This window comes from Vitis vinifera, chromosome 14 (genome assembly GCF_030704535.1).
Source record: "Vitis vinifera cultivar Pinot Noir 40024 chromosome 14, ASM3070453v1".
In the NCBI taxonomy this organism is placed as follows: Eukaryota; Viridiplantae; Streptophyta; class Magnoliopsida; order Vitales; family Vitaceae; genus Vitis; species Vitis vinifera.
The window spans coordinates 6,062,916-6,291,728 of record NC_081818.1 but is presented as its reverse complement, the minus strand read 5'-3'; the positions used below and the strand labels follow the sequence as shown (position 1 = coordinate 6,291,728).

The following is a 228,813-nucleotide window of genomic DNA, read 5'->3' as shown; positions in this document are numbered from 1 at the left end:
TATTTTGAATACTTTCTATCACTTGATAAACTTTTTTATTTAATTTTTTTTAATAATTATTCTAAAAATTTATTATTTTAGAAAACTAAATTTTTTTTTAAATATATTCTAAAAATATATCATTTAAAAAAAATTAACATATTTTTAGTTATTTTTTACATACATAATTTTTAAAATATATATTTTCCAAGATGTTTGATTTTTAAAATAATAATAATAATAATAATAATTTATTTTTATTTTTTGAAAATTTGTGTATTTTCTTCCAAATCACTAAATTAAATTAAAATTTATTGAGGTTTACAAAATGGATAAAATTTAAATCACTGTTTTTCTACTCTTTTTTTTCATAGTTAATAATTGTCATTTTTTGAAAGATATAAAGTTCATATCCTTCTTCTTAATTTCCACACTTCCTCTAAGTCTTGGGTTTAAATAGTGAACTTATATAAACTAAAGCTTAATTTTTTGGTCCAACTAGGTCCACAACACAATTCTCCCTTTAAATATTAGATGGTTATTTATTTTTTAATTGAATAGAAAAAGTTAAAATGTGATTTTTTTCTATTTAACTGAAAATATCAATCAATATAATTAAAGTAAATTTGTTATTAATATGTTAAGTTTAATTATATTAGTTAATATCAACATTTTATTTTTGATTTAACAGAACAAGTTAGATATTTTGGTTTTTCCTATTCAGTCCAAAAACAAACACGATTTTAATATTATCTTTCTCAAATTATGATTTTGATTTTGATTTTAACTGTTTTATTTATTATTAAAGGGGGTGAGTATAGGAAATTTTCATTTCCATCAATTTTCTTTTTTTTTTTTTAATTTTTGACACAAACATGAAAATGTGTTTTAATAATCAAAATAGGATCAAGATGAGGGTGTTATTGCTCAACCACCCCTATTCATCAAGGTTAAAGTTTATCACCTTCATGGACACACCAAAGGTGAAGTCAAGCTAAAATTGGTTTATGTTAGAATTGAGTAATCAAGTTTTTAAAGACCTAAAAATTAACAAGAATACTACTAGAAACTCCTATATACTTTATAAATCAATATCAAACTAATGCAATACGATTTATAAGAATTTGAAACCAAATTATTGTTCACTCTACACAACCTTATCTTCTTCATATTCTACCTAAAATATTCAGTGTCTTCATGAGTAATCATATGGACTAGAGTTGATATTCAATGAAAATTTAGTCAATCTTTTTTTTTTCAAAATTTGTTAACAATTGAATCTAATTAATAAAAAATTTAAGATGAGTTTGAAGAATGTTTTTTTCCATCAAAATTATATTTAATAAAAAATTTATTTTATATTTAATAATAAATTTAATATTATTTTTTTTGAGGATTATCGATTTGATTCTATCTTTCAACTTCTCATTAAAACTAAACTAAAGAAATTGTACCCGTTTAAGGATTTAACCTTGGGAGAATTATCTTTTGGGGGTAGATGGGCCCTCAAATTAATAAAAGGTCCATATAACTCTTGAGTTGAAGGATATGAAATAGTAACGGACAAATATACCCTTTAAGAACACATATAAAATATTTTATAAAATTAAGTTAAATAATTTTTTTTCAATAATTTTTTTTTCAAAAATACTAAATTAAATAAAAGTAGTTTTCAAAAATATTAAATTAAATAATTTTTTTTTCAAAAATATTAAATTAAATATTTTTTAAAATATTAAATTAAATAAATTTATTTTTAAAAAGTATTAAATTAAATAAATTTATTTTTAAAAAATATTAAATTAAATAAAAGTATTTTAAAAAATATTAAATTAAATAAAAGTATTTTAAAAAATATTAAATTATATAAAAGTATTTTTAAATATTAAATTATATAAAAGTATTTTTTTAAAAATATTAAATTAAATAAAAAAAATATTAAATTAAATAAAAATATTTTTCAAAAATATTAATTTTTTTCTCAAAATCAACAAAGGATATTTTTGGAAATACTGAAGGATGATATCCTTCAACTCAATTTTCATACTTTCATTGGGTCTTGGGCTCAATTTGAAGAGTTACATGGACCTTTTGTTAATTTGGGGGCCCATCTACCCCCAAAACATAATTCTCCCTTTAACCTTTCAAAAATTTGAGAATTATCTTAGACAATATATAAAGTAATAAAACTTGTAGGAGATGTGACTTATTATTATTATTAGTTAATACCAAAAATAGAAAATAAAGAAAAAACAAAAACAATAAATGCAATATCTTCAAAAGTAAATAAATAAATATTTTTTGATGTTGTAGATAAAATTCAAGATGAAGAAACACAAAGAAATTATTTAAAAAATTTGAAAAATTTAATTCTCAATGAAGACTCAAATAAAATTCAAATTAAACCTACACAATATTCAATGGATGAAATTTATAATAGATTTAAAAAGACTCAAAGGCCAATAACCATTAAAGACTTGGAAGAAGAAATAAAAGAAATAAAAACTCAAATAAATCAATTAAAAGTAGAAAATGAACAAATAAAAATAAAAAATGAAATAATAAAACAAGAAAATGAGCAAATAAAACAAGAAAATGAACAAATTAGAAATGTAATACAATATAAACAAGATTTTGCTGAAACATCTGATAATCAAGATCCAGGAATAATAATACCTAATAAACAAACTCCTATAGAATCATTTATAAATACAATAACAAAAATAGATTTTCAAATATGGTATACAAATATAAAACTTGTAGTAGAAAATTTTGAAATGGAAATAGTAGCATTAATAGACTCAGGAGCTGATATGAATTGTATTCAAGAAGGATTAATTCCTGTTAAATATTATGAACAAACCGGACAAGAATTTTTTGTTGGAAATAAAAGAAAATTAGAAATAGAATTTAAACTTCAAAATGTTCATATATGTCAAGATAATTATTGTTTTAGTTTCGAATAATGATGTTAAAAGGAGTTGTTGAATATTTTGAAATCACATTTATTGATTTATATGAGCATGCACAAATACCATCATAATATTTTTTATTATCCAATTCTTCTTTTAGACTTGACTCTTCACTTGATATTTTTTGTGTTATTAATATTTGATTGTCTTCTTCTGAGTCATAATTTTCACTTGATTCTTCATTTTCTTTATCAATCATTAATCCTATCATTAGATTTTTAAGTTTATCACTTATTTCTAATGAATTAATTTTGTTTTCTAATTGACAATCTCTTGAGTAATGTCCTACTTTTCCACATTTATAACATGTTAGTGTTTTCTTTTTTAAAGTTGTTTTATTTGAAGATTCTGATTTATTAGGAGTAGATTTTACAAACTTTTTTTGAAATTTTGACTCTATGTATGGTTTTTTACTTTTTATTTTATTTTGTTTATTTTTTCTTTTTGAAGGAGAAATTATTGTATCATAACCATAATATGAACAAAATTTTCCTAATTCTTTTTTACTATCTTGTTTTTATTTTTTCATTTGACTCTTTAATTTAAGATCTGTACAAATGGCTAATCCTTCATTATTGACAAAAGTAATTAATTCTCCATATGTTAATGACTCATAAGGAATTCTACCATTATGAATATTTCGTATTCTTTGTCTAACTTTTTCTGCGAATAAAATGGGTAAACCCGATATAAATTGTTCTTTCCAATAATGACTTCCACAATCATGTCTTGTCATAACTTTGACCAAGAACATATCTTTATACCACTTGAAATCTTAAAGTGTTGGGCATCTAAGATTATTAAGGATTTCAGAAGTTCTTTCTTAAAAATAAACTGGATCTCCTATAAAATGTTTTGTTATTGCAAATATTAATGTATTGACAACATCTTCTTCATAGGATTGGACTGATGTTCCTTCTTCTTTAACTATTGTCTTTTTTGCATTTAATATGTATTCTCTATCATTTTGACTCAAATAATGATCTCACCATCCTTTAAGTAAACCAGTGAATCCTATTACTAGGGCACCGGCAGCATGAAAGTCAGAATTACTAGTTTTGATTCTATAAGCATTAGCAGCCATCATCATTTCATGAAGTAAATTAATTATTTGATGTTCACTCATTCCATCTATATTCCATTCATAAAAACTACTACCATCATAACTAGCAGCTAATTGATAATTTCTATCTTCTAATTGAACGTCAGGAAAAGAGGGTTTTCGATAATAATTTTTTCTATTTACAAAATTATTAAAAATTGCATTGACCGTTGTAGGAAGTTTTTCTATTGAATCAGGAGACATTTTGGATTGTTCTTCTAATTTATTTATTTATGATTTTCCTTTTGTTATAGTTTGAATTTGGTTCTTAATACCGTTAATATTGAGTTTGTCTAATCTAATTTGTATTTCTTTTAACATTGTTTCTGTTGGTGTGGATAATTGAATATTAGATTTTGCAGCATTTATGGGAATAATAAAAGGTTGTTCTAAAGATTTAGATGATGATGATGATGATAAAGTTGAGGAAATTTTTGAGGATTTTTGTTAGCCCAAGGGTTCTCCTAATCGGGTTTTGATGATAACAAACCATGGTTAAGTAACTAATTGGTTTAATGTTTAAGAATCTCAGGTATAAACTCGAAAATTCATCAAAGGACCAAATGGATACAAGATCGAGACACTTGGAAGACTTGAGATCATAGGAAACTAATGTAAGATGAATGCATGAGTGCACTTAGGATTTTCATATGTTTTCATGCATCTTAGAAAACTCGGTTTATTCTTTAAAACGTCGACTTCATTAAAACCCGAGTTTTTAACTAATTTACCTTAAGGAAAATGTTTCAAAATTGGCTTAATAATTTACCTAAAGACCTTGCCTAAGTGTTAGAAAAGAAAGGAATCAAAAAATAGGTTTTTCGGGGCCAAAAAGGCTCAACTGGTCGAGGCTATGGCCAACCGGTCAACTGGTTGAGGAACCGGTCGACCGGTTGAGGTCGTCCGGTCGAGGACCGGTCGAGGAAGGTTAAAAACCTTCTCTCTCTCCCAGTAGCCTTCTCTTCCTAGTCGAGGTGATTCCTTTACCAGTCGAGGTCCAGTTGAGGCAACGGTAACCTGTCATGCATTAAATGCTCCAACGACTAGTGAACCGGTCGACCCCTAGCTCAACCGGACGAGGTTGCCTTTTGCTGATTTTGACTCCCGAGCTTAGAAACCTATAAATTGAGAGCTCCACTTCATTTATTGAAAAGAAAACAATTGCATTCAAAGCCTACCTACCTATTCTTGATCAAAAAGCTCTCATTTCTTTCATTGTGCATTAAATCACCACTTGCATATCCTTTAGTGCACTCTTGTTTATCATCCTAGCCTTGTCTTGTATTTGAGCCATCTTTAAGCTAGGTTGAGTGATTATATCTTATAACAATCCGAGTGTTAAAGCCTTCAAGAGGGTTGAATCTTGAAGAGGTTGTGTAAAAGCCCATTGGAGTCGGAATCCAAGTGTAAGAAGATTGAAAGGTTGGTTGAAGCTTCAAGTTAGTGGAACCTTCACTCGGTTAGGAGGTTGAGGAGAGTGGACGTAGGCAAGGAAGTGTCGAACCACTATAAACCCGAGTTTGAATTCTCTCAACTCTATCTCTTTACTTTGCTTATCTTTTGTTTAATTTTGTTGTGATTGAAAAGATTTTAAAAACTCAATTCACCCCCCCCCCCCCCCTTTCGGGTGTTTTTCTTAACTAAACATAGCCTTTGTTTTCTCAATTTTGATGTTAATGTTTCTATTTCTCCTATCTTCCCTCCCGGGGCAGAAGAAAAAAAAATTTTAGAAATTTTTGTTGTTTGTTGACTTAGATATTGAAGAGAATGATTTGTATAATTTAATTGTTGTTGAACTTGTCTAATATCCTTGTAAATTATGGGACTTTGTTCATATTTGGTTCTTGGAATTTTAAAGGGTGATGTAGAGATTGAATTATTATCAAAATTAAATTGATGATTATTTAAGGGTGGTTGTGAACCTAATTCTGAAGTTATTGTTAAAATTCTTTTTTGAACATGTTCTGAGTGTTTTATTGCTAATTGATGTCCTTCTTTATCTCTTAAAGTTATAATTTGTTTTATTTGTTTTTTAAGTTTGAAAAACCAATAGAAAAAAGGAATAGTAATTTTCTTTTGATTCATATATTTTTCATATTGTTTTCTTAATGCATTTCTAGTTTAAGGGGGAAATGATTGAAAATAAGCTCTTTTAGTATTATTATAAGGGGCAAAATAATATGATTTTATCCATTCTATATTAGGAGTAAAAGGAATCTTTTTATAATTTTTCTTATGAATAATATTGACTTGATTAGGATACATATCCGAATGAGTAGGTGACGCAGGAGGAGATTCTTGTTGCTGATATACAGGAATAGGAATTTTTGGAGTAAAATCAACACCATTTAGACTAGGATTTGAAGTAGAAGGTCTTGCAGATATAAAATCTTGACTAAATGAATATCTAGAGGCCGGACTAAATTCTACTTGAATAGTACAAATAGTGACTCAAAAGCAAAAAGGTGACTCAAAGGCAACGTGATGAAAATGAAAAGCAAGAAAGGAGACTTACCTTCTGCAATCCTCATACACGTGGAAGAAAATGAAAGACTCAAAGTTTTCTTGAAGCCTAGAGCCTCGCATTGTTGTCTTCAACAATGAGATTATAGTTAGAAGAACTATAAATCTCAACATCAAGATTTCTTGAAATCATTCTTGACCTCCAGTGTCTGATTTGTTTTTTGAGGACAAATTTAGTACAAGACCAAGGGCTCTCTGTACCGAACAATTGATATTTTCTTTGATTGGCTTTGAGAAGGATGAGATGTTGAGCAGGGTAAGCTCCTCCATCATTTGACCATTCAGGAGGTTTACTTTTTATGATGAGTTCAACTACTTTAAAATCTATGATGAAAGCATTTAAAACACAGACTGCTAATTTTCTTTCAAATCCATCGGTTTGATCAGGATGAGAAAAAATTAGTTGATAAAGAACTCCATAATCCATGAGAAGAGAAGGAGTTAGCTCTATTGACTCATTTTTGAATTTAATGATTATTGGTTTGTAATTGTTTAAGTCAATGTTGACTTTGCAAATACTGTAAGTAAGAGCACACTTACAGTCATGTCTTTCTAATGGAATTTCCTTACACAAGGGATCGATCTTTGGACAATTATTATAAGTGTTGTCATAATAAGAAATCCAAGTGAAGCTCATCCCTTGAATAGTAATTCCAAAAGTGCTACAATCAGCAAGAAATTGCATAATATGCTCTTGCTTTGCTTCCCCTGTAGCTTTAGCCTTTTCACAGATCATCTGTCTAATGCTTTCAAGAATATCCAAATTCTTTAGCTTGAAAAATGAAAATCTAGAAATTTGACATTCTTGGCTTTCCTCAGAAAGTTTTGAATCTTCATTTGGTTTTGAAAGTTCTTTTTTATGTTCATTTTGAAAAGCTTTTGAAAATGCATCTTTGGATTCTTTTGCTTTTTCCCTACAAGTGAAATTTTCAATATCTGTATCCATTGGGGTGCAATGTATATCAGAACTTGAAGGGTTAGAAAAACTTTCTAATTTATCATTTAACTGTTTAAAATGGAAAGATAAGGCATTTAAAGCTTCCAACTTTTGAATATCACTTTTTGCATTCCAGAGATTGTCTAAAATGCATTTTTGTGATCTGTCTAATCCTTCTATGTCTTTATGAATCCGGAATGACAGATTACATTTAGGAATTACTGGAAGAGTAAATTTCCCAAATGTAATTCTTTCTTGCTCCATCTGTAAACAAAATTCAAATTTTAGTATCTCTATTGAAGAATAGAACAAATATCTAATGGTTTTGTCTTTATCATACCAAATTTGAAAATATATTGAGTTTATGAGAGGAACATAATTTCGAATAATGATGTTAAAATGAGTTTTTGAATATTTTGAAATCACATTTATTGATTTATATGAGCATGCACAAATACCATCACAATCCTTTTGATTATCTGATTCTTCTTCTAGACTTGACTCTTCACTTGATATTTCTTGTGTCATTAGTATTTGATTGTCTTCTTCTGAGTCATAATTTTCACTTGATTTTTCATTTTCTTTATCAATCATTAATCCTATCATTAGATTTTTAAGTTTATCACTTATTTCTAATGAATTGATTTTATTTTCTAATTGACAATCTCTTGAATAATGAATTACTTTTCCACATTTATAACAAGTAGGTGTTTTCCTTTTAAAATTTGATTTGTTTGGAGGTTTTGATTTATTAGGAGTAGATTTTACAAACTTCTTTTGAAATTTTGATTCTGTTGAAGGTTTTTTACTTTTTATTTTATTTTGTTTATTTTTTCTTTTTGAAGGGGCAACTAATGTATCATAACCGTAATATGAACAAAATTTTCCTAATTCTTTTCTGTTATCTTGTTTTTCTTTTTCCATTTGACTTTTTAATTTGAGATTAGTACAAAGGGCTAAACCTTCATTATTAACAAAAGTAATTAATTCTCCATATGTTAATGACTCATAAGGAATCCTACCATTATGAATATTTCTTATTCTTTGTCTAACTTTTTCTGCAAATAAGGTGGGTAATCCTGATATAAATTTTTATTTCCAATAATGATTTCCACAATCAGGTCTTGACATAACTTTGACTAAAAACATGTTTTTATACCACTTAAAATCTTGAAGTGCTGGACATCTAAGATTGTTAAGGATTTCAGAAGTTCTTTCTTGAAAATAAACTGGATCTCCTATAAAATGTTTTGTTATTGCAAAGATTAGAGTATTGACAACATCTTCTTCATAAGTTTGGACTGATGTTCCTTCTTCTTTGATTATTGTCTTTTTTGCATTTAATATATATTCTCTATCATTTTGACTCAAATAATGATCCCACCATCCTTTAAGCAAACCAGTGAATCCTATGACCAAGGCACCGGCAGCATGAAAGTCAGAATTACTAGTCTTGATTCTATATGCATTAGCAGTCATCATCATTTCATGAAGTAAATTAATTATTTGATGTTCACTCATTCCACTATATTCCATTCATAAAAACTACTACCATCATAGCTAGCAGCTAATTGATAATTTCTATCTTCTAGTTGGACGTCAGGAAAAGAGGGTTTTGAATAATAATTTTTTCTACTTACAAAATTATTAGAAATTGCATTGATTGTTGCAGGAGGTTTTTCTATTGAATCAGGAGATATTTTGAATTGTTCTTCTAATTTATTTATTTCTGAATTTCCTTTTGTTATAGTTTGAATTTGATTCTTAGTTTGATTAATACCATTAATATTGAGTTTATCTAATTTGTATTTCTTTTAACATTATTTCTGTTGACGTTGCTAATTGAATATTTGATTTTGCAGCATTTATAGGAATAATAAAAGGTTGGTCTAAACACTTATAAGATGATGATGATGATGATGATGATAAAGTTGAAGAAACTTTTGAAGAAAATTTTAATTTTGATGTTGTTTCTCCTATCTTCTCTCCCGGGGTAGAAGATAAGTCTCCTTTCTTGCTTTTCATTTTCATCACGTTGCCTTTGAGTCACCTTTTTGCTTTTGAGTCACTATTTTGCTTTTGCTGAAAGAGTTGTTAAAGGTTTAATTGGTTTTAGAAGAGTTAAATCTTTTAATTCCCATTGACCTCCTTGAGTAATTTCATTCCATTTTAATTTTTTAGGAACAAAAGCTTGAGTATTATTAGGATTATATTGTAATAATAATGTTTCATCTTTGACAGATTGACACATATAGTATTAGAAACTAACTTTTTATATTTATATAGTATTAAAAATTAACTTTTTCTTTTATTTAATATAGGATATCACAAATATTCCATCATCTGTGATAGTTTATACCTAATTATATAAATATTAATCATTCAATATTATTTTCATTAACAAAGCTCAACTCAATATATATATATATATATATATAAAAGATTAAAAAGAATTTATAAAGGGTGATATAAAATCGGTCTATTTCCGGCATCATATCCATAGTTAGCGCATTCATCATAGTTAGCAGCTCCAGCTCCGTATCAAGGTCACGATCGATATCGTCACTAGCATCAATATCGTCACTAGCATCATTAGAAACTAACTTTTTATATTTATATAGTATTAAAAACTAACTTTTTCTTTTATTTATTATAGAATATCACAAATATTCCATTATCTGGCATAGTTCATACCTAATTATATAAATATTAATCATTCAATATTATTTTCATTAACAAAGCTCAACTCAATCTTCTTCCTGAATAGTTATGAACTGTTGATCACAATATAAGACCCGTCATCTTAAGATATTAATTATTAACGGGAGCCCTTTATTCGTAGGTCCTGAACTTATCCTCAAAACCAGGTGGACTCCAAACAGGCTGCTCTCTCCCAAATCCAATCCCGTGTGAAGAAACAAATTCTTAGCCGATAATTCATAAGCCCTTTTGAGGAAAATTCAAAGGCTGACGGCTAAGAGAAACAGCTCCATCCCAATTCTTTTATTTTTATTTTTATTTTTTAATTTCTTCCATTTTGTGCGGCTTGACCAAGAGACTCACGTGTGCTTACCGTGGGTCCTTTCTCTCATGTGTTCATAATTTGGGCCCCACCCTCAAATAATGGGACCAAAATTCCAAGTCAATATACATTGGGATTTTATTGTACACACAACTCAAGGTAGTGGATAAGTTGGTCAATTCAATCACTATAAGAAAGAGAAAATACGGGTCTTTTACAACAAATTTGATAGATACCATGCCTTGTTTAGATCGACTTTCAAAGGATAAAAAGTTTTCTTTTTATTTATTTTTAAAATTTAATAAAAAAATTTATACTTGTTCATCAATTTCATTTTAAAAAAATTAATATAAAAATTTTAAAAATATTTCATCTCATAAAAATTCTGTTTTCATAATTTTTTTTTATATTTAATAAAATTTTTATAATATTAATATCATTGTTTAAAAATTATAATTTAAACATAGTAAATTAAAAAAAAACATATAAATCAATTGTATAACTTTAGAAGGATCTATTTAAATATTCTTAATTTTATAAATAATTATAGGACTGTTTATGATAAAAGTGAAAGTAAAGGTCATTTATATATTTAAAAAAAAAAAATTCAAATACAAATAGGAATGACAAATCTAATATATTTTATTTAATTTGAATTATCTATTATGGATGAGTATTGATTTATTCCCATAGAAAAATAAACCTCATTTTTATTTTCATAAATTAGCACATTAATTTTTTTTTTTTTGAAAATAATTCTCTCATAAGAAACATATATTAATGATATTATTTATAATTTTCTATTTCCAAATACTTGGAACTAAATGGGGAATACGGTTCTGATACTTGTCTCTTTAGGGGTGAATCCCCACGGTGATCCACCTTGATCGGGGTTTTTGCCACCCCTAACTATGTCAAGTCATATAAATGTTTGGGTATACATTAGACTACCAACTACCAATACATAAATGTGTCTTACCTAGGTACTTCAAAACCTAAATGGTTGGACCTCAACGTTAAATGTTTCATGATACCATTTGGTATCAACATGTAGAACATAATACAATAATAAATCCTTTTGTGGACCCTGTATTTCGGCTCAATGCGTTTCCCACTCGATGGCGAACTTAATTTTTAATTTGAAAAATTGATTTTTATTGATTAAAAAAAATGACTTGGAGTCCGCCACTTATTTTTGCTTTATTTTTAAAGGGTAAACAAAATAAGAAAAAAAAAAAAAAAACCCTAAGTGTGACTCCTTGTTTTGGAAAGACGGTCTGCGAAAAACCAGATCGGGTTCGAGGGTCAGGTTACTTATCAGGAAGGTACAGTAAAAAAAAAACAAACCGTAGCACCCTTCTAAGTCCCTAAAGTCGGGTCTCTACTGATAAAATGAAACTGATGTGGCAATTAACGAGTAAATCAATGAATATCCTGAATGATCATGCACATATGAGAATCAGAACATATATAGTAAAGTATCAGAATGAGGGTGCATGTGTACCTGGGCCACGAGCCACAATGCATTATCAAGAAATGAGATTAGTACACAATTAACGAATACAAATTATAGCTCATGCATATCGGAGTGCAAAATGAAGATCAAGCAAAATATATTAAGCACGACAATTGACAGTCAAAAGGGATCAAACATAGGGCCCCCAACAAAGCCCAATTTATTGTTCATGAATTAGTCTTATAAATTTCATGTTTTGGATTTGTGAAGAATTCATTTTTGCTTATGTAGAATCAAGAAGATCATAAATTTATTTAAGAATCGAAATGAAACAAAAACTATTCGAGTGAAAACTGGATTCTTGGAGTTTATTTCAAAATTAGAGTGTTCAGAATTAAATTTAAGAATTGGAATTTTTGGATGTCAAATTTGGAAGGGATTGGAATTTTAGAAATTGGAAATTAAATTCAGAAGTTGAAAATTTTAAAGAATTGTTTAAAAATAGAATTTTAAAATAAATAAATTAATTAATATGACTATGGAAATTTTCAAGATTAAAAATTTAATTTGTAAATATGAAGTTTTAAAGAATTTGATTCAAAAGAAATAAATAGATAAATGAAATAGTAATAATTAAATAAATTATTGGGAATACGGGAATTTTCGGGATTAGGAATTTAATTCGGAAATCAGAAGTTTTAAAGAATTTGAGTTACAATGGAGTTTTGGAATAAACGAATAAAATAATAGTAATTAAATAGATTAATGTGAATATTGGAATTTTTGGACATAGAAATTAAAATTGGAAGTCGGAAATTTTAATGAATTGTTTAAAATGGAATTTTAGAATAAATAAAATAATAATAATTAAATAGATTAAAGTGAATATTAGAATTTTTGGAATTAGAAACTAAAATTGGAAGTCAAAATTTTAATGAATTGTTTAAAATGGAACGAAAATAATGATTAAATAAGTAAATGTGAATTTTGGAATTTTTGAAATTGGAAGTTTTAAAGAATTGATTTGAAATGGAGTTTTAAAATAAATGAATGAAATATTAGTGATTAAATACATTGAGATGAGTATGGGAATTTTCGGGATTAGGAGATTAAATGCGACAATCAGAAGTTTTTAAGAATTGATTCGAAATGGAATTTTAAAATTAATAAATAGAATACTAATGATTAAATAAATTAATGAGGATACATAAATTTTCGGAAATTGAAGTTAAATTTTTAAAGATCAGAATTTTGAAGTGTCATTTTAAAGATTGAATTTTTGTAGATAAACGAATAAATAAATGAATAAGACGATAATGACAGTGATAAAATTTAAAGTTCGAATTTTCAAAAATAAATAAGCAAATAATAATGGAGGATTAAACCTTGATGATAAGAATGGGAAATTGGAATGAATGAATAGATATACAAATGAATAACGTGGTACGAATATGCATGGGAACGAAATGATAAGGAGAAATAATGGGCTTTGAAGATGGGTTCAGGATAGAGGCTACGTGAATTGGGGCCTTTAGGGATGGGCTTAGGTTGAAGGAACCTCAAGGATTGCTCGTGGGCTTGGGGCGACTGGGTGGTGCATTGTGAGAAAGGCTATGGAAATGGGCTTGGGGCATTAGAGACAAATTGGGCTTTGGGATTAAAAGGGCTTAGGGTGATAATAATGATAATAATAACAATAAGATTTTGAAATAGTAATGATAATAATAATAATAATAATAATAATAATAATAATAATAATAATGATAATGATAACACGATTTTGAAAGTTGAATTAATAATAATAATGATAATGATATTTTAAAAAGTTGAATTAATAATAATAATAATTTAAAAGTTGAATTAAAGATAACAATTACAATAATAATAATAATAATAATAATAATAATAATAATAATAATAATAATAATAATAATAAGATTTTGAAAGTTGAATTAATAACAATAATAATAGCAAGATTTTGAAAGTTGGATTAATAATAATAATAATAATAACAACAATAAGATTTGGAAAATTGAATTAATAATAATAATGACGATAATAATAATAATAATAATAATAGTTAATAATAACAATAATAGTAGATAATATTAAGGGTTGGAAATGGACTTTGGGACGGGCCTTGGGCTTTAAAAAAAGGGTTGAGGGTTGGAAATGGGCCTGGGGCCTTTGAATGGGTATGGGCCAATCTTAAGGTGGATGGACAAGTCAAGGGACCTCTCATCATATCAAGCTTAGACTTGGGCTTCATCTCAAGCCCACGTCTACCAACAAGAAGACCCAAACTTATTCACCATCAAATCCACTATCATGAAGCCCAGGTCTTTATTCTCTAACAAAATTTGCCTCTACACCTGGGTGCCACCTTCCATCTAGGAACCTCCATCATGGACGCCGCGGCCACCGAAGTTGGGATCGTCCCGACGTCGTCGGCATGGAGACCTTCGGCGTGAGCGCTGAAAACTGTTCTTTGATTTTTATAGAACAAAAATCTATATTTTTAAAATAATTTTTATATATAATATTTTATTTTTAATCATTCTACATATTTATATAATTATTTCTTAAAACAACCATTTGACAACAAATGAAAACAACTAAAAAATGTCTTAAAAAACATAAAACAGATTTCAATGATCAAACATATTTATTGTGTTTTTCATTTTGGAGAATAGAAAATTGTTCAAAAAACAGTTTTCAAACATACCTTCGCTACCATAGTATAATTATAATGGTAATCTTGTTATAACAAATACTATTATCAATGATATTAAAAAGGATAACGTAATATTCTTTTTGATACATCCAAACATTACTTTTTATGTAGGTAAATGATAAAATATAGGGTAAAAGTGATTATATATATATATATAAGGTATTAAATTAGCTCATGACAGGTGCTAATTTTTAGTTATGAAGATGTAAAAATGGAGTTTTGGATAAAAATAATGTATTTGGAAAAAGAAATAATTCATTGACTAACCCTCCCATCAAAATAATTTCCAAATTAATGTATTTCAACTACTTGGATATCCATATGGTTTGAGAATTTTTATTTTATTTTTTTTGTCACAAAACTGTAGTTATTAACTATGGTTTTAAAAAAAAATTAAACATAAAACTCTAGTTGGTAAATTTTAAAAAAATTAAACATAAAACTCTAGTTGGTGATTAAAATTTAAATTCGTAATTACCAATTACGATTTTGACTATTTTTTAAAAAAAATTAAAACCATAATTATCAACTATAGTTTTATGACATGAATGCCTACATGAATAAGATCTATCGGTTGGAAAATTATTTTGAGAATGAAATTTTTGTTTTTAAAAAATCATTTTGGCCTAAAACACGTTGGGCTTTGAATTTGGGTCTAAATTTGTCTAATTCAATGTTGGGCCCACCATTTGGTAGAACTCATTTGTCACACCTTGTAATTGTGGTATGGTTGCTTTGATAGGGGAAATAATAAAGAGCTGTTTTTCTTCATCCCCTTTTAGGGGACATGTACAAAATCGAAGCCAATATTTGAAGATTGATGGTGAACATTTCCCATTAGGCTTTTGCATTTATTATTATTATTATTATTTATTAACATGAAAGTTGGTGAGCCTAATGGTGGACCCACCTTTACCTATTTATCAAATGAAAGGTTTATCCAAGAGAGAGATCGTACTACATTTATATATAAATGTTGATTTATAAAAAATATGCAAGAAAAGGACTTCAAATTGTTGATTTATGGCCACCATGATTTCACTCTTAGAAAAGAAGTGTAGAAAAAATAATAACTATGTTCCAATTCCACCAACAAAAAGACAATGGGAATAACACAATATCTAATACCTCATTTTCCAAAATAATTTCTAAAAATTATTCATTTTACTAGATAAATGAAAGCACTTTAATAGCAAATAAGCATTTCTACTGTGAACCCAAAATTTCAATTCTATTGGGTCAGCTTACGCGTACCTCGACTAATTCACGGGGTCTTAAGATAAAACCTTCAGTGACCCTGAAGGGACTCAAACTGGTGACCATTGGGGAGCAAACCCAAGGTCGGACCAACTGAGCTACCCATTAGGGTTTACCACTTTTGATCTTAAATATTTAGGATTGTTTTTTTTAATGAACATTGGTTACGTTATGTTATTTGTACTAGTAACCGGTTTATTGATGAGTGCTGTTGGAAAAATTATAATGTGATGTTAATTCAAATTTCCATCATAACCTAAAAAATCCATATATCCATCAAGTGGATTAATAAGATAAGCTTTTTCATATATCAATGGCAACCCATACAAGTAGAGAAATGCTCATACTGCGTTTTCTCTAAAGACAGCCAAAGGGGGACACACCCTTTGCAAACATCTTGATACAGTATTTCTAGCATATCTTGAGGACCCCATTGTCTCAAACTGGAAGACACATTTTTTGTACAAGTATTTAAGCATTTTGATGATAAAAAAGGTCTTGTGTGCAAATTACACAAAAATTTGTACTAACTAATCACACAAATAAATGTCTGTATTTTTACAATAATATATAGGACGGTATTATTCGATAAAGATCGAGCTGTGAGATTAATCATTCCATGTCATATGTATTATTATGTCCTATTATTTTGTATTCAAACTTGGTTTCTTCATCTCACTCTTTTAAGCTATGTTTGTTTCTTGGAAAAATTGAAGTAAAGTGGATAAGAAAAGAAAAAATAAAGGAAAATAAAAATTTAGTTTAAATTTTAATAAATTATTTTTATACATTTCTTCAAACTCATTTTATTTATTTCTCTCTATTATAACAAGATTAAATAATTTTAAAATATATAAAATTTAAATTAATTTTAATTATGTTTTATTTTCTTTTATATTTTCTATAGTGAAATCAAACATGATAAAACTATTTTCCTCAACGTTTTTTTTTTCTTTCCCTAGTATTTTATGAGAACCAAATATAGCATTAGGGTTTTTGGTACGAGTATAACAATTTATGAAAAACTGTTCTATCAACATAAATTGTGAAAGTATTGTACTTTATGATTTCATGTAGAATTCATATTTTGAAAATACGAACTCAATGCACAATTTTTCAATGTAAAGGTGAAATCGTTTTTTCAAAAGACATTCAATATAACAGTGTAAAATTAAAATAAGTGATAAAAAATATCATATTTTTGTATTTATTTTATAAACAACCGTCTTTTACTAACATTTAATAAAATCATATTCCTTTGTATTTTAATCCAATTATTTGTATTCAATCCGATTCTCTTGTACCAATTTTGTTATTTATACTCTTATCCAATGATCTAGATTCCATAATAAATATGAAAGAAACATGCTCACATTTATTATTATTAAAATTCGGACCATATATACGACATTCGACTAGATTCTTTTGTTATTGCTTGTTATTACGAGATTACCATTCTAATTACATCGATATAATTAAATAATAAATATGTTAAAAAAGATTCTCGTAAATATCATATAATTAAAAAAGTACATATCTTGGTCTTACTATTTGTATTGTTACCCAAATATTTTGATTCTATCAGATACTTTTAACAATTATGAAAAGATGACAAATTTAACGTAGGCTAATTCCATACCTTAACCATGTCCACATTTAGTATCAATCAAATTTGAGGTGGGGGTGAGGGGATGGGGTGTGGCGGGCCAGGGCGGACATGTATGACAGTTCCCCAAGCCGGCCCTAATATGAATTGATACGTGACAAAAGAGACTTATCGCCACACTGACCAAATCCCCTGACTTCCCAAAAGTACCAGACAAAGGTTCCTTCAATAAGTACACATAGATGAAGAAAAATACCACCACTTTCAAATGGAGATGGTGGTCCAAACTTGTGCCCCTCTTGTTGGGCAAAATTACAGAGGTGGGTCTTCCACATTTTCTAGGGTTGATGATTGTAGTAAACATTTGTGACCGCACCGAAATCATTACTTTATTAGTCTCACCTCACCTAAATTACTTATCTTCGATTAGGGTCTCGGGCCACCATTTTGAATCTGTCGTGTTTATTTAAAATAATTTATATTTATGTCCCCAAAAAAAATTTATTTTAATAAGAAAATAAAATTTAACTTAAATTAAAATATAAAATTGATTTTATATATAATGAAACAGACGAGACAATTCCTAAACTCGTCTCAAACTTGTCTTAAATTTTTAAAAAAAATCTGAAACCCACCTCAAACCCATTTATTTAAAGTTCAAATCTATCCCATTAAAGGCGAGACGGGCACCGAAAAAACTCACCCTAGTGCATTCCTATCTTTGATTCCATGTTCTTCTAGGGAGATTAAAGTTGTGACTTTAATTATGGTAAAATTTATTTTATGTTATTTTAATGTTGGAGGAAAGAGACCATTTCAACCCTATCTTCAACAAAGTCAGTAAGGAGCCCACATGACCCCACCACCATTGAGTCATTGACCAGAAATTTATTCATAATCACTTTATTTATTTATTTTTATCTGTAAAGGTTACATACAGTATTGAAGGGAACGTGACTCAATCAGACCGCCACCGAGGGATTGACCCCATTTATCATCATATTTCTAAAACAAATTATAATTACCAAACCCCTTTTTTCCCTCAGGATATATACAATACACCACGTATATTTCATCTACATAAATACTAATTACCTCTTTCTTAACTATCCTCAAAAACAATTTTTAATTTTTATAAATAATTTTTTGTTTTTTAAAATAAAAAAATTGAAAAACATGTTTGACAACAAAAAAAGGGTGATTTTAAAAAACATATTTTAGTTGTTTTCAATTATTTTTACTTGTTTTTTGAGAGTTTTTTTTTTAAATAATTATACAAACATATATGGTTATTAAAAATAAAGTTATAAATATAAAAAATATTAAAAATAAGTTAAAAATATTTTAGGTTTTCAAATAGACAATTGTTTTATAAAATATCATACAACAATTTTCAAAAATTAGTTTTCAAAATTGTTTTTAAAAAACGGTTACCAAACAAGGACTAAGGCTTTGTTTCACAATTATTTTATAAAAAACAAAATGCTTGAAAACTAGAAAACATAAAATAATTTTTTATTCTTAAAAACAAAAAATAATGTATTTTTTAAAATCATTTTTAATTGTTTTTTCTTATTAAGGGTTGTTTTAAAAAAAATTCAAATATGAAAAATGATTAAAAATATAGAAAAATATGTTAATAACGTTTCAAATACTCAAATGGATTTTTATTTAATGAAACATTTTTTAAAATTATTTTAAAAACCATTTTGAAAAATACTTCCCAAATAGTGTATACTTTTTCATTCTTAAAATAGAAAATATATATTTTTAGAATATATTTGAGTTATTTTGAATTATTTTCACTTATATATAAAAAATAATAAAATAAATATGAAAATTAATTAAAAATAAATATTCCATATAAATTTTATTTTTATAGATATTCATTTTGACAAAATATCAATAGTTTTCAAAAACTAATTTTGGGAACCATTTTGAAAAATACTCCTAAGATTTCATTTGAATTTTAAATTCTCTCTATGTCACCACAATCCATTAAAAATAGATATTTTTCAACTTCTATTGAATTTAGAAAGAAATTTAATTACTATATATTTATTTATTTATTAGGATAATTACAAATCAAAGCAATTGAGTGTTTGACTTATATATTTTTGACATAATTAATTTATAAAAAATACTCTTAACATTCCACCTCCCTATCACATACTTCACATTTCACATCAGATAAGTATCATATTTATAAAATACAATTCCTCCTATTTATTAAAAGGACTAATTAACTGTCTCTATAAGATTAAGAAAACAATCCTCAATTCTTTGTTAAAAAAAGGGTATTTAAAATAAATTAATTATGTTTAAGCTTGTATTAATTATTAAATTCTAAGTCGATAAATTTAGGGTTTATTTGAAAAGTGTTTTTTTAGAACAATTTTTTGTTCTCTAGAATAAGAAAACACATAAACACATTTGACAATTAAAAATTGTTTTCTATTTTATATTTTTAAGAGTAGAAAATAGAGTGTTTTCAAATAACATTTTTTTAATATTTTACGTTGTTTTTATTTGTTATCCAAGAGTTGTTTTAAAAAATAATTATATAATTATATAAAATAATAAAAAATAAAACACTAGATATAAAAATATTTTTAAAATATATTTAAAAATATTAAAAACATATTAAAAAAGTTAGATTTTTAAATAAATTTTTGTTCTACAAAATATCAAAAAAATTCACAAAAACTATTGTCAAAAAATATTTTTTTTGAAAACATTTACCAGGTCCAACTTTTTGGTTGCTAAACGATATTTTTCTAATTTTTTATTATAGAAAATAGAAAATTGTTTTCTTTTTGTTCGTTAAACTATAATTTTCTAATTTTTTATTATAAAAAATAGAAAACTCTTAGAAAACAGTTATGAAACATACTTATGATCCAAAAAAAATCAGAATTAATATTAATATATAATATCAAATTAGGAAATTTGATTCTAAATCTTATATTATTTGTCAGATTCATTGTATGTGGTCACATTTTTTTATTTTAATCCTATTTCTTTTTATAGAAAAAATAATTTTTTATGTAATTAGCTGTTGAGAAGAGGTTTTTTCAAATTTTTCTTCCTTATAAAAAAAAAAAATCATTGTAAATGTCTCCATCAAATACAGTTTTTCCTTTAATAACAAGTAATTGACTGACTGGCTGTCATCCCATAAAACAGCAGGAAAAACAATTTGCCATCCTCCCATCGTTGTTTATTAAGGTGGTGAGTGTGGAGACTGTTGGTGACGTCCAAAAGCCACAGAATAGAAAGAAAAAACAAAGGATTAGAAAAGGAGGTTTGTCAAAATTTCTCTGCCTTTCTGTGACTCCTTCAATTGGGAACCCCAGATAAGGTTTCTCTTGAAAAATATTGTCCATTCATTTTTCTCCCCTCTTTGATTTGGTATTAGTGTTGTACAAGGATTTGCTTGGAAAATTTGCATTGTTGGAGCTTGGTTGTTTCTTTTTTTTTGAGGGTTTTTGTTTTGTTTGAAGATTTGGTGGTTGGGATTTCTGGGTGAGTGATTCATTCTCTGTGGGATGTTTCAAAAATTTTGAGAAACAATTCAGTTTGTTCCGTAATTGTTTCTCTGTTAATTTTGTTTGTATTGTTTTGCTTTGATTTGATGCAAGATTTAGCTTTCATTTTGATGGGTTGTTTCAAGATTTTTGAGACCATTCAGTTTATTCTGTGATTGTTTTTCATTTTCTGTGTTTTACAGTTTGTATTGTTTTGCTTTGCTTTGGTAGGTGTGGCTTCCAGGGCCGCGTTTGGTTGTGCAGATTTGTTATTTTTTTCTGGGGTATTGTTCTTTTGTGGATTTGGGTTATGGGATTTGAGTCTGTTTGTTTTGCAGTAAAATGATTTCCCCCCCTTGTTTTTTTCGTGCTTGGCTAAAGAATCGTGGGTAATTCTCCTTAAGCTGCAATATGTAGAGCAATGAAAGGAGAAAAATTTTCTTGCTGGAAAAATTTTCATGGAACAAATTCATAGGTGTCCATTGTTATTTAAGTAATCAAACTGTGGATTTTAAGTTGGGGGATCCAAGTTCATTTCCAAATTCTCAATTCTGTGCAACCAAATGCAGTAGATTCGGGTTTTGTCGACATATGGATGTGTGATTGTATATTGTTGATTTGCTTCTTTTTGCTGATACATTCACCTCTGTTTTGGTTGTGCAGTGATCTTTGTGAAATGGCCGAGGAGAAGTGTTTCATTGCCAAAGATGTTACAGAAGTGAGTTGTGTTCATAGATTTTCATTTACTGCATTTTTTGGTCATTTGATTGTTGCTTACCCATATGCATCCTTTCTATATTGGACTGTGCAGTTAATTGGGAAAACACCATTAGTATATCTGAACAATGTGGTAGATGGCTGTGTAGCTCGTATTGCTGCAAAGCTTGAAATGATGGAGCCTTGCTCTAGTGTCAAGGACAGGTATATAATCAACTTAGATTAAACGACAATGAAAAGTGAATTGTTCCAATTTTCTTTGTATGGTTTTTGAATTTAGAAATGTACTCTCATGTGTGGGGCCATTTTGGGAAACGGCTGTTTTATTGGCCTAATGATTGTTGTCTCATTTTGCAAAACCGACAATTGATCCCATACCATATGGTGTTGGGTGTCAATACAATTTTTTTTTAAAAATTGTATTTTTGCGTGAAAGGAAAAATTAACTAAGTGATATTGGAATCTGTATCACTTTTTACCGTCCATTGATGTTCATTTTTGTAGATGGTTCATATTTCCAATCGGATTTTTATCAATATATTTGGGATGTCCAAGCTGGCTCTTTGGATTTTGATTCACATGAATTTTGATCATGATCAGTTTGAATTTTTTAGTGATCTTGTTAACAAATTTTGATGTGGAAATTCATTTTCTCTATGCAGGATCGGGTACAGTATGATCACAGATGCAGAAGAGAAGGGCCTCATTACGCCAGGGGAGGTTAGCAACTGAATTTGTTGGAATTTAGTCTTTTACATCCATATCTGGGCACTACACATTTGAGAATTTTATGAACTTTAGTTTGTATTACTTTCTATGCATTTACAGTAAGAGCAATGATATACTATCCCCATTGAATCCATCTGATGATGTGGCTCTTTCTCTTTGCCATTTCATGCATCTGAGAGCAAAATGACTATCATTCGTCCCATTGTTTTTAGAACTGCCCCTGCCACAATCTTTGAGCTGTTTATTTAAGAACTGCAATTTCTTCTATGATCCATGATCTAATGCCCCATGCAACATCTGTTATCAATTTGTTTCAGTACCATAATTACCAGATTTTACTATTTTTGCAATGTTATTTGCCATATACATACATACCTAGCTATCCATGTTCATGTTTACCTCATTTATCTCTTACTACAATGCAACAATCTATCGGCGCTATAAAATAGATTATCAGAGAAGAATGTGTTCCATTTGTTGCAAGCTTGCCTATAACTGGTGTGTGCAAGTACCAGAATGGCATGCAGTGTGTGATCTTTTCTGTTTCCATGTTCTTCTAGGGTTTAATATACTTCTTTGATATGATATGCGTTTTATTGAGAAACAGAAGAGTTTCTTTCACTTTAAACAGAAGCCAATCGTGATATGGTGAAAGAAAAATTGTCAGGATATGTTATCTGTTGAATTTCTGTACTGAGAAAAATCTGGTGTCTGAATGACGTTTGTAGAGTGTCCTCATTGAGCCTACCAGTGGTAATACTGGCATAGGGTTGGCATTTATGGCGGCAGCTAAGGGTTATAAGCTCATCATTACAATGCCTGCTTCGATGAGTCTTGAGAGAAGAATAATTCTCCGAGCTTTTGGGGCTGAATTGGTTCTCACAGATCCAGCCAAGGGCATGAAGGGGGCTGTTCAGAAAGCTGAAGAGATACTGGCAAAGACACCTAATTCCTATATTCTTCAGCAATTTGAAAACCCTGCCAATCCGAAGGTAACAATTTTGGAATCTTGTGCACATTTGTCTAGCTGATTGAGAAACTTGCAATCATGTGGTTGTTGCTTACTTAGATTCATTATGAAACCACTGGACCCGAGATCTGGAGAGGCACTGGTGGGAAAGTTGATGCTTTTGTCTCTGGGATAGGGACTGGAGGTACCATAACAGGTGCAGGGAAGTTCCTCAAAGAGCAAAATTCTGACATTAAGGTAATTTTTATGCAACTGTGTGGTCTAGAAGAAAATTCATTACTCAATTCTGTTGATGCTGGTTCCTATTATATGTCCTTACTCCTTGTTTCTTATCTAGCTTGTCTGCTTTTTCTTTTTTATTTTTATTTATTTATTTATTTATTTGTGTGTGATAGCTGTATGGTGTAGAACCTGTGGAAAGTGCAGTACTGTCTGGAGGAAAACCTGGTGAGTGTTAACGTCTCACATTTTCCATTTAGATCGCTTTTCTCTGTTCAACATTTTACTTCTAGTTTTTGTGCACCCTTTGCTTATTTATTATATTCCTTAGTTTTGTTTGTTTGTTTTTTTTTGAAATAATTCATTACCTGACACTTTTCTCTTAGTTTTTGAAGTGTTTTCTTCATCTTTGTGAGTGCTAATCTTGATTGGACTTGCATAAAAACCAATGCTACCTTTCCTCTTCTTACTATTTTTATTTTCTTGAGTATTCAATACCCACATCAATTTTGAACAACCTGTGCCTAGAAATGTTTCTATAGATTGGGCTTCATGTGTTAGTTGTTAAAACATATGTGGGTGTCAGAAATGAAGTTGGGGGGATAAGCAGCCCAGCAACTGGTTGACTTTGCAATATGCCCAGTGAGGTGTACTATTGATCCAAAACAAATCCAATTATATTCAGCAGACAATGAGCTTACATTTGATCTTTTAAATATTATTTTTACTTGTATGATACCGGTGTCATTGGATCTACTCTCTTGGGCTTTAACTTTCTATGGATCATGATTTTCAGCCATTAACTGATTGATTGCATTTTTGTTCCCGCACCTCGATGGCCTAGTTGTGAGATTTTTTTTTTTTTGGTTCTGATCCTCAGAAATAAGTAAAAAAACTATCATTTCTTTTTTCCTGTAAACATAATTTATTAAGCTATTAGAGAAATATTGAGTGGGCATGAAACCAATTTTCAATGTTGCCTTGTTTACAAGCATGTGCTATGTTGCATATGACAGTAACTAATTTCATAAAAATTTCATGCTTGAATTTTCAATTGTGTTTTAATAATGTGGTAACCTTGTATTAATTTATCTTTGAGTTTTGTTGAAGTTCCACCACACACATAGATACACAAGCAAAACATCATCCTATTTCCTCAGCATTGGAATTCACATGTCAGTTGGCATTTGACACTCATCATATTTAGACATTTGAAGCATTGACAGTTGCCATTTGTTTTTTGCTTAAGCATTTTTGTTCATGTACCAAAATTCCTTTTTATTTTTTATGTCCTTGGAAACATAAAATATCTTGTTATTTTATCTTCTGACTAACTCGATAAATTGCACACATGTAAATGTATTAGGCCCGCATAAGATCCAAGGAATTGGCGCTGGTTTCATCCCTGGAGTTTTAGATGTCAATTTGCTTGATGAAGTTGTTCAAGTAAGCCACAATTTTATTTATTTATTTATTTTTATTTAGCATTCTCTTTTGATAAAGATGTGAACCTATCTTCTTGTGTGAAAATTCTGCTTTTTGTCATTGTTCTCTAAAGCACAATGCATGAAAGTAGCATGCCATAAGAAAACATCATAACTGGACATGAGTCAAAAGAACTTTCATTATTCAATATTTTGATGCATTGTATTACTTTACATTTTTTTTTCAAAACTTTCATGGAAGAAATTCATAAAATCGATCATATTTGAAAAGGCAAAATTATTTGTGGGTGTTTGTTGGTTATCCTCTCTCTCTTTCTCACACTTGGATGCCCAACCTGAATGTGCTAATCCTGGAAGTGTGTATGCACTCTATCACAGAAATGAGTCCTCATTTCAAAGAGGTGAAGTGATATTCGATGCCATTCCCCAATGGGCTAGAGACCATGTTACTCCCATGATTCAACTGGAATGGAGGGCAAAGTAGTCCAATTCTCACATTTAGAAATATTTAAATTAATAGGGAAATATGCCAAGGGAGTACAAGGTTATTGAATTTAGGATGGGCATTGGTTCAACACAGTACTGGTATGCTTGGGGAATTTTAACCATGAGGAAGTTTGAGCGAAAGACAAGTCCAAGGTTTTAAAAAATATTTGATGATTATGTGAGTATGCTTACATGATATGACAGATATTTGATAAGTTGTAACATTTTGTTTCAAATTGGTGGAAAAACATAGAGGCATGCATTGCTACTTCTTTCCATTCATTCATTTTCATTCTCTGTTTGCTCTGGGACCTAATCTCTAATGGCTTGTATTGCATTATAACATTTTTATGACTGTAGGTTTCAAGTGAAGAAGCTATTGAAACTGCCAAGCTTCTTGCATTGAAAGAAGGTTTGCTGGTATGTTAGCATCATTGAAGATCTGTTCCAACAGGGTGTCATTTAGGATTTTGTAGCACATCAATCTATTATCTTAGATGTTCTGGTTTCCTGTTTGGATTGTGATTTATACTGTTGGGCCTTAAATAGGTTTTTTTTTTACTTCGTTTTTTCTCTGTTTATGATGATCTTGGAAAAATGTGTTGCAGGTTGGGATATCATCTGGTGGTGCTGCAGCTGCTGCAATAAAGTTAGCAAAGAGGCCAGAAAATGCTGGGAAACTCATTGTTGTAAGTTTGATAGTGTCTGACTAGTGAGCTTTGAAACCAATCATATTATTTTATATGGCTACAACGCATCTTGTGTCAGCCCAGTTTTTCAATTTCGGTAGGTCATCTTAGGCAGGTCTTCCTGAATACATTTTTGGTCAGTTGGAAAATTTGGTGGTGATACCACCCTTCTTTTCTAGCATTACCTCTGATAATAAGAGAAATTAGACAGACTGACAATAATTATGATAGTTGTTGATGATACCCTGTCTCGTTGTCAACTTCCCTGCCTTGAGATGCTGCAATCGTTCCCTTGGCTGCAGTACCATATAAGTTGTGTTGTTTGTCTTTCTCAATGCTATGTGTTTGTGCTATGACTGAAACACCTGTCTCTGCTAAACAGGTGGTTTTCCCCAGCTTTGGAGAGCGTTATCTGTCCTCGGTGTTGTTCGACTCTGTGAAGCGGGAGGCAGAGAATATGCTGTTTGAACCCTGAGGGAGCTCCCTGGCCTCTACCAAGTGCTGTACCCCTTTCTTGCTGAGTAGTTTGAAATTTACATTGTGGAGTGGATAGCATGGTGTTTTCAAGTTGCAAATTGGTTGTTGTCTGGGTGTTTTTTTGCTTCTCTCTATAGGAATCTAAATAATAAATAAGCTTTGCTGGTAGTTGTATTAAGAAGACTATGCAATCTGAATCCGTAACTGGGATTGGAATGATGAGATAAAAGCTTGATATATCAATGAATGAAAGAACAGCAGTCTGCTTTTTTCTCCTAACACTTCCTTTTCACAGATGGTGATGTTACATGGTTGTAACTTGAATCAGTCACTATGCTATTGTAAGAGTTAGAGAAATGTATTGCAATTTGGTTTTGCCCACTAATGAGTCTATTAGATCGCGAACCAAGTTGCATCACTAGTCTAATCATGCAGTTAGCTCATCTCTGCTTGGCTCCCAGGTAAGCTGTTAGTCTACGGTACATTCAATTTCAAAAGTAGTTTCGAAAGGGATATGACAAACAACATTTGGGAATATCATTTTCTTTCCCAGAACCACATCATTTTGGTAGATCAAAGAGTGTTGTACACGCCTCAACCTTGATGTATGGCAATTGTTTTTGAATGAATTAGGAGGGCTGGGCGAACGCAGGCCCCACTAACACAAATTATGCCGTACACTCTCCTGCTTGGGGAGATGTTGGCAGGTGCACCTCATCCTAGGCAATGGTCCCTGATCAACCTTAGACTCGTCTAGGAAAGTCGTGTAATCTGAAGGAATATCATATTTTAAAATTTTTGGTATCAATATCACGGAGAAAAGAATGAAATGATATTATGTTCAATTTTATTTATTTTATTTATGACTTTTTAAATTTTTGTTAATACTTTTCTTTCATTTTTTAAATTTAGCAAAAACAATTTCTACCTGTTCTCTATTTTAGGAACCAATGGCAAGTGTTTTTTCTTTGGAACTTTTTTTTCTTCAGTAATTATATTGGAAAAATCTTAATTGTGTAACCAGCTTATCCCTTTCTTCAATGAAACTTTTGTTCTAAAAAATATATATAACTATTTTTAAAAATTATTCTTAAAATCTTATTTTTTGAAACATTTTTTCGAAAATGTTTCATAATAGGCCCTAATTTCTTATTTGCCATACATTTTTTATCCATAAAAATTTAATTGTCTATTTCTTTTTAACTCTATGTTACTCTCCACGTTATGGTTAGAATTCAAATGTGCCTTTGTAGTCTTAAATTTATTTGTTTTGATGGTAAAAATTTCAAACTCTTTGAAACAAATTTTTTTAAATAATATTTTTACTAATATTTTTTTTGAAAATTTTATAGGGTGTAAAAATAGAATTTTAAATAGTTTTTTAACAAATACATTTTATTCATTTTATAACTTAAATTAAGTTATTAAGTTATCTTACTCTAAGTGTCACTATAAATTTATCATTTTTTTATTAAATAAAAAATTTCATAATGCTTAAACATTTCAAAATTGATGAGAAAGCATCATTAAATAATTATTCAACAAAACTTCGTATACAAAATTTTAAAAATTCAATTTATTTACAAAATAAAAAGTTTTAAATTAACCAATCAAAACATAAAAAAATTAAATTAAATTTATTAAAGGAATGAAAAATAGATTTTATAACATGGTTTATTTATTTTTTAATTGTATTTTAAATTTATGAAATAATTTTTTAAAATCCTAATATGTATTATACAAAGTTGGGTACAAATATTTTCATTATAATGATTTTTTCTAGATAAATTTAATTTAATTTTTCTAATTTTTTTTAAGGGGCCAGTTCTAATTTTTTTTATCAATACGGAGAGGGTAACATTAAAAGAGGAGAGAGATGGTTTTGAAAATGGAATGTACGGTGGAGATTGATTTCACAGATCCAAGGGCGAGAAAAACTGTTGAGTATGTCCGGTATGCGCACCATAGAATTTTTCTGCCTTTGGTTGAGGGTACGGGTGCAACTTTGATCGGCTAACTCATTCCAACTTGAACCCAATCCAAAGGGTTTGGGTGGGTTTAATACTTAGGTTGAGTTTGGATTAGGTTTTTTCAATTTGAATTCGGGTTAAGGTGTAGACGTATAACCCAAATCTAATTTAATGTTTTTATAATATTTATATTGCATTTTGTCTTATATAATAATATTCATTTTTTTTCTATTTTTAAGAAAAAAATATCAAATGATATTATTTCATATGCTTTTCAGTATTTTTAAAAAATATATAAATTTATATTTATTCTTTTGTTGTTATTTTGAAAATTTACCCTATTTATTATTTGAATTTTCATATAAATACATTAAAATAATATCGTAGATAGATTTTGAATTATATAACCCCAGTCTAACCTGAACAATCCGAACTCAACTTGAGTTTAGAAAAATGAGATTGGGTTGGACTTGGGTAGAGTGTCTTGGGTCAGGTTGAGTTTGAGTTGATTATTTCTTAATTCAGATTAGGTTTGGATTAGTCAACAATTCGACTAACTTGCCTAAGTTGCAGCCCTAAGTACCATAGAATTTTCCTATCTTTAGTTGAGGGTAGCCTATTGTTACGGACTTAATCGTTTCCTAAGCTCGTGCAGCACTTAGACAAGTCAAGACGCTTGATCTTGTTAAGTCAGCTTTACTCCCAACGCTTAGCTTGCTATGTTAGGATGCTCACGATTCGAAAGCTTAAGAAGGCTTAGTAGATAACTCTTAAGGAATGAAAGTTTTTATTAGCCAAGGAAGCTTTTATAAGTGCTTTAGGAACTCACTTGTTTGGTGCCTTGGCCAAATGACGCACTCACCTATTTATAGGCACCAATGGAACTCTCCGGAACCTTAGAGGGTTCCTTACAATTCAAGAATATTTTAGAACATCCTATAGTACAAACCTATGTACAAGAATATACAAGAGACCTCTAAAATTCTCTAGAAAGCTTTGAACTCCTCTCATACCTTCCACCATAGTGTAGAGTTGTATAGACTTTTCTAGGCATTTCTAGAACCTTCCACACTCTTCCCACTAATGGCTAAGTGCAGAAGTCTCCAGAAGCTTCCTGAGCTCTATATAAACCCATGGGGAGACTCATTTGAAACATTCTGTGACACTATGATTGATGAAAAAATCCGGGTCATTGAGCATGTATGGTAAAAACTAGTTCATCGGATAAGAGTATATTGGTGGTATTTTTACGTTACCTATAGAAAAAATGTACATTTTTGTGGTATAAGTAGACCCTAACAAATTTTTTTTCCTGTCAGTAATATTTTTCTTTGAAAAACATTTAATATAAATCTATATTTTGTGTTGGGAACTGAATTTGTCTGACATTATAGAATATTAGAGTTCATTTTCAGCAGCTATGTTGTCACACAGTCCAAGCAAACCAGAAGACCCATCTCTAAAAGAAAATAAAAATAATATTTTGAGTTACCCACTAGAATTTAAATGAAGGAATGCATCATCCTCCACGTGATAATTCAGACTAGTGTTTGAAGCCGAGCAGTAGTCTGAATTCATATATGATTCAATTCATGGTTTCGAGAAATATTCAACATTTCTTATCTTCAGGGATTTGTTCTATTGGCTACTTTAAATCCCTTGTCTGGTTCTCTATCTTCTTCTCTGTTTCTGTTAGATTGATCCCTGATATGAGAAGGGTTTAGCTTAGCCATGAATGTGTTGCCTGGTTTGGCATAAGAATTCTGACCCTCCTTTTATCTTTATACAGTAACCTGAGGAAGAAAAAACATGGAGGACAAATGCTTGATTGCAAAAGATGTTACAGGAGTAATGCTTCTTCATCACTGCTATACTTGTTCTCCAATGGTTCCTTGGCATGAAACTGAAGTAATTTTGTGTCTGATACTCTTATCTTCTTGTCCCTGGTCTGTACAGTCAATTGGGAATACCCCATTGGTGTATCTGAACAAAGTTGTGGATGGTTGTTTTGCCCGTATTGCAGTGAAACTAAAGGCAATGGAGAACTGCTGTAGTGTTAAAGATACGTACATAATTTAATCTCCTTTCGTTCACCTGATTATGAAAATACTTTTAATTTGAGATAGGGGATTAGGCGACTCAACTTTGTGAGATCCAGGGCCAGCTTACTTACATCATTTCATGGATCCACTCTCAGGGAGCCTCGAGCTCTACTCCACCTCGTCCACCCCCTACTTCAAATGCTTAGTTGTCTCTATTTACTTTGCTAGCTTTTTGTTTATCTGGATTATATTTATTATCTTTTTATCGTTTTTGCATCCAGAATTATGATTTTATATGATGCATCATCTTTTGTCTTTCTTTTTTTATGTTTCCATTTGTGCATACTTGGCCATTTTTGTGACAAAAATAGGGAGATTACTAAATAAAATGTGGGGGAGATATAAAAGGAAATTAATAAATAAAAGGGGGAGATTAATAAATAAAATTTGGAGGCGAGTTCTTAGGAGTTTTTTTTTTTTTTTTTTAAAAGAAAAAGAAAAAAATAAAAAATCCTTGAATGTATATTTTGTGATTTTGGGGCTGGGGAAGTTATTTGAAATATTGGAGGAAGCTAAACTTGAAATATTGGGGGAAACCAAATTATTTGTTAAGTACATGCTTTCAAAGTTTGAAAGGGATACTTGACACGAATGTTTCCTACAAAATATTACTTAACTTGTCGATTTCATGTGGCAAGAGGAACATTTGTCAAGGATGTTTCTTGCAAAATATTTCTTTTTGATTTGTTTAACTCTCTTGCAAAATGTTTCCTTGTGTAGAAACTGTTAGTAAAAGTTATCGGTCCTTCGCTTGAGATCAACAGCTCTTTGCATAGCTTTTCATGTGTGTCTATTTGGACTTTGTACATGAGTTTCCTTACAATGTTGTGTTTCTTTTTCATTACATCAATCAAAATATCCAATTAACATGTTTTACTTTCTCAATTATGTTATATCCCGCACATTACTTTACCTTTGGTATAGTGTTTTTTTTTTCTTTTAATTTTTTTTTATGTGTAGGTTATAGGAGTAGGAGACACATACTACAAGATGATGCAATGCTTTCCCTCAAGTCTTTTTAAATAAGCGTTCTTGAGTGTTATGTAAACTCCATTATGAGAGTTTTAAGGGGGTTTATATAATGATGTTTTGTCATAAAATTGCGGAAGGGGGAGATTGCTAGGACATTGAGTCCTTTTTTGTGTGTTGGCAATTTTGTTCCAATTTATTTTTAGCTTAAGAATCTTTTTAGATAACGACTTACTCTCCATTGAAGATTCAAAGTTGTTGTTCGTCAAATAAAAAAATCACATATATATCTAAAAAAATTTGACTTATGACAAGTTAACTAATAAAAAAGGTATAAAGAGGATTAATGTATTTTTAATTAATTACAAAGCTTTATTTAATATATTGAAAATGTAGGCTGCTTGAGTAGGGTAATAGTGCTTCAAACATTGTGACTACTTAAGTGCTTGACCAACACTTAAGCACCCAAGGCGCTCAAGTGGTGGATAAGTGTGCTCAAGCACACATATAGAATTTGCCATAACATGACAAAATATTTTCGGATATTTAACGTAAATTGAGTTTAGAAACTTTGAGATATTGATCCCCTATGAATTTTATGCTTACTTATATCCTCTTAAAGCCCCTCTTAGGTAGAGATACTAAGAACGATTCATCAAGGGATTAAGCCTACCTTGCCACACCATTCCCAATCTCTCATCAAATATTCAAGCATTGAATCTCGGGTTGTTTAAAAACCTGCATCCCTTTAGCAGGGCTAAAACATGTTCACTAGAACAATTAGAGGTTGTTGCATTGTGGACGTATAACAAGTTATAGGTTTTAGAAAGTAAGTCTTTAGGGTAAAGTAACTAGGTAAATTTATGTAACTTGTTCTCATATAGTGGATTTAAATTGAAAGTCTCGGAATCCGTGGTTTTTTATCCCCATAGTTAGTGTGAGAGTTTTCCCCATAAAATTTTTTGCATCTCATTACTTATTTATGTGATTATCTTGATTCCTTTGATCATAGTGATTATCATTAATATCTTGCAAGTTAAATTAGGTTATAAATTCTTAATCCTTATATTGTAATTTTTTAAAATACACCTATTCACCCTATGTTACCCTACTGGACCATGATTTTTCAATCAGTTTTTCACCACTTGTGCATATTCATTATGAAACTACAGGGCCAGAGATTTGGAGAGGATGTGGAGGAAAAGTTGGTGTCTTTGTTTCTGGGATGGGGACTGGGGAAACAGTCATTGGAGCAAGAAGGTTCCTTAGGAAGAAAAACCTAGATATTAAGGTTTTCTTTTGTGTGTATTGGGAACTTTTCATTCGAGGTCATTCCCCTCAAGAAGCTTCTTAATTTTTATGTGACTTCTTGTATGCTTACTTTGTTTGTGTATAGGCATACAATGTAGAACCGACAGAAAGCGCAATTTTGAATCGACGAGAGCCTGGTGAGTTATACAATGCTTTACATGCCTATTCTCTTTATTCATAAGGATTCCATTCTTCCATATTACTGGAATTTCTCGGTGATTTTTTAGGCATTTGGGGTTTGTAAATGAGCAGGCTACCTATCAGCTTAAGCTTGCTTCTAAAACTAGCAATATCTTCATTTATTTACTACATATTCCCTAACTGGATATATTGCATTCCTTTGCATGTTAACGGCCTTCATATGATCCAAGGAATTAGCCCTGGTTTCATCACTCCTATTTTGGATGTCAGCATACTTGATGAAGTTGTTCCAGTAAGCCTCAAAATTAATTCAATATCTCTATGAATCATCACTACATTCTAAAATGAAAAATCAATTCAAATGAAAAGCTCTTCATTTGGCCATATGTTTCACTCACACATTGATTTTATTTTATTTGTTAGAAGTTATTAATAGATTTAGTTACTATATTTTTATTTAGTTATTATATATTTAATTACTATATCTCTTATTTATTTAGTTAGTTTATTAGAATTATTTTCTTTCTTCTTAGAAGTAAGGATAAATTCGTTTTTATTTTCTTTTATTAAGTCTATTTAAATTCTAATGATGTTGTACCTATTTTCAAAAAAAATTCATGATAAGAAATCATAGATTTTCTTTTTTCTCTTTGATTTGTTTTTTGGATTTCAACATGGTATCGAAACAAAATTGATCTTTGATGAGACTTTTGATTTGTGATCTCATGAAAGAGAGTTTAATGTCATACATTGGTTTGAACATGGAAATTTTTTTTTTTTTTTTGTCATGTTTGATCGTGGGATATTGTAATGGATGATCACATCATTCTTTTCTTATTTGATCTTGGTATTTGATTTCGCATTTTTTTTTCTTTAGTTTGTATTTTTATTTTGTTTGGTAGTTATTTGTTGTTTATTCGATATGATTGGTGAACAAGATGTTTCCCTTCAATCTATTAGTGTGATATTTAGATGGAAAATATTATTCATATTGGAGTTATGTGATGAAATTTTTTCTAAAAGGTAAAAAATTATGGCGTATTGCAAAAAGAATTTTGAGTACTATTTTTCTTTGAGAAACATTTAATATACATCTATATTTTGTGTTGGGAACTGAATTTGTTTGACATTGGAGAATCTTAAAATTATTTTTCATCATATATGCATCAACAACCAACAAGTGTTTTGGATCTTTATTTTCCCATCATAAAACTTGCACTAAAATTAGTATTAAATTGCCAAAAAGTATGTGTTATTGTTACCTATTGAAATCTAAATAAAAAATTCAAAGAAAAAAACAAAGAAGAAAATCTATGATTTCTTATTATGAATTCTCTTGAAAATAGGTACAATACTATTAGAATTTAAATAGACTTAATTAAAAAAAGACTAATTTACCCTTACTTTTAAGAAGAAAGAAAATAATTTTACTATAGTAACTAAATAAATAAGAGATGTAGTAACTAAATAAATAAATGTATGGTAACTAATTATATAATTTTAATATAATAACTAAATATATTAATAACTTCTAACATCCTTTCACAAACTCACAATGCAGTTGCAAGAAGCATCGAAGGTTTGCCAATCAAAAATCGAAAACACAGAAGTGAGTGTGATTTGGTAAACTAATTTGTAATAAGTTTGGAAGAAGGAACAAAAGACAAAGTGATAGTCTTATATTGAAGGTGATGATGACCGAGATGACAATCAATTTCAATATGTTTGGTCATTTCATGAAAGATAGAGTCATAAGCAATCTAAATGACACTCTTGTTGTCATAATATATCATATTATTGAGAAAATCCCTTAGCTACCAATTGAGCTTTGTATCGCTTAATCGAAGCACCAAATACCAAGTATCAGTCTTATACAAAGTAGAAAATTCCTTAGTCATAGCCTGGAAAACCCTAAGAAAAACATGGGGGAGGAGAATCCACAATCTCTGAAAGTGTTTGAGTAGTTGTAGGAGGAGAGGAAGGAGCATGGCAATAAATAAATAAATAAAAAAAATCAAAATATCAATATTTGCATGAAAACTATTTGTATCATCCAAGAAGGATCAGTGCAAACAAGTTCAAATTTAAAGACATTATGAGACTTAATAGAAATAGAAAATGTATATGCTCGAAGAAGAAAATATGACTAGAAAAGAAATATATATGCTCAAAGAAGAAAAAATAATAAAAGACTTAAAATTGAAACTATTAAGGAAAAAGAGAAGAAGAAGAAGAAGAAGAAGAAGAAGAAGAAAACACAAGATTAAACCATCAAGCAAAGAGAGAGATAAAAGTCTACTTAAAATTATCAAGGAATGAGAGGCCAAAAAATAAAGATAGAAGAGGACACAACCATAAAAGAAGAAGAAATAGAAGAATAAGAGACAAACGAAATTTGAATTCATATTCAATAGACAAAGCCAAATAGAATTTGGATTCATATCCACTAAATAAAGACAGACATAATTTGGATTCATATCCAATAAATAGAAACAAACAGAATTTGGATTCGCATCCAATAAATAAATAAGGGAAATGTAAAATGAAATTATGTATACAATCTTTCTAAATGTTCCCAAATCTCCTTAACAGTTTCATACTTCGTCGATTCTATGTCTATCGAATTATCAATAGAGTTGTTAATCCAAGTGATAATTCTAGAATTGCTTACTTTCCAAGCATCTAACTATTTTGCATATTTTTTCTCATTTTCATTCATAGGTTTTCATAAAGTATCAATAATATAACCCTACATCTTTTTGCCCTTTGGAACATTTTTCATCACATAACTCTAATACTAATAATTTTTTCCATTCAATCTCACACTAATGGATTGAAGAGAATCATCTCATTCACCATCCATGACGAATAAACAACAAATAACCATCAAACAAACAAAAAAAAAAAGCATACACAAATAGAAGAAAACAAATGAAAAATCAACTATTAGGATCAAATAAGAAAAAACGATGCGATCACCCATTACGATATCCCATGATCAAACATGACAAAAAAGAAAGAAAGAAAAAATGAATTCCACGATCAAACAAATATGAAATTAGTATATGAGATTAAACTCTCTTCTATGAGATTATAAATGAAAAGTTTCATGAAAGATCAATTTTGTTTTGATTACATTTTGAAATCCAAAAAAGATTCAAAGAGAAAAATATAGAAAAGAAAACCTAAAATTTTTTATCATGAATTCTTTTGAAAATAGGTACAATGTTATTAGAATTTAAATAGATCTAATAAAAGAAACTAAAGACTAATTTACTCTTACTTCTAAAAAAAATAAAATAATTCTAATATAATAATTAAAGATATATGATGCTAATATTGTAGATAAATATATTAATAACTTCTAACATCAGCTGTCCAAGAAATAGAAGACTGATCTCTAAAAGAAAATAAAAATAATGAGAAAAAAACAATCTTTTGAGTTACTCACTAGAATTGGAATGCATCATCCTTCATGTGATAATTCAAACTAGTGTTTGAAGCCTAGTAGTCTGAATCCGTATATGATTCAAGTCATGATTTATAGAAATATTCAACATTTCTTATCTTTAGGGATTTGTTATATTAGCTACTTTAAATCCCTTGTCTGATTGTAACATCCCAAAAAAACTTTAGGGGCAAAATAGTAAATTAAAAATTAATTAATTAATTAAACTCATTAAAGGTAGATGAGAATTTGTTTTGAATTGGATATAAGAAAGTTTTGTTGAAAAGTTTTGAATATATTAACATGTTTAACTTAAAATTTTTTATGAAAATAAATATATGTTATATCTCATGTTTGTAATTATAATTAAAAATGTTCGATTCATGAAATTGTATTGATGTTCCTTATTGAGCTTTTCGTTGATAATTTTTTAGGTACTCTCAGTTCAGGCGAGAAGTGATGGCTAAGTTGGGGAATTTTTCTTTGTTATGATTTTGGTTCAAACTTTATTTTGGACATTATTTAGATGTTTATTTAGATGTTAAAATTTAATTCCCGTTTAAATTATTTGAATTTGGAGTTATTTGGACATCAACACTCTGGTTGATGTGTTATTCTTTTTTTTAAAGTTGATACTTAGAGATTTTAGAATTTTGTCATACTACTCTGAACAGGAATTTGGAAATTGGTAAATTTTCAGTTACAATATGAATGTTTGTGTCGTTTCCACTTTGAGTCTTTGGGTTTGAGGTGTGAAATGACCGTCATGCCCTTGGAGTGGGTTTTGGGGCGTGACAGTGGTTCTTTATTTTCTTCTCTGTTTCTATAGATTGATCCCTGATATGAGAAGGGTTTAGCTTAGCCATGAATGTGTTGCCTGGTTAGGCATAAGAATTATGATCCTCCTTTATCTTTATTCAATAACCTGAGGAAGAAAAAACATGGAGGACATTGCAAAAGATGTTACCGAAGTAATGTTTCTTCATCACTACTATACTTGTTCTTCTAATGGTTCCTTGGCATGAAACTGAAGTAATTTTATGTCTGATACCCTATCTTCTTGTCCCTAGTCTGTACAGTTAATTAGGAATACCCCATTGGTATATTTGAACAAAGTTGTGGATGGTTGTTTAGCCAGTATTGCAGTGAAGCTAGAGGCAATGGAGCCCTGCTCTAGTGTCAAAGATAGGTATATACTTCAATCTCCTGTTCTTTTTCTGGATTAGTATCTGATTTGTTCTTTTGCCTCAATAATTGGCATGGAGAATTGCTTTGAGCATGATCAAAGATGTAGAAGATAAGGGACTGATTCAACTTGGGAAGGTCTGCTACCTATAAACTTCCATTGAAGATAAGAGGGTTTTCTTCTTTTTGAGAAAATGGTTTGAAAATGTGAATCTCAATAATGGACTACACCTAGAGGGGGGTGAATAAGTGTTGTAGAACAATTTAAAAATTCTCCTAACAAAGATTACTTAACCTTAGACTTTCTCAATGTCAAGAAACTTCTCTTCCAACAACTTTTCAACAAAGCATAACGTCCACAAGCAAGAGTGTATGCACCAAAACTCTCCCAACAATTTATAAATGCAATACACATGCAAATGCTTCAAAAATCCTCAAAAATAAATCAAAAGAACAATTATCTCCTCAACCCATATCAATTTACTACATGATATCATTAACCAAAAAGAGCTGAAAAATTATTAAGGATATTCCATGGATCATCAAACTTATATCACCTCATATTTCTTCCATTCAACATATATGCCCAAGTAATCAATGATATCAAAAACAGAAATAAATTAAACTGTAGAGTGAGAGAAATATACAATTAACATAAGATTTTAACATGGAAAACCTCTGAAGAGATAAAAAACCATAGGCTTACCAACGATTAGAAATATCCACTATGAAGAATAAAAGCTGAATATAAGGTTTTACCTAGCTAAAGCCAACCAATCCTTCCTGGACCACTTGACCAATACCTTTCAGTTTCAGCTTCTCACCTTCTTTTGGAACACACTTGAAGTCCACATCAAGCTCGATCTCAGCCTCTTCTTGAATCTACATAAGAAGAAAATGGGTTTTTGCACAAACCCAAATAGAATGAGAGATTGAGATATGAATGAAGAAATGAATCAACCCATTTATTGCTCAAGAAAATCCATTAAAAACTCGTTTGGAAAACATTAAGAGAATTGGATTTTCTTTGCAATAAAAAACCCCTAAATTAGGAAAAGAGAGGAGAAAATGAAGAACACATGGAGTGGCTACAACTATCTCCAGGCTATCGTCTCAACCTAGAAAATGAGAGAAGTTTGTATTTAAAGTGTAAAAAGAAGCTCTTAATCTAATGTCTGAAATTTGATCTTAAAAACAAGTTAGTTGGACCGATCTACCCCTGCACCTGGATCGATCTAGAAACAGGGGAATCAAAGCCTTGCACCAAAAATTATTTCTTCCAGCTTTAACTCATTTAAAGATGAAAAACAAGGTTGATTCATATTCAATCACCACACACTCGACTACATACCTCGGCCTCTTAGCAAAGTCTTAATCTTCAAAGTCAAGTAGTCCGAAGAGGGATTGGTAAACCGAGTTAGGGGATACTTAGGAATTTGTTCGGAATTGCCAACCTAGCTAAACACTCACATGGTTGTTAGAATTTAACTGACAAATTTCCATATGTTTAATTGTGGTGGCTGAAGACTGTCCTAATTGAGCCTACCAGTGGTAATTCTGGCATAGAGTTGGCATACATTGCAGCAGTTAAAGGCTACAAACTTATCCTTGCCATGCCTGCTTCAATGAGTAGAGAAAGAAGAATTGTTCTCAGAGCTTTTGGAGATGAACTGCACCTCACAGATCCAGTGAAGGGTATTAAGGGAATTCATGAGAAGGCTGAGTTACTGGAAAAGACCCCTTATGGCTATATGCTTAAGCAATTTGCAAATCCTGCCAACCCAAAGGTATCTGTCATGTATTGTCTTGTAATGTGAAGGGGTGGCCGGAAAGATTTACTTAGTAATCAGTTTTTCATCACTTGTGCAGATTCATTATGAAACTACAGGGACAGAGATTTGGAGAGGCTGCGGAGGAAAAGTTGATGTCTTTGTTTCTGGGGTGGGGACTGGGGGAACAGTCACTGGAGTAGGAAGGTTCCTCAAGGAGAAAAACCCAGATATCAAGGTTTGCTTCTGTGTGGGTATTGGGAACTTCTCATTCCAGGCCTTTCCCCTCAAGAAGCTTCTTAATTTTTATGTTACTTCTTGTGTACTTACTCTGTTTGTGTATAGGTATACGGTGTTGAACCAGCGGAAAGCGCAGTTCTGAATGGAGGAGAGCCTGGTGAGTTATACAATGCCCAACATGCCTATTCTCTTTGTTCATAATGATTCCATTCCTCCACATTACTAGAATTTCTCTGCTACCTATCTGCTTAAGCTTGCTTCTAAAATAACTGGATATATTGCCTTCCTTTGCTTGTCAAAAGGCCTTCATAAGATCCAAGGAATTGACCCTGGTTTCATCACTCCTATTTTGGATGTCAGCATACTTGATGAAGTTGTTCCAGTAAGCCTCAAAATTCAATATCTCCATGAATCATCACTGCATGCTAAAATGAAAAATCAATTCAAATGTAGAGCTCTTCATTTGGCTATATGTTTCATCCCTAGTATGGCACACATTGATTTCATTTGACTGACTTGTAGTGTTTCCATCATTTTGCAGATATCAAGTGAAGAAGCAATTGAAACTGCTAAGCTCCTTGCATTGAAGGAAGGCTTGCTGGTAAAACTGATACAGAGGATACTTTAATGGTTTCCTTTAGGCCTCCATATCTTTGGGTTATCACAGAATTCTGAATTTAATTTTTTAATTGAATTTCTGTTCTTTCTAAACTTTAATGTTACCCATTTTTTAGGATGGTTTTGGGAACATTTTTGCAGGTGGGGAAACCTTCTGGAGTAGCTGCAGCTGCTGCAATAAAGATAGCAAAGAGACCTGAAAATGCTGGGAAACTCATAGTGGTGAGTCCAATTGCATTCTTCCAATTGAAATGGATATATCTGTAGCACTATACTTTTTAGTTTCATGTTTGTTTTTAGGTTTATTTTATTAAAAGGTTCATTGAAAACCCAAAATTTGAATTTAACCCTTCGTCCTATTTTGGCCTCATTTGGACAAAAATGTCATTATTTTCTTGTAAAAATAACTTTCTCTTTTAAACCCTATATGTAAATACTTGAAATGGTAAAAGACATTTATATTCAAAATGGATTATTTTTCAAATAAAATATGGGAAGGGTTAGATTCATAAATTAAGGGATCATTCCATCCCTTTTAACTTATTAATTCTTTTTATTATTCTTTCAATGTCCATTATATTGGCTAAGTTTGGTAATTAGGTATCAAAACCATATGTACTGTCCTACTGTACATCTAATAATCTAAAAAGTTCCAAATTCTTTGTGAAAGATAGATTAACCCCCAAAGGGGGTGAATGGGTGTTTTAGTCTTTTTTTAGCCTAAAAAAATTGATTTGTTTTAATCCAGATAAGTCTTTTGATATTATAGGAAAAATAAAAACCAACACACACAAGAACACAAGGATTTGATCAACAATCTACTGTATGAAAATACAACACACATGATGCAAGTTAATCCTAAGACTTACTCCCCGACACCTACATGGTATTTCACATCCATGGCGCAACACCTTGTGTGCTCCCAATGGACCTTAGCGCTCGAGGAGATGAAGATTTCCTTCTCAACCCAATAGAAGCGAACATGAACACTTCTTGAGAGTTTTTGGGAATGGGAAAACAACCTAAGTTTTTCAACTCATAAGCATCAAATCAAAAACCTTTTTGGGCAAAGTATATATAAGCCTAGGGACTTAGTGGACCGATTCTTGATAATTTCTCAAATTAAATCCTTTAAAAAATAGAATGACGGATCTCCAGAATTTTAGAAAATTTCATCGCAGGGCACTTGAGCACTATTACCAGTGCTTGAGGTAATTCTTTTAAAACAGTTAAAAAATATTTTGCATAGTTTTAAACACCTTGATCCATACCAAGCCATACTAAACACTAACTTGCCCTTCCCAAACCTTTATGTACCATGTCATTCGATTGATCAATCAGCAATATCGGGTCTTCAATGAGGAGTAAGAGACAATCTAGAAAGATCCTAAGGCAAAGTAAATGAAACAAAATTGTCAATCTTAGACTATATATATAGACTAATATATCAACACTTCATTTCAGCATTGTTGGTAAATATATACTAAAAGGCCCTGAGAAAGGAGGGTTGAATAATGAAGACAGCAGGCCTAAAACCACAGTGAAATGCACATGAAGATTTGTTTTTCTTGCTGAATCTAGCTTAACTAAGCATGCCATTTCTGTAAACTCCAATGCAGGTAGTTTTCCCCAGCTTCGGAGAGCGGTACTTGTCCACAGTCCTGTTTGATTCCATCAGGTAGGAGGCAGAAAACATGACTTTTGAATGAGCTGCTACCCATTTGCAGATAGTCGTCTCTATGTTGCTTCTCAATCAACTTCCCAATTCCCAAATCATAAAATGATGTACCCACCATTGTTTTATTGCAGTTTGTGCTGTACCTTGAATGACAACCAATTTATTGAATAAAGACCCCATTTTAGGTTCCTCTTATATAAATGACATTTTTTTTTTATGGTATTTGTATCAATGATCATTTTGAGAACAATATTCTAATTGTTTTTTCAAGTGTTTGTATTATTTTTCATTAATTTAATATTCAATTATTCTTTTTTTTACTTTTTTATTTTTGAAATTTAATTAATAATAATTATATAGAGTATCTACAAATCTTTATATCATGAATTTATGTATATTCTTTCTTTATTTTTGTTGCTTGTTTTTCATACAACCGGAAACATTATTATGCACATGAACAGATGTCAAATATAATTTTTTTTTTTATATTTTTACATAAAAATAATTATACTAAGAGTCTGTTTGGTCACATGATTTAAAAATAGTTTTTTATTTTTAAAAATAATTAACTGTTTTTAAAAAATTTATAATATTGTTTAACTGTTATTCTCTGTAAACAATTTTTAAAAATAAAATGAAATAGAAAATAATTTTTAGAAAACAAATAGAAGTTGTTTTCATTAGTTTTTAAAAATAAATGAAAAACATGGGCTCGTTTGACCATGCTTTTTGAAACTTGTTTTAAAAATTATTTTCAAGTTAAAGTATAAAAAACAGTTTTTAAAAACAAATTTCAAAAAACATGGCAAAATGCTCCCTAAATGTGTAAGACATTTTCACGTTCTTATTAACACCCATACAAATATGCAAATATATTCAAAATAGATAGACTTATATAAACTTTGTAAAATTAACACAAATATCTTATATATTTAATACAAATATCTTATACATGTATGCAAATATAAAATAATTGTATTTGATATTTGTGCATATTTGTAAACAATGTTTTTGATGGTATAAAAAACAAACAAAAAAAATGAAAGAAAAACACGTAAATATATTTACAATAGACATATTTGTATAGGTTTTGTCACTTAATACAAATGTCTTGTACATTTAATATAAATCACTAATAGTGAAAAAGAAAATTATATTTAAAATTTATATATATGCAAATAATATTTTCAATGATTTAATATCGAAAACTAACTTTGAGAATCATGGAAAACATGTAAATAGAAATGTGTGAAGAGTAAAAGTGGTTTTCATCCATGAATTTTCATGGATTTATCAACAATTATATAAAGTATGTAACCTTTAATATCATTATCACATTCATCCACCACTTTTAACATGACCATTCCTTTAAAAATTCTTAAGGGTACAGCAAAATTAAAGATGGGTGATAATATAACCTAACCTTTAAGAAAACAAAAGGTAATGCTACATATTCAACTCCTTTGACTAGAATCTCCAATGGGTACGATGAATACAGTCCCAATCCTCCACAGAATAACATAACTAATCGTTTTAGTGTAAGAGAGATGAAGATTGTTAAGCGAAAAAAGGAATTAAGAAACATGTGGATGTTGACGATTTTGAAGTTGATTGGTGAGGAAAACCCATAAAAGACAAGGAATAAAAGTAGAAAAATGCTGAGAACTGTTTAGCAATCATTTTTTATTGTTTTTTTAAATAAACAATGCCATTGTTTGGCTATACATTCCTTTACTGTTTTCTCCATGGGAAATATGCAGAGCTGAATGGTTTTTTGTTTCAGGATTTGGGTACCTGAAATTTCTCACTTTTTGGTTTCAGTTCTACAATGTGCATGCTGTTTGGTTCTTGATTTTTGAGATGACTTTTAGCTGTTTTATTGTAGTAAATTGAAGTGCTAATCGTTAGTTATGGTGCTTGAAGTTTATCATTCTTTGCTGTTAGTTTCTGCTTTGTCCATGGGTTGACTTTTGATTCGAAGAAAAGTTTTTGCTTGTTTGCAATTTTTTTGGTCATCCCATAATTTGTTGTCAGTGATTTGGTGATTTTGTTGAAGGATATGCGGTTGTGGAATATTTGCAAAGATGGGTACATGAAATTTCTCACTTTTTCTTTGGTGGTGTGCTTGATAGGGAAAGCTTTCATTCTCAGTGTTTGTAGAGTTGGGTACTTGGACTTTCTTAGTGTTTGCTTTTGATTCTGCTGTTGCGTTTGTTTGATTCTTGAATATGTGGATGCTTTGGCTTTGAATATTTTTCAAAATTCATTGACCTGGTAGTAGTTTTCAATCATTCCAGTCATAATACTGTGATTATTTCAAATATTTTTCATTTTTGGACTGTTTGCAAAGTTGGGTATTTGAAATTCTAATTGGGTTTTCCTCGAGTTCTTCAGCTTTTCTTTTCTGGATTGATCACGATCCTAAGAAAATTTTAGTTCTTTTAGGAAGAATTTTTCTCCTTAATCTGTTTATACAATCCAAGCTGCATTTATACATCTATATTTATCTGCACCTATGGAGTTCTTTTATTGAATTGTCTGCTAAGTGTTCATCTTCCTTCATATATTACATTTGTTTATTCATCAAATTGTGATGAATATATTCTCTAGCATATGTAAGATTATGTATAAATTTTCAAGAAGCCATCTCAATTGATGTTTCTTCCTCATCAACTTTCATGCTGTTTCTAAGACTGGTGGATTAAGTTCCTCTAGATGTTGAAAAAGACAGAGAAATGGTCTCATTTCCATAAGGCTGTCCAAATTGCTTGAGGAAATCAATTTTTGCTTTTGTTTTTTTATCATCTTGCAGTAATCTGAAAAGGTAGTATGGAGGACAAGTGTGCAATTGCAAACGATGTTACTGAAGTAAGTTGATGTTACTCAAATGTTCTTATGGCTTTCATGTTTCCTTTGTTCTCAAATGATTGTATTTTCCCTTGTTTTGCAATGAACAGCTAATAGGCAATACCCCATTGGTATATCTAAACAACATAGCTGATGGTTGTGTAGCCCGTATCGCTGCTAAGCTAGAGATAATGGAACCCTGCTCCAGTGTTAAAGACAGGTATTTTTTTTTTTTTTACCTTTTTTTAGCTGAGAGTCTGTTTTCTTAGAATTCATATCATGTTTAAATCTTTGGATTTTGCAGGATTGGGTATAGCATGATTAACGACGCTGAAGAGAAGGGTCTAATTACCCCTGGGCAGGTTAGTCATTGATCATAGTCCTTATATCCGGACATGTTTTGGTATGTTTTGTATATGGACGAAATCAAGGTATTCTCCTCCAAGAGAAAAGACTTTTGTTGTCTAGAGGCCTGTTTTCATGTGACTAGTCCAAATTATGGAGCAAATTTGAATTGGAATATTTCTCTTTGTTCTGAATCTGTTTGAATGGTGGTGGGTGTAGACTGTCCTCATTGAGGCTACCAGTGGCAATACTGGCATTGGGTTGGCATTCATTGCAGCAGCTAAGGGATACAAACTTATACTAGTCATGCCAAGTATAGTGAATCTTGAGAGAAAAATTGTTGTGCGGGCTTTTGGAGCAGAGTTGTACCTCACAGATATAGCCAAAGGCATTAAGGGGGTTTTTGATAAAGCTGATGAGATACTGAAAAACACACCCAATGGTTATCTTCTTAACCAATTTGAAAATCCTGCCAACCCCAAGGTATATTCTGGAATGATACTACGTAATGCAGATGGATGGTCAGAAAGATTTTCTTATCAGTTTATAATCGTTTGTGTAGATTCATTATGAAACAACAGGACCAGAGATTTGGAAAGGCACAGGAGGAAAAGTTGATGCCCTGGTTTCAGGCATAGGAACTGGTGGTACAGCTACTGGTGCAGGGCACTTCCTCAAGGAGAAAAACCCCAAGATTAAGGTTAGAATGCATGTGTTTAAGGGAAAGAGAGAGAGGGTGGAGATCTGGAATGACAAATATTTTATGGTTCTAATATTTTTGGTTGGTTTTCTTTTGTTCACATTTAGGTTTATGGTGTAGAACCATGTGAAAGTGCAGTTCTTAATGGAGGAACTCCTGGTTAGTTAGTGTCATTTACATCCTATTCACTCTGCTCTGTCCTTCCACCATGTCTTTTTTTCTATTTCTTTCCTTTTTTTTAGCAGCACAGCAGTGAAAATCATGATTTCGAGTTTGATTTCGTGCTAGCCCTTCTGAGAAGAACAATATTTTCAATTACTGACAATTTCCACTATGAATTTGTTGCATGTTTTTATGTTTCAAAGGCCCACATAAGATCCTTGGAATTGGTACTGGTATCATCCCTAAGGTTTTGGATGTCAAACTACTTGATGAAGTTGTTCAAGTAAGCCATGCAATCTTTTTCTCGCGCATTTTCCTTTAACCGAGGTGTGGCATTATCTGCTTGTGCTGTGGAAAGCTCTTGCATGCTAGTTCCCAACTTCCCATCTATTTCATTATCATTCAATACTATAATCAATAGACTTTTGGGCAAATGCTGCTGTTTTACTTCCATTTCCATCTCATTGTAGCTTCAAAGATTGGTTTGCATCTCTGCTTTAATGGTACTTATGATGGAACTGCCACAGCAGATGAACATGGATGTCTGCTATTGACTGATAATGTTTGTGAAACTTTTCAGATATCGAGTGATGAAGCATTTGAAACCGCTAAACTTCTTGCATTGAAAGAAGGTTTGCTGGTATGTAGGCAATGGCATATGGTTTCTTTCAATGAAGTGTAGGCAATGGCCTTTTTTCTTATGATGATTTTGGGATCTTTTTTTACAGGTTGGGATGTCATCTGGTGCTGCTGCTGCAGCAGCAATAAAGGTAGCAAAGAGACCAGAAAATGCAGGAAAACTCATCACAGTATGTAATGGGCTGCACTATTTAGCCTAACATCAATGCTAAGATGCATCTTTTGGCCTATTTGGTCTAGTATCTGGATCAGAATCCATTCCATGTATACTATGGTTTCTAGTATCTGCCATTGCTCCATCCTAGACCCAATCAGCCAAATGTTCACTAGTTTTCTTTCCAAACCCAGCTCGTTAACCATGTGATTTACTTGTGTTACCTTGCAGGTGATTTTCCCCAGCTTTGGAGAGCGTTATCTGTCTTCAATGCTGTTTGAATCCATTAAGAAAGAGGCTGAAAATATGAAGTTTGATTGAGTTATTACCTGCTCCGGAAAAGAGCCTTGTTTCATTAGCCCTGTCCTTCATTTCTCCATTGGCTTAGCTTGAACAAATACCAGAAAGTCAATAATCTTTGTACTGCACTGTGGACGTGATTAGTTAATAATCTAGTAATGAGGAAAAAATGGGCAACAAATTTATTATTATTTTTTCCCATTCATTTTGTTCTTAATTTTCCTTTTTTATTGTTCTTCCACTCTAATCTTTCATTATTCAAGCCAAGGTTTATAATGGCTTCACACACATGGTGAAAAACCATAGCCTCTCACCATAATATTTTCACCCTTTTTAAAATGTGTTTTAAATTTTATTTGGAAAAAAAAATCATATGAGGTAAGATTGAATTTTAGGTTTAGGAATGTACAAATATGGATTTCTACCTTTCTAAGAGTTGGTTTCACAATAATTTTAGAAAGTATTTTTAACGTAAAAAGTGTTTTTGAAACAAAAAATAGTGGTGGAGAATTGTTTAAGAGTGTGTTTGATAGTGATTCTAGAAAGTGTTTCTAATATCTTTAACACTTAAAAAATAAAATTTTTTAACTATTAAAAAGAATAGAAATACTTTCTTAAATCACTATCAAATGCACTTTTGTGTTTGATAGTGTTTCTACTTGAAACAGTTTTAATGAAAGTATTTTATTTGAAATGTTTTTAGAAGAATTACTTATTAAGTGTTTCTTCAAAAAATATTATAAGAGTCCATCTAGCATTGTTTCTAATAGAAGTGTTTTATTGGAAATGTTATATTTTACAACGTTTTTGTGAAAAAAAGACTTTTATAAGAATTTGAAAGAGTGATTTTAATAGTATTTTTGACAATATGTCACATAAGTACAAAAATGCTTTTAATATTAATAAATTACGAAAAAAGGACATTCACTACAAAAAGAAAATTTTATAATAAATAAACAACTTTTATTACAAAAAAAATATATAAACATTTATATGGTAAAAAAGAAAACTCAAAAAATTATTTTTATGATTATGAAAATAGAAATAATATAGAGTACACAAATAATTAGAAATTGATGTCATTGAGCTTACTATATGATAAGCTTGCAGTAATTTCTATTGAGATTGTACAAACTTTCAAAATTATTTTCTCGAAATTAATTCACCAATTGTTGATGAGAAATTTTCATAAAAAAAATTGAAGAGAGTGGAAGAGAAAGAAGGGTAGTGGGAAATGAAAGAAGGTAATATTTAAAAAAAATTAAGTGTTTTTTTTATAAAATAAAAAATAAAAAATAAGCATCTCCCATATGCTTCCCTAAAAACCACCTCAAGTGTTTTTCTAAATTTTTAAGTGTTTTTTAAAATATTGTCAAACACTTTTTAACCTTAGAAACACTTTTAAAAAGCATTATCAAACTGACACTAAATTCAGTTTGGTAATGATTTCATGAAGCATTTTTAACCTTTATAACACTTGAGAGTTTTAAATTTTCAAGTATTAGAAAATTTGAAAATACTTACTAGAATCGTTGTTAAACACACTTTAAGTGTTCTTTTTTAACATTACAAGTGATTTTACAAAATTTAAAAAGTGTTTCCTAAATTTTGTCAAACACCTATATTTTTTTTTTCATTAGGCTAAAAGTACTTCCTAAAATTACTGTCAAATGGATTTATGATTTTCTTAAAAACACTTTGAGTAGAAACATTGTCAAGTGTCTTTTTAATGAAAGTAATTTTCTTGAAAGTGTTTTTAGAAGAATCATTTATAAAGTGTTTTTCGAGTTCTTTTTCAAAACTATAAGTAATTTTTTAGATTTTAAAAAGTGTTTCCTAAATTTTATAGAATATTTTTTTTAATTTCAAAAATACTTCTTAAATTCACTATAAAACGAATTCTTAGGGTCTGTTTGGTTTCTGTTTTTGAAAAATTGTTTTGGAAAACGGTTTTTTAGAATAGTTTTTAAGAACAATTTTTTGTGTTTTCAAAAAAAAAAAATTGTGTTTAGGAATTGAATTTTGGAAAACAATTTTTGTTCTCAAAAAAAAAAAAAACATATTTGGTTGAGTTAATAAAAAAGTTTTTTAGAATAAGTAAAACAAAAAACATGTTTGAAAGTTATTTTTTTAATTAATAAAGTTTTTTCTCCCATTAACTTGATTTTATAAATATATAAATAATTTTCATATGAACAATTCATTTAAATTTAAAAAAAATATTATATTTTGAAATTTTTGCACCAGTTATAATTTTCTTAAATAAATGATGACTATGTCACCATGTGTAAGTATATTAATTTCAGTAATTTAAGAAAGAAGAAAGGGTTTTCGGGTGGGGGTGTAGTGGTTGGGTGGAACTCACCTTTGTGGAAACACAAAAAAACAACTAAGAAAACATAAAAAGAAGGAAGAGAAAATACGAAAAAACAATATATTATTTAAACAGTGAAAAATCAATGAAAACATCCTTTTATTGTTATAAAAAAAAGTTGTTTTTGAGAACACAAAAAACAAAAACACACCCCTTCCCAAAACAAGGTTTTTTTGTTTTTTGTTTTCAAGAACAGAAAATAGTTCTTGAAAACATGAACCAAACATAACCTTAATAATTTTAAAAATAACACCAAAATAAAGTTCTTAAAGTTCTTATCTTTATACAAAATTAAATAAATAAATAAATAAAATAAATAAAAATAAAAATAAAGATAAAAGAGGAAGAAGATGAAGAAGATAATTTACTGTACTGAACAAATTCTAAATTAATCTTTCTAACATAAAGGAAAAGCTTTTGAGTTGTATAAACTTTTTGATTCTTGAACCAACATAATAAATGTAGTATCATTTTGTGGAAAAACAAGAATTCAAATAAGCAAATTGAGATTCCTTTCTGAACTACAAAACAAATAAATAAATGGGACCCGTCAAGAGGGGGTTGCAAATCTTTTTCTGAAAAATGTTTTGGCATTATAAGCTGTAAGAGCTGGTTTGAACTGAAACTGGTAATTCAGAGGAGCACTTCTATTGATTTGAAACCTAGGCACGTCTTCCAAGATAGGCAGGTTGAAACTCCCATTTTGACTATTGCGATGTTTGTGCTGTTTGCTTCTTGATTTTCAGCTAGTTCTAGCTGATCTCTTTGAAGAATCTTCATTATTGAGGTGCTAGCAAAGTTGGGTAGTCTGCTCTTTGATCTTGGGGAAATGATTGCTATATTAATGATTAACCCTTTTAGTGATTCCGGTGTTTGATCTTTTGGTGATTTCTTGAAAGTTTTTCATCAGTGGAGTGTTTGCAAAGTTGGGTACTTCAAATTTCAGTGGTTGCGCTTAATTCTTGATTGGGGTTTGTGTATGATTGTTGATTTCAGGAAGATGTCTGCTTGTAATTTTTTTGGCTAGTTTTCTTTCTAAGGCCTGTTCTTTGGACTGTTGGTAATTTGGTTGAAAAATCTTCTGCTGGTAGAATGTTTCCACAGGTTGGGTAATAATTTTTTTTGGCATTTCTTGCTGATAAAATGGTATTTTTTTTAGTAATTCTGCTATGTTCAAGTCAGTTCAAATCATGATCATTTGAGAAAATTTTCGCATTGTTAGGGTAATTACAGTCAAATTTATTATTGGCCATTATAATTTATTTGAATAATCAACATAATTGGACTTCCCAGGGTTGGGTATCTGTAAAACCTCCTTTAATTCTCCCAATTGATGGAAGGAATGGAAAATTAACTCTCTCCACTGTTTGGTTTTATTTTCTGCCCATGGGTATTGATAGTTCATTTGACGAAAGAATTATTTGCAGTATGGAGTCTTCCAGGGAAATGAAATTGTTGTATTTCCCACTTCCTATTTTGGTCCCTTTTCCTTGTCTTTTTTAGCATCCAAAACAAGTTTACTCCCTAGTGTGTTCAGGGTCATCTTTAGGCTTTCAACAAATGAGCTCTTTTATATTCATATCCGATTTTCTAATTGTGAACTGGGTTTTGAGTAATGGAATGTTAATCCATTTCATTTCCAATTAATTCTGAGCAATGAATAAGGGAATAATCTTTGTCAGATTGCAGTTCTTCTAAAAGGACATTATGGAGGACAAGTCTGCAATTGCAAAAGACATTACTGAAGTAATACCTCATCAGTCATCCTCGGTTCTTAATTTTTGCTTTTTACATCTCCCCTGGTGTCAAATTATAATAATCTTTATTGTCTTGCTTTTGGCATACAGTTAATCGGCAAGACCCCTATGGTATACCTCAATAAGATTGTGGATGGATGTGTAGCCCGTATTGCTGCTAAGCTGGAGATGATGGAACCCTGCTCCAGTGTTAAAGACAGGTATGCATTTTTCCTTTCATATTGGTTGTGATTACGAACCAAAGCACGTGTTAGTATTCCTGATTTGCAAATTTATGTTTTCCATTTTTAATGTCCATGATGCAGGATTGGGTATAGCATGATCAAGGATGCTGAAGATAAGGGCCTGATTACACCAGGAAAGGTCAGTAACTGAAGTTCTTGTTTCGAGATATGTTTGGGTAATTTTGTTAATCATTCATCTTTAATGAACACAGACAATCATAGTAACCATCAAATTTATAATTTTTTGCATGGTAAAAAGTGAAGTTTAATACAATTTTCAAGATCTGTTTCACAGTTGTAATGATGAACAAGATGTGGTTTTGTTCTTTATGAACATGTTTGAACTGACAAGCTCTCCTGGGTTATCATTATGTTTGATTTGAATAATGGTGGCTGAAGACTGTCCTCATAGAGCCTACTAGTGGTAATACTGGCATAGGGCTGGCATTCATTGCTGCAGTTAAGGGTTACAAGCTTGTTATTGTCATGCCAGCTTCATTTAGTCTTGAGAGAAGAATCATTCTTCGAGCTTTTGGAGCTGAGTTGATCATCACAGATCCTGCCAAAGGATTTAAGGAGCAACTTCGGAGAATTGAGGAACTATTGAAAAAGATACCAAATGGTTATGTTCTTCAGCAATTTGAAAATCCTGCTAATCCTCGGGTAATCTTTGCATCCATATCTTGCAAGTCGGATTGCTGATTGGACAGATTGATTTAGTAGCTTGTCCTTTTTTATGCAGATTCATTATGAAACCACTGGACCAGAGATATGGGAAGGATCTGGAGGGAAAGTAGATGCCCTTGTCTCTGGAATAGGGACTGGGGGTACAGCATCTGGTGCGGGGAAGTTCCTCAAGGAGAAAAATCCTGAGATTAAGGTTGGCTCGTGAGTGAGTGAGTGAGTGAGTGAGAGAGAGATCATATCTTTTGCTGATGTCTTTTTTCCTCTTACATTTAGGTATATGGTGTAGAGCCAGTGGAAAGTGCAGTTTTGAGTGGTGGAGAGCATGGTGAGCTGACTACATGTCTTGTACTCTTTGTATCTCTTTGATGCTAGAACATTCACAGAAATTCATTGAATTATCCTTTCATGATCATATTAAAATGTTGAAATAAAAAAAGAATTTAAGCATGCGATAAAATTATGAAAAACATTTTTAATTTCTTGAAACAGAAGCCTTATTACAAGTTTGACTTTCTATCATGATGCCTTGGCTTGGGAAACAGTAACACATTTTTCTGACACTAGCTTACTGAGTAGCCACTGCAGGAGGATTGGAGGAGAATCTATAATGGTCACAGGGTAAGGGTGCATTTTTGGGCTCTTTGAAGGATAGGGAACTTAAAATATTAACTTTTGGGGAAAATTATGAGAAGGGGAATGGTTGAAAGGAAGGGGAAGTTTTGGTGATTCCATAATGAAGATTAAAAACTGTTTCTTCAAATATGCAAGGTCTATACAGTATGAGAGCAGTAGTGAAATCTTTTCTAAAGGAGGGGAGGGGGGGCAAATGTATTATTAAGTTGGTGACTGGTAGGAGGTATCTGGGTTGGACAAAGGGTTGATAGCGTCTATTGTGGAGAGTCTCGGTTACAGGTTGATTGTTCTCTTAAGGAAATTTTCTGTTCACTTAGGGATCTTATCTGGAGGAGATAGGCCTTGTAGAAGTGGGGTGGAGACCAAGAGCAATGGAACTAGGCAGCTGGGCATTAGTATGTGAGTGCCTACTTGGAGGAATCTGACTTGTCTAGCAGAGTTCTGTCCTTTCAAGTAAGTCCTCTTGAGCCCTGATACATGGGGTGTGACATTTGTGCACCATTGTGGTGCTGGATTGAGCTAATGAGATGTCCATGGTGCCTGGTGTTTTCAAGGTCCTCAAACCTACCATCAAATGCCTAGCCTGCAGCTGCATGTCTACTGCTTCTGCCTGAGGCATACTGACCTTGAAATGTATCCTTTGGATAGTGGTTATCCATCCTTTTGGACTGGTGGAAGGCCAGAGGCATTGAGCACCACTTTAGAACAAGTGATGGCCTTGTTCAACCTCAGCCAGATCCAAACTTGAACCACCAAACTAGGATCACTGTCTCAGTACCAGGTGCCATATTCAGTACACCTTCTTGCAGTGCGGCGCCCCCGCCCCCCCCCCCCCCCCCCCCCCCCCGGTCCCACTTTCAACTCAGGCAGGCATGAACATATCCTGCTGCACCTTCTAAGGACCTTAAGGAGGCAATGCATTGGCAACCACACTTGTGGTAGGTTTCCATCTAGTATGGGCTGTCTCAGGGACAGGCTACTTTACGAGGCCAAGATAACCTTCCTTGGCTTGGGATTTCCCTGAGCTGTCCATGGGTGCCATGAGTGGCTATTGCATTCATGTGGACTAACAAGGTTGCACCACCTGAGTTGCCCTGACAGCACACATCATGCCAACTAGTCCAAACTTGACATTACACAAATATGGCGGCAACATCTTTGTGTGGCCTCCCTTCATATAGTTACACAACAAAAGTAGTGCATTGACTTTCTAAAAAAGAAAAATGAGAACAAGAGAATAGACATCATATGCTTCCATTCAAGATAAAACGTATAGAGGATGGATTTTTTTATCTAAATTTTTTTCATGCTATGATGATCCATATAGTTCCACAGCAATAGGATTACAACTGCAGTTCTTCAAATTGATAAATCAATTTTTTTAATCATTTTGTTTACTTTGTTATATTGAAAAAGCAAGATAAGCGTATTATTTTGCAGCTCTTTTACTTGTTGTTTTTTCTTTCCTTGGGTTCTGTTTGATATTTACTTCAGCACTAAAATTTGTGGTTCTAGAATTTATTTTCATGTAAGCCCTTTTAAGAAGAGTGATATCTTCACATATTGACTGTTTGGTTGATGGATACATTGCATGCATTCAAATGTCAAAGCCCCGCATAAGATCCAAGGAATTGGTGCTGGTTTCATCCCCGCTGTTTTGAATGTCAGCATACTCGATGAAGTTATTCAAGTAAGCCTCTGGTATTGGCCCTTCTCTATGAAGTGTGGGGTTTTGTTGCTTTATGCCATAATTCTGCATTGCATCACTTCATTCTGGACTTAAAAGTACATATCCAATGAAAATACATGAAAAATGAGAAATATAATCTGCAATAACACTTTATAATTCTTAGCGAGGCATATAGAAAAGCGATTGTTATATTTTTTGCATGTTTTCTTGCCAGAATTTTTTTCATTCCCACCAATATCTATAATCTATTTTCTGATTACAGTCAGTGTAATCATACATAGATTTCGATATCGACTTCTGATGTTTCTGTAACTTCTCAGATATCAAGTGATGAAGCCATTGACACTGCCAGGGCTCTTGCTTTGAAGGAAGGTTTGCTGGTATATTCACATTAATTAAGATCTCTTCCATCTGTTTTTCAAAAATTTTGAGCACTCTCGTTTCTCTTCGTTTAAATTGCTGTTGTGTATGCCCTTGATTCTGGAACCTTTTTTCTTTTTTATCAGGTAGGCATATCATCTGGTGCTGCTGCTGCTGCTGCAATAAAGATAGCAAAGAGAGCAGAAAATGCTGGAAAACTCATTGTTGTAAGTTAAATTGCCTTCTTCCAAATATCTCTGTTCTACACTCTACTATTTTGATACAATCCGTGTTAAGATATTGTCTTTGGTTGATTTCTTCAATTATCTGCATAACAATCCCTTCAAATTGTAGGGTAAATCTTCTTCATGTATTTCTTCTATTACCTCATATTAACCCTGGAAGTGATATCTAATCTGTACTTATAGTTGAGGGAACCTTCCTAGGAAAATTCAATCATATTCATCAGTACGTTATTGTGTATATTTGCTTTTGTTATTTTCAAATTCTTCAAGGTTCTGTGTTGGATGGTTAGTAACATTCCATCACCATAAATTAACAAGTTACTTTTCCTCCACACAAGGTTTTAGAAGACAAATTTTCCTAATTGGATTAGGAGGCCACAATGGTTCTGTCAAACGTGACGAACATTGGTTCAAGATGCATACCTGAAAGGTGCCCACTAATATGACAATCATAATGAATTGTTAAGCTGGCCATCTTTTACATTTGTAATTGGTTCATTATTCATTTGAGGGATGAAATTAACCTTTGATTCCTAGCAGACTCTTCAACACAATTGGCATAAATTTTGAGAGTTGGATTCCCAGCTTGGTTTGTCTTTTTTTTAAATAAATAAATAAATAAATATCCTTTTCATTTTTCCTCCTTTTGGTTGGAGTGGGGGTGGATTGTTGTGCAACTGGATTCTGTATTATTTCCTTTTTCATTTTTATTTTGTTTTGAGAATTTGAGCAAAGTTTGGTGACAGAAAGCCAAATATGTTGCATCTTCAACATTACCTCCCATCTATTCCAGTTTAGGGGGTGCATTCCTTGTAAAATCCATGCTATGAAACCCGGAAAGAGGGGTTTATAAAGGATACTGGTGCCTGAAATCCTTGCAGGGGCTTCCTAAACAGGCCTAACTCATTCATATTCTCTGACCTCTTGAATTTCTACATTGAAGTATTATTCTACTTGCCTGAGCTGATCAACCAGTTCGAGAGAGTTTGGAATCTGGGTAAGGGCAAGGCACTCCAAGAAATTGATTGAATAAACAATTCATAAAGAGAAACCTTTCTACGACACTCCATGTATTAGATGAGTTTGTGACAGTGTCAAATATCTATTCTTTTTCATTACAGTTCATCGGAATTCAGATTAATATGTATCATGTCTTATAATTTTAGATTCTGAACCTGATCTTTCACTACTCTATACTTTTCCATTACCCAAATAGAGGAGGCTGCTATAACAGGCTTAACATCATGTGTCCAGCCCATATGAAAAAAAAATTCCAAGACTAATCCTGCCATTTTTTTTTACCTTGCTATGCAGGTGGTTTTCCCCAGCTTTGGAGAGCGTTATCTGTCTACCGCACTGTTTGATTCTCTGAGGCATGAAGCAGAAAACATGGTCTTTGAGTGAGGTGTTAATCGGTTTCAGAAAGTGTAATCTGTCCTTTAGCTGGTGTGAGATCCAGATTAATACCGGAAAATTTCTGATGTGTGTTTCGCAGGAGAGCTGAAACAGTGGTGATGCCAAACCCAATAGCAACTATGCATCCAACCCAAAGATGAAGCACAATCATAAGAAGATCTACATATTTGGTGATTTATTTCATTTCTGTTTGTTCATATTTTGCTAATTGTGATGATAATTCCATTTGTGAGCACTGGAATGAATGTGGAAGTTTGTGTTACAAGAATTCATCTCACCAAAATGGAAAAAGGAAAAGATTAGCACACAAAACTTTGATCCATTTATTTCCATGTTGCTTCAAACAACAAAAACATGACATCAATTATGCCTGTACATCACACCTAAACAAAATGAGCAATGAAACATGAGTTTCAGGCTTCACTAATCACGTCTCCTCTCTGGTTAACCCTTTCTACCATTTGAATGACAGGTTTTTATTAGCGTATGATTTAGCCTACTTTGATACTGATAAGCCATGCTCAACATTGTGATTTAGCCTGTCTTCAGGCTATATGCTCAATTTTCCTGCATACAAAAAACAAACAACAAAACCTAGATAGTAAGGAAAAATAAAAATGAAAATGAAAATGGTTGTTTTAGAGATGTTTTCATAGTTTTCATCTTTCCATTTCTGAAAGCAGGTGTAATTTCAGCTACCAAAGAGGGGACTCAAAACAATATTTGGATGCATACCTTCTTAGTATATATTGTGGACCCAGGTGAACATTTCAGAGAACTGCAATAGACATCACATACAATGTCATAATGATTCTTCTTGCATTCTGTCATACAATTTTCAAGACAATTGGGGTCTAAAGGTGGGTCAGCGTCAGCCATCTCAAATATTAATAAACACATAACCAGTACTTTGATAAACCCTTTTGCCTTTGCCATATCTCCCAATCTCTGATGATACTACCACCTCTGAAATATGCATATATATAAGAGAGGTGTCAAAGTTAATTTATTTTTGGTAAAACCCAGAAAAAATCATGGGAAGATGTGTGGTCTGTGTGGATCCAACCCATCAAATCTCCTCAGTTTTCTTGGTTTCTCTGGATTTACCATTGGCCCTCCTCACCTCTCTCCCTCTCAAAATCCATGCTAAATATTGAGGGGATTATTGATTCCCATTCTTTCCAACCTTTAATTAGTTCCATCTTTTGTTATTATCTATTTTTGGATAAAACTGATAGGGTGCCTCTGGCAGAAAATTTAAAAGAGAGAGAGAGAGAGAGATGATATGGGCATGTTTAGTTTCAATATTCTGATTATAAAAATTGAAAAAAAAAAGGAACACTTAAAAAGAGATAAATTTCAATTAATTTCAACATTTAATTTCATTGTTACTTGGTTTTATGTTTAAAATTATTGTTTCAATATTTTAATCATTTTTTAATTAAGTTAATATGTGTTGATTTAAAAGGTGTTGGTAAAATTTAATATTTATTGTTTAATGATTTAAGTTGACTTTACGTTAAATTATATTTAAATAGTTAACTTGAAATTTATTATTTAATTCTTATTTTAAGTATTAAGGTGGTTTGATAAAATTAATTTAAAATTTATCCTAAATCATCAAATCAACATATTTATTCTCATAAATTATAATTAGGGCAAAGAAATTGAGTAACAATAGAGGTCATGGAATAGTAAAGGAGATTATGGAAGTAATTAGGATAAATAAGAATAGAAAGACACGATGAAGATGTGAACTTAAGAATGAGTTAATTGTTTTTACTTATTATTTAAAGTTATTTTTTACTTTAAATCATATCATTAAATTATTTTATCAAATATACTTAATTTATTTAATGACTTAAATTAAGTTATTAAGTCACTTTAAGTTATTAAATTGATTTACCAAACACCTACTTAGTCTATAAATTTATGATAGTTATCTAGTTAAGTTAGAGTTATAAATTATTTACAAAATATTACATTATTCGCCAATTTAAGACATAAGTCTTGATTTTGTATCCATTTAACTAGTAAGAAAATTTTAAAAAAATTATAACTATGTGCGAAAAAAGATATATTAAAGTTTTGTTCGATTAGTTTTGATCCATGAATTTCTTATATTCATTATATTGGTTTTTGAATTCCAAATTATTTTAAAATTACTCAACTTGTTAATAAAATGTTTGTATTAAGTTTTACTTGAAATTTTGAAAAAGCATAGTCCTGTTCAAAAGAATAAACATGTGGATCATGTTAGACTAGTTTTGATATATGAATTTCTAATTTCTATTGAATTGGTTTTTGAGTTTGAAACATAGTTTTAAAAGGCTCAAGGCGCACCTAAGGCGCAGACTTTAGTGAAATGAGGTGCATCTTAATTTACATATATATATATATATATTTATATAATATAATATAATTAAATTTAACAATTATTTATTTTCCTAAACACATAAATCATCAAATATCATCCCAAAACTTCAATTTAATCAACAAAAAACATAAAAATAAAGAACTCCAAGCATAAAAACAAATCCAAATCCATATTGCTAATAGCCTAATACATATCCAAATCCAAAGTTTCCAAACCAAAACATGAAATTTGTCCACAATTCAAAAACATTATTAAAAAACACTTAAATAACAAATTTGTTCACAACAAGCAATCATCACTCCTCCTCTGAATCAACAAAATCATTATCATCATCATTTCTATCATCATATTTGTAGCCTTCCCCATCTTCTTCATCTACTGAATCAACCATATCTCCATCTTCATCTTCATCTATTAGTAAATGAGAAGGCAAGGTTCTAGAACTTAAAGTTATCCCCCTCGTTAGTGATATTATGCTTGAGCTTGCTTTAGCTCTAGCTTTAGTATCAAACTTGACCCCCTTAGCTCCAGTACCTCTAGCAACATCACCCTATATCAAATTATCATCATCAAATACAAAATCATCTTGTGCATCTCCATGAGAATCCTCATATTCCATTCTTCCTATCAACCATTCATTGCTATCGTTTATATCTTTCAAGGAAATTGGGTCAATGGTGTTACGTTCATTGTATCTTCTCTTCAAGGCTCAATTATACTTAATGTATACCAAATCATTCAAGCGTTGATGATCTAACATATTTCTCCTCTTGCTATGAATCTGCAAAAATTCATAAGCTCATAAATATATTTTAAAGTTTTAACTTGTAAGTTGCATTCAACACTCTATTAGACTATTACTTGTAATTATTTTGGTCACTTACATTTTCAAAGATGCTCCAATTCCGTTCACAACCCGATGCACTGCATGTTAAGTTAAAGACTTTCATTGCAAACCTTTGCAAATTTGAAACTGAAGCTCCATATGCAGGCCACCACTCGGTTGTAGTATAGATATTAACAACTTAGTGAAACAATTAACCTATTTTAGCAAAAATACAATCTAATAATTTAAATAAACAAAACTAAATAACTAACCTGATGCTCTAGTCTTCCTTGTCTTAACAACTAACTCATTCTCGAATAGTCCTTGGGCATTTGTATACAAACTCACTTCGGCCATAACTTTTTCTTGCTTAACAGGGTCTCTTGTTAGCCTTAAGATGCATTTATACAAATCACTCATAATCTTTGCATCATGCTCTATTTCTGGTTTATCATAGAAGAATTTTGGGTTCAAAAAGTACCTTATTGCATGCAAAGGTTGATGAAGCTGAATCTCCTACCTCTTATCAATGATTTTGAAGATTTCTTTGTACTTCTCTTCATTTCTATTTTTTATTTATTTATCAGTAAGTAATATGTGTATTCAAAAGAGGCGCTAAAGAAGCAACTCAAATAGTTACAGTATAGAACAACTCACCCCCTTACAAAAAAACCCAAGCCACTATGAAAGCACAAAAATCCTCTTCTTTACACCCATTCTATAATATCTATTGTACTTCTCTTCATTTTCATTAAAACTTCTCACAATTGTATCCTTAGCTCTATTCATGGCCTCTTAGATGTATCACATAAGAGCTTTCTTTTCACCATCAACCAAACGAAACACACGAACTAGGGCACCCAAAACCTTTAAGCAAAACACAATTATGTTCCAAAATGAAGGCATTAGAACTATGCTGGTTATAGTTTTCCCCTTCTGCTCTTTTGCCCATATACTATCTGACCAATCTGAACTTGTAAACATTTTCCTCAAGTTGTTTTTTTGTTCATGCAATAGCGATAATGTGATGAAAGCAGTTGTAAATCGAGTTTTAGTAGGTCTAAGCAATTCCTTTTGTCCAATAAACCGCCTCATCATGTTGAGTAGCCTTGAGCGATTATAAATATACCTATTTAGTGATATAGTCCTCTCCAATGTCCTCTTGATGTTTGGTAGCTTTCCAATATCTTCCAACATCAAGTCAAGGCAATGTGCAGCACATGGTGTCTAATACAAATGCAAACGCTTTATTTATAACAACCTCCATATGTGACACTGTAGATAATAAATTTACATAAGTTCTCAAGATAAATAATTCAAAATTTAAAAGTAAATAAAAATTCAAGAAATAGTATTTATTACTTGTCATCATATAACTTGAGTGATTATCTGTTATAACTTGAATAACATTCTCCTCGCCAACTTGCTTTACCCATTTGTCAAGTAACTCAAACATTTTTTCTCATGTCTTAATCATTGAAGAAGCATTAATAGATTGCATGAACATGGTTCCCTTTGAACAATTAACCAAAAAGTTCATCAAAATTCTCTCTTTCCTATTGGCTTATCCATCCGATATAATTGAGCATCCATTTTTTTTTCCATTCCACCATATGATCTTTCATCAAATCTTTTGTGAGAGCCAATTATTTCTTAAGGTTAGTAATTATTACCTCATGAAAAGTTGGTCCATTCATACCCACACCATATTAGCCAATAGCCTCAATCATTGATTGAAAACTCGGATATGTGACTGCATTAAATGGAATAGCAACCTCATACATCCACTTTGTGATAAGCATGCAAGCTTTTTCTCTTGCTTCCTTTTTATAGGCATTATTGATGGTAGTTTGATTCATCTTCCCACTCCTTCGATTTTGAACAACTATCTCTGCATTAGGAGTGAAAAATGATCCATAGGACCTTTTTGTCTTGGTTTTTTTGAAGAAAACATCCGACCACCACTTTCTCATCGGTTACTACCTCCACTAGAAATGTTGGTGATATTCATTAAACTATCAATCTCCTCACCAAAATCTTCATATTCCAAACCAAACAAATCTTCATTAACATCTTCGCTCCCCATATTCATTTGCATTTTTTTACTTTTCTTGGAACTCATATACTCTTCCATTTGTTCTTTAACATGTTTCAGATATTTTCTACACTTTTTAGCTTTTCTATATCCACCAACAAGATGTTGTTTGTGCCTATATATGCCTCATTTGGCTAGTTTATCACAAAAAATGCATATGATGATGTTCAAATCTTTTTCATTAACCAAATGAGCATACTTTCATTCCAGATCTTTTCTTCCATTTGCACCATAGTCCACTTGAGTTTCACTCTCATTATCCATCTTGTAAACAAATTATCTATACTATAATAAAATAAGTATAATTAAATTAAGAAAAAAAAATAGAAAAAAAAAATATGCATATCACATTAACAAAAAAATATGTCTATGAGTGTTTTTTGTTTGTTTATTTTTATTTAGTAAAATTTTCATGTCAAAATACAATATTTATATATATATTTTTTAAAAGCCAATGAGAGTTATGAGACAAGAATGGGAAAAAAAAAAATGCAAAAAAGAGAAAAATACCGAGATCTTGGAAATGTACGTGACTATTTTTCCTCTATTTTTCTCCTATTTTTCCTTTTCTTCTTCATCTTCTTCACTTCTCCACTGCACAGCTGAGGTTAGGGTAAGATTTGGGAGGGGTGTCGGGTTGAAAACAACTAGAAAAGGGGGTTGGAAGGGAAAACAGGGCCAAAACGGTGTCGTTTTGACCTGTTCTTTTTAAAATAAAAAGGGCCGATATGATGTCATTTTAGTCCCAAAAAACCAAAAAAATAAATAAATTAGGGCTTCTCTGCCCTTTGCACCCTGATGCCGAAGAAGAAGATAATGAGAAGAAGAAGAAGAAAAAAAAAAAAAAAAAAAGAGAAGGAGAAGAAGGAGGTAGGTGATTGAGGCATATCTGGGGACCGCATTGCGCCTTGCACACCTAAGCAATGCCTTCATGAAAGGGCGTTGCGTCACCTAGTGCGTCACTTAGAGCCTAGGCGCGCCTTTCACAATTATGGTTTCAAATTACTTTTCAAATTACTAGATTCATTAATGAATCAACCTATTAAGTCTCACTTAATTTGAAATCCATCTGCATGAGAAATTTTAAAAATAATATTATATGCAAAAAAAAAAAGACTAGTTTGGATTTGAGAATTTTTATGATCATTCTCTAGGTTTCAAAAAGTAGCTCCTATGCAACAAAGCCAACCATTTCTTTGTTTATTATTGTGACCTACATTCTATATATTTTATATTTACACCTAAATTTTATATATAAAATGTATTTTATATTTACATGTTTATTTTATGTTTATACTTAAATTATATATATATTTTAAAAAATAAACAGTTAAAATAAAGTTTTAATAATTATATTGATTTTAATTATTTATTTTCAAATTCCATTTATTTCTTTTTGAAAGTATAAAAATCATGAATAAAATACAAATATAATAATTATACATATATATTATAAAGTAGATAAATTATCATTTTAACATTAAATTTATTTTCAAATTCGATAAATTATCAGTTTAGTATTAAATGAATTTTCAAATACCACATATTATAAAATGTTACAAATTATTCATTCATACATTAATTTCTTCATATATCAATTATAATATATCATATATAATATATGTATTATTATTATTTATATCATTTTTAAGAAGTTTTCTAATATTTTCATAAATTTTGATCAATTTTCATTCTATCGATATTTTGTGTTAAAACATGTTTGACTCAAACCTAACCCAAATGACAAGATCGATGTGTCCAAATCATACCCATACTTTATTAGAATATTATGAAGAATAATTAGAAATGTTTTGAATTATATGTAAGAATACAATACCGTCTACGGAGGATAATTCAAAAAAATTATTTTTCATATTTAAATTCTAAAATAAAATTTTTGAGCCACGCTTATCGGGGTTTGTACAAAGGGAGCTAGCCTACGCTTCAATTCCAAGTTCCAACAAAGGATTCGCGAGTCCATGTACAATCTCTAAAAGCAGCACAAAAAAAAAAAAAAAAAAAAAAAAACTCCCAGAGGGAGTGCGGGAGCCGTCTCTCACGCCCTGCTCACGTGCCAACACTCTCCCAACACCTCTGTCTCTCTCCAGATCTACGCATCTGTGTTCGTCGTCTTCGCTCTCTCCATGCCTCTCTATTCACTCGCAATTCATCCAAAACCCTAACCCTAGATTTCCATTCTTCACCCACAGAATCCCCAGAGCTTCAGAGATGGCCTTCATGGCGGTTCTGGAATCTGATCTGCGCGCTCTCTCTGCTGAAGCTCGCCGTAGGTACCCCGCTGTCAAGGACGGTGCGGAGCACGGCATATTGAAGGTTAAGGGATCGTTTTCACTATTTTTATTTGAATTTAGAGTAATGAATGCATTTTTTGTTTGTTCATTTAGTGTCAGTGTTGTTTTGGTTTTGATTGAATTGAGCGTCAACTGTTGTCTGTATTTGAATGTTTGATACATGTAAAATGATGTTTAGATTATGCGATTGTTCAACATTGTCGAAAGATAAAATGAATGACTTAGTTGAGCTGATTCTTTTTCATGATATTCAAAGTCTTGAAGATCACGAGCTTAAATTAGTTGAATTTGGCATTTTTTGTTTGAAAAGATTTAAATGCTCCATAATTGAGGAGATAGAATGGAGGAAAAGACAAATAGTAAGATTTTGAGTCTTCACTTCTATCAACGGAAATGGTTGTGTTAGGCTAAATTGAACTGAAGGTATTCAATTAAGCAAAATGGTTGTATTAGGCATGTTTAGTGGGATTCTCTTATTATTATGTCATTGGATCATAAATAGTGAAACCTCTTTTCATCATTAATAAAATGTTTAAGACTCAGAAATGTGGACTTCATTTTATTCCCCACACTTCCATTGTAATCTGAGCATAAGAGGAATTTAGGTTCTGTGAAATTCAACTGTGTCAGAGCTATGAATTCTATGTTTAATTTGGATTTTGAGAATTTCAAATTCTATTTTAAATTTGCACATAGTAATATACTCATAGTGCACAACTGATGAAATGTGATGCTGTGGAAGATTGGGATAACAGAACAAATGTAACTGTTGATTCATTTTTTTTTTTTTTTGGGAGAGCTGGGTTTGAAATTATTTGTGCTTTGATGTGAATTTGCAGCTTCGTTCACTGTCAAGCCCTAGTGAAATTGCACATAATGAGGACATACTACGGATCTTTCTGATGGCTTGTGAGGTCAGAAATGTCAAGCTGAGTGTTATTGGGCTTTCCTGCTTGCAAAAACTTATATCTCATGATGCTGTTGCTCCATCAGCTTTGAAAGAGATACTCTCCACACTGAAAGATGTAAGTTCGGATTGCCATTGGTATGAACAAAATGCTAGTTGCTCAATCTTGAATGGATTGTGGTGGATTGGGATGCTTTTACTTTGGAGTCACAATGCTTTCTTTTTGGTTACTCTTATTGTAAATTAAAGTGTTTTTAGAGAAATAGGGTAAAGCCCAAATAGATGTAAAGCAAGAAGCAAAAGACCTTGACATCCACAGAAGCTAAAATAAAGCTAAAAATCGAGAAAAGAAGATCCTTGTATTAAGTTGATGTCATATAACAAAGATATATGAAGGATTTCTTTTGGCTTATACATCAATAACTCTAGTTCTTAGAAGATCCTTCTATTCCTCTCTTTTCAGACACATTTATGAAGTCATGAAGTGCAACTTTGCAAGTAATAGGGCTTCATATGGCTTTTGAAGTTCTTGCTTTGTAAATGAAGTTTTTATGGCACAAGGAGAAGAAAATTGGGCAAGTAGATGAAAGTGACAATATTTTAGTTGATTGGGGGTTGCCATAAATGAGAAGTGTTAGCAAATGCTGCCAATTGGAATATATTTTCTAATGGCACCCACCACATCAAAATATAAGTTAAGATTATTGTGATTGACAAAAATGCTTGAGTTGTTGAGTATTGCCATGAGGATGGTTGGGGCTTGATGTAGGAACATTCATGAAGTATGGTAAGGTTAAACCACCTTAATGCATTAAAGGTAGAAACTGTTTCAGTATTAGATTTGATTTCCAATTTTGATTAGGCTTTTATTACATTAGTTTCCTACTTTATTTGTACTTCCTTTATATATATATATCTTTTGATTAGGAATAATGATTTTTCTATTATGTATAGAAATAGGATTAACTCTATATATCCCAAAGAATGTAGATAATTCTTCCTTGATTGTTAATTCCATAAAAACAGTTGTTTAGAATATATCTCTCTTGAATTTTATTCCAAGATGTATGTTTTTATTGTCTTCTTTGTTACTTCTTTCCCATTCTTTTTTGTTGCATCAAATTGGTATTAGAGCAAAGGAAAAACCCAGATCTATACCATGGTTGGATGTGATAGAAGTCGTGGTAGAAGAGGAACCTAAAACTAGCAAACAAAGATGATTGAGGTAAGGCAAGTTATTAAGGATTTCTCATGGGCTGTGCAAATATTTCAATAATGTGAATAGACCGAAGCTTATATGTGGAGTCTGAAGGCAACCATAACCCCTTGTACTTACTGGAAGGTAGTCATGAGGATGACACCTTTGAAGTAGTAGAAATCCCCTTTCATGATTCTTGACAACGAGATAACATAGAGTAGAGCGGGTTGGAAGATAAATCAGTCCATGTACTTGATTTGAATGGGGGAGGAACCAAAATTGAAGTTGCTGAATTTTTTGGGACCATGCATCATGCATGCTGAAGATTATTTGGATTGTGAAGCTAGTTTCAAGAAGTACTTTTAGTGGTATTCCATGGCTGAAGAAAGAAAGATGCTTTTTTCTAAAGCTTGAGTTGAAGGGTACTATACTTAAATACAGGAAAAGAAGTCCCTCTCATGAAAAAAATTGCTATATTAATTGCAGAATGCACCTCTAGGTTTGATAATCTCTTTATTCTAGTTGGTTTAAATGAGAGTAATAAACAAATGACATGTTGTTACCTTGCCCGCTTGAACATCAATTAAAGATGAGATGAGAGTAGTTCTATTTTTCAACCTAAAGAATGCTTGACAATATGCTTTGATGGCTGAAAAGGTGTGACACTATGATGCTAGACAACCTATATCTGTGCACTTGGATGGTCTGTCGCATTGAAATATAGTTGCTGTCCAGGATGTTTTGAGTGATCAAATAGCTAAAAAGAATGAGCAAGGACCTGTTAGTGGCTGTCCTTCATACCCCTGAGATGGAAATTATGGTGGCTGACTCATTGATGGTTTGGAAAATTCACCCATGATCAACCCCAACGCAATTGCCTCAACTGATTCATTATTAGTTTAGGAAACACAAGCAAGCCCTTAGGGGAATGTTAGGGATGCACCTATGAGCAGAATGAAAGAGCCAAAGTGTCCATTGATCTTTAGGAAGATCTTATAAAGGCTCAAGATGATGTCATGGATGAGAATGTAGATGGGTATTGATATATTTTTGAGTTTGAGAACGGAATTGCACAGGCATTAGGACTTGCAACATTTGAATACATTGATAAGAACATTCTGATAAAGAAGAAACTGGATAGATAAGAACATCAGTCAAAATGAGGCTGATGTTTTATGGGGTTACGAGACAAAAAGAAGACCTCACTAAGAAGGAGAATGAGAAGCAAATTCTGAAACAGAGCTTATTAAGAGTTCTAGCCTGAATCTCAAGGAAATGATAGAGGATCAAGTGTAGATCTCAAATTCAGAGTTGCCACCTGAGGAAATGGTTCCCAGAGGTTCTCAGTCAGGATGATGCTGATCTGGGAAGCATGTCACATAGTTTGATATCCACCAAGAAGTCTTACTTCAATGAGAACATATATCAACTCAATATACTTTTAGTAAGTAATGAGCTAGGGAAAGACAATAATCTTAAGGAAGCATTCTGTAATATGAAAAATAATGCAAAACTGCTCACAGCAAGGTTGTTTTAGGAGTTGCATATCATCATAGAAGGCTCTCTAGCTAGCAAGCTCCAAGGAGAATGTAAGATTGGAAAAGGACTAGCATGAAGAAGGAAATTTCGTACGTAGTGTCATTACTGAAAAGATAAAATATGGTTGAGGCAAACCCGGTTAGTGGTCATTGATGAGGATGATTCTGGGCATGGCTGAGAGCTGCTATAGGGATGTTGCTATTAAGCTTTAGTGACATATGTCATGCCATGTCCCAATTGGAAGTGGGGAATGTTGTAAGCTATGGGGGGGGGGGGGGGGGGGGGGACATAAAGTTAGTCCATGATTTTGATCAATCTTTTATTGGATAGATCGGGATCAAGATAATCTCTGATTACACAATTAAGCAAGAGAATTCTATTAAGGATGAACCAATGGTTGATCTATTGAAGTATTTGAACAACATGCTCGATGTTGCTGTTGCAGACACTCAACTCCCATCTAGACAAAGCCCACTTCAGCAGCTTCTTTTGATCATGGTGTATGGTTAGTCCTTTAGAAAGGTGAATTGGAAGTGTTGCATTAAGGAGCTCTTGAGTTGAAAGCGTATTGTCTCATTTATGTTTCTAGATAGCCCACAAGAGTCTCATGGACCTCTAGGAAGTATCATTTCAAGGTCAAAATATCAAACTTTCTAAGCACCTAGATCATTCACTTTCCCTTACTACATCACATTGAAGAACATCAAAGCACTTTCAAGGGCCCTTGTTGATTTATTAAGACAATGGTTGGGTAAACCAACTAGTAAAGTATGTGGATTGCTAAGGAAGAATTAAGAGAGACTGATTCTACAATACATGCTGAAATGGAATTTTTTTTTTCATTATTGTTGAGTTTTTCGTTATTTGAAGGAATTGATGTTGGAGGATTCAAGAAGTATGCTAAAGTCAAACCACGTCAGTGCATTAAAGATAAATGTTTTTTGGTATTAGGCGTTCATTTTGATTAGTTTTTCACATTGTTATATTTTCTATTTTGATTAGGTTTTTATTACATTAATTTTCTCTTTTGTGTTTTCCTATTGGGAATAATTCAATTATGATTAGATTGTTTTTCTATAATATTTAAGGAAAAAGGAGTTGACTTAACCATATTTTCATTCATTGTGTCTATGTAATAGATTGTGGACATTATTTATTTATTTATTTTTTGATGAGTAAAGCAAGAGAATATTATAAACAAAAGATGCCTACAAAGCACCCTATAGTGCAGGCCTATAAAAAAAAAAAAGCACCCTATAGTGCATAGGACATATACAACAAACACCTCAAGGTGCCTTCAAAAAAGAGGGGTAACAAAAAACAACAACCTCCTCAATACAAACCCAACCAGTCCACAAAATCTACTACAAACAAGGGACTAGAATCAATTGATCATCTATTTTACATTGCTTGGTGACTTTAGGTTGTGGCATAGACTATTTATACCATCAGAGCTAGATTAGGTTTCTCCAAGAAATGTAAGTGACATGATATGATTGTTTCTTTTATGGGATTCAAGAGTACTCTTTGAGGTATAACACTTTAGTGTATTGCTTCTCTCACATTGATTTGGATATTTTAGGGAGAAAGAAATGAAGGGTTTTTTTAGTACTATTGGAGTGCTGTGGATTATTTAGGACCAAATTTATTTTTATTCTTCTTTTTAGGCCTCAGTTAGCAAGGCATTTGATCCCCTTATGGACTTCATCTCTTGTGGGTTCATTTAATTTAAATTAAATGAATGTGGCTTGGGTAACCCAAGTTAGTTAGGCATTGGAGGGGTGATAGGAGACAAGTTTTTCAGTGGTGAGGGCATTTTCAAAATTTGAAGGAGAGGATTTTACCATTGAGGCAGAGATTTTAACTCTTTAGAGGGTTTGCTTTAGGTGAGGGCTCTTTTTCCTTCTAGCTTATGGGTAGAAAGGGATTCAACAATTTTGATTTCTTGGTTCTCTAGATCAGAGAGAGGCTTTGAAGGTATAATGAGTGGCTTCATCAAATTCTAGACGTCAATTCTGATTTAAATTGTTCTTTCTCTTGGTATCCTTGTTCAACTAATGATGTCATTGATATTTTAGCAAAAAGAGAAGCCAAGATCATGTTTTATCCTTGTGATGTATAGCTTTCCTCTTGTTCCTATTTCCAAACTTCACTCTATTTTCCTTTTTGTATTAACCTTGTATATTCTAGAAAGATTTCTTTTCCTTTCTTTGTACTTAAAAAATTTGTAAATGATTTTTTTTTCTTTGGGAAAGAAGGTGGATTTGTAAAAAAAAAGAGGGATGGAATCGGTTGTGATATGTACCATGAGTTGATTCTTCACGAGCTTGAAATTTGTGTCATCACTTGAACAACTCAAATATTGTACTGTTATAGCTTTGGAACAACAAAAGAAAATTCAATAGACCACTTAGGATATTATCTGTCTTTTTCTACATAGTTCATTAACTTTAGGCCTTTGGCATAAGCTCTTTGGTATATATAGCCAATTTGGTTTAGGTGCCGTTGAGGAGTGTTGGAGATATGATGCTTATCTCTTTTATAGGATTGGGGTTTTCATTGGGAGGTAGGACCCTTTGGCAAATTGCTTGCCTCACTATTATTTGGATTATATGGCATGAGAGAAATGTTAGGATTTTTTGAGGATCGATGGAGAACGGAAGAGATGTTGTGGGACCTAATTCATTTCTACTCCTCCCTTTGGGCCTATTGTTTCATCACTTTTAGGGGAGTTCTACTTAATGTTATTTAGCTAAGTTGGCTTTCGGTTTGTAATTCATAGTGGAGTATATTCTTACTTTGATTAGGTTTTGTATCTTGAGAGAAGGACCCCTCATCCTTCTCTCTTTCTTCTAATCCATAAAAAATTATCTTTGTTTCTGATAAAAAAAACCAACATTCAGTGTGTATCTATTTGTGTATGTTGATATAGTTTTAGCTAATGAATTGGAGTCATAGCAACATCTCATCATCTTTACTAGGGTTTATAATGTTTTTTTTTTTTTCTTCTTCTTTTTATGAGAAACCTAATAGATCTTTTCTATTAATTGAAAAGAACAAGAAGGACAAGATATCCTTCCACAATGTACAAGTTTGGATCAAGACTAGGGAATGAAATCCTTTACATGGATCCATATAGCTGAACAAATAGGAGAAAAACCAAAAGTGAAACAACATTTGAAACATACATTTGATATACTCAAGGAGGCATATAATCACCAACAAAAGATACCAGTCGTTTTGCTACTCTTTTAGCTAGCCCATCTGCTTGCTGATTAGCCAAGTGGGAATCCATTGAATAAGACATCCCAACTCTATAAAGATATCGAATGTTTGGCACAACTACCTATCAAGTCTTCATGAACCTCTTTCCTTTTTAACTACCCATGAGATAACAACAACAACATCCCCCTCCTCCACAAAATTGGACAAACCCAAAGCTTTTGCTTCTACAAGGCCCTCCAACAGAAGGTTTGTAGGTAGTGTCTGGTCGGTTAGGAATAAGGAGTGGGCTATTCTTCCGGCATGCGGGGCTTCAGGAGGGATTTTGATCATTTGGGACTCAAAAAAAATGAGAGGTGAGGAGGTGGTAATAGGATCCTTTTCCGTCTCAGTCAAGTTCTTGTTGGATGGAAGCGGACCATTGTGGTTGTCTGCAGCCTATGGTCCAAACAATCCCTCAATTAGGAAGGAGTTTTGGGTGGAGATGTTAGACCTTTTTGGCCTTACTTATCCCTCATGGTGTGTTGGAGGTGACTTCAATGTTATAAGGAGAAGATCAGAAAAACTGGGGGGATCTGGAGTCACTTCCAGCATGAGGGATTTTGATGGTTTTATAAGAGAATGCGAATTACATGATCCCCCATTAAGGAATGCCTCTTTTACTTGGTCAAACATGCAGGAGTCACCAGTGTGTAAGAGATTGGATCGGTTTCTCTATTCAAATGAGTGGGAGCTTTCCTTCCCTCAAAGCCTTCAAGAAGTACTTCCTAGATGGACATCAGATCACTGGCCGATTGTCTTGGATACTAATCCGTTCAAGTGGGGACCAACACCTTTTAGGTTTGAGAATATGTGGTTGCAACATCATAATTTCAAAGAGAGCTTTAGCAGTTGGTGGAGAGAATTTGAAGGAAATGGTTGGGAAGGTCACAAGTTCATGAGGAAGTTACAATTCGTTAAGGCAAAATTGAAAGATTGGAATAAGGATACTTTTGGAATGCTTAAGGAAAGGAAAAAAACCATATTGGATGAAATAGCTAACATTGATGCCATTGAACAAGAAGGGGCTCTCTCTTCTGATCTTGCAGCTCAAAGAGTTATAAGAAAAGGGGAGTTAGAGGAGCTAATTTTAAGGGAAGAAATTCATTGGAAACAAAAAGCTAAGGTAAAATGGGTTAAGGAGGGGGATTGTAACTCAAAGCTATTTCATAAAGTGGCTAATGGGAGACGTAACAAGAACTTCATCAAATTCTTGGAGAATGAAAGAGGTTTGGTGTTGGACAGTTCCGAGAGCATCATAGAGGAGATATTACTATATTTCAAAAAGCTCTACTCGAGTCCTCCTGGCGAGTCATGGAGAGTAGAAGGTATTGATTGGTCCCCTATTTCAGAAGAGAGTGCTTCTAGGTTGGATTCCTCTTTCGCCGAAGCAGAGATCTTTAATGCCATCTTTCAGTTAGATAGGGATAAGGCGCCGGGGCCTGATGGTTTCACCATAGCAGTATTTCAGGACTGTTGGGATGTGATCAAGGAAGACTTAGTGAGGGTGTTTGCAGAGTTTCACAATAGTGGGATTATTAATCAAAACACTAATGCTTCCTTCATAGTCCTTTTGCCTAAAAAGAGTCAGTCAAAGAAGATTTCGGATTTTAGACCTATCAGTCTGATCACTTGTCTATATAAGATAATAGCAAAAATATTGTCAGGGCGTCTAAGAGGAGTTCTAAGAGGAGTTCTACAAGAGACCATCCACTCCACTCAAGGTGCTTTTGTTCAAGGGAGACAAATTCTGGATGCAGTTCTTATAGCCAATGAGATTGTGGACGAGAAAAAACGATAAAGGGAGGAGGGAGTTGTGTTCAAGATAGACTTTGAAAAGGCTTATGACCATGTGAAATGGGATTTCTTAGATCACGTGTTGGAGAAGAAGGGTTTTAGTTCTAAATGGAGGAGTTGGATGAGAGGTTGTCTGTCGTCGGTCTCTTATGCTATTCTAGTGAACGGTAATGCTAAAGGATGGGTCAAGGCATCTAGAGGTTTAAGACAAGGTGACCCTTTATCCCCTTTCCTATTCACTATTGTTGCAGATTTGTTGAGTAGAATGTTGTTGAAAGCTGAGGAAAGAAATTTGCTGGAGGGCTTCAGGATAGGTTGAAATAGATGTAGGGTGACCCATCTGCAATTCGCAGATGATACTATCCTATTTGCTAACCCTAGAGAGGAAGAATTGCAAACTCTTAAGAGTTTATTGTTAGTGTTTGGTCAAATCTCTGGGCTTAAGGTCAATCTTGACAAGAGTAATCTTTTTGGCATCAACCTTGATCAGAATCATCTTTCTAGGTTAGCGTTGTTGCTTGACTGCAAGGCTTCAGATTGGCCCATTCTTTACCTGGGTCTTCCTTTGGGAGGGAACCCAACTGCTTGTGGATTCTGGGATCCATTGATTGAGAGAATCTCTAGGAGATTAGACGGATGGCAAAAGGCTTACTTATCTTTTGGTGGTAGGATAACTCTCCTACACTCTTGCCTTTCCCATATCCCTAGCTACTTCCTTTCTTTGTTTAAGATTCTAGCTTCAGTGGCTGCAAAAATCGAGAGGATGCAAAGGAACTTTCTATGGTCAAGGGTTGGGGAAGGTAAAAGAGATCATCTTGTTAGGTGGGAAGCAGTGTGCAAGCCGAGGGTTATAGGGGGTTTGGGGATTGGGAAGATTCCTTTAAGGAATCGTGCTCTTCTAGGGAAATGGTTGTGGAGGTTCCCTAGGGAGAGTACATCTCTTTGGCATCAGGTCATTCTTAGCATATACGGGACACACTCAAATGGTTGGGATGCCAATACTACAGTTAGATGGTCACACCGCTGTCCTTGGAAGGCCATAGCACAAGGCTTTCAGGATTTTTCCAAGTATACTCGGTTTATCGTAGGAGATGGGGAAAGAATTCGCTTTTGGGAAGATTTATGGTGGGGGGACCAAATTTTAAAAGACCAATATCCAAGACTATTTCGAGTAGTAATGGATAAAAATATTCCAATATTTTCAATCTTTGGTTCGTCTCGCCCTTTCTCATGGAACTTTAATTTCCGTCGTAATCTAACCGATTCTGAGATAGAAGATCTAGAACGCCTCATGCACTCTCTAGATTGTATGAACTTATCCACTTCCGCTTCAGACACGGGATCATGGTCCTTATGTTCTTCAGGTTTGTTCACAGTCAAATCTTTCTTTGCAGCCCTGTCCCAAATGCCTGATTCATCTCCATTTTTCCCCACTAAGTTTGTTTGGAAATCTCAAGTTCCTTTCAAAGTTAAGGCCTTTGTCTGGCTTGTGGCTCATAAGAAGGTGAATACCAATGACTTGCTATAATTGAGGAGACCCCACAAAGCTATTAGCCCTGACATATGTAAGTTGTGTATGGAACAAGGAGAATCAGCAGATCATTTATTCCTCCATTGTTCAGTGACATTGGGGTTGTGGCACAAACTTTTTCAGCTAGCCAAGATGGATTGGGTTCCCCCGAAAAGAATTTCAGACATGATGTTCATCAATTACAAAGGATTTGGCAAGTCCAAGAGAGGGGTAATTCTATGGCAAAATGCGAGTATAGCGTTAATCTGGGTTGTGTGGCGGGAAAGAAATGCTAGGATATTTGAGGACAAGGCTAGGAATTCAGGGAATCTTTGGGATTCCATTCATTTCCTTGCGTCCTTTTGGGCGTTTTGTTCAGCGGGTTTTAAGGGCACCCCCCTTAATGTATTACAACTTGATTGGCTATCAGTGTGTAGTTCCAATAGTTCCAATGGGACGGCCTAGTGTATTGTTATTTTTTCATGTTGTTTAGTTTTTCTTTTGGAAGGAGGATTCCTCATCCTCCTTTTGTACTTCTTTTTCTATCAATATATTCTTGCGTGGTTTCCTATCAAAAAAAAAAAAAAGCACTACAACCTCGGCCTTAATAGCAAATCTATCACCTATGGGTTTAGAGTATGCTTTCATTACTGAACCTCAATGATCTCTAATCACACCACCAATCCCAAGTTGCCTTAGGGTGCCAAAGCACATTCAATCAAAGTTCAATTTAACTACTTTTTCAATTGGTGCTAGCCCTACTTCCAAAGTGTTTTTGGCCAACCTCCTTAACTTCCAAGGGTGAATGTAAAAGAGTTGTGAATAAAGAGCTAATTGAGAACAAGCCTGAAGAGGTCAAAGACAAAACCCTTACAAGGGTTTATAATCTTATTAGTCGAGAGCTTTTATATGGTGCAATTTGCACCCTACACTAAAGCTAGGGTAATCTATAACTCTCTGTTTATGTATACGTGTGTGCTTGTGTTTATTTGAAGTTATATATGTATATACTTATATGTGTACCTATGTATGTATGTATGTGTGTGTGTGTGTATGTATGTATATACTTATGTATTTATGTATGTTTGTACTTATGTGCAGTGTGTACTTATATATGTATATGTATATATTTGTGTTTGTGGATATAATTTTAACTAATGAATTGGGCTTGTATCGACATCTCTTCTTGTGTACTTCATATTATAATTTGATTAGTTGAAAGCTTCAGTTTATGATCTGTGACTCTCCATTTACAATTTATTGATTAGTTAAGAGGCTCTTTTGAGGACAAATTAGATTAATACATTTTTGAAAATATTTATGGATATTATTTAATTCTGTTTTGGATAATTCTGGGATATTACATCTGTGTTGAAATTTCTTAAAGAAGTGTCATCCAACTAATGTTTGATTAAAGTATTTGTGAAATGGTTAATGTATGATTGGTGCTTACAAGTAAGACTTTCCCATTGAAGAGCAGCTTATAAGGGATTATTCATAATGTATCAATTTTCTTTTTCTTTTTGGCTATTTTTGATGAGATATGTGTTCTCCCTCATAAGCATTTACATAATTCCAATTCTGATCTTCATGACCAATTTAATTTTCTACTTGAAATCTTATATTGTGTCTTTTTGTCCCCTCTCCAGCATGCTGAAATGGCAGACGAGAGTGTTCAGCTCAAGACCCTACAAACGATACTAATAATATATCAGTCGCGTTTACATCCTGAAAATGAGGTGATCAAAGTTATACAATTTCATTTTCTGCTAAAAATCGAAGTATTTGTTAAATAGTGGTAAGAGTTCATACTATATATGCCTGGAATGTGTAAACTGACTGTTAATGGTGTAGGCAAGCTGAGCCAAGATAAGTGTTAGACTGTTCAAGATTGCTTGTTTGCATTTAGATCAGGCTTGTTTGTTTGCATTTATATCAGGCTTGTTTGTTTGCATTTATATCAGGCTTGTTTGTTTGCATTTATATCAGGCTTGTTTGTTTGCATTTATATCAGGCTTGTTTGTTTGCATTTATATCAGGCTTGTTTGTTTGCATATATATCAAGCTTGAGCTTGATATCAGGCTCTAGTGGAGCTTGGCTCAAGTAAGCTTAAGCTTGGCCAAACATTAGTAAAACAAGCTCCAAAAGGTTACTTAAGCTTGTATTATATGGGCATTCCTTTTTATTTTTATTTTATTTCTAGATGGAGTATATCTTCCCTTATAGTAATTTAATTTTTTTACTATGACATGTTTTAAAAGCCTATACGATTTGTTCTTTTGCCTATCAAAGGAAAAAAAACAGAGAAATAGAAAGATTCTTCAATTCTTTATCATACCATTTTTCTGATTTATTATCTGGTGATTTCTCAAAGTGATCATTAGAGTGAATTTTTTACTAGGTTATATAAGATAATTGCACATCATTGCCTCTAGTGTTCACAAGGCTAATTGAAGTTGCTTGATCTTGACTTGTTAAGAAAATCAAGCTTCAAACTTGAGCATGAACTTGGCTAATTTGATTAGCAAATAAATTTATATGAAAATTTTCATGAGTTGAGCCTGTGCACACGTGGTTCATATTTCTACTCCACTTACTGAACTCAAATCTGACACATGTTTTGTTTTTGTCATCTCTTTGATGTGCAATATTCTTCTCCATCCAAATCAGATATCCAATGTATATGTCGTTCAGTTTCTTAAATCTATCTTAGAGCCACAGTTCAATCTCATCTGTTCCAGTGGGAAGAATGAGGGGCGTGAGTTGAGTTGGACTTTTCATGCCTTAGCCCCCAGGATTGAGGAGTGTTCTGTTGTCGATGACAGCTATTGTCCATTTTATGAGTGTAAAATCTTTTCGGCCTACTTGAAATATATCTGATAGTGATTCTAGTTATTGATATTCATTCTATTGAACTGAACTGAAAATGCTGACTTTTTCTTTATGAGGTCCTTTGTAGACCAGATTTGTTAGACAGTAATCTGCCACCATAATCTGATCAATATTTTCCTTCTAATTGAAAACATTCTGAGACAACAAGCTTCTTGCAATTTGCCTTAAACATGTGATAGATAACTTGGTACGAGTTGCTCAATTTTGTTGCTTGCATATTATTCCTTTAAAAATTCTTTCCTTGTTAATAAAAATTTATGACATAGACAAAAGTGATGGTTTGTGAAGAATGTTCTCAGACCAGGATAACTAAAGCATGGATTTGGGTTCATTCAGTGCACCTCCAGTTTTTTTTTCCTTTGCAGCTTGGGGTATGGAATCTTTTGGGCTTAACTCTTGTTGTAAATCTCAGGATAACATGGCTCAAGGTCTTGGTATCTGTCTACGGCTTCTTGAAAACAATCGGTCCTCTGACAGTGTGCGGAAGTAAGTTAAACTGTTACCAAATGATATTCAATTGAGAGTTACATTTCGTCTTTTCATTATTGACTGCTCTAACATGATAGAGATGTTACCCTTATTTTTTCTCAAGACTATTTGATAATATCTTTCATGTGAGTCATTTGCAGTACTGCTGCAGCGACCTTCAGGCAAGCTGTAGCCTTGGTATTTGATCACATGGTTTGTGCTGAATCACTTCCACTAGGGAAGTTTGGTTCTGGGGGTTACATCTCTCGTACTAGTTCAGTTACTGGTGATATTAATCGCAATATCAACCGCTCAGAGTACGTAAGCTGTTGCAATCATTTTGCCATTATCCACATTCTTTGTATCTCTGATTGTCTATCTAGCCAACATTTTGCTATATCTCACATGTGGTGTGGGTGTGTCATTTTTTGTGTTCCTGTGTCTGTTTAATCAGTATTTTGGTATATTCAGATGCCAGTGATGGTGGGTGTGCATACTTTATGTAGACCTGCTTATTTGTCTGTTCTCCAAATGAAATTTCAACATTTAACAGGTCATTGGAGTATGAATTTATCTCTGGACGGCCATCATTAATGAGGGAGACTCTAACCAAAGCTGGAAAGCTGGGGCTTCGTTTGCTTGAAGACCTGACAGCTCTTGCTGCAGGTGGATCTGTATGTGCTAATTTGAAACTATTAGACTATTCTCTTAACCAGTCCCCACATCTGGTGTCCATTGCTTTGGTTGATGTTTGGAGCTGTATCAAATTTGTTAATTGTTATCATTTTTGTTAATATTTCCTTGTAGAACTAGTGAACTGTCTTCTCTAGCCGGATATATTAGCTGGTGTTGATACTCTTGGTTCCCTTAGGAACTTCTTCATATTTATTATTAGTTCCATTTGTCAATCCTGTTTACCAATCATGATACTGTTTATAACATATAAATGACATTTCAGTCTACATATTTTTTAACTGATGGACAATGTATTTACCTTTATTCTTCAGGCAATTTGGTTACGTGTCAATTCTATTCAAAGGACGTTTGCGCTTGATATACTTGAGTGAGGAATCTGTCTCTGTTTATAAGAAAAGAAACCTATCTTTGCTAATATTTATTTTTTTGTATCCTTTTAATTTTGATTTTGGAGTGTCATGATCATATACCACTCTCAGGAAACTGATTTTCTTGCAATCTTACAAATATTGTTTCCTCTTGTACTGCTTTTTGAAGTTTGACAGCTTGAGTGTTGTTTGAAATATTTTCCTTAATATTCATTTTTTTTCCTTTTCTTTTTCTTTTTTTTTTCTTTTTGAATTAGAGAAGTCTGTTTGAAGAGAAGCTGACTTATACTTAAAACACTCTAAAATTGTGTTGACTCGATGATATAAACTTGTAATTATATGCAAACATGAGTTCTTGGTTAATGGTATTGGGGAGGTCTATTTGATGGAATTCCTTCTCAGTTTTAACACAAGCTTGATGAGTTGTGTTTGCATTGCGCTAATTTGACTGAGGATGAAAAATGCTGTATGCACTCTACTATGTTGTGGCTAATGTTTCCTAGCTAAATTCAAGGTCAGGGATTTAGTCTATTTACTCAAAAAAATTTATTGATGGGCAAATTATCAAAATCCAAGTTGAATTTTATGTTGAATTTGAAGTTGAGAGAGAGTAGATTAGACTTAAATTGGTGTTGAAAAATGTCGAATGCATAACTTTTGTGGTAGCTCTTCTCCTCTATATTTTTTTCCTTTCCTTTTCCCTTTTATGTGGCTGCTTTGTGAAGCTGTATTTTTGGCTTGTGTGGCTGTATTCTTCTACTTCATTATTCTCTGCCTCGTACATGATTTTGTTAAATTCTTGAACTGTTTATATAATAGATGTATTCTTCTTGCTCGCAAAAAGGTTTTTCTTTTTCCTTTTTAATCAGCTGTTGTATGCAAATCCATATGTATGAATTAGTTTGTTTCTGATGAAGAAAATGATGTGCTACAGTGATTGTCCTGTATATATAAAAGACTTTGGGTTGGACATAAATATATCATTCTCAGCTGAATCTCTGAAGCCATTAATGTTATTTAGTACATTCCACTGCTTCTGTTCAGAAGGAGGTTTTATCTGACAACTTGATCTTGTCTGTGTACTGAATAGGGTTAACACTGAGGAGACTGGCAATTTCCAGTAGCGATTAAATGAATAAGTTCGTTTTTGATAAAGAAAATTATGTGCTACAGTGATTGTCCTGTATATAAAAGACCTCTGGGTCCTGTGTACTTTGGAGCACTTGTTTTGGCACTCATTTTATATAATACTCTCTTTATTTACCTATGAAAAAAAAAGAAATTTCCAGCTGTGATTAAGAGATTTTAACAGAATAAATGCTAGAATGATTTTTGTCATGTGTTTCCATGGCTACTTTTCTTTGTTGTTTTTCTTTCTTATTGTTATTGGAAAACTGGAAGGGCTAGTGTTTAGTTGGACTTACCTTCTATTTAGATTTAGATCTGTGGATTCCGTTCTTGGGTTCAACTGCAGTGGCAGTTTGGTAGTAAGTGGCCTAGCCCAAAGAATTAATTTCCCTTTATTTGAGGTTGAAGAAGGTTTAATATGATTAAGATTATGAAATTATGAAACTTCTGAGAATGAATAAGTTTATGAATTTGAGTATCTATGAGACACATTCTAATGGATGGGGCGCCAATAATATAATCAGATGGTCACATTGTTGCCATTGGAAGGCCATTGCACATATTCTCCAAGTTTTTTCTATACACTCGCTTCGTGGTGGTTGATGGGATCAAAATTCGTCTTTGGCAAGATTTGTGGTGGGGGGACCAACCTTTATGCTTACAATTTCCAAGACTTTTCAGGGTCACCACAACTAAAAACCTTTCCATTTCAGCCATCTTGGGTAACAACACTTCTTTGTCTTGAGATCTTATCTTTCATTGCAATCTAACAAATGTGGAGATTGAGGATCTTGAAAGACTAATGCCCTTACTTTCTCATGTTCATTTGATTCCTTCTATTCTAGATGCAAAAGATTGGGTATCGTCTTCTTCAAGAGTTTTCTTAGTAAAATATTTTCTTTTAGCCATATCCAATTTTTCATATTTTGTTCCGTTTTACCCAACTAATTTTTTTGTGGAAATCAAGAGTCCCCTCGACCTTTGCCTGGTTAATGACACATAAGAAGGTAAATACCAATAACATGCTACAGTTGAGAAGGCCTTTCAAAGCTCTTAGCTTTGATTGGTGCATCCTATATAGGAGGAGTAGTGAGACGGTTGATCATCTCTTTTTACATTATCCGATTGCTTTGGGATTGTGACATAGGGTTTTCTCATTGGCAAGGATGGCGTGGGTTCAACCAAGTGGTATTTGTGATATGATGGTCATTTCCTTCAAGTGTTTTAGGAACTCTATTAGAGGCAAGACCTTTTGGAGGATCGCGTGTCTTTCTTTGTAGTGGACTGTGTGGAGAGACAGAAATGCTAGGATTTTTTAGGATACTTGGAAGACACCGGAGACGATGTGGGATTTGCCTCATTTTCCTGTTTCTTTTTGGGCTTATTGTAAAGACGTTTTTAAACCCTACCCTTTGAGTGTAATTCAACTTAGTTGGCTTTCGATTTGTATACCTTAGGGCTAGGTCTACAGGGTGAATAGTTGTTACACTTGTATATACATCCTTTTATCTATCAAAAAAAAAAAAAATAGCCCCATTGTATGGTGGAGGTTTACTTAATTCTTTTTTATCAGGTTTGTATTTCTTGAGGAGGATTTCTAATCCTTCCCATGTTCTATTTATTCTCAATTAATACATATGTTTATTTCTGATAAAAGAAAAAAAAAGATTATTCTGATCAAAAAAAAAAAAAAAAAGATTATGAATTTGGAATTGACATTGGGAATGAAATTAGAAGTGTTTACTTGCTGGAAGTGGCAAGAATTTCATAGTGAAAACAAAGTGCAATGACACCTTATGCAATGTGGGCAGCCACCAATGTAAGCTAGGGAACTAAAGCAATGGAAAAAATAGAATAAGTTTTGAGGATATGGAGCTAGCATTTCCAAAGTTAAAGCATGTGGTTTGGAGGATGTGGAACTCTTGGTCAGTAGCTGTTTCTTGAGGAAAAAAAAAAAAAAAAGAGAACCTGTGGCGTCAACAAGACTAAACAAAGAATGCAGTACCAATTGTCCAAGTGTCAGCATGTATCCTTTTGTTCAAATGTCTGAAATTATATTCATGGAGTTGTCAAAGTTGCATCCAAGACTAATCTGACCATAAAACCACTTCATTCTAAATAGAAATCTTTTAGTTACTAAAGTCATACAGCTGAATTCAAAAGACATTTCATTTTATGAAACTTCCATATCTGTTACTTCTATGAATTATAGGTTGCTATTTCTTCTCATGTGAACATGTTTATTATATTTACCATAGTAAGCATTGCAAGGTTTTGGATCAAATCCAAGGACATTTTCAATTGGATATGCAGAAAGCTATATCTTGCATGCCTGTTGAATGCCTGTTTTACTGTCATTTCAAGAGAAATAAATTCTCACAAAGGACTTTTCTAATATGTAAAGACAAAGTTTTGTGCTACTACTCAACCAAACATTAGGATTTTTAATACCTTGATTTAAATTTTCCTTGATGTTTTGTCCATCTTCAGGTTTGTTCTGTCCAATTATGTAGTTGTCTTCAGAACCTTGGTTTCATATGAGCAGGTGATCATAAAAATTACTTGGATCAAGTCTTTTCTGTTATTTTGTTTGGGTATGCTAGTAAAACTTTACAATTGAAAAGATTGCTTGGATGCTCAACAGGTCCTACGTCACCAGATATGTTCGCTTCTTATGACTTCTCTTCGTACCAATGCTGAGGTATTTTCTCTTGTGAAAAATTAAGTGTTACTGTCTTATGAAATCTGTTGATCCATTGAGGACTTTTATGTGGTATCTTTAGAATCCCCCTTCATTATATTTTACATTGAATCAGGTTGAAGGAGAAGCAGGAGAGCCTTCTTTCCGTCGCTTGGTCTTGCGGTCTGTTGCCCATATTATCAGGCTTTACAGTTCCTCCCTTATCACTGAATGTGAGGTATTATATATTGTTGTTCCTTCATTGATAAAATAACACATCTAAGATAAAATAACACATCTATGCTGGAAAGGTTGTCATAATGCAGGTGTGTTTGTCATTTCATTTTTGAGTATCTAGTTGCATCTTTATATTCTCCAGGATCAGGATCAGAATCGGTTTTTTTTTTATGAGTAAATTAGGAGAATATATTAAGAGCGCATGCAAAATGGTGCACTAAAGTACACACATAGTATACAAAAAAGGCCACAAGGTAAACACGAAGGCAACCGCCAACCCCCCTTACATCAACCACCCCCCCAGAAATTTGTACTGACCCTATCAGGGATTCAAGAGAACCCAAAAACAGAGAAACACCCCCAGAAGCACAACACAGTTCCCCCTGAACCCAGCTGCAACCCATTTCCTTCACCAAAAACTTAAAGCGAGATGGCATTCTCACAAAGTGAGTGGTGACTCCCCAGTGCTCCTTTCCCTTCCCCTACTAGTGAGAGGAGAACTTTTGTAATTAACTGAGCATTCTAGCTTTCGGATTTCCCTCTCAAAATGGGATGATGAAGGAAGAATCCTCTTTCCCCCTGAGACCTTAACCCCATGCCCTTTTTTGGACTCCAATTTCCTTAGAAGGGAGCTAATTTCTTTTTCACATCCAGCAACTGGCATCTCCAAGTAGTTGCTGAAATTGAGCAACTTACAGGGAAGGCTAACAAGATCCTCCCCCACTGAATTGCAACCAGGCTCCAACTCCTCAGTCATGACTACCAACTCCTTTCCTGAAGTACCATTTGCAGCACTCCCTGAAAACTCCAACAAATTACCATCTTGAAGCAACATCTTTAGCAGCCGACATTCTGAGTCCAAAGACCCCAAAGGTGATAGGGAAGAAGAGCCAGAAAACCTGTTAGCTTCCGCCACGAGGGATTCGTCAGTGAAAGCGACACGGGAACACACTGACACCGACGCTGGCAGCAACTCCTTCCCCTTGCCCACAGCACTATTGCACCTCCACTGCTTAGTCACTTGGGCCTCTACAGAAAACCCACTCCCTTTGAGAAGCCCTGATGAGCCCACCTCTCCCCTAGACAAGTCCATTGAAACACGGGCCTCCCTTAAGGCCCCCACTTCGGTCAAACTTGTCTTTTACTTGGCCTGGCCCACACTTAACCCTTCTCCCACTTCACAGCCAGTATCCAAAAGGACCTCTGAAACAACAGACCCACAAGGGTCTCGGGCCTCAAAAACATGGCCTCTAGGTTCCTGGGCCCCATCCAGCCCCTGTCGGCCCAAACTTTGGGTCCCAGACTCAGCCCCACCATAGCCTCCTTTAAAGCAGTGATCATCCAAACAGTCCCTCCTCTCATCAGCTGTACGCCTCTCCAGGATCAGAATCAGTTGCTTTACACATGATCAAGTTAGTTTTTTTTTGACAGGCAAACAAGAATATATAAAAAGTGCCAATTGCAGATGATCTACTTATAGCTCATTTGCCACTAAAATGTAGTAGGCTTTTGGTTGCTACTTCGAAGAATCAAGTTATTCACATAAATTACAGGGGAACTTCTAATTTTGTACACCTAAGATTAATTGTGCTTATGTCTTATTTCATCTTTTCTTCTTCTATCATCACCATCTAAAACCAGTCCTTTTTTTTTTTTTTTTTTGATTGGAAACGACACAGAGATATATGGATAAATAAAAGAAGTACAAATAGAAGGATGAGAAATCCTCCCGCCAAAGAAAACTAAACTATAGGAAATTACACTGTAAAACAAGCGAACACTCTATAAAGGACCATTCCTTATGGAGTACACACCGCTAACCAATCAAGTTGTAGCGCATTAAGGGGAGTCCCCTTAAAAACCTTGGAACAGAAAGCCCAAAGAGAAGCAAGGAAAACAATAGAGTCCCAAAGATACTCCGAATTCCTTGCTTTATCCTAAAAAATTCTCGTGTTTCTTTCCCACCACACAACCCGAATTAGAGTGATGCTTGCAGCTTGCCACACAACTATCCCCCTCTTAGAAGAACCAAAACCATTAAATTTGATGGACATCATGTCAAAGATGCTCATCGGGGGGACCCAATCCATCTTAGCTAACTGAAATAACCTATGCCACAGCCCAATCGTCAAGGAACAATGAAGAAAAAGATGATCTGCTGATTCCCCATGCTTCATGCACAGAATACAAATATCAGGACTAAGGGCTTTGTAGGGTCTTCTCACTTGTAGCATGTCATTAGTATTCACCTTCTTGTGTGCCACTAACCAGACAAAGGATTTCACTTTGAAAGGAACTTGAGAATTCCAAACGAACTTAGAAGGGAAAACCTGAGGAGATCCATAAAATTGAGATAATGCTAGAAAGAAGGATTTGACTGAAAAAAACCCTGAAGAAAATAATGGCCAAAATCTGGCATCTGGAACCAAAGAAGATAGATGCAATCCATCAAGAGACCGCATGAGGCCTTCTAAGTCCTCTATCTTAGAATCTGACAGGTTACGACGGAAATTTAAATTCCAAGAGAAAGGACGAGTAGGACCGAGAACGGAAGAAATAAGAATGTTTTTATCCTAGACTACTCTAAATAGTCTTGGATATTGGGTTCCTAAAGGTTAATCCCTCCACCACAAATCTTCCCAGAACCGAATTCTTTCCCCATTTCCTACCACAAACCAAGTAAACAAGGAAAACTCTTGAAAGACTTGTGCAATAGCTTTCCAAGGACAACGATGTGACCATCTGACTAAAGTGTTAGCATCCCAACCATTAGAGTGTGAACCATAAATGCTTAATATGACTTGATGCCACAGAGCTGAACTCTCTCTAGGGTACCTCCATAGCCATTTCCCTAAAAGAGCGAGATTCCTCAGAGAAATATTCCCAAAACCCAAACCCCCTATTGCCTTCGGTTTACACACAACATCCCACCTCACTAAATGATCTCTTTTGCCTTCCCCAATCCCTGACCATAAAAAATCCCTTTGCAACCTCTCGATTTTTGCAGCCATTGAAGCGGGTAACTTAAATAAGGAAAGGAAGTAACAGGGCATATGGGTAAGGCAAGATTGGATAAGAGTTATCATTCCCCCGAATGATAAGTATGCCTTTTGCCACCCATCTAATCTTCTTGAGATTCTCTCAATCACTAGATCCCAAAAGCCACACGCCTTGGGGTTCCCACCCAAAGGAAGACCCAGATAGAGTATAGGTCAGCTAGAAGCCTTGCAATCAAGCATCTCAGCCAATCTTGAAAGATGAACCTGATCAAGATTGATGCCATAGATATTACTCTTGTCAAGGTTGACCTTGAGGCCAGATATGTGCCCAAACACTAGCAAAAGACTCTTGAGAGTCTGCAGATCTTCCTCCCTAGTGTTAGAAAAGAAAATGGTATCATCAGCAAATTGCAAATGAGATACCCTAGTTCTGTTTCTACCCACCCTGAAACCCTCCAACATATTTCTTTCCTCTGCTCTCAAAAGCATCCTACTCAGTACATGTGCGACTAAAGTAAACAAAAAAGGGGATAAAGGGTCACCTTGTCTTAATCCTCTCGATGCCTTAACCCACCCTTTAGCGCTACCATTCACCAAGACTGCATAAGTTACCAAGGACAAACATCCACTCATCCATTTCCTCCATCTAGGACTGAACCCCTTCTTCTCCAACACTTGATCCAAAAAATCACACTTCACGTGATCGTAGGCCTTTTCAAAGTCAATTTTGAAGACGACACCTTCCTCCCCTAATCGTCTTCTCTCATCCACTATCTCATTCGCTATGAGAACCGCATCCAAAATTTGTCTCCCTTGAACAAAAGCGCCTTGAGTAGAGTGGATGGTTTCATGTAGAACCCCTCTTAGACGCCCTGAGAGCACTTTGGCTATTATCTTGTAGAGACTAGTGATCAAACTAATGGGTCTAAAATCTGAGATTTTCTTTGTCAAACTCTTTTTGGGTAATAGAACAATGAAAGAGGCATTAGTGCTTTGATTGATAATTCCGCTCCTCTGAAATTCTGTGAACACTCTCATTAAATCCTCCTTAATCACATCCCAACAGTCTTGGAATACTGCAATAGTAAAGCCATCAGGCCCCGGAGCCTTGTCCCTATCCAACTGAAAAATGGCCTTAGAAATCTCTTCTTCAGTGAAAGGGGAATCCAACCTTAACGCGCTCTCTTTCGAAATAGGGGACCAATCTAATCCTTCAACACTCCAAGACTCTCCTGTAGGACTCGCGTAAAGCTTTTCAAAGTAAAGTAAGATCTCCTCTGTGATACTCAAGCCCCTTTCATTTTCCAACTCCTTGATATATTTCCTATTTCGCCTGCAATTAGCCATTTTATGAAAAAACTTAGAGTTACAATCCCCTTCCTTAACCCATTTGACCCTAGCTTATTGTCTCCAATGGATTTCCTCCCTCAAAATTAATTCCTCTAGCTCCCCTTTTCTTAAGGCTTTGACTTAACAATTCAGAAGTGAGACCCCCTACCTGCTCAATGGCATCAAAGTTAGCTAAATCATTGAGGATTCTTTTTTTCTTTTCATTAATTCCTCTATCTAAAACCAGTCCTTGCTGTCCCTGTTTTCTTTATTTTTCTGTATTTCTGTATTCATCAAACAGCAACCAATTCTATTGTCACTAGGGCTGTAACATGAGCACAGTGAGTCCAACCCAATCTGAATCTGACCTGAAAAAGACAATATTGGGTTGAGAAATCCCAATCCAACTTAAGTTTGCGTTGGGCTTGGCTTAAGGCTTCACTAACCTAGCTCAACCAAAAGCCTGACCCTAACATATTTATATTATTAACCCAATACATATTTTATATTGATGTGATCATATTTTTATATATGTTATATGTTAATGGTCTTGTTTGACACAGTAAAAGAATTTGAAGTTGTTAAAAATAATCAAGTATTTAATATTTTTACTAATTCATGGAATTAAATTATTTTCTGATAAAAGATATTTCTTAAATGTTTCATTAATGGATCAAGAACTTCAATGTTATCAATAGTCTCAATATTCTTTAGTACTTTTGTTTTCCTAATTCAGAGGTCATTAAAACCAAAAGATACCAATCCTTGAGCTTGAATTTTAGAACTTAAAGCTTCTGCTGGGCCTATGTCCCTCCTAATCCACATACTTAGAATTTTCCACTGTTTTTTGGAATCTTATTCATGGAGTCTGAGTTTCATATCCTTTGGTCTCAAATTGAGATGTGACAGGCTCCTATTGGAAGGGAATAGTATCCACCCTAACTGGTTCTGGTCCAAAATAGGTCTAGGCAAGACTTCATTAACAATGTTAGGAATGACACATATCCTTCTGATGTAAACAATAATATCTCTAAGATCTCTAATAATATATAAAAAAAAAAAATATCTCTAATCTTTTTAATAGAGGGGACTTGCATGTTAGACCAAGTAAAAGCCCTGTTCTTTAGCACTGGTCAGTTGGTCTAGAATCTCTGACTTAACTATCCAAGTTGGTTATTGCTATAGTTAACCCTAGATTCACCAGGTTTCTCACTCAAGGAGTGCTGGCATCAGAATCCCTTCTGAGTACTATTTAGGAACTTAGAAGGAGGACATTCAGCAACTCTCCAACACCCCCCCCCCCCCAACAAATTGCAACAAAGGTGAAGCCTATTAGGACCATAAACCCAATTGATCCCTGTGCCCTCTAGTTGCCCTTCTTTTTGTATCTAGTAGAGATGGAAAAGGACTTCAAAACCACCTCATATGCTCACCATAGGAATATATCAAATCTTAATAATCCCACCTGAAGAGATACAAGATGGTAGGATCCTCTAATCAATCTTCTGTAAGTGGTTTCCTTCTTGGTTTCATCTAGCCCCAGTAAGATCTATGATGCATCAGAAAGGACCTTCCAGATTAGTCCCTTCAACACATTTTTTGTCTATAAGTTGCATCTAGGTGATTCTAGGATTGCTAACTGAATAATTTTCCTTTCATTCTTGAATGCAGGTGTTTCTTAGTATGTTAGTGAAGGTTACATCATTGGATTTGCCATTATGGCATCGGATTCTTGTTCTTGAAATCCTAAGGGTAACTTCAACAATTTAGTGTTGTAACATATTCTTTTATGTTCTATTATCTTTTTCATAATTCATATATAAGTTTGTTGGTAGTGTTGTACTGTTTAAGGCCTTAAATAATGAGAAGCTATGTAATTTGATAGGGTTTTTGTGTAGAGGCGCGGACATTGCGAATTCTTTTCCAAAACTTTGACATGTAAGTTCATTAGCTTTATGTCTATAGTTTTGGTTGGCACCGTATGTTAAATACATTATTAGTTCTTTCTGTTCTTAAGAAAAAACTTGCTTTCCATATTCATCTAGTTTTTAATTAATGTCAATTGATCAATTATGGATTTGTTTGAATTGGCTTTTAAGAAGCTAAAACTCCTTTATAAACTTAATAAGAGCTTTTCTACCTATTTGGATAGTTTTTTTGAAAGAGCTTATGACTTAAAAAACAATTTAATATGGAAGTTAGGAAAATGTTGCTTCTCATAAAAGTTATTTTGGCTTGTGCTGGAAGATATTTCATGTTTACTGAAACTTCTATAATACCCGTATTGCTTTTCAAAAATTATGGTTTTGGCTATAGTTTCAGCTTCTAGCTAAAGTCAAAAGCAGAAAGCTATCCTGAATAGGGCCTATTATTGGAGCTTATGGTTTGTCACCACAATAACAACATAATATCTTCTAGACCTGCAACTTGGATGGCTTGGGTTAATTAGCACTAAAGCTATTTGCCCTTTTGCCCTTTTGCCCTTTTTTTTTTCCTTTTCTTTTCTAGGTTAATAAGATATATTAAAGGTGCCTAGCAAAATGGGGGTGCAATCCCATGTGAAAGGATGACTATAGCCATATTGAAAGCAGAGTTTCATATTAATAGAATTTGAATCGAAAAGTTTCAATAAGTTTCTTACTCAGGATGAAGTTAAATTAGATTCCAATTCTGACTTAACCCACTTGCTAAAAGCTCTAACATGAACGGATGAAAAGTCTCAAATATACAGATTCACTTAATAACCTTGAGGACTCCTTAACAAAAAGCCTTGCAAGCTGAACAACTAAAACAGGTTACAAAAATTTGAGAGCAAAATATAAACAAACACTAATTGCAACTCAAAGAGGCAAACACTTGTCCAATCGCCATAAATTTCTTTCCTTCTTAACCACCTATGAAATGACAATGGCAAAATCTCCCTCCACTACAGCATTGGACAAGCCTAAAGCTTTAGTCCTACAAAACCAGAAATTCAACCTCAATAGTAGAACCTTTACTTGTAGGTTTAGAGTAAGCTTTTTATCTCTGTACCTCGATGTCTCTAATCAGTTCACCTGTCCTAAGTCACCTAAGGTACTAAAGAGCTCCACTAGAGTTTCAACTTGACAAACCCTTTGGTCGGCGATGACCATACTTGATAGGTATTCTCAGCCAATCTCTTGGAGCTGCATACATGGCTCTCAAGTCTTTAAGGGAGTGCATTTTAAGGCTTCACTAATAATGGCCCAAAGGGAGGATGAAGAGTAAAACAAGTCCTAAACTTCATTTGCTATCCTCCCGACATTCTAAAAATTCCTTGCATTTCTTTTCTTTTTTTTCCATATTGTCTAAATCAAATTGAGGCTAGCAATATTTCATAGAACCTTGCCTCTAGAATGACCCCTAAAGCCTTTGAAGGATATAGTCATCATCTCCAACACTATACAAGGTGGGACTTAGTCAATCCTAGTAAGGTTAAAACAATATATGCCATAAATCCAAACTTGTTGGGCAATGAAGGAAAAGATTATCAATCAACAGATTCAACACTCTCCTTGTACATGATACACCACTCCAGAATAGGAGCTTTGGAAGACCTCTACTTCTAAATTGGATCATTGGTATTAACCTTCTTACTAACCATAAGCCACATATAAGCCTTTACTTCAAGAGGGACTTTAGATTTCCAATAAAGTTAGTTAGAGCAAAAGGGATAGAGATGGATAAATGAGTAAGGCTTTGAAGAGAGAACTAATTTAGAACAAGGTTGAAGAGGTTAATGACCAAACCCTCACATCGTAATAGAAAGGTGATAAATACATATGGGCTACAAAAGACATTAAGAAAGCTAGTTCTTCATTTTCTTAATCTAGGAGATTCCAATGAAATTTTAGTTCAAAGAGCTTTAAGAAAAGGGGAGTTAGAGGAACTAATTTTGAGGAAAGAAATTCATTGGAGACAAAAAGATAGGGTGAAATGGGTTAAAGAAGGGGACTGCATGTCACGCCCCAAGACCCACTCTAAGGGCGTGACGGTCAATTCACACTTTAAACGCGAAGGCTTACAGTATAACCTGACCCAAACAATCATATTGTAATTGGAAGTTACCAATTACGAAATACCCGTTCAGAGTAGCAGAACAAAATCTAAAATCCTCAAAATTCAATTTCAAAACTAAAACATCCACTATCCAAAATCCATTGTCCAAATATTTGCAAACTTAAACAATTCAAGTACTAGAACAAATTTCAAAATCTCCAAAACTCAACTTTGATCTAACATAAAATTTGAAGGATCAATATCCAAATAACTTCCAAATACTAAAGGATCCAAATGAACATAACTAACAGTTAAACAAAATCCAACATAAAATCCTAAGTCAAATCCTAATGATGACCATTCCTCAGCCTAGCCATCACTCCTTACCAGAACTACGAGTACCTGAAAAATTTTCAACAATTGGGAATGAGCTCACAACCCAATAAGGAATATTAATGCAGTTCATGGATCAAATATTTTCATTTCAAATAGGAGATATCGTTTTTTTTTTTTTTTCTCATCAAATATCAGAGTTTCAAAAATACCAATATATTTAAATTTCAACCAACCATTTCCATGTCAAATTCAAACACTTTCACATAAGATTCAATCAAATCCATTCAATTTTTCATTACTCTGGTTATCAAATATCAAATGCCCAGTTAGGTGGGACTTTTCAAATGGGTGGCTAGCCTCAAATTGTTCTTGGTGGAAGGAACCAAACACTACTAGTACTAGTAACCTCTAACCAAACCCCTAGAGGCTGGGGTCCAAATCAATTACATTCCCACCATGAAATGTAAAGGTCAACTATTATATCCCGTCGACAGGGCCGAATAGTCAACTATTATATCCCGTTGACAAGGGCCAAATAAACCAGAGTGATGTTTTTGTTCAAGTATTCAAATTTACACAACATAATATCTCCATATTTTGTGTCATAAATAAAACAAAATATTCCAACATAATATTTAGTGCAAAACAGTTTGATCCATGCATGGTAACAAAATATCATTTTCTTTTCCACAATTCAAAATAACATATAAAATAATTTAATTTTATAAATATTGCATTAACTTCCCTTACCTCAAAAGAAGTCCTTGAAAGCTTGGGAGAAAAATAATTCTGAAAAAAAAAAATCTACTCTTCACCTAATATAACATAAGAGAAACAATTATTACTATTTATTTATAATTTAACTAATCTATTCCTTATTTAAATAAAACTAATAAATTCCCAATTTGTTTCTAATAACACATTACTAATTGAATTAAATTACAATTTTATTTCATTATAAAATTCTCTCTCTCTCTCTATATATATATATATATATATATATATATATATTTTGCTAAATCTCTCATTCTATTTATTACAAAAAAAAAGACTATTATTACTATTATCTGAATTATTAATCTAAAACTAAATATTATTATTTTAATTAACCAATTCAAAAGCCACTCAACCATTACCTAGTTGTCTCGGGTACACCAAACCAAAAAGCAAGTTTTTTTTTTTTTTTTTTTCCATTGCCATCATCATGATTCATTTTATATATATATAAAAGGCTTCCTTCCATTTGGCACACGCCCTTTTTTTTTTTTTTTTTTTTTTCTCCTTCCTTCCTTCCTTCCAGTGCTGTGCACACGCGTTCTTTTTTTTTTTTTTTTACATTTTCTAATCCCTTCAACCACAAATAATAATATATTTATTTACTCTTTTTTTTTTTTTTTTAATAAAATTAACCCTAACCTAAAATCGAAACTTTCTAAGGAATTTTTTTTTTTTCATCTAATAAAACTCAAGATCTCCCAAATTCCAATAATAAAATCAAAATCTTAAATTTTTTTATTATTTTGATATTAAAACGAATTAAAAATAAAATAAACTAACCCTAATATAGATTTGGGTTTTCCAAAAGATATCTAATGTGTTTGAAATTAATCAATGAATCTAAAGTATTAAACTAGGGGTTAGAATCTTACCTATAGAGATCTGTTCTTCAACCCTGAAATCTGACTCCAACCTACGTTCTCTGAAATTCTGCGAACAGGAACTCTATTCAGAAAAGAATAGGAAGAAATAGAATTTCTAATTTATACCTAGAGTATTTATTCGTAAAATTACACTTTTACCCCTCTTCCACTTTATTTAATTAATTAATTAACTAATTTAATTATTATTAGTAATTTCCTAAATTACCCTTAAAAAATGCTTGGGCGTTACACTGCAATTCAAAGTTTTTTCACAAAGTGGCTAATGGCAAACGAAATAGGAAATTCATTAAATTTTTGGAGAACAAAAGAGGTTGAGTGTTGAATAATTCTGAGAGCATCACAGAGGAGATTTTACTTTATTTTGAAAAGCTCTACTAGAGTCCTCCTGGAGAGTCTTGGAGAGTAGAAGGCTTAGATTGGTCCCCTATCTTAGAAGAGAGTGCTTCTAGGTTGGATTCCCTTTTTACTGAAGAAGAGATTTCTAGAGCCATTTTTCAGTTAGATAGGGATAAGGCGCTGGGGCCTTATGGATTTACCATTGCAGTGTTTCAAGATTGTTGTGATGTGATCAAGGAGGATTTAGTGAGGGTGTTTGCAGAGTTTCACAGAAGCAGGATTATCAATTGAAGCACTAATACCTCCTTCATTGTTCTTTTGCCCAAAAAAAACCCAACAAAGAAAATCTTAGACTTTAGACCTATTAGCTTGATCACTTGTCTCTATAAGATAATAACCAAAGTTTTATCAGGGCGATTAAGAGGGGTACTACATGAAACTATCCATTCTACTCAAGGTGCTTTTGTTCAAGGGAGACAAATTTTGGACGTTGCTCTTATAGTCAATGAGATAGTGGATAAGAAAAGACGATCAAGGGAGGAAGGTGTTGTTTTCAAAATTGACTTTGAAAAGGCTTACGACCATGTGAGATGGGATTTTTTGGATCATGTGTTGGAGAAGAAGGGGTTTGGTCCTAGATGGAGGACCTGGATGAAAGGTTGTTTGTCTACAGTCTCTTATGCAGTTCTAGTGAATGGTAATGCTAAAGGGTGGGTCAAGGCAACTAGAGGATTAAGACAAGGTGACCCTCTATCCTCTTTTTTGTTTACTATCGTCGCAGATGTGCTGAGTAGAATGTTGTTGAGAGCAGATGAAAGAAGTTTGTTGGAGGGTTTTAGGGAAGGTAGGAATAGAACAAGGGTGTCCCATCTGCAATTCGCAGATGATACCATTTTCTTTTCCAACTCTTATGTGGAAGATCTGCAAACTCTCAAGAGTTTATTGTTAGTGTTTGGGCATATTTCTGGGCTTAAGGTTAATCTTGACAAGAGTAATCTTTTTGGCATCAACCTTGATCAGAATCATCTCTCTAAGTTGGCCGTGTTACTTGATTGCAAGGCTTCTGACTGACCTATACTCTACCTGGGTCTTCCTTTGGGAGGGAACCTAAAAGATTGTGGTTTTTGGGATCCAGTGATTGAGAGAATCTCACAGAGATTAGATGGGTGGCAAAAGGCTTACTTATCTCTTGGAGGTAGGATAACTCTTATCCATTCATGCCTTTCCCACATTCCTAGCTACTTTATCTCCTTGTTTAAGATTCTCGCTTTAGTGGCTGCAAAAATTGAGAGATTGCAAAAGGATTTCCTTTGGTCAAGGGTTGGGGAAGGTAAAAGAGATCATCTTGTTAGTTGGGATGTAGTGTGTAGTCTAAAGGTAAAAGGGGGTTTGGGATTTAGGAAGATTTCTCTAAGGAATCTCGCTCTCTTAGGGAAATGGTTGTGGAGGTACTTTAGGGAGAGTTCAACTTTGTGGCATCAGGTCATTTTAAGCATTTATGGGACACATTCCAATGATTGGGATGCTAATAATATAGTCAGATGGTCACATCGTTGTCCTTGGAAGGCTATTGTACAAGTCTTTTAGGATTTTTCCTAGTATACTCGGTTTGTGGTAGGAGATGGGGATAGAATTCGGTTTTGGGAAAACTTGTGGTGGGGGGATCAACCTTTGGGTTTCCAATATCCAAGACTTTTTAGAGTAGTCACCGATAAAAATATTCCTATATCTTTAATTCTCGGTTTTGATTGCCCCTTCTCTTGGAACTTTAATTTCCGTCGCAACCTTTCCGATTCTGAGATAGAAGATTTAGAAAGTCTCATGCGGTCACTTGATTGTTTGCATTTATCCCCATCAGTTTTAGATGCGAGATCCTGGTCTTTATATTTTTCAAGGCTTTTTACAGTCAAATATTTTTTTTTAGCCTTGTCCCACCGTTCCAATTCTTCTCCAGTTTTCCCTACTAAGTTTGTTTGCAATTCTCAAGTCCCTTTTAAAGTCAAGTCCTTTGTCTGGTTAGTGACACATAAGAAGGTAAATACTAATGATTTGCTACAATTGAAAACACCCTACAAAGCTCTTAGTCCTGACATTTGTAACTTGTATATGAAGCATGGAGAATCAACAAATCATCTTTTTTTACATTGCTCTTTGACGATGGGGTTGTAACACAGATTATTTTAGTTAGCCAATATGGATTGGGTTCCCTCGAGAAGTATAAAGGTTTTGGTTTGTCCAAGAGAGGGATAGTTTTGTGGCAAACTGCGTGCATTGCTTTAATTTGGGTAGTGTGGTGGGGAAGAAATGCAAGGATATTTGAGGATAAAGCAAGGAATTCAGAGAATCTTTGGGATTCCATTCACATCCTTGCTTCTCTTTGGGCTTTTTGTTCCATGGCTTTTAAGGGCATTCTCCTTAATGTGTTACAACTAGATTGGCTAGCAGTGTGTAGTTCCAACGGGATGGTCTAATCTAGAGAGTTTGGCTATTTTTACTTTGTAGCTTCTTGTTTTTGTATTCTTGTTGTTTAGTTTTTCTTTGGTGGGAGGATTCCTCATCCTTCTCTTGTACTTCTTTTTTCTATCAATATATCTCCTTGTCGTTTCCTATCAAAAAAAAAAAAAAAAAAAGGGTGTCAAAGACCTAGAATAACTTTGTGGGAGGTATATCCTTGATGCAACCCTAATTTAAAATGAGGTGGTTGATTCGAGAAAAAGAAGTTCTAGTGTTGGTTTGGTTTGTAAATTAGATATGGAAAAGGCATATGACCATGTGGATTGGAAATTTCTCCTTTATTTGATGAGAAAAATTTCTCCTTTCAAACATAGAAAATATGGGTTTTGGTCCTAAATGAAGAAGGTGGATTCTTTTCTACATTTCCATTGAAAGGATGTCAATCTTAGTTAATGGTATCACTATTGATTTCTTCCAAACTTCAAGAGGCTTGAGGTGAGGTGATCCTCTTTCTCACTATCTTTTTTTGATGGTCACTGAAGCCTTTAGTTGTCAAATATCAAAGGCTGAGCAAGGAGGGTTTATTATTGGCTTCAAAGTCGAGGGTCGAGAGGGAGGAGGAATGCACATCTCTCACTTCCTGTTTGCAAATGATACTCTTCTATTTTGTGAGGCAAATTTAGATCAATTAAGATAGTGGAGGTGGATTGTAATTGGCTTTGAGGTGGTGTTAAGTCTAAAAATAAACTTGTAAAAAATTGAGCTTATTCCAATGGGAATAGGAGAGGGAGTGAGTAGATTGGCATCTATGTTTGAGTTAAGGTAGGGAGGCTTCCGCTTCTTTTCTTGGTTTACCTTTGGCAATGTCTCATAAGTCTTATGGTGCATAAGATGTTGTTGAGGAGAGATTAAGAAGGAGATTTGCCCCGTGGAAGAAGCAGTACTTTTCAAAGGGAGGAAGATTACTAGTCTTGTGCTATCAATCTATTTTATGTCCTTTTTTGCAATTCCCAAGAAAGTGTGGATTAGAATAGAAAAAATTTAGAGAGATTTTTTGTGGGGAAATCTATTGGAAGTTAACATGATACATTTATTAAGTTGTTTTAAGATTTGCAATGATAAAAGGTTTGGAGGTTTGGGCATCAGAAGATTAGAGGTTTATCCTTGAGTAGGAGAGCCTGTGGAGGAAGATCCTTCTAGGAAAGTTCGAGGAATTAGATGGGGGGTGGAATACATGAGAGGAGAGGGAGACCGTTGGAATGAGTCTATGGAATGATATTAGAAAAGGATGGGAAGATTTCAACCTAAGGATAGATGGGAAGATTTCAGCCAAAGGATACCTATTTGGGTAAAAAATGGTAGGCAAAGAAAATTTTGAAGGGACAAGTGGGCAGGGGAGTATTGGTTGAAAGAAGCATCTTCTCCATTGTATAAACTTTCTTCTTCAAAGTATGCTATAATTGTTGATTTGTGGAAAAGAGGAAAAAGTGGAGGTCAGTGGTTAGTGCAATTCATAAGATCTTTCCAAGATTGGAAATGGATGGCGTAACCTAATTTTTGGAGCTTATTTATTTAGTAAGGGGCAAGATGGAGGAGAAGACATCTTAGCATGTAAAGTCTTATTACAATTCCTTGCGTGTTGATACTTGAATGGATTTCCCAACTAAACAAATTTGGGGCTCTACAACTCCCTTGAGAATGTGTTTTCTCACTTGGGAAGTAGTATGAGGGAAGATCTTAACTATAAACATGTTAATGTAGAGGGGGTGGACAATGGTAGATAGATGTAGCTTATGCAAAGAGATTGAAGATTCAACCCATCGCATTTTGATTCATTGTGATAGAATAAGGGAGTTATGGATGCTTTTGTTAGCAATCTTTAGCCTAAAATAGGTATTTCCAGTTACAGTGACATACCTTCTCTTTAATTGGAAGTTTGTGGGTTTGGATAAGAGGAGACAATAAAAAGGGCAAGACCAACATCGATAAAAAGCACCCTATCTAGCCTTCCTATCTATTTTATGTCACTTTTTGCAATTCGGAGAAAAGGTTAGCTTAAGACTGAAAAAGATCTAGAGAGATTTCTTATAGGGGTGGTGCTTTGGTGAAAAAGCCTCATCCAGTAAAGTGGTCGTCAATTTGTTGTAGGCGAAAGCTTTAAGCCTTTTTAACCTAACTATAGAGGGAAATTCTGCTATTGTAATATATTGGGTGATTAGTAAGGAAAGAGTTTCATGGAAGTTTGACGATTGGATCTGAAAAATCATAGAGGTTTTTGGTGAGTTGGGTTGCTCCTTCTCTTGGGTTCCCCATTCAGCCAACCAAGTTGTAGGCTAATTAGCCAATCAATGAGTTAAGTTTTTGGCTTTCTTTGAGATTTTCTTCCCCCTTAAGTGTGCAATATTTCTCTTTGGTGTACCTTGGTTTTTTCTTTGTGAGGATGAGCTAGTTTTTGTGGGGTTTGACACTTGGTTGCTTTCTAACCATTTTTTTTTGTACGTCTTTGAAAGATTGTTTGTTCTTCTTGTATTTATCTTTAAAGATGAAGGAAAATTGTTGTTTTTGTTTTAGGGGGAAAAAAATAAGCTTCATGTGTGACAAGTCATTTTTGTGATATTTCTTAAATGCTCATTAGTTGTGCTTCATGTTTTCATGCTATTAGCTAATTTATTTGTTTATTTATTTATTTTTTGTTTGTTTGTTTGGATCCTACCATGATAGAGTGCTAGATATATATATAGCACTCTATCATGGTAGGATTATATATATATATATTTTATCAAAAACGAAAAATATTAATATTAGTAAAGGTACAAGAGAAAGATGAGAGGTTTGCCCCTCAAAACATAGATTCTGATCAAAGTAAGAAGACACCTCTCTATACAAAACTATGTACAAAGATAACCTCCGACTATCTCAAACCTTTGAATCACAAACTGCAAGTCAGTTGGGTTGTATAATACTAAGAGTAACTCCTCTAAAAGCAACAATACAAGAGGCCCATAGAGAGGAATAGAAGTGAAGTAAATCCCATAACATCCCTTTCAATCTCCCCTTATCTTCAAAAATCCTAACATTTCTCTCTTGTCACACAATCATACTATGTGAATGAATACAATATATAATCATACTGTGATCTTTGGGAAGAGTAATTGTTTTATGTTAGAATGCATTATATACATTGTAAACCAAAATTCTACAAGCTTAAACTTTTAGGAAAATTGGTTATTCAACTTGTTATCGAAGTCTTGTTTGACAAAAAGTCATGTGTTTGAACCTCATTGCATATTTATTTCCTCAACTTGTTAAGCCCAAAAGAGGCTGCTTTGTTTCCCAATTTATTAAGCCCATGTGTAAGGTTAAAAGAGGCTACACATGAGGGAAAGTGTTAGAGTGCATGGTATGCATTATGGACCCAAATCCTACAAGTTTGAGCTTTTACGAAAATTGGTTGTTCAACATTCTAGAATAACATTTAGACTTTAGTCAAACTATCTTGTTCATTATAATCTATGAAGATATTTTTTTTTTGTGGAGAAATTCCTATAATTCTAGCCTCCTTTGTTTTCTGTCCGTAAAAAAGGAATCTCAGTCAATTATTATGTATGCAAACTATTGATTCTGATTCTCATTGTAGGCATCCAAAGAACACTAATGTTGTTGAGGGTATGGTTAAAGCTCTTGCTCGAGTTGTTTCAAGCTTACAGGTGAAAGATGTGCTCTCTCTCTCTCTCTCTCTCTCTCTCTCTGTTGAATGATTTATATTAAAAGAAGAAAACAGGTACAAGGAAGAAAGATATTTCCTTCAGAGGAAGAGAAAAGGAACTATAAAAGGAAAGAGAACGAAAAGGGATTTAAAAAGAAAAAAAGGTCAACCCTTGGTTGAATCCACCTTAAGGAGGGTGGAAGTGTCTCTTAAAGTTCATATTTGATACCCCTTGCCCAAGAATTCAGGATCTTTTTTGGCAGAACACAGTATCCAATTATAATCCACCACCATTCCCAGGATGAAGTTTCCCTTCTGCTTAATGAGATAGATGATTGTTGAAGACTTTGAATCATGAACAGAAGCCCAACTGATGACTTGTTATGAATTTCATTTAGTTTTCAAGCATCGAGTCTCATTGACTTAGATTCTTTGAGGCCTTGAAGAGCAAGAAGATCTGCTTGATGACATTAACAACACTATTTAATTTAGGGAACCCTTTGAGGTTATGAATCTAATGATTAATAACACCTCCATTTTCACACTAATGGCCTCCTAATCCTTAATGGTGCATGTAATAGGTACCCCTGTAAACTCCTTTCCATTTGGAATATTTTGTGATTATCTTCTCCGCCCCTTCATGCCATGATTGGATTGTTCATTATGATGTGGGTGTCCTAATTGCTGTCCGTTATGGAGCATCACACATATATCTCTATTTCTGATAGCCCTGGTGTTTTAATGCCCTTTGCTCATGGTTCTCCTCCAACAGAAATTCCAATTTCTGAAAAAAGCAGTTTTATTTAAATAGTGCAGTTAAACAATGAAGATCATGTCCTTGATTGATGAAAATGGTTAATTTTCTAGGTTCAGGAAACCAGTGAGGAGAGCCTGACAGCTGTTGCAGGGATGTTTAGCAGCAAAGCTAAAGGTGATCAGTTTGTTCGTTGTTACATCAAATGTTTAAAAGGGCACCAAGTATTCTTTTTTTTCAATTTATATAGTTTGGTTAGTTATGGTTTTCTTGACATCAATAACAGAGATAAAAATCTTATGGTCTTCTTATTTTAAAGACTTTTTTCATTCATGGTTCTTTGTGTTGCTGTTGGAATCATTGAACTGCTATTTGGTGCATCATCTCGAACAGTTGTTCAAGTAGCGAAGATTAAACTAATGTATTTAACAGCCAAATTTAGTTGGTTTATATATCTGGAATCAACTGGCAAAAAAAGGCTAATGGAGATTGAAAATTATTCACTTTCCTGTGAAAGCTGGGAGAAAATAAATATAATAATGGTGGAATAATTTGGATTCAGAGGTCAAGATAAGGTTTCTTCCATTTATTTATGTATTTATTTTTCAAAGTGTTAACTTCTAATTATAATCTTAATTTGATCTTTGGCATTCATGATTTTTTTACTGGTAGACAGAAGACAGAGTGGCTGGAGGTGAAGTTTAGACTTCGAAGAATAGGTGTTACTATTTGTGAAGCTTTTAAAATATAGTAGCAGGGGTACAGTTTTTTACAAGGAGTTCTGGGGATTGGTCTGGAGATTTTTGTTCAAGAATTTCATTAGTTTTCTAGAGAGAGGAAAAAAAAAGCAACTTTTCTTAGTGCATGTTTCAGTATGACCATTGGAGCTTTCTTCTTGACACAAGGAGTGTGATGGTCTTTTGCTCCAGCTATCCTCTTTGTTAGTTCTAGATATTCCTTTTAGTATCTCTTTGTAATGGTGCAACTCTATTACTCATCTGAAATATCTATAACATGGTAATTGGGAGAATTGTTAGGGAAAAAGGCTCATGGAAGTGAAACTGTTATTTTATATTATTTTTTGAAAAGTACTTTCACACTGAAGCTTGAAAGCGGGAAAGATGAACTAATCAATACAATAGTTCCGTCCTTCCAAAGATAATAATAGAGTATAGTGCCAAGCGGATTCTGCCCCTAAGTAGAATATGTAGTAAAGAATGCCAAAGGAGGTGTAGCCTAGCTCAGGAGAAGTATATGGGAACACCTAAAGCATAGAAAAAATAAAAAATTAGAAGAACAACAATGGCCATAACAAGAGCCTCAAGCCAACCTATTAATGAAACCTAAAAGGATTGGCCCCCTTTCCTTATAACACTCATCAAGGAAACAAACAAGGACTTGAAGAATAAATCTTCCAGCTTCTTAACAGCCATAGCAAGAACCTTAAGCCAACCTATCAATGAAGACTCCTCTTTGTTTCATTCCATACCAGGATTGTCCTCCACACTCTCCTTCCATACCTGGTACTGAATGAAAAAATGTTGAACTATCTTCTCTGGATTAAGATACATGCAGCATCTGTCGATCAAATGAGCCAGTGTCTAGTTGATTGATTCGCCGTCAGAATCCTTTTTTCAACCTTTCCTTTTTTGTTTTTATTCTTATAAAAGTTTAGTGTGAGCAAAGCTCAATCACAATAACCAGTGGAAATTATCTTGTGGAAAATTTACACCTAATGGATTGAATCTCATACTCCCATATCTTAGGCATGGTGTTGGGTGATAATCATTATATTCTATCAGCTATTTCAGATGGTTCTCCATCTCTGTTAGGTTAAGGAATGAATTCACCATCTTTTTGTTCATTGCAGTTCAGCTCCTTTTGAGTTGTTCAGCCCACGGGTGAATTTTTTATTATAAAGAAAGAGTTGTTCCAAAGGAAGATTCGAATTTCTTTATTGTTCCCATCATATAGGAGAACTAGAACCTACTTCATAGCTTATGTCATTTTCCTCTCAATATTTCCTATGTGTATGTTCCTAACATGGCCATCGGTAGCAATTTAGTGCTGAAAGTGAATTATTGAATTGTGGATCTCCCAGAAGGAATGTTTGTTTTGCATCCCACTGTGGACGGTAATAGCAAAGAATCATGGGGAAGCTAAAATTTTTTTTGTCATGTTCCTTATCCTCGTCTGCTTGATGAAGTATCCACAACCTGCATTGGTGGAAAGGCTTCTTAGTGATATTGTTAGAGAGAGTTTACTGGATCCTGGATGAAATATTATTTATTACCTCATGTATTTATTCCATATTTAACTAAAACAAAACCTAGATTTCTCATCCAGGTATTTAAGTGTTTAGTTATTTCTCAAGATTAACATGATTTGTTGGGTAGAAGAAGTGAGGATTGGGGTTCTTATGACTCCAAGATAGTTTTAGCCAGTGTCTGATGAAAAAAAAAGATAGCTCTAGCCAGGCCTTTAGAGTTGACTGTTTTGAAGATTTCTCTCTCATACTAGCGGATGTAAACAAGCTTGTTGCAAACCTTTTCAAGTTCAGGAGCATTTGAATATTGTATTCTTGGAATCCTTGCTTCATCAATTGTCATTTGTTGCTATTCCTATTGCCCATGCAGAATGACAACTTGCACTTCCTGCAGGGATTGAGTGGAGCTTAGATAATGACGCATCCAACGCTGCAGTCTTGGTAGCAAGTGAAGCACATGCAATTACGTTGGCAGTTGAAGGTCTCTTGGGTGTTGTCTTTACTGTGGCTACTTTGACCGATGAAGCCGTGGATGTTGGGGAGGTGTGTGTACATGTGCATGATAAGTTTGTTTGTTTATGCCTTAATTTCCCTTTGGTTTTTTATTGATGTCTTGTTTATGTCTGGGGTTACTATTTTCTCCTTCAGTTTTTAAGTTTGTTTGTCTTCTTTTCTACTGGCGCAAACAGCTTGAATCTCCCAGATGTGATAGTGATCCACCGGCAAAATGTACTGGGAAAACTGCAGTTCTCTGCATCTCAATGGTTGATTCATTGTGGTTGACTATACTTGATGCATTGTCTCTGATTTTATCAAGGTATGATGAAGTTGCCATATAAAAGATTTAGTAATCTTGAAAAAGATCAGTTTATCTGTATCTGACCTGATGTTAATTTGGAAGGTCACAAGGAGAGGCTATTGTGTTGGAGATATTAAAAGGCTATCAGGCATTTACTCAGGTAATATTAAGTTCAATAACTTAATTATTTTCTTATCACCTTTCAACAGGGTGAAGAATATAATATCTGATAAAAAAAAAAAAAAAAACAAGATGAGGAATATGATAAATATGGCTTCAGCTTTGAACATTGTTTATTGATTTTTTAGTACAACGAGAAAAAGAAAAAAGCTGTTTTTTGGCTCTTAACCCCTGAAAAAGTTACTTTGTGGCTTATAGGCTTCTTGGAGTGGTTAGCCTCCAGATAAGGGTTGGTGGGGTTTTTTGCTTTTCTTTTTGGTTGTGAGGCTTAGCTAGCTTGTATACTCCCTGTATACTTTGTGGCTTTTTTGCCTCTTTTTAATATATTCTGTGCTTATTTATCAAAAAAACCCCTGGAAAAGTTGATAATTTTCATGATTACTGTGCAGGCATGTGGGGTTCTTCGTGCTATAGAACCTTTAAACTCTTTCCTAGCATCACTATGCAAATTTACAATCAATATCCCCAGTGAAGTTGAAAGGAGGAGGTATGCATGGTGAAGAATTCAGTGAATTTTGTTATGTGAGCCATATTTCTCTGTGGCTATTCTTATTTTGATGAGACGAATATGAGGTCTGCAGATTGCTGCAAATGCTAGCACTTTAGTTTCTTCTGTAAAAGTAGATAAGCTGCATTCCTTCGGCCTTCTCGTTCTTGTTCTTACCAGTTAAAACTCATGTGGTTTGCACATGGAACACACGCGCACACACACTCAAGCATATCCATGTTTAATCAAAGTATTCTACTTCTCATGTTTCATATCTTAATTATTTTTTACTGTTATTTCTTAGTTTTCTTTTCTTCAACATTTATATGGTTTTCATATCAAATTTTAACATTTTATAAATATAAGGAGGCTGAAATATTGTATTATAATTGATAATTCAGCAATGCTTTACAGTCTCCTGGCTCAAGACGTTCTGAACCACTGGTAGACCAGAGGGATAGTATTGTCCTTACGCCCAAGAATGTGCAGGTATGGATTTGATCGTCTTTCCAGCATTTTTATTTGTACCATTTCCTAGAGCTAAATAGTTTCTGTTTGTATTCCTCCCTGAAACTCAGCACTAAATTTTTTTCTGCAGCTAGTTTGTTTATGAAATGAGTGTTTTTTTTTTCTTTCTTTATTTTTGTTTCTTTTTTCCTGCATGTTTGTCCATCCTTTACATGATTGATTTCTAATTTCTCTTGCAACTCAGGCTTTAAGGACTCTTTTCAACATAGCTCATCGTTTACATAATGTATTGGGCCCTTCTTGGGTTTTGGTATGTTGAATAACTTTTAAGTTTATATTTGTAGATAGCCTAAGTTTATTTCTAATAGTTGTCTCTGTCAAATATTTGTAGGTGTTGGAGACTCTAGCAGCTTTAGATCGAGCAATCCACTCTCCACATGCTGCCACACAGGTAATTATGGAAACACCTTACTTTGATGAAACATCTAGCTGTTAGCAGTTGATTTAATATTTGCTCTATGTATATTTAATGATAGGTGAGAATGAGAACCTCAAATACTTAAAACATCTAATGAGAACATGAATAACTAATATGCCACATATCTTACACCACTTGTTATCCCTCTTCACTGCCTTAGGATGCGCCCATGCCATCAGGAACTCACTAATGATAATTCTTACATCAGCAAGTGCATTATGCTCAGTTAGGAAAAACTTGCCCTTGGGACAATACTCTTTTAACTTGAAATATCTTCTTCACGTCTTGTGAGATAATCCACATTAAAGCATTTAAGTAAAAACTTGCTCAAGAAGCTCAGTTGGAGGCCTGTTTTAGGCTTCTAGTATCCTTCTTTATTTTGTTGGATGGATATCTCATCCTTCCTTGTAGAGTCTTCTATATTCTAAAGATATTTTTGTTTCATATTAAAAAAACAGGTCCTTTATGGTAAAATAGGAATATAGTTTTGAAATTTTCTTTTCCCTTTTTCTTTTCTTATTCTGAGAAACCCTAGCAAAAACTAAATCATATTATCATCAAATGTTACAAATTTTTTGCCTTGATATATGGATTGACCTAAAGGGAAGTGAATCGATCAAGTTTTCTGCTTAAACTTTACCAAGTTGATCAAAATTTATCCAATTAATTTTAATGTAGTTCCATTTTCAGTTCACAATGAAAAATCAATTATACAAAAAGTCAAACATTTTATATACATGGAAAACCCTAGCAGGGAAGAACCATAGGTTATGCAATAGCAAACACTTCACTAAAGAATAAATGTAGATTAGTTTAGCAAATGGTATTACTCCGCATCCAAACTATGGATACCTTCACTGTCTTAAAGATTTGTTGACTCTACACGCCTCGATCCCCTTGATGATGTTGCAAACCTACCATTGGCCCTTTAGTGATCAAACTCTAAACTCCTTTTTAAATACATGCTAAAGACCTCCTTGAGTGCCTTCAAGAACCATGATCCTGCACTGAAGGTCATATGCATTGTTAATGGTATCCTGACTAGATTTTACCAAGGCTCTAGGGGTTTGAGGCAAGGGGAACCTTCTCTCTACTTATTTATTTATTGTTGCAATAGAGGCCCTTAGTTGTCTTCTCATAAGGGTTAGGGAGGGTTTCGAGAGTTAGGTTGGTGGTGTTTGATTTGTTGTTTGCAAATTACACTCTCGTTTTCTATGCGGCTTCCCTAAGATCAAATGATCCATTTAAGCTAGTTGCTCATGTGGTTCAAAGCTTTATTAGGGCTAAAACTAACTTACTTTAGATTAAGCTGATTCATATTGGTAGGGTGAAGCATGTTAAGGAGTTGATCTCTAAGTTAGGGTACAATGTAGGAGGACTTCTATCTACTTACCTGTGCTCTTTTTAGATCAATGGTGATCCAGGATAGGGTAGAAGAGAGGCTTCACAAAAGACTTATCAATGTGGATTCATATCTCTAACAGGGGTAGACTTATGTTGAACAAGAGCACATTATCTAGTCTTCCTGCATACTTTTTATCTTTGTTTAGTATTCCAAGGAAAGTAAGACTAAGGTTGGAGAAAATTCAAAGGGATTTCCTCTGAAGAGGTGGGACGTTTGAGAAACTAATGCATCTTGTGAAGTGGCTGATAGTGTGCATAGAGACAACTAAGGGGGGTTAGGCATTAAATTCCTTTCTTTGCTTAAGAAGGCACTTTTATGTAAGTGGAGTTGGTGATATGCAATTGAAAAAGGAGCGATTTGGAAATAGGTCAATAGTGACATTTTTAAAAAAAAATGGAATCAACTATCGTCATTTATCTTAAAAGGAGAAGTATAAGAAAGAAGGGCAATCCTTCAAGGATATACAAAAAGCTTAAAAAGTAACCAAGTGCCAAGCCCCACTAGGAGGAATAAATACAAAGGAGAGAAATACAGATTTAATACATTTGTTGTTTTCAATCATATATGTATGTATGTATGTATTGATAGGCCATATGTAACCTTGGCATATATAAACTTCATAATGATTCCAGTATATTTTGATGGGTATTTGTTTGTTTTCATTTAAGGTTGTATTAATCCAACAAGTTTTATGGTTAAGATTGGTCATAAAAGTTTATGAGTTCATCTCATTGCTATGTTTAGGAGGTATCCGCCACTGTCCCAAAGCTTACAAGGGAATCATCTGGCCAATACAGTGACTTAAGTGTTCTCTCTTCTTTGAATTCTCAGGTAAGAAAAGCGCATTCGTGATTTTTTTCTTTTAAGGGCAAACTTTTGGGCAAAATGTTTTAAACTTTTATCTCTCTCCTTTGTGAAGCTTTTCGAGAGCTCAGCGCTGATGCATATATCTGCAGTTAAGTCACTTCTTTGTGCATTATGTGAGTTGTCACATCAATGCATTCCTGGAACCTCAAGTGTTTTTGGGCAAGCATCAAACCAAAAGGTTGGCAGCATAAGTTTTTCGGTGGAAAGAATGATATCCATCCTTGTCAATAATCTCCACAGTATGTAATCTTTTATACCATGACTTTCTACATTTTTAAGCTTAATTTATGAATTATGAATCTCATCTGTGGTGCATTGTTTATTCTTTAAGATATGTGATATTTATGATCTATCAACGAGACATGTGTTTCTTGCTATGGGAAATGCATTTTGGAATTTGTTATTCTTAGATTTTCTTTCTAATACTTGCATGCACCTTAGAGTAACCTATACATCTTTTCACATGGATTTGCCATGTTATCCCTTCAAACTTATGTCAACTCAACATGGATACTGCTGTCACACCCTAAGTCTATACTAGTAGAAAAGGTTATTGGGAAGGTGGTTTCAGGGTCCGAGAGTGCCTTTGTGGACAGTCTTAATTGCTAATAAGGCTACAAATTTGATAAAAAGGAGTTCAAGAGTGGGGATGGTGTGTAAATTGGACATAGAAAAAGCTTATGATTATGTCAATTGGAAATGGAGTTCAGATTGAGATAGATTTGGTGGGTTTATTATTACATATCTACGGCACAATTCTGGTGAATGCTATTCCTGCAACCTTCTCTAAAGTTATAGAGGCTTGAGGCAAGGTGACCCTCTTTCTCCTTATCTTTTTGTTTTGCTTATGAAGGTCCTCAATTGTTGCATTTCAAAAGTAAGGCAGGGAGGGTCAAAAGTAAGGTGACCCTCTCATTTGTGGTTGGGTCTTTACTGAAGAAGGGAGTATTTTTTGTTTCCCCCTCTTTTTTGTTTAGCCTTTTGGTGCTTATTGTTTCATCTCAATTGTTTTGGTTTCATGAATGTTTTAAAAGCGCAACTAGTGCACAAGAGTATATAGGTCATATACAATAAGCCAGAAGGCTAAACAAAAAAGAGGGGAAACAAAAAATACTCCCTCCTTCAGTAAAGACCCAACCAATCAATAAAATCAACCAAATATATAGAGCCTCCACCTATATACACCGTAATCCATAGAGATAGATTGTTAAAGAAATTGCATTTGAGTCTTTGGTCTGACATTTTCTCACTTTCAAAACATCTTCGATTTCTTTCCTTCCCAATAGTCCAAAATAAACATAAAGGAGTGGCTCTCCAAGCCCTAATGCACCTTCTACCTATGAAAGGGCCATGCCACCTTAGTAAAGCGTCTGTAACCATTGTAGAGATAAGCCACCAAAAATCAAAAATAGAAAACACCAACTGCCATAATATCCTTGCCTTATTGCAATGAAGAAGAATGTGATCAATGGATTTTGCTTCCTCTTTGCACAAGGCACACCTGTTGACCATGTCCACCCTCTTCTTTGCAGCTGATCTAAAGTCAACACCTCACCTCCACATGCCTCCCAAGTGAAAAAGCTCACCTTAGAAGGGATCTAAGAGTTCCAGATAACCTCTAATGGGAAGGGGATGACACAATCTGATTCTAGAAGAGGGTAGGGAAGGTGCAAGGGGTAGATGGATTAGGCTCTTTGTTTGGTTCTAGGGTGGGTAGTTTCCCTTCTACATACCTAGGTTTGCCTTTTAGAGAGTCTTGTAGTGTGGGATTTGGTTTAGGAAAGATTCAAAATGAGACTATCCTCTTGGAAGAAGGAGGGACTTTTGGTGAATTGGAAGATCGTTTGCTGAGATGAAAAGTATGAGGGGTTAGGAATTAGAAAATTGGAAACTCTAGTGGTGCTTTGCTTGGTAAATGGCTTTAGAGATTTGAAAATGAGAGGAATAGTCAACGAAAGAGGGTAATTTGAGGCAAGTTTGGAGTAGTGGATGGGGGTGGTGCATGTGCGAGGTTAGGGAGGCTTTTGGAGTGGGTTTGCGGAAAGACATTAGAAAAGGGTGGGCTGATTTCAATCTTTGAACATCAATCCAAGTCAAAAATGGTTTGAGGGCCATGTTTGGACAAGTAGGAAGGGAGGGTGCTCTTTGAAAGAGGCTCTTCCTATGCATTTTAGAATTGCCCTTGTCAAAGATGCGAGAGGACCTGATTTGTGGGAGGCTAGAGCTGGAGTCAGTTATTGGTCTCCTCATTTTTGAGGTAGTTCTAGTATTGGAAGCTAGAGGTAGTGATTTACTACTTGAATTCATAAGGTAAGATTGTATGGCAAAGGGAGAGGACAACTTTTGGTGGTAGGTAAGGAAGGAGGTGTGGGAAGGTCCAAGTGAAGTCTTGCTTTAACTCCTTGTGCATGGTAAACTTGTATCATTTTCTTGTGGAAGGGGTTTGGGGCATATTTGGTTCTTTGAAAGTGATTTTCATTGCTTGGGAAATGGTATGGGTTAAGATTTTAACCCTTGACAACTTGAGGAGGGGTTTGTTTTAAGTGAATAGATGTATTCCTTACAAGCCTAGTGATGAATTAGTAAATCACATTCTCATTCTTTGTGATAAACCTGAACACTTTGGGACTTTTTACTGGCAATTTTCATAATGCAATGGATATTTTGAGAGTCAGTTAAGGAGCTGCTTATCAGTTGGAAAACGATAGGCATGGATAAGCAGCAAATAAGGAATGACATATAGCTCCTCTTTGTTTGTTCTGGTATATTTGAAGAGAGCATAATGGTAAAATGTTCAAGGAGGAGGAGCATGCAAGTCAAAAATTGAAGGAGGTCTTTTCGAAGTCTCTCATTGAGCGGTCAAGGGAGTCTTCGAGGATTTTGAACAACACATTACTGGACTTCATTAATAGTTTAAATCAGGGCTTGATGGCTTTATGTGTTACTTTTTGCATTCTTTTCCTTTTGTTCTTTTGTGGGTGCATCTTTGATTACATAGGGTCTACCCCTGTCTACCCCTTTTGTTTGGTGTTCTTAATTACATCATTGCTTACCTATCGAAAAATATTTTACACCAATACAACTTAGGCTCATGAATCTTATAAATCATGTCAAGCTATGTTGGTTTGTAAACTAATTCTTAAAGAGTGGGACAGTTAATAGGAGCATTGATGCCACTTTCATTGGTGACTAGCCTAAAGGTAATAAACTTGGTGACTAGCCTCTAAATGATACAACAAAACTGATGTCTAAGTGCTTAAGAGGAGTTTGACATGAGACTATTCATCTTTCTTATGGAACATTTGTCGAGGGTAATAAATTTCTAATGTAGTTTTAGTCACCAATGAAGTAGCAGATGAGAAAAGATGCTCAAGAGAAGAAGGGATTGTCTTTAAGATTGATTTTGAAAAAACATTTTACTATGTAGGTGAGATCTTTTGAATCAGGCCTTAGAAAGAAAATGTTCAGGAGCAAGATGGAGATCTTGGGTTTGTGGATGCTTATTATTGACAATTAATTTTTCCACGCTAATCAATAGGTGTGCTAGAGGACAAGTAAAGACATCTAGGGACTTAAGAGAAGTTAACCCACTATCTCCCTTTCTTCTCACCATAGTGGTTGATGTTTTGAGTAGATTGATGTTGAAAACAAAGTAGTGTGGCTTAGAGGGCTTTTTGGTTGGTAGTCTAGTACGAGTGTAACTTATTTATAGTTTACAAATGACACTATCTTTTTTTTTTTTTCATGAGTTAGGTCACTTGACTTGCAAATCCTTATGCTACTTTTGATGGTATTTGTGCCTATCTTTGATCTCAAGATAGATTTAGATGAAAGGACCTTGTTGGTTAAATGTAAATAAGGCCCAAGTTCGGGCTTTAGCTTCCTTCTTAGTTTATGGGGTTTTTTATTGGCCCTTATCCTATTTGGGTCTCCCCCTTAAGGGGGTAATCCAAATGGTGTTTCCTTTTAGGATCCAATCTTAGAAAGGTTTCTGAATGATTAGATGGTTTAAAGAGAGCTTGTTTATCTTTTGGTGACCAAATAATTCTTGTGTAACTCATGTTTTTCACTTATTGTCACTTATTTCTTATCAGTTTCCCTAGTTCCAATTAAGTGACTTAGATGATTGGATGTATACAAAGAAATCTTCTTTGGTTTGGAGTGGGGTAAGGGAAGAGAGATGAACTTGTTGGATGGACCAGGTGTGTAAGCCTACGAGAGAAAGGAGTATAGTAGATAAGATTTTCGGGAAGGTTTCCTCATCGTTCACATGTACTTTCAAATCATTATCAATGAATTATTGTTTCAGGTAATAACAATAAGTAAAGAAAAAAAAAAACTATATCACCATTCAGGGGGTTCTGTGTCCTTCATTTCCATTGTCCACAGTGGCTTTCTATAGAATGTTGATGGATGTGCTTTATTCAGAGTTCCTTTGGTCATGTCTTTGTCAAGATTCTCTCTACTGTATGTTTTCATTTTATTCTTTGGTATGATCTTTCTGATAGTGCTTCATCTTTTTAATGCAAATAATTTGTGATGGTGACTTATGAATTTCATTCCTTTTTTCTTTTTTTTTTTTCTTTTTTCTTTTTTAATTCATGCTTTTGCATAGGGCATCCTTTAAATGAGGAGTTATATGAAGTTAGGATTCTTGAGTTCAGATACTTTGTACTAGTTTCTTTATTCTGAAATTTTCTACTGTATCACAGGAGTAGAACCATTATGGGATCAAGTTGTTACCTATTTTCTTGAGGTGAATATAACTGTTATTCTTTTTATAGTTCTTTATGCTTTCACTTTTTACATCATTCTTGACATCACAAGAATATTTTGCAGCTTACCAATAGTTCTAACCAGCATTTACGAAATATGGCGCTTGACGCATTGGATCAATCAATTTGTGCTGTTTTAGGTTCAGATCGATTTCAGGAATATATACCATCTAAGGCCCATAGTGCATCTCATGATGTGAGAATTGTCATCCTTTTTGTTTAGCAGCTACATATTATTCTTAAACTAGGGATTGACGCTGCTCCTGACTGAATTTCTCTCCAGATGGAAACCATCAATTCAGAGTTGAGGTCACTTGAGTGTGCTGTCATATCCCCATTACGGGTCCTTTATTTTTCTAGTCAAATCACTGATGGTCGTGTTGGAGCTTTGAAAATTCTTCTCCATGTGTTAGAGGTAATTTATTTCATCTTAAGGATGATTAAATGTCACACATCTTTCTATATTATGCTTCTCATTCTATTATCATAGAATTCTTGTTTTCCAAGCAAAGATGCTTTTGCAACACTTGACTCGCACAAATTGCCTATTTAGCTAGCAGGCTGATGGAATTTATTAGCTAGAGAAGGTTAGGCGAGCACACACAAAAAGTGCATACTAAAGAGTAAGTGGACTTGTATTTTTATGAGAGTTTTACAAGGATTCCGTTGTTGTATGGTGTGTTGCATCACCCATGGTTATGTTGGTTGGTTAGGAACAGTACAAATGGCATACATCCCATAATAGCAACCAATTAAGCCATCTTCTGCTTATTTTAACTCCTCATGTAAGCATTCTAGATATCCTAGAAAAATTTAGCGTCACCTTGTAGGTCTAGGATTTCCTAGAGTTCTCTAGAACAATCTAGCATGTCCTGGATTGGCTATTCTACTACCTTGCGTATGAGCATACCTCCCTCTTACAGACCACTCTATGCCATCAAGGGAATGGCAGGTGGAAACATCACCTGTTATTGAGCTATCATAACACATTTGCTTTCTGGCACATGTTCACATGCTTTTTCTGCAAATTTTCCTTTCAGAGGCACGGAGAGAAGTTGCACTACAGCTGGCCAGATATTCTTGAAATGTTGAGGTTTTACTTTTACTTGCTGACTTGCGTTTTATTCTCTTGTTTTAATGGTTCTGCTTCCTTGGTTGAATTTTCCCTTTTTTCTGTTCCTTAAGGTGTGTGGCTGATGCATCAGAGAAGGATCTTGTCACTTTAGGATTCCAGGTGAGGGAAAAACATCTAGTTGGGTGGAATGTAAAAATTTTCTGCTTACATGCACACACAAACACACACATAATGTCCTTTTTTTTGGTGAATCATAATGTTTCTTATTTAATTTTTCCTTTTTTTTTTTTAATGAATCACAGTATTCCACACACATTCACTATGTCCATTTTTTTAGTTAATCATAAGGTTTCTCATTTAATTTTTCCTTATATCTATACCCCCACCACCCACCTACACATTGTCCTTTTTTTGTGAATGATATTGTCACCAACACACACAATGCCATCATGACTCATAATATATGTCATTTCATTTTTTCTGATAGGTATACACCTGCCCTCCCTACCGCTGACCAATACCTACCCACACACAAAATGTCCCTCGTTAATCATAATGTTTCCCATTTCATTTTGCCTTATAGTTTTGCACGCTCACACACAAAATATCACTCTCAAGGTTCTTACATGCAAACATATTAATGGAGATCTATGTCCAAAATTGATATCAATTAAAAAGAGTGCTAGAAAAATTAATAAAATATGGAAATTTTGGATAACTAGTTGGGAAATGTCGATCCCCGTGCCATCCATTCCATGTTCATGGTTGTGCCTTCCTTTCAAACTTGTTTTTTTCACTTGTAAAAAGAATACATATCATTAAGTAGGAGAACTATGGAGCCCAAGTGATGACTTCATCTTAATGAAAAACTAAAAAGTCCCTCCATGATTTCTATATCCATGTTCTTCCACATAACAAAAGAGTAGTGTTAAATGACAATGTATTCTTTTAGCCACAAATGTTTTCCCCATAAGAAAGAGATTGCAAGCATGTTTTGTTAGTTTTTTGGCTAATTTCAAGTCTTAAAAATAAATGTAGATAAGAGCATCCTATTAGGAATTAATGCCCTGCTCACTAAATTACTAATTTGACTATGTTAGTTGTGTTGGATTAGCCCCTCTTATATTTAGGTCTTCCTATTAGGGCATTAGATAAATAGCCTGCTTGTGCCAAAGTGGTATATGCATATGCTTTGTATTATTTTATTAGTAACACATCTTTCTCTCAATTAACAAATGGCTTTTAGGTGTGAAGAAGTATAACTAAGTTGTTACAATTGTAGTTTGTGGATGACACTATTTTTTCAAGGATAGAACAAAGGATTTGCAAAGTCTTAAGTTCATTTTGTCGGTTTTTGGGCATATATTAGGTTTGAAGATAAATCTAAATAAGAGCAAATTGTTAGGAATCAATATCAATCATGAACAAATCATAGGCTAGCTATCTTGTTAGAATGTGTAAGCTTTGATATTATACTCAAGTTTCCTTTTGGAGGGGAACATTATTGGATAAAACCAATTTAGCATTTTAATGGAAAAATAGTATACATAATTCCTCCATATATAATAGTTGACTAATTCTACCAAATATCACTAACAAAAAAAAAATTAAAAAATAAATAAATAAATAAATAAAATCAACCAAATATAATACAACTAATCAAATACAACCAAATCCCTAAATTTATGGAATTATACCAATTTCCAACACTCTCTCTCAAAATAATTTGAAAATATTTTCCATTTTCGATTTGCTCACCATTGAATTGGAACTTGGACTAGGAATCCCTTTAGTAAAAATGTCAGTTAGCTACAACTTAGATGAGATGAATATTTTCTTTTTGATGAGAACGAATTAGTCCACTATCAATCTTTTCTTTTTGATTAATTGTCTGTCTAATCCAATATGTTTGGTCATATCATGTTTAACAAGATTATGAGCAATGTTTATTGTTGCTTTGTTGTCACGATACATGCTCATAGGTCTTTCAATCTCTACTTGCAATTCCTTTGGTAAAGTTTTAATCCACACGAGTTCACAAATGTGTAAGGTCATAGCTCAAAATCCCATACTCACTTTGTGGTGGGAGATGGGACTAGAAATCTTTTATGGGAAGACTTGTGGTGGGGGGATTAACCGTTGTGTTCACAGTTTCCAAGACTTTATAGAGTTGTCATAGTTAGAGACCTCTCCATTTCAGCTATTTGTGGCAATGCCTCTTCTCTCTCTTGGAATCTAATTTTTCGCTGCAATCTAATTGATGTGCAGATTGAGGATCTCGAAGAATTAATGACTTCTCACATTCGTGTACACTTGTTCACATCTATACTAGATGCGCGAGCATGGGCATTGACCTCTTTAGGCTTATTCTCAATAAATATTTCTTCCTTGCTTTGTCCAAATTATCAAATTTAGTTCCTTTCCATCCTACCAATTTTATTTGGAAATCAAAAGTCCCATCGGTCAAGGCCTTTGGTTGGTTAGTGGCACACAAGAAGGTGAATACCGATGACTTGCTTCAGTTGAGAAGACCTTCCAAAGCTCTCAGGCCGGAGTGGTGTATTCTATGTAAGGGGAGTGGAGAGATGAGTGACCACCTATTTCTACATTGTCCGTTCACTTTGGGGTTGTGGCATGGGCTTTTTTTATAGGTAGGGATGTTGTGGGTAACTCCACCAAAGGCAAGACACTTTGGAAGATTGTTTGTCTCACTTTGGCTGGTGTGGTGAGAGAGAAATGTTAGGATCTTTAAGGACAAATGGAGGACGTCACAGACTTTATGGGATTTATGTCATTTTTTTACTTCTTTGTGGGTCTCTTATATTGATGAATTTAAAGGTTGCCCTTTAAATGTCATTCAACTTAGTTGAGTTATGGTATGTACACCACTAGGGTTGGGCTACCATTGAGAGGTGCCTAGTTGTTTTTTCAAGAAAGGTTCCTCTAGTACATTCTTTTGTGGTCTATCTTTTTGTACAATTTTCCTTGTATAGTAGAGTGTCAACCTTAGCTGTAAAATGGAACCTGTTATTTCTGTTGTTTTTGTTGTTTAGCATATAGAATGATTTAAAAGAAAAAAAAATGATTCAGGCTAGAACTACATCAATATGATTTAGATTATAAAATTATAGATGGACACCTTGTATCTTCATGTTGCAAACATTTTGGCTCTAACAGCTAGGTTGAAGACTCACATGATTGACTGCAAGCTCTTTCAAATTCTATATCTGGTTTGTAGATGATCATATGAACTTCAGTTTGCTCTTCTTCTTCTTCATGCCCTGCAAACAGTTGCTGATGATCTTTTGTTATCCATTGAAATCTGGATTTGTATCAGTTACATTTAACTGTCAAATGTTGCTAATATGCATATCGGTGACTCTCTCTTGTTGACAATTATTGTCAATCATGTATTCTTTTTTAAAGCTTGGTCTCTGTTTGTATGGTGAAGTGTATCCTTCTATATCTAGCTTATATAACATACTGCGATCAGATGCTGAGGTTTCAGTGCTGTCATTCGAAATTTTTCCTTTTGTGCTATATACTAATATTTTGTCTATATTTTATATCCTACTGATGTGTTCCTTTTTCTTTTAGAGTCTACGTGTCATTATGAATGATGGGCTTTCAACTATACCTGCAGATTGCCTCCATGTGTAAGATTACATTTTAGAATTTTTCAATAATTTTATTTTCATTTTGCTCATTTTTTTCTTCTAAAAAAAATCCACATTTTTTTAGCTAAACATTGTAACTTTTTTTTTATGAATATTATCACTGAAAAATAAAAATATTTGAGTAAATTATGAAGTTCTTTTAAGCAGCTTCAAATGGTAAGGTTAATAGAAGAGTTATATTGCTAGAATTTTAGTTTATAATATGATGTTGTCTAATTTCATACTAGTTATTCCATTTTCTTCTCATTCCTCTCTCTCATTCCCCACAGAATAGAGTTGTTTGAATATATGATTTGGATACAAGATCCTGTATTGAGAGCAATGGATATTTCTATCATTTGATTAGAAAACAAGATCCTGCATCCAAAGTTATGTACTTTATTCATGCACTTCAAAGAATTTGTAGCCTTGCAAGCATGACTTCTGCCATAAAATGGCCTTCAAAATGGAGTTAGCTGATGATTCTGGTTTCCTTCATTTGAAGCATGTTTGTAATACCACAAGAAAATTTATGCAGCCTCTGAAGAGTGTCTGCTGTAACAAAATTAGAGATAAATTTTTAACCATTTATCTCTCAAAAAAAAAGAAGAAAAATGGGGGGAAACCTATTAAGCTAACATAACATGAAATTTAGTGTTAGCTTTGGATATGACTAAAAGAGGATCAGAACTTTGAATCTCTAAATATTATTCTTTCTTGCTTCTTCTTTTTTTTCTTGTTTTTTTTTAAAGATATTCCTTGTCAGTTCCTCTAGGAGTAATTTATGTGACGAGTTGCCGCATTCATATCAATATTGTTGATTGATGTTTCTTTGCCAGAGGAGGCTTATTGTCCATGAGATTTCTGTGCTACGTGGGTTGAGGTTTGGGGTGACAGGGTTGGTGATTTTGACCAATAAACAGGCTGGCAGTAGAGCTGGGGGATGACTCAAGTGGATACACCTAACATATCCTTACAAAATTCCAAGCATGGGATTAGGACTTGAGTTTCTTTTATAATTCCCTGGGAAGTAGCCCTAGCCTGTTAGGCCTTGCAAAGATATGGCCATGATAGGGGAAGGTCAATAGCCAAAACTGGCCCCTGCAACATCACCAAGATACCACAGGGTAGGGCTTTTTGGCCCTAGAATCAGAGATTGACACTCCTGGGTGCTAGGATTTGTTGGTAGATAGTGTCAATAAGGGAGGTGTGGGGCCCACTGTGATGACAATTGGCTGGCCTCCTTGGTTCTTGGTGATGAGGAAGCCTATCTTCAGAAATACATAAAGAGAAAACCATAGACAACAACTCCAAATAAACTGAGTAGTAAACTACTAAATCATTCGACCAAAAGTGGCCCCTGCAGCATCACCAAGATACCACAGGGTAGGGCCTTTTGGGGCTAGAATCAGTGATGGACTCTCCTGGGTGCTGGGATTTCTTGGTAGATAGTGTCAATGAAGGAGGTGTGGGGCCTACTGTGATGGCAATTGGCCAGCTCCCTTGGCTGACACTTGGTAATGAAGAATCCTATCTTAAGAACTAAATAAAGAGAAAACCATAGATAATGACTCCAAAGCTAGAGGAAATAATTTTGAGGGAAGAAATTCATTGGAGACAAAAAGCTAAGGTAAAATGGGTTAAGGACGGGGATTGCAACTCAAAGTTGTTTCACAAAGTGGCTAACGGGAGACGAAACAGGAATTTCATCAAATTCTTGGAAAATGAAAGAGGTTTGGTGTTGGACAATTCCGAGAGCATCACAGAGGAGATATTACTTTATTTCAAAAAGCTCTACTCGAGTCCTCCTGGTGAGTCTTGGAGAGTAGAAGGTATTGATTGGTCCCCTATATCAGAAGAAAGTGCTTCTAGGCTGGATTCCCCTTTCTACGAAGAAGAGATCTTTAATGCCATCTTTCAGTTAGATAGGGATATGGCGTTGAGGCCTGATGGTTTCACCATTGCACTGTTTCAGGATTGTTGGGATGTGATCAAGGAAGACTTAGTGAGGGTGTTTGCAGAGTTTCACAATAGCGGGATTATTAATAAAAACACCAATGCCTCCTTCATAGTTCTTTTGCCCAAAAAGAGTCGGTCAAAGAGGATTTCGGATTTTAGACCTATCAACTTGATCACTTGTCTCTTTAAGGTAATAGCAGAAGTCTTGTTAGGGCGACTAAGAGGAGTACTACACGAGACCATCCACTCCACTCAAGGTGCTTTTGTTCAAGGGAGACAAATTCTGGATGCAGTTCTTATAGCCAATGAGATTGTGGACGAGAAAAGGCGATCAGGGGAGGAGGGAGTTGTATTCAAGATAGACTTTGAAAAGGCTTATGACCATGTGAAAGGGGATTTTTTGGATCTTGTGTTGGAAAAGAAGGGATTTAGTTCTAAATGGAGGAGTTGGATGAGAGGTTGTCTGTCGTCAGTCTCTTATGCTATTCTAGTGAATGGTAATGCTAAAGGGTGGGTCAAGGCATCTAGAGGTTTAAGGCAAGGTGACCCTTTATCCCCTTTCCTGTTCACTATTGTTGCAGATGTGTTGAGTAGAATGTTGTTGAAAGCTGAGGAAAGAAGTTTGCTGGAGGGCTTCAGGGTAGGTAGAAATAGATGTAGGGTGTCCCATCTGCAATTCGCAGATGATACCATCCTCTTTGCTAACTTTAGTGAGGAAGAACTACAAACTCTTAAGAGTTTATTGTTAGTGTTTGGTCAAGTTTCTGGGCTTAAGGTCAATCTTGACAAGAGTAATTTTTTTGGCATCAACCTTGATCAGAATCATCTCTCTAGGTTAGCCTTGATGCTTGACTGCAAGGCTTTAGATTGACCTATACTTTATCTGGGTCTTCCTTTGGGAGGGAATCCAATTGCTTGTGGATTCTGGGATCCAGTGATTGAGAGAATCTCTAGGAGATTAGACGGGTGGCAAAAGGCTTACTTACCTTTAGGTGGTAGGATAACTCTCCTACACCCATGCCTTTCCCACATCCCTAGCTACTTTCTTTCTCTGTTTAAGATTCCAGCATCAGTGGCTGCAAAAGTTGAGAGGATGCAAAGGGACTTTCTTTGGTCAGGGGTTAGGGAAGGCAAAAGAGATCATCTTGTTAGTTGGGATGCAGTGTGTAAGCCAAGGGTAAAAGGGAGTTTGGGGATTGGGAAGATTCCTTTAAGGAATCGCGCTCTTTTAGGGAAATGGTTGTGGAGGTTTCCTAGGGAGAGTACAACTCTGTGGCATCAGGTCATTCTTAGCATCTACGGGACACACTCAAATGGTTGGGATGCCAACACTCTAGTCAGATGATCACATCGTTGTCCTTGGAAGGTCATTGCACAAGTCTTTCAGGATTTTTCCAAGTATACTCAGTTTGTCGTAGGAGATGGGGAAAGAATTCGCTTCTGGGAAGATTTGTGGTGGGAGGACCAAATCTTCAAAGACCAATATCCAAGACTATTTAGAGTAGTAATGGATAAAAATATTCTCATATCTTCAATTCTCAGTTCGGCTCGCCCTTTCTCATGGAACTTTAATTTCCATCGTAATCTAACCGATTCTGAGATAGAAGATCTAGAACGCCTCATGCGCTCTCTTGATTGTATGAATTTATCCGCTTCCGCTTCAGACGCAAGATCTTGGTCCTTATTGTCTTCAGGATTGTTTACAATCAAGTCTTTCCTTATAACCATGTTCCAAATGCCTGATTCATCTCCATTTTTCCCCACTAAGTTTGTATGGAAATCTCAAGTCCCTTTCAAAGTTAAGGCCTTTGTCTGGCTTGTGGCACACAAGAAGGTAAATACCAATGACTTGCTACAATTGAGGAGACCCCACAAAGCTCTTAGCCCTGACATTTGTAAGTTGTGTATGGAGCAAGGAGAATCAACAGATCATCTCATCCTTCATTGTTCTATGACGTTGGGGTTGTGGTACAGACTATTTTAGCTAGCCAAGATGGATTGGGTTCCTTCGAAAAGCATTTCAGACATGATGTTCATCAATTATAAAGGTTTTGGCAAGTCCAAGAGAGGGTTAGTTATGTGGCAAAACGCGTGCATAGCTTTAATTTGGGTTGTGTGGCGGGAAAGAAATGCTAGGATATTTGAGGACAAAGCTAGGAATTCAGAGAATCTTTGGGACTCCATTCATTTCCTTGCTTCTTTTTGGGCTTTTTGTTCCGCGGGTTTTAAGGGCATCCCCCTTAACGTATTACAACTAGATTGGCTAGCAGTGTGTAGTTCCAATGGACGGTGTAGTGTCTTGTTATTTTTTTGTGTTGTTTAGTTTTTCTTTTGGCGGGAGGATTCCTTGTCCTCCTTTTGTACTTCTTTTTCTATCAATATATTCATGCATGGTTTCCTATCAAAAAAAAAAAAAATGACTTCAAAGAAACTGAGTAATAAACTACTAAATCATTCACTGATTTCCTTTCCTCTTAGACAAGTAGGACCAGCAAACTGTGCTCCACTATCTGACCTTGAGATGGTCCATAGCCAACAGTCTCTCTCATACTGCAATCCAGAAAATGAAAGCTATTTTTGGCAGCATGTTCGTTTTCACCAAAAAAATTGCCTCTGTTTGAATCCTTCCATCTTATCTTCAAACATCTTTCCCTTCCCAACTGGGTCACACCATTAATTGCTACTAAGAACTCCTCGACTGTCTGTGATTTCCAATCCCAAAAATCTTCCACAAACCTTGGATTTTAGAAAGCTCCAACTCCTTAGTTTTGGCATCACTGACTACTGAAGCCCTCTTTGTCTCTAGATATAGAAAACAACTCAGGAAAACTCAAGCAACACAGGAGCGTGCCACACTACACTGGGCTTTTTATGCCATGCTTCATTGCCTTGCTTTGAGAAATTCTCAATTCAACTAGGTTAATGGGTTTCAATACAATGTGTATTTTATGTTTTCCTCATATGGGAGAATGAGGGAAGAAATATTGAAATCTGATGTTCTAGAAAAAGATGTTTAGGATGCGACCCAATCTGTGGATGTCTAGAGTAATAGTGTTTTATGGCACCATCTGCCCGAGCAGTAAGATTTTTCATTTCAACTTGGTAGGTTTGGTTGAGCTGAATGCCACCTAATCTCAACCCATAGACCAATCTGATCATGCCATTCAAGTTGCTTCAGCTAGGTTGTGCCGGATATTGTAAGCTAATGATTGTTTTGCATTTCCTCGATGTACATTGCCATGTTAGGCTTTTTTAATAGTGTCTGAGTGATACCTAGGAGGATATTTTATGAAATTAAGATGCCAATAGGAGGAAAATTGAAACAACTTTTAGATTTAAACAAGTTTAACAGAATAAGCCAATTAAAGTTGGGGAGTTGCATTAAAGATAATCAGTAAAGAATTTGTAGCATCAGAGTAATTTTGTCTGATATTTCTGTAGGGGTTATGGTTGACAATTATTATATTTTATGTAAAAAAAAAAAATTAAACATAATTGTGCTTTATTTAATATATCTTCATTAATATAAGAGCTAGTTATCAATGAATTAGGTGAATCCTTATCCACGTATGTATACATGTGTATATGCTCATATATGCACAGAGGCAGGCCAAGGTGATAAGCTTGCATCGTACATGGGGCATATAAAGTTGCATGTCTCCTGAACTTTTATCAAGTCAGCACATCACACTTTAATAGGTTCATGTAAACCTAACTTGGCTTGAGAATTTCATGCTACCACCTCAGATGTTTGAATCTCCAAGGAAATGAAGAAATTCTGTTTAGAAGTTTTAAATTTCTTATGGCAGTTTAAGATAATAAATCCTTCTTCTGTGCAGGTAATGATGATAGTTATTGTGCCCAAATATTTGGTGTTTTTTAATTACTCTTGATATCTGCCAATAGTTTTGATGTTATATCTTTGCTATAGGTTTTCTATTAAATGCTATATCTTTGGTGTACCTTACTTGCAAAAAGCACTTGTGGTTCTGTTGGGTTTTTTCCTAAATTTAACTCTCCTTTCATGCCAGGTTGTGATTTTCTAAAGTTTCTTTTGAGTAGAATTTATGTTTTAACCCCTGATTTAAAACTAAACATGAATCTAAATAGAAGAAGCCGAAAAAAAAAAAAATGTAGCCAACCCCAAATAGTTAGGGTAAGGTTTTGGTATATGCTTGATTGATCCTTCATATTGCATTGGAGTTCTACCCGATGTATAGGGTATTGGCCAGTAGCTTTACCCAGTGGGTCAGGATTGCATCCACAGGGAATGCTTGTGAAAAACTTGGAACCAAAATAAATAAATAAATAAAAAACAATGGAAGAATAGATTATAGAGAGAGTTGTTTCTAAAATGATCAATGATATATAGTTGAATTTTGTAGGAGAATAGTAGAAAATTAATGAATAAAAACTAATTTTTATCAACAATGAAAAGTCCTTAGGGCTCAGGATCCCATTGATATCCTCACACTAGCCCTTATTTGTACACACTTAGGCCTAATGATTACCTCAACCCAAGTGAAATATATATTCATTAATCGCTTTTAGGTTTCAATTTTGCAAAAGGTGTCTTCTCCGTTTGATACCCAATTTTTCAACATTCTAGATCAATGTGTTTCTCACTCTAACAACAATAGTCACTAATCTCAATACTAGTGCCAAGAATTGGGGATATAAACATGTATTTTGCAAACTGGCTCTTTAGGCACAAGAAGAGAGTTACTTTCTAAATTTTGTGGGCACCAGATGGATCAGATCTGGGCATAATCAATTCTTTATGTTTAGCACTCTTTTAGCCTCGTATTCAGAGTCCCAATGTTACCCTCACCCTGGCCAAAACCTTAACCAAGCATAGAAAGTATTGAAAACATCATAAAAATAATAAAAATAATCCTTAGACTCAAGAATTGAATCTTTAAAATTGTGACAATTCATGATTGAGTTTTTGCAGATTGAAGAAAGCAAGAGAGAGCCTAGGAATCAAATCTAAGATTCCTAGATCAAAGATAATCAAGTTCTAACACTACTAAGGTAAAGAAAGAAAGAAAACTCTAGGAAATCTTCATAGACGTGCTAAAGGAGAACACCTTGCTACCACTCTTTTTCTCTTCCTTGTGTACCTTGTTCCTCTGTTCAAACTGGTCACAATCCCCTTTCTCAGCCACCAAAAGATGTTTAATATGTCCTTTCCAAACCCTTGGCAGTGGTAAGAAGTTTTGAGCCTTTTTAAGGGTGTTTGGACCTTCTCATCAGTTTAAGCCTGAAACCCCTTTTCAGCAGATTTTTTTTTTTTTTTTTTCTGATTTGTGTGATTTTTCCAGTAGAGAAAATGACCTCAGAATTTGATGAAAATTGTCAGATCCATTCTTCTATGAGTCTAGAATTTCCAAATTTTATTTCACTCAATCTGGACATCTTTATCCCCCTGAAATAGTTGCAAACTCCAAATTGGTCAAAATCAGGTCTGTAGAGGAGTTATGTAAGCTTCCTCTTATCTTGCTACTTTGTTCTCAGTTCCGAATGTTTTTGCAACCTTCTTGAACTCTCTGAAATTATCCCACCGCTCAAAATTTTCTTTCTAAGTCATCCAGGTTTGAGATCTTGAAGGGAAAACCTACAAAGAATTACATCAAGCTTAAAAACCATGAGAACCACCTGCATAGAAGGACAATGCAAACTTGGCTAATTAAGGACTATGATGTCCACTAAATTGCTTCAAAATGTGAGAAAATATTAATGATAACACGCAATTTATGGTATTCATCAATGTTTAATTGTTAGTATATATTTGTTTATTTCTTCATGATACCTTTTGATAACCTTTTCCGTTTACATTAGTGTTACTATGATTTATGCAGATGTATAGATGTTACTGGAGCATATAGTGCTCAAAAGACTGAGTTGAATATAAGTTTGACAGCAATAGGCCTTTTATGGACTACAACAGATTTTATTGCAAAGGGGCTTCTCCATGGACCTCCCAAGGAAACAGGTTCAGTTGTTATTTTAAAACTATTATTTTTAGTCAATTGTATCTTCTGTAGAGTCTACAAATAAATTCATCTTTCCACCCTGCTACAAATTACAGAAATTATGGATATGAGTTCTACTCCTAAACAAATGGATGGTGAAAGAAAGGAAGAGAAGACTCTCAACTTTGCTGATAAATTTGATGACCAATCTCCCTTGATGAATAGCGTTAATCGTGACAGGTTGCTATTCTCTGTCTTCTCATTACTTCAGAAACTTGGGGCTGATGAGAGACCAGAGGTATGATGACTTGTTTATAATGACTGGACTTACTCTGCTTTTTTGTTGCTAGAATTTCAATGAAATGGTCCCATGCTATCTAATACTGAATAATTGCATGATTGACATTGTAAAAGAGTGCAAGAACATCGACTCTCTATATTTCTTGAAGTTTTTGCATATTTTAGGAATATTTGTCAAGTTTTTAGTTGATTTGGGAGCTTTTGAAAGTTTTCCTAGTAATAAGTTGTTATGAGAATAAAGATCTATTGGAAATTTGGTACCTTGAATATTTTAATTTAGTAACTTGAAATTTTGTGAGGCTTTGCAAGGTGTATAAATAAATATATATTGCTAAGAATCCAGAATCAAATCAGGTCATACAACCTGGACGCGTTTATTATTAAAGATAATAAGTCAAACTTGGTTGAATAGCCTAAAATTCCGGGATTAATTAGGCTGATTTGTTCGTATATTTGGAATGTTCTATAGCTGTAAATTATTTGTAGGAATTTTACAGATTTTTTCCCATTTTTTCTTTGTAGTTTTTTGCCTTGATCCTAGGCTTACTTGTGTATATATTTAGTAGCAGCCATGTACACAATTCATTGAGTGAGATTAATAGAATTCTTTTTCATCTTTCCCTCATGGTATCAGAGCCCCTTTTTTAGGTTCTGAAAATTTTTAAGTGGCCCACATTGCTGCTAGAGGACAATGTCCAAAGCTATGTCTAAGGGGAAGGAAGTCACTATGGGATAAGTTTCTGGTTCCACAGAAGTCCTACTATTCGGATTACCACTCATAGGCTCAATGGGTAAAATTTTATGTGTCAAGCACAATCAGTAAGGTTCTTCATCAAAGGTCGAGGCAAGATGGGATATTTGAATGGCTCAAAGAAGGCTCCAAGTGCAATTGATCCCAATTATGCTGTATGGGATGTTAAGAATTTCATGGTGATGTCATGGATAGTCAATTCCATGGAGATTTGTATGGGATATTTGAATGGCTCAAAGAAGGCTCCAAGTGCAATTGATCCCAATTATGCTGTATGGGATGTTAAAAATTTCATGGTGATGTCATGGATAGTCAATTCCATGGAGACCGAAATCAGTCAAGGGGTATGTTCTTCTCAACTGCAAAAGAAATATGGGATGTTAAAATTGCATTTTTCAAATATGGACAACAACTCAATGTTGTATGATATGAAACATAAGGCTCGTGAAACAAAGCAAGAAGACCAGACAATGATGACTTATTTTTTTTTGATAGGAAATGACAAAGGAATATATTGATAAAAAGAAGGTACAATTAGAAGGATGAGGAATCCTCCCATCAAAGAAAAACAAGACTACAAGTAAACAAAAATAAGAAAGTACAAAAAGAGAAAAGTAGACACTCTAGTTACACACCGCTAACCAATCAAGTTGTAATATGTTAAGAGGAATCCCCTTAAAAACCTTAGAACAAAAGGCCCAAAAAGAGGTAAGAAAACAAATAGAATCCCAAAGATACTCATAATTCCTTGCTTTGTCCTCAAAAATCCTTGCATTTCTTTCCCGCCACACCACCCACATTAACGCGATGCACGCGTTTTGCCATAAAACAATTCCTCTCTTGGAAGATCCAAAACCATTAAAATTACTAGATAACATGTCAGAGATGCTCCTTGGGGAAACCCAATCCATCTTCGCTGATTGAAATAGTCGGTGCCACAACCCTATCGTCAAAGAGCAATGAAGGAAAAGGTGATCTACTGTTTCTCCATGCTTCATGCACAACTTACATATGTCAGGGCTAAGTGCTTTGTAGGGTCTTCTCAATTGTAGCAAGTCATTAGTATTAACCTTCTTGTGAGCCACCAACCAGACAAAGGACTTGACTTTGAAAGGGACCTGAGCATTCCAGACAAACTTGGTAGGGAAAACTGGAGGCGACTCAGAATATTGGGATAAGGCCAGAAAGAAAGATTTGACTGTGAAAAGACCTGAAGGAGATAAGGACCAAGATCTCTTATCTGGAACCAAAGGTGATATGTGTAGACGATCAAAAGATCGCATAAGGCCCTCTAAATCTTCTATCTCAGAATTAGAAAGATTTCGACGAAAATTGAAATTCCAAGAGAAGGGGCGGGTATAACCAAGAATTGATGAAATAGGAGCATTTTTATCCGTGACTACGCTAAGTAATCATGGATATTGGACACCCAAAGGTTGTTCCCCCCACCACAAGTCATCCCAGAACCGAATTCTATCCCCATTACCTACCACAAACCGAGTAAACTTGGAAAACTCTTGGTAGACTAGTGCAATGGCCTTCCAAGGACAACGATGAGACCATCTAACTATGTTGTTGACATCCCAGCCATTGGAGTGTGATCCATAAATGCTTAAAATCACCTGATGCCATAGAGCTGAACCCTCCCTAGGATATCTCCACAACCACTTCCCTAAAAGAGCGACATTCCTTATAGATATCTTTCCAAAACCCAATCCCCCTCTCGATTTCGACTTACACACTACGTCCCAATTAACCAAATGGTCTCTTTTGCCTTCCCCTACGCCTGACCATAAAAAATCTCTTTGCATTCTCTCAATTTTTGCTGCCACAGAGGCGGGAATCTTAAACAAGGAAAGAAAGTAACATGGCATATGGGTGAGACAAGATTGAATGAGGGTAATTCTGCCTCCAAAAGATAAATATGCCTTCTGCCACCCATCTAATCTCCTTGATATCCTCTCAATCACAGGATCCCAAAAGCCACTCGCCTTAGGATTCCCTTCCAGAGGAAGACCCAGGTAAAGTATAGGCCACCCAGAAGCCTTGCAGTCAAGCATCTCGGCCAACCTAGAAAGGTGATTCTGCTCAAGATTAATACCATAGATATTGCTTTTGTCAAGATTAACTTTCAAACCCGAAATATGCCCAAACACTAGCAGGACATTCTTAAGGGTCATCATATCCTCCTCCCGAGAGCTGGAAAAGAAAATGGTATCATCTGCAAATTGTAAGTGGGAAACCCTTGTTCTATTCCTACCCACCCTGAAACCCTCCAAGACGTTTCTCTCCTCAGCTTTCAATAACATCCTACTCAATACATCTGCCACTATAGTGAACAAGAACAGTGATGAAGGGTTTCCTTGTCTTAAACCTCTAGATGCCTTAACCCACCCTTTCGCATTACCGTTCACCAGGATTGCAAAAGAAACCGAGGACAAGCAACCTCTCATCCATTTCCTCCATCTAAGACCAAACCCTTTCATCTCCAACACATGATCCAAAAAATCCCAACTCACATGATCATAGGCCTTTTCAAAGTCAATTTTGAATACAACTCCTTCCTCCCTTGATCTTCTTTTCTCATCCACTATCTCATTGGCTATGAGAACTGCATCCAAAATTTGTCTCCCTTGTACGAAGGCTCCTTGAGTAGAATGGATGGTCTCATGAAGTACCCCTCTTATGCGCCCTGCTAACACTTTGGCTATTATCTTGTAAAGACTAGTGATCAAGCTAATAGGTCTAAAGTCTGAGATTCTCCTTGACATGCTTTTTTTGGGTAACAGAACTATAAAGGAAGCATTGGTGCTTTGATTAATAATTCCGCTCCTATGAAATTCTGCAAACACTTTCACTAGATCCTCCTTTATCACTTCCCAACAATCTTGAAACACTGCAATGGTAAAGCCATCCGGCCCCGGAGCCTTATCCATGTCCATCTGAAAAATAGCCTTAAAAATCTCTTCTTCAGTAAAGGGGGATTCCAACCTAAACGCACTCTCACCAGATATAGGGGACCAATCTAAGCCTTCCACTCTCCAAGATTCTCCAGACAGACTCGTGTAGAGCTTTTCGAAATACCTTAAAATCTCCTCTTTTATGCTCTCTGAATTATTCATCATTAGGCCATTTTCATTCTCCAACTCCTTAATAAATTTCCTATTTCGCCTACCATTGGCCACCTTATGAAAAAATTTTGAGTTACAATCCCCTTCTTTTACCCATTTCACCCTATCTTTTTGTCTCCAATGTATTTCTTCCCTCAAAATCAACTCCTCTAACTCCCCTTTTTTTAAAGCTCTTTGGGCTAAAAGTTCATGGGATAGGCCCCCTTCTTGCTCCAATGAATCAAAGTTAACTAAATCAGATAAGATATCTTTTTTCCTTTTACTTAGCTTTCCAAAAGAAGCCTTATTCCACTCTTTCAATTTGGCTTTAACGAACTGTAATTTCCTCATGAACTTGTGCCCTTCCCACCCATTTCCTTGAAACTCCCTCCACCATCTTCCAAAACTCTCCTTAAAACTAGGATGTTGCAACCACATATTTTCAAACCTGAATGGCGTTGGACCCCACTTGAACGGATTAGTTTCCAAGACAATTGGCCAATGATCCGATGTCCATCTTGGCAGTACTCCTTGAATACTTTGAGGAAATGCTTGTTCCTACTCATTTGAGTACAGGAAACGATCTAATCTCTTGCAAATTGGATTCTCTTGCATGTTTGACCAAGTAAATGATGCACTCCTTAAAGGTAAATCTATCAATTCGCAATCTCTTATGAAATCATCAAAATCCTTCATGCTTAGGGTTAATCTAGAACCGCCCAATTTTTCTGAACTTCTCCTTATGACATTAAAGTCACCGCCCACACACCAACGCGGAGAAGCCAGCCCAACAATGTCTGAAAGCTCCACCCAAAAATCCTTCCTGAGAACTGAGTTGTTTGGGCCATAAACTGCAGATAGCCACAGAGATTCGCAACCATCCAATGCAAACTTGATTGAGACCGAAAAAGAACCTAACACTACCTCCTCCCTGCTCAATTTTTTAGCGTCCCATATGATCAAAATCCCACCCAAAGCCCCACATGCCGGAAGGGCTGCCCAATCCTTATTTCTAGTTGTCCAAACACTACCCACGAATCTTCTATCACACTCCTCCTTTTTTGTTTCCTGAATCATCACTACATCCGGCTTTTCTGATCTCAGAAAATCCTTAACCACCCTTCTCTTTTTCTTTGAACCCAAACCTCTGGTATTCCAACTGATTATCTTCATGTGAAACTTTGTGACCCTAATCACCGAACCAAAACCAGTTAGTCTCACAATCCTGTGGAGCATCTGCTCTTCCTCCTGGAATATACCTTGATATCCAAAGTCTTTAAAACCTCACGTACTTTTGCCATTTTCCTAGGGGACAGTCCTTCTATTTGGAACTCGCCCGAAGGAGAGCCCGCAATACCTCCCAAGTGAACTGTAGCCTTACTAAACTCCTTGAAAGGTGATCTTAAATTAGCTGAGAGAGAATTGACACTCTCAAACATCTGGTAAGGACAAGCAGGCTGGATCACCTCCGTTTCCATTTCTAAATTAGGAATATCAACAGGAATTTGACCTTCATCGTTGACTTTTTTGGAAAAAAATTCAGAGTTTACTCGGTTTTCCATGGGTGCCAGAGATTGAGAAGATGAGTCGGGAGACATGGGGGTAGAGGGACTCAGAATGTGGACGGGAGGATTCAAGAGGGAATTAGTGAAGCCACTAGAAGGGGGTATATATGGATGGATGGAATTAAAAAGTGAAGGCGTTACCTCCAGAATTTCCGCAACCCTCGAAACACAGTTCCCCATCAAGCTAGGCCCTTTACCTCTGGTTTCTGGCAAAGAAGGCTTAACCATGGCTGCTGAGCCACGAGAATCAGACCCCACTCGGCCCAAAAAACCTTCCATATCTTCGTTGGATGAAAAAATGCTCAGATCTGCTTCCTTTCTCGGCGACGAGTCCCTTTCCCCTAAATTCTTCTTGCGAAGCCTTGGAAAACACGGAGAAAAGAGAGGGCTTGCATTTAATCCTCTGTTTGCCTGAGATTCGGCGCCTAAATCTTCTGTCTTTGGGTCCTCTTCGTTGTCCACCTTGATTTTTCCGCGCGAAATGGGCTCGCTACTGCTCTGGATGCCTTGTCGGTGCTCTGAGCTTGGGGAAAAGAAGGTTGACCACAGCTTCCTTGAACCGTACAACACCTTCTTCTCCGCTAACCTGCTCGACTGAAGCTCGAGGAGTCCAGGAGCTGATTTCCCCTTTTCGATTGCAGAAGATGAGTCTCCTTCTTCCTTGCGTGACGACGCCACAGTCACAACTGGGGTAACCTCTTCTAGGCTTAGGCCCAAGCCCAGCAGGCCTTTAATCTTGCAGCCCATTACAGCTGCACTTGGATCAATCTTTGCCAGCGCCTGGGCCTTCCTCTCGCAGGCCCGACAGCCCACATCAGCAATAGCCTCATCTTCTCCGGCCCAATCTCCTCCTGCTTCTCCAATCCCGTCCATCCCATCTGTTGATTTCAAACGAGACTGTGACGGGAGCTGGCAGCCCTTACCCCTTTCTCCCTCCTTCTTATGTCTGTTATCCTCCTCGACACGATACCTTCCCTCCGTCGTTGATCTGCCGCACTCTCCTCGTCTTTCTCCACTTGTCCCCGTGTGAGAAGCGACAGCCACCCGAGTCAACTCACCCTTTTCGCTACCTCTCCGTCTTTCTTCATCTCCGACCACTACGACGACGACTGTGAACACCCAATCCCCATCAGTCACCTCTAACATAGCTGGAAGGATTGCCCTATCCTTCATTACGATCTTTAATCTCGCCTTGCTGAGATCGAATAACTTCAGCTTACGCTAATCGATTTCATTTACAGACCCCCATTGCTCCACAATCTTCTTCAGGTGAACCTTCGACCATAGGTGAAATGGCAACCCCCTTAATTCGATCCATCCTTCTCTAAATTTCCCGTCTATTTCCTCATTTTCCTTCGGCGACCATCTTCGCAACTGAATAATGTTCCTTTCCCCAACCCTTAACTTCCTCAAATCATGGAGAAATATGGCTTCCTTGGTTGTTTCAACGAAAAATACACCCTTTCCAGCTGAAAAGGGTACGATCGTTACAACGCCATTCTTCCCTAAGCTTCTCGCCACCAGTCTTCCAACCTCAGCCCAATTCTCCCTGTCAAACTTGCTTTCACATACCACAGCTCGCGCCCACCTCCCCACTGGAACTAGACCACCTCCTCTTGGTCCTTCGTCACTAACTGTCTTCGCGTAGGATCTGTGCATCGAGCCCACTTTGTTGTGAGGCCAGCTTTCCCCTCTTAAATTCCTTCCTTTTTCTACTGCATTCGGATAGGGGACCACCAGCATTGTATCTAACGCTTTTTTGATACTCTCCCAACCTCTGCCCTTGTCGCCCTCAGGAATGATTAGAACGGAAGGTTTTCTGTTGGTAGCAAACTCCGAGATCCTTATGAACCTTCCATGGTTGTTGAAGCCAACTTCCAACAGATGAGCCCTGCATTTTCCCCTGAATTTTTTGTTGAACCCCATATGACTCTTTAATGCTAAGGCTTTCGTCAAGTATTCAACCATCCACCCAACTGCTTCCTTTTCAAAACCTAATGCAAAAACAGAGCCTCTACTTATCTCTGTCATCGAACACCATTCACCTCCTTGATCTCCTTCCAACCTAATCAAGAAGGTCTTTCTCTCAATCAAGACCTTCACCGTCTTCCTCTCAACCATTTTTCCCCGGTAAGTAGGCGACAAACGACAATGATGACTTATCAATGCTATGAATTGCGTCTGGTAGGATGAGGGAGAGGAAACAAACCAACAAGCTCAAACAGTAGAAGATTTTAGGTGGCTAAACAGTAGAAGATTAGACAGCCTACTACATTTGGATCTCCAGTTTTGCAGTAAGAAACAATTGGAGTTTCTCCAAAAATTCATAACCCCTTCTCCATCTACAGGAAATGTAGCTCAAGTGGGTAATTTTCTCTCTACCCTACACACAAAAATATCCGGTCCTCAGATCATAGATTTAGGTGCTTCTGATCATATTACAGGTTTGTCAAATCTTTTCTCTACTTATACTCCATATACAGGACATCAAAGATCAAAATAGACTTCTACTTAAGGTTACTAAGGCCTTAAGGTTTCAGTCAGGGGTTCCTAAACAATATTGGGGTGAAGCCATTTTGCTAGCTTCATATTGTATTAACAAAATGCCCTCTTGCATTTGAGACACCCATGAACATGCTTAAGAAATTCTTCCTTATGGTTAGCCACGTTTTTTTTCCCTTACACTGAAGATTTTTGGTTGTGTTGCTTTTGTTCACAACCATAATCATACCAAAAGTAAATTGGATCCCAAAGCCCTTAAATGTATCTTTGAAGGTGCTCACCAAGTCAAAAGGGTTACAAGTGCTTTCATCCAGAGCCCCAGAAATTCTGTATAACAACAGATATCGAATTCTTTGAAAAACAACCTTACTAGCCCAAACCTTCTCTTCAAAGGTGGAGTTTTAGACAGGAAGATCGGTTTTGGGAAGTCCTACTGGTTTCTATTTTCCAAATCTTCCCCCTCTTATTTGATCTTCCTTGTTTGGTATTTCAGAATCTGAAAATGAACCAAGAAAACAAGCTGAAATAAAAGTGTATTCGAGAAGGAATAAAGGAGCTAGCAATTCTCCTCACTGCCAAACCCCTTAACAGAACATGGAAAACTTGGACAACACAAATGAGTCCCTAAATTTCCTAAGTTATAAATCTGTTCATGAGTTTTCATCTGATTTGAATATTCCTATTGTTCAAAGAAAAAGTGTTCAGACTTGCATTTAACACCCTATCTCTAATTTTGTTTCCTATAGTCGGCTTAATCCATCCTTTGAAGTCTTTACCGCTAAGTTCCTATAGTCGGCTTAATCCATCCTTTGAAGTCTTTATCGCTAAGCTCTTTAGTGTGAGTATCCCAAATTCTATTTAGGAAGCCTTGAAGGATCAAAAATGGAGAGAAGCAACTCAAAAAGAAATGAGAGCCCCACATAAAAATGGGACATGAGACTTGGTGGAACCTCCTCCTAGAAAGAAGGTTATAAGATGCAAGTGGATATTCATAGTGAAATTCAAAGCAAATGGAACAATTAATTGATACAAGGCTAGACTAGTTGCAAAAGGATTCACACAAACTTACAAGATCAATTATCAAGAAACCTTTGCACTAGTTGCAAAGATGAACATAGTTCAAGTTCTCTTGTCACTTGTTGCCATTCAAGAATGGTCTCCTCTACACTAACTAGATGAAAAGAATGTTTTTCTTCATGAAGATTTAGAGAAAGAAGTATACATGAAATTACCTGTAATGACCTAGTCCTAACTGTGTCGATGTTGTCTGCTCTTGACCCAAGGACCTTCACAGCTTTAAATCGCATTATATGGTTAAGAGTAGCTCATACATATATAGCGTCAAGATATCACAATCACTCCTCGCCTCATGTAGACACAATGTCCTCATTGTGTTCCACAGGATTACAAGGCCAAACAAAGTCCCGCACTAGGGTGTGGGATTGGCTTTGATACCATTTATAACAATTCACTTCCTATCGTATAGATATTATTCACTCTGGGCCCAAACATTGTGTTATCTTAATGCTATATATGTATGAGCTCCTTTTAACCTTGTAAACATGTTTTAAAACTGTGAGAGCCCTTTAGGCCCAAAGCAAACAATATTTTCCCAATTGGGAACGAGTCATTATATTGCCACTTGGCTTTAAGGAAGAGTCGAGGAAAAGTTTAGGAAAAGGAAGGTTTGTAGATTGAAAAAAATCTCTTTATGGATTAAAGCAATCAACATGCACTTGGTTTGAAAAATTTACCAAGTCATTCCATGAAAAAAGATATTTCCAAAGTCAAGTTGATCTCACAATGTTTTACAAACATGGAGGAGGTAAGGTGACCATGCTAATTGCATATGTAAATGATATAATTGTGACTAGAAATAATCTAACTGAAATCAGAAATTTGAAGGATTCCCTTGCTAAAGAATTCAAAATTAAAAATTTGGGAGATTTGAGATACTTCCCAAGCATTGAGGCGGCTAGATCAAAGAAAGGGATCTTCTTGTCACAAAGAAAGTATACTCTAGACCTATTAAAAGAAACTGGAATGCTTTGATGCAAACCAGTGGACACCGTAATTGATGTTAATCACAATGTGGGAACATTGACAAAAAACCCTACCATTTTTTAAACAGAGTGGGCAAGTTAATTTATTTGTCTTGTATTAGACCAGATATTGCCTTTTTATTGGAATTGTTAGTCAATTTATGCATGCACCGAATGAAGAACATATGAATCCAATGGTAAGAATTTTGAGACATCTCAAGAGAGCACCTGGGGAAGGACTTCTATTTTGAAACACCAGCAACTGAGAGGTGAGGGCATACATGAATACTGACTAAGCGGGTGTATCAATGACAGATGGTCTACTTTTGGGTACTGCACATTTTTTACAGGCAATTTGGTGACATGGAGAAGCAAAAAACAATTAGTTGAGCAAGATCTAATGTAGTAGCTGAGTTTAGATCAATGGCCTGAGGAATTTTTGTACTCCTACGGTTAAAATCTCTCTAAGGAACTAAGATAAAGAATGATAGACCTATGAAGTTGTGCAGCGACAACATGGCTACCATAAGTATAGGTTACAATCTGATGCTACATGATAGAACAAATCGCATCGAAGTAGATCGACATTTCATTAAAGGAAAGATAGATAACAAGCTTATTTGTACATCATTCATGTCAACTGGAAAACAGTAAGTGGATGTGCTGACTAAGGGTCTACTGAAGCCACAATTCTAGGGAATTCCTGGCAAGCTAGGAATGGTCAATGTCTACAAACCAGCTTGAGGGGGAGTCCTAAGAATCTGGAATCAAAGCAGGCCATACAGCCTAAAGGAGTTTACTATTAAATATACGAAGTCAAACTTGGTTGAATAGCCTAAAATTCTAGGATTAATTAAGGCTGATTTGTTCCTATATTTAGATTATTCTATGGCTGTAAATTATTTATAAGAATTTGACAGATATTTTCCCATTTTTTCTTCCTAGTTTTTTTTACCTTGATCCTAGCCTTACTCATGGATATATTTAGTAGCGGTCATGTACACAATTCATTGAGTCAGATTAATAGAAATCCTTTGTCATCTTTTCCCTTATATATATATATATATATATTAGGGAAATGAGTATGTGTTGAGGAATCTTCAGATATTTGTTTTTGAATTAAAAAAGTAAAAGGGTAGCCTCTTCTTCTTCTTTCTGACTTTACCAAAGAATGAAGTAGATGCTGGATTATGTCACCATCTTAACTGTTTTTCCCTGTTGAAATTGCACCTGGAATTCACACATCCCCATCCCAATCCCTTGCCACTTGAGTGAGGCCTCAAGTATTTATCAGTATCTGGTCAATGAAAGGAGGCTCAGATATATAATAAGTGATGTTGTTTCGATGCGGATCTATTGTTGTTGGTAGTGCTACTGAAATGCCTTAATCATGACCAATTTCATCTCATAACATTCACATACTTGATGCTCTTGGTAGTGGTATTTAAAAGTCACCCATTACAAAGTCTCATTCCAGAACATTCAAGATTTGGAAGAAAGGCCCTTTGGAACCAAGTGATTAGAGGGAAATATGGGGAGGAAAGAGGTGGGTGGAGCTCTTGTGAGGCTAGGGAGGCTTATGGAGTTGGGTTGTGGAAAGCAATTAGAAAGTTGGGCACCTAGTGACCCCTAGATTTGACTTTGTGGTGGGAGATGGAAGGAAGGTGAGCTTTTGGAAGGATAAGGGGTGTGGAACTACTCCTTTGTGTGAGTCATTCCCCTCTTTATTTGCCCTAGCAACTTCTAAAGAGGCTTGGGTGAATGAAGTTTGGACAGCTTTTAGGGAAAGAGGGGGAAGTTGGAACCCTTGCTTCTCTAGGCCTTTCAATGATTGGAAGATGGAAGAGGTGGAAAGGTTGTTTTGTTGTTTGGGAGGGAAGAAGGTAAATGTGGATGAGGAGGATAGGGTGAGGTGGATGGACTCGAAGAATGCCTTGTTCTCAGTTAAGTCCTTGTATAGAGCCTTGCAGCTGGACTCTCTAGTTTCTTTTCCTTCGAAGATTATATGGAACTCTAGTGTGCGACCTAAATTAAGTTTCTTTGCATGGGAGGCTTCGTGGGGAAAGTTCCTAACCTTGGACCGAATTCAGAAGAGGGTTGGGCTTTAGCTAATAGATGCTTTTTTTGCCAAACGTTTAAGGAATCTATCGATCACCTCCTTCTCCATTGTGAAAAGACAAGGGAAGTGTGGATGTTGTTCTTTTCATTGTTTGGAGTGTCTTGGGTGTTTCCCTCTTTGGTAAAGTAAACTCTCTTAGGGTGGAGGGGGTCCTTTGTGGGTAAAAAACGTAAGGCTATGTGGCAAGTGTGTCCGTTACGTTTGTTTTGGTCCGTTTGGAAGGCAAGGAATAGAATTGCCTTTGAAGATAGTGTGTTGTCCATCCAAAGGCTGAAAACTTCTTTTGTGTATTTATTGTGGTCGGAGACCAAATTGTTGATAAAAGGTAGTCCTTCGACCTTAATAGATTTTATAGATTGGATGGGTTCTCGGTGAGGGAGAAGGTTTTTTGTTTTCTTGTTGTTTTGGGTTCAGTTGTAAGGGGGTGAGTGTCTCTATACTGTACATCTTTGGGTCGCTATTTTAGCGCCTCTTCGTAATACAATTCTTTTGCTTATTTATCAAAAAAAAACATTCAAGATTTTGGAAGTTTGTGGAGTTGACTGGTTGCTTGATTACTAGTTGGTCAATCTAAGTCTCATGTAGAACTTTATCAAGAGAAGTGATTTACAAAACTTTGGGCTTTTAATTTTATTTTGCTCTTAGCTGGGGTATCTTTGTTTTAATGCGCAGTGCTGTATCAGTGGTGAAGGACATCCTTTTTTTAATTCAGTTTTTAAATTTCTCTTCCTAATACTATGAAAGCAGAAACATCCAACTCAGGGTTGCTGCAATGTCCAGAAGGTTACCCCCTCAACTTCTGTGGTTGTTTTTCTTACCTCTCTTCCAACTAATAAAGGTTCAGGATTGGCTGCTTCATTTGGTCTTGCCATGTGCTCCTCAACTCCATCTCTTCTTTTGTGGCAAAGATGGATGCAATATATTTCAATCAGTAATGAATCATAATTAACTTGTGGGATTTGGCTTAACTTAGAAACCTGAACTATAGATTAATATGGTGTGCGAGATCCTAAAAGTAAACTTCTATTTGATGTCAATGATCTTGAAGAAGTCACTGGCACAAGTTTTTGTCAATTTGAATCTGAAACCATGGACCCTGTAATTTCCAGTATGAGGAGCCTGCTCATGGGTTCTTTGAATGTCTTAATGGAATTTAGAATGTTGCACCCAATGGTGGTTTAGACTTAGATATTGGAAACATATGAGGTGAGCTAAGTCATATATTGATTAATATGTCAGATAACATTAATTGATATCCATCTTATTCCATGTTCATATTACCCAAAAAAAAAAAAAAATAGAAATGATCATGTGGAGCTAACAAGGAAGTTAGGGCTCCTGAGACAATGAGAGAATCTGGCACTTTTGCTTTGATAATTGAGGATAAACTACAGGTGAATTAATAAAATCCCAAGAGAATAGACAAGATACTTGGCAATTACAATGTGATTGGTGCATTAAGCTGTCCATATTATATCCAAAACCTATTCAAACTGATAGAGTGGCAACTAGAGAATGGAAGAACTGAAGCAACAAGACTTCATAAAGAAGTTAACGAAGTTATCAAGCTGAAGTGTTCATGGGACATGAAGCAACATTAGAGCCCTAACAAAATAATGATGACGAATGGTGTTTGTGAATGATTTGAATCAATCCTTACTTCATCACACAAAAACAAATTAGAAACTCCATTTATTTGTTATCTTTGTTATGATTAATTCTTTCTTGACTTGAGTTCTTCCATGTTGGGACAGCTGGTTGTTGTATACTTCATACACACATACAGGTATGCACACATGTGCATCTGCACACATACACACACAAATAAATAAGAATCATGTTAACTGTGTTAGGATTAAGTTTTTATTGAGCTGAGGTGAGTTCTTCCATATTGGGTCAGACGGATGGTTGTTGCATACTTGACTCAAAACAATAAGGATCTCTATTTATTTGTTAGCTGTGTAAGGATTAAGTTTTTCTTCAGTTAAGTTGGGTTTTCCTATTGGATTAGGCAGCTGGATGTTGCATACTTGAGGATTGGAAAACAGTTAGACCAGGTTTTATCTCATATTTTTTCTTGAGTTGAGTGAAGTTAAGTTTTCCTTTTGGGTTAGACAGATGGTTGTTGCATGCTTGAAGATTGGAAAACGGTTGGACCAGGATTTATCCCATTTTCTTCTCAATTTTTGGAAGAAAAATCTTCTGGAGTCAAATTCCTCCCTCATTAACTTTTGGAATGATACATTTCTTAATTTAGTAACTGAAATTTAAATTGAAAGGTTTGAAGTATATATAGGTACAAGCTTAACATGGATAAATCTACTTGTGTATTTTCTTGTATGTAGATGTTTAATACAAAGACATAATATTCATAGCCTCCCTATTCTATTTAATTCTGCGCTCATCATGTTTTCCAGAACTTTAGGTGCAACTCAAGCCTTTGTTATAATTTCAGGTTCTTGTAGGAATGTTGTTCTTCTTACTTATGCTATGTGAGGGGAGTTGGTATTTAGCAAGCTAGTCTTTTGTTGCTTTGAGCACATGCCTTTAACAATGTATAGCTTTTTAGATTTTGGGACAGATTGTTGTCCAATAAGGGTAGTAAATGGAAAGTGTCTATAATTTCCATAAATAATGAATGAACATTGTGGAGAAGATACTTTGGATGGTTGAAAGAAATTTGCCTTAGATGGTATCATCCCATATTTCTCTAGTTTGGATTTGTGATCATTTTATTGCAAAGAAGATGTTTTTTCCGTTGTAATGTCTTCAAACTGTCAATTACCATTCTTAATTCCTTCTTTTCACTTTTGATCATAAGGAGGAGATTATATAGTATTTCTCTTCTGTTATATGGCTCAACCTATGTTATATTTCAGGTCAGGAACTCAGCTATCAGAACTCTTTTTCAAACTCTTGGAGGTCATGGACAAAAACTTTCAAAGAGTATGTGGGAGGATTGTCTTTGGAACTATGTTTTCCCTATCCTGGATCGTGCTTCTCACATGGTAAGCTGAAATCATTCTACTTTTTTTTTTTTTTCTTATCAGAGAATTTATCTCAAATATACATAAACAGATTTTTAGTTTCCTGTTGTGATAGTTTTTGAATCATTTGCTTGTAGGCTGAAACTTCATCAAAAGATGAATGGCAAGGGAAAGAACTTGGAACACGTGGTGGAAAAGCAGTTCACATGCTCATACACCATAGGTATATGAAGTCTAGATTCCTTCATCTTGAACCCAAATGCCTTATTTCCCCTTGTTATACAAATGTTCTCATCTGTTCAATGAATTTGCAGTCGTAATACAGCTCAGAAACAGTGGGATGAAACACTTGTACTAGTCTTAGGCGGAATAGCACGTCTTTTACGTTCTTTCTTTCCTTTTCTTAGGAGTTTAAGCAATTTTTCAACTGGTAGGTGCCTGATTTGATATTAATCCACCTGTTTTTATTGTTGTCCTTTTCTTATGATGAATACCCATAGGATGATTCTTTATTTTTCCAGGATGGGAATCTTTGCTTCTTTTTGTCAAGAATAGCATTTTAAATGGTAGTAAAGAGGTTGCTCTCGCAGCAATAAATTGTTTACAGACAACTGTGAATTCTCACTCTTCTAAGGTAATCTTTAAATCGTCCAAACAACTGTTGCTCTTTTATTCTTGGTTAGTAAAACATGGTATACCATCTACAAACTCTCAAAATATCTTTAAGATGAACAAGAAAAGATGATTCTTGATCAACCGGGAGAATAAAGTAACATCACTTACATATGTGCTCATCTTACACCATAAATAATTGTTTGTATCAGGGAAACTTACCAATGCCCTATCTTCAGTCAGTACTTGATGTTTATGAAACTGTTCTTCAAAAGTCACCGAACTACAGTGATAATGCAGCCAGCAAGGTGAAGCAGGAGATTTTGCATGGTCTTGGTAATGTCTTGATGCCACATGGATTTTTATGATTATACATACATACATAGATGTGTGCATGTGTATATATATTACATAATTAATACATGAAGGCAATCAAATGATGATGTATATCAATATCCACTTTGAGCACTCGGTGAATTGAGGCTAGCATGATATCGTGCCCCTTGGTCAATGCATAATTTGATCAGGCAGACATGGACAGTATCATCTTGATCATAATACTTCTTCCCAATCATGCAAGAACATTTTCTATGCATGCTTACATTTTTCTGCATCTTTTCAAACTTTTGACAGGAGAACTATATGTGCAAGCACAAATGATGTTTGACGATGGCACATATACACAATTACTAGCAATCATACGTTTGGTGGTCAAACAATCCAAGATGAATAATGATAACTTTGAAGTTGAATATGTAAGTCAAATTTTCATTCTATATCTGTTGATTCTTTTTGCCTTTCTCTTTTAAATGCTTTTATGCTCACTATTTGTTTTTTGTGGAACATCTATTTTTAAATAAAGAAATTATTCAAAAAGAAGTTGAAATACCAGCAGGCTTTCTTTATTAATGTAAAGAAAGCATTTGATGGTTTCCTAATAATATGGTGAACTTAAGGAAAAGTTGATTAGTATTTACATCAATGGGTCTGTTTATAAGAAATCGACATCTCAATTATCAAAAAAAAAAAAAGAGATCAACATCTCATTTTGATTGGATTGTTTGGTGGGATAGGAGTGCTAGAATTTTTTATGGAAGATTATGAAGACTTGTAACATAGTACTTTTCTATTCTTCTTTTTGGCCTCTTGCTCCCCAAGTTTTGTAGGTACTCCTCTAGCTGTACAACAGCTTGATCTGAATCTCCATTTGCAAGTTAAAGGTGTTGGGTGGGAGTTGCTTCCAAGGTGGAAGTTGCCTTCAGTGGGTTTTGTCAAGTTAAATTTTGATGGTTGAGTTTTGTAACCCAGGTCAGTTAAGGAATCGAGGAGTATCAAATATCATTAGAGTTCAATATTGAGATCATTTTCTAAACTGGTGATAGAGGGTTTACCAATTGAGGTAGAGATCTTGTTGAAAAATCTGCCAACTTGGGTGACAGATTATTGAAGATTTTTTCCAGCCCATATGAGCTGTAGCAATTGTATAATAAGGCTAGTCTAGAGATTGTCAGTGTACTATTAGAAAACTGAGAGATTAAAGTGTAATTGTCACTTACCTGAGGGGGTGTCCATTTAATTTTCTCTTAATCTTAACATTCTATAACAGAGGCTATCATAATATGGTGATCACAATGATCCTAGGTGAGTTAAGAATGTTGATTATAACGCCAAAAAAGTAGCCAAAGGAACTATGACTAAGCCTAAGATTGAATAGGGCTTTTGTTCACTATCCAAACATCACCAATGATTTGGAGTGGACTGTAGACAAGGCCCATGATGTTTATTATATTGATCATTGTAATGTTTTGCCTTTTGTCGATAATAATCCAGCACTTCAATGAAAACTTGGAAAATTTTGAGAGGATTGGATTCTTTTATGTAAGTGTCAACCAAAATTAAGTAGCAACAACAAGAAGAATAAGAGTTTGTTTGGGAGAGATTTGAAAAGGGCTAAAAGTGCTTCATAATGTTTGGAAGCGTTTTCTTACAAAAATTAGGTGTTTGGCGAATGTTTGAAAATCACTTTTCAAAATCAGGAAAATCACTTGAAATGATTCTTGGACAATCACGTCGTAAGTGTTTCTTTTAAAAGTCACTTTTTTATTATAATACATTACCAAAAACACCATGAAAGTACTTTTTTTAGCTTATATCCAAACACTAGGCAATTCTCTTTAAAAACGTTTTTGATGAAGCTATTACTAACAAAAGTATGACAAATAAAAGCATTTTAACTAAAATCACTCTCAACTAGACTCTAATAGTAATAGTAGTAGTCTAGTAGTAGTAGTAGTATAACATTCAAAATCACATCCTATGACAGTAATAATATAACATTCAAAATCTTATTTTGTAAGGTTTTGTTTGGATACATATCCTATTTCTTGTTTTTAAACATAGAAACTTCTATATAAAAAATTAGAAACTCTTATACAAAATGTATATACTATCTTTGTTTTTTATCAGATGCAAAATGTATATACTCACCTTATGTCCTTAAAAACTATTTTCAATTTTAAAATTTGAAAATAATTTTAATTTCTCAAATTTTTTATCAGAAGCAAAATGTAGGAAAAATATTTTATTTTCTCAAATTTTTTTAATAAGTTTTTTCAATCCACAATATAAGCCTTTAAGAGTTCTTACATTTTATATAGAAGGTTACTACTACTTTTTATTTTTAAAAACGGAAAATAGGAAGTGCATCCAAAAGGACACTTAAGTGTTTGTTTTTTGTTTTTTATAATAATTATTTTTTATTTTTTATTTTTAAAAAAAGGAAGTTCAAAGCTTTGATTTGCTCCAGTGGCATGTTCCACCTGTGCAATGTACAATGCTGGAAAGCTTACCACTATTACGTCCAGCTGTGCACCTTCAATATTCGAAACACTCAACCTTATTCAATGATTTGAAGTGTTTTGTTTCTGATTTTTTTATTTATATTATTAAAAAAGGGTAGTTCAAAACCTTGATTTGCTCCAGGGGCATGTTCCACCTGTGCAACGTATGATGCTGGAAATCTTACCACTGCTACGTCCAGCTGTGCACCTTCCTGCAATGTGGTTGCTGCTCCTCCGGGAACTTTTGCAGTATCTTCCAAGGCCTGATTCTCCTAAAGAGGACAATGAAGATGGGGCAGAGATGATGATAAAGTCTGAAACCCCTAATGGTACTGCTTCCAATTCCCCAAGCAAAACAGAAGCTTCATCTCTGAGTGCTGGATCCACCACAAGTATAATGGCAGGCATCCCAAGTTATCTGTTTGCAGAAAAGCTCATTCCTGTGCTGGTAGATCTTTTCCTACAGGCTCCAGCAGTTGAAAAGTATAGCATATTTCCTGAAATTGTTCAAGGTCTTAGCAGGTAAAGATGACTTTAACTTCTGATACAATTTATAGAGGCTTTGTTGAATTGAGTTCCAGCTATCTGTTGAAGAAGAAATGGCCCTATCCAAAAAAAAAAATTGTATATCTAAGAAGACAAATACTCCATTTGGATCAGAGAAAATTCTAGGGAAATCCAAATTATCTTGTTTGGTTTACCATGGAAAAGATGAAGGAAAATCAAACAAAACAAAAAATATTTGAAAATTTGTACATTTTCAACTTCTTTCTATATATAAAAGACTAAAAGAAGACAAAAAAATCTAGAGAACCACGTAAGAAAATTTTATTCAATGTAAACCTTTTTTTTCTTCATTTTTTTCTTTTTCCATCCATTTCTCCTCTATTTTCTTTTGCTCCTACTTTCCCTCAAAAATTTCTGGATCCAAACAGAGCCTAAGGTGAAAAAAGGGGAAAAAAATTCTTATAATGTGCATGTATAGACTAAGCTCTGGGACATCTTTCTGGTAGGCAATTTGGTCAGTGTATTTTCATTTTTTAAAGTTATCCAAACTGCCTAAGAGATAATAGTAAAATGGAAGCAGCATGTCAATGGACCACTTTTTATTTTCCTTTCTTGTTACTGGATACATATTTATTTGGAGTTGAACATGGATGCCCCAATGCCACCCCAATACCCTGTTACCTGAGCCAAACCCAAGGGTCACACATATTGAAGGGATTTTGTCACTGAGAAATCATAGTAACTAAATAATAGAAGAAAGAATCATAATAAAGAGAATGGCTAATCCAGAGAAAGGTTGTGCATCGATACGTTTAAGCCTTATTTGGTTTTCTGAATGCAACAAATAGGAATCAGCCGCTAATTTCAAGAATTTATATCCAGGAAATCATCTTATTCTCATTCCAATGTTTGGAAATTTAAGAATCAAAAGAAGAAATTGTTTCTATTTCCACCTATATATTTGATCATGTAGGAATAGGTATATAGCTTTGGTAAGTTTGTCAATAATGCACTTTACATCTAAGTAAATAAAATTAGGGATTTAAGAAGGTATGGAAGAATCTAAAACTATAATTTCCATGTGATGTTTGTTCCCATCACCACGTAACATGGCATATAGCCCTGATTTCTATTACATCTCATCATTAACTTTTACTGTGTACTTTGAAATCACCATATAACTGGCACATTTCATATAACCATGATTCTGTTATGCTACATGATTAATTCTCCTACTTTATACTTGTAAACACCTGAAATGAAAGAACTAAATTTTTTTAACTACATTACATATTCAATTTTTCAGTCACAAAAGATAGGTTTAAAAAATTTATGTTTAGATCCATTCATTTGAAGCAGTTGTTCTAAACCAAATTTACTATAAAATGATAATTCCTCAGATGATTACTCAACCATGATACACAAATGGATATGAAAGGAAAAAGAGACGAATCATAAAAGAAGGGAGAGAATCTTGGGGTTGACTTGATACTTGGTTGAGATTTTTCATTTCTAAGACAAAATTTTAGGGATATGCTGATAATTATAAAAATTACTATAACTCTAATTCTGAAGAAAGGGCATAGAAATACCACCTCCTTGCCTTTCCTTAAACCCATGTTTGTGGATTATGTGAAGATGTTTAATCAAACTTAAAGCATTAATTTTTCTCAACCTAACACTAGAATACTGAGAATGAAGATGAAATTCCCATCCTATCCTACATTCTATGAAACCAAGATCCACTGTTATGCTCGTCATATTTTTATTAAATTTATGTTGCTCTTGGATTTGAAGTTATTTGTTCTTATGCATAATCCAACTTTTTTTCTTTCAGATGTATGACGACCAGAAGAGATAGTCCAGATGGTACACTTTGGAGATCAGCTGTTGAAGGCTTCAACAACATTGTTCTTGATGATGTCAACAAATTAGCTGTGAACTTTGGGCCAGATCCTAGTATTAGTAAACCTGCAAGAATGCGTGTTTGGAAAGAAGTTGCAGATGTCTATGAAATATTCCTTGTGGGTTATTGCGGGCGGGCCCTTCCTTCCAAGTCTCTCTCTGACATGGCACTTAAGGCTGATGAGTCTCTTGAGATGACCATTCTAAACATTCTTGGTGATAAGATCCTTCAAGCGCAGATTGATGCACCTGTTGATGTAATTTTCTTGCTGACTATAGCATAGATAGTAATTGCACAAATATATATAGTCATGTCTGAACACATGCATTGTCACTAACTGCCATTTGATTAGTCCTACAAAGAAATTCTGTCAAGATTGAAAACAACAGAACAATAATATAATAACTCTTATTAGAACAATAATTATCATAATAGCTCAACAGGATCTCAAACGTATCCAGCCACCTTATCATAGACCCTTGTACAGTTCCTCAGATGCATAGGAATCCCACAGATTGAACTGTTATCTACCATTTTGCTACATTCTCTTTTAGTCATAGGGCCTTAGGCTCATGCATTTTCTTAACTTTCATTCCACAATTCAATGCAGAACATGCCCTCATATGCCATTTGTGCCATTAACATCTAAATATTCCCATTGTAGGTTTACCTTTTGCACTTCATATTACATTCTTTGTTGTTCTTCAAGACTTGTCTATTTAATCAGGCAAAATGTTGATTCTTAGTTCTCTGACAGTCAAAACTTTGATAAACACCCTTTATCTCATGAGGATGGATTGGATATAAAAATTCAAAACAAAGAGTAGATGGTCCAAACTTATATATCTAGATCTTGAAAAATTAGAATGATAATGTAATTATGTACCCTATGGTGTTACCATATTGTGCTCAGTGCCCCTAAAACTCTTTGAAAGCAACTCAACAAACGATAAGAATTATCCGATCAGGGTGATTTTGGCATCAATATCTAAGTGGGACATCTTACAGTAGTTCCAATGATGAATTCAGCATTGATAGTCTTCTAAGTAGGTCCCCTTTATGGTAGTGCTGCAGTGCTTAACCAGTATCACCTGTCCAATAAATATATCCAATACATGTGCTTGAGGATTATTCTTTAGAGTCTGAAGCTCTTTCTTCTCCTAAAGCTATTGTTGAATTTCACAGATTCTGCAACGACTAGTTTTGACCTTGGACCATTGTGCATCACGCACATGTTCTTTGCGCATTGAGACTGTGGAACTAATGCCTTCTCACTGTAGCAGATTCTCATTAACTTGCTTGCAGAAGCTATTTTCCTTAAGCAGGTAATATATCTCATTGCATGACATGAATCCCATCATTCTAAAGTTGCATTTAAATATTTAAATAATGGGTTTGTTATATTGCTTCAGTAGATGGCTGTCAATGTTAAAAGCACTTGATCAATTTGTTCCCTATGAGATAGGGTAAATGTAATGTCTCTCAGATGGTACTGTAGAACATGGCTAATATATGATATTCCAGTCTGCTTTCTTTGAATATCTGTCTGCTGCTTTATGGACCTGCAAGCCAATACCGCTTCCTTTTGTCAAAATGGGTTAATGAAGTGTTTCTAATGTGGCAATTAAATTATCTTGAAAATTATTTACATGTCTTGAGCTATTGTGTAGTCCCATCAACTATTATTTTATGTTTATACTACATGCCAGACCATTTGAACATCTCCTGTAATGCACACTCTTTAATTGAATCACAGCCCTATTTGGTTTTGAAGGGAACACCATCCAATGTCTCTAGACCTTTATTCTGGAGGTTCTATATTTCAAATCCATTGTCTGTTGACACATTTATAATTAATTTTCAGTTACAATGGTGAAGCCAACGATTGGAACTCAACAAGATCTGAAGTTAGCAAAATCTCAATCATGGTGCTCATGACCAGATGTGAACAAATTTTGAACAGATTTCTGATTGATGAGAATGAATTAGGTGCATTGCTTGTATAGCTTTTTGTATTCTAGTTATCATACACCTTTACTGCTCCTTGAGTTCTTTTCGTCTCCCAGGTTTTTTCATTCTGAAACATCACTGCTCCTGCAGGTGAACGTCCACTGCCAACAGCCAGGCTAGAAGAAATTATTTTTGTACTTAAAGAGCTGGCCCGTCTGGTAATTCATCCAGAAACAGCATCTGTTCTTCCTCTACATCCATACTTAAAGGGAGGCCTAGCAGAGGAGAATCATGACAGGCGTCCCCATCTACTTGTTCTTTTTGCATCCTTTTGTGAGCTAGTTATCTCAAGGTAAGAGATTATTTTTAAGTAAAATTTAATCATTATTAGACAACTTAAGGTTACATTGTTTACATAATATTATAAATTTACAATGGCTCATAATGGAGGGTTGCTGTGACTACAGAAAACCCTTACAACAGTCACCACATGTTCTGATTTACAATCTGCCACTGTCAAACCTTCCAAGCAACCAACCCCAAGCCAGGAAAAAAGGTTGTAGGGGTAGATGGCAAACATAAATTATGAAGTCATATGGCTTACACCTTATGTTCATGAATCTTGAAAACATGCAATGTTGTTTCATCAGATTGAAGACATGCAATATGGTGCAGCAACACACTGTATCTTCAATTGGTCATCCACAAGGAGGTGGAGATTGAAGTTGTGTTGCTCCTTGAATTAGAATGGCAGGGAATCAGGGATGGAATCGAGTCATCCCCCCAGATTCTTTGTACTTGATGAGTACCTGTCAAATTATAAGGAAATTGAATTAGGAAATGCCTTGGCATTTAGAGAAAGTGTCAAAATAAGAATACTGAGATAGATGAGCGACATGAGAAGAAAAGAATCAAATTAAAAACAAATGAACGAGTAAAAAGTTTGTGGTGGCACTGAGGGAGGGAAAGTTGGTGAGATAGGGCAACAAAGGCCAATAAGAGATCCAATAAGAGGCAACATAATACTTCTAGCAAACATGGAGCGAATCGAGTCATATGGGCAACACTGATGTCTGTGATAAGGCTCTGTTAAGTGATAAATAATAATAATGGATGACGGATATGTTTTCGTGTTTGCAAATGGTGAACAAGAAAAAATGAAGACATATCATGCTGCCTGAACTAGTTTATTCATATAGATGTTTATTTTCCATGAGCAGGGAAGCTAGAGTAAGAGAACTAGTGCAAGTACTGCTTAGACTCATTGCCGCAGAATTGTCACTCCAAAAAATTGGCGTGACCAGCTGATGCATGGAAGGATGCTGTTCCAAAAGACCAAGGCCAAGGCCATGCTCACGTTTGCCAACATTTATTTGTTCATATGAGCTTTTTTCTTGTTGTCTTTTTTGGGTCTGAATTCACAGGAAGTTTTTAGGTAAGGAATTTTTTCACTTCCTTCATAGATGAACATTTTATTGTAAACTAGTGTGTACATTATAGAAATATATATACACATATATGTACGTGTGTGTGTGTGTGCGCGTGTTTCGCAATGAGGAGACAAGCATTCACTACTCCCTCGTTGCCACTTTTTGAGTGGTTTAAGAGTTAATGTAATACAAATTGATTTTCTGGAATACAACATGTCAATTAGAAACTTGTTTATTGTATCCTCAGATTTTCAGGTGGGAAGAGGGACATTGAAGGGCCTTGTTGAGAATTTGAATTCACATTCTTCCCAGTTTGCCTCACCATGATGGTCATGACCACGGCTCTTCACCTGATACCATCTGCCTCTAAACCCACCTTTCTTCATTCATTAGCTTTGTATTGCCCAAATTATACCTTTTTTTTTTATATAAGAAAGAACTTGTTGATCGGATGTATTTAGTCCCCTGGTGTATTGAAGCATCTGGAAAGATAAGGGCTATCAAATTCAAACTTCATCGCTATGAGTAAATTAATTCATCATTCGTTCGACTAGTCCACAGTGGAATGCAGAGATCAATAGGTTTCTAGTGTAATTCCAGCCAAATGATAAGTGAAGGAAAAGGCTAATGACGCTAGCAAGGCTCTTCCCAGATCAAGTAATAACTCAATCAAACTTCATGTTTTCAGCCTCATCCCTTATGGAATCAAACAGTACTGAAGACAGATAGCGCTCTCCGAAGCTGGGGAAAATCACCTGCACGGTAACAAAAGTAGATGACAAAGGGTTAATGGAATCGGATTGGAAAGACAATCATGAATATTTGGATGATTTGAGTTATGACGGAGCAATGACAAAAACAGAAGAAACACCAATATGCATGGGCCTACTTCAGGCTGGTTTTGAATCAACAGTGAACGATTCTGATCTGGAGATTGGGGTAAAATAAATCAAATCCTATATTGATATCAGTCTAAATGGTAAAGCCCACTACACACCGTGATGAGTTTGCCTGCATTTTCTGGACTCTTAGCTAGCTTAATTGCTGCAGCTGCAGCAGCACCAGATGATATCCCTACCTGCCAAAAAGAATCCCAAAATTATGTAAAAGAAGGGAAGTTCTCAAGAGTTAAAGCAACACACTGTACCATCAAAGGGACCGTATGCTATTGTCAACATACCAGCAAACCTTCTTTTAATGCAAGAAGCCTAGCAGTTTCAATGGCCTCATCACTTGAAATCTGAAAAGTTTCACAAAAATCAGCAGTTAATAGCAGGCATCCATGCACACCTGTTTGACCACTTCAATCATGTAAACTACCTAAGCGGGGATGCAAATCAGCATACTGAAATAACCGTCTCATCTGCATGTCCTTAAACAAGCACAAAAAAATTCATTGTATACTTTTGGTATGGTATCGTAACTCAAATTTGAACTTCTGTTTATAAGATGCCCTGCAAGTGGAAGAATCCTGCTTAACATTGTTTAGTATTATAATATCTCCTGTGTATCCATATAGCCAAGCCTGATATTTTGGACCTAGTTTACAGGAAGCCATAACTAGAGGATGCACTTCTGTTTATGTGTTTACCACACAGGAAGACATAAGGAAAGGGTGAAGTTCCTTTACTCCATTTCAGGTTACTCTCCATGATGATCACAAGCTCATCCACCATGTAGCATATAAGTAAAAGTTACCTTTACAATGGATAAAACCCTTCTATATTTCACGTTCTCCATATGCCCTCTTAATGTTTCATAGCTACCTTTACACACACTCTCTCGTAGTCCCATTAGGTTTCTCTTTAAGCCTACTATTCAACATACAACTTTTTCCCATGTTCAGTTTTGTTTCACATTTTAGGTTCCATTTCCCAGCCCCCCCCCCCCCCCCCCCCCCCCACTCTTTCCCAGATGCTATTTATGACATAACCACAAGCTTCCTAGCACAACAGAGGTTCAACCTTTCTTTAAACCGTTCAAAAGCCCATTGTTCACTGGAATGAGCATGTGGGTACTTTGTTCCTTTATAGAAGCGGTACGCATATGCATTTCAAACCGCAAATGTCAAGCAACCATGAAAAGAAAATGCAAGTAGAAAAAAAAAACCAGCATATGCCCTAACATATATTGATAGTAGGATTCGATGATAATGAACAACTAGCATCCAAGAGCTTTTTTCCTTGGTTTACATTTGCAATTAGAATGTTGTTTTCATAACCTACTTTAAGTATAGAACACCACATGTCAGTTAAAAGAAAATGTGTGAGAAAAAAAGATAATATGGCTTACTTGAATAACTTCATCAAGTAGTTCAGTATCCAAAACTTTGGGGATGATACCGGCACCAATTCCTTGGATCTTATGTGAGCCTTTGACATGAATCACATGCAACACATACATCCATATCAAAATTGTCAGTAATTGAAAATAGCGATCTTCTAGAAGGCTAACATGAAACTAAATTCAGAATCATGATTTTCACTGCTGAGCTGCAGTAAAAAAGTAACGGTAGCATTCAAAGAAGGAAATTTAAAATTTTCTTTTTTTCTCTCAGTCTCTCTAATAAAAATGTTATATTATACAAAGAGAAAGAAAGATCAAGCAAATTAAGAAATCAATCCAAAGGAAGTTTTATGAGGGTAATTTTGCTAATCAGGTAGGACAAAAGGGTAGAAAAAAAATCATCAAAATAGAGAACCTCAAAGAAGGATCACTCAAAAGCATGTCTCAGCAGATGCATCATCTATTAAGGTGGTGGTTCTTTTCTTTTCTTTTCTTTTCTTTCTTTCTTCTTTTTCTTTTTCCTTCTTTTAGTGGAGAGGTTGGGATGGGGATTTATAATGAGCCAAATCCAAGAAAGGATTGCTCATTGTTCAATGTCCGGATTGAGCTTGAGTTGGACCCAACCTCAAGGCTATTTGTGAGCCAAGTGAGCATCCTTAGTACCACTAATGCATTCGAATTGAAGATCCTAGACTCAGGTTCTTCCCAACCCCCAACACCACCCTTCCCTTACTGCCCCCCACCCTCATAAAAAGGAAAAAAGAAAAGAAAAAAACTAAATTCATGTCTTTTCGAAGGTAAATAAATAGAAAATGAACTGTTCAATAGCTATCAAAATATACCATAAAATTACTCAATTCTAGTCATTTTGAACCACATTTATATTAATATAGTCTTGAACGCTTTTTTTTTTCTTTTGGTGGGATGGGGGTAGCTAATTAAACCAAGCACCATGTTACTTCACCTAATTGCAAGCTTGGCTCATTTAACTTAGTAAACAAACTAATTAAAGAGATAAAGCTCAAGCGGACTTCATTGTTCATTTTCCAGCCCCAACTATTCATACACAAGAACGTGTAAAAATCAAGTTCGTGTTTGTTGTTGATATCATCAATGGGCCTCAACAATAAGCATTCTAGCCATGACAACATTTAAACATGAAGCAAAACTTGGAACTTTTTCAAACTCTCCTTGTAATTTACTAGTGACATCAGCTTTGTGAAATCATTTGACACCTTCAAGTAAAACATCATCATAACAACATATTCACTCAAGTAAATTCAGTTTAGGTTTTCTTTTTTCTTTGGAACAAGTGTCTTAAAAAGTTATTTTTCATGCTAACTTATTCTTAATTGGTTATTAATAAATAATTAGATTGTACTTGGTGCCACTAAGGGATGACCTTATCCAGAAGCTGGAGACTTGGAAACTTTATATTGAATTCAACATCCATCCAAAAATTTTAGATAAAATTAAATTAAAATTAAAAAAAGATATCCAGAAACATGCAAGAATGCAAGGGTGCCAAGTCAGGACAAAGTGAATAAGATGTATCAGAATTCAGACGTTGTAACTGACCAGGGTTTCCTCCATTTAGAACTGCACTTTCAGCTGGTTCTATACCATAAACCTAAATGTGAACAAAAGAAAACCATCCAAAAATGTTAAAACCAAAAAACATTTGCTCCTCCCAGTCTCCACTCTCACACACGCAGACATGCTAACCTTAATCTCAGGGTTTTTCTCCTTGAGGAAGTGCCCTGCACCGGTAACTGTACCCCCAGTCCCTATCCCTGCAACCAGGATATCAACTTTTCCCCCTGTGCCTTTCCAAATCTCTGGTCCTGTGGTCTCATAATGAATCTACACAAACAACGATAAACTGATCAGAAAGTCTTTCTGACCATTCATCTGCATTAACTGATATTGGTCCAGAATATACCTTTGGATTGGCAGGATTTTCAAATTGGTTAAGAATATAACCATTGGGTGTGTTTTGCAGTATCTCCTCAGCTTTATCAAAAACCCCCTGAATGCCTTTGGCTATATCTGTCAGATACAGCTCTGCTCCAAAAGCTAGGACAACCATTTTTCTCTCAAGAGTCACTACACTTGGCATGACAAGGATAAGTTTGTAACCCTTAGCTGCTGCAATGAATGCCAATCCAATGCCAGTATTGCCACTGGTAGGCTCGATAAGGACAGTCTGCATGAACCAACATCTAGACATTTCATAACCAAGAGAAATACTGATAAAAAATGCTCTGTAATTTGGACTATAGGAATGAAAACCGTCCAAGAGACAAAAAGGAAAAGTGGTTTCTCTCGGGGGACAATACCCTGATTTGAACATTTAATCTGTACACTAAATCCATGAATGCTATAGCCCTGTTTGAACCTAGAAGTAATAATCATCACCTATGAATTTATTGCCAACTGATGATGGGAAAGTCATATAACCTAAGTCATATGCAAAGAAGACCGAGGAATGCACCAAAACAAGGAGTCATTCCTTTTTTGGCACAGGTGTTATGAGGATCTCCAAAAATGATGGCATGTGATTTGATGGTTCAAATGGTCCTAGTTGTTGAGAAAATGTAAATTTTGAAGCTGATGGAGTCATATAAGGCATATAACAGTACCTAAAAAGAATATCAAAACATGTCCAGATACAAGGATTAATTCAATTACTAACCTTCCCAGGCGTAATCAGGCCCTTCTCTTCTGCATCATTGATCATGCTATACCCAATCCTGCATGCCAAAGATTTGAAACGTGATGTGAAATTGAAGATTAAAGAAAAAAAAAAAAAAAAACTCAAAACAAACACAGTATTTTCATGATTGCAACACATCAAGTAAGAAATACTAATCCAAGAAAATGAAGTCCAGGGAACGAAAATGAAGACCTGTCTTTAACACTTGAGCAGGGTTCCATCATCTCTAGCTTAGCAGCAATATGGGCTACACAACCGTCCACTACATTGTTTAGATATACCATTGGGGTATTCCCTATTAGCTGTGCATTGCAAAAGCAAGGAAGTTACACTTGAGAATAAAGGAAACATGAAAATGATGGCAACTTTTGAATAACGACAACTTACTTCAGTAACATCTTTTGCAATTGCACACTTCTCTTCCATCTTGCCTTTTCAAATTACTACAAAATGATCAAGAAGTGGACACACATCAGGGAAAAAAAGGCAAAAGAAAAAATTGACTTTCTCATGAAATCTGGACATCCCCAATCCCCTGGAAATGAGATCATTTCATTTTGTTTTCTGTAATCCACCATTCTCAATAACACCATAAGAAAAAAGATGATGAATTAAAATTGAATGAGGCCGGCTTATTTTATACATGGTCCTTGATATATTAGGGAATATATTCATTACAAATGCAGTCAGACGAAACCAGGTTCATACTTTGAAAACAATTTCATACTTCCTCCAAGAGCTGAAATTTTCTTGGTATGATGATTAATCTGTATGGAAAGTCTGATTTTGAAGAAAGCACAGCTAAAACTTCAAACACCCAACTTCACAAACAATTCAAGAAATCAAATCTTCAAAACAATCAAAAGATTGATACGAACGAATTGAATTACCAACAATAGCTATCAGACAAATGGATTTCAAAAAATATTACAAACAAAACCAAATTTCCATATGACAGAATAAAAAAAATAAAAAAACCCCTTGCAGAATCAGCAGCAAAGCTAAGAATCAAACACCATAATTATTTGGAAACAAATAAATTTCTTGTGCTTGAGTTATGAAACACTCCACTGCATTTCTCGAAGGCAATCACCACAAAACTAAGAAAATACAGAGGGTATTTGGTCATATTGTCAAGCATATAAATGTTTCTCAAAATCAGGAATAAAAATCATAAACAGAAAATAAATAAATAAACAAGTGAGAAATTTCGTCTACCCATCTTTGCAAATACTACTAAAATGCATATTTTTTCAAAGAAATCACCACAACAACACCAACAAAGATAATGGGATGACCAATAAAATTGCAGTCAAGCAGAAATTTTCTCAGAACCAGAACTGTAGACATAGACAAAGCAGAAACTACCAGCAAAAAATGGAAAATTTCAAGCACCCACCATAGCAAATCGTTATTATTTGAAATAATACTACAAATCAAGAACCAAACAGCAAGCAAGATTGTAAAACTAACACCAAATAGTGAGAGATTTCCAGTACCCAATCTTGCAAAGAAAACTTCAACTATGCAGACTTCTCAAGCAGAAAGCAATATAAGAAAGTATATATTCAAACACTGAGAATTGTTCCTCAGAAAACGATTAAAAAAAACATATGATTAAGGAACAGTCCCCAATGTTCTTCTTTCTGTGCAGTGGTTCCTTGTCGTTAATGGGTTTTTCTAGCCAGTCAGTTTCATAATTGTCAACATCTTCGCATTTCAAAATCCATTTTTGTTGAATTAGGTTAACAATTTTCATTCTCTCCCACTAGAATGATTTTTTATGTGTTTTTTTTTGGAGAATTTTGGAGGGAGTCAAACAATCAAATCGCTAACAGTTGACTCAGTAGCATTACCAATTTTGGTTTTCTTATACGGGTGGTATAGAAAATGATGGGTTGCTTCAAGTCATCTACAGACGCAGAATCTAAAAAGAAAAAGATTGATATTGTGAAATTTACGAAAATTGGGAAATAAATAAATAAAGACAGCTTAAGCGCAAATTAATAACTTAAATTATTTAATAACTTGATTTAAGTGATTAAGTAAATTAAATATATTTGATAAATTATTTTAATAATATAAATTAAAATAAAAAATAATTTAAATAATAAGTAAAAACAATTTACTTATTTTTAAGTTCACGTCTTATTTTACTTTTTTATTATTTAATAATTTTATTTTTTTACAAAAAATAATCTTTTTTTGTTATTCGTACTTTTTTTATCAAGTTATAATTTATAATAATGTTTATGTTAATTTAATAATTTAAAATAAATTTTAAATTAATTTTATTGATCAATCTTAATACTTAAAAGAATAATTAAATAATAATTTTTAAATTAATAATTAAATTATAATTTAATGCAAAGTGAATTTAAGTTATTAAGTGAGTGATAAGCATTAAGTTTCAATCCTTAGTTGTAATAAACGGAAGACACGTGCTGAGCACACGAAATACCCTTACTTAGCCTTACACCCTCGCTCTCTGGCAGATGGACTAGAAGCGATGCCCTGCCCTCAATCTTAAACCTTAATATTAATACTAGCGCTCTCCGTATTACTAGCCCGACATAGAAGGGACGAAAGGAAAAGAATGATATTTGAAAGGAGAGGAAAGACTAGTTATTGCTAGCTCTGAATAAGACCAGCCAGATAAGTCAAAAGAATAATTATATATATTCTTTTATATAATTATAAGGCGGGAAAATATGTTATTGTTATGCTGAGCACTGGCAGGCAAAATGAAGTAAAGCAGGGTTTCTCTAATCCGGAAGGAACTTGATACGGGCTTGATCAAAACACTTGCCTTATCCCGCCAAGGGGTTTTTTCCTAGTAGTATATACAGAGGAGGCACCCAAGGGGTTTTAGACGCCAAACACAGGTCATCTCCCAAACGATCTTGAAGCCGAAGCCAAAGGCAAAGCCCTAGAAAGGTCGTGAGTAGAAACAGGCAAAGAATGGAAGGAGAAGAATTTCTATACTTGTATACTTACCACCGCATCCTAGTGATTAACATGAAGAAGTTGCTGAGCGGTGGATTTCAAACAGCTCCTCCCGATATGACTCGATTACCGGTGGATGAAGTGATTGATTTTGACGAGGAAAATTTGCCATGTGGGATGGGTTTCTTTGTAGATGGATCAAAACTGTATATGGTGGGAGGAGAATGGGCTCAGGAACATCCGATTTGGAAAGCCTATAGGAGGCTGGACAAGTCAAAGGGCGACAAGGGGATTTCATCGAGCTTGTATGTGGCCGATCTCTCTGGTCCTACCGTGAACTTCACCCACGTTCACGAGTTTGAAGCGGCGAAGCTTATGCCCAGGTTGATAAAGATTGAGGGGCGGATATATGTCATCTCCAGCAATTATTCTTATTACGCGAAGGTAAGACCATGTGCGTCCCCAAGTTTCGAGAGCTATTGCCCTGGCCGTTATTATGAACCAAATACGATGCTTCAGACTTCTCCCTTCCACGAATTTCCTGAATGCAGTGTAACGGGCTGTGCACGTGTAGGGAATTATCTGTGTTTCGAGGCTGGTCGTGAATGCCACTATTACAATGTCACTAATGGGACATGGCGGTTTATGCCCCACCACAGGTCCAGGTTGTTGTCAATTATACATAGACATGGTCTGGGACGGAATCTTTGTCACGGACAGTTTGTGTCGGGATGCGAGGATGTTCTAGTCTCTGCTTATTGCCGCAATATGGAGGCATTCGATTTGCATCCTCCCCACCATATGGAGGCATTCCTTTTTCCTCCTCCTGAGTCTGGTGAGGATGCACCTGTCTTGTATCAGAAATTCAAGGAGGTGGATGACGATCTTTCCAAAATTGCTAAATCTCAATGGACGATTAGAGATGGATTAGTTCTCAACCTGGGCAAAGAGAAGATGTGCGCCATCTTCCCCGGTCAATGCCACCCTAACCACCAGTTCCTTGTTTACATATTCATTTTTCAAGTTTCCAAACTGCCGTCCAATGAACAACATCCTACCAAGCGAGCCAAGCGAGCCAAGCGAACCAAGGGCCCCAAAATATGCCTTGAGCCAACACCAAAGGATTTCATATCCATCACTTGTCTGCACAAGGGTTGTTACAACTTGGATGAGTTTGGCTATGATTTCCCACGCCTAACTGGTGCCTTCTGTATGTAAGTGCCTCTTCCGTTTGCTTTGCTATGCTTACATTTTGAAATGTAAAGCCACATGGACTGCTTGAAAATTGTAATTGTTTTGTTTGCTTTCCTATGCTCGCATGTTGAAAGGTAATATTCATTTTGCCCCATTGACCGCCTAAAAACTATAATCGTTTTGTTTGCTTTCCTATGCTCACATTTTGAAATGAATATACATTGACTGCTCGAAAATCGGAATCACTCCCTGATATGATTTAGTTTGAATCGTTAACCATAATCTTGGTAAGTCTAATTCTGCAACTGAATTTATGCAAGCACATGAATCTGCTTGTTTTATTTTCTAAATAAGCTCATTCCTACTTTTGAACAAATCCGGCTTTAGTTTGCTATCAGTACGGAAGTCCTATGGCATTAGGATGGATGCCAGTAGTAAGATTGGTGTCTCGAATAATGTTTCACAAAGGGCTCTTGAAGAATTGTGTAAAGAATATGGAGTTACAAGAGAGAGCTAGAGATTGAAAAATGTAAGAAATGAAGAAAGGAAAGAAGAGATGGTTTGCAGTGGACTTCAAGTCTTTTGAAGTTGTCGTTGAGGTGATAAAGGGATGTTTTCATGGTAGAATTGTGGGGGAAGAGGTATTTCTAACTGGATTAGATCTGGTGAGGTGAGCTTGGCCTGTGTGTTGGATGGTGTGTAATCTTGTTATAGGGAAGTGGATGGGAAGAAGACTTGCAAGGTTTAGATTGAAGGTGGGAGGTCCTTAGGGCTGGAAAGCCGCTCTAACTAACGGGGAAGGAGGATTGATTCAATGTTAAGCTAAATCTGTAGAGGCTAAGAGGTCTACATTGATTTTTCCTATAGGAAGGGAGGGCTTGTCCACTTTAGCCAGGAAGCTTCAGGATCTTGGAGTGACTCTCTCCTTTCAAAGTGCAAAGCAAGTGCCGGTGTATGAGAGTATGTTGAAAGGGTGCAGTAAGCTAGTTTTATCTGAGAGTGGTCATCTGCAAAGATGGCTATGAAGTTTTACAGTGTGATGGATGAGGCGGTTTGGTTTCAGCTAGGAGTCAAGGATGTGCAGCTTAGGGAGGAGCTTTTGAAGCGTTGTTTAGTGGAGAGAAGAGGGGATTTTTCTGATTCAGCTCCAGAATTGCCCTCTTTGAAGAGGTGGGCTGCAAGGACCTGGAGCTTGAATGGTGGTATGAAGCTATCTTTGTTTGGGGATGCTCTCATTCTCTTTGATTTTAAAGAGGCCTTTGATAAGGAGTTGGGGCAGATTAGAGGATCAAGGAGGTATTAGAACAAAATGTGGCTGAAGGAGGAGGGTTTTAAAGACCCCTTTAAGGGATGAGGGATGGTATACAATTTTAGAGGATCTTATTATAGCTTCATCTTGGCTGCGAAACTGAAGGTGATGAAATCTGATTTGAAAATTTGGAATAAAAGAGGTGTTCAACAATGTTTCAGTTAGGATTCTTAGGAAGATGACCTTCATTGAGATGGATCTTTGGGATTTAAAGGAGAGAGAAGGGGTCCTTTCTTATGAGAAGAATTAGGTGGGGACAGCTAGGGAGGAATAATTTGAGTGGATTCTTTTTTAAGCAACCTCATGGAGGGGGGAATAGAAACCCTAAGTTCTTCCATAAAATGATTAATGCTCATAGAAGAAGGAATTGTATGTCTAGAATTAAAATTAATGAGCTTAGCTTTCTAGAATTGTATGTCCAGAATAGTAAAATTTTCATTTGGGAGGTTAGTTAGGGGGGAGTTGTTGACCTTAGAGCAGCTTAAGAGAAGAGGGCGGCCTTTGGTCAATGGATATTTTTTTAGTAAAGTCGAGGGAGAATCCATTGATCACATCCCTCTCCATTGTGCTAAGACAAGTGTCCTTTGTCAATTGCTTTGCTTTTTACTCAGTTTGGTGTTCATTGGGTGTAAGCTATGATGGTTAAAGGGACTTAGGGTGGCATGGATCCTTTGTGGGTAAAAGACGCAAGAAGGTTTGGAGAGCAGCTTCAGTGTGCATCTTTTAGACCATATGGAAAGAAAGGAATAAAAGGTCTTTTGAACATGAGGAGCAATCTGATCCAGCCTTGAAAAGTTCTTTTCTTAGATATTTATTTTTATGGGTGAAGATGTATATAGATATACGTTCTGTCTTCAAATGATTTTGTTGATTGGTTGGGTTGTTGCTAAGGGATAGGTTGTTTTTGTGTTATCTCTTGCTTGTGCCTCTTGACGCTCATTCTATACATCCTGTGTACTATGGTGCGCCATCACTTTGGCATTTGTTTATAAAATCATATTATTTGCCTATCAGAAAATACCTACATTTGAAGAGCAATGACAACTCATAATACTTGTTGTCTTCTCAATTGCAAGCAAAAGAATTTGTTGATTAATGATCAAAAGAGAACATGAAATGATAAGTTCTCCTCCGAGAAAGAAAATGTATGAGTATCTAATTCAATTGAATCAACAAAATACAGCTGAACTACAAAACTCAAGGGTGAAACAAAAACACTAAAAATAACTAAAGTTGAACACCAAAATCAAAGTACGAAGTTTAGGGAAACTCCCCAACAAAGGCATCTCACAAGGAAGCACCTTGATTAGTTAGCCTGTTTACAGTTTAGTTGTCTAGGCAAGGGATCCATCTAAATGGATAGCACAACTTTGTAGATAAATTGAAAATTTGTGCTACTAGGTGTAGCATTCCTAAGGATCTTGCTTTTTCTGAGAAACCCAAGAGATAACCATGGTTGAATCACCTTGCACTAAATTGTAGAACCCAAAGAAGCAAATGTCAGACTTCTAAGCAATTTAGTGGCTCTGCCTCATTAGCCAACCACGCCCCAATACATTTGAGAAAGCCCTATCCACTTCTCCTCTCAGAAAACTCCACCAATACCCACTTATCCTGGGTTTCCTAAGAGCAACCATCAAAATTAAACTTAAGAATTACGGAAGAAAGTTTTGTGCTCAGCTATGATCATCCTCAATCTCCCTACTGCTGTAGCAGATGGAACTTTAAACTAACTTGACCATGCCAACCAGGGTACCTGAAAAGTCGGAAGTGAAAGAGATAGTGGACAGAGAAAGTACACCTGAGTGCCATAATGATTTTGTTTGGATCTGTTTATCAAAATATTTAAAAAATAATAATAATTATAAAAAAATGGCATTTCTCTCTAGCCAAATCACCCAAAGAAGAATAATTGTAATTACACTCTGAACATTCCTGCTTCTGCCAGACTTTCCAAAGCCCTGGATGTGAAAAATGTGCTCTAAAATGTATTATAAAACCAATGTTTAGTAATGAATCTTGGATGCAGATATCAACAAATAGCAGTGGAATAATATGTAAAGTATTTCACTGATAATCTGGTATAATCATGAAAAAATCCTATTCCAGCCTTCCATGATTGACCCTTCTGAAAGGAATTATAATGATTTCAAGTAAAAGTTGTCTTGATGATTTTGATAAAAAATGAAATGGAAATCATACCTAAAAGAATTGTCTCTGTTGATATGGCCAGCCATGGGTTCATGGTTAGTTGTCAATTAATGGCAATCTGTCATCTTTGTGTTTTAATAATTAGTCTCCTTCTTGTTTGCATGATCTTGTTGGATTGGATTTATAATATGGGTCACTTGCGAGTTGTCGAGAAGGGTGTGGAAACTATTTTATTCCTAAACTCACATTTCTTAAATTCAAATATTGTTTGCAGGCGCGAAAATTCTGAGGTTGGTGGTAAAGTTGTCTCCTTTCAGGGCTTTGTTTAGAGTTTCTTCTCAAAAGGTTTAACCAATGGCATGTTGGAGATGAAGATGTTTCTAGGACTGTATAAGCAGACTGTTTGTTCTTTTTTGTGTGCGCATGACACATTAATTTTTTTATCTGTTTATTGTACATGGTGTACATGGGAAGTCATGTGTCACATAGAGTACTATTTTCTAGTTTGTTTACTGAACGTGAGAAAGTTCCTTTGGTTTTTCAATGGTTCCATGGGATTTGATCCTTCCTATTTCAATGTAGGTAATTTTTATTATGTCCTGTGCTTGGTTGTAAGTTATAGATTGCCCATTTGTGTTAAAAAGGCTTGCAAAGGATGCATTTGCTCTGAAGAACCAGGAAAATGCTAAAGGCCCAGGAACTAATGGACCCTGCTTGTGGTTTGAACTGGCATGAGCTTGAAGTACCAGTACTTTCTGTATAGTGTAAACAATGTCATGGTATGATGACAATCGGGTGTCTAAGGTTATTTTGGGCCTTTTCTCAAAGGGGTATACCATCCAAACTGTCCATTTGAGAACTCAAAACTCATCAGAATGTGATGAATTCTTAGACGCCATTTGGTGGGCTAGGCTTTGGACGTGCTTGACAATGGAGGCTTATGTGCATTAAGTTGAATTGACTAAGTGTGTCCACGAAGCTCAGAAGCACGGCTTGGACGAGGGATAAAGCATCCTTTTTCCTTTCTCACATATATTTCAATCCTTGAATCTAGTCACTTAATAACAACATTCAAAAGTTAGCTTAAGAATATTTAGATAAAATTATTTAAAATAGACTTAAACTTATCCTGAATTATTTTGTTTAAAAAAAAATAAATTAATCCTTAATTTTAATCCATAGATGTTAGTTTTTTCTTCTATTGTTAATAGCGAGTTAGAAATTATTATGAATAAGCAACAGGGGTGTATACTGAGCACGAATGGTTAATTAATATTCAACATTTGATGGCTTTTTCTTTAATGTCATTATACCGTTAGGATATAATAATGTTGATATTAAGCCTAGGATGGGTCACTTGGATGATAGTGGTTAAATGTCATAAAAAGCTTAATCTACCCTCATTAAATGTCAATTGGTTTTCAAATGAGACTATCAAAACTTAATCCAAAGAGTCAAGATCATTCCATTTTTCATATCGATTTTTAGTTTTAAATTTTTTTTGAAATTATAAATTTATTTTTGAAAATACTATCATCAGTTACTCAAAAGAGTATTAGTAATTTATTTTATTGTAATTTTAATTTAAAAACATTAAATTCAAAACATGTAAAATTTGGAGAGTAAAAAAAAATTAGGATGGTCTAATTACTTAAGCTTTACACATGATTATCAAAATATTGAATTATAATGCAAATACTCATTTCATATTAAAATATTATCATATTTGTTTTTATGTCAAATTTAAATGTTTAATAATTTGTTAAAAATAAAATAATATAGTTATGATATATGATGAATTTTTTTTGTTAATAAATATGCTTTCAAATTTTATATCAATTTTTTTTTCCAATTTTCTTTTTATCTCATCTTTATTTTATTTAAACCCAAAATTATTGAGAACGGAGGAAGAAGAAATTAAAGGAGAAGAGAGTGGAAGGCCACAACCGGTTCTTCTCTTAACCGGTTAAGTGGAAATTTTTTTTCAAATGGATGGCCAAGATGTAATCTTGTACATCCAATGGCTTCAAAACATTTCGGTACAGTACCGAAGGAAGTACTCTGGAATTTTCCTAGTAGTGTATATAGAGGAGGCACCCAAGGGGTTTTAGGAGCCAAACAAGGGTGTTTTCTAAAGTGAAATTTTCACTTGGGAGGTTAGTTAGGGGGGAGTTGTTAACCTTAGAGCAGCTTAAGAGAAGAGGATGGCCTTTGGTCAATGGATATTTTTTTAGTAAAGTCGAGGAAGAATCCATTGATCACATCCCTCTCCATTGTTCTAGGACAAGTGTCCTTTGTCAATTGCTTTGTTTTTTACTCTTTTTGGTGTTCATTGGGTGTAAGTTGTGATGGTTAAAGGGACTTAGTTAGGGTGGCATGGATCCTTTGTGGGTAAAAGACGCAAGAAGGTTTGGAGAGTAGCTCCAGTGTGCATCTTTTAGACCATATGTAAAGAAAGGAATAAAAGGTCTTTTGACCATGAGGAGCAATCTGATCAAGCCATGAAAAGTTCTTTTCTTAGATATTAATTTTTGTGGGTGAACAGGTATATAGATATAGGTTTTGTCTTTAAATGATTTTGTTGATTGGTTGGGTTGTTGCTAAGAGATATGTTGTTTTTGTGTTATCTCTTGCTTGTGCCTCTTGACGCTCATTTTATACATCCTATGTACTATGGTGTGCCATCACTTTGGCAATTGTTTATAAAATCATATTATTTGCCTATCAGAAAATAACTACATTTGAAGGGCAATGACAACTCATAACACTTGTTGTCTTCTCAATTGCAAGCAAAAGAATTTGTTGATTAATGATCAAAAGAGAACATGAAAGGATGAGTTCTCCTCCAAGAAAGAAAATGTATGAGTATCTAATTTAATTGAATCAACAAAATACAGTTGAACTGCAAACCTGAGTTCTCCTCCAAGAAATAAAATGTATGAGTATCTAATTTAATTGAATCAACAAAATACAGCTGAACTGCAAACCTCAAGAGTGAAACCAAAATATTAAAAATAACTAAAGTTCAACACCAAATCAAAGTACAAAGTTTAGGGAAACTCCCCAACAAAGGCATCTCACAAGGAAGCACCTTGATTAGTTAACCTGTTTACAGTTTAGTTGTCTAGGCAAGGGATTCATTTAAATGGATAGCACTATTTTGTAGATAAATTGAAAATTTGTGCTACTAGGTGTAGCATTCCTAAGGATCTTGCTTTTTCTGAGAAACCCAAGGGATAGCTATGGTTGAATCACCTTGCACTAAATTGTAGAACCTAGAGAAGCAAATTTCAGACTTCTAAGAAATTTAGCAACTCTGCTTCATTAGCCAACCACACCCCAATACATTTGAGAAAGCCCTATCCACCTCTCCTCTATGATCTCAGGAAACTTCACCCATGCCCACTTGTCCTGGGTTTCTTAAGAGCAACCATCAAAATTAAACTTAAGACTTACAGAAGAAGGTTTTGTGTTCAGCTATGGTCCTCCTCAATCTCCCTACTGTTATAGCAGATGGAACTCTAAACTAACATGACCATACCAACCAGGGTACCTGAAAACTCAAAAGTGAAACACATAGGGGACGACAGAGAAAGTAAACCTGAGTGCCATAATGATTTTGTTGGGATCTTTATGTTAAATCAGTCTCCTCCTTCTTTGCATGTTCTTGTTGGATTGGATTTATAATATGGGTCACTTGCAACTTGTCTAGAAGCTTGTGGGAACTATTTTATTCCTAAACTCACGTTTATTAAATTCAAATATTGTTTGCAGGCGTGAAAATTCTGAGGCTGGTGGTAAAGCTGTTTGCTTTCAAGGCTTTGCTTAGGGTTTCTTCTTCTCAAAGGGTTAACCAATGGCATGTTGGAGATGAGGATGCATTTTTCGGTAACATTCAAAAATTAGCTTAAGAATATTTAGATGAAATTCTTTAACATAGACTTAAACTTTTCCAGAATTATTTTGTTTTTTAAAAAAATTAAATTAATCCTTAATTTTTAATACATAGATGTTAGTTTTTTTTTCCATTGTTAATAGCAAATTAGAAATTATTCTGGATAAGCCCTTTAATTTATTTGAACATAGGTTAATTTATTCTGGATAAATTATTCTTCAAAATACTAATACCTATATTATGTTGGATTAAATGGCTAATTTGACTCAAAATTCTTCCCCAAATTCCAATAAAACATTATCCCTGCAATGTGGGTGGCCATGGGTGACCTAACTTATTGGTCTAACAAACTTGTTGGCTAACATAGAGGAGTGGCTGTAGGTTTTGCTGCACCTTCAAATGATGTTACTACTGAGAAGGTATCCTTACTAATGTCTGGAAATGGTATGCGAAGTGAAATTGATCTGCTTCTCCTATTAAAAAGATGATTCGAAATCAGTCGGTTGTAGTGGAGAGAAAGGTTTTCCAGGTGAAGTCTGAAGATTACAATGGAGGAACGTGGATTTCAATAACAGAGAGAAGTCGAGGTTTTGTGGTTTCTTTAGGTTTTGGAGAGGAGGAGACGGGTTGGCTAGTGGAGCAGTTAGAGAAAGCTATGGAGTTGGAGGCTTCCAGGGGTTTCATTCGAAAAATGAGGGGCAAGACTAGGACTCATCTGATGGAGATATGTTTTAATAGCAGAGGGAGATATATGAAAATCACAGAATACGTTGCAAAGAGAAAACCTTTGGTCTTAGTTGTTCCAAGAGGTGTTAATGGCTATGGGTGGGAAAACCTTAGGAAGGTGATTGTTTCAGTCCAAGAGATCTCTGTTCAAGCTGAAAGAGATTCGAATGAGAAGCAAAAAAAGCCTCAAGAGAGCAAAGGAATGTACAGAGGTGAGAGGACCTATGCTGATGTGGTTGCAAAGAAAGGAACTAGGAATGGTGCAGAGATGCCAGTTGAAAAATGGGCAAGAGCTGTGGTTTGTGAAGGCAAAGGAAAAATACGAGACTGGTGTGAGGTTGGAAAAGCTATAGCGAGAAGGGTGGGGATGAAAGGAATGGTGTCTGTAACACCCATTTCTGCTTACAAAGGGTGTTTTTTTGTGGAAACTGCAAGGAAAGCTCAGTGGATTCAAGATCGAGGTAGTTTCACAATGAGAGGAGAGGTTTTTGGTCTGAGGAGATGGTCGCCAAAAGAGAACTCAATCGTTAATGGAAAATTTAGACGGGGGTGGCTGGAACTAAGAGGTCTCCCTTTCCACCTGTGGGATGAGGTGCAGTTGAGACACATTTTGCAGCAGTGGGGGAGGGTAACGAAGGTGGCGAGAAAATCCTTGAAGTTTGTTGATTTGACGAAAGTAACATTGCGGGTGGAGATGCTTCCAAATGCCGTGCTTCCAGCGCTATTAAAGGTAGAAGATGGAGATTGGACATACATGGTTGCAGTTACAGTCACCGGAGAAGATGGCGGAGAAGATGACGGAGGAGACTCTATCAGGCCTGAGTCGAATCGCAGCAAGGACGAGCTGAGGTCAGCCGGGAGTTGCGTCTTGCAGAAGCCACAGATCGTTGAGGGGCTACGAGCTATTGACAGGACCATTGACTACCATAGCTGGATGCCTCGTCATCGTTTCCATTTTAGTTCTTCAGATTCAAAATCGGCTAAGGGGGAGAAAGGAAAGGGAAGGTGGGTGTTGGGCCCAACGGCGGGAAGCAATTTCGGGCCAACACCAGACGTCTTTGAAGCCCGTTATGATTGGGCCCAATTTGGGGCGAAGGATTTTGGGCCAATAGCGGGTCCAGCCCATAAAGGATCCTCTAATGGCGGCCCAGCTGTATCTTCGTCTTCAAAGCTCCAAAGACCAGGGCTCACTGCAAAGAATAAAATGTCGGAAGGTCTTCTTCAAGTGTCGTCAAAGCCGAAGGGATCTCCAGTCTCCGTAAGGCGCAGAGCAAGAAGTGGGCCGCCGAGATTTGAGAAGGCGTCTTCTTCCCCGAAGCGAAGCTTTGAAGGAGGTGGCTCACTGGAGACAAATCGAGACACTTCTCGGGGTAAATCTCACTCCAGAAAGAGCGATCTCTCCACTGGTTTGGAAACATCCAAAGTTTCTACCGGCGAGACAGAGGGAAAAGAGGGGATTCTGCAATGCAAATTGATCAATGAGGTGCGTACTCCTTTCTCAGCTGTATCTGAGCGAGATCTTCCTCTGTCTGGGGCTTTTGAGCCAAATCTTATTCCCGAAACCTCTGTTTCTTTGGTTCACCCTTTTCGCTGTCACTCTTCTTCTTCGATTCCGTTGGAGTCAAGCTACGCTTTTCAGCGTGGGTCTGTTTTTATCTCTCCTGTGGTGAATGACAACCATCGTGGTGGTGCATCCTGTTCGGAAAGTGTGGTGGTTCCCCTAGAAACCTCTAACCAAAAATTTAAAGACCGACCTCTCCTTAGGGAAACTCTCAGCAACCTTGAGGTGCGTGGTGTCTCAGGTGAGGCTTCGTTCCCAATGCAAGAACCTTCCACTCTCTCGTTGGAAGGTTTTCAGGTTGAGGGGCTTACGCCTCGGAAGATGGTCAAGGTTCAGTTGGTTCTGGAGAGTTTGAGGGTTAGAATTGTCAGGGATAATGGGAAAGGTGTGGAAGGAGAGAACAGGAGTGCTCTCTCTGCGGACAAGGTTTATTCCAGAAGAAAGAAGAAAAATGACTCTGGAACTCGAGGAGAGGATTAGTTCTGGGTGTGGGTTGCGTCGGGTTGTTTTTGTTCTCATGAAGATTTTAAGTTGGAATACAAGAGGTTTAGGATCTAGGAAGAAAAGGAGGACTGTGAGAAGGTTTTTAAGCACTCAAAACCCAGATGTGGTGATGCTTCAGGAAACAAAGCGTGAAATTTGGGATAGGAGGCCAGTGAGTAGTGTTTGGAAAGGTAAAAGTCTAGATTGGGTTGCTCTTCCTGCTTGTGGGGCGTCGGGGGGGATTGTGATCCTGTGGGATTCAGTTAAGTTCAATTGTTCAGAGAAGGTGTTAGGATCCTTCTCTGTTACTGTAAGATTGAACTCTGATGAGGAAGGGTTTTTTTGGTTAACCTCAGTGTATGGCCCGAATAAGGCAGTGTGGAGGAAGGACTTTTGGATGGAGCTTCAAGACCTACATGGTCTGACTTTCCCAAGGTGGTGTATAGGAGGGGATTTTAATGTGATCAGGAGGATATCTGAGAAGATGGGTGACTCTAGGTTAACAGTCAACATGAGGTGTTTTGACGAGTTTATAAGGGAAAGTGGTTTGTTGGATCCCCCTCTTAGGAATGCGGCTTTTACATGGTCAAACATGCAAGTCGATCCTATTTGCAAGAGGTTAGATAGGTTTTTGTTCTCTTCTGAGTAGGATTCTTTTCTCTCAAAATATTCAAGAGGCCCTTCCTAGATGGACCTTTGACCATAGCCCAATTTGTTTGGAAACTAATCCTTTTATATGGGGGCCGACTCCTTTTAGGTTTGAGAATATGTGATTGCTCCATCCTGAGTTTAAAGAGAAGTTTAGAGATTGGTGGCAAGAGTGTACGGTTGAAGGTTGGGAAGGTCACAAGTTTATGAGGAAACTAAAGTTTATTAAATCAAAGTTGAAAGAGTGGAATACAATGGTCTTTGGAGATTTAAGAGAGAGGAAAAAGCATATTCTTACGGACTTAGGCAGAATTGATCGAATTGAACAAGAAGGGAATTTAAATCTAGATCTGGTTTCGGAAAGGACCTTAAGAAGGAAGGAGTTAGAGGATTTGTTATTGAAGGAAGAGGTACAATGGAGACAAAAATCTAGGGTTAAGTGGATTAAAAAAAGGGATTGCAACTCTAAGTTTTTTCACAGAGTGGCCACTGGAAGAAGAAGCAGGAAGTTCAAAAAGTCTCTGATTTCTGAGAGAGGGGAGACTTTAAATAACATTGAGGTTATTTCTGAGGAGATTGTAAATTTCTTTGGGAATCTCTATTCCAAACCCGAAGGTGATTCTTGGAAGATTGAAGGGATTGATTGGGCCCCTATTTCTGAAGAGAGTGCAATTTGGTTGGATAGACCGTTTTCGGAAGAGGAGGTTCGAATGGCAGTTTTCCAATTGAATAAGGAAAAGGCCCCTGGCCCTGATGGCTTTACTATAGCAGTTTATCAAGAGTGTTGGGATGTGATAAAAGAGGATCTTATGAGGGTGTTTTTTGAGTTCCACACTAAAGGGGTAATAAATCAAAGTACAAATGCGACATTCATTGCTATGGTGCCTAAGAAAAGCCAAACTTTTAAAATCTCAGATTATAGACCTATTAGTTTGGTTACAAGTTTATATAAGATAATTGCTAAGGTCTTATCAGGGCGTTTACGCAAAGTTCTACATGAAACAATCTTTGGCTCTCAAGGAGCCTTTATGGAAGGGAGACAAATATTGGATGCTGTATTGATAGCCAATGAAGTGGTGGATGAGAAAAGAAGGTCAGGAGAGGAAGGGGTAGTCTTCAAAATTGATTTTGAGAAGGCCTATGATCATGTGGATTGGGGCTTTTTAGATCATGTGCTTCAAAGGAAGGGGTTCAGCCAGAAATGGAGATCTTGGATGAGGGGCTGTTTATCTTCTTCTAGTTTTGCTATCCTAGTTAATGGGAATGCAAAGGGTTGGGTTAAGGCCTCTAGAGGTTTGAGACAGGGAGATCCTCTTTCTCCTTTCCTTTTTACTCTAGTAGCAGATGTTCTAAGTAGGTTGATGATTAGAGCTGAGGAAACTGGGATAACTGAGGGTTTCCTTGTGGGGAGGGATAGGACTAGAGTGTCCTTGTTACAGTTTGCTGATGATACCATATTTTTCTCTAAAGCCTCTTTGGACCTTCTTCAAAACCTTAAGATTATCCTTTTGGTTTTTGGGCAAGTATCTGGTTTAAAAATCAACTTAGAAAAAAGCACCATTTCAAATATTAACACTAGGCAGGAGGTGTTGTCTAGTTTGGCTTTGGTTTTGGAGTGCAGAGTGTCAGAGTGGCCTTTGTCCTATTTAGGCCTTCCTTTGAGAGGGAACCCAAAGACAATAGGATTTTGGGATCCAGTGGTTGAGAGAATTTCGAGGAGGCTGGATGGATGGAAAAAGGCCTATTTGTCTTTAGGAGGGAGGATTACTTTAATTCAGTTTTGTCTGTCTCACATCCCTAGCTACTTCCTCTCCCTCTTCAAAATCCCTGTATCTATAGCTTCAAAGATTGAGAAGATGCAAAGGGATTTTCTTTGGTCTAGGGTCGGGGAAGGGAAGAGAGATCACCTAATCAGATGGGAGGTTGTTAGTAGACCAAGGGATATGGGAGGTTTGGGCTTTGGGAAGACTTCTATGAGAAATAGTGCCCTCTTAGGGAAATGGCTTTGGAGGTTCCCTAGAGAAAGGAGCGGTCTTTGGCATAAGGTTATTGCGAGTATATATGGGACACATCCTAATGGATGGGACGCCAACATGGTGGTTAGATGGTCTCACAGATGTCCTTGGAAGGCTATTGCTCAAGTTTTCCAAGAGTTCTCCCCTTTTGTCCGCCTAGTGGTGGGCAATGGGGAGAGAATTCGGTTTTGGGAAGATCTTTGGTGGGGAAACCAAACTTTGTGTTCTCAATTTTCTGATCTCTACAGAGTTATTTTTGTGAAAAACCTTACTGTCTCAAATGTCCTTGGCAATTCCTTACCATTGTCTTGGAATTTTAACTTTCGTCGCAATCTAACGAATTCAGAAATTGATCTCCTTCAGAGATTAATGTCCTCCCTTCATTCTGTGCTTCTTTCCCCTTCTTCATCAGACTCAAGAGCGTGGTCTTTGTCTTCGTCAGGCTCGTTTTCAGTGAAATCTTTTTTCTATGCCTTGTCAAAAGTTTCAAATCCTTTAATGTTCCTTCCGGCCAAGTTTTTATGGAGCTCAAAAGTCCCTTCAAAGGTTAAGGCCCTCGCTTGGTTAGTAGCACATGGTAAGGTAAACACTAATGACAAGTTGCAATTGAGAAGACCCTACAAAGCCCTCTGTCCTCAATGGTGCATTCTTTGCAAAGGAAATGGAGAGTCGATTGACCACCTTTTTCTTCATTGTCCCGTTACCATTGGACTTTGGCACAGGTTGTTCAATCTAGTAGGTGTGATTTGGGTCCCTCCAAGGAGCATTGAGGACATGTTGGTTATTTCTTTTAAAGGCTTGGGGAACTCATTAAGAGGCAAGACACTTTGGCAAATTGCTTGCCTTACTTTGATTTGGATGGTGTGGCAAGAAAGGAATAATAGAATCTTTGAGGATAAAAGGAGAACGGAAGAGATGGTTTGGGATTTGATCCGGTTTTATTCTTCTCTATGGGCTTCTTGTACTGAAGCTTTTAGAGGAGTTCCTCTAAGCATTCTACAACTCAATTGGATTGGGGTTTGCGTTTCAAGTGTTTGAAGATTGTTGGGGTTTCTTTTGTTTTTAGAGTTCTTTTGTTAGGTGTTTTTCCTTGGTTCTTGTGTAGGAAGGACCTCTCATCCTTCCCTTGGTTTTTTTCTCTTTCTTTTGTCTCTTTTTTCTCTCCTGTATTTGTTCTTTTATTAATATAATCTTCTTCGTTTCTGATCAAAAAAAAAAAAAAAAACATAGAGGAGTGGCTGGCCTAATGTTTTGGTCTAAGAATGCTTATATTATTTTATCACATTTAATATGTTTAATGACTTAAATTAAATTAGTGGATTTACCCAATACCCTCTAAATCTTCTATTTCTATGATCCTAGCTTGAACCAATTAAAGGAAACGAAATATTACAATGTCTGCATATTTCTAAGCACAAACCATGACGTATTTCAGAAAAGGTTTTACAAGATGCAACATTTAAAAACTCGATCATTTGGGACTTTGACTCCTATGTTTCATGCTAAACTATAATGTTGGAAACAAGTGACTGAAAACCAGACAGTCATCATATTTAACGTGGATAGTTCTCAAATTCAATTACCAGCATCAACCAAACTTCAATTGCTTCAAACTGCACTCAATATTCAATCAATCCTGTCAAAATTCTTATGTTTTGTTACGATTACAATAAAGAAAAGAAACATACCCAACCTCCCTACGTTCTATTGATCAAACTCTTATATGGAAGATGAGTTCAAACTCGAGGAAAAAAAAATGCTGATCTAGACGTGCATGTGCTATTGCCCATTGTCCTAGGCCTTCATGCACTTACCTAATCAACTGCATTGGCAGCATTATATACTTGGCAACTTCTCACATGATTTTACTCCACTTCACTTCACATTTCCTTTCTGGAAAAATATATGGTAACTTACCCAACTCCGGCACTAACAAGCTACACCTAAAAGTGTGGCTACAACAATCTCACCATGTGGTGCTCATCCAACTTTAAACGATTAATTTTGTGTGGCCCAATTGCCTAAAATTGTATTTTGCATGTTTTCCATTGTTCTCATATTCAAATACTATAATAAGGATACATTAATGTAAATCTTAAATATTTTGCTACATGAACATATATGGAATTTGACAAGTTCTAGGTGAATTAGTAACCCTCATGAGAAGCACACCAAGGTCTATATGCCTAGATTTTTTATCTTACTTTTGTTTTTTTCTTTGGTCACTTGTGTATAAAGTAAGAAAATATATGATACTGTATCAGTTTAATATACATAGAAATTAGAAGAATCCATAACGATATTTATTTTTCTCAATCTCACGAACAAGATACGAGAATAAGATTAGTTGATGGAACGAGGAGGGTAAGTCTGGAGATCAACTGGTAGCAAGAGAAGGGATCACTTGTTCCTTCCACCTTATTAAAATGCTGTAAATCACATGAGAGGAATATATAATTACCTATTAAATAGGCCTTGGACCAAATCAGCTAAAAGAGAAATAAGTTGGAAGTCCTTGAAGAAGTTTATGCCATACACAATTACTTAAATAGGACAAAATATCTGAAATTCTCCAGGTAGACTACAATTATGTTGAGAACCTTACTCAATGGCTGATATGTTGCAGGAGTCTGCTCAAATTTAAGAATATTGTTCTCCTTACGGACAGACTCTTTACAGAGTGCTGCTAAAGCAGCTCTTCTTCTTTGCCTCTGCTTTTGCCACTGCCTTAGTTGTTCCTCAAGTGCTGCTTTAGTTTTCTCAGCCATCTCAGCCATGCTTACTGCCTGCTCTGCCTGAGTCCTAAACTCAGCGATTCTGACCATTGCAAATTCTAACTCCTTCAGAACTTCTGCCTTCTCACTGTAGCAGATTCTCATTAACTTGCTTGCAGAAGCTATTTTCCTTAAGCAGGTAATATCTCATTGCATGACATGAATCCCATCATTCTAAAGTTGCATTTAAATATTTAAATAATGGGTTTGTTATATTGCTTCAGTAGATGGCTGTCAATGTTAAAAGCACTTGATCAATTTGTTCCCTATGAGATAGGGTAAATGTAACGTCTCTCAGATGGTACTGTAGAACATGGCTAATATATGATATTCCTGTCAGCTTTCTTTGAATATCTGTCTGCTGCTTTATGGACCTGCAAGCCAATACCACTTCCTTTTGTCAAAATGGGTTAATGAAGTGTTTCTAATGTGGCAATTAAATTATCTTGAAAATTATTTACATGTCTTGAGCTATTGTGTAGTCCCATCAACTATTATTTTATGTTTATACTACATGCCAGACCATTTGAACATCTCCTGTAATGCACACTCTGTAATTGAATCACAGCCCTATTTGGTTTTGAAGGGAACACCATCCAATTTCTCTAGACCTTTATTCTGGAGGTTCTATATTTCAAACCCATTGTCTGTTGACACATTTATAATTAATTTTCAGTTACAATGGTGAAGCCAACGATTGGAACTCAACAAGATCTGAAGTTAGCAAAATCTCAATCATGGTGCTCATGACCAGATGTGAACAAATTTTGAATTCTGATTGATGAGAATGAATTAGGTGCATTGCTTGTATAGCTTTTTGTATTCTAGTTATCATACACCTTTACTGCTCCTTGAGTTCTTTTTGCCTCCCAGGTTTTTTCATTCTGAAACATCACTGCTCCTGCAGGTGAACGTCCACTGCCAACAGCAAGGCTAGAAGAAATTATTTTTGTACTTAAAGAGCTGGCCCGTCTGGTAATTCATCCAGAAACAGCATCTGTTCTTCCTCTACATCCATACTTAAAGGGAGGCCTAGCAGAGGAGAATCATGACAGGCGTCCCCATCTACTTGTTCTTTTTGCATCCTTTTGTGAGCTAGTTATCTCAAGGTCAGAGAGTATTTTTAAGGAAAATTTAATCATTATTAGACAACTTAAGGTTACATTGTTTACATAATATTATAAATTTACAATGGCTCATAATGGAGGGTTGCTGTGACTACAGAAAACCCTTACAACAGTCACCACATGTTCTGATTTTCAATCTGCCACTGTCATGTCCAGTGTCAAACCTTCCAAGCAACCAACCCCAAGCCAGGAAAAAAGGTTGTAGGGGTAGATGGCAAACATAAATTATGAAGTCATATGGCTTACACCTTATGTTCATGAATCTTGAAAACATGCAATGTTGTTTCATCAGATTGAAGACATGCAATATGGTGCAGCAACACACTGTATCTTCAATTGGTCATCCACAAGGAGGTGGAGATTGAAGTTGTGTTGCTCCTTGAATTAGAATGGCAGGGAATCAGGGATGGAATCGAGTCATCCCCCCAGATTCTTTGTACTTGATGAGTACCTGTCAAATTATAAGGAAATTGAATTAGGAAATGCCTTGGCATTTAGAGAAAGTGTCAAAATAAGAATACTGAGATAGATGAGCGACATGAGAAGAAAAGAATCAAATTAAAAACAAATGAACGAGTAAAAAGTTTGTGGTGGCACTGAGGGAGGGAAAGTTGGTGAGATAGGGCAACAAAGGCCAATAAGAGATCCAATAAGAGGCAACATAATACTTCTAGCAAACATGGAGCGAATCGAGTCATATGGCAACACTGATGTCTGTGATAAGGCTCTGTTAAGTGATAAATAATAATAATGGATGACGGATATGTTTTCGTGTTTGCAAATGGTGAACAAGAAAAAATGAAGACATATCATGCTGCCTGAACTAGTTTATTCATATAGATGTTTATTTTCCATGAGCAGGGAAGCTAGAGTAAGAGAACTAGTGCAAGTACTGCTTAGACTCATTGCCACAGAATTGTCACTCCAAAAAATTGGCGTGACCAGCTGATGCATGGAAGGATGCTGTTCCAAAAGACCAAGGCCAAGGCCATGCTCACGTTTGCCAACATTTATTTGTTCATATGAGCTTTTTTCTTGTTGTCTTTTTTGGGTCTGAATTCACAGGAAGGTTTTAGGTAAGGAATTTTTTCACTTCCTTCATAGATGAACATTTTATTGTAAACTAGTGTGTACATTATAGAAATATATATACACATATATGTACGTGTGTGTGTGCGCGCGTGTTTTGCAATGAGGAGACAAGCATTCACTACTCCCTCATTGCCACTTTTTGAGTGGTTTAAGAGTTAATGTAATACAAATTGATTTTCTGGAATACAACATGTCAATTAGAAACTTGTTTATTTTATCCTCAGATTTTCAGGTGGGAAGAGGGACATTGAAGGGCCTTGTTGAGAACTTGAATTCACATTCTTCCCAGTTTGCCTCACCATGATGGTCATGACCACGGCTCTTCACCTGATACCATCTGCCTCTAAACCCACCTTTCTTCATTCATTAGCTTTGTATTGCCCAAATTATACCTTTTTTTTTATATAAGAAAGAACTTGTTGATCTGATGTATTTAGTCCCCTGGTGTATTGAAGCATCTGGAAAGATAAGGGCTATCAAATTCAAACTTCATCGCTATGAGTAAATTAATTCATCATTCGTTCGACTAGTCCACAGTGGAATGCAGAGATCAATAGGTTTCTAGTGTAATTCCAGCCAAATGATAAGTGAAGGAAAAGGCTAATGAAACTAGCAAGGCTCTTCCCAGATCAAGTAATAACTCAATCAAACTTCATGTTTTCAGCCTCATCCCTTATGGAATCAAACAGTACTGAAGACAGATAGCGCTCTCCGAAGCTGGGGAAAATCACCTGCACGGTAACAAAAGTAGATGACAAAGGGTTAATGGAATCGGATTGGAAAGACAATCATGAATATTTGGATGATTTGAGTTATGACGGAGCAATGACAAAAACAGAAGAAACACCAATATGCATGGGCCTACTTCAGGCTGGTTTTGAATCAACAGTGAACGATTCTGATCTGGAGATTGGGGTAAAATAAATCAAATCCTATATTGATATCGGTCTAAATGGTAAAGCCCACTACACACCGTGATGAGTTTGCCTGCATTTTCTGGACTCTCAGCTAGCTTAATTGCTGCAGCTGCAGCAGCACCAGATGATATCCCTACCTGCCAAAAAGAATCCCAAAATTATGTAAAAGAAGGGAAGTTCTCAGGAGTTAAAGCAACACACTGTACCATCAAAGAGACCGTATGCTATTGTCAACATACCAGCAAACCTTCTTTTAATGCAAGAAGCCCAGCAGTTTCAATGGCCTCATCACTTGAAATCTGAAAAGTTTCACAAAAATCAGCAGTTAATAGCAGGCATCCATGCACACCTGTTTGACCACTTCAATCATGTAAACTACCTAAGCGGGGATGCAAATCAGCATACTGAAATAACCGTCTCATCTGCATGTCCTTAAACAAGCACAAAAAAATTCATTGTATACTTTTGGTATGGTATCGTAACTCAAATTTGAACTTCTGTTTATAAGATGCCCTGCAAGTGGAAGAATCCTGCTTAACATTGTTTAGTATTATACTATCTCCTGTGTATCCATATAGCCAAGCCCGATATTTTGGACCTAGTTTACAGGAAGCCATAACTAGAGGATGCACTTCTGTCTATGTGTTTACCACACAGGAAGACATAAGGAAAGGATGAAGTTCCTTCACTCCATTTCAGGTTACTCTCCATGATGATCACAAGCTCATCCACCATGTAGCATATAAGTAAAAGTTACCACATTCCGCCTCGGCACTTTTTTTTTTTTACTGGTGTCTTGATCTCTGTTTACACCAGTGCACTGTATCGTTCCTTCTCCAAACGCTGCGTCTAGGTCGATCACTGAGTTCCAAGGACCTAGCTTCAAGGAAAAAGATTGGCACTGCTAAGAAGAGAGAGGGATCAATCTTTGATCCAAACCAACCCAACCCAGCTACTCTACTTCCCCCCCTAGGCCTGGTTTCAATACTCTTGGGTTTTTGCACAAGTATGGGAAGGACCTTGAAGGTCTCAGTGGAGAGGAAGACATTCTGGGTAAGTTTCAAGGGAGAAATCGGAGGAAGATGGTGTTCAATAACAGAGCACGGTAAAGGCTCTGTCTTCGTCTTAGGTTTTGAGAAGGAAGAGATTAGCTGGTTGATAGAACAATTGACAAAGGCCATTGAGATGAAGATTTTTATGGGTTTCAACAGAAAATTTAGAGGAAAGAACAGAGTTCATCTATTGGAGGTTGGCTTCAACGAACATGGCAAGTATATAAAATTATCAGAATTCGCATCCAGAAGGAAGTCAACCTTTCTGGTAATACCTGAGGGGGACAATGGCAGGGGATGGGAACTTTTGAAGGAAGCGTTGTATTCAATGCTGGTGGTCCCCTCCTCGGGTTTTGACGAAAAAGGTAGGCAGAGCAGGAAAGGAAGGAATTTGCACAAACTCGCGGGTCCCTTGCAACGGTCCTTCGCGAATGTAGTCAAAGAAGAAAGACCGAGGAGAGGCGGCCTTGTTTCTGTAGGGAGATGGGCGAGGGTCGTGGTGTGCGAATGTCACGATGATTTTGTTAACTGGGATGAGGTTGGTCGGGCTATGGCGAGAAGGTTAGGGCACAAAGGCGTGGTGACAGTGGTTCCATTCGCCGGAGGAAAAAGATTGTTTTTTGTAGAAACCTTAGAGGAGGTTGTATCACTACACGAGTCAAGGTTCATCAGGATTAAAGGAGGAAATACAGTCTTGTTGAGAAGATGGTCGCCAAAGGAAAACTCAGAAATAGAGGGGAAATTCAAGGAAGGTTGGATTGAGTTAAGGGGCTTACCATTCCATTTATGGTCTGAGGTTCACTTGAAGAAAATCATGGAGCAATGGGGGACGGTGACAGAGATAGATTGGCGTACACTGAAAATTTTTTATCTAAGCAAATCTAGGGTGAGAGTTGTTATGAAAGAAAGATCGGTGCTTCCCGCTTTGATTGAGGTGGTAGATGGGGGTTGGGACTTCACAGTCTCAGTTACAGTGGTAGGGAAAGAAGATGGCATGCAGGCTAGAAAAATGGGCGAGTTAACTCGGCATTTGGCTGAGGCTCACTCGGGGATAGCTGGCAGAAAGAGGGAAGTTGAAGATCGATCAACGGCTGGAAAGGTGTCCTCGGCTGGGGCAGCTGACAGATTGATGGAGTGGAGAGGTGGTCAAAAGGCTGGAAATGATCCCGGGAGGACACGTGGAACGAAGTGGACAGAAGAGGGAAACAACTGGCCTCCAACGTTTTTCAATTCAAAATTTAAAAGACTGAAGGCAGGTGGTGATGGGCCAAAGCAGGCTGGTAAGGTCAAAGCCCAGTCAAATCTCGTGGATGAGATCTGGGCCTCCAAACATTCGTCAGGGGCCCAATCTTTTAGTAAGCCCAGGCCTATGTCAGAAAATGATGTGGGCTGGAAGAGGGAAGCCCCTGGGAGAGGCTCGATCCAGCAGATGGGCCAAGAGTCGGGCGGTAAGCAAAACAGTTCGTGGATGGGCCCGTCACACAGTGCTTCTCACGTTGCAAAGGGGAAGGAGAAGGTAGGTTACGAGGACTCTGAACTTCAACGGAGGGACCCCACGGTGATGCGTGGTTCAAAGAAGCTGTGGAATGTCCTACTTCCGTCAAGCTCTGAAAGCCGACAAGGAAATCGAAGCCGAGAAGCGCCAGTTACGGCTGAAGGATCGCCGACAAGTAGCGATTCTCTTTCAGTGGAAGAAGTCGCCGAAGTGGGATCTCTTGTGTTTCAAGGGGGATCCGAGGAAGGAACGACGCCGACGGAGGAAATCGAGGAACAAAGGAATACTCCTAGGGTTCCTTTTATGTCAAAAGAGAAGGAGAAAATGCGTAATAATGCTATAAGAGAAGACGGAGAAGGTGTTAAGGGCTTTGTGGGTTATTCTCATAGTGGATCTTCAGTCGCGGATCATCCTTCTTATCACGAGAACAGTGAAAAAGGGCTTATCTTTGGGGGGGACTGTGGATTGACGAAAGTGGGAATTTTCCAGGTATCTGCTCATCATTCTTCTCAGCCTTCTCTGCCTTTACGGTATCCCTTCTCTGGTGTGGCTCCTCCATACCAGAGTCCTTTTGATCCCGATCTCTCCATTTCAGCCTTTCATTCCCAGTTTCCTATGAAAAACCGAGTGTTAACTGAAAATTGCTTAAAAAAAAAAGACGTTGGGGATCATCGTCTTGGGTATGTTGGCAATCCTAATCATGTTGAAGTGGAGTCCCAGATGGCTGGAATGAATCTGATGTCTAAGAGCTTTAACTATGATATGACCAATTCCAACTCGCCTCACGGGGTCCCTATTCTGGGCGCAGTAAGCAAGGGAGACTCAGATTTCTCCCAGATGAGTGGATTCCATATAGAAGGTCTTTCCCCTAGTAAGATGGCTAAAGTTTGTGAAGTCTTGAGTTCCTTGGATATTAAGGTGTACTCAAGACGAAAGAACAGAATTGCCATAGGCAATTGAGATTTGGTGGCGATGGTCTGGAGTTATAGGGGCAGTGAGGTGTTTTTATGAAGATCATAAGTTGGAATATAAGGGGGTTGGGATCTAGGACAAAGAGGAGGGTGGTTAAGGATTTTCTGCGGCTTCAGAATCCGAATGTAGTGATGTTTCAGGAAACAAAAAGAGAGGTGTGTGATAGAAGGTTTGTAGGTAGTGTCTGGTCGGTTAGAAATAAGGAGTGGGCTATTCTTCCGGCGTGCGGGGCTTCAGGAGGGATTTTGATCATTTGGGACTCAAAAAAGATGAGAGGTGAGGAGGTGGTAATAGGATCCTTTTCCGTCTCAGTCAAGTTCTTGTTGGATGGAAGTGGACCATTGTGGTTGTCTGCAGTCTATGGTCCAAACAATTCCTCAATTAGGAAGGAGTTTTGGGTGGAGTTGTTAGACCTTTTTGGTCTTACTTATCCCTCATGGTGTGTTGGAGGTGACTTCAATGTGATAAGGAGAAGTTCAGAAAAACAGGGGGGATCTGGTGTCACTTCCAGCATGAGGGATTTTGATGGTTTTATAAGAGAAAGCGAATTACATGATCCCCCATTAAGGAATGCCTCTTTTACTTGGTCAAACATGCAGGAGTCACCGGTGTGTAAGAGATTGGATCGGTTTCTCTATTCAAATGAGTGGGAGCTTTCCTTCCCTCAAAGCCTTCAAGAAGTTCTTCCTAGATGGACATCAGATCACTGGCCGATTGTCTTGGATACTAATCCATTCAAGTGGGGACCAACACCTTTTAGGTTTGAGAATATGTGGTTGCAACATCATAATTTCAAAGAGAGCTTTAGCAGTTGGTGGAGAGAATTTGAAGGAAATGGTTGGGAAGGTCACAAGTTCATGAGGAAGTTACAATTCGTTAAGGCAAAATTGAAAGAATGGAATAAGAATACTTTTGGAATGCTTAAGGAAAGGAAAAAAACCATATTGGATGAAATAGCTAACATTGATGCCATTGAACAAGAAAGGGCTCTCTCTTCTGATCTTGCAGCTCAAAGAGTTATAAGAAAAGGGGAGTTAGAGGAGCTAATTTTAAGGGAAGAAATTCATTGGAAACAAAAAGCTAAGATAAAATGGGTTAAGGAGGGGGATTGTAACTCAAAGTTGTTTCATAAAGTGGCTAATGGGAGACGTAACAAGAACTTCATCAAACTCTTGGAGAATGAAAGAGGTTTGGTGTTGGACAGTTCCGAGAGCATCACAGAGGAGATATTACTATATGTTAAGAAGCTTTACTCGAGTCCTCCTGGTGAGTCATGGAGAGTAGAAGGTATTGATTGGTCCCCTATTTCAGAAGAGAGTGCTTCTAGGTTGGATTCCCCTTTCGCCGAAGTAGAGATCTTTAATGTCATCTTTCAGTTAGATAGGGATAAGGCGCCGGGGCCTGATGGTTTCACCATAGCAGTATTTCAGGACTGTTGGGATGTGATCAAGGAAGACTTAGTGAGGGTGTTTGCAGAGTTTCACAATAGTGGGATTATTAATCAAAACACTAATGCTTCCTTCATAGTCCTTTTGCCTAAAAAGAGTCAGTCAAAGAAGATTTCGGATTTTAGACCTATCAGTCTGATCACTTGTCTATATAAGATAATAGCAAAAGTATTGTCAGGGCGTCTAAGAGGAGTCCTACAAGAGACCATCCACTCCACTCAAGGTGCTTTTGTACAAGGGAGACAAATTCTGGACGCAATTCTTATAGCCAATGAGATTGTGGACGAGAAAAAGCGATCAGGGGAGGAGGGAGTTGTGTTCAAGATAGACTTTGAAAAGGCTTATGACCATGTGAAATGGGATTTCTTAGATCACGTGTTGGAGAAGAAGGGTTTTAGTTCTAAATGGAGGAGTTGGATGAGAGGTTGTCTGTCGTCGGTATCTTATGCTATTCTAGTGAACGATAATGCTAAAGGATGGGTCAAGGCAGCTAGAGGTTTAAGACAAGGTGACCCTTTATCCCCTTTCCTATTCAATATCGTTGCAGATGTGTTGAGTAGAATGTTGTTGAAAGCTGAGGAAAGAAATTTGCTAGAGGGCTTCAGGGTAGGTAGAAATAGATGTAGGGTGACCCATCTGCAATTCGCAGATGATACTATCCTATTTGCTAACCCTAGAGAGGAAGAATTGCAAACTCTTAAGAGTTTATTGTTAGTGTTTGGTCAAATCTCTGGGCTTAAGGTCAATCTTGACAAGAGTAATCTTTTTGGCATCAACCTTGATCAGAATCATCTTTCTAGGTTAGCGTTGCTGCTTGACTGCAAGGCTTCAGATTGGCCCATTCTTTATCTGGGTCTTCCTTTGGGAGGGAACCCAACTGCTTGTGGATTCTGGGATCCAGTGATTGAGAGAATCTCTAGGAGATTAGACGGATGGCAAAAGGCTTACTTATCTTTCGGTGGTAGGATAACTCTCCTACACTCTTGCCTTTTCCATATCCCTAGCTACTTCCTTTCTTTGTTTAAGATTCCAGCTTCAGTGGCTGCAAAAATCGAGAGGATACAAAGGGACTTTCTATGGTCAGGGGTTGGGGAAGGTAAAAGAGATCATCTTGTTAGGTGGGAAGCAGTGTGCAAGCCGAGGGTTATAGGGGGTTTGGGGATTGGGAAGATTCCTTGAAGGAATCGTGCTCTTCTAGGGAAATGGTTGTGGAGGTTCCCTAGGGAGAGTACATCTCTTTGGCATCAAGTCATTCTTAGCATATACGGGATACACTCAAATGGTTGGGATGCCAATACTATAGTCAGATGGTCACACCGCTGTCCTTGGAAGGCCATAGCACAAGGCTTTCAGGATTTTTCCAAGTATACTCGGTTTATCGTAGGAGATGGGGAAAGAATTCGCTTTTGGGAAGATTTGTGGTGGGGGGACCAAACTTTAAAAGACCAATATCCAAGACTATTTTGAGTAGTAATGGATAAAAATATTCCAATTTCTTCAATCCTTGGTTCGTCTCGCCCTTTCTCATGGAACTTTAATTTCCGTCGTAATCTATCCGATTTTGAGATAGAAGATCTAGAACGCCTCATGCACTCTCTAGATTGTATGAACTTATCCACTTCCGTTTCAGACGCGAGATCATGGTCCTTATGTTCTTCAGGTTTGTTCACAGTCAAATCTTTCTTTACAGCCCTGTCCCAAATGCCTGATTCATCTCCATTTTTCCCCACTAAGTTTGTTTGGAAATCTCAAGTCCCTTTCAAAGTTAAGGCCTTTATCTGGCTTGTGGCACATAAGAAGGTGAATACCAATGACTTGCTACAATTGAGGAGACCCCACAAAGCTATTAGCCCTGACATATGTAAGTTGTGTATGGAACAAGGAGAATCAGCAGATCATCTCTTCCTCCATTGTTCAGTGACGTTGGGGTTGTGGCACAGACTTTTTCAGCTAGCCAAGATGGATTGGGTTCCTCCGAAAAGCATTTCGGACATGATGTTCATCAATTACAAAGGATTTGGCAAGTCCAAGAGAGGGGTAATTCTATGGCAAAACGCGAGTATAGCGTTAATCTGGGTTGTGTGGCGGGAAAGAAACGCTAGGATATTTGAGGACAAGGCTAGGAATTCAGGGAATCTTTGGGATTCCATTCATTTCCTTGAGTCCTTTTGGGCGTTTTGTTCAGCGGGTTTTAAGGGCACCCCCCTTAACGTATTACAACTTGATTGGCTATCAGTGTGTAGTTCAAATAGTTCCAATGGGACGGCCTAGTGTATTGTTATTTTTTCATGTTGTTTAGTTTTTCTTTTGGAGGGAGGATTCCTCATCCTCCTTTTGTACTTCTTTTCTATCAATATATTCTTGTGTGGTTTCCTATCGAAAAATATAAGTAAAAGTTACCTTTACAATGGATAAAACCCTTCTATATTTCACGTTCTCCATATGCCCTCTTAATGTTTCATAGCTACCTTTACACACACTCTCTCGTAGTCCCATTAGGTTTCTCTTTAAGCCTACTATTCAACATACAACTTTTTCCCATGTTCAGTATTGTTTCACATTTTAGGTTCCATTTCCCAGCCCCCCCACTCTTTCCCAGATGCTATTTATGACATAACCACAAGCTTCCTAGCACAACAGAGGTTCAACCTTTCTTTAAACCGTTCAAAAGCCCATTGTTCACTAGAATGAGCATGTGGGTACTTTGTTCCTTTATAGAAGTGGTACGCATATGCATTTCAAACCGCAAATGTCAAGCAACCATGAAAAGAAAATGCAAGTAGAAAAAAAAAACCAGCATATGCCCTAACATATATTGATAGTAGGATTCGATGATAATGAACAACTAGCATCCACGAGCTTTTTTCCTAGGTTTACATTTGCAATTAGAATGTTGTTTTCATAACCTACTTTAAGTATAGAACAAGCAGACGATGCCACATGTCAGTTAAAAGAAAATGTGTGAGAAAAAAAGATAATATGGCTTACTTGAATAACTTCATCAAGTAGTTCAGTATCCAAAACTTGGGGGATGATACCGGCACCAATTCCTTGGATCTTATGTGAGCCTTTGACATGAATCACATGCAACACATACATCCATATCAAAATTGTCAGTAATTGAAAATAGCGATCTTCTAGAAGGCTAACATGAAACTAAATTCAGAATCATGATTTTCACTGCTGAGCTGCAGTAAAAAAGTAACGGTAGCATTCAAAGAAGGAAATTTAAAATTTTCTTTTTTTCTCTCAATCTCTCTAATAAAAATGTTATATTATACAAAGAGAAAGAAAGATCAAGCAAATTAAGAAATCAATCCAAAGGAAGTTTTATGAGGGTAATTTTGCTAATCAGGTAGGACAAAATGGTAGAAAAAAAATCATCAAAATAGAGAACCTCAAAGAAGGATCACTCAAAAGCATGTCTCAGCAGATGCATCATCTATTAGGGTGGTGGTTCTTTTTTTTTCTTTTCTTTTCTTTTCTTTCTTTCTTCTTTTTCTTTTTCCTTCTTTTAGTGGAGAGGTTGGGATGGGGATTTATAATGAGCCAAATCCAAGAAAGGATTGCTCATTGTTCAGTGTGCGGATTGAGCTTGAGTTGGACCCAACCTCAAGGCTATTTGTGAGCCAAGTGAGCATCCATAGTACCACTAATGCATTCGAATTGAAGATCCTAGACTCAGGTTCTTCCCAACCCCCAACACCACCCTTCCCTTACTGCCCCCCACCCTCATAAAAAGGAAAAAAAAAAAAGAAAAAAACTAAATTCATGTCTTTTCGAAGGTAAATAAATAGAAAATGAACTGTTCAATACCTATCAAAATATACCATAAAATTACTCAATTCTAGTCATTTTGAACCACATTTATATTAATATAGTCTTGAACGCTTTTTTTTTTCTTTTGGTGGGATGGGGGTAGCTAATTAAACCAAGCACCATGTTACTTCACCTAATTGCAAGCTTGGCTCATTTAACTTAGTAAACAAACTAATTAAAGAGATAAGCTCAAGCGGACTTCATTGTTCATTTTCCAGCCCCAACTATTCATACACAAGAACGTATAAAAATCAAGTTCGTGTTTGTTGTTGATATCATCAATGGGCCTCAACAATAAGCATTCAGCCATGACAACATTTAAACATGAAGCAAAACTTGGAACTTTTTCAAACTCTCCTTGTAATTTACTAGTGACATCAGCTTTGTGAAATCATTTGACACCTTCAAGTAAAACATCATGATAACAACATATTCACTCAAGTAAATTCAGTTTAGGTTTTCTTTTTTCTTTGGAACAAGTGTCTTAAAAAGTTATTTTTCATGCTAACTTATTCTTAATTGGTTATTAATAAATAATTAGATTGTACTTGGTGCCACTAAGGGATGACCTTATCCAGAAGCTGGAGACTTGGAAACTTTATATTGAATTCAACATCCATCCAAAAATTTTAGATAAAATTAAATTAAAATTAAAAAAAGATATCCAGAAACATGCAAGAATGCAAGGGTGCCAAGACAGGACAAAGTGAATAAGATGTATCAGAATTCAGACGTTGTAACTGACCAGGGTTTCCTCCATTTAGAACTGCACTTTCAGCTGGTTCTATACCATAAACCTAAATGTGAACAAAAGAAAACCATCCAAAAATGTTAAAACCAAAAAACATTTGCTCCTCCCAGCCTCCACTCTCACACACGCAGACATGCTAACCTTAATCTCAGGGTTTTTCTCCTTGAGGAAGTGCCCTGCACCGGTAACTGTACCCCCAGTCCCTATCCCTGCAACCAGGATATCAACTTTTCCCCCCGTGCCTTTCCAAATCTCTGGTCCTGTGGTCTCATAATGAATCTACACAAACAACGATAAACTGATCAGAAAGTCTTTCTGACCATTCATCTGCATTAACTGATATTGGTCCAGAATATACCTTTGGATTGGCAGGATTTTCAAATTGGTTAAGAATATAACCATTGGGTGTGTTTTGCAGTATCTCGTCAGCTTTATCAAAAACCCCCTGAATGCCTTTGGCTATATCTGTCAGATACAGCTCTGCTCCAAAAGCTAGGACAACCATTTTTCTCTCAAGAGTCACTACACTTGGCATGACAAGGATAAGTTTGTAACCCTTAGCTGCTGCAATGAATGCCAATCCAATGCCAGTATTGCCACTGGTAGGCTCGATAAGGACAGTCTGCATGGACCAACATCTAGACATTTCATAACCAAGAGAAATACTGATAAAAAATGCTCTGTAATTTGGACTATAGGAATGAAAACCGTCCAAGAGACAAAAAGGAAAAGTGGTTTCTCTCGGGGGACAATACCCTGATTTGAACATTTAATCTGTACACTAAATCCATGAATGCTATAGCCCTGTTTCAACCTAGAAGTAATAATCATCACCTATAAATTTATTGCCAACTGATGATGGGAAAGTCATATAACCTAAGTCATATGCAAAGAAGACCGAGGAATGCACCAAAACAAGGAGTCATTCCTTTTCAGGCACAGGTGTTATGAGGATCCCCAAAAATGATGGCATGTGATTTGATGGTACAAATGGTCCTAGTTGTTGAGAAAATGTAAATTTTGAAGCTGATGGAGTCATATAAGGCATATAACAGTACCTAAAAAGAATATCAAAACATGTCCAGATACAAGGATTAATTCAATTACTAACCTTCCCAGGCGTAATCAGGCCCTTCTCTTCTGCATCATTGATCATGCTATACCCAATCCTGCATGCCAAAGATTTGAAACGTGATGTCAAATTGAAGATTAAAAAAAAAAAAAAAAAAACTCAAAACAAACGCAGTATTTTCATGATTGCAACACATCAAGTAAGAAATACTAATCCAAGAAAATGAAGTCCAGGGAACGAAAATGAAGACCTGTCTTTAACACTTGAGCAGGGTTCCATCATCTCTAGCTTAGCAGCAATATGGGCTACACAACCGTCCACTACATTGTTTAGATATACCATTGGGGTATTCCCTATTAGCTGTGCATTGCAAAAGCAAGGAAGTTACACTTGAGAATAAAGGAAACATGAAAATGATAGCAACTTTTGAATAACGACAACTTACTTCAGTAACATCTTTTGCAATTGCACATTTCTCTTCCATCTTGCCTTTTCAAATTACTACAAAATGATCAAGAAGTGGACACACATCAGGGAAAAAAAGGCAAAAGAAAAAATTGACTTTCTCATGAAATCTGGACATCCCCAATCCCCTGGAAATGAGACCATTTCATTTTGTTTTCTGTAATCCACCATTCTCAATAACACCATAAGAAAAAAGATGATGGATTAAAATTGAATGAGGCCGGCTTATTTTATACATGGTCCTTGATATATTAGGGAATATATTCATTACAAATGTGGTGAATAAACAAATGCAGTCAGACGAAACCAGGTTCATACTTTGAAAACAATTTCATACTTCCTCCAAGAGCTGAAATTTTCTTGGTATGATGATTAATCTGTATGGAAAGTCTGATTTTGAAGAAAGCACAGCTAAAACTTCAAACACCCAACTTCACAAACAATTCAAGAAATCAAATCTTCAAAACAATCAAAAGATTGATACGAAAGAATTGAATTACCAACAATAGCTATCAGACAAATGGATTTCAAAAAATATTACAAACAAAACCAAATTTCCATATGACAGAATAAAAAAAATAAAAAAAACCCCTTGCAGAATCAGCAGCAAAGCTAAGAATCAAACACCATAATTATTTGGAAACAAATAAATTTCTTGTGCTTGAGTTATGAAACACTCCACTGCATTTCTCGAAGGCAATCACCACAAAACTAAGAAAATACAGAGGGTATTTGGTCATATTGTCAAGCATATAAATGTTTCTCAAAATCAGGAATAAAAATCATAAACAGAAAATAAATAAATAAACAAGTGAGAAATTTCGTCTACCCATCTTTGCAAATACTACTAAAATGCATATTTTTTCAAAGAAATCACCACAACAACACCAACAAAGATAATGGGATGACCAATGAAATTGCAGTCAAGCAGAAATTTTCTCAGAACCAGAACTGTAGACATAGACAAAGCAGAAACTACCAGCAAAAAATGGAAAATTTCAAGCACCCACCATAGCAAATCGTTATTATTTGAAATAATACTACAAATCAAGAACCAAACAGCAAGCAAGATTGTAAAACTAACACCAAATAGTGAGAGATTTCCAGTACCCAATCTTGCAAAGAAAACTTCAACTATGCAGACTTCTCAAGCAGAAAGCAATATAAGAAAGTATATATTCAAACACTGAGAATTGTTCCTTAGAAAACGATAAAAAAAACATATGATTATGGAACAGTCCCCAATGTTCTTCTTTCTGTGCAGTGGTTCCTTGTCGTTACTGGGTTTTTCTAGCCAGTCAGTTTCATAATTGTTAACATCTTTGCATTTCATATTTTGGAGGGAGTCAGACAATCAAATCGCTAACAGTTGACTCAGTAGCATTACCAATTTTGGTTTTCTTATACGGGTGGTATAGAAAATGAAGGGTTGCTTCAAGTGCTGGTCATCTACAGACGCAGAATCTAAAAAGAAAAAGATTGATATTGTGAAATTTACGAAAATTGGGAAATAAATAAATAAAGACAGCTTAAGCGGCAAATTAATAACTTAAATTATTTAATAACTTGATTTAAGTGATTAAGTAAATTAAATATATTTAATAAATTAATTTAATAATACAAATTTAAAAAATTAATTTTAAATAATAAATAAAAATAATTTATTTATTTTTAAGTTCACGTCTTATTTTACTTTTTTTATTATTATTTATCTCGACTATCTTCATAATCTCTTTTTCTACTCCACAACTTTTATTATTATTTGACTTTTTTTGCTTAAGTTATAATTTATAATGATATTTATATTAATTTAATAATTTAAATTAATTTTATTGAAAAAATTTATTACTTAGAGAAATAATTAAATAATAAATTATAAATTAATAATTAATTTATAATTTAACTTAAAGTGAATTTAAGTTATTAAGGGATAAGTATTAAATTTTATAAACCCATACTATTAATTGTAACAAATGGCAGACACGTGCTGAGCACATGACATGTTTAAATAAGGCAAAATCATCATTTCATTCAAATCCCTAAAACCCCAACCCGCCCTCTTCCTTCCTTCGATCATCCGATGGATTCCTAAATCCCCAAATTGAAGTCGAAGCCCTAGAACGACCACTATCAAAGGAATTCAAGATTCTGATGGATCTCAAAACGTTCTTAAGATTGAAGGCCTTTCCCCATTGATCGTCAACAAGCACAACGAGAAACAAGTTTTGTTTTTTGTTTTTTTTAATCTCATTTCTCTTGTCTCTGTTTCCGCTTGTTTCCTGAGAAATTCTCCCCTTCTTCTTCTTCTTTTTTTGCTGAAGGCAAAGGTTTGGCTTATAAACGTTTGGTTTTTTTTTAAGGAATCAAACAAGGATTTTTATTTTTAAACAAAATTCATTCGTTCCAAAAGTACAATAAAGTATTGTTTTTAGGGCAAAAGAATACGATCATTTGGTTGATGGAATTAAAGTTTTCATTTCTTTTTTATTTCATGAAAGAAATCATGGAAAGGGGCTAAATCAACAATTTAATTTTCATTTCTCTTCCCAAGGTTTTTGAGCAACCAAACGAGGTTCTTTGGTTTTTTTTCCTCTTTAATCATTCCTTGAAACACTTGTGAAAATGATTTTTTAAATGGGATTCTGATCAAGGATTCCGTTTCTCTAGTGAAGAGCCATGGTTTCAAGCTGGGGAAAGAATGCCTGCAATTGTAATCAAAGAAATGGTATGGTTAGTGGAACTGGATTCAAAAAAGAAAACATACATTTTCATATGATTAATTTCCACATTGAGGCCTGCTGTCCACATGAAACAAAACTCTTCACAAACTCTTTCCTGTTTAGGTTGAGCCCAGTCCAGAAAAAAACAAAGTTGTGTCCAAACAATAAGCAGGGCTTAGTGTATTTCGAAGCCCTTGTTTGGGATTGGTTCAATGGAATGACATGGTTTAGATACTTGTGGTTCAACCCGCCAAACACAATTTCCCTTTCCTTTTCCATTTTTAACAATATCTTCCCCTCAGTTCAACCCAAGCCCCTCAGCAAAGCAGCAGCAGCAACCCTCCTACAGACAACAGTGCCACCACTCCTGCCTGCTCATGGAACCACAGATATTGTCCTCTTTCCGTACTATAAACGAACTTGTAACTGCTTGACCAAAGCTAACCAACCCAAAAGATCAAACCCTTCTGCAATGAGCACAAAATTGAAAACCACCCATTGCATCTTCAGAAAAAGAAAAAAAAGAACAGAGAATACAGCACAAAATTTTAGAAATGTCTGCTTTTTCTAGCTGCCCAGCAAATAGCTGATACCCAACATCCCAAACTTTGTCCAACTGGTGCAAGAGACCCCTCATTCAGTAATCCACACTCCCAACCTGCCTTTAGCCTCTTCAAAAACTTACAACTTATAATAACTTTGAACCCACATTACCCACCCTCTCCCCATTTTTTCGCAGTTGGAGATTGTAATGGAACTAAACAAACATCAACAATTTTTACAATGTCAGAAAGGGATCAAAGAAAGTAATCGCATTCTTCTTTTCTTAACATAAACAATCAATCAGACTAAGCAGAGCTGAATTCATAGCTAAGTAGCCAAGCTAATAAATTTCAAGCATCCCACTTGGAGAACACACTTTAATGCAGAATTCTCAAACAAATTGCCAATATAGAAAATTAGAACCATCTCATATCAGTAATAAATCAACATGAACAGCACACAAAATGGAGCAACAACCAAGAAACTTCAAGTACCAAACAACATAAGAACTCCTAATAAGGCATATGTAACAAAAACAAATTCCCAAAAGATAAGAAACTTAAAGTGTCTCAAAATCAACAATCGACCAACATCAAAACACATCATGAAGAATACTAAGAAAATTCAAATTCCCATAAGCAAAACATTCTGATCAAGCACCATTGCTTAAAAAATCACCAACAGATCAAAAACTAAAATTTTCATAAAATCATGAATCAATCAAGTAGAGCCATAACTCTGAAATATGAAGTACCCAAATCCAATAAAGCATATTTTGCAAAAGAACCACCAAAGGATCAAAAACTAGATGCTCTCAGAATCCAGAACCAATCAACAAAAAACAGAGCAAAAGCAGGGAAATTTCAAGTCCCTAGCAAAGAAACAGCCCAATAATGCAGATTTGCAAAAAATTGTAGTTTGAACATTTCTACTATTTATGAATAAAGTTGTAGTTTATGCCTAGCAAAAGTATTTAGATAACAAGTAAATGAATGCAAGCACAAGAGAAGGTTCATGACTTTTTCATTTAATGCATGCAGAATTCTGGGTTACACTGGACAACTTCATATAGGAGATGCAAAGAAACTTTTCTTAATCTTCTGCTTTCCTCGTATATAAAGTTAGTACCAAATCATTCCTAAATTCAAGAACATGATGGCATCATGATCAAAAGGACAAATTGTTAGTCCTATTTTCGATTTCAAGAAGACTTTTAATAACCCTAAAAAAACTCACAGCATAAATCACTTCATTAGCTACTTTAGAATTTTCACTCTTGTTGTGGAATCAGAGATCATAACTAAGTAAACTACAAGAGAGCTTGTTTTTCCTATCAATACCTAACTAAACTTAAGTAGATTGATAGCTGCAAAATAAGTACACAAATCATAGGGACCTCTACTTTCACAGGGACCTCTACTTTGATGCTATCCTCATGAGGCATTATTGAACATGTTTAACTAAAACCATATATCAAACCAATCCATTCATCCTATCAAATGACGTTATGAATTCTTCCTCTTTAGATCATGTCTAATGAATTTTTGTAGTAACAGATTTCACTACTGAAGCAATATTTCATAAATTTAGGAAAGACTAAAGATTTACTCAATCGACATACGTAAACTCAACAAATAGCAAAAATTCCTTCACTAAATGTTTTTCATAATTGATTAATGTCGATACATACAACACGAGAATTTTAATATTGATAAAGTAAAACTTCCACTAATGTGCATGACTACATGCAAAAATAAACACATTTTAGTAAGGATACAACGATGAGTAAAACAAAATGCATATGAAAGTCTAGCATATATGTCGGAAATGTGAAGACAATGAAGAAAGAAACCCTTTCAAATGAAGGAAACATCATTACAATTTCTCTTATAGGATTAACATACGAAACTCATCTCAAATGAAGGGATTTTTCTCTCAAGAGTCACTACACTTGGCATGACAAGGATAAGTTTGTAACCCTTAGCTGCTGCAATGAATGCCAATCCAATTCCAGTATTGCCACTGGTAGGCTCGATAAGGACAGTCTGCATGAACCAACATCTAGACATTTCATAACCAAGAGAAATACTGATAAAAAATGCTCTGTAATTTGGACTATAGGAATGAAAACCATCCAAGAGACAAAAAGGAAAAGTGGTTTCTCTCGGGGGACAATACCCTGATTTGAACATTTAATCTGTACACTAAATCCATGAATGCTATAGCCCTGTTTCAACCTAGAAGTAATAATCATCACCTATGAATTTATTGCCAACTGATGATGGGAAAGTCATATAACCTAAGTCATATGCAAAGAAGACCGAGGAATGCACCAAAACAACGAGTCATTCCTTTTTTGGCACAGGTGTTATGAGGATCCCCAAAAATGATGGCATGTGATTTGATGGTTCAAATGGTCCTAGTTGTTGAGAAAATGTAAATTTTGAAGCTGATGGAGTCATATAAGGCATATAACAGTACCTAAAAAGAATATTAAAACATGTCCAGATACAAGGATTAATTCAATTACTAACCTTCCCAGGCGTAATCAGGCCCTTCTCTTCTGCATCATTGATCATGCTATACCCAATCCTGCATGCCAAAGATTTGAAACGTGATGTGAAATTGAAGATTAAAAAAAAAAAAAAAAAAAAAACTCAAAACAAACACAGTATTTTCATGATTGCAACACATCAAGTAAGAAATACTAATCCAAGAAAATGAAGTCCAGGGAACGAAAATGAAGACCTGTCTTTAACACTTGAGCAGGGTTCCATCATCTCTAGCTTAGCAGCAATATGGGCTACACAACCGTCCACTACATTGTTTAGATATACCATTGGGGTATTCCCTATTAGCTGTGCATTGCAAAAGCAAGGAAGTTACACTCGAGAATAAAGGAAACATGAAAATGATAGCAACTTTTGAATAACGACAACTTACTTCAGTAACATCTTTTGCAATTGCACACTTCTCTTCCATCTTGCCTTTTCAAATTACTACAAAATGATCAAGAAGTGGACACACATCAGGGAAAAAAAGGCAAAAGAAAAAATTGACTTTCTCATGAAATCTGGACATCCCCAATCCCCTGGAAATGAGACCATTTCATTTTGTTTTCTGTAATCCACCATTCTCAATAACACCATAAGAAAAAAGATGATGAATTAAAATTGAATGAGGCCGGCTTATTTTATACATGGTCCTTGATATATTAGGGAATATATTCATTACAAATGTGGTGAATAAACAAATGCAGTCACCATAATTATTTGGAAACAAATAAATTTCTTGTGCTTGAGTTATGAAACACTCCACTGCATTTCTCAAAGGCAATCACCACAAAACTAAGAAAATAATTTTCAACTCCATATTGTTATACAATCACCAGGCATCCAAAACTCTTTCTTTCTCTGGCTGTTTCCCCCTCCTTGGTAAGGTTAATCAATCTGTCATGAGTGAGGAGGATAATTGTTGTCATGCTGTAAGTGGATTGAAATCCAAATCACAAGCTCCTTCATTGGATTGCCTTCTGTCTTTCATCAGTGCCTTCATGTTCAACCTGATGAAAATATTCAAAAAATAAAATAAAACCCATTATTTTTACTATTCGACTTCAATTAGCTGGACAACACTCAAGTGATCAAACTAATCACACAATGAAGTAGTAAAATTCAAGGACCATCATAATTTCACACCACTGGGAATTTGGATGCTCAGTGACTCAGAGATCTCTAGCAATCTGAATTAGTGTAATGTTTGGCAATAATACTACAACTTCACATGGTCCAACTTCACTCCACTCTTGCTTGTTTGGTTTCAGAAAAGTATTAAGAGAAAAAAATACTAAGAAAATACCTTTCTTATGTTTGATTTTACCATAGAAAATCGTAAAGAAAGTCAAAGATAACGAAAATTAGTTAGAAACTTATGCATTTTCAAATTACTTAATCTTTATATAGAAATGTTAAAATAGGATAAATGAATTTGAAATAATATATAAAAATAATTTATTGACTTTAAATTTATTTTTTATTTTGCTTCTACTTTTCCTCTTTATTTTCTTTTCCTCCAATTTTCTGAGAACCAAACATTGCATACGGGTCTCTTGCTTAAGAATATTTTCAAAAAAAAAAAAAAAAAACAAATTATCGGAATCATACTCAAGAAAGGAAGAAACATCATCAGGGTTGAATGGTTACATATCTTAAGTTACCATACTTGCATAATTCGAAACAGATATTTACCTCAACAAGTACCCTTGGTCTCTTTTTCAAATTTGCGCCTCGTTCATCTTTGTCAAGCTTTCCATGAGCTGACCCAGATCCTCTTCTCACTCTCTTTCGGTCAATTAAATCCATCTCCTCATCATCTTCACCCATATCATCATCTGCAATATTACTTTTTAAGTATTTGAGCCAGGCTAGCATATATTGTCCTATTATATGCAAACTTACACATTGGCATCAAAGTGATGCGTTGTCACATACCAAGGGTGGTCATGGGTAGAAGTGGATTAAATTTCAGATATTCACCTATCATAGGACATGCTATATTGAATCAACAGTTTAGTTATTGACAAGGACAGCATAAAGAGGATGTAAATGTCTACTTTTTGCAACTCTTTCCTTTTTTATTCCAACTTCTTTTTCTTCACCACTTCATTATTGACTTTGGAACTAGAAGCTTTTCCTACTTGATCCATTTAATGGCCTAGAAAGCATAGGAAAAACAGTGGAAAAAAAATAAATTTTAACATGTTGGGCAGGAGGAGCCATCACACAATTCGAAGTTCTTGTTCTTTACCAAATACTTCTTTGCAATCAAATTGAGGATTTTAGAGCTCATAAACAAGAAAGTGGAAGAAACCCGTACATATATGCAACACAAATCATTTGCACTGGTTGGTCATGAAATGTAGGTATCTGTGATCATTTGCATGCATTTATGGGGAGATATAGGATGATTATGCATTTTCATTATAACATCAAATGCACCGGAAAACATAAAATTGGATTTACCGAGATCTTCATCCTTGAGAGACTCATCAATCTCAAGGCCACCAAAATCTTCAATATCATCTTCTTCTTCAAGTTCTTCATAGCCTTCAACATATTCAATTTCAGGCTCCTGCTTTCAATAGTAGATCTTCAGTATAGAAGAAAGAAAAAAAATTGTTTTGCTATATACATATATATATAAGCCTAAACCACTTTACCTCCTCTTCTTCATCTTCACTAGCAGCTTGTAGTCCTTCCATATCAAGAACTTTATTATATTCTTTAACAGGATAGTTGTATATGTCACCATAAACTCCACGCTTAAGACGTTCCAGCAATTCTTTCTCAATGCTCTGCAAAAGTATTAGTGAGTATTCTTTAGTCAATACTACATAGTTGAATATCTATCTATCCATCTATCTATCTATCCATACACACACACACACACACACACACACACACACACACACATATATATATATATATATCTCAAGCAAAGAATGATAACCTTGTCCAAAACTGCAGCTTTTTCGGCCTTTTCCTCTCTTCTAGCCTCTCTCTTCTTCTCTTTCCTAGGTGTGGTCATTATCTTCTCCCTGTTCAATGACATTCAACGCCAAATCAAAGTGCAGAAATAAACTTACTCATCCTCACAATGTGGAACAGCGGCATGTATAAACAGTTAAACCAATCAAGAAAAAAAATGAAAATGAAAGCAAAATCATGCACCACTCGATAACATAACCTTAAAACTCCAGCAAGTCACCAGCAACTCTGCTTTCAAGTAAAATAAACCTAAAGAAGAAACCGATGACCCAACCTCTCCCTTATAACCATATTACTTCATTTTTTTCTTAAGCATAATGTTTTTCAAACTCCATCTTAGTTATGATTTTTCTAACCGTGATGTTTTTTAAACTCCATCTCAGTTATGGCTGCCATTTAGTAATGCAGTAACACCATGCCGGTGTATGATTTTATTATAACAATTTTGAATAACATAGTTTTGAATTACCCACATTTGAGCAAATATTTACCAATGATTCACTTCTACTGGATACCTTTTCTAATTAAATATCTTAATCATAGCATCTCTTTGTCCATAACATCCATTTTCCACCCTTCCGGCCTGAATCTTAGAATGCTTGTTCTTTAACCACTAGTGTAATGTTGAATGAAATAGGTTATTAACACACGGGCTTACTCTCCCTAATATCTAATCCTCTTTGGAGCACCCTTCATGACTTAAATTTCCATAAAAACTGTTAGGGTATTTCACTTATCATGAATCAATTTTCAAAATTTAGCCATAGGGAAAAAAAAAAAAGAAAGATAAATAAGCGAACCAACTCAAAATTAATAAACTGTTCCATATTAGCTATCAACAGAATCAATTTTCTCTGAAAAGGAGTTACTGAAAAGAGAAGACATGGACCTTGTTTTCAATGCAAGCTTCCTCATGCGAATTCGCATCTGAGTCATTTTAGTGAGACGCTGCTTTGTTTTGTGAACAAGCAACTTCGGCCAAAACATCTGTTAAAACCAAATAAATATAGATTAAGCAACCGGTGTCCTCCAAAAACTTCGATAAAGAGGAAACAAAAACCCTATGAAATTGCAAGGAGAAGTAGAATACTAGATGCTTGTCAATAAGCTCAAGAGCCTTTCCGTAGTTTCGTGGCAATTTAACCCGTTCCCATAATTTGTTTGGCATATGGGCTCTTTCAATGGTTTTCATGTATAGATAAAACACTCCTGCACAAGAACCAGAGACCAATCATTAACATAGTCAGCCACATACAGCTTTGATCTAAAGAACTAAATTTAATAAAGAGGAAACAATCCATAAATCACATGACTGATAAAACTATTCAAGCAGTCTGCTAAACTCGATCTACAATGTACAATCCGCCCTAATCCAAAACCTTCAATTTTTAACCAAATAAATTATGAATTATGTTTACAAAAAAGGGGGAAAACACGTACCATCATGGTCTCGAATTGTGGCGTAGCGACTATTGGCCAGAGGGCAGGAACTGCGATTGCAAATCCCAGTTACGTTATAGGGATTGCGGCAAAAGTTCCCAGTTGTGATTCTGCAACACAACACCGAAAAAATACCACATTGAATCAACTGACTCAAAGAAAATACAATCAGAAACAAAGGGTACGAAGGAAGATCAAGTTTACTTGGTCATGAAACTGCAGTGGTTGTGCCTGATGACCTGCCATATCACTTCGTCGTGTTGCATCTTTCACCTCTATTCCAGAAGAAACTCTGGTTTGTATAGGAGGATAAAGAATACCAGGAGAACACCACTAAAACTTGGAAGAAAGTTAAAATCAAATACTGCTAAAAATAAAGTAGAACACACAATTAAGAATAACAATCGGTTGATGAAACTCATCATAATGTACCATTATTTACTGAACCTTCAATCACAGACAATACTCATGCGGTTCACCCAATAACAGTGCAACTAATTTCCCTGAAGTTTATGAGAGACCCATTCACAAAAGGCAATAGGTCCTTGCTTTTTTTCATCAGGTTTGACAAATAAACCAATCTAAGGGGAAAAAAAAATCCAAATGCTCATCAAGCCAGTGGAAGTAAATTAAAAGGTACAAAAATCAAATCAAATACATATAAAAAATACCTTGAAATGAACTCTGAGATCTGACCCCCTAGCCTTGCAAGCTGTGCATCAAAACCAGGCAACTATAAGATACAAATAATGAAAATGAGACCTTTCTTCGGTCCTAAAAAATACAAAAATAGATGCAACTAAAATAAAGAACCATCAATCTACTTCACATATGCAAAACATAATAAATCCAAAATATCTCATCTCCAAAAACCTCATATTTCAAGAAAAAAATGCCTTGTTCGCTCATTGAGAAATTATCAAACACAATGTTCAAAAACTTTGGTTTCATTTTCTTAGCAACCAAACAGATGGAGAGACTCGTAAATGTAATATGAAATAGGAAGGTGCTTACACTTAGTGGGGTTGTCCGACTATCTGGAGTACTTCACCTAAAAAAATACATAAAAAATAAGATGTTTCAGACATATGAAGTAGAAGAAGAGGGAAGGGAAAAAAATGCCCTCGATTAAAAACCGGAAGGGTTTTTGGATTTTTAGGGTTTTGTGAAAGAGTCCTACTGCTTGGACTACTCTTGTCCTAATCCAATCCAAGGATAGGATTATGCCAAACCAGAATAATGTTTTATTATCAGTTACCTTGTATTTTCCAAATACCATGTACCATATATATTTAATTTTTCTCATACATTAAATGTGTAAAATGAGAAATGTAAATACATTAGGTCCATGCCTTTGATATATATATATATATATAGATAAACAAATAATTATTTTTCATCGTTAGTTATGAATTTTATCTATATGAAAATTATCTATATAGCTAGGAATAGTGGTAAGTAACATACCTCGTGTATGGAAAATTATAGTGGTTTTGATATTATTGGTATGTTTAAATTTTTTGGATATAAAATATTGTTCAGTAAAATCTTTTGATTTCGATAAATATTTTTATTCATGATTCAACTTCTGTTAAGTTCTTTATAGATGAAAATTAATTATAGTAGACATTATGATTTGCAAGTAAAACTCAATCATAATTAAATTTAGAAGAAAACTATAGTTGATAACTCAATCCTTAGGTTATGTTTGGTTTTCGAAAAATTTGAGAGAAAATGTAAGGAAAATAAATTATAAAGAAAAATTAGAAGTAAAGAAAAATAAAAAATAGATTAAAAATTAATAAATTATTTTTATTTGTTAATTTAAATTCATTTTACTTATTTTAACTCATTGATATAAAGATTAAATAATTTTAAAATACATAAATCTTTAACTAATTTTAATTTTCTTTGATATTTTTTGTAGGGATAATAAAATATGAGAAAATCATTTTCCTTTATATATATTTTTTTTTCAATGGGTGGTATAGAAAATGATGGGTTGCATGAAGTGCTGATCATCTACTGACGCAGAATCCCAAAAAAAAAACCAAAAGAAAAAAATCTATTGATGTTCTACTTCAGGACACTACAAGAATTGGGAAATTAATATATATATAAATAAATAAATAACTTAATAACTTAAAATCATTTAATAGTTTAATTTAGGTCATTAAATAAATTAAATATATTTAATAAAATTAATTAATGATATGACTTAAAGTATAAAAAAAAAAAAAAAAAACAACAACTTTTAAATAATAAATAAAAATAATTAACTTATTTTTAAATCCATATCTTTATTTTACTTTTTTATCTTTATTTTTCCTAATTATTTTCACGATCTCTTTTGTCACTCCACAACCTCTATTGTTATAATTTATAAAGTTGAATATATCAATTTAATGATTTAAAATAAATTTAAATTAATTTTACCAAACAACCTTAATAATTAATAAAAAAAATTAAGTTATAATTTTTAAGTTAATAATTTAAATATAATTTAATTTAAAATCAACTTAAGTTATTAAGTTTAACCAAGATAGTGCTGCAAAGTTCATATATTATTGTATGAACAACTCGGATGATTCATATAGACTCATTTTTTAATATTACAATGGCACAAACCCTTTCTTGTTTAGGTTGAGCCCAGTCCAGAAGAAACCAAAGTTATGTCCAAACAATAAGCAGGGCTTAGTGTATTTTGAAGCCCTTGTTTGGGATTGGTTCAATGGAATGAAATGGTTTAGATACTTGTGGTTCAACCCGCCAAGCACCATTTGCCCTTTCCTTTTCCATTTTTAACAATATCTTCCCTTCAGCTCAACCCAAGCCCCTCAGCAAAGCAGCAGCATCCCTCCTACAGACAACAGTGCCACTCCTGCCTGCTCATGGAACCACAGATATTGTCCTCTTTCCGTACTACAAACAAACTTGTAACTTCTTGCCCAAAGCTAACCAACCCAAAAGATCAAATCCTTCAGCAATGAGCACAAAATTGAAAACCACCCATTGCATCTTCAGAAAAACAAAGAACAGAGAATACAGCACAAAATTTTAGAAATATCTGCTTTTTCTAGCTGCCCAGCAACTAGCTGATACCCAACATCCCAAACTTCGTCCAACTAGAGCAAGTGACCCCTCACTCAGTAATCCACACTCCCAACCTGCCTTTAGCCTTTTAGAAAAGTTACGACTTAATATAACTTTGAACCCACAACACCCAACCTCTCCCCATTTTTTCACAGTTGGAGATTGTAATGGAACTAAACAAACATCAACATTTTCTACAATGTCAGCCAGGGATCAAAGAAAGTAATTGCATTCTTCTTCTCTTAAAATAAAATATCAATCAGACTAAGCAGAGCTGAATTCGTAGCTAAGTAGCCAAGCTAATAAATTTCAAGCATCCCATTTGGAGAACAACACTTTGATGCAGAATTCTCAAACAGATCACCAATATAGAAAACTAAAATCTTCTCATATCAGTAATAAATCAACATGAACAGAACACAAAATGGAGCAACAACCAAGAAACTTCAAGTACCAAACAATGTAAGAATTCCTAATAAGGCATATGGAACAAAAGCAAACTCCCAAACGATAAGAAACTTAAGTGTCTCAAAATCAACAATCAGCCAATATTAAGCACATGAAGAATAGCAGTGCTAAGAAAATTCAAATTCCCATAAGCAAAACATTCTGATCAAGAAACTTTGCTAAAAGAATCACCAACAGATCAAAAACTAAAATTTTCATAAAACCAAGAATCGATCAACATAAGTAGAGCCAATAAGAAATCTGAAGTACCCAAATCCAATAAAGCAGGTTTCCCAAAAGAACCACCAAAGGATCAAAAACTAGATGCTCTCAAAATCCAAAACCAATCAACAAAAAACAGAGCAAAATAAGCATTCAAATCACAGGGATCTCTACTCTGACACTATCCTCATGATGCATTCTTAAACATATTTGACTAAGACCATATGCCAAACCAATCCATTCATCCTATCAAATTATATTATGAGTTCTTCCTCTTTAGATCATGTCTAATGAATTTTTGTAGTAACAGATTTCACCATTGAAGTAATATTTCATAAATTTCGGAAAGACTAAAGATTTACTCAAACAACATATGTAAACTCAACAAATAGCAGAAATTCCTTCACTAAATTTTTTTCATAACTGATTAATGCCAATGCATACAATACAAGAAGTTGAATATTGATAAAGCAAAACTTCCACCAATGTGCATGACTGCATACAAAAATAACATTTTAGTAAGGATACAACGATAAGTAAAACAAAATGCATACAAAATTCTAGCATATATGTCGGAAATGTGAAGACAATGAAGAAACCCTTCCAAATGAAGGAAACACCATTAACAATTTCTCTTATGTAACATATGTAATTCATCTCAAATGAAGGGAAGTATAAATCAAATCTAGTGTACCTAAAAAAATGAAGATGATAAAAACAAAAGGGGGAAATATAAATCGAGGTAAAATTGACCACAATGTTTGTAGCACATATTGTGAAGAAAGAAATAATAGTCATGCTTCTTAATGAAAACATGGACTCAGTGTTCCTCCTAATTCTATAGGTTATAGATTATACACACTGAAGATCAAAAGAAAAGGATAAAATTATTGAATCAAACCCAATTACTAGGAAAGTTCATTAGAACAAAATCATAAATTGAAAGAAGTTCAACACCAACAATTTTCATTCACTATATATGTGTATCATTAATTAATGAAATTAAACATCATTTGGATCAAATGATCATGATCATCCATTCGAAAACTATTTGTGATACCAAAATAAAATGATTATTTATCTATTGAGAAGAAGCCAAGAAGTCATTGAACAAAAAAAAAATGGTAAGGAGGACTGGAAGTCTTGCAAAATAACATCAAATAGGTAAAAGTACTAAGCACTAGCGAAATACAAGAAATATGACGAACCCTTTACATAATAAATTTCATTTATAAGGAAAGTGAGGTATGCTAAAATTAAGGTCTGGAAGGATACGCTGAGCCCTAGCATAACACCCTTTAAGATGTCTTCTCACATATCCTAAATCAAATTTCAACTCCAAACACGGTTGTTTTTTCAACTACAATACTACACTCATTTTATATAAGAAAGAACTTACTGATCGGAATTATTTAGTTCTCTGGTGTATTGAAGCATGCTCCATAGCAAAGGCTCTGGAAAGATAAGGGCTATGAATTTCATTATTCTGAAACTTCATCACTACAAGTAAATTAATTCAACGTTTGACTAGTCCACAGTGGAATACAAAGATCATTAGATTTCTGGTGTAATTAAAACCAAATGATAAATGAAGGAAAAGGCTAATGAAACAAGGCTCCTCCCAGACCAGGTAAAAACTCAATCAAACTTCATGTTTTCAGCCTCAACCCTTATGGAATTAAAGAGTACTGAAGATAGATAACGCTCTCCAAAGCTGGGGAAAATCACCTGCACAGTAACGAAAGTAGATGACAAAGGCTAATGGAGTCAGATTGGAAAGAAAATCATAAATATTTGGATGAATTGAGTTAGGGTGGAGCAATGACAAAAACAGAAGAAATACCAATCTGGAGATTAGGGTAAAATAAATCAAATCCTATATTGATAGTACTCTAAATAGTAAAGCCCACTACACACCGTGATGAGTTTGCCTGCATTTCCTGGTCTCTTTGCTAGCTTTATTGCAGCAGCAGCAGCAGCACCAGATGATATCCCTACCTGCAAAAAAGAATCCGAAAATTATGTAATAGAGGCAAACTTCTCACAGGTTTAAAGCAACATGCTGTACCATCAAATGGAGTATTTAAGATGCCAACAGTTCATTGAAAGAGACCCTATTGTTGACATACCAGCAAACCTTCTTTTAATGCAAGAAGCCTAGCAGTTTCAATGGCCTCATCACTTGAAATCTGAAAAGTTCAACAAACATCAGCAGTTAATAGCAGACATCCATGCACACCTGTTTTGGCAGTTCAATCATGCATACTGCCAAAGCGGAGATGCAAACAAGCATACTGAAATAATGGTCTCATCTGCATGTCCTTAAACAAGCACAAATAAATTCAGTGTATACTTTTGGTATGCTATTGTCACTCAAATTTGAACTTCTCTTTATAAGATGCCCTGCAAGTAGAAGAATCCTGCTTCACATTGTTTAGTAATATTAATCTCTCCTGTGTATCCATATGGCCAAGCCCGATATTTTGGACCTGGTTTACAGGAAGCCATAACTAGAGGTTACAGTTCTGTTTTTGTGCATACTACACAGGAAGACATGAAAAAAGGGTAAAGTTCCTTTTGTCCATTTCAGGTTACTCTCCATGATGATCACAAGCTCATCCACCTTTAGCATATAAGTACAAGTTATCTTTACAATGGATAAAACCCTTCCATATTTCAAGTTCTCCATATGCCCTCTTAATATTTCATAGCTACCTTTACACACTCTCGTAGTCCCATTAGGTTTCTCTTTAAGCCTACTATTCAACTTACGACTTTTTCCCCATATCAATTTTTCCCATGTTCAATTTTGTTCACAGTACAGGTTCCATTCTCATCCCCCTCACTGTTTCCCATATGCTATTTATCACATAACCACAAGCTTTCTAGCACAATGCAGGTTCAACCTTTCTTCAACCTGTTCAAAAGGCATTGTTTGCTTGAATGAACATGCGGGCACTTTGTTCCTTATACAACTGGTATGTGTATACATTTCAAACCACAAATGTCAAGCAACCATGAAAAGGAAATGAAAGTAAAAAAAAAAGAAAAAGAAATCAGCAGATGCCCTAACATATATTGATAGTAGGATTCGGTGATAATGAACAACTAGCATACAAGAGCTGTTTTCCTTGGTTTACATTTTCAATTACAATGTTGTTTTTATAACTTACTTTGTAGAACTATAGCACAAGCAGACAATGCCAGTCCTTGATTAAAAGAAAATGTGTGAGAAAAAAGATAATATGACTTACTTGAATAACTTCATCAAGAAGTTCAGTATCCAAAATTTTAGGGATGATACCCGCACCAATTCCTTGGATCTGATGTGAACCTTTGAGACCAATCACATGCAACACATACATCCATATCAAAATTGTCAGTAATTGAAAATAGCGATCTTCTAGAAGGCTAACATGAAACTAAATTCAGAATCATGATTTTCACTGCTGAGTTGCAGTAAAAAAGTAACGGTAGCATTGAAAGAAGGAAATTTGAAATTTTCTTTTTTTCTCTTTAATAAAATGTTATATTATACAAAGAGACAGGAAGATCAAGAAACTTGAGAAATCAATCAAAAGGAAATTTTATGACGGTAATTTTGCTAATCAGGTAGAACAAAACAGTTGACCAAAAAAATCATCAAAATAGAGAACCTCAAAGAACGATCACTCAAAAGCATGTCCCAGCAGATGCATAGACTATTGGGTTGGTAGTTCTTTTCTTTTCTTTTCTTTTCTTTCTTTCTTTTTTTTTATTTTTTATTTTTTGTTTTTTGTTTTTTTTCTTTTTCTGTCTTTTGGTGGAGAGGTTGGGATGGGGATTTATAATGACCCAAATCCAGTTAAGTATTGCTCATTGTTCAATGTTGGGATTGAGCTTGAGTTGGACCAAGCTCAAGGTTATTTGTGAGCTGAGTGAGGATCCTTAGTATCACTAATGCATTTTAATTGAAGATCCTAGACTCAGAATCTTCGCACCACCCATACCACCTCCCCCCACTGCCCCCCACCCTAAAAAATGAAAATAAAAGAAAAAAATTAAATTCATGTTTTTTCTAGGGTAAATAGCAAATGAACTGTTCAATAACGATCTAAATATACCATAAAATTACTCAATTCTAGTCATTTTGAACCACATTTATACTAATATAGTCTTGGATGCTTTTTTCTTTTTTCTTTTGGTGGGATGGGGGTAGCTAATTAAACCAAGCACCATGCTACTTCACCTAATTGTAAGCTTGGCCCATTTAACTTACTTAACAAACTACTTAAAGAGATAAGCTCAAGCGGATAAGTACATTGTTCATTTTCCAGCCCCTACTATTCATACACAAGAATGTGTAAAAATTGAGTTCTTGTTTGTTGTTGATAGCATCGTTGGGCCTCAACAATAAGCATTCTAGCCATGACAACATTTAAACATGCAGCAAAACTTGGAACTTTCTCAAACTCTCCTTGTAATTTACTAGTAACATCAGCTTTGTGAAATCACTTGACACCTCCAAGTAAAACATCATGATAACAACATATTCACTTAATTAAAATCATTTTAGGTTTTATATTTCTTTGAAACAAGTGTCTTAAAAAGTTATTTCTTATGATAGCTTATTTTTAATTAGTTATTATGTCCGATTACTAATAAATAATAAGATTGTACTTGGTGCCACTAAGGGCTGATATTTTTCAAAAGCAGGAGACTTGGCAACTTTGTATTGAATGCAACATCCATCCAAAAAAATTTAGATAAAATTAAATTAAAATTGAAATTAAGATAGATATCCAGAAACATGAAAGAATGTGATGGTGCCAAGGCAAGAACCAAGTGAATAAGGTGTATGAGACATTGTACTAACCAGGCTTTCCTCCATTAAGAACTGCACTTTCAGCTGGTTCTACACCATAAACCTAAATGCGAACAAAAGAAAACCAACCAAAAATATCAAAACTGAAAAACATTTGCTCCTCTCAGTCTCCACCCTCTCTCACACACACAGAGACATGATAACCTTAATCTCGGGGTTTTTCTCCTTGAGGAACTGCCCTGCACCAGTAATTGTACCCCCAGTCCCTATTCCTGCAACCAGGATATCAACTTTTCCTCCTGTGCCTTTCCAAACCTCTGGTCCTGTGGTCTCATAATGAATCTACACAAACAGCAATAAATTTGTCAGAAAGTCTTTCTGACCATTCATCTGCATTAACTGATACTGGTCCAGAATATACCTTTGGGTTGGCAGGATTTTCAAATTGGTTAAGAAAATAACCATTGGGTGTGTTTTGCAGTATCTCGTCAGCTTTATCAAAAAGCGCCTGAACGCCTTTGGCCATATCTATGAGATGCAGCTCTGCTCCAAAAGCCAGGAGGACCATTTTTTTCTCAAGAGTCGCTACACTCGGCATGACAAAGATAAGTTTGTAACCCTTAGCTGCTGCAATGAATGCCAACCCAATGCCAGTATTGCCACTGGTAACCTCAATAAGAACAGTCTACATCCACCAACATTTAAACATTTCAGAACCAAGAGCAATATCAATCTCCATAATTTGAACTATAGGAATGAAAACTGCCCAAGAGAGAAAAAAGAAAAGTGGTTTCTCTTGGGAGACAATACCCTGATTTGATCATTGAAGCTGTGCACTAGATCCATGAATGCTATAGCCCTGTTTGAACCTAGAAGTATATAATTATCACCTACGAATTTATTGCCAACTGAGGATGGGGAAGTCATCTAAGCTAACTCATGTGCAAAGAATACCGAGGAATGCACCAAAAGCAAGGAGTCATTCCTTTTTAGTGGCAGATGTTATAAGGAACCCCAAAAATGATGGCCTGTGATTTGATGGTTCGAATGGTACTAGATCAAGTCAGATGGTGAAGAAATATTCGCACAACTGACTGGCTTGGTCCAGTCATTGAGAAAATGTTACTTTTGAAGTTGACGGAGTCATAAAAGGCATATAACAGTGTACCAAAAAAACTTACCAAAACATTTCCAGATACAAGGATTAATTCAATTACTAACCTTCCCTGGGGTAATCAGGCCCTTCTCTTCTGCATCACTGATCATGCTATACCCAATCCTGCATGTCAAAGATTTGAAATGTGCAGAGAACTTAAAGATAAAATACTCAAATAAACACAGTATTTTCATCATCGCAACACGTCATCTATGAAATACTAATACAAGAAAATTAAGTCCAGGGAACCAAAACGAAGACCTGTCTTTAACACTTGAGTAGGGTTCCATCACCTCTAGCTTAGCAGCAATACGGGCTACACAACCATCCACTACATTGTTCAGATATACCATTGGGGTATTCCCTATTAGCTGTACATTGCAAAAGCAAGGAAGATACATTTGAGAATAAAAGGAAACATGAAAACCATAGCAACTTTTAAATAATGACAACTTACTTCAGTAACATCTTTTGCAATTGCACACTTCTCTTCCATGTTACCTTTTCAAATCACTACAAGATGATAAAGAAGTGGACACACATCAGGGAAAAAAGGCAAAAGAAAAAATTGATTTTCTCTTGAAATTTGGACATCCCCAATCCCTTGGAAATGAATAAAGATAATTAAAATTGAATGAGGCTGGCTCCTTTTAAACATTGCTCTTCATATGCTAGGGAATATATTCATCACAAATATGGTGAATAAACAAATACAGTCTGAAGAAAACAGATTCATACTTCGAAAACAATTTCATGATGTACATGTAAATCTAGAGGGACAAATGCCGCTTGTATATTGGATGACAGACAAGAACACTAAATATCCGATTGAGAAGAAAGATTCTCCCTGGAGGAACTGAAATTTTCTAGGTATCGTGACTAATCTGTATGAAAAATCTGATTTTGAAGAAAGTACAGCTAAAATTTCAAACACCCAACTTCACAAACAATTCAAAAATCCAAATTTTCAAAACAATTAAAAGATTAAAATAAAATAATTGAATTACTAACAATAGCTATCATATGACAAAGAATAAAAAATATAAAAAAAAAATATTAAAAATAAAAACCCCAGCAGAATCAGCAGGAAAGGCTAAGAATCAAACACCATAATTATTTGGAAATAAATAAATTTCAGGTACTAACAGCAAAAAATGGAAAATCTCAAGCACCCACCTTAGCAAATCGCTATTATTTGAGATAATACTATAAATCAAGAACCAAACAGGATGCAAGATTGTAGAACTAACACCAAATATTGAGAGATTTCCAGTACCCATTCTTGCAAAGAAAAAACTATGCAGACTTCTCAAGCAGAAAGCAGTACAAGACTGAGAATTGTTTTTCAGAAAAATGATTATGGAACGGTCCCCAATGTTGTTCTTCCTGTGCAGTTGTTCCTTGGCGTTTATGGAGGTATTTCTCGCCAGTCAGTTTCATAATTGTCAACATCGTGGCATTTCATAATGGATTTTTGTTGAATCGGATTAACAATTTTCATTCTCTCCCACTCAAATTATTTTTTATATGTGTTTTTCTGTGTGGGAGGGAATCAGCCAATCAAAGCATTACAATTGATTCAGTAGCATACTCTGAAAATGATGGGTTGCAACTTGCATGAAGAAAGAATTTAAAAAAATAAAAAATAAAAAAATAAATTTATTGATATTCTACTTTCGGGATATTGTGAAATTTACGAAAAATGGGAATTTGAATTCTATAATGATTTTTTAAAAATATTAATTTTTTTTACCAAGACGTGCTACACGTATTAATAACGGTTTATTTGATAATTATTTTAAAAAATAGTTCTAAAAAATAGTTTTTAAAAAATATTTTTTTATATTTTATGAAATAAAAATTATTAAAATGTTTTTAATTTATTTTTAAATATATTTTTAAAATAATTTTTATATTGGGTACTTTATTTTTAATTATACGTACTTATATAATTATTTTTTAAAATAATCTTAAAAAAATAATATAAAATAATTAAAAAATATAAAATAATTTTTAATTATTAAACGTGTTTTTGTTGTTTTTCTTGTTTTAGAAAACAAAAAAAACTATTCTACAAAAAAATGGCCAAACAGACCATAATTTTTACCTATAAAATTCTTATTGATATTGAAGTCCATATTATTATATCAACAACTATGATTATTTTATTATTATTTTTTCTTGTTCAGCGGATTCAAGAAAATATGTTCTTCTTCAAGGTCTAATTCACATTATTTTAATAAAGAAAAAGGTTTCACTTTATCAAAACAATAATTGAAAGGGCTTTACCATAATTACTTAATGAATTAAATTAATTTATATTAAATTATACTTAAATTATTGAATTAAAATATATTACTTAATTTTTACTCTAAATATTAAGATTATTTGATAAAATAAACTTAAAACTTATTCTAAACCATCAAAATAATAAATTTATCCTCATAAATTATAATTAGGGAAAATGAGGTTGAGTAACGATGAAGGTTGTGAAATAATAAAGGAGATCATGAAAGTATTTAGGGTAAGTAAAAATATAAAATGAAGTGGGTGTTTAGTAAACCAATTTAAAGTAACTTAATTTAAGTCTTTAAGTAAATTAAGTAGTAAGTATTTGGAAAACTAACTTAATAACTTAAAGTGACTTAATAATTTAATTTAAGTCATTAAGTAAATTAAGTATGTTTGATAAAATAATTTAATAGTATGACTTAGAGTCAAAAACAACTTTAAGTAATAAGTAAAAACAATTAACTTATTCTTAAGTTCACATTTTTATCATCATTTGTTTTAATTACATCTATGATTTATTTTGCTACCCTACAACCTTCATTGTTACTCAACATCCTTTGTCTTAATTATAATTTATGAGAATAAATATGTCAATTTGATTATTTAAATAAATTTTAAGTTATTTTTATTACACAACCATAATACTTAAAATAAGAATCTGATAACACGTTTTAAGTCAATAACTTAAGTATAATTCAACTTAAGTTACTAACTAATAAGTATTAAGTTTTACCAAACACCCCATAAGTTTAGTAAAATAGCTTTATAACTTAAAGTTAAAAACAATTTTAAGTAATAAGTAAAAATAATTAACTTATTCTTAAGTCTACATTTTTATTCTCATTTTTTCTAATTACTTCAACGATCTCTTTTGTTACTCTACAACCTCTATTAGTATTCGATCTCCTTCACCCTAATTATAATTTATGAGAATAAATATGTCAATTTAATAATTAAAAATAAACTTTATGATAATTTTATCAAACAAATTTATTACTTAATTCTTATTTTAAATCAGTTTAAGCATACAACTTAAATATAATTTAACTTAAAGTCAACTTAAATTATTAATTAATAAGTATTAAGTTTTATTAAACACCCCCAAAGATGTAGACTTATGAATAAATTAGTTGTTTTCACTTATTATTTAAAGTTTTTTTTACTTTAAATCATATCATAAAGTTATTTTATCAAATATACTTAATTTACTTAATGACTAAAATTAAATTATTATGTCACTTTAAGTTATTAAGTAGGTTTACCAAACATTCACTAAGTATTATATTTATTTACTCATTATTTCTCAAGTCCTCAAAAAATCAAAACTATAGGTCTTTAATTTAAAATTTTGGAAATTTGTCGCTATTTAAAATTTTGCATTAAATGGGTGCTACTTGAAATACAACTTCCTTAAACATTAATTTTATTTGTTCATTAAAGTTAATCATTCTATTATTTTTTTACGAATAATTTGTATCATGTAAAAAGTTACTTTAAGAAACGATATCCTTATACATAAAAATTGTTTATTCATAAAACAACTTTATTTAAAAAATAATAATAATTTTAAAATAATCTTTATTTGCTCTTTTATAATTTATTTATAAAAAAATTTATAATTTTAAAATAATTTTTATTTTCTTTTTTATAAGATTTTAAGAGAGAATTTTAAATTTTATTACATGCATACATCATAATTAATATTTTGGCTTTGTAAACCAATATTAATCAAAATAAGTCAATTAAATGATGAGTCAATTAAATGTCAATTGAATCGACACCTTCCAAAATAAATCCAAAATAGTAGCAATACTATGGAACTTATGTTAACCAACAATTACTAAATTCAAAATATAACAAGTAATAGATATATATATAATGACTATTTGTCCAAAATAACAACATAGAAAATAATAATAATATCCAAAATACAACCCATATATAATAACATCCTTAATCTATGTCGTACAAAGGAGTCTTCCTCTTCCATTATAGACATCGATGATATGTATGTTCCATTTTTGGCTTTTCTGGGACTGACATGTACTCACCCACGATGATATATACGAATAACTTCATTGTTGTGTGAGTGTCACAAATAGATGTCCCTTGAATGTTTCATTCATCATGGTAAGGGATGGTAGCAAAAACCCATACGGGAATTCCAACCCAATTTGTTATTCTATGTAAAAGAAAGTTCCTAAAATTCATTCCATCCTAAATAAGATGTAAATTATTATACTTTAAAAGCAGTAGTTTTTATACTTTCATTATTATACTTTCATTTCTTAGTGAAGGGATTCATGCCATTCAAAATAGGAAATAGTTATGATCTATTTAGAACTATCTTTTAGAACATTTTTTTTTATTTTTCAGAACAAAAAATACAAAAAAAAACATGTTTGATAAGAAAAATCCATTTTTTGTTTTCTGTTCTTAAGAACAAATGGTGTTTTTAGAAAACATTTTTAGTTTTTTTCTCTTATTTTCACTTGTTTTATGAGAGTTGTTTTAATAAATTATTGTATAAACATATAAAATGATTAGAAATAAAATACTATATATATAAAAAAATAAAATATATTTAAATATATTAACAAAATTTATGCTTCTAAATAGACTTTTATTTTATAAAAATTAAATTAAAAAAAAATTCAAAAACTATTTTTTAGAATTATTTTTGAAAACAATTATCAAATAGACCTTTAATTTCCATTGAATCCTGAACTTAGTTCAATATTTGCACAAAATAAATTTCGCAAATCTAGGGTAAATGCCTTCAAAATTTTACAAACATTTTGTGAATTCATAAATACCCTATTAGTGCAACTTCTAGCCATAAATCAACTTAAGAGTGTGGCACGGGACCTCAAACTATGGGCTGATATGTTAGCCATAAATGACTAATAGATAGATCAGGTTACTAGTTTCCATAAAAAGAAATGGTTTTGATAATCAAAATTAAATCATTCTAGCAAGAAAGTTAATTACCAAGGATTATAAACTCACTAAAGTATTTTTCCCACTTTTTTTTCAAAAGTAGAACAAATAAATCCAAGCAATTCAAACCTTTAGAACTTCTGTCAATACTATTAAAAAAATTATAAGGGAAAGTTCAATTTCTTCAACTTTCCTACGCTTCGTCAATGAGAAAACAAAATACTTAAAACAAACAAATAAATAAATAAAACAAAAAGCACTCACTTTTGCGCCCATCAAGCCACCACATGATGCTCTCAAAGGTTGAGTAGCGATCGGAATCATAAACTAGTAGAACACTAAAAATGTTACAATAATTGGCGAAGGTGTCGATAATGTCCTAGATATGTGCTTTCACCTCCTTACAAGTTGATATCGATGCCTTGAGTTTGGAACTCCACTCATTGAACTCATTGTAAACAACTAATCGAGGGAAATGGATAAGGGAGAAAGAGAGAAATAGGTCAGGATTTTTTATTTATTTTTTATTTGAGTTGAATTTTTATTTTTATTTATCAAAAGTCGATATCTTCAGAATCCAACGTGATGCAAATTCTCGTAAAATTGAAAAATATTTTTCAATGTGTTGAATTTTAAAATAATATTTTTAAAATAGTTGTACTTTTATTAAAAATTCTAAAATAAAAGGATGATGGTCTCGTCACTGTCGTGGATGGTGGTATTGTGGACAACCTCTCTCGCATGTGATTGCAAGTGTCTTGGGCGATTATGTTGTTTGAAGGATGGTGATATCATGGACAAACTCTCAAACTTCTTGTTGGGATGCACTCAAGTGGGTTGGAGTGGTCAAAATCAATGGCGATGGTACTTATTTTATTGTTCATCGCTATTATTTTTATTTTTTATTTGTAATTATATAATTAATAAATGTATTAATATTCAGCTATATGATAGTAACATCAATAATAATAATAATAATAATAATAACTTTTATATAAAATAAAACAAAATTTAAAATTTATCTTAAAAATAATAATTTTAAAAAAATTTGATAATACTTTCAAATTAAAATAAATCAATTTTTAGAAGATATTATATTTATAAAATAATATTCTTATTTAAAAAAAATAAAATAAATGTTGAAACATTTAGTGTTGTTTTTATTTTAAAATTTTTTTAAAATCATATAATAGTCATAACTTAAATTTTATATATAAGATAAAAACCTCTAAAAACCTATATTAATGTTTTTTTTAAATCATGAAATAATAATAATTTATACATAAAATAAAAACCTTTGAAAATCACTTATATAGAAAAATAATGATTTTAAAAATTATTTAAAAAAAATAAGAACCCGTTTGACAAAATATAAAAAAACACATTTAATAGCCCAAAACTATTTTTATGTTTTGGAGAATTTTTTTAAATTATTTTTTAATTGTTTTAAAAAATAATTATACATATAAAATTATTTTTAAAATATATTTAAAAATAGGTTATAAACATTTTAAGTTTTGGGTTTTTAAACAGGTTTTTATTATAAAAAACTAAGAAAACTATTTTTTGAAATTATTTTCTAAAATAGTTACCAGCGCAAAGACTAAAAAAAAATATTTCAAAAACAATTTTTAAAAATAATTTTTGATATTATTCTTTTAATATTTTATACAAGAAAAATCTTTTTCACAACCCAAAATATTCTTGCAACCTAAAATAGTCCTAAGTGGGTAAACAATAAATTGAAGAATTGGTGAAACTCAACTCAAAACGATAATATTCAAAAGGAAAATCATCAAACAGTGGCATCCAAACATATGCATAAGATAAAACACAGCCACCGGAAGTAGGATTGGAGGAGATGATAAGATGCTGTGACATGGGTTGATCTCCTCCAATTTTGCCAATGTCCGGCTGGTGCATTAATTGGTAGAGTCTCGTTTGTTATCGGACTGGTTCAGCCTAGCTGCAGCAGCCACGGCAGCTGCCACTCCTCCAGGATATGTAGTCAGATTCGGATCATTCCTCACCTCTGCTCTCACCACCCCTTCCGCATCCCTTCTTGTCGCCGCCTTATCTCTTGGTAACTTCTCGCTTGCATCCTTCCAAATCAATTACCCAAAACAAAATCAATCCATCTTCTCTTCACCAGGAAACTACTAATTATATATATGTACGTACCGTGAGAACATCAGCCAGCTTTGTCTTGTCTTCGTTTCGACTAGTTCGAGCGTTGAGAGTCGCCGCCGACTGAGCTGCGGCACCAACACCACCGGGTGCTGTGGTGGTGCGACCTGCTGCTCTTACTTCCGCTGCTTGTACAGCCGCTGCGTCGCTCCATTCCACCGGCTTCCCTCCGGCAGCCAGAGCTGCCGCTTCCAGTGCTTCTCCTATTGTGATTGCACCCACTCTCCCTCCCGCCGCGGACGGCGGTGTCAGCGGAGCTGCTGCACTGTATTCCCCAACAACCTATCCAACAACCAAGAAGTATTTAAATAATGAATCCATCCAGAAGATAATTTACGAATCTCGATCTAACATATTCGTTATAAACAGATTAAGAACCTGATCCCCAATGGATTCGGTGATGGTACGTCTCCCAGGAAGTTGAATCTCAGCAATGGCCACGCCTTGATCTCCTGCAACATCAGTACCTTGGTTGTGACCCACAAAACCAGCCCTCTCATTCTTGGCTGCCGCCGACTGCATAGTTGACGCAGCAGCCCCTTTCCCAGTCTTGCCCAGCACAACAGTCTCAGCAGCCTGCATCATGGAGGCGTCGGCCGGCGCCACCGGCTTCATCCCCAGGTCGCCCTGAACGTTAAAAACGTCCCCGTACTTGATCGGTTGCTGCTGGTCCTGAGGCCTCTGTGGTTGCTGTTGGCTCATTTTTTTGAGATGTTGTCGAATTGAGTTCCTCTGGTTGTCAGTGTATTGTTATACGTGCATGGAAGGGCTGGACGTTTGGACACGTATGTTTGTGGGGGGTGAAACGTGGCCGCATATAAATTGGACATGTTTTGACACGTGGTGTATAATTACCAGCCCTATCCTTAAAATTATATTCAGAAACCTAACAATTAAAAAAATAAATAAATAAAATTATGGGAGTAGTAATCCATTAATTTTTTTATTATATAATATATAATAAAAAATATTATTATTTTTTATATTTAAACTTGATTTTTTTTAAATATTTATAATAAAAGTACTATTAAAAAACTTTTTAAATTAATAAAATTAAATATTATTTATTATTATTTATAGAAAAAAAAAAGTGAAATTTGAGAATAGGTAACAACCGTACCCAATCAATGATGAAAATATCGGTAATCACGGATATATCGGTAACTTGATTTTACGGATATATCGGATATCGAATAAATATTGACAGATATTTTGGAAAAAAATTTTGATAAGCAAAAAATTGATAAAAACTTATGAAAATGTAAAAAACCTCGTATTAATGTAATTAAAAGTATAATAAACAATTTAAAGTTGTTTTGGTGAAGAATTTGATATATATATATATATATATATATAATATGATTTGCGATATTAAACATAATTATATTATGTCAGTTGTACTTATACACCCATTATGAAGTTTCATGAAAAACTTATTTTAGTAAATATCAATAATTTATACATATTATCACATAGCTTGAGGTTCAATTTTGACTATTGGATCACATCCAGTTTCAATTTTGGACCATCGCACTAGGTCTAAATTGAAATATCAATAAAATATTTTATTTGAGATCTAATTTCTAAAATTTTATTAAAAATATGTGGTAACAACTTTCTTTTATTAACATTAATTTATTTAAATAATTAAAATTATTAATAATTTATCTTATCAAATTAATTTTAATTCATAAAATATCATCGATAAAAACCAAATTTTAATCCATAGTAGTGATTTAATCATTAGATAATTAATAATTATTTATATAGAGAGAGGAAAATTGTTCTCATGATCAAGGATTGAAATATCGGTTTTTACGGATATATCGTTACTTCGATTTTACGGATATATCGGAAATATCGGAGAAATATCGGTGGATGTTTTTTTTATAAATATCAATAGAGTGAAAATTATTTAAAATTAATAGGAATGCTTGAAAAAACTTCAAAAAATAATAAAATAAGTAAAAATACACATTTTAAAGTTATCTTGTAAGTGTAATTGACATATATATATATATAATTAAGAAGAAAAATATCGTAAATAAAGATATATGGGTAGATTCGATATTTGAATTTTAAAAATAATATATATGAATTTTGAAAGTGTATAAAGTTAGAATTGAATTAAAAAATATTTGATTTTATTGAATAAAAACAATTTATTTATAAATATAATACATATGATATTACAATAGTCCTTATACTAAGGAAGAGATCGATGTAGTTTCATTATATTGTTAGATGAAGAGGACCCAATTGAAGATAATATTTATTTAAAAATTTTTAAAATACTTTTATTAAAACATGTTTTATTATATTTTAAATGAAAATTAAATTAATTTATATAAAATATTTTATTTGAGATTTAATTTTTAAAATTTTATTAAAAATATATAGTAACAACTTTTTTTATTAATATTAATTTATTTAATAATCAAAATAAAATTCGATAATTTATAATTATTTATATGGATAGAGGAAAATTGTTCTGATGATTTGTTTTTTTTTTTACCTCTACTAAATCTAAAAATTAAAAGGGCCACCCACTTCTGAACTTGCCCTCCAGCCGAGAGAATTCCCCTTTTCTGAAGTTGCCCTCTGCCGAGAGAATTCCTAAAAAAGACCTATTTTCCTCTGCCACTCTCAATCCTCGCAGGTACTAATCTAATCACGTTGATATTATTTTTTTTTGCAACCCTCGTTTGATTCCCAAGAAAATCCATCCCCCATTCGATTTCCGGGAAAATTCATTCTCGTTTGATTTCCGAGAAAATCCATTCAAAACCCCCAAAGAAAACCAAAAAAATTGCTTTTCTTTTACTCCCTGTGTTTTCTGGATCTGTTTTAAGGGTCTCTTTGCTGTTGTGCCATTGGATTTAAATTTCACGAACCCTAAATCCACGATTTTTGAGCCAGGCTAAAAAACACAACCTTTGCCTGCAAATCATGATCAGATTTTGTCACCTGTGCGCGGGCTGGACTGGTAGGAAATATCGGGAAATTTTCAGAAAAATCGGAAAAAAATCGGCTATACAAACCGAAAATTCGCCGATAAATTGCAGTGTCCGGCTATTTTTTGAAGATTTCGCCGATTTTTTCGCCGATTTTAACCGAAATTTGGCGAAATTTCTCCCATCGACATTTCGCCCCCCTCTTTCGTAACGCCGACCACCGAAACCCGAAATTTCGGCGAAAAAAATGGAAACTTTCATCCTTGTACCCAATTATATAGATTTGTCTATTTTGATGATTTCTTAAAATTTTAAAATGTGTTTATAATTAAAGGGATATTCATATTTATATAATGTAAGAAAAATTTTATTTTTAAAAATATTAATATTAATACTTTAATAGTGAAAAAATTACTATTTTGACCTCCAAAATAAAAATATTATCACAGGGAAAGAGAGGAAGTAAGGATTTTGCAGAGGGAGAACTAGGTTAGGGTTTTGCCATGGATAGTGGAGGCGTAGCGCCACAGCTGTCAGAGGAGGCAACTCATCATCTGCAACAAGGCATAGTAATGCTTCTGTCGCAGTGGTCTGCTCTCCAGATGGCCGTCCATAACGAGTGGGGTGGTCGTCAGTCTAGCCAGCTTGCCGACCAACTCGCCCTCGACATCTTCTCCTGGTTCACACACTCCAGGGGTAACTTTTCAACATTCATTTCATTTCCGAATTCTTGCACTTCATTTTATTTGATTTTTTGAAGTATTCGGCTTCTGATTAGTCGAATTAATGATTTGATATATATATATATATGCTCCGAATTGACGCTTGATCGAACTGTAAATTTCTAATGGCCATTTAACTGGATTTTATGATTAAATATTTCAAATTTGTACATCAATTTGGAAATTGATGTGGTTTTTGTGAAATATGAACTGATACTTGATTGGAGCATGTGATATAGATCAGTAATACCTTGCTATCGTGGGTTTCGAATTTAGCCATGTTTTTAATTGGTTTTAATTGGAACAGATAATGTCAATTTTGTGAATTCCGTATTGAATTGTGATTTTGGGTTACAATTTTGAATAAAACAGAACCTAAGAACCTAAGTGATGTTTTGGTCTCTGATTCTGATATACATTTTTTTGATCTTTTTTTGGTAATTCCTATTTTCATCAGAGCCGCTTTACATTGATGATTTGGAAAATATACTTGATGAAGCTATGCTTTCGCTCAACACCATGACTGAGGACGGCAGCATTGAGGAGGTATGAGTGCTTTGCATTACTCTGTAGCCTTCAATGGACACAGTCCATGCATATTTTTATTTATTTATTTAATTTATTATCAGAAAGAAATGTGTTAATTACACAATGGGGCGAGCAAGCCAATCATATTCTTGATGTGTGATCTTTTAAACCCTAGGAATCATCTTTTATTAAGTGGAAATGGTGATATTTAATTTCATCAAAAGGAAGATTGTGATACATGGAAGGATATATTGGGTTTCAGAAACCCAACTATTAGCCAGTTGAAATAACTTATAGTATAAGTTTAGCAATTATTTTATGATTTTTCTCATTTGCATTTCTGGTATTTGCAAAAGCAACATCTTCATAACACATTTATTTTGTAAACTCACCATTGCAGCTTTAATTCTTTGTCATTCTTGCAGTAGGCATTTCACAATTCGCTAGTAGAGCATTTAGTTCTCAGATGCTAACATGTTACTCTAATGAAAAAAATTTCTTCTTCAGTAGCATTTTTTCTTTATTTTTGTAAAATTACAAAAAGGGAAAAGAAAGAGAAAATCATAAACAAACCTTTTTTTATAGGCAAAGATAAAATATATTAAAACTATGTAACAAAAGGACGCTCAAAATATACATGTTGTATACAAAGGCGTGAGAAGGCCAACCAAAGTTGAGGGATGAACAAAAAATGATTTCCCTGCCTGTACCTACAGCTCAGGGAGTTGATGAAGTCTAACATGGACAAAGAGCTATTAACTCTGTAACTCTAACCAACCCCCAAAAAATATACATGAGGGATTACTTGATAACTTGATCCAAAATAAATACAAAAGAGTAGCTTTCCAAGTTTTTTTCTTCTTCTTCTTGCAGAAAGATCCATGCCAGCCCAAAAAGGGCCTCTCTTACTGTGGAGGGCATGACCCATTTAATTCAAAACAGAGCCATAACGAGCTGCCATAACATAACTGCTTCAAAGGCTTATTTGTTTGTCATTGTGGTATTGATGGATATTTGGAAGCACAATGATCTTCTTTGAGCCTTATTGAGTGTTTGGATTGTCCCTAGTTTGAAGCCAGTTCTTTTCATCTGTCATATCATCTTCCCTCTTCAGTAAGGCGTGCACCTTGGCAAACAAAGTACTATAGATGGAGTGTTGTGCCTTGGGCCTAGGTTCTCTTTCAACAGCTTTGTTATTGATTACCCAGCATTTTACTGTAGAAATATGGCTTATTTTATAGCTGTAGTATAAATTTTTTATTCAATTGATTGATATATATCAGCATATTCATTATGCAACAATTCAGACCCCTACTTCATCCAGCATGTACTAACTTTTCTGTTCACATCGTCTTGCTATTGTTTTGCATCTAACATTAAATGAATCAAGATGACAAAACTGGATGGATGGGTACTTGATAATATCTCTTTAACATTCTTGGTTAGTTCCCCTGTATCTTATCCAAATTTTGCAAACTTTAGTGTTTGCATTTCTAATTTGTCATCTCAGTTTATCCACCCTAAAATTTTGTGGGACTGTAATTCTTTGTGATTTGCATGTCATGCTAAAGATGAAACAAATTTTGGACTGCTTAAACTGCCTGTCATCCACATGCCTCAAAGGACCAAAGCTCTAGTGTTCTGCAATTTTTTGCATTATTTTTACAAGTTGGGAACAAGTATGACTACTTATACTACCTTCTATAAGAGGAACTTTGATTCTTACCCTTCACTATATTTAGATTGTGAACAATTTGAAAAAGATTTCTTGAGTGCTTTTATCTTGTTGTGTCTACTCTTTGTGCCATATCTAATTCTTATGCTTTTCTTTGGCTTGTATTTAGTTCAGAAATCAGGGATGCATTTCTTACCAATGTGTGCATTTTATATAACTTGAAGCAGGTAGCTGAAAAATTAATGACTATGCATGAAGAATGTTTGGAAGGTAATTATCAGTCAATTGAAAAACTAAGGGAAGCCGGTTCCCGGCCAGCTGTTCATCATATTAGACAGGTAATTTTAGTTATAAGTACTAGCCTAAACAACTTCTTGCTCCGTCCATGAGAATGATATTCTTCTCTACTGAGGATAATGCCCTATATCTTTGTTGTTCCTGTGTCTCATGATTTTGTTATTCTTGTTTATTTTCTGTTTTATGGGATTGAGTTCATTGCATGATGGGAAATCTGTCAAGAAGCAAAGAAAAAAAAAGATGTTTTAGAAGGGAATCATTTGCATCATCCTCTCTAAGATCAATCTCAAAATTAATAGTTTGAGAAAAAAAAACTCAAATCATCTGCATATAACAAGTGAGAGTCGCCATGCATTCTCTAGAGTAGAATTTTTTTAAGTTAAAAAAATCCTGTAGATACACTTATATTTTCAGAGTTCTGTTTTTGCTGCCTGGTTGAGAAGCAGGAGAAATGAATTTTGACTCAATTACTAATTCAAGAATTTTACAAGCATTTCAGAGGACAGACATGAAATCACTAAAGATTAAATTCTCACTGTGTCTTCTTTTCATTGATATTTTTGCCTTCTCTATCTCTCTCAGCTGTTTTCAGAATCCCTCTGTTCCTTTGGAAAAGCCATTAGAAGAATGCCTGGTGCAATTCCATCAAAAAGCGCCAAACCTGACTTAAGACATCTATGAGAATGGGAGGAGCTATGGTTTGAATCCATTTTTCCTTCTCACTGATAAGAGGGATAAGTAATCTCTGAATAAAGGGAATGGGTTCAGTCTGACAGTTACTGTATATGATGATTTGAGATTGCAGGGGCATAATAGATGAGATGAAACATTGAATTGCGAGCACATGTTGAATACTTTGAGACTAATCAAATGACACTACTTGGAGAAATTTTAGAAAAGTTGAATGAGCCTACTTATCACACATCATTTTCTGGTCAGGGTAATCAACTTACCAATTCTGAAACTCCCTAGTAAGACTTGGAGTTCCACTCCTTCCTTCTCCATTCCCACCAAGTGCTATGCAACCAATGACTTCTTGCTCTCAGCAAAACCATGCAGGTCAAGAAAACTCCTTCCTTCTCCATCCCCACCCGAATACACTGCAACCAAGGTATATGCCCTAGAGCTTGCTCCCACACCACCTATCTGGCCATAAAAGAATTCCTTCTGCGTTACACACTACAAAATGCATGTACTTGACAAAATTTCATATTCATTTTGATTCTTTCCCAAGCCCCACATTGGATCTGACATTCTCTTGGACACCATTCACCCACCTTCTTGCCACATTTCCCTTGGTGGGGTGGAAGAGGTGTGTTACCTTTGAGTGATGGGTGTTTGGATATTAAGAAATTGGAATTGTTCAATAAGGCATTAGAGATGGAAATTTGCCAAAGAGAGAAAGCTTGTGAAGGAGAATGGTAGGGAAAATGTGGCTAGAAGGTGGCAACAAGTGACCAAACAATCCTGGACTGCCTTGCCTGGAAAGGAGAGCCCAAAGGTGACAGGATAATAAATATTTGGAAGAGAGCCAACTCTACAGCCTAAGACTGCCTCAACATCTGCAGACCCCCAACACCTGTCTCTCCACCTGACAAGTTAACTAAAGCTGAAGGCACCTCTGTTGCTCTTCTCTAACTTGATTCTCAAAATCATCATGCGCGGAAACATTATTATACATGGCTCAGCTCCACATCCTAGAAAACAATCGAATAATCCACATGCATCCACATGCAACAAATGAGAGATAGGTCATCATGCATTCTCAAAAATAAGAATTTTCTCTAGAATAAGAGTTTTGTTCAATTAGGAAATTATGTAAATATTAATTATCTTCTAGAGTTCTGTTTTGCTGTTTGGTTGGGAAGCAGAAGGTGAAATGGTTTTTGACACAATTAAAAATCAGTGACAGAACAGATATGAAACAACAACAAAATTAAATCACTTTGTTCGTTTAACTGAAATTCTCACCGCCTCAATCCTCCTTGCCCCTGTAGTCAATACTTCTGTTTCCATTGGAAAGCCATTAGAATATCAGTGCAATTCCAGCAATGATACCAAACCTGACTAAACATTGTTTTGAAGGTGAAAGGAGCTGGTTGTGACTCCATTTCTCTTTTTACTGTTAGGCCATGTTTGGAATGCTGGAATAAACAATAATAATGGAAAGAAATCAATTACATTCCCATTCATTAATTTGTTTGGATTATTTTTTAGGATGAGAATAGAAATAAATAAAAAATTATTAACATGGAAACCAAATCTCACTCTCACTAGAATTTTGATTCCTTTCTTCTATAAGCTAATTTGATTCACCTCCATTTTGATTGTATTTCCATTCCTTTTCATGTGTCAATTGCACCCTTAGAGTTATAGGTAATAAGAATAGAGTGGATGCCAGAATGGGGTTTTGTAATTTTATCTGTACTACAGCTACTGTGGTGATCAGTGAATTGTAGAGGCATCTAGATGAGATGAAACCTTCAGGCTAAATGATTAGAGACAAAAATTTAATGGTAGGATTCTGGTAGTATTTCAGGGTTTGGGAGGGTATACTTGGTTAAAGAGAACATTGAGACCATCTGAATGAGGGTAGCTTATTGGGAATGGAGCAATGGATCGGTTGTTACTAGTGAAGGCCTTGGAAAGTTAGCAGAAACACTGAGGTGGCGTTTGTTTTTTTGGCTTAATTCTAAATAGAACTTTTTTTTAACTTAATACTAAATAATGCTTCACATCCAAACCACTGACAGTAATATCAAATTCTAGTAATGTTCAAATAGAAAAATAATTATTTCCTGAAGCAGCAAAGTGAAGTAGGTGAGAGTTCACATGAGCAAGTGTGTAAATGTGCTTACTTTGGATGATTTCTGGCATTTTTTTCAATGCATAAAAATAGCACTGTTAATGAAATTAACATGAATCTACTTCAAGCCCCCAAACCAAACTGCAGAACCTATTCAGAAATGGACAAACACAGAGAACCAAATTATTGGCCACTTACACTCTCATCTAAATTATTGAACCTATATGATTCTCACTCAGCAAACAGATGAGGACAACCTAAAGTGCAAACTTCAATGTGCCAAGTCTCAAATATAATGTCAATTAACCATATTCAACATCTAGAGAAACAATATCAAAATTAAGTCATATTGGACTAGCAGGATGTGTAAACCTGGAGCTTCTTCCAAGAGGCATTTACAAGTGGAAACACCTTCAAACTTTGTCTTGCAATGGCTGTTCAAAGCTAGAGAGATTTCCAGAAATCAAAGGCAATATGAGAGAGCTAAGGGTGCTTGATTTGAGTGGAACAACTATAATGGACTTACCATCATCAATTACACATCTAAATGGTCTTCAAACTCTCCTACTTCAAGAGTGTTTAAAGCTCCACCAAATCCCTAATCATATTTGTCACTTATCATCATTGAAAGTATTGGAGTTGCCACTTTCAGCAACAAGAATGTTACATTATGTTTACCTCTGAATCACCTTATGATTTATATATTCAATATTCTTGTTCTCTCTTCTTCTGAAATGGGCTGATAGCAGATTACTTAACCTGAAACAAGAACTTATGGAGAATCTAGTTGGATTGGGCACATAGGAAATAGAGAGAGTGATGGTACTTGCAGTCACAAACAAGCCTTTTGATCTTGATGAGGCCATTATTGAGAAAAGTCGAAGCTTAGAGAATCTTGAATTTAAAACCTCAAAATTCATTCTGATCTATGAGAAAGCAATCTCCTAGAAGGATCCACTAATTGTGTGGCATATTAACTGCCAAGCAGCCTTGGTTTTTCTCTCTATGTACACATCTACACTTAGATGATGACTACAAAAGCAACAAAACAAATCCAACAACAGTGCATCACTGTGAACTTTACAAAGATGGAATAGAAACCATACCCATAAACAGGGCAGCTTATAACCCTGTTCGTTAAACCCATCTAACAGAATCCAAGAAACATTCCATAGATTATATATGAAAATATAGGCACATGCTATAAGAGTCTACAGTCTCACTGCAGCCAGATCATTAGAGAGTTTAAAAGGATGGATACCCATGGACCAAAGCCAAAAATTCAGAAGTCGATCACAAGGACAGGATGCATAAACAGAACCCAAGTAAAATTCAGCAAACAAAGCATCCACATACCAATCAGAGAAATGGTGTAAGAGAGTCTGAACAACTAATTCAAAAGGGTTGCAAAAGATAGAAATTAAACTCCCAACCACCCATTGAATACTCCTGATTTGGTCTTGTTGAGACAAAAAAACCCAAAGACCCGATACCCACATTCTTTGTAATCTCAAACCAAATCAATAGCCTATAAATCTTTTCTTAAAAATGAACTCAAACAAAAGAAACACCCACACAGCTCCTCTAACAGAGCCTAGAAATCCTAAAATTATCTTAGGACCTGCAACACGTGAACTCAAAAACCCTAAACAGAGCACTTGCATATGTGAACCAGAATAGAGAATGAGAGTTTTAGAGAGAGAAGCACTGGGAAATGAGACTCGACTGCTCTATTAAAATCCGAAAATCCAAAATAAATTTGGGTTGAGGGTTACCTTCAATCAGATCAACAATGTCAATTGAAAGTGAAGCGTCTTTCCAACTGTGTAGTCTCGGATGGAGAGCGATGGAGGAGGAGAATGAGGAAATTACCGCTTTGGGGATGAGGTGAGGGTTGAGGATGCTAGTTGCAGAAAGCTTTGAGGGGATGGGTGGGCTAAGGTCGGGCGTCGGGCTTGAGGGGAGGTTTCAAAAACTGGTTTTTTCTAAATATTTTGGCTTTTTTCATTTAGCCAAAAATTTTAAAAATTTAGTAATAAGTCATTAAAAATTAAAAAAACAAACAACCTAAATTCTAAAATCAAATTGCTTTCAGCAAAAAGCCAAAAAAACAAACACCACCTGAGCTACTTACTTTTTAGAGGAAATAAAATCAGGAAATGAATGTTTTGATATGATAGGCTAGTTATTTATTATTGCAATCATATTATGCAATATTATCAAAATATTTCTATTATATGTGGAATTAAGCCTTTGTGTGTGACCTATCCCGTAGTGGTTTTTTTTACCAAATATATATTCATGAGGAGCTAGACTCACTGCTGCTCCAGGACAATTCTAGTGGCAGTTTTCTATAACCATTTCTCTGGGTTTTCCTTCTTGTTCTTAGGAGGAGTGGGGAGTGTGTGTGTGTGGGGGGGGGGGGGGGGGGGGGGGGTGGGGGGTGGTAAGGGGTGGTTCTTTCTAGATGTATCAAGAATGTTGGGAAAACATTTGTGGTGAAAAACCTCAATTTCCCTTTGACTGGTCTAAAGTCATGGGTAAGAGGAAAGTTCAAATTTTAGGCTTATTTCTGATTGCATATCTCTTCTATCATGTGCCAGGCTGTTAATGAGGACAATGATGATGATGATGATGATGACGACGACAATGATGAGAACATGGGGAATGATAATTCATCAAACATGATTGTGGATGCACCAGAAGCCCCCCCACCAAATTTAAATCCAGCAGAGATGCCGGTAGAGGAGCCAAGGGCCTCAAACCCAAAGGTTGCTGAAGCAGATGATGGATGGGTGGTAGTTGCCTCCAAGCGGAATAGGGGTAAAAGGAACTGAGTTTCCCATGCCCTGTGGCCTTTTATATTTAGTATATTTTTTCCCTTGTTTTTTTTACCCTTTTTATTTTCCCATTGTGTATTGTGTATTATCTAAATTCTATGCCCTGCGGTGTGCCATTTTTGTTAAGCTTTATACAAGCCAGTTTTGAAACAAACACTTTTGGGATCAGAGGTGACTAGTATGTATTCAAGGCGATATCTCCATCAGTTCCCTGTCAATAATGTTCAAGCATCTGTTGACACTCTTGTTGACATGATGGACAGAGGACATGGTATGGTTATGCCCAGTAAGTGGGTTGCAGCAGCAGATAACCGCTGCAACCCCAAAGCTTAATAGCAAGGAAGACTGTGGGCTTGGTGTTAGGTTGCTAGCACCAAACCCCATCCTTGCTGCAACCAAATAGAGAGCTCTGTTGCATTTGCTGTTATGGTTATTGCAACAGGTTTCAATTCAAAAGTTTGCTCCATCAGTACTTGGTTGCTCTTTGAATGGTAATTCATCCTTGGCTCAGTGGCACTAAGTTCATCCTCACCACTCAGTGGTAAAGAGGCTATCTTAGTGCCCCCTATAAAAATAACTAGACTACTATAAGTGGGTGTGTCCTATTGACTGAATAAGAGCATGAACTCTGGATATCCATGTTTGTGATCCTAAAAATGCTGAGGCTTGGTGTGGTTGAAGTTAGTATCTACTGTGTGAATTTCTGCCTTTTTTAGTGAAGCAACATCTTTGTAGAACCTTTTGTTTGTGGTTGTACTCAGTAACTTTGTCTGCATAATGCCATCCCTGCTGCTCACTGTTTGCAGATTATAAAAAACTTTTTGTGCATAGGCAGGCAATTGATCATAGCCAGGGCTTTTTTTTTTTCACTTACTAATTATGGTTGTGGGGCCAGTTTATTGAGTCACTGTTTGAAGTTCACAGTGAAGGAGGGATGCCTGTGGAATCTTCCTAGAAAAATAGAGCAAAAAAAGTAAC

General features: G+C 34.7%; 13 protein-coding genes and 1 non-coding gene across 42 annotated transcripts; 7 read left to right on the top strand and 7 right to left on the bottom strand.

The window, feature by feature from the left end:
* Positions 1–20,763: 20,763 nt before the first annotated feature.
* LOC100264196 (cysteine synthase) lies at positions 20,764–27,126 on the top strand. 3 transcript variants are annotated; one of them, XM_002275904.4, is made up of 11 exons: positions 20,764–20,892; positions 21,779–21,833; positions 21,927–22,036; positions 22,495–22,552; positions 23,290–23,553; positions 23,631–23,768; positions 23,927–23,978; positions 25,117–25,196; positions 26,042–26,101; positions 26,290–26,370; positions 26,753–27,126. In XM_002275904.4, exons 2-11 carry the CDS (start codon positions 21,792–21,794, stop codon positions 26,843–26,845), a joined length of 978 nt encoding a protein of 325 aa, XP_002275940.1. In that variant the 5' UTR covers positions 20,764–20,892; positions 21,779–21,791; the 3' UTR covers positions 26,846–27,126. The 3 variants fall into 3 exon arrangements, with proteins under 3 accessions (XP_002275940.1, XP_003633658.1, XP_002275990.1); XM_003633610.4 differs by having other exon boundaries at positions 20,801–20,949; XM_002275954.3 differs by having other exon boundaries at positions 20,813–21,113.
* A 3,500-nt stretch (positions 27,127–30,626) lies between these two features.
* Positions 30,627–42,282, top strand: LOC100241908 (cysteine synthase). The gene is made up of 10 exons (XM_010661628.2): positions 30,627–30,665; positions 37,868–37,977; positions 38,054–38,111; positions 39,500–39,760; positions 39,843–39,980; positions 40,088–40,139; positions 40,285–40,364; positions 40,524–40,583; positions 40,742–40,822; positions 42,220–42,282. The coding sequence occupies exons 1-10, from the start codon at positions 30,627–30,629 to the stop codon at positions 42,280–42,282; spliced, it is 942 nt and encodes a 313-aa protein (XP_010659930.1).
* A 1,503-nt stretch (positions 42,283–43,785) lies between these two features.
* LOC100247043 (cysteine synthase) lies at positions 43,786–47,616 on the top strand. Its single transcript, XM_002275742.5, has 11 exons — positions 43,786–44,068; positions 45,091–45,146; positions 45,236–45,345; positions 45,430–45,487; positions 45,690–45,953; positions 46,033–46,170; positions 46,278–46,329; positions 46,536–46,615; positions 46,913–46,972; positions 47,061–47,141; positions 47,357–47,616. The coding sequence occupies exons 2-11, from the start codon at positions 45,108–45,110 to the stop codon at positions 47,444–47,446; spliced, it is 972 nt and encodes a 323-aa protein (XP_002275778.1). The 5' UTR covers positions 43,786–44,068; positions 45,091–45,107; the 3' UTR covers positions 47,447–47,616.
* Positions 47,617–50,266: 2,650 nt separating this feature from the next.
* LOC100252170 (cysteine synthase) lies at positions 50,267–57,123 on the top strand. 11 transcript variants are annotated; one of them, XM_010661639.3, is made up of 13 exons: positions 50,268–50,427; positions 50,546–50,597; positions 51,489–51,545; positions 51,647–51,756; positions 51,862–51,919; positions 52,180–52,443; positions 52,523–52,660; positions 52,741–52,792; positions 54,711–54,790; positions 55,111–55,170; positions 55,297–55,377; positions 56,710–56,800; positions 56,891–57,123. In XM_010661639.3, exons 3-12 carry the CDS (start codon positions 51,507–51,509, stop codon positions 56,797–56,799), a joined length of 972 nt encoding a protein of 323 aa, XP_010659941.1. In that variant the 5' UTR covers positions 50,268–50,427; positions 50,546–50,597; positions 51,489–51,506; the 3' UTR covers position 56,800; positions 56,891–57,123. The 11 variants fall into 11 exon arrangements, with proteins under 11 accessions (XP_019080204.1, XP_010659941.1, XP_010659937.1 ...); XM_010661635.3 differs by having other exon boundaries at positions 51,482–51,545; XM_059742648.1 differs by having other exon boundaries at positions 50,546–50,724; positions 51,482–51,545.
* Positions 57,124–64,130: 7,007 nt separating this feature from the next.
* LOC100264068 (uncharacterized) lies at positions 64,131–149,949 on the top strand. Of its 3 annotated transcripts, none has more exons than XM_059742465.1 (43): positions 64,131–64,443; positions 65,261–65,446; positions 76,283–76,372; positions 77,939–78,012; positions 78,156–78,311; positions 78,548–78,668; positions 79,002–79,057; positions 82,677–82,731; positions 82,831–82,887; positions 83,003–83,104; positions 89,103–89,183; positions 89,317–89,369; positions 99,876–99,945; positions 100,818–100,875; positions 103,359–103,507; positions 103,654–103,781; positions 103,866–103,923; positions 104,333–104,430; positions 104,832–104,919; positions 105,143–105,208; positions 105,290–105,349; positions 107,526–107,612; positions 107,701–107,887; positions 112,361–112,404; positions 112,488–112,619; positions 112,707–112,838; positions 113,464–113,516; positions 113,609–113,657; positions 117,096–117,154; positions 124,975–125,108; positions 125,205–125,386; positions 140,357–140,485; positions 140,602–140,687; positions 140,779–140,894; positions 140,986–141,098; positions 141,289–141,412; positions 141,710–141,831; positions 144,059–144,438; positions 146,261–146,585; positions 147,515–147,654; positions 148,194–148,318; positions 148,430–148,631; positions 149,500–149,949. In XM_059742465.1, exons 1-43 carry the CDS (start codon positions 64,339–64,341, stop codon positions 149,585–149,587), a joined length of 4,920 nt encoding a protein of 1,639 aa, XP_059598448.1. In that variant the 5' UTR covers positions 64,131–64,338; the 3' UTR covers positions 149,588–149,949. The 3 variants fall into 3 exon arrangements, with proteins under 3 accessions (XP_059598448.1, XP_010659950.1, XP_019080446.1); XM_010661648.3 differs by having other exon boundaries at positions 100,812–100,875; XM_019224901.1 differs by lacking the exons at positions 64,131–64,443; positions 65,261–65,446; positions 76,283–76,372; ... (2 more) ...; positions 78,548–78,668; positions 79,002–79,057 and having other exon boundaries at positions 82,811–82,887; positions 100,812–100,875.
* Positions 149,950–150,207: 258 nt separating this feature from the next.
* On the bottom strand, positions 150,208–156,614 carry LOC100854639 (cysteine synthase). 3 transcript variants are annotated; one of them, XM_019224904.2, is made up of 11 exons: positions 156,568–156,614; positions 155,099–155,154; positions 154,904–155,013; positions 154,691–154,748; positions 153,938–154,201; positions 153,721–153,858; positions 153,574–153,625; positions 152,002–152,081; positions 150,890–150,949; positions 150,707–150,787; positions 150,208–150,464 (listed from the first exon to the last, which is right to left on the bottom strand). In XM_019224904.2, the coding sequence occupies exons 2-11, from the start codon at positions 155,135–155,137 to the stop codon at positions 150,375–150,377; spliced, it is 972 nt and encodes a 323-aa protein (XP_019080449.1). In that variant the 5' UTR covers positions 155,138–155,154; positions 156,568–156,614; the 3' UTR covers positions 150,208–150,374. The 3 variants fall into 3 exon arrangements, with proteins under 3 accessions (XP_019080449.1, XP_003633659.1, XP_019080448.1); XM_003633611.4 differs by lacking the exon at positions 156,568–156,614 and adding an exon at positions 156,211–156,515; XM_019224903.2 differs by lacking the exon at positions 156,568–156,614 and having other exon boundaries at positions 155,099–156,136.
* Positions 156,615–157,314: 700 nt separating this feature from the next.
* Positions 157,315–176,838, top strand: LOC100854652 (uncharacterized). 3 transcript variants are annotated; one of them, XR_009467575.1, is made up of 6 exons: positions 157,391–158,871; positions 166,086–166,199; positions 174,266–174,552; positions 175,090–175,209; positions 175,321–175,522; positions 176,402–176,838. XR_009467575.1 is itself a non-coding variant. In XM_003633626.4 (2 exons), exons 1-2 carry the CDS (start codon positions 157,673–157,675, stop codon positions 162,638–162,640), a joined length of 1,254 nt encoding a protein of 417 aa, XP_003633674.1. In that variant the 5' UTR covers positions 157,315–157,672; the 3' UTR covers positions 162,641–162,906. The 3 variants fall into 3 exon arrangements, 1 of the variants encoding a protein (XP_003633674.1); XR_009467574.1 differs by lacking the exons at positions 157,391–158,871; positions 166,086–166,199 and having other exon boundaries at positions 169,666–174,552; XM_003633626.4 differs by lacking the exons at positions 166,086–166,199; positions 174,266–174,552; positions 175,090–175,209; positions 175,321–175,522; positions 176,402–176,838 and adding an exon at positions 162,586–162,906 and having other exon boundaries at positions 157,315–158,871.
* A 268-nt stretch (positions 176,839–177,106) lies between these two features.
* Positions 177,107–190,029, bottom strand: LOC109121422 (cysteine synthase-like). Of its 3 annotated transcripts, none has more exons than XM_059742460.1 (11): positions 190,011–190,029; positions 188,604–188,659; positions 188,409–188,518; positions 188,198–188,255; positions 187,445–187,708; positions 187,228–187,365; positions 187,081–187,132; positions 185,505–185,584; positions 177,789–177,848; positions 177,606–177,686; positions 177,107–177,363 (listed from the first exon to the last, which is right to left on the bottom strand). In XM_059742460.1, exons 2-11 carry the CDS (start codon positions 188,640–188,642, stop codon positions 177,274–177,276), a joined length of 972 nt encoding a protein of 323 aa, XP_059598443.1. In that variant the 5' UTR covers positions 188,643–188,659; positions 190,011–190,029; the 3' UTR covers positions 177,107–177,273. The 3 variants fall into 3 exon arrangements, with proteins under 3 accessions (XP_059598443.1, XP_003633660.1, XP_019080450.1); XM_003633612.4 differs by lacking the exon at positions 190,011–190,029 and adding an exon at positions 189,734–189,907; XM_019224905.2 differs by lacking the exon at positions 190,011–190,029 and having other exon boundaries at positions 188,604–189,490.
* Positions 190,030–193,521: 3,492 nt separating this feature from the next.
* LOC132255021 (cysteine synthase-like) lies at positions 193,522–195,056 on the bottom strand. The gene is made up of 4 exons (XM_059742464.1): positions 194,830–195,056; positions 194,635–194,744; positions 194,421–194,478; positions 193,522–193,931 (listed from the first exon to the last, which is right to left on the bottom strand). Exons 1-4 carry the CDS (start codon positions 194,866–194,868, stop codon positions 193,782–193,784), a joined length of 357 nt encoding a protein of 118 aa, XP_059598447.1. The 5' UTR covers positions 194,869–195,056; the 3' UTR covers positions 193,522–193,781.
* A 98-nt stretch (positions 195,057–195,154) lies between these two features.
* Positions 195,155–200,200, bottom strand: LOC100854778 (uncharacterized). Of its 7 annotated transcripts, none has more exons than XM_010661643.3 (12): positions 200,131–200,146; positions 199,887–199,923; positions 199,544–199,584; positions 199,077–199,205; positions 198,873–198,982; positions 198,523–198,641; positions 198,322–198,419; positions 197,395–197,482; positions 197,105–197,239; positions 196,908–197,016; positions 196,134–196,276; positions 195,155–195,448 (listed from the first exon to the last, which is right to left on the bottom strand). In XM_010661643.3, the coding sequence occupies exons 4-12, from the start codon at positions 199,136–199,138 to the stop codon at positions 195,404–195,406; spliced, it is 909 nt and encodes a 302-aa protein (XP_010659945.1). In that variant the 5' UTR covers positions 199,139–199,205; positions 199,544–199,584; positions 199,887–199,923; positions 200,131–200,146; the 3' UTR covers positions 195,155–195,403. The 7 variants fall into 7 exon arrangements, with proteins under 7 accessions (XP_010659945.1, XP_059598446.1, XP_059598445.1 ...); XM_059742463.1 differs by having other exon boundaries at positions 195,291–195,448; positions 199,077–199,211; positions 200,131–200,200; XM_059742462.1 differs by lacking the exon at positions 200,131–200,146 and adding an exon at positions 199,305–199,453 and having other exon boundaries at positions 195,291–195,448; positions 199,077–199,211; positions 199,887–200,081.
* LOC132255138 (small nucleolar RNA snoR74) lies at positions 199,297–199,427 on the bottom strand. The gene has a single exon (XR_009467756.1). It is a non-coding gene; the product is annotated as a small nucleolar RNA snoR74 (small nucleolar RNA).
* A 3,889-nt stretch (positions 200,201–204,089) lies between the features above and the next one.
* Positions 204,090–210,213, bottom strand: LOC100854804 (cysteine synthase). 3 transcript variants are annotated; one of them, XM_003633614.3, is made up of 11 exons: positions 209,845–210,213; positions 209,052–209,107; positions 208,856–208,965; positions 208,660–208,717; positions 207,860–208,123; positions 207,643–207,780; positions 207,490–207,541; positions 205,889–205,968; positions 204,764–204,823; positions 204,552–204,632; positions 204,090–204,362 (listed from the first exon to the last, which is right to left on the bottom strand). In XM_003633614.3, the coding sequence occupies exons 2-11, from the start codon at positions 209,088–209,090 to the stop codon at positions 204,273–204,275; spliced, it is 972 nt and encodes a 323-aa protein (XP_003633662.1). In that variant the 5' UTR covers positions 209,091–209,107; positions 209,845–210,213; the 3' UTR covers positions 204,090–204,272. The 3 variants fall into 3 exon arrangements, with proteins under 3 accessions (XP_003633662.1, XP_003633663.1, XP_010659942.1); XM_003633615.3 differs by having other exon boundaries at positions 209,871–210,213; XM_010661640.3 differs by having other exon boundaries at positions 209,771–210,105.
* A 5,369-nt stretch (positions 210,214–215,582) lies between these two features.
* LOC100854848 (late embryogenesis abundant protein D-34) lies at positions 215,583–216,839 on the bottom strand. The gene is made up of 3 exons (XM_003633616.4): positions 216,392–216,839; positions 216,008–216,295; positions 215,583–215,928 (listed from the first exon to the last, which is right to left on the bottom strand). The coding sequence occupies exons 1-3, from the start codon at positions 216,713–216,715 to the stop codon at positions 215,749–215,751; spliced, it is 792 nt and encodes a 263-aa protein (XP_003633664.1). The 5' UTR covers positions 216,716–216,839; the 3' UTR covers positions 215,583–215,748.
* Positions 216,840–218,511: 1,672 nt separating this feature from the next.
* On the top strand, positions 218,512–228,003 carry LOC100267566 (uncharacterized). Its single transcript, XM_002274796.5, has 5 exons — positions 218,512–218,672; positions 219,417–219,663; positions 220,147–220,235; positions 222,120–222,230; positions 227,599–228,003. Exons 2-5 carry the CDS (start codon positions 219,471–219,473, stop codon positions 227,830–227,832), a joined length of 627 nt encoding a protein of 208 aa, XP_002274832.1. The 5' UTR covers positions 218,512–218,672; positions 219,417–219,470; the 3' UTR covers positions 227,833–228,003.
* The last annotated feature ends 810 nt before the right edge of the window (positions 228,004–228,813 follow it).

What these genes read in the sequence shown, in the direction of transcription:
- LOC100264068 (XM_010661648.3), top strand. Translation starts at nt 64,339, where the DNA reads ATGGCCTTCATGGCGGTTCTGGAATCTGATCTGCGCGCTCTCTCTGCT. An exon ending in CGGAGCACGGCATATTGAAG is followed by an intron (nt 64,444 to 65,260) that starts GTTAAGGGATCG and finishes GTGAATTTGCAG; the next exon opens with CTTCGTTCACTGTCAAGCCC. An exon ending in GATATTCTTGAAATGTTGAG is followed by an intron (nt 113,517 to 113,608) that starts GTTTTACTTTTA and finishes CTGTTCCTTAAG; the next exon opens with GTGTGTGGCTGATGCATCAG.
- LOC100854848 (XM_003633616.4), bottom strand. Translation starts at nt 216,715, where the DNA reads ATGAGCCAACAGCAACCACAGAGGCCTCAGGACCAGCAGCAACCGATC. An exon ending in CCGAATCCATTGGGGATCAG is followed by an intron (nt 216,296 to 216,391) that starts GTTCTTAATCTG and finishes GTTGTTGGATAG; the next exon opens with GTTGTTGGGGAATACAGTGC. An exon ending in AGCTGGCTGATGTTCTCACG is followed by an intron (nt 215,929 to 216,007) that starts GTACGTACATAT and finishes TTGATTTGGAAG; the next exon opens with GATGCAAGCGAGAAGTTACC.
- LOC100247043 (XM_002275742.5), top strand. Translation starts at nt 45,108, where the DNA reads ATGGAGGACAAGTGTGCAATTGCAAACGATGTTACTGAA. An exon ending in TTGCAAACGATGTTACTGAA is followed by an intron (nt 45,147 to 45,235) that starts GTAAGTTGATGT and finishes TGCAATGAACAG; the next exon opens with CTAATAGGCAATACCCCATT. An exon ending in TGCTCCAGTGTTAAAGACAG is followed by an intron (nt 45,346 to 45,429) that starts GTATTTTTTTTT and finishes TGGATTTTGCAG; the next exon opens with GATTGGGTATAGCATGATTA.
- LOC132255021 (XM_059742464.1), bottom strand. Translation starts at nt 194,868, where the DNA reads ATGGAAGAGAAGTGTGCAATTGCAAAAGATGTTACTGAA. An exon ending in TGCTCAAGTGTTAAAGACAG is followed by an intron (nt 194,479 to 194,634) that starts GTCTTCATTTTC and finishes TTTGGCATGCAG; the next exon opens with GATTGGGTATAGCATGATCA. An exon ending in GCCTGATTACGCCTGGGAAG is followed by an intron (nt 193,932 to 194,420) that starts GTTAGTAATTGA and finishes TGGTTCATGCAG; the next exon opens with ACTGTCCTTATCGAGCCTAC.
- LOC100854652 (XM_003633626.4), top strand. Translation starts at nt 157,673, where the DNA reads ATGGAAGGAGAAGAATTTCTATACTTGTATACTTACCACCGCATCCTA. An exon ending in CTAACTGGTGCCTTCTGTAT is followed by an intron (nt 158,872 to 162,585) that starts GTAAGTGCCTCT and finishes TATTGTTTGCAG; the next exon opens with GCGCGAAAATTCTGAGGTTG.
- LOC109121422 (XM_059742460.1), bottom strand. Translation starts at nt 188,642, where the DNA reads ATGGAAGAGAAATGTGCAATTGCAAAAGATGTTACTGAA. An exon ending in TGCTCAAGTGTTAAAGACAG is followed by an intron (nt 188,256 to 188,408) that starts GTCTTCATTTTC and finishes TTTGGCATGCAG; the next exon opens with GATTGGGTATAGCATGATCA. An exon ending in AAAATCCTGCCAATCCAAAG is followed by an intron (nt 187,366 to 187,444) that starts GTATATTCTGGA and finishes TTGTTTGTGTAG; the next exon opens with ATTCATTATGAGACCACAGG.
- LOC100264196 (XM_002275904.4), top strand. Translation starts at nt 21,792, where the DNA reads ATGGCCGAGGAGAAGTGTTTCATTGCCAAAGATGTTACAGAA. An exon ending in AAAACCCTGCCAATCCGAAG is followed by an intron (nt 23,554 to 23,630) that starts GTAACAATTTTG and finishes TTGCTTACTTAG; the next exon opens with ATTCATTATGAAACCACTGG. An exon ending in ACTGTCTGGAGGAAAACCTG is followed by an intron (nt 23,979 to 25,116) that starts GTGAGTGTTAAC and finishes TAAATGTATTAG; the next exon opens with GCCCGCATAAGATCCAAGGA.
- LOC100241908 (XM_010661628.2), top strand. Translation starts at nt 30,627, where the DNA reads ATGGAGGACAAATGCTTGATTGCAAAAGATGTTACAGGA. An exon ending in TTGCAAAAGATGTTACAGGA is followed by an intron (nt 30,666 to 37,867) that starts GTAATGCTTCTT and finishes TAGTCTGTACAG; the next exon opens with TTAATTAGGAATACCCCATT. An exon ending in CAAATCCTGCCAACCCAAAG is followed by an intron (nt 39,761 to 39,842) that starts GTATCTGTCATG and finishes TCACTTGTGCAG; the next exon opens with ATTCATTATGAAACTACAGG.
- LOC100854778 (XM_059742463.1), bottom strand. Translation starts at nt 199,138, where the DNA reads ATGCAACACGACGAAGTGATATGGCAGGTCATCAGGCACAACCACTGC. An exon ending in AAGCTGCAGTTTTGGACAAG is followed by an intron (nt 197,240 to 197,394) that starts GTTATCATTCTT and finishes ATACTTTTGCAG; the next exon opens with AGCATTGAGAAAGAATTGCT. An exon ending in TCTCAAGGATGAAGATCTCG is followed by an intron (nt 196,277 to 196,907) that starts GTAAATCCAATT and finishes GTAATATTGCAG; the next exon opens with ATGATGATATGGGTGAAGAT.
- LOC100267566 (XM_002274796.5), top strand. Translation starts at nt 219,471, where the DNA reads ATGGATAGTGGAGGCGTAGCGCCACAGCTGTCAGAGGAGGCAACTCAT. An exon ending in AGGACGGCAGCATTGAGGAG is followed by an intron (nt 220,236 to 222,119) that starts GTATGAGTGCTT and finishes AACTTGAAGCAG; the next exon opens with GTAGCTGAAAAATTAATGAC. An exon ending in CTGTTCATCATATTAGACAG is followed by an intron (nt 222,231 to 227,598) that starts GTAATTTTAGTT and finishes ATCATGTGCCAG; the next exon opens with GCTGTTAATGAGGACAATGA.
- LOC100252170 (XM_019224659.2), top strand. Translation starts at nt 51,507, where the DNA reads ATGGAGGACAAGTCTGCAATTGCAAAAGACATTACTGAA. An exon ending in TTGCAAAAGACATTACTGAA is followed by an intron (nt 51,546 to 51,646) that starts GTAATACCTCAT and finishes TTTGGCATACAG; the next exon opens with TTAATCGGCAAGACCCCTAT. An exon ending in TGCTCCAGTGTTAAAGACAG is followed by an intron (nt 51,757 to 51,861) that starts GTATGCATTTTT and finishes TCCATGATGCAG; the next exon opens with GATTGGGTATAGCATGATCA.
- LOC100854804 (XM_003633614.3), bottom strand. Translation starts at nt 209,090, where the DNA reads ATGGAAGAGAAGTGTGCAATTGCAAAAGATGTTACTGAA. An exon ending in TACTCAAGTGTTAAAGACAG is followed by an intron (nt 208,718 to 208,855) that starts GTCTTCGTTTTG and finishes TTTGACATGCAG; the next exon opens with GATTGGGTATAGCATGATCA. An exon ending in TCTTAATGGAGGAAAGCCTG is followed by an intron (nt 205,969 to 207,489) that starts GTTAGTACAATG and finishes TTGGTCTCAAAG; the next exon opens with GTTCACATCAGATCCAAGGA.
- LOC100854639 (XM_019224904.2), bottom strand. Translation starts at nt 155,137, where the DNA reads ATGGAAGAGAAGTGTGCAATTGCAAAAGATGTTACTGAA. An exon ending in TACTTGATGAAGTTATTCAA is followed by an intron (nt 150,950 to 152,001) that starts GTAAGCCATATT and finishes GAAACTTTTCAG; the next exon opens with ATTTCAAGTGATGAGGCCAT. An exon ending in CATTAAAAGAAGGTTTGCTG is followed by an intron (nt 150,788 to 150,889) that starts GTATGTTGACAA and finishes TCTTTTTGGCAG; the next exon opens with GTAGGGATATCATCTGGTGC.